The sequence below is a fragment of the Macrosteles quadrilineatus genome, unplaced genomic scaffold (genome assembly GCF_028750875.1).
Source record: "Macrosteles quadrilineatus isolate MER2022 unplaced genomic scaffold, UCM_ALF_1.0 Scaffold_3__2_contigs__length_128488019, whole genome shotgun sequence".
Lineage (NCBI taxonomy): Eukaryota > Metazoa > Arthropoda > Insecta > Hemiptera > Cicadellidae > Macrosteles > Macrosteles quadrilineatus.
In genome coordinates, this window is record NW_026542596.1 from 94177255 (window position 1) to 94447373 (window position 270119).

The window sequence follows — 270119 nt, forward strand, 5'->3', positions numbered from 1 at the left end:
AAAACGAAACTTAAATATGTTGTAACACAGAAATGTTTATATAACAAGAAGAAAAAAACTAAGGTTAAGAAAAGTATTTAAGAAATTAACCACAGCTGATCCACATAGTATGTTACCTATCATCTAAAATTATATGGTTTGATGTAATCGATAGATGATTGTTAGGGGTATTACAGCATTGCTAGTTTCCATTACTATTTAGAATCGTGATTCCACGAAATTTCGATATCTGCTCCTTGATTCCATTTCCATTTTAGGCGCTGGTAACGCCCTACATAACTACACTGTTAAGTAGGTTATGTGTATATTGTTGAAACATGACATGATTTTACACACGATGCTGTGCAGTTTTACTTTGGGGGCTTTCTTTTACTGCTAAAGAAGTAAGGATACAGCAGAGTTTTAGAACAAATGTTATTTTACAGTTTATTAACATTATTTCTTAATAATGCTAATCTTTCTGTGCAAATAAATGAATAACGAAAAATGTGGGAAAAATTAGTGGTTTTAATGTTGTTATGCTTTAGTGTAAACAGGCAAATGAAACAGCTGATCATCCACAAAGCTACACAAATAATCTATCTATCTATATATTAATAGGCAAGCATGTTTCTTTAAAACCTTTTTTCTCAGCTCGTGTGTATCGTAGGGAAAATCTACGCATACCGTTAGAAAGCTATTTTCCTGTAGGTGTGCAGAATCCCTTTATAAATTAAAATAGGCTCAAAAATAAGCACAAAAAATGAATTTTAAATTTTAAAAAATTAACATGGGTCATATGGGTTGCTATGGTGATGACGAAATAACAACAAAATATAAACAGAAAATCAAAACAAATGGAAGACATTCCAATCACATGTTTTATTTACAGTGTGGGGTGAAAATAGAGAAGTTTGCACAAAACATACTTTTGGTCGATTTTTCGACCACGGGGCGTGCTCTCGTACTTATTTAATACGCAAGCATGTTTTTTGTGACAATTACTCCTTCGAAACTACTGAACCGATTGACATGTTTTTGGTGTCATTGGAAAGAGCGTAACGTGAAGTTGTGCAGGAAACTTTCTTTTTATGGAAATAATTTGAGAGTGAGACCCTGTGGCCCTTTAAAGTTTCGTATTTCTCCATAAGATTAACATGGGAATCAAAAATTGTTATGAAACTCCAGCTGTTGACAGAAATTAAAAGTGAGTAGAAGAACATGTGTTAATTGTAAACAGTCAATAAGTTTGCTACAAACATTTACTGACTTGGTTGAAATGAAAAATTTCCTTTTTGAATTTGGGTTGGCGTAAATATTACAATGGAAAAAAGCGAGAGAGCCTAGATAAAATTATATAACCTGTTATGTACATCTTGAGTATTTCAATAATCTTTGAGTCGAATCTTTTTATTTCATCAGAAATGATGACTTTTATTCGTTTTAAAATAACACCTGTAATACTTAGCAATTGCTCGAATTCGAGCAACAGGGACACTAGTGTAATTTCATTCCAATCTAATCTCATAAACAATTTAGTTGCATTTCTATCGTTTGTTAATTTTGGTAATTAATATTATACTCGAAGAATAGATCGGATTGCATATTTCTAACCTCATAAAAATTCAGGTATTACGTTTGTGATGGATGCCGGGACTATGAATACTTTAGAGAAATAGATTTAAGATACAAATCCGCTAAGTTAAATCACAATGAACTTTATTAAAACGTTTTTATTAGGTCACTTTCTTGTCCGCTACAAATTTTGCAACCGATTTTAGACTAACTTCCCGATGAGCTAGGGACTTGAAACTTGAAACATATCTCACAAATGGATGACAATGCAATATTATACAATTTAATTTTCACATTTCCCTTGGGCTACGCCCCATGGGCTTGTTTTTATTAAATCGATTTCTTGCAAATTTTGATACTTCCCGATGAGCTAGAGACTTGAAATTTGAAACATAGCTCACAAATGGATGACATTGCAATATTATATAATTTAATTTTCATATTTCTTTTTGGGCTACGCCCCATGGGCTTGTTTTTATTAGCTCGCTTTCCTACAAATTTTGATATCAATTTTAGACGATGTTCCCGATAACCTAGAGACTTGAAATTTGAAACATAGCTCACAAATGCATGACAATGTAATATTATATCATTTAATTTTCATATTTCCCTTGGGCTACGCTCCATGGGCTTCCAAATTTTTCATGTTTACATTTTGAAAGAATGTAAATAAATATATCAATTAATTTAAGTCAGCTGTAAATACTTAAATTTGACAGTTCAAAGAGCAGAGGTTAAGAGGTACAGGTTATGCTCCCAAGAGATTCTTTATACAAACATTTCAAAATATAGATAAACAATCTGATTGCAGATATAAAGATGTTTGTTAATAATGTAAATTGTTATTTATTTAATGTTCTATAAAGTAAACAATAAATTATCTAGATTGATATATTTATAGTTAGTAGGTAGGCCATACATTCAACCTAATACATAATTATATGAAAAGAAACTCAAATAAACCTTAGATTTCCCACATGCCTTTGTCTTAATCTGATATAGATGCTTGAAATAGATTTAACATCCTCACGCATTAAAAAACTAAAAAATAGAAAATAATTTATAAATAAAAAACTTTTTTAAACAAAACGTTTTTAAACGCCCTAAAAAGTAGAAAATAATTTACAAATAATTTATAAATATGTTGAGAGAGTATAAATACTTGTACGATTTAAAACGAAAAACGTGGGGTGCATGCAATAGATAGTTTACCTTCACCTACTGAACTAATATATTATCAATTAATTGCATGCACCCAACGTTTTTCGTTTTAAATCGTACAAGTATTTATACTCTCTCGACATATTTATAAATTATTTGTAAATTATTTTCTACTTTTTAGGGCGTTTAAAAACGTTTTGTTTAAAAAAGTTTTTTATTTATAAATTATTTTTTATTAACTGATTAGTGTAGGTAACGATTTATGGTGTGTAATATTGCATGTAGTTGTTTGTATAACATATTGTAGTTCTCTTTTAAATGTTAACATGATACATCATGTCCGAGTGCTGCAGACAATGATGTGACTGTATTACCTGCAGTTTCTAGGAATTTACCTATAAATCCTGCTTCGTTTGATTCATAAAAAATAAACTACGTGGTGTAAAGATTCTTGAGTAAAGTTAATTGTGATGAACTCAATTAGTTATAATTTAGTTTGTTAATTAAAACAAGACTATACTCTATTCAAACGAGATTTATTATACAATTTACTTATTACTATCCTACAAATTTAAAGAAGCACAGTTAAGTACACCGAACGCTTTTTAAAACGTAATTTACTCAAGAATTTGACAACAAGATGATGTTTTGTGTGGTACCTGCAGTGGTTAAACTTGAGAATTGGAAAGCATTTTCTAAGAACCTAAAGTCAACATTATTTTCAGAAAGTATTTATCAAGTTCATTTAAACTCAAATTGGATGATTTGGCTGCATAAGTTTTAAAGTACAAGGGATTTCAAACCACTAGGAATTTCAAATCATTATCAAACAACTGTTTCCTTATTTTCTAAATTATTGAGAAAGTGTTTTTATGATGGCAAACAAAAATATGCTTGCAAAGAGAAACATTGTTATGCAATACTGCTCATGCAATGCAAGTGTATGCAACATATACAAGCTTATTGGTATTGAAAATATACAGTAGTGTGTGTGTGTTCAGCATATTTTTTATTGTGTTTTTGCTGATCGTTTAACCTACTAACTCTCTGTGTGTTTACTCGACTGTATACACATTATTGTTAAAGGTAAATACACAGTTGGTCAATGTCTCGTGCGGTATGGATTTTTTATACAGGGTGGCTGAAAAGTACCTTGCACCCCTTAATATTTTTAAGATTCATGAGATATTTTAAATCGGTTTGCAGCAACCTTCTTGAGGGCACACATTAATGATGTTACCCCTGGTTTCACAGCTCAGGGGTAGTTGGTATAGGTAAAAAGTATAGTTCATATAGCAAGTATAGTCAACTTTCATAAAATTTTACAGGTCTAAACAATTGACATAAAGATGGATCATTAGGTGGTAGATCACGCTATTTTAAACAGTTTTCATTGTGTATATTACATTGATCTTCAATATTTCTACTTAACACATCAATTCCTCACATCCACTCCAACGCTACTCCACTAATGGTCTACCAGGAATAATAGTGTAATGCAAATATGCGAGGCAAAAAACATGTTTAGAGGTCAGTTCCTATCAATCGTTTGCCATACTAACTAACACACCATACTAGCAAACATCATTTAATAACTCAATAATCCATTTACTCAACCAAAGTGAGACATATTTACATGCATCGCTTACGTAGACATGTCAATAGGCTTAAAATAATAAAATTAACTCATTTCGTTTCTAGGGACGATTTAAATTATAGCCGTCGGTCAGGAAGCTGCTGATACTGTAATGACATGCATATTGGACTATTGACGAGAATGCAACAATAAGCTAAAACCTTACCTAATAAATAAACCGATGAATAATAATTTCAATCCATGTGATTGCCACAATATAAATTTACAACTGTTTACAACCGCTGATTTTTGCTTCCTAGGAAGTTATGTTATATGTTTTCGTGTTAACCAAACCAAAGCAGATGTACCTTGGACCTTTACAGTAAAGCTATTGCAGCTTCACATAACTTACCCTTCTTCCCTCAACTCCCACACCACATTTCCCTGATGGGTCTCGCTCGACTGGTTCCCAATGATGGACAGAAAGCCTAAAAGCGTGGCTGGCCAGATTAAGATGGCCAGATTGTCGTAATGAAGTGTTTGCCGAGGCAGGGCTCTGCTGCTCCGCACCGTGCCGATTTATAGAGTATTAAGTTTGCGCGATAAGAGATGGGCCCAATTTGTGCCAGCCATCGTCCATCCCTTTATAGCCTATAAACAGGTTCATAATGCGTCCATTTGGCTATAAATCGCCCCGATATTCCTGTATCTTCGCATTACAGCTATGCCTTTTAGGCTGACATTGTGCATGAATAATAATAGCTAATACGGTCGGCTTTATGTGCTACTAAATTTATCTGATGGCCGGACGAACATCGATAAGTTTTAGGATTCCTGCATTCATTTCCAAAAATTAGGCAAAAACTTGTAACCTGGTCGAAGGCGTTGTCTGATTGGTGATTGGAGTTTGGCTAATCAACAATGGGGCGGGATACATGTAAACTGGATTATATATAGGTAATTAATTAATTTGTTGTCGAGTACCGCCATGGTGACACGTTACACCTATCAGCAATTTTAATAATTGATGAATATTACTGTTCAAGTAGACTAAATCGTTTTGTAAAATCTGAACTCATTTTTACGTTTGTTTCCTGTTTGATAACGCTTGAGTGCATTTAATGTAGATTACACTTGTATTAAAAATGTAGGGCATGTCTTATGTTTGGTTATAGTTGTACTGCAGTATGGACAATTTTGTTATTTTAACAAATAGAAGATATCGACGAGTCAAACTTTAACCGGACAACATATATTAAAGATTGTATTCAGAAAGATCTTTAAGAAAGACAAATACAGGTTAAGATGAAATAGGGGATTCTTGTGTTTGAAATATGATGTTATGACACGCTAAAACTATCTCAGAAGTTGAATTCCTATTAGAACTTCTTGTCTACAATCCCGAGACGATGGCAGTGAGATGTGTAGATGTAAACAAGTTAAAATATCTCTCATACATAGATTTTCATAATTTTTGTGTCAGTTGCATAAATTGAATTTAATTTTGAAAGTAAATGCAGCAAAAATATTCATCTAAATAAGTTTGTAAATATTCCAAATTGGCTGGGCTTCTTAAAAAGTTCTATAATTTCATTGACTTAATATAACGGTCAATTAATTAATTTTCTTAATTTTCTAGTTTTGTAAATTAATGTTGGCCCTATCACAAACTTCATTAAACGTTTAATTGTGTTAAAACATTTTCCGATAGCTACTCCTTCTCTACGATAAGTATCTCAGTCCAGACAATACCCTGTTTAAAATTTTATAATAAACTACCTTTTTTCATTTGAGATGTACATGTTCTTTGTCCTAGTAGTCTCTAACCTGGGATTGTCTTTCACATTACTGCAGGCTAGACCTAGGGGTACGGTATTATCACCTAGATAAAAATGATTTGGCGTGATTTAAACCAGGGACTTCAGTGACCGAAGACTTGCGCTATACCATTAGACCAGCTCACTCCTCATCATTTGAGATACTAGGTAACACAAGATTATCACCAATCAAATTTTCTTTCTTAAATAACTCAAAAACCATTGATTTTACAAACATTTTAAATGGCCGCCATTTTGCTTTATGAATTTGAATAATCGTGATAATTTTTTGGTAGCTTTGTCTAGTAGTCATAAATGTTTGTGCAAAGTTTCCATTTCGTATGTTTAACCATTCTTTAGAGAAAAAATTAATAACTGAAAAAAAACAAAATGGTGGCTGCGTGAGTAACTAAGGACTTCCGGACAGTTTAATTTAAATATGGTATTTAGGTACGTTTTTTACCCAAGATCAATGCCCTAAAATATTGGTAGAGAGTTCCGGGACACCCTGTATATGCTTTATAGTAACTGTAGGAAAAATATAATGTGTAACGCGAGCGCAAAGTGCCTTTGCTGCACTCGAGAAACTTTCCACACTCATGAGCAACAAATTGCCACCTCGCACACTAGTTACACAAATAACTATTATACATGACGACATTGTTACTATCTCACATTAAGTTTTACCATGGAACTCTCAACATGGATCCGGGATGAAATAATCAATACCACGGTTAACAGTTTACTTAGCAAATGTAAAAACAGTAAAAGTGGAACAGTTTAGGACCATGGAGCATGACAGAATGAGGAATGTATGAAGTGGGCCAGTGGGGTCTAACGGTCGTGGAGCGAGGCGACAGAATCGATTATCCTCTGGAAGGTGGCGGGGTGTAGACCTAGGAAGGGACGACCACGGAGACTGCGCGAGGACCTGAGGAGGAAGTCGCTCTCGGACACTTCGGAGTTCTCCACCTCCTTGAGGAACGTGTACTTGGCGTAGTAGATGGCGGCGAACGTGGAGTACAGGAGGATGGCGACTGTCACCAGCTGGAAACGTCGGTAAAGTGATTATAATGGAAGTCAGCTGATTTGATTGTTGGGTTGTTAATTGATCCTGATTAAATAAACAGCTGATGTTAGTCTGTTAAAAAGATACACAATGTTTGACTATTCGTAGATGTAGGCATTGCATTCGAATGTTTACAGTGAAGCCAGATTTAGAATCTAATATTGTAGTTGAATTGAGCCTCTAATGTAAATTACTGTTTTCTGTAAATGTATCGACTTTTTAACCAAGCCAAACTGACAAAATACTACAAATCTTTTTATCAAAGGAGATGTAAGAATTGTATAAAATACTTGTTTATATTGTATGTTACACCATATATAAAACACTTGAAGTCGGGGATGTACAGCAACGTTACTGCTGATTTCAAATCTCCCCAAACACTCTCTAAGGGCTACCTTGTTGTAAACCATAGCATCTTTAACCTTTCGTAAACTGGCATAGTACAAAAATTAAGAGTCAAGGGATTTTAGCGAATTTCCCTATAGGAAGTAGCTATTACCGTAGGTCTCATGGTAAGACTTAGGCCCGGGACCGATTTACTTTTTCATTTTGATGTCCCCAGAGGCCAAAAACACCATTCGTTCAAATTTTTATATATGTATATATACATATATGTGTGTGTGTGTCCGTGAACACGATAACTTGAGTAATTTTTATCCGATTTTGATGAAATTTGGTTTGAAGGTGTAAGGCGGGATAAACTTGAATGGGAACAGGGTTTTATGGGGTAAAAATAGGTTTTTCTCACTTTTGACCCTCAAAACACAAAATTTCCCAATTTTTCTCTAAACCTTCTTAAAGAGCTTAAAAAAACAAACAATTCAGTATATCAAAGTGTTTTTGTACGGTTATTGGTTACGGAGAAAACTAAAAAAATTGTAAATTTAAAATTTCCATGTTATTCTTATGGAGAGTATTGTAAAATGTTGTAGTTTGCTTGTTTATGGATATCTTTTGATAAAACTTGGCAAATATATTCATTTTATACTAAGCAATAATTATTTTACTTAAAACACACACTTTATTAGTTTCCTTGTAGCAGCAAACCTAGGTACTCGTTAAACCTATTGTTATTTAAATAGATCGATTGAAAATCAATTCAAACAAATGGAAATTCGCTTAGACAGCAGGTTTGCTGTGGCGGGGGTATTTAACTGTGGCACACTCTGCCGTTGCTTTAAATGTGGCTTATTCAACCACGTTTAAAAAATGGTTAAAGATGGTTCATATAGATGTCGTATTTAGTATTCAAAGTCAGTGATCCTGTTTAGAGAAACAACTAAACTTAGTCAGTAACAAAGCTACACTATTCCCCTCTCTTATTCCAACATCCAACACTCTTCCATTTCGGGTTAAAATGTGACTTTATAGCGTCCTTATAGTGATTAGTTATTTTGGAAGTTTACGTAAACTTCGGATGAATATGTCTATAATGACTTAAAAGTATGGCAGGATATTATAAGCGTAGTCAATAAAACAAAATTATAGTTTTGGTTGATAAATATGAAGATTGAGCGATGTAAAGGTAACACCACAGGCAACAAATCATGATCCCAGTTACGAGTGTGAAAAGTTTAGAGCTGCACAAATTTAACGAGGTGACAAAACTCGAAGCGGTTAAAATCGAATCATTATAGAGCCTGACATGTAAATATCATGCCTTGTTATATACTTATGCTGTAATTAATATAACCGTAAATCAAAATGTCGTGCATTAATTCTTTTCTTGAAAACTATCCTTTTAGAGGCGAGTGTCGGCGTCTGCGAAGCCGCGAACGCAGAAACACCATCACCGTAAATCAAGCTACGTCCGCAGCAGAATGCACTTGTAGCGATGCACTTTGTCTTTTACGACAACTTCAAAGTGTGAATTACAACGCCATAGGATGTCTGAGTCTGAGACGATTGTGAGTCTCATGCGCAAACTGAACAAGAGTGGGAGTTGTGGGAATAATATTAAAATATTTACGATTTCGCATTTTGAGTTTGTAAGCTTAATTAATTTAATCGAATATTTTTCCTCTTCAATATACGTCATTGGGATGATAATAAAGCAATAACAAATAAGTCTAATTGATCTGTAAAGGACGTATCAAAATTACATGAAACTGGCTGGCTTTGCGTGGTATGGTTTGAACTATTATATTTACCAACGCTGTGTCTAGAAATGGTGCAGTACATACTTATAGATACAATAAGTCATAGTCATTTGTGTTACAGTAAGTTTATCTTTAGTTGTGACTCAAATAAAGATGAAGTTCTCCTTGCCATTACTGATAATGTCTTGCTATTGTAATATTTTATTTTAAACGTAGATACCGTACTTAGAATGAGATCCGAGCTATCTTGTCACGACTTGATCCATAAGTGATTAAGTGGATTTGAAAACAGAATTCCCGCTCCAAAGTTTAGGTACCCGCGTACCAGACTGACCAACTTCTACAAGTGAAATGCTATGGTGATATATTTAGAAGTTTTTCAAGACGTATCTTATGGATGGATGTATCTATGGCGCAACATGCTCTATTGCTCTATTCTGCTAGTTTACTGAAACTGGCTGGGTGAGTGGTTATAGCGCTTAATCGATAGGTTGCCGGATCGATCCTGAGTGTGTAGCTTTTTGATGGTGCGAAAATGGACCCAGCTGTTCCTGATCATCGGGCTTTAAATAATGACCCTGGCTAAGCTGATCTTAGTCACAAAGCTTCACAGATATTCTCACTCTATTCTACACTCATTCTTCATTCATATTTCAGGTGGCGTCCCCATCTCAATTGATAATGATAGTTAATAAAGATAGTTACCTGGAACACCGCCCAGAACTTGTAACTGCCCTCATTGATGAGGAAGTCGTAGTATGAGTTGGTGACTACGCCTAGACGAGGCTCCCCCGCACTGCTGCTGTAGACACAAACAGATAAACATACAATCATGCTTTCGTTTTTTGCTCGTGTCTATGCCAGTGGCATTTTCAATTGAGTCATTCAAACATTTTCAAGGGAAACTGGTCCAACCCCATCCAAAGTTTTGTGGATGACCCGGGAATCGAACCCATCACTGCCGCATTGAAGTCCGCGAGACGTTAACTACTAGGCAGCAACACACCCAAAAATAGAAGGGATGATGCCCTTGCTAGGAGTTTGTTTTGATAGGTCTTACTGTTTACTTAATGCGCAGTTTAGTTTTTGTTTTGCCATAAAGAAGAGCTAAAAAAAAACTGGTAGGGTTACAATCGTGCAGAGTAGTTGTACGTGAGTTTGTGGAACTAACTTGAAGCTATCAATATGAATAGAAGTAAACATCCATTTTCGTATGACAGTTGTAGTTTAAGTACTAATGTAGTTGAAATTGAGCTTCTGACACAAATAGCACACAGAGGACTACTGTACTGATTTCTGTCGTATCACAGTGTCTGTGGTCGTATGCAATAGGGGCCTACAAAGTAGGCTTAGGCTATATACAACCACGTCAAACCACAGACTATAGAACCAGTTGTCAGGCTGAAGAGGACGAAGTCCTAAAACAGCCTCAGTCCAGTAGGATTTCAGCTTACTGGATTGAAACGTCACGAAGAAGAAGAAGACCACCTATTTTAGATTATAGCAATTCTAGTTTTCTGGCAGTACGTACAGTGTTTGTGGCATATCAACTGTAAGAGTATCAAATTTTTTTTAAATGATAGGTTTGCCAGTGCACATCTGCCAGAGGGGCATAAAACTGTTTCCTAATTTTAAAATATGACAATAAATGGAATGTCCATACTTATCCATCCAAATGTGCTAGAAGGCAATCTAAAAAATGGCTATTGGACAATGATAGTTACTGGTTGGGGCCATTGACTTTTGGAAACTATGGTAGACATTCCATTGACAAGTCTAGATGTAGCTAACTTTTAAATCAAATAGAACATGAACTTCCTTTCCTGTCTTAGTTTTGTAATTTTATTCATTAAACTGACATAAAAAGATGCTACAACAGTTAACAGGAAGTTCTCCCCTTGGGTTCACACGGCTTTAAAAGCTGTTTTATTTAACTGAAACCAGTTACTTACGTCAGCCAATTCAATTTGTAAATTGCTTGATTCATTTATAATTTTATTGACTTTTAATGAAAACCCGGTTATGATTTTAATATGGAAATGGTACATGAACTACACTTCTTAGCCAAAGATAGTGCGATAGACATTTCATCTGAATCGACCATCCAATTTGGAATCAATCTGTAACATAGATGTGAGCTCTTTACATAGGTTACCTCCCGCTATCTCCGCGTCCCGCCACCTCCGTGTCCCGCCACCTCCGAATTTCAGAGTGACCCCAATAATTCTCGGTTACTACTTGCGTTAAGACTTTCCGTCCTAACCTAACATAATCTAACTTAACCTAACCTAACCTAACCCAACCCGCGGGTTAAATTTTCATTAAATCTTCCATCCACGGGCCGTGGATGCAATTACAGCTACTAACGCAGGCACTGACGGGATTTAGGGTCACTCAAGGATTCGGAGGTGGCGGGACAGATTTGGGTTCGGAGGTGGCGGAACGCGGAGATAGCGGGAGCACACGTTTACATAGTATGCTGATAAAAATCTCTTTTATCTTAACTTTCGATACAATCAATGATAGTTGATGTAACATAAAAAATACTGGGTTTACTTTTACTCCCCCCAAAGATTTAAAGTACTGGGGTTACTTTACTAGATCCAAAGTATAACGCACTACACACTATTCTCAGGTGGGTTGCTTTTTGATGGTCCTAAACTGGACCCAGCTCATTCATTGGGCTTTTAATGGTCCTTACTAATGAAATAGTTGGTCTTAATCAGTAACAAAGCTACAAAATGCATCACACTTCATTGTACACTCATATTCGGGTTAAAATACGCACCTAGCATCCCCATCTGAAATGATAGTGATATTGAAGTTACCTGTTTTGTAGCCTATCCAGTGTGCCGTTATGTGTGGGGTGTAATCTCTGTGAGTGTATTTGGGCCACCACACACCCGCAGAAAACTGTCAACACGACGCCGTACTGCATCTTCGCAACATCAACCTTTGCAACACACTAGATGTCGCACCACGGTGGTAACACAATTAACATCTGGTAAACCAGAGCTACCGCTAACTCCACACTTCCTATGTAGTTCAATACACTCTAAGATGTTTGCTCAATATACAATGTCATATGGTAATGAGGAATGAGGAAAATTGATGCTTAAATTTGGGATGGCAGATTTTGTTTGATTTTCACTCGGATTTGAAAGCAATATTGGAAATTTGTGTAGAACATTAACAAGGGGTGCACTTTCATTATACCGAACAAAAAAGTTTAAAGTACGTTGTCGAGTTAAAGTAGTTCTATTTATCGCTAGCCTGAAAAGAATCAGCTGTAGTTGAGGATATCAGCTGTAGTTGAGGAAATCAGCTGTAGTTGAGGATATCAGCTGTAGTTGAGGAAATCAGCTGTAGTTGAGGATATCAGCTGTAGTTGAGGATATCAACTGTAGTTGAGGATATCAGCTGTAGTTGAGGATATCAACTGTAGTTGAGGATATCAGCTGTAGTTTTTTCTTGTGTAACAAATTTCAACGAAAATGATGTCCTAAGATAGTTTTGACATCTCACCATGCATTTTCATTAACATATTAATCGTAATATGATACACCATATAAATACCCTGTGATCGATTTTAAGACTAAGCGAATGAAACTTATTTTAGATTTTTCAACTTGAATGTCTTATTGCTTTCACGTAGGAATATCTAACTTTCCAAAACGAAATACATTTTGGACTGAATTTGTGCCGGAACGGAGCTATGTTTAAATTCAAACTATCTGACGCAAGTGTATACCAACACTTGGTATAGGATTAGTTCTGTGAACCTATACAGCAACATAAGACAGCTAGGACATTGATGTAAAACTATATTTTACGAATATATTCACATCGCGCTAATATGTAAGAGAACTGTAAGAGTATAGTTTAAAATAATCTTATATGAACACATAGATTATAAACTAATTATTGTTATTAAATTTGGTATAATTGGTATATTGTTTATGCAAAAAAGCAATGTTTGAAAAACTATACAATTACGTGAGAATTCCCCCCTTTATTTTCAGTCACCCTCATCATTGAGTCAGGTGAAATGTATCTTCGTGCATGTCTAATCGTCCGCTCTGTCCAATAATTGCTCATTGTTTCGTCCATCTAGTTTTTGCTGATTATCTTAGCCACCACTCGCAGTACTTCTTTATCTAACAAATTGAAATTGCCTGGTACTTGTCTGAAATGGAAAGTTGAACAATCTTTTGAAATTTATACCATCCTGTATAACCACAACAATAGCCAATCACAATACATGATTGCTCTTGGATACTCATTATCTTTTAAAGTAGAAATAACTAACAATTAATTAAGAGTAATGGCGAATAACATGTTTTAGCAGCCAAACTAAGTACATCTATAGACAAATATTTTTTGTCTGTGGTACATCTGAAATCAAAGTTATATCATAGATAAACTATACTCCCCTAGTAGATTTCTCATCCTTATGGAACAGCTGAAGCCAGTTTTATTGTTTGTTCTGCCTGGTGCAATATAAAGATCGTGTTTTGTTTACAATTTGTTTCTGGTTATTTCAGTATTTAAAACCTCGTTTAACCAAATAAAATGATTAAGGAACGCGGCAGCGTTCCGCCCCGCCAAGTCCCCCAGCGGTACACAGCTGCTGCAGTGTATATATACATGACGTGACAAAGTGGCTTTTTTACTCGTCTATAGCTCTGAAGAAACAAAAGCTATTAAAATAATTGTTCATCCACTGGATAGGGGCAATCATTCTTGGCAAAATAAAAAAAAGAATTTAAAAAAAGGTTGTGTTTGAGCCAAGAAAAACTAGTTTGAAAATTCACAAATTTTCCGTGTTCTCCTTCTTCTCCTTAAATGTTGACGGACCTACAGCCCAAACCACTGGCTCAATTTTAATGTTTTTTATGTTGTTTGAAAGCCCTTAGCGTGTAGATGTGCCTTTTGAGGGTCACAAGTCGGTGCGTTGACCCATAAACCCTTGGCAAGCCCTCAAAGTACGATTTTGGCCCATTTAAATAACATGGGATTAAAATCAAAACAAAAGAAGGATCAGCTGCGATTAAATCTCAATTAATTTAAAATGTTAGAGAAATTCATAGGATCAGCTGAAAAATTATTTTAAAACTTTTATAAAGTATTTTTTTTTTAGGTATACCGAATGATTTGAGCTACTTACTATATAAAATTACTTAGAGCAGTGATATTCCCCGATACTTTCCATTGAAAAATGCAGTGTACCGATGGTACACTGGTACAGCAGCTCGTCATTTTTAACAGTTTAATACTACTTATCAAAACATATGAAACCTAGGAACTTGAAACTTAGTACTAGTACTAAGGTTAGTTTTAACATTGTTTCTTCATAATATTGCCAAAATTTATTTAACTAAATAAGGTTAGTTTTATGTTTTGATACACTAAAACAAATAAAACAATCGGGAAAATTCGTCTACGTATGTTAAACAAGCAAAAAAGTGAATGTAAAAAGTGATATGTAAATTTAGGATAAAAATGAGTTTTTCAATATTTGTTTTGCCTTATGCTATTTCTAACAAACCTAATCTGTTTGATTACATTTTTACTTCTCTAATAAGGGCTCAATTTACACTAGTCTTTAGATATACGGGTTTAATTATCGGAACACTTATGTAACACCAATGCATTTTATGTGTAGTTGTGCCCTGGTCTATATAAGAGAAAAGAGGATTTTTATTTTAACTGTTAATTTTCTACAAAAATAAATACAATCTAACAAAAAACCACTAAGTGGTAACACTTCCCCCGCCAAGTCAGCAACCCAAAAAAGACAATAAATCACCACTTTTCCGCCAAGTAAAACAATGTAATGTATGTAAGTTTGGCCACTTGGCGGCAGACTTTTGCTTGATCACTTTAAAAAATACCATAAAATTAGTTTCATTGAGCAAGTATCTCTCCCAATAGTACATTGCTAGATGAGAGCTTATTTTACAAAATTTGACCTTATTTGTGTCACATTTCATAAAATCATAATAGTGATGGTTTTATATTTACCGATTACCTCGAAATTATTATACTTAGTTGGACTAATTAATTAGAGAAGTTGATTTGTGAAATTATCCACCAACGTAACTTTAATGAAAAAAAAAACAAGCAAAAGTCTGCCGCCAAGTTGCCAAACTTACATACATTACATTGTTTTACTTGGCGTAAAAGTGGTGATTTATTGTCTTTTTTGGGTTGCTGACTTGGCGGGGGAAGTGTTACCACTTAGTGGTTTTTTGTTAGATCTAATCATAAACAATAACTCTTCTCCTATTTCACTAAAGCACAAATCATGAAATTAACCCTAAATTAATAGAAACAAAATTCCGTCGACACTAGTGATTTGTGGCACCGGACATGAACTAGACACGAAAAACGAGCTTCAAAATTTACAATGGGATGGAAAGTCTACTTCTGTTGGTTAGTCTATGGTTATGGTTATATCTATGATCAGTATTACTTCGCTTTAAAGCACACCCCGTTGATCGAGGCGAATCATACATACTCTTTTATTGATACTGTAAAACTGTTTATTGATATTGAACAAAAATACAACAAAAATTACAATCCATAGATAATGTAAATTTTGCCATGGTATGTTTTAATTTGCATAACACAAAATGTTCTACAAAACAACCAATTGATTTAGTGAGTGGTCAAATGCTTTACACGTCCGTAGACAACTCGCAAATGGGTTTTCCTACAATTACCCCAATTACCTGACAAAGTGGGCTTTCTTGCACTGGTTATAGCACGCAAAGTAGTTGGTCCTGCATTTACTTACCTTGTCACACTCATTTTACTTTAAACACCAGTATTTCAACCAAACAGCACAAAAACGTTTAATTGTATTAGACACATAATACGTACGTATGCTTGAAAATAAGTTGGCAACACTTAAAGATACTACGAAAACGATCAGCTGTTTATTCGTCATTCCATTTGACCATCATTGTTACAACGACTTAGCTTAACGTATAAACTTCTTGTTGCATGTTATAGTAGTTTACGCAACGATTGCGTACAGACAGTCATAACGACAACTACAACCTTTTGCCTTTTACCTACGACCGTTTTTTAAAGTAGCCGTTTCAGTACAGTTCTTGAATTGAAAGATTTGAAGATTACAGAATTGAAAGGTATCTCATAACAGCATTGTTTACTTTCATAACAGCATAGTTTTACTCATAACAACACGGGTAACGGACCAATGACCAATGAGGTTCAAGGATTGAGAGAGTAGAAGTAAAACTGTAATGATTCGAAATTCAACTAATCAGCTGTTCGGGCCAATTTAATTGTTGATTGGTGCAATTAGTGTTTGATACAATGTTTTGTTGCATCACTGTCAGTGGCAATGAGAGGTTATAAACGAAAACATAACCTCTTTGAGAAGTTATGAGTAGTGATTTTTAGTAATTAAAACAAGTCGTAGGTAAAGTAGTGTACGCAACTCGCGTGAATAGTGTTAACGACACGAGTAGAAAATTTAAGGTACGAGCCTTACTATTACGTTCAATGCCTGTATTTAACCTAACGTAAAACGTGTTGTTTAGTGTTAGAGGGACTAATTAATTATTTTTAAGAAACATGTTTGTAAATAATGAACACAGTGAAAGTGATTATAAACCAGTTGTTGCGTGTTAACATAAACATTAGTTTGTTAGACAATTTCATTTAGGTTTGAATTTGTACATTAGCTTGTAAAACTGCTTGGTGAAACGTAATCTGCGCGTAACCTGTATAAACATACAATTGCCCATGCCCATTATTTATACGCTTTGAGTAACTGTAGGAAAAAATGTAATGTATAACCCGAGTGCAAAGTCTCTTTGCTCACTAGTTACACTAATAACTATTCTTTATCAACTACTACAGTAAAAATCGAACTCAATATATTTGACGAATCATATCGAATGCTATGATCAGATTAGGAACAAAATCCGTCAATTTAGGTAACTACATAATTAATTATTTACATCTTCCTCATCTGTCCTCTAAATCAAACAGTAACGTATTTTGTGTACGTTTTGCTGAATATAGAGAGAGAGTTAGAATGGAGTGAGAAGACTTAGGTAGTTACTGATCAATAAGGACAGCTACTCACCTGATACCCACAATTTGTGAAGTGTGTATTGGATTTTGACTTTGTGGGCCACAACAGATTTGTACCTAACATTAGGGACAGAAGCGTATTTCGACACCCGAATATACACTTATCGAGACCCACGTGTATGACGTGACCGTGGCCAAATGATGATGACGTACGTGATTCCTACGTAACGAGATCTGGACCCGTCACACTCCACTAGTCCTCCGTCATCCATGATCCGTCCATGTCCTCCATGATCCGCGTCCTCTTCCGAGACATTACACGTCGGAAGTGCTAACAGCTCGGAAATCGTTCAGAGAATTGGGTCGCGGTTCGGTTGTAGCTTCGTTGGGTTATCCGGATAATGGATGATAACTGTTTATGATGGAAAAGGTTGGAATAGTCTTTAAGAAAATGGCGGTCACTTGTTGCGATAAATGTGTAGCCTACTACCTATATCCAAAACACGAGTTAAGCATAAAATCCGTAAAAAATCAATAGGAGCGAAAGTGGCTCATTTTTGTACGCAATTGGATTAACGAAGTGCCAAAAAGACAATTTTGCTCCAGGTGATGACCAATTATATTCATACTGTAACCTTTTAATAGTTACAAAATTAGACCACATAATTTGAAGCTATACAAAGTCGTTGTCAATGTTTATATTTCTGTTGTTTACAAACATAATATATCGTGTACAATATTTACGTTGTATTTAGCAACGTTTTCATAATGCACTACTTTGAGGTTAGCGAACCGAAAAAAAATACCATATGTTTTTTCTGTTCCCTGTTTGAAGTTACCCGAAAACGATGATTTTGTTGACGATTTAAGAGGACTAAAAACGGTTGCTTCTCGGACAGTATGATGAAAATCGACTTACGCTATGTATATTTGCTTACATCGACATTTTCAATTATTTTCCTGAAAACAAGTTCAATCTCCTTATTCCTAAATTTCTGATTTACATTAAAATTAGGTCCTTTTCATTCTAAAACTACTTCCACTAGGCCTACTGTTTTCCAGGTTGCAATGTTATAAGCAACAAATCATGTTTAGCGTATTAAGTTAGGTTTGTTTAGGTTTATGTTCGGATTCGAGACACAACGTATAACTTCAATGGAATTTTTACATTGTACTAGGCACATAGGTTCTTCTAGTAGGTTCTTCTCTTCTTCTTTCTAGGTTCTTCTCAGTAATCATACAACGGCAAAGGTTAAAAAGAGGTTTCTATGGTTAAAGGATGTTTTATACACAACGTTTATATATTGTAAAATATTGGCACTGACAATATTTTTAATGGGTACTTTGGTAGCACAATTAATTTGTTTTTGTTGCATTGAAAAGTATTCACTGCATACAGAATACAACGTACATGAAAACGCTCCTGAATAAATATCTGAAATTGCCGTTAACTTATCATAAGTGCTGGAAACGATTTCTATAACAAACCTTATAAACAAATATGTTTTGGATACGGCAAGGTTTGTACAAACCATCAAAACTAGCCACTTTGTATAAAACAATTCACAAAGTTACTACCGGTCTGGCACAACTTTCCTCAAGCAAAGCTCGGTCCCCGGGTCCCAGCCGAGCACTACCGTCCTTGTCGGGGTCATTACTCCTGAAGTTGATGAACTGACCAAAATTAAGAGGTTCTTGCAGCGAACAATGTTGTAAGACTGGAGCGTGAGCGTGTTTTTGTCGTCTTCGTGATCGCCCGGCCTCCCTTTCCCGGCGTCCTCTGCGGAATCTTCGATTCTTTCACATAACTCTTTCACGATCCCGGTCGCTATTCATCTAATTAGAGCTGTTACAGAGCAATTAACTCTGGCGATCCTCTTTGGTGCAATTAACAGAGTATTTTGTCGTTTTTAGGAGTTTTTACCTCGGATTATGTTTGTCTTGACAGCACCAATGGCACCACTTTCGAAAGTCTTGTTTGGTGAAAAAGTCTGGTAGGAAGATATTTATTTACAGTGGAGCCATAATACTCATTGATGAATTCTTTGTGGGGAAATTAATTTAGATGTTTTGGCATTACGTTGTGAGGCTTAGACTTAGTCCAAGTTTAATTTATGACTTCTAGTTACGCCATCAGGGTTTAATTTTAAATAGATAAATGGGTGTCAGCACATCCTTTATGCATTAGGGATCCGTCATCCAATTGCATTGAGACTTATAGAATGTATCTGCAGTGTACAAAAACAGTCAGTGTCAGTATTATGGAGCTCCACCTCTGGTCTTTCAAAGCTATTACGAGAACAAAATTATTAGTGATTTAAATAAAGACAATAAGTATATTAGGATGTTAAAATTTTCAACTACTTTACCCATTCGCACAAGTGATCAACACCAAAGAGATTTTTAACTTAGAAGTACATATATTTATCTTATGATGTTATTTCTTATAAGAAATATTTATCATTGGTTACTAGTTATGTTGTAGAAGTTTTAAATTATTTACTTTTATAATTTCAAAGTAATACCCCTCGCAAAACACAGTAAAAACACTATCGAGAAATAACAGTAGTTTACACGAATCGCGTACACTACGACAGTTTTTTTTAATTAGGTACTAAATCACTACTCAAACTAAGATAAGTTATGTTTTCGTTTATAACCTCTCATTGCCACTGACATTGATGCAACGAACCATTGTACTTAACACTGATTTCACCACTCATTAACAATAAATTAGTCCAAACAGCTGATGAGTTGACGTTCGAAGCATTACAATTTGACTTGTTCTCTCTCAATCCTAGAAACTTATTGGTCCGTTACTCGTGTTGTAAAACAACAATGCTAAGTAAATAAACAAAGCTGTTAAGTGAATCTTTTCAATTATAATAACTGAACTGAAACAGCTACTTTAAAAAAAACGGTCGTAGGTAAATGTATTTTCACCCCGTGGCTAACTTAATTATAGTGAAAGATGATGGACAAGAAAATACTTTACCGTAGGCCAAGTAACACTATTAGTTAGGGCCCCTCTATTGCATGGCCATGCTTGACTTGAAACTACAAGCATAGATTATGAAAGCAAGAGGAACTATTCGCTAGTCTGTAATTTAACGGTTGTCCAAACATTATTCTAAACAGCTGCATCCATGCAATTCAGGTGCAGGATAGCTTCGAGCTGCATTGCCTATTCATAACAGTGTTTAACATAAATGTCAGCGTAAGTCAGAACAATTTAAACGCTTTATTTTAAAGTACCTACAATATAGAGGGCGACGGCCGGCAAACGACTTGCGTTTAATGTACGATTTATTGTGTTGAAAATGTATTTTTCACTGTGGATATAAATAACAAGACTTTCAAGAGTACGTCTTTGGTTAGAAATGCACTTGTTAGATTTACAGATTGATATTGCTGGTATCAAAACAATGATTATATATTAAACTAAGTAAAATAATTTTATATTGGATGAACTTGAAAGGTAAGCTGATTGAATTTAGTTGCAATTTGCAAAACCTCTATATTCTTGTGAATCTGTTTTAGTTCCTAAACATTGTTTAAGAATTAAGTGTGAAACTGTAGTGGCAGATTTTTATAATTTGTTATGTGGAAGAATAAATAATCTAAATTTCGGTCCCCTCAACAATATTTCAGAACATTAAATTAATTTAATTCACTTCTGGTTAGTGTTGCTTTACTTGCATGTATTTACTCCTTTGATTTATTTATACGATTTTTACATCGGATGGTATTCGCTACTTAAAGAATCACTATAGAATAAGGGTCTAAGTTGTATATAACCATATTTCAGGAAGAAATTCTAAAATCGTAAAAAAAATCGTCAGGTTTTCCTAGATTTTAACAACTTTTTCCACAAAATCACGAAACCTAATCTAATACCGAATTAAAGTGGCTGCACTTTTGCTTGATCATTTCATCGAGAACCAAAAGGTTGTCACTAATATTCCTAAAAGCCACATTGATAATCAACGAATCTGATTTTCTGCTTTTCCTGCACTCAATATCGTTCATAACCATTTCTACCGTGTCAGTTACAATGACTGGTTCCTTTTACACTCTAGGATGTTTTGGTTTCCACCTCATTAAACGCTGTAGAATGATGGTCCCGGGATGAAGACTGTTGGATGTGGAGCGGAACTAACTGTCAGATGATTGCTGAATTAAAGAGCAAATCGTCACAATAACGTAACCAGTGGTGGTTATGATTTTAAAAATATTATCAACAAATGACGACACAATTGCTGATGAGCTCATGTCAGTGACAATATGTGGAAGATTATTCCCAATGGTAACGTTTTATCTATAGGAATAGTGTTCCTTTTTCGACAAAACAATAAATCATTTTTAACAAGAACATCATAAATATCGAAAGTATAGGATGATGTACTGCCACCACCAAGTAATTAAAACTGAAAATGTGAAAAATAACTAGTTTTTTTAGAGCAAGTGTTTGTCAGTTATCTTGAGGAAATTGCACTTATCTAAGCATCGTTAGCAAAAGTGTTCTACCCTTACTATTACCACTAATATATAGTTATAGTTTTACAGGTTGTTATCGTGGAAGTCAAAGGGATACCTCTTCTGGTTAAACAAAACAATGGATTAATAATAATAGCATTATTTAATCACAAAATTCACAAACTATACATTCTTTTTCCGTTTGCTGAGATACCGTAGAGCAGCCTGCGCCAGACCTTTCGTAACTTTTGCAGTGACTTCTTCAAGCTTTCGAGATTGGTATACTGAAGTTGCAGCATTATAGAGTTGTTGAGGAAGCAAAATCTTGTGTTTGGCAACAGCTTTAATGATCAATGCGCCGACATAGATGACGAAGTAGATGCTGAAGAATAAAGGGACGTACCACAACTTGGGACCGAGGTAGTAGTAGGTGTAGTCACTCTGCCGCTCTTCCTGAGGAGCTGGTGGAGGTGGTGGTGGTGGTGGTGGAGGGGGAGTGGGTATAGGGAGGTATTGGTTGGAAGGTGGAGGAGGAGGGTAGTAGTAGTAAGGTGTTGGATTAACCGGAAGTGGTGGTGGAGGTCTTGGTGGTGGTGGTGGAGGTTTGTAGTCATACCCTCCAGGCAGAGGGGGAGAAGTTGGTGCTGAATAATCATAATTATGGTATTGTACAGGAGCAGAATCAGCAACCACCTCAGCAGCACTTCCCTGCGCCGTGGAATCGGGTTCCAGAAACGCTTCATCTTGGGAACTCCCACTAGCCTGCAGATCCGGAGGTGCTGGAGGAAGTACTACTTCTCCGGTGTGCGAATCGTCTGGGCCCTTCACGAAAGGGTCAGGTTTGGATTTGTGAGGATGGAAGCGATCCTGTGCGTAGTTGTTGAATCCGTGGTTGTAGTAATCTTGGTTGTAAGTGCTGGAGGTGTCGGTTGGAGGTACTAAGTAGGTGGCGGTGTCCTGGTATGACACGTAACTTGATGTGTCACTGGAACTGGACCCAACGTTGGAACTGTCTTTGGATGGGGATACATTGTAGTTGGATGTATCCATGGAAGTTCCAACGTAGTTAGAGGTATCTTTAGATTGGGACACACCGTAGTTTGATGTATCCATGGAAGTTCCAATGTAGTTAGAGGTATCTTTGGATTGGGACACACCGTAGTTGGATGTATCCATGGAAGTTCCAACGTAGTTGGCAGTATCTTTGGATTGGGACACACCGTAGTTGGATGTATCCATGGAAGTTCCAACGTAGTTGGCAGTATCTTTGGGTGAGGATCCAACGTAGCTTGAAGTGTCGGAGGCAGGAACTTCGTAGTTGGAAATTTCCACACTCGGAGACACCACATAGCTGCTTCCCACACCGTAGCTGTTTTGGTCCATCTTTTTGTAGCTGCTAGGGTTGTAGATATTTTGGTTGTAACTGTTTCCATAACTTCTTCCGCTGGGTTCTGATTCAGATCTGGAACAAAATGCCCATCTAACTAGTTCACGTGTATGCTTGATTAGATTAATATAAGTGCTTGATTGGTTAGATTAATATAAGTATGAAGCGAAAATAACCATAAACTTCTGGGAATATAAGTCAGTTCTCTAATTTTTATACAAACGGATAGCTAATAGTTACTTATACATCGTTATGTCTATCTAATTACTGTATTTTTATTTTATTACATTTGCTGCACTTAAATTTAAAAAAATGTATCTACTGTAATTACTATCAGTATTATAGAATTTATCCACCTAGTTTTAAACATACCTTCACTGGAGCTTTGACTTAAGAAAATAAATGTTTGCCATTAAATAGTTTTGTTACAAAATACATGGAGCAGAAATCTAACAAAATGTCACTAATTGGAGTACTGATCCAGTGTTAGTTTGAGTTAATGGTTAGAAAACATTCCCTCCAGTAACAATCCAATCAATAAAGCTTAGCATTTCTCTCCCAACAAAAATCCCAAAGCTAAAAGTTAACTAGATACAGTTGACTAGAGATGCCCCAATATTATTCTACACATTGATATTAAGACTATTTGATCGAAAGCAGAGATAGTTGAAAAGTTACCGGTTGACACTGGAAGTCCATGGCAGGGCGAAGACCAGTACCAGAGCAGGGAGAATCGTCGTCATGGCGGGAGGCGACAAAGTTGTAGACAAACTAGACTGGTCCGTCGTCTGGTCCTAGAACTCGCACCTAGGCTCTAACATGGTTCACAAGTACAAAGTCTACCCTTGACCGGCTGGGGAATATTAGAACGTAACTGTAATCATAACTGATCGCGGTGTTAAATGCTGCATAAGAGCGCTACTCAAAAACGCTAACGTACATTTGAATATCTGTATAGATTGTCCCTTCATGTAAAATGATTGATGGCTAATTTGATCATCAACCTCTTAAGTGACACTCCTCATTGATTGTCAGTATAACGGAGGGTAAATGGGGTTGATCTCGTGCAAAACCAACATAGGACATAAGAAGAAGTAGAAGTAAGATAGAATTGGCCAATCCTTGTGTGTCTGCGTAGAGTAAAAAAAAAAAATAATCATTGAAATAACAATAATTGATTCGTTTATGGTTCAGGAAACTTAAAAAACAAATATGTACTTCTGTACTTGAGACCAAGAACTCCTTTTCTTCATACTGCAGCAAAAACATCAGTTTTTATGCATGCAATGCGGGTCTAAAGTAGCGTTTTTACTCTCTAGCACAGAAAACGTACTACTGTCTCTAGGGAGTAAAAATCAGCTGTTGTAAACACTTGGAAATTTTCAATTGTGGCAATCGTATCGATCGATTATTTATCGATTGATTCATTAGGTTAGGTTTTAGCCTAGGCATTGTTGTCAACATATCGATGGTATGTTATAATGTACTGTGGGCCTTGACTGTAACACAATCGTAATGGACGAAATGATTGAATCACTTACTAAACAGCTGTTTAGTTGCATTAGTAGAATTGAAAACAAGAAGTCGTTTACATAACGTAGATAACATAGGTCGTTTTGAGTTGTTATGTAGGCCACATAACAATTATTTCGTTTTCTAGCTTTGTTTGTTAATTAATGATGCAATATGACGAAAAATATAATTCACCTCACGGGCAAAAAGTGACTTTGTAACCCTCACCCATTTTCCGACCTCGACTCCGCCTCGATCGTAAAACTTCACCTCGGGTCAAAGAGCTACTTTAGGAACTAGTAATGAAATATACAATTTTTTAATGATGCGTTACAAGGCTTACAGGGGTTATTTTTATTCGTACGGTAATAGTATTTTACGTTACTAGCCCGGTAAGTGGTGTTTTACCGACGCCTCGCGCGTGTGGAATTTTCATGCTAGTACGTTAAAGCTTACCGGGCTAGTAACGTACGATACTTGACATAATAATACACAGAATAATGACGTTAATTTTCCGGGTTTAGGCACGGTAAAGGGCAACTTTCCAGCCTATCAATACGGATGAAAAGTTACCTATTTCTGTGTAGTATGATGTAAACAATAAAAAGCTAGAGTAAAAAATATAGTTGTATATTTTTTAAATCGCTAACACCTATTTTAATCTATCAAGTCTATTACGAATAATAATGATCGATTGTGATTATTATGTGTTTTTCGTTACTGTATAGTTTTTGGCTCGATTTAATCATATACAAAACGGTACTTTGGTATTATACGGAGGCCACACATTTTACAGCGCGCTGCGGCGGTTATGTTAGATTTTATTATCATAAATATGTTTGTAGGAATTTCCTCAATTCGTTATGATGAGTCATACTTTCGATTTATGATAACCCAACCTAACATAACCGCCGCAGCGCGCTGTATAAGGGTGGCCTCCGTATAATACCGAAGTACCTATAAAACATACTCCATTTAATTTAGCTTACTTTGAAAATAAAAACTATCTTGATTAGTTATATATTTGCGAAATATTTGCGAAGCGGCTTCGGCAAGTTCTACATTATATTATTTATAATATCAAAGTAGAAATGTTCCGACAGTTTACCTCTATTACCACTAAGCTCATGGGAGTTTTTGTCACCTAGACCTACTTCAGATCCGACCCGCCATTGGAAATCCTCTGGTGTGACCACATAATCTGCGGGTCATCCCAATATGTGGAGCAGAACTAAAACTATTTAAGTTCCCTCTCTCCACTTCCTCAAAAAAGTCAACAGACAACAAAATCTGCTGGCCCCTGTGGCTCATAAGTGCACAATCCGTAACTGGGCTATCATAACTGGTGGTGGTACTGACATTTGATTTTTGTGTTCTAGTTGTAGGGTTTAAACATTCCACATTGACTATTGGTCAAAGGTTTAAGTAAATACAACATTGACTTTATCCTCATTTGTGATGCCTCAGCAATCGGCATGGCCAAAATCTCAGCCACTGTAAAATTTAGCAATGACTAATTTAGTTGCTCCTAAGCATGAAAATAAACGATAACGCAGTACTGTTATCTATAGTGCATGAGTGAAATCGACGTTTAAAGACGATGTTGTCCATGTATTATATGATTAAGTTGATGAAACTGTCCCCGTCCCCTGCTCTTTAAAGGTGAACATTTTGTCGTGTGACAGGTTTCCCAAGTGTGCATTAATCGCGCCTGCAGCCGTTGGAAGACAACGTATTTACTCTTTAGCGCTGCGTGTTGTCAGTTGGCGACTAATTTGGCGGTTACTTTGGCTAGCGATTTTCGTCTAAAGCACTTTTTAATCACTATATTGTAAACCAAATCCTTTAGTGAAAAAGTACCAACAAATCTTAACTAAACAATTTCCATCCTTAAGTTGTAATTAAGTTTCCATCCTTGCAACTATATTAATAGGATTTTACGTATAAAATTTGACTGAAAAATGTTATGGTTATGGTTAAAAATGTAGAGTTAAAAGAAGCCAGTTTACGAACGATTTCTTTGAGACAGTTGTATACTATTTCATCACTAGATAGATAACAAATAAAGTAGCTTTCATAATTAAATAGAAACAAAATAAAGTTGGAAAATGAGAGCATAATATAATAAAGTAAGGCATTCTTTCATTTTTACTTGAGACTCGTAAGTTGGATCAAAGTTAGCCAATACTTAATTTTTATTAGGCCGGGGTTTATAACATAAATTTTCTTTTATCTATTCAGGAAAAAGATTGAGATAAATAGACTGTTCTTCACATTTGGTGTTATCAGGTTCTAGAAAAGTAATTGGCCTACTAGCTTCAACTCTCACTCATCTTGCATTCATATCTGGTTTTTATACGCCTTCTCAAAAATTGTAAATCGCCGTATCTCTTTTTATTAGTCGCATGGTGATACAATGAACCATAGATGAAATTAAAAGACAAGCTAATATAATCTATGCATTGGTTTCTTACATACCGGTACTGTACTGTAGTTATAAATTATTACTGACAGACAGATAATCTTTATTAGAAAATCTTATAGAGATTTGAAAGGCGTCAGTATGTACAATATTATACAATGAGGTGAATTGCAGTGCATAAATTATTTTACACTGTACTGCTGTACAGTATAATGGAATTTTGCAGAACCAACGGATGAGGCGAGCTTTCAATTAGGGTAGTCATCTTTCAGCTCTCCTGGCAAAAAAATCCTTACCCGGCATAGGTAGGCTTTACGCTCGAAGAGTCCAAGGCGATGAGCAAGGTAATTTGCAGGTAATTTTATATATTTTTTTAGGAAATTTAATTTCTTGTTGCATAGCTATGTACTTCTTCAAGCCACTTGAGATTCCTAGTTGAGACCAAAACATGGGTTTCTATTATGTAGAGACTGATTATACAGAAAGAAGCTCACATCTTTGAATACGCCTCTAAAGAACTGTTTTCCAGCCAGTCGGCATCATACATGATTTTTAGAGTTTTTTCTTCAGTACCTATCAATACACGTTCCAACGCTCCAAGTGAGTATGACCCCAGGTTTTTCTAGTGGGGCCTTGCGTAGACCCTCAAACTGCTATTCGATATCGTGGATGGCTTTCAAATAGCGCGTGATACGCCAAAAGCACATCATCTTGAGTGCAGTGCAGACACTCCTAATTCTCCTCAGAGCATAGAGCATAGAGCGCTACTAAGCTGTCGACACAGGTAGTCTTGATGGTATTGCCTAGGGGTTAAGTCCCCTCCCCAGTCAGTATAGCAGATACATTTTCTCTTTTGTTTCCAAAGGTTAGTTGAATGGTCTAAGCCTCGTGGAAAACCGAGTCATTGCAACTCGCATACCCAAGATCAACGAAAGTCCTCATTTCCAGATTTTCAGCAGAGTCACAGATGCCAGATGAAAATCTGGAAATGAGGACTTTCGTGGCTCTTGGGTATGTGGAGGACTATCCATCCCATTACCCAATGACTTGATAGCGGGGTAGCAATCGACTAGTTGTGTAGATAAATAAAAAGATAAAATAAATTGAAAGTTCTCTCTGGTAGGATTATTAAAATTATTTTTTCTGAAAAAGGATTGATGAATAAATATATTTTGTGTATTATATATTTATTTATGCATAAACGAAGAACAGAGGTGACAGAGTGCAGTATCGCAAGATCCAAACTTAATAGCTACATGGTTAAAGATAAGTTAGCATAAAGATAGCACGAAAAAGACATCGCATGCAGACGACAAGTCGTAGACAGCTGATTAAAAAAAACTTGAGAGATTAGTGTGTACTGTGTAGTGAGGTTATGTTTAATTAATAATTATTATCATAGTTCAGCCAACAGGGGTCAAACCTAAGTTAGTTTCCCTAGTCTCGAGTTTGCGGATTTTTTTTTAATTTTCTCTTTTTTCATAGGTTAAAGTTTTTATAATTGCATAGCATGTCTCTTCGCCAAGTTTTTCTTATCGCAAGGCGATATGCGGGACACAGTAAATGGGCAAACATTAAGCACACAAAAGCTGAAAAAGACACTCAAAGATCTCTAATGTTCATTAAACTAGCCCATAGAATAAGACTTGCTATTCATGGTAAGTAACTTTGTCCTAGTTCTATTTCCAGAAGCTGTTAATGACCTCTGATATGTTTAGGCCTACCTCACTAAGTTAACTGTTTGTGCCTTCCAAACTTCTAAGGGCTTCTTATCGGGTCATTCGAATAAATGTAGGACTTAAAGTAAAGTGCAACCCTTCTAAGATTGTTTTTTGTTTGCCTAGGCTATGTAACTTATGATGCTAATTTTTGTGCTGTGTGCAGAATGAAGAAATTAAAACCCTTGGCTTTAAAAAAGGTAGAGAGAATGGATCCTCTCTATTTTTTATTCGATAGGCTACAACATTTCATAAAGTGCTAAGGAAAGATAGGTAGTTGATAAGACTGGTTGGCCTATCTAAACTAAAATAGGCCTATATTAAGATACAGGCCTTACTAAACAAAGCGGTACTAAATTATAGGCTACGTAAGCTTAGTGTTTTAATTTTCGACAAAACAAGTGCTCAGCTACCTACATTAATATTAGGGTCGTAACAAGGTAAACTTAAGGCTACACATTTCAAAAGTGTACTGTTACTTCTAACGAAAAACAATGGATAACTGAACAACATATGTACAAAATGTGATCGGCTTTGTTCCTGACCACTGGACCAAAACTCAAGAACCTTAGGACAGGCCGGCTGGTGTGAAAAGAAGGACTGGGAATAGTGTAACAGACAATAAACCCACGACGTTGCTAGCCAAAGTGAAACCAAGGTGAAAAACACTTAAGTATACAGAGTGCAGGAGGAAGGGTTGACGCTTTTAGTCATTTACATTATTTGTGAACACACTTTTCTTTTGGATGCATATTCAAAAAGTGCCTTTATTTGGTAACCTATATTTTAGTGGAAAAGTAAGCAAAGAGGAGATTTTTATTTTTTGCAAAAATCTCGCTGAGCTAAATTTTTTACTTCAAAATCCAGTAATCTCCGGGAAATCTGGTGATATGAATATTTAGCAGTACTTTATTTGCTTTAGTAATCATAAATTTTGTAGGCCTAATGTGTATTAATCACAAGTCTACATGATTTAATATTAGATTGCAGGTGCATTACCCGCCATAAAATCGTGAACATCTACTGGTCATGGAGACATAATTGTTTTTTGGGTTTGCGGTGGTATCCTGAACATCTCTTGGTACTGCGGTGAAATCGTGGACATTTCTTGCGGTCACAGAGTCATCATCATTGTCTCCTGGGCATTGTAAACACCTCACAGAAATCGCAAACCATCATCAACATAATCTGCTATGGTCTACTGAAGAGATCATGAACATATCCCGATCATTGTTTCCCACATAGAGGAAAGATTGTGACTATGTACAACGATCTCGGCGCCATTGTAAACACTCATGCTCCCGGCGCTTTCCTCTTTCCTGAAAATCTTTCATGAATACTGAGACATAATCATCGTCTCCTAGGATTGCGGCACCATCATGGATATACCTCAAGATTTCAACGATTTCGTGCAAATCTCCTGCAGTTGCGGAGACAGTATTGATGTTACTCAAGACTAAGAAAACAAATAATCCCGAATCCCACCCTATATGGGAACATATTTTTCTTGAAAATATCCCAAAAATTCAGGGCACGTCTATGCTTAGTTAAAATCCTTAAAATACTGTGGGATGGTTCATAATCAATTTTGCAAAAAAAAAAAAAACTTATAGCATTGTATCATAGAACGTTTTAGGTTAAAGAATACTTATCAGACTATGGAAACTAATGTATTTTTTAAATACATTTCCAAATGTTCTTGTGTTACAGAGGCTTAAGGTGTTTGAATAACATGACATTTTTAATTTTAAATACATTGTTTGTAGGCCTACTAAGAGATCTACAATCAAGGTAGGCCTAATATCGAGAAACGTTCTACCAAGATATTTCGTTGTCCATTAAAAAAAAAACTACATACTTTTTTTGCGAAACAAAGATGTACTTTTGATACCTTTGTAATTAAAATTTACTTTTTTTAGAAAATGGCAACAATGCCAATCCCACTCTGAACCAGCAATTAGCAAGTGCAATTGATTATGCAAAATCCAAGGACATGCCAGCATCTACCATTCAAAACATTCTTAAAACAGCTGCGGTAAGTAGCCTATTACCATTATATTTTACCATACTCCCTTAGTAGATTTCTTATCCTTATGGATCAGCTAAAGAAAATTAGAGCTTGTGTTCTGTTTACAATTTTTTTCTTGTAATTTCAGTCATTTAAAAACTCATTTAACCAAATAAAACAATATAATCGTAAACAATAACTTGTCCCCCAATAACAGTAGGCCCCTAAAGCACAAATCGTGAAATTAACTCTAAAGGTAAAATAATAGAAACAATTTCGTCGACAATAGGGATCAGTGTCACATGAACTAAACGAAAAACGAGCTTCAAAATTAACAATGGGATAAGAAGTCTACATTTGTTGGTTAGTCTGTGCTGTTGCCTTTGCAATGTTGTGGAGACTCTAGTATAAGAGAGTCTTGTGTAATTTGACATTTCCTGTAATTTGGAATTATTTCAGCTATGTGTACCTATGTGATATTTAATTATACTTGGCTATTTTCAGTCATACAAATAATACACTGTTTTTATTTTTGTATGACATTTTACAACATGTCCGGCTGATCAGGACAATTCGATAATCCGACCAGTGTCTAGTTTCAGTTAGTTTGGATGAAGCCTCTTCCTTTGAAAGCTTCTCTTCTTCCACTTACTGCTGTTGCTTGTATCCCTTTCATCCTGTATAATGTATTTCCATTTCTATGGTGTTTAAGGATAAGGATGCAGTTCAACCATTTAAATACAGTATAAGAGGACCAAGGGGAAGTGTTCTCCTAGTTACAGCTTTGACCAACTCATATGGAAAAACCAAAGGAGATATTCAAATGCAACTAAAAAGAGTGGGGTAAGACAAATGCTGAACATTATACAACTTATAGCTAGGGTATACAAGTTTGGTGTGTTAGTGTCATAAACTAAAGTCTCTTTAGTCTAAGTTAAATTATTGACCTAAAATTAATCTATGAACTATCTGTGTAACCCTCAATTTGTGTCAAGTTAAACAAATGACAAGTGGAAGGATGACAAAAGTTCTAGGGGAATCCAGTTTATCGTATTAGGATGATTTACCAAGGCGCTACCTAGTAAATAACTTTTTTGGGTATTTATTTTTGAAAAGCCAAAACACCTTTATAGTAAGGACAGCGTTATTTTTTACCTGAAATTGGACTCTATTAAAAATTGGGCCTACAGGTAGTTAATTTCCAAGCTCATAGAATTATCTGAGAATAGTAGACCCTAGTCAATACTGTACTATGTAGTCCCAGTCCGCAATCCGCACATTGTTTTACTGATTGAATTTAGAGAAAAATCAAATTCTTTTAATGAAAAATGTGTTTTAGCGAATTTCCCATATAGGGAATATTATTTGCTTACAAAGCTGTTTAAAGAATTGTTTGTTAAATTAAAAAATGTCGTGTTTTGGCCAATTAATGTATAATGTTTTGTGTTTGTGTACATGTTATTTGTGAACTCTTAACCTTATGACGACCATTTCATGGAATAAATCAACATAACTTTTGATCTCGACCTGAAGATGTGTTAATTTTAACACGAAACAGCTGTAGTCAAAAAACTACAATCTAGGATCACTTGACAGATACAGGTAATTTAAATCTTTTGTGTAAGACTAACCTGTTTCAGATTCTATTTACCTAATGATCTTCTAAAGTGTTACCAATCAAAATGTTATTTTTGTTCAGGGGTTTGTTATCAGATCAATCTTTAGAAAGTCAATTTGATAAGAAAGGTATTGTAATTGCAATGCCTCCACCTAAAATGGAGAATATCGAAGAATCGAGTGTAGAACATGCAATTGAAGCTGGTGCTGAAGAAGTCTCGCCTATAGACGAAAACAATAAATTAACTGTGAGTGTTAACATACTTTCAAGTACATTGCTATCTTGTTTAGAAACAGATTTTACAGTTTGGTATTGGTTGCTCGGTCTGTGAGATGGACCCACAGTAGCCACCTTTTTGTTTTAACATCTCTCTGTCTGAGATACTAATTCCTGGCTAAAAATAGTTCAAAACCACTAGAACTTAATAAAAAATTAAAAGATAAGATAAATTAAAAACCATCCAATATATGTTTGAGATACAAAACACAGCAATAACATGTGTGAATACAAAATGAGGCTAGTTGATATTTTGTGACTTTTTTTAGTTGCAATGGAGGATGGTTTGCCATACACAAGTAGCTTTCCAAACTGGTTGACACACACTGGAGTCTTTGGGTGTTGTCAGAATTATAAATTTGTGATGTCATGTGATGGTCCTAACCTAAAAGGGATTGGTACCGTCAACTACATTTTTACAGCAGCACCTCAAAGCCCATTGATTTTGCTTTTTTACTAATAATTATTTAGCTAGCCCTTGAAGTAGTTTTTTTTATAAGTAGGAGGTAAGGTTAGGTTGGGTTATGTTAATTTAGCCCTTGGGGTTTTCAAACAGAATAATAAGACGGCAATGGCATTACTTCCTAGAAAGTAGGCTTACTTCAATGTTTGGGATTTGAATCTTTAAATTTTTATTGCATCTTTAAGCATTTGAGTCCCAAGACTCCTGTTTCTCCCGTCTAAGGCTGCGGCTCCACTTGCCGTAAATTGTCGCGCTGCAAATTGTAGCGCGCTACACGCTACAGTTGGTGGCTCCACTAGCAGCAGAGTACAAACTACAATCTGCAGCGTCCTCAGATGCATCGTGGCTCCACTAGAAGTTAAGTGTAGCGCCACAGAAAACGTACTACTATAACCCAGAATGCCAACCGCATGGTAAATAAACGGTATCAGCATTCTGACACATACTTTCTCCCATAAGTTTGTCAACTACCTTTATCATGTGTAAGCGGTGAGAGTAAATATACGGAAATGGAATTTGTACAATTTTGTTCAGAATTTAAAGGACTATAACATACTAAATTTTTATCAAACTCGTTTAAACTTTTAAATTTTTATCAAAATTGTTCGGGCCATTTTTGGAAAAATCAGATTTTTCCGTTATTTTATGGGGTTTTTATGGGAAAATAACATAATTTAAAATAACTTTTAAACCGTAATTTTTACAGAAATGGGATTTGCACAATTTTTTCAGAATATAAAGGACTATAACATACTAAATGTTTTATCAAAATCGTTCGGGCCGTTTTTGGGAAAATTCTATTTTTCCGTTATTTTATGGGAAAATCCCCATTAAAAATCCAAATTTCTAAAAAATTGAAAAAACTATCAAAATTGTAAGGACCATAACATACTATGTTGAATAAAAACAGGATTTTTTTCTAAAATCCTATTTTTCGTTATTTTATGGGGTTTTTATGGGAAAATAACATAATTTACCATAACTTTTGAACCGTAATTTTTAGAGAAATGGGGTTTTCACCAGTTTGTTCAGAATTTAAAGGGCTACAACATACTAAATTTATATCAAAATCGTTCGGGCCATTTTTGAGAAAATTCGATTTTTCCGGTTTTTTATGGGTTTTTATGGGAAAATCCCCATTAAAAATCAAAATTTCAAAAAAATGAAAAAAACGCCTGGAGATACCATGGATTAGAACCTACATACCAAATTTCATCGAAATCGGACCACAGTTGTAGTCTCTAGGTCTGTACACATCCAGACACACAGACACACACACACACACACACACACACACACACACACACACAGACATCACTTCGAAAACCACTTTTTTGGGTCCAGGGGGACCCAAAACGAATATATCCACTCAAAACTCAAACTCGAAAATTTTGACGAAAACAATACTTTCTCCATATACTATGGTATAGGGGGAGAAAGTAAAAGCATTAAGCGTTTTGAGAGAGCTTTGCTTGTCAAAACGCTTAATGCTTTTTACCATGCGGTTGGCATTCTGGGTTATAGTAGTACGTTTTCTGTGGTAGCGCGGAGGTAAACGTGGCCCTGGATCATGCCTCAAATTAACATTCGTAGTGTTGTTATCAGTGTACTTTATCAAGACGACGCCAATCACAGCAGGAAAATGGTGGATCCATCCAATATTATGCAACGTAAAGTCCGAAGGGATGTTCCACACAGCATACTGAAAGTATTCAGACAAGTTTTTTGAATATTATCGAATGTCCCAAAACTCGTTTGATTACTTAATAGAATCAGTATCAACACGTTTTAAGAAGGATACCAAACTAAGAGAAGCAATTGGAGTATAGGAAAGGTTTTCCCAGTGACATTAAGGTAATTTTAGTGTACTGAATTTTAACTAATTAATTTTATTCAACCTCAGAAGTAATATTTCTAAGTAACCAATGTAAGGTGAATATCAATATGAGTTTCGTGAGTTTTTTTATTATAGGGATAATTATAACAATTGTACGACTGTTGCACTTAAAAACAAATTGAATGTTTTCACGTATTTGTTTCTCCAATCATTCTACTGTTTTACTTTATAATATAAAGTAGGAAACCCCTACACAACCTCTATAAAACAAGATTCCCACACTCCCGATGTAATAATTTAATAATTTCTAATATAAAAACTTCACAGTCCAGTTCAGGCTCCATTGATTACAAATCAATCCACAAAAATAAAAATAAAACTAAAGACACTAAAAAGTGTATTGTCCATGTATGCCTGTCGGCTGTACGTACACTGACTTGGCGCGGCACTACAATCTACAGCTAGTGGAGCCACCTGTTGGCTGCAAAATGTAGCGCGAAAATGGTCCGAGTTCCATTCCCGCGCGACGCTACATTCTACGGCGCGCTGTAAAATGTAGCGCGCTGCAGACTGTCGCTAGTGGAGCCACCTTCGTTTGATCGCTGCATTCCCATTTCCTCAACTGACGAGCTACAATTTGCAGCGCGGCAATCTACGGCAAGTGGAGCCGCGGCCTAAACCATGCAAAGTCTGAACCAAAGGGATCCTTAAGAGAGAAAGTCTAAATTACAATAGTTGTAGTTACTGTTGATAGAACTAGAAGTTTGTCAACCTCAAAACTTTCTAGTGTTACTAAATAACAAACCATAAATAATCAAAAATTCATAAACTTGGCACAGCTAAGAGATGTCTTGTCTTCCATTGAACCAATTTTCTAATAATTTAATTACTGTTTGCACACTTCCTCATCTCCATCAAATTCCTAATTCCTCACGTTTCACAACCTTTGCACTATTTAAGTAAATAATATTGGTTTTGATTACAGTTCACCTGCGAAGCGATAGAACTGCACAGAGTCATGACCAAGCTACAAGAACTCAACTATAACGTAGAAGATTCAAAAATCACCTTTGTGCCCAAAATGAAAGTGAATTTGAACAAAGATGAAATGGAACTGATGAGTAACATTGTAGCGAGACTAGAAAAAATTTCAGAAGTTAATGAAATCCACGATAATATTGAGTGAAAATTGTAACTTGTAGTAATTTTATCAAAGTAATGTACTGTACATCAAGGCAAAGACAGATTAATTGGAATCATACAATGACATTAACCATACAGGACCTTGTCTAACCTATCTAACCTTGTCTAAATCTTTCTGAAATATTTATCATCTATGAATAATTCAGTTGGTAGCCTGCACGGAAATATGTTTCTAAAAGTTCAACTGCCTTCCAAATCCCTTACCATCAGTCTTTCTCTTTTCTCTGCTCATCCATTAACTCAAGTCAATACAGATCAACAATTGAATAATTCATCTATGATGAGTATTTTTTTGAAAAGTAATAGAGTTCAGCTATCTTAGATGAGAAGATGGGAGTCCAGGGGCTTTTTCTCTTCAACCTAACTCTCTGAATAATCCTTTACTAGGGTGAAATCTCAGTGTTTTGTAATCCCTAAATGTGTATAGATTGGTCCCTAAACTCTACCTCTTTCAAATAATCCTAATCTATCTGATTTTTAGTTGTGAACTGTAATACTCGTTAGTGTCAGATTTTGGGAACTTGTGTCCGAGGCCAAATAAGCCCTAGCAGGCCCTGCCTCTTATTTGGAGCTTCCTTTCAACCCTAGTGAAACTGTGAACATCCCTCGCGATCACGGGGACATAATTATCGTCATCAGTCGTGGAAAATTCTTAATTTTAGAATATAACTCTTTTTTTTTCATAAATTTATTCATAAAATAATGATGCCCTCTTTTACTAATGTGGTAAATACGACACTGATACTGGCTGTTATTCCTCAAAAGTGTATGAAGTAAAATAGTTTCATTTCTCAGCTGACAAATAATGAAATTAAATGCAGCTGACCGCAAGCCATATGTTCACCTCTTGATAAAAAATAGTCTGGTCGCCTTGGTTGTATCTTGCTTCTCAAGGGGTAAAAATCAGGACAACATAAAGAAAGCAATCTCTCTCTGCTTTCCAACTTGAAAGCAAATGTTAACTATCAAGAAGTCGTCCATTGACAAGAAGTCGTCCATTGACGTACGTGGAAACTGCAAATAGACTTCCCTTTTTTGTAAAATCTAAAATGTGGTTTATTTGTTTCATCTCCGGTCATATTTTAATGCACTCATGTTGACGAAAGGTTTTTCACTCGTTTTAGGGTAAATACACCAGTGTTTTAGGCCTTCTCTTTGATATAATGAGGACAAGCAATATTTCATAAGTAGAATGTTTTTTTTTTTTTTTTTTTTAAAACCTTGCAGCTATTACATAAGCTACAAGAAATAATAGTAATAAACGTGATAACATTGTATTAAACTGGACAGAAAAATCCTTAAAATTTTCCTGAGCTTACTAAAAAAATATAAATAACTAAAATGGGAATGTTACTTACTGGAGACGGCTTCTATCATACATGTGTCATTCAAATTACTTAACTTAAAATGTCAACTGATGTTTCTTAAATTACTTGCAGGAAATAAACTGATTCCTTCCACCTTGTTTGTTTATATACATTAATGAGTTTTGTCATTATATGCTAGAGATAAAAATTCTCTTTTGGTAATTTGATAATAAAGCTGAAAATGTGCTCTGAAATATTTTTACTCTTTGGTGGCAACTGAGTGTGATTATTAAAATAGTAACTTACATCCTTGTTAAGACCGACTATCTGGAACCAGGGCCGATGTGACTTCATGAAAATCTGTGTCAAATGGAGAAAGAGTAGAAAAAAAATTCAAAATATACTTACAATATTTTTTTTACTACAGAGAAAAACACAAACGAGCATGCAGATAAATGCTTTATTCCTATTTTCTACCAGTAACTTTGCATAGTGAATGACAAACAAAAATTCTCAGCTTTATTATCTTTATAGGATTAGGTACTATGTAGGGTACTTGTGTGTGATAAAAAAAACCTTTGTGTAATAATTACGCACTGGCTAGAAAATTGGAGAACAAAACAGGAAATCATTGTAATATAACTTTTACCATGTAAATTCATTGGCAAAATTAAGTTGTCGTTTCAATTTGTTAATAAACATATTTTGTTATAAACTGATGTTTTTGAATGACCCTTACATTTAATCTAGCTTACTTTAGATTTCCTCAGCAAATGACAGATTTTTTATTATAAAATCTGACATCTATTTGGATGTGATTGAGTCTTGTTAAGCTTGAGTGTACTATTGATAAAAACTTCCTTTATTTGGTGAAACAATTTGATTTTACAGTTAGTTAGTCCAAGTCCAAGTCTATATGACTGTGGCGACTAGCGCCACGTATTCCAAAGCAGATAAAAACCACAAAGGGAAATTATTAAAAGTTTTCTTGCATATTGAATACAACAGGTTAGTTACTTATGTTGACTTAGTCTATACAAAATTTAAAATTAAAACTTGTTCTAGTGATGAATTGAATCAGCACTACTAAAATATGTACACCACCGATCTTTGCCACTCAAAATTCATTTATAAATGCTGGCAATATTGTTTGGCGACTCCAAAATAAAAACTGTAAAAATCCTCAAGTCAGAAAGAAAAGTAATACATCACCACTTAAGCCTTGGCATTGACTATATAACCCTAGTGTTTATATAGTCAATGGCATGGGTATCTTCAATAATGAACACATGAACACACTGATCAGCCTTTCTTAAAGAATTTTTGATTTTAACTTCATGGTTATTTTGAGGAAGAAAAAAATCAAAGACAAGAAAAATGTAAAGTATAATTTATATATATATATATTTTTACAATTGCAATGCCTCATAGAACATCTTCAAATACTCTTTTATCTGAAATTTACATTGATGTATAAACAATAAAAATTGCACACTATTTAACATCGATAACATTGAAATTTCATCACAGATTTATTATTAAAAAAGAAGATAACAAAATTTCCTAACTAAAGTACAATAAACAAATAATTATTTACAAAGGATATAACAAATCGCTATGTAAAATAAAACCAAAAATATAAAAACTACATTTTATAGTATGGAAGAATTTTTTATCCATACAATTAATTGGTATAGGCCTAGTCTTGAATCTGATAATTTTAGAACTCATTGTATAAATATTTGATTCGTAGATGCCAACATTAATTTCACTCTTGCAACCGAAACCCTCATGACACAAAGCAGATACAACATAAAAATACTATGATAAAATAATCTCACTAGGAAACATTTACTTACAAAAGAAATACATAACAACATTTAACAGTTTCTTTCTTAAGTTCAATAATCTCTAGCCCTGAGAGCAACCCTCGCGTCTCCAAACTGTCGTAAGATAAAACATCACAGTACATAAACAATCGTAAATACACATAAACTAGCCGAGCGCAGAATAACATGTCATGACACAAGTTCAAGGAAATCACAACTTTCATTACGTAGAATGGAAAAAGCAGCTACCAAAATAGATTCATATATACATAAATATATACATTTCTGAAAGCAAACTAAAATCATCGCTTATTTACAATACTTTACATATCTACATCCGTTCTATAATTTACAATGAAAAGTTTTTATAAAATGTTAAACACTATTTAAACTATACATTAAAACTAAATAACAACTCGAGTTTGGCTATTAGGACAATTGCACTAACTTCGCACCATTTTATTTAAGGCTATAAAATCAATATTAATAAAAATATTTGTTCCTTATACACTTCCAATGTCTTTAGTAATAGGGAACAATATGCTCACTGAATACATTTTAGTTGATGCAACCTAATCTTATTGTTCTTAGTACAAACCAAGTATGGATTTACAAATTAGCAATTTAAACATTATGTTAAAAAAGTATGTTTGAAATAAGAAACCAATACAAATTGAAATGCAAAGCTTGAATTTTAGTTGCAGCATTTTAAACTGTGATTTTAAAGTAATGATTAAAAATGTTACACTAACTTATAATTCACAATTAAATTCATATTTATGATCCTTAAACAGGAAACTATCAGTCGTAAACGTACAATTACAAGCCACATAACACTAGGGACTATATCACTCAGTATTCACCCGTCATCAGCTTATAGTTAAGGTCACCGCGTTATAATTGTCTTTTCTGAGTTGAGCAGTGCCCGAACTCGTTCCGAGTATTTGACGAGAGTTACTTTGTGCGCTTTTGGGTTGAGGATGAAGTCTCCGACACCGAGAATGCTACAGCAGCGTGCCATGTCGTAGAACTCTGTCATCTTGAGGTCGCGGAAGTCTCCTCGGTGGTTGGGTCCCAGCTGTTTGAGCAATGCCTCGCGTGTCTTGACACGCAGCACGGGACAAAGTTCCTGGAACAGGACCCAGCGGTCGGAGAGCGGCTCCCCCAGCAGCTGGTAGAGATGCGGCAGACCCAGCTCTGCCTCCTCGACCTCCGTCTCCAGCTCTGCGGGCTCAGGCGACGGCGGACCTTCCAGGGGGTTGTTGCCCAGCAATGTAGCATCTGTAATAGAAAAATGTGTTAAAACTCACATCTCATCTGTCTTACACAACTTTCACCAGAATCAACAAAATATAAAACATTTAGCACTAAGGGCTAACAAACCAGAAAGAACACAATATAATGAAAACATAATAATCCTGACAATCACAGACAGTTGTCAAAAGTTACTATTTACAATAGAGAGTATAGTAATTCTGTAACCTAAATGTTTTTGTTTGCCTGTGATGCTATCAAAACTCAAGAAACACGTTGACCTTTAAACAATGGCGTTGGTATTTCATAACAAAAGTAGAAACAGAAAGTAATTTAGAGATTTTTCAAGCACTTTAATATGGTTGAGAATAGGTATAGACCCACTTTCACTTGTGTTTTGAACGTTACTTTTTGCTACACTACAAAGACTAACTACGAGGGTCGTCTCAAAAGTAAGTTACACATTTGTTTTAAATCACAGCATCGAGCGCTAGAAAGCTGGGAGTCGCGGGGAATTTTCGTGTGGATGTAGTGGCAACACTGTAAAAATGGCCGCCTACGGCACTCGCCCCTCCAGTATCGCTCCGGCCATCATGGAGACACCACTTGTTCCCACCGCCGATTGTTAAATCTGTGCAGTAATTAGATTTTTGACTGCAAAGAATAAAAATGCAAGTGAAATTCATTGAGAATTGTGCAGTGTTTATGGTGAAAATGTGATGTCTAGGCCACTGGTTTCCCGCTGACGTCAATCGTTTATTGATGGACGAATATCGTTACACGATGAACAGCGAAGTGGCCGCCCGTCCACTTCCCACGCTTTGACTGTTGTTGAAGATGTCCGCAAGGTCATTGACACCGACCGGCGCTTGACATTGGATGAAATCATTACACAGCTTCCTCCAAATGTTGAAATTAGTTGTGCGTCGCTTCACAGAATCATTTAGGACGATTTCAGTTTGTCAAAAGTCTGTGCAAGATGGGTGCCACGCCTTCTTTCAGAAAGGCATAAGGAGCAGAGGGTTGATGCTGCTCTCCAGTTCCAACAATTTTTTGATGATGAGGGAGATGGCCTATTCAACAGGATAGTAACCGAGGACGAGACTTGGGTGCACATTTGGACGCCCGAAAGCAAGTGGCAGAGCATGGTGTGGAAGGGAAAAGACGAGTCTACTCCAAAACAGGCAAAAGTCGTCTAATCAGCTGGCAAGGTCATGGCAACGATCTTTTGGGACTCTAAGTGAGTATTGTTGATTGATTACCTGCCAAGGGGGGAAACAATTACAGCTGAACGTTATTGTGAAGTGCTACGTAAGCTGAGAAGGGCGATACAGAACAAAAGGAGGGGAAAGTGACCAAAACAGTGTTTTTGTTTCACGACAATGCTCGCCCACACACCGCCAGTCAAACACAAGACCTTCTGGAATCCTTCCGATGGGATGTTTTCGGGCATCCACCTTACTCTCCTGACTTGGCGCCGAGTGATTTTCTTTCATCTCTTCCCGGAGTTGAAGCGGCATTTAGGCGGGAAGCGCTTCGAAAACGAAGACGAACTGAAACGGGAGGTGGAACAATGGCTAACCAAAATGGCGGCAGACTGGCATGATGCTGGACTAAAAAAACTGTTGCCAGGTTATCAAAAATGCCTTGAAAAAGATGGTGACTACATAGAAAAATAGTCTATGTATGTATCTTTTAAAATATACCCTTTTTAAATCAAATTAGGCTTTTTTATTTATTTTGGAAATAGGAGTAACTTGCTTTTGAGATGACCATTGTATTTTCTTGAAAATATTCAAGAGTTTTGTAATAACAAAACTCATACCATTTTTCAGGGTTTAACTTCAATTTTTAAGTAAATATTTACTTTGGTTGTACATTTTTAATTGTTGAAAATTAAAACAATTGACAAAACAATAACAAATCTTTGTTTGTTCAAGTCCGCAAAATCCAAAAAAGATAGTTAACATTACTTTAGCATAGTAACATTTTTTTGCCATAGTAAACAATGTAATGATGAATTTTCACAGGTTATAAACATGTAACGAAAACAGGTCATTTCACAGTAGTGTAGCAGTAATACAGTAGTGTAATAAACATTACACTCCTCTACAAAGAGACACTGCTAAAACCATCACTTATATTAGTAGTTTATTGTGTTTTGTCCAATAATAACAGGCCCTAGCATATATCCAATCATCTGGCACATTCAATGATTCCGCTTAAGCCAAATTTTGGCACTCAATAAGGTGTTTGGCCAAGTTCGACTTCATCAGCACTGGCGTTAAACATGTTTGTGATTGGTTAAACTGCTCTATTTAGGCGGTATTCCCATCTTAAAAACTACAGCAACTTTTACAAAACCCTAAATAATTTTCTATTTTCTTTAACGCGGAATCACCGCAGTCTAAAACTGGCCCAATAAGCGAGTGTCTACAATTCAACTTATATGTAAACTGATTTAAGATGGGTTGTGACAAGTCAACGCTTGCAAGAGGAAGCAACTTAAGAACAAATGATATGCCCCTTTGTCTTGCAAGCGACTCAAGCAAGAAAAGTAGAAGCTGAGTGGTTATGATCGCCTGGTGGTAGTATGAGGGCCGTTAGTTTGATCCTGTAAAAAGTCAGAAGCTCTATGGCCAGCTGATCTTAGTCATCAACACCACCAAGCTTAATTCCATCTCATTCGTTCAACCCTGTCTCACTCATCCTCCCTGGTGTGTTGTGATGTGACTCACCAGTAAGTTGTATCTGCCACGGAGGCGCCACCTGTCCTTGCACATCGGCCAGGTGGTGTTGCAGCAGAAGTCTCGCATCTGGATGATTGTAAGTCAGAGAGATCGGAGTCAGCCCAGAGTATGTGGCCAGTAGAGGGTCTCCTCCGTACGACAACAACAACCGGATCAACTCCAAGTTACCGTTCTCCGCGGCCTCGTGGAGTGGCCTGCAACATAATAATTCAATATGAATTTACATTCCTGGATACAACTTATATTTTAGCATATTTTGTGAGGATAGCAAGCTTACCTGAATGAGAAGAGCCCGATGAAGCCTATTAGAAGAAACACAAAACTTTACATTGTAAAAGAATATTCTACTGTCACAGCATTTTTAACCAAGGAAGGTTGGGGAGAGAGTGCGGCATTTTACAGTTGTCAGCTCTTCCAGTTAATTCTTCAATTCCAAGAAGACAACTTTCTCTCTCTTTCTTTCAAATCAGATCGTTGTAAGGCAACAAAGAGCAGAAAGTATCCACATTTGTTCATCTAAAACTAATGATAAGCTATTGCTAGTACCAGTTGGGCTTAGCATCACAACTGATATCAGTTTTTAATCATCATGACATTTTCTCCTCACCTGATGCCTCCCTGTGCACTGTCGCTGACGTCAGCCCCGTACAGCAGTAGCAGCCTCGCTATGTCTAGCCTACCCTTGGAGCAAGCCTCATGTAGCGGAGTGTACCCTGCGTTGTCCCGAGGTGAGGGGTTGTGATCCATCTTCTCTAGACAGTACGCTGCAATGTCCTGTTACCAACACAACAATCAATCAGTCAAAGAAAACCACCCAAAAATAATAACAATTTAACCTTAATCCAAAAATCCATCAGCACCCAAGGGTGGGTACAAAAATTATTCAGAGAAAAATTAATGAGACTCGCAATATTAAATCTTTGACAGCTGTCCAAAAAGTAATATATGTAAGACATGCTCTTGAGATTTTAATTGCTTGCTCACAGGTCTCATCAATAAGAAAAGTAATTTTTGTTGTCACCAGTATTGAGTTAGATGAAAACTGAAAACTACCATCGTTATCTCAATAGCAGTTCATATCAGGCATATTTCACCCCCTTTATGCTATAGGGACTCTCACAAGGACAATGTAGTTATCGGTTAAAGTATTAGTGTCCCTGAGGGCTACTCTTAGTGTTTAATTTAGTATGCAGAAATGACAGCGGATTAATGCGCCAGTAGAGTTCAAAGGCTTTAAATTATTTATAATCTGGGCCCTCCTACAATCCGGCTAAATACTATTTCTGAGAAAGAAATTGAGGTTTTACTAATACAATATTCCAAGTGACCACTCACCGTATAGCCCAGTCTTGCCGCTCTGTGCAGAATTGTCTCTCCTAATCCTTTGTTGATCACCCATCCTTTTATTTCATTTTGGATGTCTTCTTCAGACTCAAGATTTTGTTTGAGTGCTATAGTCTGTTAACACAAATTTAAAATCACTTAGAAATTGAATTGTAAAATAACTTTAAATGTGTCTTGAGAGTATATTTCTATTTGATAACAATATAATGTTTAAGCTATTCAAATCTCCACGACTTTTGGTTAATACTTAAATCTTTAGATCAATGGCCCACTGAAGCATGGTGGATATTGACATAAACTAATATTTTACACCCAAAAATATTTTTTTGTTGGAAACCACTTTTACTTTTACAGTATAGCCTATTCCCTCTTTTACAGACTAAACCAACATCCCCTAAAATTATATTTTCCCATTTATCTTTTATCCATGCGTTCAAGGGCATTAAGCGTTTGTTCAACCGTCACAACTTTACACCTATATTTGTCAATCATTATCAAACACACTAATAATATATGGGGAATCATGTTAACATCATAAACACTTAAACAGCAGTATTTACTGGACAATATACGGTAATATAATGAGCTTTAACGTTCGGTACAAACGTTCAACAACCACAATTGAAAGTACGTTCTGAATTAACGCGACCAACAACACCGTGCATGACACAGTATCATTCAAAAACTAAAACGAATAAATCCCACAAGAAAAGTCGTTTCAGTACAGCACACTTACTGCCGATTCATTCCGGTTAAATCGATAGGCTGATAAAAGTTGTCCGGTTAAAGAGATGCAACTACTGCAGAGTGTAGTCCGGTTAAAAGGTGTCCGGATAAGAGGCAGTCTACTGTACAACGAGTTCCAGTCAAGGATTTATTCTGGTAGTGTATTTATGGGTTGCAAATATCAAATCAGACCACATTAAGTACTTAGTTTTACAGAATAAGGTCATTTTCTTACCTTTGTCTTCTTTTCCTTCACCGAGTCAGTATCTCCATCTTTCTTTTGCTGTTGCTTCTTCTTTTTCCTAATGTAGTCAAAACCAGATGATTTCAGTTTCCTTCTTACTGTTCGTAATTTTAATCTTTTCTCACTCACAAGAACAGGCACTTCATCTTGAAGAGATATTTCACTAGGCTCACTTTTAATCGTAACCTCGTCCTCAGGTTCCTCCTTGATTTTTGTCTCTTGCCGGGGTTTTTTATTCGTTTTGAAAGCTTTGATTAGATCTTTACTCCTCTTCCTCCTTTCCCCTCCTTGAAGTAGTTGCTGTTTTGACTTCAAGACGGCTTTGTTACTTCTAAGCACTGCAGCACTCCTAAGCCCAGGCCTGGTTCCACTTGTACTGTTTCGTTTATTGAGAAGTGCTTTACACTTCTTCTCAGTCTTTTTAGTCTTCTTCTCCTCCACTGTTTTGTCATTTTCTTCATTGTCTTCTCGACATCCTGCAGGTGGTGCTGAGGCAGGTCTGTCTTCACCGAACACTTCTCTGATTGTCGCTCGCTGTGTTAGAATTCTCGTCTGCGTTCTAGTTCTAGACTTGAGCATTATCGGAGGTAGCTCGTGCTCGGTTGCAAATCCGCCGTTGTGTTTTGCAAAAACGTTGCTGAAATCAGCGACTGTCTTCTTGCGGAAGTATCCCAAAAATATTGACTCCTTGATCTCACTATCAACTGGTTTATCCTCGTCTTTAGACAGTTTTTTACCTTTAGACTGTTTAGATTGTGCTTCTGTCTTTTTCAAAGGTGATGACTTAACGATACAATCCAAACTCGGGGTTGGTAGTAACTGGAGTTCGTTACTTTGAGGAATTATTTTGGGACCTTTCCTTTCCTTGGAGCTGTCTTTCTCCACACCTTTCCTTAATGACTTTTTACCCTTTCCACCATAACGCTGTATTAACCTGTTGAGGAAAGAATCTTCCTCGCCTTCCTTTACTGCTTTTTCTTCTCCTTTCTTTTGGGATTTTGTTTTAATTGAGACGGGAGATTTTGATTTTCTAGGTGTTGATTCACCATCACTTTCCAACTTCTTAGTTTGCATTGATATTTCAGAGTCCAAAGTCATTGGAGAGTCAGGGTCTAGATCTGGCAGAGACACTGACAGCTTGGGACTTGGCCAGCTTTGCGGACCTGCAATATTTATCAGACTTGTAGGCATTCTCAGGGATCTCTTGTAGCGATAAACTTCAGCTTCCCACCCAGGTCTAAATTCTGAACCATCTCCAAAAAATGATTTTTTCTTCTCCTCCTTATCTTTCTTCCTCCTTCCACCTTTCTGCGGAGTAGATCTGTCCAGAGAATTTTCTTTTTCACTGGTTTCCTTTTCTTTGGTGTCTTTTTCTTTCGATCTAGTTTTCCTTTTAGTTCCCTTTACAGATTCTTCTTTGGGTTTTCTCATTCTCAGTCGTTTAGCGACAGATTCACAATTTTCATCGCTACTAGATTCCGCTTCACTATCACTAAGATCTTTTTTGGTAAGTTTCTGTTTTGGACCATCACTTTTTATTTTGTCCGTTTTATCTGTCAATGAAGAAGTTTTGTCATTTTCGGAGTCTTTTGTAACAATGCAGTCATTTTCTGAACTATTTTCTAATTTTACAAAAGATTTTTTCAGTTCAAATTGTCTTAAAGCCAAAGGAGCATCTTCATCTGAAGATTCATCTTCAATTTTAATCTTTTGGACGGGTGGTGGTAAACTTTTTTCTTCGACTGCAGTATTTTCCTCTATTCTTTCTTCCAGCTCTTCGTCTTCTATTATTTCTAATTTTATATTCTTAACTTCCAATTGATCCTGCTTGGTGACAGTACTAGAAGGTTCTTCCGACTTTGGAACAAGGGATGATTCTTCTTCCTTTGTAGTGGCAGCAGGTTCTGGTTTGATACTGACTGAGGAAGGTTCCGGCTTGATGTCATAAAACGCCCTAAGCGCATCCTCTGTTGTTTCAAACATCCCAAATTCTTCAACAGGTTCAGCTTTTTTCTTTCTTCCTCGCTTCCTAACTTTGTTTCCACCTTTTTCTAACTGCGTCACAAACTGATCGCACATTCCACTCCAGAATGTGTCATCGATGGGCTCACTGTCACAGACCTGCAAAACAAATCATCATCATCATTATTATTATCTAAAACCTATCCCCACTTTTCAAAGTATTTAGTTATTGATTTGAATGAAGCTTAGTAAGTTTTTGTTACTCAACGTATTTGTAATTAAACGCCTAAGGTACAGTGAAAATTCATTGCATCTTTTAGTTTCTACATTGTATACAAACATTAAACATTATATCAACTGAGTCACTGGTAAGACTCCCACCAATCACCCACCTTCTGAGATCACAACTTTGAACAATCAACTGTAAGTAACACAAAAACTCCGTTCACACAATTTATGTGGTTTGAGGGGAAGTGATTTCATCCCACATTTCATTCACATTTTTATTGTTATTGTAATTTTCTATATTTGATGTAAAATGTTTTTTTCCATTGTATTTTATTATTAAGATTTATGTAATTGACAAGACACCAGTTACTGCTTTAAGCACCTAATGTAACGTTATTTGTGTCAATAAATTGATTTGATTTGATTCCCCTCCATCTCACCCTAACATTGAAACTACAGCCGACAGCTGATCAGCTGATGTCTACATTTGGGGGAAACCAGGAAACGTTTCCTTTAACAGCCTAAACTTTGTGAACGGACTATAATTGACGTCTTGTGGGTTTGTTTTTGGAGGAGAGAAAAATAAGCAAATTGCTTCTTCTATCACCAAAAGCAAAGGAATGTTCCTGACTAGTATTGCAAAGTAACAATATTTCCCATCTCTAGCAGACAAGTAACATACCTGAGGCACCTCAGGTGAGGTCTGGTGTCTCTCTTGTAGTCTCCTGTCTCTGTCTTTGCGCATGTCCGTCAGACTCTGCCTCTCCGAGCCCAACTCTCCCTCGGAGTCAGACTCTCGGAAGTCAAAAACGGAGGTCTCGGAGGAGCTGCGCAGTCCGGCCTCCCTGGCTGCCATCACACTCTCACTCGGCTCTCCGAACAATCTATGAAAAACAGTCCTATAATGGAGGATGTTTGCTGAGTAGAGAACTAACCATGGATGAACTTTTTTTTGTTAAGCCAAAATTGTATATTGACCTCATGTAAACTCAAATTACATAAAATTAAATCAAATTACATAATTAGAACTTACACCTGCTTTAAATATTGAGCCATACATGTTGATTTCCGTACTAACGTAACAAATCTTTTATACAAAATAAATATAAAACATTTTGGATTTTTATGAATCGGTAAGAATTCATTTATTTCCCAATATTGGCAGTTGTTTAGACTTTAAAATTACTTGAGCATAATAATTTATTCTTTTAAAAGATAGCAATTTAAATTGTTTAATGCATAAACAAACCCATTAAGAGCAGGGGAATTGTACACATGTGTCTATCGCTCTAATGGGACAAAAATAAAGTTCAGTTTTTAAGACAAACCGTGTTCTTAAACTGATGCTTTGTTTAAATTTGGTAATTATGTTGATACCTATGCACATTCAAGATTAATTTATCCATCCTACAGTCAACAAATCTAATAGTTGCAGTGACTACAGGGGTTTTGTACTCAAGAATAAAAAAAAACATGTATAGATGTAGTCACAAGGGATTGGATTAAATAAAATTGGTATCAAAACCATTAGATGATCTCAACCTTGCGGTACTACACAAGTTTTTGTTGTTGTAGTAATGAGCATGAACACCTGAAGTTACAGCAACTACTCAGGCTCTTTTTGCAGTAGCACAGGTTAGATAAAATTATGGATCCGTAGACTTCTGTGCCATGAAATTGACATGCAGAAAACGAATATTTCATGTAAATGAACATATAAACATGTCATGTTTCCACTGACCTTCTCCTAGGAGAGTTGACTCCATACTTGTCTCTCACATGTTTCAACGGACTGCTGCCACTGTGACCACTACTGCTGGCTCCACTTTCGGATGTTGGCGTTCGTTTACCTGTCACACAACACATCAGTCACACAACATAGCATATTATCTTAAAACTTTGCTATCGTACCTTCTTATTTCAATGAAAAGTATAAAAGTAAAAACACAAACTTAACATGGGAGAACCTGTAATTAATTGTAATTAAATTAACACTAGGGTAAGTTCATTTTTCACCTTGTTATATTTCTAAGGTTGTAAGTAATGCCATTGACAAAGAACAAAGAAAATAAAATAATTGTATTTGAAAATAAAATACTAAGAACTATTTACGGTCCCATCAACGAAAATGGTGTGTGGAGAATCAGAAAAAACAAAGAATAAGGGAAATCTATACAGACCCAGACATAATAGCACAAATAAAAAGAAGGAGACTGAGATGGGCTGGTCATGTGAAGAGAAGAGACGAAGGTTCTATGCTAAGAATGGTGTCTGAAAATCTAACTCGAGGAAGATGACCACTAGGACGACCTCGGCTAAGATGGCAGGACCAGGTGCTAAGAAACATAGGAAAGCTGCAGAGACAGAATGGATGGAAGACGGAGAGAGGTGGTGACTTGTTGGTGAGGCCAAAAACCTACTGATGTTTGAGTGGCCACAAAGGTAAGGTAAAGTAAGTAATGTCACGTTACCTAATTCCGCTGCTGTAGGAGGAGGGTAGTGCAGCGGGGGTGAGAACACGGCGGGGGTGCCCCGGGGGGATGTAGAGGCTGGCAGCGGAGTATGTGGTGGATGCTGAGGCTGAGATTCCATTGATGGTCCAACCTGGGACAAAAACATGATTGTATCACAGACAAACTGAGCAGGCAATCACTCAATCACATGCAGGAAAAACTAAATGTGTTTCACCTATTGTTCAAAAAATGTGTTCAAAAAATCAATGACCATGAAAACTGTCAATCCCTAGCAGTTATTTTTAAGTTAAGAGGTTATCATAATGTGTTTTTATCTTTACAAAATGTCCTTTGACAAGAGATAATGAATTATTGAACTATCAGAAAAAAAAAACAGTTTTAGAGATTTTGGAAGCAAAAAATAGTTTTCTGTCTGTTAGAAATGTATAGGGCAAACTTTAAGTAACAATTGGAGTACGATTAGGTAGGAATGAAAAATGTATTAGACCACACTAGCTTCAAAATTTTGTGTTTAATGCATTCCATTTTTTGTTTCTTGATATTAATAACTTAGACAGCTACATTCCCAAGTCAGGCTTCTAAAAACAGTTGTACAATATTTGCTACCTTCAATAACAATTTCATTTATGGGACAAGATCATAATTCTCATTTCTTTGAGTTGTATAGCCAAAAAAGCAAATTGAAAGAATAGAGAATCTGTTTTAAATTATAATTAAAATCGTAACTGTGTAAGAACAATCATTTAATTCTATTTACCTGTTTGAGTTCAGCTTTTGTGCGTATTCTCGCTGCAAGGAATGCAGCAAGGCCGTCAAAGTCAGCAGCATTTTCTGCCACAGGTTTAGCAGACACATCGGCCCTAGGAGCCAATGGTGACCTCGGAACAATATCAGCTCTGGGAGGGTAATGGCTCTGAGAGTGATCAGGAACTACAGAGTCCATCGCCTTGGGTATGTGCAGCTTCTGGCTGGGATATGCGATTGCTGCACTTCGCTCCAAGTTCAAGGCATTAAACGGAGGCAGGTTGTGTCTTCCCTGAGGCGTTGGCACAGGCAAGGATTGAGGGTAACCTCTAGAGGAATACATCTTGTTTCTGTCTTGCTGCATTTGTTGTTGGACAAGTTGGTTTGTCGCCTCTCTTGTGTCGAGGCGTTTCCTCAAGATGCTGAGCACTCTTTTGTCCGCCGCCCCATTACTAGGGAGGGAGGGAACTTTCACTTGCGACAGATTGTTGTAAGTTTCTGACACAGATCTCGGTGGTATGCCCTGGGCCATGTACTGCTGTAGTGAACTGTGCGGGTAGTGTTGAGGTGGAAGGTTAGACTTGGAATTGTTCTGCTGAGGACTGAACATAGCTGAGCTTCTAATCAAGCTGTTGCTGGAAGGAAGGGTTGCGCTGGAGTGTGATGTCTGAACTTTGGACGCAGAAGTATACAAAGATGTCTGTTGATGAATTCCAGAACTGTTCTGCAAACTGCTTTCTTTAGAAACACCGTTGACCATGTGACCTCTGGAAGAAGCGTAAGAATTGAGTCTTTGCTCAATTTGTTGATCTATCGTTTGTCTCCAAGTATCAACAACTTTGGGGATTTTTGGTGGTAGCGGATGTCTCAGGTCTGTAGAAGACTGTCTTTTACCGAGAAGATAGTTAGATTCTAAAGAGGATTGTAATGATGATGAAGATGAGTGTCTTTCTACCATATCGTACCTGGCAGAACTACCTCTCTTTAGAGGATCGTAAGGATAGGGATTGTTGGATGATCCAAACGATGGTTGCATGTTGTGAGATGCGTGGTTGGGTATTGCTGCTGACGATCTGTGCGAAGGAGGCCCAGTGGCCGGATAATACTGAGATTGTTTGTTCGGGTCATCATATGCAGCAGAAGGTAAACTACTCCGCTTGAAACTACCCATGTGGGGCAGACTCCCGACCTGAGGAGGGTACTGAGGACTAGGAACGTGGGAATTTGAGCTTTTTCTAGGTCTTTTACTTGGATCTTGAAAGTTCCTGGAATTTGTTGATGAAGAACTGTGATGAGCATTGAAGTTAGGAAGGAAATCGACTTTTGGTGCACCAGCAGTTGAGGTTTGATTGACAGCGTGGTTGTCAAAGTGAGGATACACAATGGTCGATGGCAACTGCAGAGGTGGGACGGAGTTCCTCGGACTTGCTGTCTTTGGATGAAGTTTTCCCCGAAGGAATGCCTCATGCGACTGGATGCTGGCGTAGTAAGCACTCTCCGCATCGTCCTTGGCTGTGGAGTCGGCCGACTGTCTCACAGTTTTCACAGACAAGTCTAGTGGAGACTCTCTTTTGACTCCTCCCATTAGAGCCTGGGTTGGAGTTGTTCGTTGATGATTGCTCGCTTCAGTTGTTGTTGTGGTTGTTGTTTGGTTCGATGGTCTCGATGAGTTACTCGACACAGCAGCATAATAAGCCTGTAACAAAAATTCCATAACTAACTAGATTAAAATACATTGTTTCTTCATAGTAATACCAAACGGATTTTTCAGTAAAACAAACAAATAAACTATTAACAAACAATCACATAAGACCAATGTGGTCTTATGTGATCGTTGCTATTAACCTTTTTTTTTCTTAAATTATATAAAGACTACATATTTATGAACGCATTATTTTTTGTTTTTGTCATTGTTCCTGAAGAAGGCTTAAGCCAAAATATAGACTTTGTATATTAAAAAGTGTGTTAACAGTTCATTTATTTGTTATACTAGATTAAAATACAAAAATCAACTTTTAAAGCATGAAAACAATAAGCTGCCGTAATTTTTCAGCATGATAATACTTTTGATGAACACAAAATGAAGGAATAAGAAATTTCTCTAGCTTAGAAACATTTTTAGAAAACATAAATTTGTCTACAAAAACACTATAAACTCTCTAAAGAATGCCTATATCGACATCAGTTTTATAGATACCAAAAGAAACATATTCCTTTTAAACAGCTTTGACATGCAATAGTATTTTTATTCTTTACCTTCCCTCACTAACTGTATTGTTAGAGTGGCTTGTTCCATTTTGTTATCATTTTGATAGCCTACAATGTGTTCATTGTGACCTATTTATTCTGCATAATAAATCCAATCTTTTGTTTTAATGATGTTTTATTAAAAGTGTGTGTTTTAATTCAAGTAACTTTTTTTATAAATGTGCTATTTCGGGCTAATAAACCATGTAAACTAGTATGTATACTAGTAGTGTCAAAATTATACAATGTTTTATAAAACTGCATGTCATGTTTTTCAAATGCTTTGCAATACTAGTTTTTTTTTCTTTTCAATAGTGGCTATCAAATTACTGTACCAAGCTTCCTAATTTAGTACTAAGACTAAGAGGTCAAGCCTAAAAATTATAAATACCCAGAAAATTTTCTCCTGTTCTACCTTTATTAATGGCATACTCATAACGGTTAAAGTAACCCTAAATATAAAACAAATAAAGTATTATTAACATAAGGAATTCTGTACTAAAAGAGTCCAAAAGAGTTTTATTAAAACTCAGTTCTGAGAATGGCTTGATTCTATTTGCTCTACTTTTAAAATGTCAAAGTGGGAGTTGAATTCTTATTAGTTCGCCAGAACTCTATTTTTCCAAACTAAAACTGCTTTTCTAGGGTTAATATTACTAGGTAGCCTAGTTTTAGTTAATTTGCCTTGTAAAAGTAAAAATACTATACTACTTCTCATCCAAAAACTGAAAAAAAACCTACCGAAACATTGTTAAACCAGTAATGAGTGTAGAAGGCATTCCAATTGTCATAGTCTATGTACATTTTGAGCAATCACTTTTAACACTGGCACATTCCACAAGAGAGAAACTTTCTACACTGCCCAAGAGGGAAGACGCTGATGACTGAGGTCTGAGACTGGACAATAAAGTATCAAAATTCTTTGGTTTAGGGGAAGGTCCAGGTCCTTCATTGTCTGACTGTCACATTCTCTACCTGCTCCCTGCTCTCCCCTATCCCCAACCCACACCCACACAAACACACTATCACAACCTTTAAACTGGATAGACCCTCTAAACTCTACCCTATAGAACAAGAGTCCCTTGTCCAAGAGGATTTAGTTGAAGCATGATAGGTTTATTTACATCCCAAAACACCCCTTTGTTTGTATTTGTTGATTTTAATGAAATCAGGAATAATAATTCATCACACCATTCCTGAGACCCATAAAAATAATTGTTTGATTATTTGGTTCAAACAACAATAATAAAGGCACTTTTGGTAGGAAAAAAATAATCATAGGACAAAATAATCGGTATTATCAGTGACATGGCTATGTTTCAGATCCTTCTGCCATTGGCTTGTCAAGTCCCTTATATTGGGTAAGCGGTGGGAGTAACTGTGATATTTTATGGGGAAAATCATATAGGTTCCAATAACTTTCGATCAGTAGTTTTTACACCAATGAGGGTAGTGTAACATACCAAACCTTAATCAAAATAGTTCGGGCCGTTTTTTTTTTAAATCAGATTTTCCGAAATTTTATGGGAGATGCTTTTTGTAGCCTTGTCACTGGCTACAGTATAAGGTTAGTTGTTTCTTTAGTCAGGACCATACATAAATAGCTTATTGCATATTTTGGAAATTCGCTAAAAACCGAATGTCCCAGGATTTTGGACGAGGACTCATGACGTTTATCAATTTGATGATATCAAATAATCAACTCACCTGTTGCTGCGCCTGGACCGCCGCCAGCTGACGTTGCTTCAGCCTCAGCATCTGCTCCATCTCGGCCAGCTTCTCCGTGTCTCTCTGGTGCTGTTGTTGTTGCTGCTGTTGTTGTTGCTGTTGTTGTTGTTGTTGTTGTTGTTGATGATGCTGTTGCTGCTGGTGCACCTGTTGATGCTGGGGACGAGACGAGGTCTGTTGCACCGTCTGGTTGTACATCGCCGCTTGCTGCTGCAGCTGCTGGTGATGTTGCTGAGTCATCATTTGTTGCCGCTGATGATGACTCAGACTCGTCTGTTGACTGTGCTGATCATGCCTCGCTTGTTGCTGATGCAACATCTGTTGTGAATGGCTTTGCTGATGTTGGCCCAACGATTTTTGCTGATGGTAGTTGGCTAGACTCTGATGTTGATTGCTGCTTTGTTGCTGCTGGCTGTTCGTGTGCTGAGGCTGCAGTTGATGTTGATTAGAATGACTCGGAGGTCGGGCAGGAAGTGAGTGTGTTTGATAGCTGTTTGATTGATGGTATTGGTGTGAAGGTTTCCCTTGACCACTTGCATGCTGTTGATTAGGGTGTTGTGGATAGCCGCTTGATAATTGGTCCGGAGTACGCTGATTACTGGGCGGATTCTGATGACTTGACTGTTGGTGATTAGAATGTTGTTGAGCAACACTTGAATGTTGTTGAGGAACACTTGAAAGATGTTGATGAATGCTGTTAGAATGGTGTTGTGGGGTATGTGAACGATTCGTATTGCTATTTGGTTGCTGCTGCTGAGAACTAGAGTGCTGTTGAATCGTACTCGGATGTTGCTGATGATTGAGATGTTGTTGATGACTATTAGTATGCTGCTGTTGATGATTACTAGAGCGTTGCTGTTGATTACTGGGATGTTGTTGATTACTAGACTGCTGATGACTACTAGAATGTTGCTGGTGACTTGTAGGATGTTGTTGATGAGTTCCTGAATGCTGATCATCCAACTGTTGTTGAACGCTAAGAGGGGTTTGTTGTGAACTAGAATGCTGTATATGACTGTTGGCGTCTTTTTGGAGAGAACTTGTTTGTTTGTACCCACTGGAATGCAGCTGACCACCAAGAGATTGTAAACTGGTTGATTGCATTTGTTGTTGGGTATGATTATGCTGCGGGTATTGTTGACTAGGCTGCTGGATGACGGGCGACATCGGGTGATGGCTAGGGGAGGGCGATGACAGATACTGCGGCTTGTGGTGAGGTTGAGGCGACGCTGACGTGGTGTGAGGCGAGTAGCTGTAGGCGAGGGGCGAGGGTGACGAGACGACGGGCGACTTGGACGACGAACTACGACTAATGCTTTGGTTGGAGAGAGGTTGGGGACTGTATATACTATGGTGGTTGGACTGCGGATAGTCAGGGGTGCGGAACGGCTGGGAGGGCGGGTGCCGCAGGACCGTTTGCGAGTGGTAGTTGGAGGCTACGGGAGGCAGGTTGTGTTGTGCCGAAGGTTGTTGAGGCTCCGGTAGCTTGGTGCCGTTGTAGACGTGGTGGAGCGGCGACGCGAGCGCGGGCGATTTGTCCTTGGTCCTCTGCGGTTGCGGCCAGTAGGACAGCACGGAGGGCGAGGAGGCCGGCGGTCCGTGGGGCGGAGGTTGCACCGGCGTCGCGGCGGCCGGGTGACTGGGAGGCGCCGCACCGGGGTTGCTGGCCGGCGCCGGCAGTCCTTGGAAGAACGGCCGGACGCTCTCCAGCACTGGGTTGACGGACACGTCCATCTTGTCTGCAACATAAACACATCAACCATCAAAGCCTAATCACATTTCGGTTATACAATAAGAGGAGTGACGTAACAAATCATAGTTCAACACTAACAACGTACACGAAATTGTGCGTGTGATCACTATGTTTATACAGGGTGAGTTTTAATTGTCCCCCCCCCATACTTTTTTCTACATTTTTTCAAATATCAATCCCAGACCACTTCCAAACATTGTTGGGTAGTAAGTACTTCATTTTGACAAGGTGGTCATTTCCGGCCGCCATCTTGGATCCGCCATATTGGATGCAAAATATTTTTTTCAAATGTAAAGGTGGGGTTGTGACCCATTATTCTGAACTACATTTTTACTCTGATTACAATGCCACAAACCGTTTTTAAAAATCTTAATTCATTCCAAAGTTATGAGGGCTTTTTAAAACTTTATTTTTAGCCCATTTTAACATTGTGCATTTACAAACTAAGGCCATAATCTCAAAATAGTGCTAGATAAAGATAAGTATACACTACCAGTCATTGTTGACCTATTTTCACTTGGTTATGGCTGATGTTTTTTTTTTTTCGGCCGCCATCTTGGATCCGCCATTTTGAAATGTGATAAATTATTTTAAATATGAAGGGGGTGTTGTTACCCATCATTTCGAACTACTTTTTTAAGCTAAACTCAATGCCGCAATTCATTTTTGGTTATCAAGCTTTATTTATGAAATATTGCAATTTTTTTGTTAAAAATGTCAATATTTCAAAATCAAAATATGAAAATGAAAAACGGATCATGGAATTGAGTTTAGCTTAAAAAAGTAGTTCGAAATGATGGGTCACAACTCCCCCTTCATATTTAAAATAATTTATCACAATTCAAAATGGCGGATCCAAGATGGCGGCCGAAAAAAATACATCAGCCATAACCAAGTGAAAGTAGGTCAACAATGACTGGTAGTGTATACTTATCTTTATCTAGCATTATTTTGAGATTATGGCCTTAGTTTGTAAATGCACAATGTTAAAATGGGCTAAAAATAAAGTTTTAAAAAGCCCTCATAACTTTGGAATGAATCAAGATTTTTAAAATCAGTTTGTGGCATTGTAATCAGAGTAAAAATCTAGTTCAGAATAATGGGTCACAACCCCACCTTCACATTTGAAAAAAATATTTTGCATCCAATATGGCGGATCCAAGATGGCGGCCGGAAATGACCACCTTGTCAAAATGAAGTACTTACTACCCAACAATGTTTGGAAGTGGTCTGGGATTGATATTTTTAAAAATGTAGAAAAAAGTATGGGGGGGGGGACAATTAAAACTCACCCTGTATAATGCTCAGCACGTTTAATGTGTACAGCCTAGTCTAGTCTGGTAGGCCTACCTGTAGAGATGTGAGGGTGAGGGTCAGCGACGAGGTGAGCAGGTCATGGTGGCGGCCTCAGGCTGAGCGGTCGTCCCCATGGCTCTGCAACACAACAGCAAGGTAACAACATGGCACAGTAGACATATAACACTAAACATTACGTATCATCTAGGACAGTTTATGATGGGGGGAGGCGTAAGTAGTCACTAACTAAATCGATGCACCACAGGTCTATGCTGGAGGCTGGGTAGTTTTACCTTAACCGTCAACCCCTTTAATAGCGTTTAGGATATTAAGTGTGTACTCAGGAAATACCAGTGATAAAACTTCAGGCAAGGAACATACATTTACGATGGTCAATGCATTCGACTCAATAGAGTCATTTCAAAATAGAGCCACTTCGCAGAAAAAGATTAAAAATCATAACTTCGCGACCATCTATACAACCTACGGTGAAATCCATTCCGTTAAACAAATGCATTATCGGTCGGAATGAGAACCCCGTTCGATCAGAACCGCAACATAATACCGAATAAAAGCAAGCAATGCGTAATTGAATACTGGTGTTGAATACGACTGTTAATTTATGTGAAGGGAGGTTTGTGAGGGAGGGAAGGGAAGCCCTTAGGTTGCCATGACGACAGTAGGTCTGCTAGTGCTTAACACTCTATGTGGCTTACATACACGGGGAGGTAACAGGAGTTACAGCAACACTGTTGGCGAGAAGAAAGATGGGAACTCGTATTTTTGTTCGCTATGGATAAAATATATGGGAAAATACGTTTACTAAAACATTTTGACAAAATATATATAGAGAGAAAAGGAGGAAGAGTAAAAATAGAGAGGTATTTTGTGAAAGAAGAGTTAGAAGAGACGACCATACAATTGGACAGTCATGAAAGAAGTGACTAACGATATAATTTATAATTAATTCAGAAAAAATAAAAACATTAGTAGAAGATGGAAATGAAGATATCTCTGAATACCATAATTTGTTATTGCAATATGTTAACATTGTGTATTTTTAAACTGTTGTTGCCAATAATTTAGATACCTGTATTATTTCTACAACAATACAGATTATTCGAGTCGTTTCTGATTGATATCATAACTGTGCATGCTATAAACACAGTACCCAGTGGACTACCCACATCAAACCCACAAACAAGCGCAACCAATTGTGGCTTTTTGAATTGTGTTGAATTCATCATTATGAGGCGAATAGGTCGGTCGCTGGTTTAATCAATTTTGAAACCTTAAATTGTCCAAATTAACTTGCCTACACTTAACTGTTTGTTATAACTATTTTTGGTACTGTACGATAAAACAGTCATTTCATAACTCCAAGATTCTAGAATTTAACTTAGTTTGTAGTTAGCCGGATTCGAACCCAGACCTCAATAATCGCAGTTTTCCCCACCTAGAGTAATACACTAAGTAAAACTAGTAATAATAAATTAGTATGAATAAGATAATTTATATTGGTATAAAAAGAATAAACCAAATTGATTGGTAGTTTTATTTAACAGCTCATCTGTCCTTGGTTAGTCTGATATAAATAAATACCCAAGAAAGAGTTCGTCTTTGACAGTAACAAAGCAGCACAAATTATCTCACTTTATACATTAACTTTTCATTTAAAACCCCTTTAATACACAAAGGAGTGCGGCGCTGATTTAACTGAAATGAATTGAATACTCAGCAATTCTAAATATAAAGTAAAAATGTGAAGGAGCTCAATCGCTTTTGATATAAAATTTCACATCCTTTGTCGCAGATTGTTGGATGAAGCAGACAGAGAAGCGTTTGCTGCATGGCTGCATATTCAAGGTCATATCACTATGCGATGCAACGTCCCCCCCCCCACACACAACGCACTCACATGCTATCGATCAGCTGATCTGTCACTTTGTCGCGGCTATTTCGGTCACCTGCACCCTGCAAACAGGTGTACCAACACTACAGGAAAATTAACTCATCGATGTATATGTAAAAAAAAATGTAGTGAAGGGATATTCCCTTCATTGATTATATTAATCAATGTAAAAACTGATCAAGCCAAACTACACGTTTGGATATGATAACACTGGTACTGAATATTTTTTAAGAAAAAAAAAACTACGCTGTAATACATGCAGCGTAGTGAAAAATTGTTGTCAATTGGTCAAGGTTAATTATTTAAACATTTAATCCCCTTCACGTTGTTCCCACTTGACTGAAGTCCTAAATCAACGTAAACTTAACAGGGGGTGCGAAAATAGAAACCACTGAAATTAATGCCACGGATATTAATGTTAATAATAATGTTACATTTGTATATACGTTTCTCTAACCCCCCACAATGCGTTGTGATCTAAAACGATCTATTTAATACAATAAGGGCTCTGTAACATTCCTTTTTCAGCCGTCCCGTGAACAAATTTTTACGATTGAGGTGTTATCTTAAAGCTTATGACTTATAGGAGGGACAAATATTGTAACTAAAAATGTAATTTTCCTTGGCGTTTCCCCCCTTTGTGTTTGATTTATTTATAGTGTTCACCTTTAAACATCCAGTGATACTGAACAAATTTATTTATACCAGTTTTAAATGTGAATCGTATAATAGCTGTTCCTTCAGTTTAGCAACTTCAGTTAGATCGTAAACAAGTGACAAAAAAGTTTATGAAATTGGATTTTAAATAGCCTATGCTACTTTTAGTGATATTGGAACCTTGTTGAGGTTCTGTAAGTAAATCACTATTTAAGGTATTGATCTACAATTAAAAACATATTGTATATTAGTAGTTTTTTCACATAATACTGCCTTTAAACAAACATACACAATCTAGAGGTAATTAAAATGAATAATTGTGCACGGGTTACTCGTACTAATTAAAGATCAACTGAATTGCAGAAGTGATTGTGATTTCGGAGTGTAACTGATACGCATTAGCCTATTACTAATTTCAACTGTCGATATTCTACCACATACGTAATTGAATATTGGTTAAAATGCGTTTTATAGAATAAATGTACGACTCACATTTAAACGATTTATATACACGAGGTTTCGATTCCATAAAACTACATGTAAAGTAGTGAAAGATATTTAGATAAATTCAACAAAAAACTAAACTTGATTTAAAAGAACAACATTATACGAAGGAAGATTCAATAACAAACTAACCACAAACCAGCTTACAGTAGTGTGTGGCAATAGTCACTATGTCTTAGCAGTGAGTTGGCATCGACTCTCATGAGATTAGTCGTTCAGTAGAAACATTATATTGTGGTGTTTGACTCTTGCGACTAACATTTATTGTAAACAACTTAAATATTAACTTGAACAGTTTCTAGTGTTAACAGTTACAATCGTATGAATTGGTACAACAACTGAATTTGTACCTACATTTTTGTGTTAAATGAAAATTAAATGAATTCATGGAAATTCATCAAGGAACGGGAAGAGATGTATTTTGATTGATTAAATTAGACTTTTATACTATCACCATATGGCATTTGGATATTAAACATCCCATCTATATGGACCAGCTGTGGCAATTTTTTGTGCAATCATAACAATACAATGAGTCACTCACAGTATGGTACAGTCAAAAGTTTTCCCTCCGTTTTTGACACTACGATAGTTGATGGTTTGTACTGTGGTGGTTTGTAGCAAGTTTTACTTTCATTTTGTACTACTCTGTTGCATTCGACAATTGTACAAACCGACAATCTATCTCGCAATTCCACCTTATTGGCGGGCTAAGGTGAGAACTATAATCCTACAATGGCAAACAAAGTTACTGCCGAGAGTTAATAATACATGTACCGTGACCAAGACCCCGGGGTGGGGGGTTGGTTACCATGACAACGGCCTCACAGCTGTTTTGTATTCTGGGCTAATTCCCCAGTTTAACTCAGCCCTCTTCACTCAAACCTTTAATACCCACTATTGCTGTATCATCGTTTTAAACATCTTTAGCCGTGATTTCGGCTTGCATCGTAACCACTAGCTAGGGTTGTTCAGCGAATTTCTTTGTAGGATAGCCGTAGTTTCCGTAAAAGTCAAACGTTCTGAGGATTGCAAATCAAATAATCTTAAAATGGGAAACGAGGTATTAAGTTGTACTTATTATCCGCATATTGGCAACAGAAGTAATTGATTTTCGGTAAATGGTATACCATGTCTGCTGGAGAGTAAATTTGTTGCCGTGAATTGCTTGTTATATATAATAGTAATTCATTTTCATTGCAATCAAAAACAGTTCTCACATTAGCAGCAAACCTACGTACTCATAATTCTTGTATTATTAAGAGTATATGTCTTATCATGATTATTGGTAGATAAAAACTTTAAAGCATCCTTTCCAAGACAAAGTAGGCGACCTCCAAATGAAAAACTTTTTGAATTTAGGAGTTTAAAACTTAAATAATTGAATTTAATGAAACTGTGTGATTGACTCATTAATGCGACCTATCAGTTGCGTTTTGTTAAAATAATCAAACCATAGTGACAAACTGTCTAAAAATATGTAATATACGGTGTCCCACAAGGAGGCTGTTATTTTGAGGTAGTTTATTTTTGTCTGCTATTACCGACGTATCGAATAAGCTACACACTTAATAACATGACATAACAGGAAGTAACAGTTATAATAAATGCACATGTGTAAAAACTACCTTCGAGAATCATTTAAATCAGAATCAACTGGCGGAGCAACAAAATAACAAAATTAGCAAAAGAACAGCTAGCGTGATTTACAAAGCGAGTAACAATTAACGGGAATCAGTTTGAATCGGTTAGGAATTTAAATTATTTCATTAATAATTCACCATCATCCCATCTCTTTAATTCCTTCCATTTTGTTTACTTAGGTAACATTGTCTAAAGATGAAGAAAGAGTTTGAAATTGTTTTGGCAAATAAAACTCATTTACACGTTAAAAGCTTCATTGTTATTTTTATATTTCACCATTTTGTTCTGATTGGTTGAAATTACATGATTTGTAGCGTGTTCGATGCGTTTGGTATATTAATTAAAACATAGCGCGAGTGACCTCTTCGTGGGACACCCTGTATAATTTAATACCGCGTTTGGCACATTCAGTACAGAACACCAAGGTTTAGCTATTGCATATGCAACAGCAGACAGTGTTAAGAGGGTGGGTAAAGGATGCAGGTCTTAGCAACCCTTCGTCGATCATAATATGAGAACGGTGCGGCACAAACAGCTGGTGAGCGCTTTGGGGTAAACAGATTTAGAAAAGGAAATTGCGTGCTAGAAACTCAAAATTATAAACAGACAAAAACAACACTGGCTCAAATTGCTATGTAAACTCAATAAGAATAATACTGTAGTATATTTGTTATAGAGAGTAAGCATTTATTTGGCCATAAATGTTACATAATGCATACCTCGAAATAAGTAATTGAATTTAAAATTGCCATTGGTGTAAACGAGTGAGTGTGTAAATAATCTAATAGGTTTGGAAAGACCATTTACTGTGTATAAGAACAACATACAAAAAACGTTTAATCCAAAAAGGATTTTAATGGATAATGGTCTCAACTTGAACCTGTGATCTTTAAATAATTTTGGATTGTCACAATGTAATTGACTGGATATTCAGATACGAAGATTCCTGGTTGGATTGAGAAGGTATGTTCAAAGCTCAGTTGTCTTTAATCATTATATTTTCTTTATCTTGTAACATAAACTTGTTTAGCACGACACTAGGTATCATGACTAGCATTATCAGCTGTTTCTTTACAGGTCCAGAACAAGAAACCTTGCTCTTGAACGGGTTTAAATAAGTAAACAAATTCACCAATCTCTATCAAAGCGTTGTGTAGCCGGGATTATACAAGCGTTGTCAGCAGCTACAGTTGCCATGGCAACACTTGTTAACCTTGGCTTCGCTGCAAGTCAAGTGTTTATAACGTGCATCCAGTAATTATTTCACTTTAATTTACATCAAATATGAAAGTTCATTCGTCAAAAGTAATCTGCACGAATGAAACGTTGTGACTGCTCTTCTTCGTAACAATTTTAATTATGGAAGTTTGCAAGAGGGTAATGTTAATGTGTTCTTAAAGGGTTCGATTTTTATAATACAAAAGCTGCGTTCATATGATTTTGGTCCTCTATAAGATTGTAATTAGAAGTTCAGTGTTTCAACAATTTTCTTCGTCTCAGGATTTACCTCATAATAATATAAATGCAAGAGCGGATTTGTATTACAGTACTTCTCTGTGAGTTTCTCTGTGAGTGGGCTACACCACGTGACGAAAAACGGGAAATTATAAACATCCTAATGTAATAATTAAAATAGACTGTACTGTACATTGTGAATACTAATACTAAAATTTTCAACCTCAGAGTAAATACCTAAAAGCAAGAAAAAGTATACGTATTTACTCTGGGGTTCAACAAATCAACTTAACTTAAAGATTTCTTTAATAGTTGGATATGAATTATACGAGTTTTTTCAGCAAGAACTGCTTCAAAACGAGTTTTCATAATATTAGAGTAGCCTAATGTAAGTTTGCACAAGTGTGATAAAGCTGTATTCTAAATGTTTAAAATCGTACAACAAGCGGAGTTAGTTAAAATTATCTTTAGTAACCTAATTCCAGGTTTGGAGATCAGCAAAACATTTTCCGTCCCTGAATTGTACCTAGTGACTCTCAAAGCTTGGGACTACATTTAGTCATAATGTTATAAAACATAGCTTCACTATTTAAACCAAATACTGATATTCAACCAAACTCACGTGTATGCACCCCAATTCATGTACATTTTGCACTAAATAATCACCAAGTCTGCACTTTGAAGGCACATCACCGCACTAAACTCACGGATATGACGACCAAGGGGCGCTTGAGACGCACTTTTACGCGCTGTTTTTCTACCCTCCAGCCCAGACCCTTCCTTCGCCCTTCTACTTTCTTTACCCTTTCCTGCCCTCGCCCCCTCGCCACCGTCGTCGTCCTGTACTGGTCAACCGTCCTCTCCTCTGGTAGGGTCGAGGACGAGAACAACTATTTCAAGCCTACAGATCACGTAATTTTTAAAATGATAGTGGTTTCGGATTCGAAATTTTAATGTACTAGGAAAATAGCTACTGATTGCAACCCTCTTTTAGATATGGTAACCAGTGTGTGGATCCAAAACTGTCTAATAAGCTCCAAGTACATTAATATATTGAGCAATATAATGATAATTTTATTATAATGATAATTTTTTATATGAATTTAAGAAGTAAAGCAAATTGATTATAAAAACATTTCATGTGAACCAACAATACGTATTCTTTACACTGCATGGATAATGTTTTGAGCTAAGGCCTCCACTGAAGCAAAAGTAGTTGTTAAAACAAATCCGATAAGTCTTTGGAAATTATTTTACTAGTATTCTTTGATATTTTAAGTGTTGTGATAGTAGACTAAATTAGCTGCACACAATCATTGCACTAATAATAGGTTTTACGTTGGTGCACGCATATTCATTTTTCTGTATAGGGGTTTGCATTGTGTTAAGTTATAACATCATTCTATGGCGTATCTATTAAAAAATGTCATAAAAATTACCTAGACGCAAGATAAGGGCAAAAATAATACAGAATACATTTTTCAAACTGATAAGTCAAAATGCATTGATAAATAAACACCTTAATTGGATTATAGAATTAGATTTTTAAAAAATAAATCAAATTCAATTATCTTTAACAGTTTTAAACTTTTAGCCTACAAAAATTATAGCAGCACTGATATATTAAACAATATTATACAGTACCGTACTTACAATAACCAAACAAAACCAATGCAAAACTTCAAATTATTCACTTTCCGTTTAAAAGTGTTACGATAATTATTTCCAAACAGAAACAAGTGTCGTAAGTGCAAGTTTGACAACAACGAGCCTGCGAGCGGCAAAAAGCAAAAGCGGCCTGAGGTGACAACAAATCGCATTTCGGCGGGAAGCAGAGGGGAGGGGGAGATCAGCTGTTGGGAGTGGGGGTGTAACATCGATTCGTCCCTCTGTAAACAATGCAATGCAACTGGGTAGCTCCATGGCTCCGACCGTCCGACTTGGGCCACGGAGAACTTTTTAGGTTCTCTGCGCTTTAGTTGAGTTACCTGTTCTAATTTTTACTTTCTCCCCCTAGTACAGTATACGGAGAAATATTGTTTTAGTTTCAGATTTGGGAGGATATTTGTTTTAGGTCCCCCTGAACACAAAAAAGTGGTTTTCGAAGTGATGTCTGTGTGATTGTGTGTATAGTCATTTTGATGAAATTTGGTATTGTAGGTACTGATCAATGGTATCTCCAGGTCTATTTTACCTTTTTTATTTGATTTTTAATTATGATTTTCCCCATAAAACTATGGAATAATCTAATTTTCTTAAAAATGGCCCGAACGATTTTGATAAACATTTAAGTACAATGTTATAGTCCTTTAAATTCTGAACATACCATTGCTGTAAATACTACGGTTCAAAAGTTATGGTAAATGTTATTTTCCCACCGTAAAACTCAAAACCCCATAAAATAAAGGAAAATTGTATTTTCGAAAAATTGATTAAAATTAATATCTCAAGGTCCTTATGATTCTAAACAAACTCATTATAACATATGTTATTTTCCCATATAAAACCCAATAAAATAACGAAAAGTCGGATTTAAAAAAAACCTGTTGTTTCGCTTGTTTACATAAATATTAGGCCTGCACTTTGCAAGAGTGAACTCAAGTGAGCCAATGAAAATTGCAGACGATTGGCAAATTGCAAATTGGCATGAACAGCTGATTAGTTGAAGTTTGAAGCATTACAATTTTACTTATTTTCTCTCTATCCATGAACCTCATTGGTACGTTACCCACACGATTACTTTTATTCGTGGTTACCCATGTTGTTAAGTAAAAAATACAATGCTATTAAGTAAGTAAACAATGCTGTCAAGTGAATCTTTTCAATTCTAAGAACTGAACTGAAACGACTGGTTAAAAAATCTGTCGTAGGTAAAATATGTAAAGACACATATAAAGATTTTACTAGTTTTTACTAGTTTGTTTAATGTTGGTTATAGCATAGATTAAAGAGTATACCTTTTAAGTACAATATGCTATTTATTATAAATAGAGTCTAAAGTACATTTTCACATGGAGATCAGAAAATCTTATAACCAGAAAATTAATTACAAACATAATATCAAAATCCCATTACGTTCGACTGCAACAAAATTAGACACGAGTTGAGAAGTGATAACTAAGGGGATGGCGGAGGTTGAATAGAGAATATTATCATCTTATTACACAGTAGAGCTATTAATAGAACAACCTTATGGCTGCAATAATAAACTATCAATTTTCATCTTGATTACCCAGAACTTGTTTAGTTCATTGTTGTCATGCATTGAATATTGAACATTGAATAACTCTAATTCAATCAGTATTTTATTGTACACTATAATTATCTCAAGTAAAGGTTTACACTATATACTGTAGTAGGTTATTGAGCCAACAAATCATGAGTAGACATTGACTTTTGGATACTTAGGTAGAAATCTTATCTAAATGGACCAGTTGTAATCAATTTTGTCTTTAAATACAACATATGCCATTATCGAAATCATATATTCCTCCGTAATCTTTGATATTATGATGGATTTGGACTATGTTACGCAAAATATACTGCAGTTTGCAATATGTTGGATTTTCAGTTTGTCTTGAAGAAAGATTGACGTCGACAGGAATCAGTAATCTACATCAGCGAGTATGTCGTTCAACTGAGTTATGTTTTATGCCTTCAGCATAAGAATAGAATATCTAGTTCTATCTATATCGAAATGAAGTAGCATAGAACAATAATAGTATATCGATTTGGAATTACAGACTATAATTGCATATTGCATTTTTGAATGGACTACAATCATGGACTACAACCAAAGGTCAATTAATAGGATGATTTATCATATAAAACATCATCTGCTAGAAAACAAGTGTCCTCAATTGGGTAGGAAAGTTACCAATGGAGGTCTATTAAAAAGGCAACTCGTATAGAAAACATCTATATATATTCCTCATACAGTCATTGTCAGTATGGGTCATCGTATGGACATAGGAAGTCCCACAACAACGCCGACTAACGGTCCCCTCCCCCACAAATCTCCCTCTCAGGCTGCGTTTACATTGGAGGCACGCTTGGGCAAGTAAAATGGTGGCGCACGCTTGGCCAAGCTTGCCCTTTGAAACAAAATTGTAGCAGATTACTGAAAACCGGTGGTGACTTGACCAGTGGTGGTTACAGTGCTCGCCACTAGCAAGCGCACGCTGGGACAAGCTTGCGCTTCTCAAATCACGAAACAAAAATATTTGTTTCTACAAGCAAGCGTGCCTCAGTTTGTTGTGGTTCACCGACACAGTAGCATCGGCTGTGTCTGTTGGTAAAGTGTTTATAGTTGTTCAGCATGGATACGGAGGTGTTGATTGATGCTGTTCGTGCAAGAAGACCAATTATATAGGATAAATTAGTTTCAGGCTACAACCAGGGGTTCCCATCACCTAATTAATGATTGTAATTCATGTATTTTTCACATAAAGTATGTATTTTTCACATTTTTTAATGATAAAGAAAAATAATTTCAATTACTTTATGACTTGCAATGCAATTATCTGTCAAAATTAAATTCTTTTCTCCTAAACTTAATTGCCTTCATTATGTACTACAATAGACCCTACCGATAAGGTAAATAATTCATTAACAATAATGGTAGCACAAGTGTAAATATATTTGATTAAATTACGCAAGTCGTAGGCTTATTTGAATTGTTAGCAATAACTACTACAATAATACTGTACATATAATGCCCTTTCAATTACCTTAACGTAACCATCAGCTTTTCTTCGGGAGAGATACACTTCCTGAAGTTGGAATGCTTTTCAATATTTGGTGTTATTCTCTCTAAAATGTAGTAAAATGTTTTTGACATCATTCTAAAATATTCATAAAACTTATCTGGCTGTTGCAGAAGATCAGCAAAAACCCGGGCATACTCCCTTCCTTCTTCTCGATCCATAAAAAAATCGTTTACCCATTCCCCCCTTACTCGTTCAGAGTCTAATAATAATAAAAACTTTAAAACTCCATTCTCTAACACAATATCCTCATCGTCTGACATGTCAATTTTGACTGTACTGTCCTGCTGAGACTAGGGGCACTTGCGCTTGGTTGCTCGTAGTATAACCACAACTTCGGGCACGGCACGCTTGCGCAAGCGTGCGCTACCATTTTACTTGCCCAAGCGTGCTTCCAATGTAAACGCAGCCTCACTCACTCACTCTCTCTCTCTCTACCTCCCCCATGTCGTTAAACCAAGATCTCATCTCCAGCTGATTCCAACTTGCTTCCTTGCGTTTCGTGTTATAAGTTTCTCCCAGTTAAATGTGTTCACTAATCATCGCTACAGCTTAACATTATCGTTCATTTACAACTACTAAATTGCATTTAAATACCTTTGACTATGCCTTATACATTCCAATCCAAATTAGTGTAATAGAGCCACAGACAGAGTGTACGGTTTTTAATAACTGATCTATATTGTTTACACCAATGTCATAACCAAGCTAGAATAAAAAGGTATCTAAAACTATAACATATTTTATGTCACATCAACATCATAGTGTCAAAAACTAAAATGGAATACATAACAATTTTGAAAGAAATTGCTACAACTGGCATACAGACAGTATGCCTACCATTGTATCTCAAAGTCATTAAAAATTAACCGTAAAATTTAATCTTAAACTGTAAAAGCTTGGTTTGAATTTTGCTAATGAAATTAGCTGAATCGATCTCATTTGGAAGTATTCATTGTTGCGAACCTTTGTTTATTATGTTGCACCGTACCATGGGTTTATCTTACGTAAATAGGTGTGCCCTGTGTTATTGGTCAATTCGACATGTAACAAACATACTGTCTTTACGTAAAATACACGTGATTTTGTATACCTAGATAATTTTATGGGAATACACTGCTGTGCCATTATCGTTTTGTAAATCAACATTTTTATCCAACTTAATTCCTAACAGAGGTTTAAATCATAAACACTGGGTTGTGTGGAAATTATATCTGGTAAAGAAACTCGACGTCATATAATAATTAGAACAAGCCAGATGTTGTGGGGGGTTGGTGAGGGGTTAGGAGAAATGTAAACGAGGGTGTATAGAGAGAATTGAGGATAATTCACTCTCTGGGATTTAAATGGTGTTACAAACGGAAATATTGTTTACAAGTGAACTAATGTTATAATTTACCTTTACCTCGAAATTAATACAAGCTAAAACCGAATAAGGTTGGTCAGATACATTTTAATTGGACATTGAAATCAAAACTGGCGTAAATCGTTTCTACTAACAGAATTATTTTACAGTAAAATGACCCTATATTAATCAATACAATAATGGAATACCGTACTGCGTTACACAACATAAAAGCCAACTTTTGAGTACAGTATCTATTTTAGTGCTTGAACAAATTAACATCTAACGGGTTTGTCAATTAACAATTTAAAACTTAATGTCTTACAAAGTTGTATGGTTTACAGTACAATGCAAGGCTGTGATAATTAGATCTAATGAGGCAAAGAGACTCAACGTCATATAATAATTAGAACAAGTGCGAAGTTGTGGAAACGAAGAAAAGAGGGGTTGAGAGAAATGTGAAGGGGGAGGGTGTGCAAGTCAGAGAAAATTATACGGGAATATTCACTCTCAGGGACCTAAATTGCGTTGCAACGGAAATATACTGTTTGCAAGTGAGCTATCGCATTTACCGTGTAAATTATTACGAAGCAGTTATAATGCAGAACGATTTTAATTACACTTAAAATGGTAGTTTCCCATGTGTTTTCGAGCGTCAACGTCGGAGTTGCAGCATGGCTGACGTCACTATGTTTAACTTAATACAACATTTATATGAAAATTTTTATTTCACAATCTAAATTTAAAAAAAAATCATGTGAGATGTAGGGGTGAGTCTGGTCACTACATAAGTTTCTCCATTAAAAATTCAATTTAATACACCTGTCATAATCATATATTAGTTTTGCCATATAATAAAGCACAACTTAGTCTTGGCTGACTTGTGAAGTAATTACTTGCTCCTGAGTGGGTTTAGATTAGAGGGTATGATAACAAGAATGAATCCGAGTTTTAAATATGGGTTTATAAATCCAGTCTTCTTATCTTCTAAAACTGTTTTAGAGGATAAGAAAACTCCAAAACAGAATAGTGTCGGAAACTTTTGAATTCTTAGTTATTTAACTTTAAAGTAAGACTTTTTATGAAGGCAAGATTTTACACAATTTAAACCAGGCAAAGTCGAACGAAACTCATTACGAATAGCGCAAAAATTTACAACGTATGTAATTAACAACTTTCTTTACGAAAAAATCACTGTTTTGAAATTATAATTTTAAACATCGAAACATATCGTGTCAAAATAAATACGGATATACCTAATGCTTTAAAATTGGAATAAAATTTTCTTAGGGAATAAGACAAGTCCAAAACAGAATTGTGTCCGAAACGACCAAACAGAGAAACACCCAACAAATAAAGTAATACCAAGTTTTAACGTATGCTTTTAAACAGAAATACACATATTTTATCAAGAGAAATAAAACAACACATGCAATTGATACGGTTTTTTATAATGGTAAAAATCACTGTTTCAGGGTAAAATAATGTCTAACATCGTAATTTAACGTGTCAAACATAAATTTTGTCTGCTAACAAAACTGAAACAGCAGTAAAAGGTGAGTCTATTCACAAGAAGTTTAAAAACATAGTTATGAAGTTAAAGTTTATTAATGCAGCAAGGAGTCGGCAAAAGCTGCATGGTGTAACTAGGTTATAGCCCCCCCCCCCCACCCATCACACCAACCCTTACCCCAGTCGTTCTACTTATAACTCTAACCCTCTAAATTTAACATCTTTAAGTAAATCAATTGCATAGTTAGGTTCACAAGTTTAGAACAAACAATTTTTCAATCTAGTTTTAAATTCGTGCTGTTGTAGTTGCCATTCGTGATACTGTTTCAAAATTTATAGAAAGGCGAACAAAAAACACTATCGACCTTTACACATTTTAGGAACGCTGTTGCTGGAATACCTGGTATGTTGAAGAGGGGAACAATATGTCATGTACAGAACTATTGTTGAATTCGACTTAATTTCAAATAATTTTATCTCCTATAAAGTAGGGATACACGTTCGTCGTGTATACGCATCTGTGAGTAATACAATAGGACAAAAAGCTTAATCTCAAATTAGTTGTATTCACCATTTTTATATACAATACCACCGAAAATATATTGTGATACATTTGAACAGTTGGGATGTGGCCAGAATATTTATCTTATTTCTATGGTTCTTACGATAACAAATCACAACTACTTGATTTTCATCGGTTGTCTATTTTTTAGTCCTATGCTCTGAGGTATATGTTTCGAAACATTGAGTTTATGAAACCACAAATTAGTGTTTGTGAATTTAGTGAATTAATTTAATACAAAGCACCTTTCGTAATTTCAGACTTTCCAGGAAAACTCTTCCTTAATAAAAAAAACTAGTTTAATTTTTTTTTGCTCAAAATTTCATATGTTTTATGTAGATACTGCTATATTTAATACTGCATTTATACTGCTATATACTGCTATAACTGTACTATATTTAATTCGGTGTCTAAATTGTCGTATTAGATACGGTACTGTATTTTGACTGATGTATGTAGAGATTTAGTCCATAGTTATTGGTCTATTAGAATGAATTAAAAATTTAAAACAAATCGTAACAATATTTACTAATACTAAAGTTTTTCAAGTTTTACGTTTTACACTGAAAGTTATTTGCTATCTCTATCACAGAATACTCAAAGGTCACTAAAGTATTTTCTATCCAGATAAATTATAAACACTGCACAACGATTCAGCTGTAAGGGCAAAATGGTGTTAATGGTTCCCAATATTTTACAGCTGTTAGAAATTATATTGCACATTACCCAGAACTATTTCACACCGGAAAATTGGGTCAGAGCAAACAGATGGAAGCAATGACGCTGGCCAATACATTATCCTGCCACAACTACGACTACTGCGATGTGAAATGTGCTCCAAACATCACCTAGAGATTTATATATTTTCCTCTATTACTTTGATACTTCGAAAATTGTTTTTTATGTTTCTAAAATTTTATGAGAAGTGCAGAAATCGTCAAAATAGTTGTAAGATACTGAGTCTTATCAATTTATTGAGACAGCATAGAACTTTTGAACACATATCTAAAGCTAAGATGAATAAAGGCTGAGGACTGAGATGATCCTTGTAGCTTTGTTACTGACTACGATACTTGTTTCTTTAAATTAGACCAATAATTTAAAGAGAATTCACAAGTTGCGAACCAACAAAATGCTTCACACCACAGGATTATTACGAGGGGACGTCCCTCCAATTATAATCTAAAAGTGCAATTATGTGTATGTAAACATTTTTTATATCGGCTATATTAGATTATAGGTAAACAACAAAATAACCGAGTCCAGGATAAAACCATTAATTTCTCACAAACTATCAGATATTTAAAACAAATATTTTAAATTGTTTTAACAAAAAATTGTAAGTCTTGATTTTTTAATAATCTTTTTGGACACTTAGTGCTGAACTCAAACTACTAAATTTTCCGCAACTCGTATTAAACGAGTAAGTAACGCCATATTAATTTTTTAAGTTATAAATCATGTGATTGTAAAAGTATAAAAGTATACGTCACACTTAGCCCAGCTTTCGACATGAAATTATTTACTTAAGAGGGTTCTAAACGGCAAATTCAAGATGGCGGCTAAACATGCTAATGTTCCTGAACATGCCTCTACGGTACAAGCTCTCGACATTCTAAAACTAATTTGTTTCCAATGATTGTGTGCTTGTTGTGCTCACATATCATAGCTTGCAGTGGAAAGCAGCAAAAATAATTTTTAACTATTTTTAGAAGTTAAAATCGCAAGTAAAAAGACTAATTTGCGCAAAATGATTTTATAAATACTTAAAGAAACAATTACGAAGTTTCAGTTCAGCCAGTGCATAGTTTGGATCTTTGTGAATATTAAGTTTATTTCATCTCGATAATCACTTTAATAATACCACGAGGTTCTTTTTTGTAGGACCGTGTTAACGTGGCAAACAGCCGGCGGGCGGAGCCCTATTAACACTAAACCAAAATATAATAATACTTACAAAAACATTAGATGAGCCAATCTGATGACACGAGAAGTTCCTGAAACAAAAAACACTGTGTTAAACTAAACAGTGAAAAATATACCGCTCATTTATATTCAGTAACAAAGAGACTCTGATAAATTGCATAAAAAACATTAGGGACGAGAAAATAGAGCAATTTGGGCTTGATGAATGAATGAGAGGGTTGCGGAAGTTGAAAGGGTGAGGGAGAAATCCAAGGGCGGGAGGGGAGAAAGGGAGAAAAGGGAGGATCCCCCACAGCAGGGGTCGTCAATTAAATTGCCCCTTGGATATTGTTAGGGTTACAGTCCACAGGTGGATGAATTGCTAATCTAGCAATCAAGAATGAGTCTAACTTTGTCAAAAATTGCAATCATAGATGGCTAACTGTTTTGCAAAGTGGCATAGTTGTTGTTGGTTTCGTTTAACATGCACTAGGTTAAGTTTTGATAGTTAAATGAACTATGCTATGTTGAAATACACAATTGATTTCAAATACACCCTTAATTCTGAAGATTTATTTACAATTACTTACTGTTCTTACTGTGACCGTTTTCATTAACTATTGTACAAATAAGGTAAATAATTCCATTCTTAATTACTCTATTTATTTAGGCATCTTATACAATGTTGTCTATTTTTATCTTAAACGAGTGGTAGAGGAGAATGACTTTGATGTTTTGACAAAAAACTATTGATTTAAATACATCTAAATACTGCATTCATTCTAAAGCTTTATTTACACTTACTTAACTGTATACTTTAACTACTGTAAAAGTAAGGAAAATACTTTCATTCTTCAATACACATTTCATTTAGACATTTTATAAAATAACTATTGTAATTTGAAACAAGTAGTTGAAGAGTAAAGAAAGAACGTCTTGTGTACCTTTTGTTTTTGATTAAACAAACGTTTTCTTCAGCCAGACCCATTTAAAGCCTAATGATCAATCTCACCTTGATTCTGAATGCAGCTATAAAACTACTGACTTCTCAGGACCAAACCGGCTACCTTCTATTTAGTAAAAGAAAAATATAACAAAAAAATTATCTAATTTATTGGTTTTCTTAAACGACCACTTTTTGTAAGGGTAAATAAAAATGTGCACTTTGCACATGTATACTTGTACTCTTATTAAACCGGTAAATTAGATCATTAATATTTATTCTACATGAATACATCCCTCCAACATTTAGGAGTCAATGTTTAGCTCTAAAATTGAGAGGCAGACTCGAAATGAAATAAGCGTGGTCGGAGAGCCGACACAATAAACTGCAGCTATTTATAACCAGGGTCAAAATAGAAACCCATGTGTGAGAGCTGCTAAAATGCGAATTCCAGCCTATCTAGGAGGATTACCATCATGTCCCCTCCTAGAAGCCTACTGGCTCTGAGTAGCCTTGTACGACATAGTATTTTAATCAGTTTAAAATAATTAGTATTGATTTATACTCAATACACTGTAGGTTCGGTTGAAAGGCTTTAAACTGATCTAATAAGTACGAGTATAGTGTAGTCGTTCTCGACACATAAAAAAAAACTAAACATGGTAAATAAATGTATTTAGTGAGGCATTTTAATTGCATTACACATGTCACAGCCAATATACTTTGTTTGTCAGCAAGTTAATGTAGCGAGAGCAATGTCTATTGCATAAATAACGAGAGTATAAAATGTACTCACACTAAAGAAACTAAAGTGCTTGGAATTTATTTATGTAAAAACATACTCTATTCAATCTGTTTACACAGTATAACGTTTGCATCATGCGCTGTTTTGATCATTCATTTGTACGATTAGTAATGAACGAGTAGGCTAATTTTAGTTACGGAACAAATAAATTTATAAAGTACATAAAAATTCATCTGTGCAAAGAAAACTTTTAAAAATCGAATATATTTAATTCGAGTCTCAAAACTGACTTAAAACTTTTTTTAAACACATTGATATGTTTTCCAGATTTTAACACATAATCTTTTTTTTTTTCGAAAACAAAAACACAAATAGTGTAGCTAAACTAATTTACAATACAATTAATGTTGGGATATTGGTTGTGATTATCCAAAAGTCAAGCTCAAAAGTAAGGCACAATGTTTATTCATTTTTTTTGTATTTTTTAAATTTTACCAAAACGTTAGATACTGTAAATTTGTTAGAAGTACCAATACATCGGTGTACCAGCCAACTAAATAATAACAAACTACTAAATAAAGTCAATGCTACTACTGTACATAATTGCGGTTTTATACTAAACTAGTGGTCGTCCAGTGGTCAAAAACTCGACCAAAAATATGTAATGTACACACATTGACTATTGGATACTGAAGTAGACATCCCATCTATATGGACCAGCTGTCGTCATTTTTTATTATAAAACATTGTAATTGTGTGAGCTATACAGAATGCGTGTCTAAAATTCTAATTTCTACCTTATTTTAAAATTCTAATTTCTACCTTATTTTTTTGTTGCTGACAAAGTTGATGGGTCATAACAGCTGCTGCTATAGCTCATAATAATCCATTCCAAAAGTTTACTTGGTAAAAGATTAGACAGAAATTAGTCATTTAGATCAGCGCATCTGTTGGTGGCTCACATCAACTACGACAAATTTAATTTAAAAACTGGGGACAACTTTAACATGGGGATGGAATTTCTAGTTGTAAGTCAAAGGTGGAAGCTTCTCTATTTTCACCCCAAGCTGTAAATAAAACATGTGATTGGAATTTCTTACATTGGTTTTGTTTTATGTTTATATTTCGTTGCTATTTCGTCACCAGCATGGCAACCCATAAGACCCATGTTACTCTTTAAAATTTCGAATTCATTTTTGTGCTTATTTTTTAGACTATTTTAACTTATAAAGATATTCTCTACACGTACAGGAAAATATCTTTATAACAGTATGCGTAGATTTTCCCTACGATGCACACGAGCTGAGAGTAAAAGGGTGTAAAGGAACGTGCTTGCCTAATAATATATGTAAGATATTAAACACTGATTACACACACCATTGTAATAACTCAGGGAATCATTGGAACGAAGATACCCTATACAAACTTGGAGACTTTACTAACTTAGTACAATCTGACTATAATAACGTTGAAGAAAAGAAACATTTAAACAGTTGCCACAAGTGCATTTACATAAACCCAGAACAAAGAAAGAAGTTGGATATATCAATGGTAGAGCCAGCACTTGCCTGGAGTTTCGGTTAAATGGTGTTATGAGGAGAATCTTCTCTTTGCCCTCTCCGTACCCCTTCTGACCCCCTAAATACTTTCTAAAGCCTTAAACTAATTTACAGCAATACAATCATTTGTTATTTACCATTTTCATTTCATTACCTTAAGTAAAAATCATATTTTTAATTACCGTCTAACGAATAGTAATAACAGAAACTTTTGTTGAAACTGATCATCTTTGTGGGTTAAAATTAAGTTAGGACTACAGTATACTACAATAAGGTTTCAAACATATTATTAGTCTACTATAATCTAAATGTGAACACGACAAAGATGACCCTAAACCAACGACCTGAATTGTAGCATCATAAAGGACGACAGTTGAATTTAATTAATTTCTTTGGTACTCGCGGTAGGCATATTCTTTACGTTATTGTGCATGCTTATTCAGTATGATCGTCATAGCACAGACATTATATTGTCTGTGGTCATAGGTCCTTCGTCCGAAGATCTTTACCTGCCTTTTTATTCACCGTGTTAGGTTGGGATTATTTCATTACATTTATTTATTACATTGCAATTCTGGGTTTCAACAAAATTACAACTATGTTTGTTAAACCCACTTATCGAGTGTCATTGACTCACTTATCGTATTTTTTCAGATGTATCTAAATAAAACGCTGTATACCTCATAGAATCCGAAACCGACTTCTAGAAATAGAAATCTAAGCCAATCTAACAAGTTTGTACGTCTTGGAAACATGTACGTGAAAACGGCTCTGGCTCTATCGATCCCTACCGGCTTTGGTATCTAGCGGAGTAATATTTTATAAGTTACCATACCACGGGGGTTTTAAGGGGTGTCTTTTTCATCTGTAAGATTTCTTCTTTGGCTCTATTAAAACCTAATGTTGTTATCCATTAATACATTTGTCCCAAAAATAGTCTAGTCACATTGCTTAACATTTTTTATATTATTCGTTCCTCGTACAACACACCAACAAATTAACAACCTGCTCAGTAAATCTTGCTGCGATCACCCGTCGTAGGCCTACATGAGGCAGTAATTTAAAAAGAGGCTACAAATCAATTCCCACACCGTATTGATGAAAGCCACGTCCAACTGCCCGGGTCTAATTTTTGATACATGACAGCTGGGGGGGGAGGGTTGCGTCATGGGGGGGGGGGGCTAATGGAAAGGGTAGAGACTGCCTTTATACTCCCGAGACTCAGTTGACTTTGATCCTCGCCGACAATGAATGGAACGAATAACACTACTTTCTCTTAAGACTTTCTCCGTCACCTTTAAAGATAAAACATTTCCAATCTACAAAGTTTTAGAACTTTTTTTATAAACATAGATTGCGACAACACAAAAACATCATTGTATAGTTTAAGTAGTAAAAACTGCATTGTTGAATTGTATTTATTATATTAAGTATTATAAAAAAATATTTTATTTGCGATGTAGATTAAACTCAATACATGAAACATTAACGTGTAGACACTTTGTGCTACTTCAGAAACATAAATTTTAACATACCTCAGTTCTATTTTAATGATTATTTCCTTGATTTTAGGAATTTATGAAATGTATGATCAATTATTTTTTTTGTACATGGATTTTTTAGTTCGTTGAAATTAACGTTCATTGACAAATAGGCCAACTATTTTTTGGACTTCTTACTACTTCATAATATGAAGTAGGTACTTCAATGAATAAACAAATAATTAGGGGACAATTAGGAAATACGGTTCCAGTTAAACCTAAGATAGTGGCTATAAAAATAAAGAAAATGCTATATTTTCTGGCAATTTTTTTTACAGGAACAAAGTATTAGTAGCTAAAATTGTCTGACAAGAACAACGATTTAGAATTGTAGCGTATTAAAGATATTCTAGGAATACTATAAAATATGAAATAGCATTCCTGAGTGGATTCTCTGAACAGGAAGTAAGCTGGATTAGGGTTATGATGACAAATGATATTCCCTGTTGAAGGATAATACTACAGATTTAAGAAGTTCACGGAATTGGAAAGCTAGTTCCTAGCCAATTCTGTGTTAAAGGATAACTCCTTAGTTCTATTATGTTTCAAATGTGCATTGTCATTTGTTAAGTTCGCTTGCTGATTAATATGTAACCTTATGTGGTGTAAATACCAGTGAAACTGAGTTATACTGCTTGTCTAAATATCAGAGGGTTCCCGGTTCGATCCTGAGAAGAGTCAGTAGCTTATAGATCAAAACTAAACACAGTTATCCTTGACCCAATGATGCCCAACGGCTAAACAATGGTCCTAACTGATGAAACAGCTGATCACAGTTACACCTTCTACACTCGACCTTTCCTCATGCGGTTAAAATACGTTCAATGGCATCCCCATGTAAATCGTTTTCGTAATAAAACATTTTAAAATTGTTTCGTGATTTCGTGAACCAGCATGATTGGTCTATGGCAACGGGGGTTCTATGGGGTTAAAATTGGGTTGTCCCACTTTGACCCGAAAAATATCAAAATTCACAATTTCTTTCTGAAACATCTTGTACTGATGAAATAATAATAATTCAGTATATGGAAGTGTCCTTGTGGTAATGGTTGCGGAGGAATTTCCAAATAGGCCTACAATAAATTTAAAATTCCCATGTTTATCTGATGGAGGGTAAAAAAACGGCTGTGGTTTACTGGTTAGGGTGTGTTTTTATATTAATTGACAAATTTGTTTATAATATACTAAGATACTAATAAACAATCTTTGTTTAACTACTTTGATTACCTTACCTGTAACAGCGACCCTAAGTATTAATCGTAACTAATCAACTAATCATAATTATTTAAATTGGAAAAGAAATCTAACAAAGGGAATATTTTAGTGAAAATCCAACATGGTAAATAGAATTCGCTCTACAGATTTGCTGTTGCGAGAGTATAATGTTACGTTTAAAATTTTTGCAAAACATTACAGTTTAAAAACAATGTTAAAATTTGTGAATAAGTCAGTAAACATGGTTTGAGCTGATACAGGATCAGAGACCGCCATACAATGGCCAAGTCCAAGTCCATTATTGATGCAACGCTACGATTCATCGCTAGTTGTTTGATGTTCACCGTCAATTGATCAATTTCAAACTCTTTTATCGAATGTTTGCTGTTAGTCTACAATCTTTTAAATACCTTAGTCCACGTAAAATGTATAGCCTTAAACAAGGTTTTATTTTTCAATAGACTATGTCTATTTATTTGGCCAAAGTAACATATTTACATGCATTGGTTGAATAATTTAAAGTAACCAATGTCAATAGACTGGTACGGTAGTAAAAAATCAACTAAAATATAACTAATTTGATATTTTAAATTTTATTAAAGCTAATATAAATTTGGTTCAAAATTACGTAGGACTAAGTTATTTTTATAGATTGTTATACAGTACATGAAAAAAAAACATTATATAATAGAACTACTAAAAGGCAATCTCTATCTAGCAAATACATACCGTAACAATCCCCAAATGTCATTACAAAAATTTAATGAATAAAAACTTAACAAAACCAATAAGGCAAACATTATTAGTAATTCATTTAAGTGATGTGCATAATAATGACATAGCTGGCAAAATGTTTACGAAAACAATACTTTCTCCATATACTATGTATAAAAGTAGAAACTAAAAGGCCTCGTGAAAGTAAAAATTAGTATCAAATTGGTATACAGTTTTTATTTTAAAAATTATTGAAACCAAATTTCCAAATCTTCGTGAAGATTTTTAGCCATTGTCAAAGCTAAAATCATTAACAATAATGCATTGTGAAATCATCGTGGATATACTGAAAGATCAACAGCTACAGTATACAGTTATATTATACAAAGCCATAACAGCCGTCTGTAACTAGCGTGTGTTATGTGGTAATCACCGCTTCTGGGAAATATTCTACAATTAACCGCGTTCAACAAATTGTAGCTTTAACTGGGAAAGGAAAACTTATTTGAACTACTGATGGGTATCATGAGTTTCCCGTTGTATTAACAGTTTGTATCTAGGTTATTCCAATATAGATTGTCATTTACAGAACACTGATGGCCTTGGAAACAGTTGTTTCAATTTTAATACTTTTTATTTTTAATTATTTATATAGATATTTAAGCTTGTTGGAAAATGCCATAATTATTAATGTAAGTTTAAGTAACGCTAACAGTGGAACATGTTCGGTATTGTATGAATTAAAGAGTAATAAAAAAATTGCTGCGTGTACATGTGGCACTGCACTGTACACGTTATTAACATTACATATCTTTATTAGTATTATTTATTACAGCAAACAAATCTTGCAATGGATTTCAATTTAATATAATCCAAATAGAATCCATTTACACTGGAAAACTAGGTTTTTTTAGGTCCCACCTTCACATTCTAGGCACTAGTTCTAGCCAAATACTGTTTTAAACATTACTTCATGCTAGTCCTAGAGGGTTACCGGATTATCACAAAGAATATATTGGTGTTTGGCAGAATTTGAACCCGGGAACTCGGGCACCGAAGCCCCGCGCTCTACCGCTATCCCAGCTCGGTCCCGATCAACAACTAACAGAACTTACAATGGATGCATTGCAAAATTTACGAATCAGTTTACAATGGCAATAAACTAGAACTATAGGTTTACCATCGAGTCATTGTTCCTGGTTTTATTAACGTGTGTGGGGTTGGAGATGGTCAACCCACTCCAGACAAATAAAAATAGATCTAGCCATGTTTGAAGTGGAACGAGGTCCTTTCCAATGACGTTTAGCACACATAAACTCGATTGGTTTTATTATACAAGAATTTATCCTTGTTATGTTTAGTAGCACAGGTGGGGTTTGAAATTAAAGCAACATTGTAATATTAACAGTCAATATAAATTGGAACATAGTTTTAGCGGATTTTAAATTAATAAATTTACTACGGTGTTTATTACGGTTAAGGTATACCAAATGTTAAAATAATTATTTATAGTAACTCATCATATTGTATATCCATTGATATTCAATTTGAATACCTTTTTTAAGTGTTCACTCCACAGTAGGCAACAAATTCCAACGATTCTGTAAAGGGACCTCTGTCTACGTGTACAATGTTATACGTTCCCCGAAAGAAAAGGGTTTACAAAGTAATGCCATTGACAATGGTAATACTTAGTACTCTAAAGTCTCTTTAGTAAGTTGTAAAGGGATTTATTCGATACTTCCACAAAATATGCTATCGATGCTACAGAAGTGTTCTAAGCAGAATTACCAAGAAAAAGATTGATTTAATTGTATTTTTGAATTTCCTACAGCGTTTTTGTCCGTTCAATAGCACAATTAATTGTAGCAGTTAAAATTAAAACGTTAACACCTAAAACTTTCCTTTCAAATATAAGCCCTTCTAGAAATTTGTTATACTACTCTTATGTTTACTCACAAACTTCTGTTTCTAGAATTGTATAATGTATACTTCTTTGTATACACATTATACGATAAATACCCCCGCCGCAGCAAACCTGCCGTCTAAGCGAATTTCCATTTGGCTGAATTAATTTTCAATCCATCTATTTAAATAACATTGGGTTAAACGAGTACCTAGGTTTGCTGCTACAAGGAAACTAATAAAGTGTGTGTTTTAAGTAAAATAATTATTGCTTAGTAGAAAATGAATATATTTGCCAAGTTTGATCAAAAGATATCCATAAACAAGCAAACTACAACATTTTACAATATTCTCCTTAAGAATAACATGGGAATTTTAAATTTACAATTTTTTTAGTTTTCTCCGTAACTAATAACTGTACAAAAACACTTTGATATACTGAATTGTTTGTTTTTTTAAGCTCTTTAAGAAGGTTTAGAGAAAAATTGGGAAATTTTGTGTTTTGAGGGTCAAAAGTGAGAAAAACCAATTTTTACCCCATAAAACCCCCCATAAAACCCTGTTCCCATGGTCCGATCATGCTGGATCGCGAACTCATTCAAGTTTATCCCGCCTTACACCTTCAAACCAAATTTCATCAAAATCAGATAAAAATTACTCAAGTTATCGTGTTCACGGACACACACATATATATATATCTATATAAATAAAATTAGAGTTTTGTCTGTACATTGCTTAGAATAATGAACTTTTTGGTTATTTTTACATTTCATAGGTCAGAGAAACCGAATCAAACCTTATCTCAATTTCTGTCTGTCTGTCTGTCTGTCTGTCTGTCTGTCTATCTGTCATTCTCTTGGTAACGCTAAAATACGCACTTTATTACAACTACTCCTCAATAACTATAGCACTGTCCCGCCTGAAACTTATTTTCCAAATACTATACATATATGAGATGGTTTTAGACGTATTTCATCGAATATGAGACAGTTAGATATTTAACAGTAAACCCTTGAAAATCAAGTTTTTGTCGATTTTTGACGTGGAATTTCTGGAAGCCCATGTTAACCTTATGAGAAATGAAATTATTGAATCTTAACAGCTGTTTCAATTAAACAAGTTGGTTCTGTTCTGTGATGTTCAATAGCATTAAAGTTACAAGGATTACCAACAGGGTGCAGCACTAGCACTATTATTTCTTTTACATTTATGACAACAGCTAATTTGCAACCTGGAGGCGAGTGAGCGTAGCGAACGAGCTAACCTGAAGGCAAGTGAGCGTAGCGAACGAGCTAACCTGAAGGAAAGTGAGCGCAGCGAACGAGCTCCAACATACAGGTGAGTGAGCGTAGCGAACGAACTTCAACCAGGACGTGATTGAGCCATGCAAACGAGATCAGATAGTAAAAATAAAAGTAAGCCTACCGTTATAGGATCGACCGGCAGACACAGAGGTAATTTAACCTTTTATTGATTGTCATACCGATCCGGAACAACAAAAAACAACATAAAATGAAGCTATGTATAATAGTTTGGCCAGCATATCTTAAAATATGCAAACCAACTGCTGTTCGTTATATAAGAAGGTTTCAACTGAATATTATAAGATCCCCGTGCGTAGAACGGGTACACAGCTAGTATATATATATATATATATATATATATATATACATATATAAAAATTTGAACGAATGGTGTTTTTGTCCTCTGGGGACATCAAAATGAAAAAGTAAATCGGTCCCGGGCCTAAGTCTTACCATGAGACCTACGGTAATAGCTACTTCCCTATAGGGAAATTCGCTAAAAACTAGATGGATTTTTTAAGCTTGGACGGCAGAGGATCATTTAACAATGATCGAGTTACCTAAAAGACTTTTTGTTTACTTCTGATAATAAAAAAAGCAAAAAAAAAAAATCTTAGTCAGGGGGGAAGACTATCAACTCGTCCATTTAACATCCATCCACGCTCATATTCACCTATATACGTAACATCAGCTTAGGCTTCGTATAAACCTAATCTACAAATCGGTTAAGTATTTTAATACCGTAAAACATTATAAATGTTGTTCCTTTCATTACAAACAAGGTATAGAATTACCGGCAAAGGATACAATAATTGCGGTGCTCTGTGGGCCGCCGAGACCCAGACAGCTTATTGGAGAGGGTTGTTTCTGTGGGGAGGGGGGGGGGGGGTAGTATGGGGGGACGTGGGGGTTTATTGATATATTTTATAAACGATTGCGACGTCGATACCTTCAACTTCACTGACCTAGTTATCAATAAGAGTCTTTTGATTCAATTAATTGCAACTGTAATGCTGTTGATGTATAGTAAGTTATAACATTATACTTGATTAGTTTTATTAATTCCAAAAAGGGAAGGTAGTGTCACATACGGTGCTTTAGTGTTTTTAATATAAAACCCGTAAAAATATCTTTACACAAGAGTAAAGAAAGAATATCATTTACTTTTTTTAATTTGATTTTATATTGTTATTACTAAATTTTGTGTCTTAAGTAATTGCAGCCTGTGACGTTGTTGATAAGTTGTATAGTAGTTTTATATTAAACTGTATATATGTATATATTTGTTATGTATTAAAAAAAAGTAGGGCGGAGTAGTACGGTATCTCAGAAGTTTTCTTAATTTCATATAGCTAACTTTACTTAAACTTAATTAGCAATGATTTTTATTGAATTCTTTCAATTATATAACTTTAAATACTAAGTTTTTAAACAGTTCAAAATGCGTAGCCCAGTTATGATCTGATATAAAATTATTCATAATATTAAGCATTTTAACAAAATATGCTTAGTTAATTAAAATAATTTAATTTTTTAAATATAGTTATTTGTAAAAAAATATCATTTGTAAAACAACTGGAATTTCAAAGTTTCAAAGTAAATGCAATATAAGGTAAAACTGAAATATCAGATAGTCTCTGCAAGTTTTAAATAGCATTCTGAAGATAGAGTCAAGCTTTATCTATGTATTCCCAATTGTTATGAGCTCGCATAGTTTATTTGCACATAATTTAGTTTAGAATCATAGTGTGCGAATTTAATCATAGATAAAACATTCAGTAGTACCAATGAAAGGTTTTGTAATATCCAAGGATACTCAAACTTTTCACACGGCTAAATGCTGTTTCAATGAGATGAAACCCGTTAAACAAGAGATAAATTAATCGCTAAAATGACGAAGGAACAAACTTAAACGTCGCGCCGTTTTATCATCAGTTGATGTTTTCCAGCGATATTGCCGCTGATGTTGCACCATTAAATTATGCTTGTACATGTTTCAACATCCTAGTTTTATAATAGATGTTGGTAAGTTTAATTTTGCTGTAAGATGAAACATAAGATGCTTTAGGGCTCGGATTAAAATCCACAAATTCAAAGCACACTACAACCTGAAGGTAAAATACTGGATTGTAGGAAAGTTACATAAAGTTATGCTACTTAATGTAAATACTCATACGAAAGTGTGTATTTTGCATTTTATTTTTTAATATTGAATTTTAACTGTTTCTATAATAATAAAATATAATAAATTTCTTAATTGTATTTAGTATAATCATAATTTGAGACAACAGTAATTAAGTGACAAATTTAAGGCTAGTGTTAATTATTAATATTTTTATTGATTTATGAAAATTATAATGTTTACAAAACAAACTCTTGATTGCAAGTTTCCTGATTAGATTTTACATTAGATACAATGCTGCAATAAACAAATTATGATTATTAATGTAAATTCATAAGTGTAAAAAGTTTTGGAAATAGTTAAGACTAATTGAAAAACATTTTCATAGTTTAACCTTTTAAAAGTTCTTTATAAAACATTTATAAACTTTATATAAAATATAATATGAAAAAGAGTTTGAATACAGTAAATATTCTTGGTGATGCAGCTTTACAAATTGTAACTAGGTTTGATAATTTTGATAATTTTAGGGCAAGTCTGACAAGTACTGTATCAACATTTCATAATATTAAGCTAATTATATAATGTATATTTTATCTATTAAAAATATATTAAATATTTTTAGTGGTTTGAATTTTTGACAGTTCTTAGTTAAATTCACAAAATTATTATTATATTTCCCGTATTTATATCTTATTATTGTACTAACAGTGGGCAATAAAAACCAAGATTTTCCGGATTGTTTGGAACTACTATCCGAATCAACTTAAGAGAATTTTCTTAAGCAAAACACATTTCTAATTTCGTATACATAATCATACAAAGCGGGAGCAAAAAGAAAAATACTAACAGGCCAATAAAAAGAATGAATAAAGAATACAATTCATCCAGAAACTGTGTCAATAACATGTATAACAAGTTTAGCAACGCGGAAGTAAGACAAAATCGATATCCCTCCCTATCCCTACTTGCAGGGCAATATATCCCTTCCCCAGAATACCAATCTCTATCTTGCAGGGCAATGTTTCCCCGCTTTAAGTTATATCCCATTCAACCAAATTATCCCTTAACAAGCTTTTCAGAAAACTTCACTAGAGTAACAATAAAAAGATTAACTACTTTTTGCAGGGCAAGATATCCATTTTTACTCGTACGTTCATGCAATATCACTGCCATTCTAAATTCTTCTATAAGCAAAACAATCTATGATTGTTCCTCTATAAAATTCGTCTTCCTTGTTTAAAGTTAAAATAATTGGTTGTTAGTTGTTTAAAAAATCCATTTTCCTTATATTCGATTTTACAGAACCATTGCATTTTGGATAACCTCAATTTTTGCAGTTACAATAACTAATTAGTTAGTTATAGTAACTGATTCACTTTGCCATTTGTCAAAAATCTATACTCACTCAAACGTAAATTAAAACAAAGAAAATAATCGTAAATAAAAATTTAAAATAATCCATCAACCGATTATCAACATTCATAATGTCTTTATGTTTTATGATGAATAATTAAATAATTTACACAACCAAGTAAATATTCAAAGAGTAGGCTTACATTGTTGTAGGTCTTACTTTTGTTTGGTAAAGACATGTAAATATTCCATCATAATTCATATTAGAGTAACAACTGTTTTTATTTATACTGTTTAAAATACAATAAAAACTAAAAAAAATGACACTTACATCTTCCTTTGAAGTAACACAATCTGACTAAAAAATATATTTCAAACGATTTTGAAAACTTTGGTCGCAAAAATAGTTTTAACTAAAATAACCACATCAAAGCCCACCATCACATGAACAATCTACAGTAATATTTAGGCCCCCTTCACACTGGGCCACCATGGTGGTGACACCGGTGGCGACACCATGGTGGCTACGTTACATTAGCATTGATTTAAATGGGACATCTTCACACTGAGCTTTGGTGGCGCGTCTGGCCGCGCGACCAGAAATGCGGTGGCTCGGGGTTGCGATTTTGGCGCCACCACGTCGTACCATGGTTTCTTATCGGACTGTTCACATTGGAGCGACTGGCAGCGCCACCAGTCACTACCAGTGGGCATTACTCAGTATACTAGTTTACTAATCTTCTGAAGTTGTTAAGGTAATAAATATGGGGAAACGATTTTATTGATATAACAAAATGTATAGGTACTCTATTTCATTTACATCTTTTCGTCATTGCAATGTGTACATTGAGTCAAGGTATTACAGTGTTATTAATAAATGGTATATTAACTATGTTAATTTTCCACAATGTTAGTAGCAGTTTCTCTTCTGGAGATATTTTATCTTTCAGACGTCCCAGAAGCTCATCTTTAACTTAAAACACTCATTCTTGAGTAAGTAGTAATTGTGAAACGTGTCAGGGTTATTTCTAAGGTCTTAATAGTGAATGAAAAAAGTCTCTCTGGTACTTATATCTCATAAAAACGGATGAACAAAAAATACGTTTTTTTCTTATTTTTTCACAATTTAAAAAAATATATATCCGCTAAGCACCTGCCTCTTCGACGTCCAACTGTGAGCTTTGTGGCTGCAGCTGCACAGGTGGCTGAGCTGGTGGTCAATGCGCATTTTGACCGGCCACCAGTGTCGCCACCGGTGTCGCCACCATGGTGGCCCAGTGTGAAGAGGCCCTTATTAGTCCAGGAGCTGAGGGGGTTTGAGCATGCATGAAAGTAGTACGCAATGTTATTGCTGATTATTGTAATATGGACTGTGGTGATCAAAATTACGTATGTCGCCTATTTCAAAAGTGGTCGATAAGGTGGGGTAGAGGGGCAAACATGGCGGTTTGCGCTATGCGTTAAAACGCTGATAGTTCGAAAACGGTAAAAGATAGAACATCGGTTAAAACGTCGTTGGAATTCTAAAAATGTGGACAACAATAATGGTTATTGGGTCCGAGGTCGTATCTCTATAAATAAACAAGTTATTGTATAAAATATGTAAAAATGGACTTTTCGTGTAGTTTTTTAACCGAAAGTAGAATTAATTTGTGAGTGTCGCAAAGAAGTAATACCAAATATCTTTGCTGATAGTTGTAATATGGACTGTGGTGATAACAAATACGCATTTCGCCTACTTTTCAGGTGGTCGAGAACTTGGGGGGAGGGGGGCAAAGATGGCGGAACGCGCTATGCATCGAAACGACTGTAGCTCGAGAACGGTACGAGATAGGACATCGGTTAGAACGTAGTTTTAATTCAAAAAATTTTACCAATAGAAAAGGTCATTGGGTAAAAAGTTGTATCTTAACTAATAAAAAAGTTATAACAATAATAAGTTTAACAAAATCTACATCGCACAGCTATTTTTTTCGAAAATCTTATGGATTGTTGATAAATAATAGTGCAATTACTTAATTACTCGGTTAAATATTAACTAGATGCATTTTCTTATAAGAAAAAAAAAATATTTTTACGAATACATTTGGTTTAAAATGTAAAACACGGCCTCCAAACTACATATGATACTTGGGGTTTCGCCGCAATCAAATGCATAATACAGACTACCACTACAAATCCAATTTTAATTATTATAAAGTTGTAGGTTATTACAATATGATTATGTAACAGATTCTTATTCAGTTATGCCAGTTATTCAGTTCTTATTAACAGGTGTGCCGATATCAGCAGCACTGCGCAGCAATTATGACGCAACCTATCGGACGAACCCCAAGGCGTTTGGAGGCCGTGTTTTACATTTTAAACCAAATGTATTCGAAATAATATATTTTTTTTCTTATAAGAAAATGCATCTAGTTAATATTTAGCCGAGTAATTAAGTAATTACACTATTATTTATCAATAATCCATAAGATTTTCGAAAAAAATAGCTGTACGATGTAGATTTTGTTACACTTATTATTGTTATAACTTTTTTATTAGTTAAGATACAACTTTTTACCCAATGACCTTTTCTATTGGTAATATTTTTTGAATTAAAACTACGTTTTAACCGATGTCCTATCTCGTACCGTTCTCGAGCTACAGTCGTTTCGATGCATAGCGCGTTCCGCCATCTTTGCCCCCCTCCCCTCAAGTTCTCGACCACCTGAAAAGTAGGCGAAATGCGTATTTGTTATCACCACAGTCCATATTACAACTATCAGCAAAGATATTTGGTATTACTTCTTTGCGACACTCACAAATTAATTCTACTTTCGGTTAAAAAACTACACGAAAAGTCCATTTTTACATATTTTATACAATAACTTGTTTATTTATAGAGATACGACCTCGGACCCAATAACCATTATTGTTGTCCACATTTTAAGAATCCCAACGACGTTTTAACCGATGTTCTATCTTTTACCGTTTTCGAACTATCAGCGTTTTAACGCATAGCGCAAACCGCCATGTTTGCCCCCTCCCTCCCACCTTATCGACCACTTTTGAAATAGGCGACATACGTAATTTTGATCACCACAGTCCATATTACAATAATCAGCAATAACATTGCGTACTACTTTCATGCATGCTCAAACCCCCTCAGCTCCTGGACTATATGCGGCAGGGATCGTGGAAGCTTCCCTATAACTTGGTTTAAGGGTGGGATCGTGGAAACCAACATCGATTCTCGGTCCTTTCACGCGGTTAAACATGTTTTATGTCACTGACACAGTTTCTGAGTAAACTCGCCTTTATTCTTTGTCTTTAGGATTTGTTTTATTTTCGCTGGGCAAATTGAATTCACTAAATTGTGATTCTAATCGTCCACACTTAAATATCTGAATTTGTTTTGATATTCAGTCTTTGTTTTACAGGTTGTTTCTTTATTGACATAATATTTGGTATTTTAATACAACATGTCTTTAACATTTTAACGATTATTTTGAATATTTAAATTGAAAAAATATGCTTTAGTAAAGTAGTTAAATCTGTATGTAAAATTATTCTCGGAGTTATGAAAGTCAATAAATTGCCCGATTAACAAAATTTAAATTGTCAATAACAATCTTAATTTAGTCCTTTAAAGAATTTTTTAAAGAAGTTCCAAAATTAATTTAAACAAGATGCATGTATTGATTATTTCAATTAACTTAATTGTTTGACTTAATTGATTATTATACAATTAAATATTTTGATGGATGACTTTTTAGACTAATAATATTATGTTACAAATGAAAAAGATGTGTTATGAGTGTGGCAAAAGATTTTTGATAAATGTTGTCTTTTCTTCTTTGTGTTCATTGATGTTGACGTTTTCTTTTATGTTAATTGTTTTTTGTAATTGCGGACACGTTTTCATCACAATGTCTTTATTGGGTCTGCAGTGAGTAAGTAAGCTACTGTGAATGTATTTTTCCTGCCACTGCATGGAATTATGATGGAAATGATGGATGAATGATTGTCATACCTGTAAATTGTGCGCAAAATAGATCATTGCCGCTTTGGAGTGGAAATGGATAATTTCCGCTCGCTTAGCTGCATGAAATAGTTGAAAAGTAAACCAATTACATTAGTTCCCATCTTGAACGTTTACAACTCTCCGACTTTACCCAGGACGCTCAGTTTTGTGGCAGATGACACAACATCGATCTCTCCTCGTCCTTCCACGCTGTTAACTTATTATCTCTGAGACACGGAGGAAAAGAATTCTCTTTAAACTCCTTTCTTTGTTCTCAACTAAAACTTAGCGGGTGTATTTCAAAATTTGGAAAAGATTACTTTTCATTCCAATGAATTTCCAAAAAATGTGGTTCCAGATTCTACGTAAGTCATATTGTGTGTGGCACACGAAAAAGAATACTTTTTGCACTCCTTTTTGTTCTGAATTAAAAATAGGTGTACATTTTGAATGTATAACTTTAAATTCATTCCAAGAAATACCCTAAAACTGTAGCTTCGGATTCAACGTCATTATATCTAATTTTGGGGGAGGGAGAAATATAATTATTTTTACAAACCTCTATTTGTTCGTAACATGAAATAACTTTGTAAATTTTAAATGTGGATTTTTAACATGTTTTATGCCAAAGAGTATACTACAACTTCATTTTTCTTGGTAAAGTTGTACTTAGGATAGATTTTAATGCAAACTATGCACTCAATAACTTAAATATTAATCAATTTTACATTTTTGTTTGTTTTTCCAATGAATTCCCCGTTATTGTAGCTCTTGATTCTACTCCATGGAACACGGCGGAAAACATTATTTTTTACGTTTTTTTGTGTGTTTTAGAACGAAACATAACTGTATTCAATTCTATAAAACGATTTTTGTTAATGCCAAGGAATTAACTATAACTGTTGGTACAGATTCCCTATCAATATTATTAACTTTGAAATAAGATAAGGGGAAATTAATTTGTCTACTAAACTATTTAATTTGTGTTCTATACTATAGTAACAATAACTAATCATATCATATTTATAAATTACTTTGTTCAAATAAAGCTATAGATTGCACGTGGCCATGTCGTTTGCACCAACATGTTCGGCCTTTTCTATAAACGAGTCAATGGTCCACCAACTATGATAATGTTCTAAATTACATTTTAAAGAGAATACAACAATTTCTTTAATATTTAGCTTGATTTGCTCAAACACCAATAACTATCACTGCATTGACATATACTTTATATTAATAGACACCATCTACGTAATTACTGCATTGTTTACTAATTGAGATCATTACAAATAGGCGACGATAAAAGCTGTAGTAATTAAAGTAGCACAACTTCTCTAAATCTGTTAATCTTTAGTGTTGAGTCAAGTTGAACCTAGTTAAACTAAGAGTAAGAAAGTTGGAAATGTTTTAGTTTCACGGCGATCAAAGGAAGAAGTAAAAGAAGGAAACAACAGCCAGGATTGAGTTGGGTTGTTACTGCCTGAACTTCGCTGTGTTTCTCAGAACAAGCAAAGTGGAATTTACCTCTTGAAATGTAAAGGTCACAATAATATTTTTATCCTAACATTATTTTAGTTGCACGTTTTTAAGTACAGTATTGTCAATACATATTTTAAAGATAAGTTAAAGTTAACATGTTTTATAAATTTAAACCAAGTACTGTAATAGAATGGCATTTAGAACCAAAATTACAAATTTTTAATTGTTTTCAATATCCTACATGTTTATAATACTGATCAATGTAGCCGTGTCCTTGACATGTTGACTTAAAATGGTTTTGACTATAAACCAGGATGGTCTAGGTTTAGGGTCAAATGGTTTAGACATTTTTAGCCTTTAATTTAGCTTTAAATGGTGTAAATAATTTACACAACTCGTTAAGAAAATACAAGATTATAAGTTGAGTCGGCAAATAACAAAACGATATGACCCAATTGATTATTAAGATAAACAAATTACTTTTTAAGTTAAACAAATAACTTAACGGCAACCATTTAAGACTAATAATACACCCGCCGCAGCAAACCTGACGACTAAGCGAAATAAAATTTGAACGAATGGTGTTTTTGGCCTCTGGGAACATCAAAATGAAAAAGTAAATCGGTCCCGGGTCTAGGTCTTACCATGCCACCTACGGTAATAGCTACTTTCCTATAGGGAAATTCGCTAAAATGATGTAGTGCTGTGCAATAACTCCCTTAAACTAAATGAACACATACAACCATTGCAAAAAATTACAAAAACTCCAACAACCAAACAACTCCAACCAATAGCAGCAGAACAACCATAATAAACATTGAGCCGAACATTCAAACCACCATTATTATTTTATTCATCGACATTACGACAATCATTCCAATTTTTTCCCGTTCAGCAGGTTGGGCTTAATGTAAATTTATTCCATACAAAAGGGAACACGACAGTTCTAATCAGAGTTACTGTAACATCTTTCACCTAGACAAGTTTTAAATAACGCACGGCTGAGCCACAGAAGTGTGGGGAAGCTATAAATAACTTGCCCACACTCGAGTAGAAATAACCTCGGAATTCTCACCGAGTTTCAACGTTTACAGGTATGAATGGTAGTGAGTTGTGAGTGCAAATATGTACTAATGTACGTTACCGTGAGACTTAGAATATAAAACGTGTTGTGACTACTCGCACTACTACCCACACGCTCAAAATTGGCACACAATCCAAATCGTGGGTTGGGACAATGTACTACAATGATTTTACCTGTTTTACAAGCATTTATTTCAGATTATTCTTGGGAATTCCTTTTAGTTATTTCACAAAAATTTAACAACTTTACGAAATTTCAAATGTTCAAACTCTGAAATTGCCAATTAACAACCCAATGTAGAACACGTACATAACATCTCGTTGTACAACTTACATTCATAGTACAAGGAATATAAAAAACTCTAATGCATCTAAAATGTGTAGTTAATTTTGTCTTAAGGTGCAATACCAAATCAAATAACTGTAAAAGCACGCGGAACCATTGGTTTTCCATTTGTGCCTTTTATAAAATCATCAAGCCTCGTATAAATTTGTATTTTATTTTATTCATCTGTGGATAAAACGCTTTTAACATTTTTTGGTTATTTTAAGGTAATTAAACAGACCATCGTATTGTTATTCTCTAAGGTCGACTTTTGATTTGATACCATAATTAATTACAATGATGACGAATGGCACATGTGCCCAAAATCACTTTTGCTCGGAGTAGAACCGGCAACCTTCGGATTTGAAAGTTAGCTGTATAAAGACAAGACATACAAAAAATTATCTCTTAGATTTGCCAAAATATTTAAAAATCCTTCATCCTGTGTTCTTTTTTTCAACCGGTTAAAATTATGTACGAAAATTTAAAAAATCTAACTTATAGCTATCACACAAAAATGAAACCAAATAAAAATACAGAACCTATGATAAATTTCCTACATAAAACATCAATTATTGTGGTTTCATTGGCTTGAAATAGGTCAGGAAGTCCATAATCGACTGAATGCATAATGGCTAAACCGTAGCCATTAATTCTAATGCAACATCTACATACATAACGTGGGGAGAGATTGGCAAACTATCAAGTGGGACATGGTGTAAATAAAGCTAGACAGTCTACATTCGGCTTTGCTGGTTATAGACTTTGTAACGCATAAACGTATTATATGCACTTTGATGTCACCTTGTCTACCACGAATGAAAGTATTTCTAAATTATCAGAAAAGGGCAATTTTACAGTGAAGATCAGAATTGATTGAATAGGTAAATTAAAAGAGTAAATAGGCTTAAATTTTGGAAGTTATTTCAATTAATTATACCATAACGAAGTCCAAAAAAACATGTAGTTACTAATTTGAAAAATTATTTTTCTCAAAATTCTAAAAAAACTTTTAGAGGTGGAAAATCAGGAACAAACATCCCCCTAAAATGTAGTTTAATTGTTCATAAAAAAATCATGTATTTTATCACGCCAAAGTCAAAACTATTATGACCTTTCTAATTTGAAAACTTGCGTTCCAAGTTGAAAAAAAAATAGCCACAGGGGTGAGAAATCAGGAACAAAGATCGCGAAACGAAGAATGATTGTTATTTAGTAGGTTATGGGGGTGTGAGAGGGGGAGGGGGGATGATAAAGAGCAATGGCGGGAGGGGAAGAGTTCATTACCCCTTCTTACCCCTACTGCACAGTACACATGCAGTCCATTCGTTATTTAACTCAAAGAAAGGTTCTTTTAACGCCGATCGTTGGCATTTCAACTACAAACATTCTTAATCAAAACAACTTTTCAAGATTGTAAACATTATTTTTACTGTCTGTGCATATTAATTTACATGACACAATTAATCATCGACGTTAAGTGTAATTTAAATTATCTATCGTAAACTATATTGAAAACTCATATATAGTAAATATAGTCCTAACCTAACCTAATAGGCTATACTAATTAGTTATAGTGACTTCACGGAAGTGGTAGTGAATTCACGGAAAAGGTCCAACACCAGTGCTTCAAAATACTTAAAATAATAAAAAGCCAAGGACAACGAGTGTAAAAAAAACTACCAAAAAAATTAAACATTTGAAGACTTTTTTCAAAATGTTTTTATACCAATTTAATTTTTAAGAGGCAAACTAAACTTACGAAAATCCATCTTCAGGGACTAGGGTTGACCAGTACCTGAAACAAAAAGAGCGAATAAAAAATAAAAATCAAATATCGTACTTTTTTCTTTATTGTAAAGTTAATATTCATATCCAATCATCCATATACACTTTAAAGTAGCTAATTTTAACTATGTGTGGGACATTTTAATACCACTTTATACAACGAAATGAACCATGTAGTTATTTAAATTTGAACACGAAGAGCAAGTGGATTAATTTCATCGGTTAACCGTGACACACTAACCTTTCGTTGATTTATTGGATTTTCTAATAGCCAAAATGTGGTTTGCAGAGAATGTATTTTTGTGGTACAGTATTTTAGTTTATTCGTGGGTCTTTTATAAGTTAAATCATATTACTATAAGATAAAAAAAAATATGTACCTACATTGCTTTATATAGCTATGCCATAGCTTTATTAAAATCGCAATATGTATATAAAATAATAAAAAACTTAAAATATAAAAACTAACGTAATTTCCATGTGTGTTAACGGTATCCACGTAACACATATACTTTCGGATCATGGAAGAATTTAGAAGATAGTTGAAAAGGGAAACATTATATAACTATTGTTTTACGAAAATTCGTGATTGCACAACTTATTCAATATCAGAAGAAATTTTAATAAGCTACAATAAAAATAGCAAGAAGTTTTACTGATTAAAGATATTACAGTTGATGATTTAAAAAAAAAAAAATTCCTAGTAATAATGTTTGGTTAAGAAATCGTAAGTCAGTAAAATTTACAGTTGACAAAGTGTTTAACAGCTATCACCCTGTATAATACTATAACACATCCTGTAAAGTGACTTGACCTCCCGTGGTCACGGTTCTGCATCTCCGTCCTTGATCCTCCTCCTACATCACCTTCCTTCCAGGAACGGCGAATCACTATTTGGCGGCAGGAAACCGGCCGAATTCATAGATTCCATTGTGATAATATCACGTTTGGATTTTACAAAATGCGAACCAAAATTGTTCAAAGATTCGAGGCTCAATAAAATGATCACCAATAATACAACCAACAAAACGCAAAAATGCACCACACTATTCGAGCTGTTTAGGTCGAAAGAGTGACTCGGTTGATTGGCATTCTTTTACAGTCACGGTAACTGCTTTATCAGTCTGCCATCAGCTGCGCCACTGATAAGACACAATATACAACATAGCTCAACTACTTTGTCTAGCTCGTGATTGTGACTCAAGACGACCGTGAGCTATTAAGGTTATTGTCAAGGTCAGTGTTATATCAGTCTGTCATCAGCTGCGCCACTGATAAGACACAATATACAACATACCTCAACTACTTTGTCTAGCTCGTGATTGTGACTCAAGACGACCGTGAGCTACTAAGGTTATTGTCAAGGTCAGTGTTATATCAGTCTGTCATCAGCTGCGCCACTGATAAGACACAATATACAACATAGCTCAACTACTTTGTCTAGCTCGTGATTGTGACTCAAGACGACCGTGAGCTACTAAGGTTATTGTCAAGGTCAGTGTTATATCAGTCTGCCATCAGCTGCGCCACTGATAAGACACAATACAATAGAGTATACAGCATGACTCAACTACTCTGTCTGGCTCGTGATTGTGACTCAAGACTACCGTGAGCTACTAAGGTTATTGTCAAGGTCACTGTTATATCAGTCTGCCATCAGCTGCGCCACTGATAAAGACACAATATACAACAAAACTTAACTACGCTGTCTAGCTCGTGATTGTGACTCAAGACAACCGTGAGCTACTAAGGTCATTGTCAAGGTCAGTGTTATATCAGTCTGCCATCAGCTGCGCCACTGATAAAGACACAATATACAACAAAACTTAACTACGCTGTCTAGCTCGTGATTGTGACTCAAGACAACCGTGAGCTACTAAGGTCATTGTCAAGGTCAGTGTTATATCAGTCTGCCATCAGCTGCGCCACTGATAAAGACACAATATACAACAAAACTTAACTACGCTGTCTAGCTCGTGATTGTGACTCAAGACGACCTTGAGCTACTGAGGTCATTGTCAAGGTCAGTGTTATATCAGTCTGTCATCAGCTGCGCCACTGATAAGACACAATATACAGCATGACTCAACCACACTGTCTGGCTCGTGATTGTGACTCTACGAACATTGGCCACAACAGTCTCGTCAGAAGTTCTTCTTTCTGTTTATTACGGCTTAATATTTCCATATCTAGTTTATGCTCTGCCTGTTTGGGGATATGAAAATAATCATACCTCCTTTCTTTTTAAAATGCAAAAAAAGGCTATTCGTGTTATATTTTCTCTTTTCAGAAGACGATCTTGTAAGGAATCATTCAGGTCAGCTGCAATTTTGACTCTTCCCTCACTATACATCCTTGAAACCCTTTCATTTGTAAAAAAACATCAGTCATTATTTACCACCAACATTAGCTCCAGTACATATAACTTACGCACAACATACAACTTAAACATTCCCGTCCATTCAACTTCATTTTTCAAACATCATCTCCTTTACAATGGAATTAAACTTTTTAACCAACTTCCTCAACATCTAAAGCTGGAGACTGATTTGCTCAGGTTTAGGAGAAAACTTAAACAAATTTTGGTTGAAAATGCTTGCTACAGAGTCCGCGATTTTTCCACTGTCATGTAGTCAGTGATTTCTGTCTTGTTAGATTACTAGAAGGTCACATTGTTTTAGTTAGTAGAGTTTTTTTATATTTTATCTTTTGTACATTTCATTATAAACTTGACTATTCCAATGCAATGTAATTTTGTAATTCTGGAATAAAGAACTTATGACTTATGACTTATGACTTATGACTCAAGACTACCGTGAGCTACTAAGGTTAGCCGACTGCTATATCAGTCCAAGGTCATGGTAATTGCTTATTAGTCATTATCATTAACGTCATCTAAGGCTAGGCGCACACGAGCGATTATTTTGAGGCGACTATTTCATCGGCCGATCTGTGCATCATGTAATTGAATGGAAGCGCGCACACAGGCGATCGAGAATTGCGCCGATTTTAAAATCTGGGTTTTGCCACAGATTCGTAGGCGAGGCGATTGTCGCCCAAAAAATCTGTAACATACAGATTGTTATCAGTCCGCGCACACGGTCGACTAAAAAATCGGCCAGTCGCACAATTGTTCTGCACAGGAGTCAGTGAACTTCAGTGTGAGTTGTGTTGTTTTCTTTGCTAAAAAGTCCACAGTTGTTATAATAAAAACTGAAACTTTCAACAGACATTCTTTAGTAATTAAAGAACTTTTTACTGTTGTTGACAGTTTATAAAACTGTCGATTTAAAAGTATCCGATTTGATATCGGATGAACCCAATATTTAAGTTTTCTTCTTTTTTTCTTTGATCTAATTAGAAGAGCACAAACACAGGTTAATTCAACAAAGTCCATTTTAGGATAGCTGAAACGCACCGAAAAAAATCAATTTCTCGACTAATAAATCGCCACGTGTGCGCCTAGACATAAGTCAAGGGCGATTTATTTTTGGCCGATTTTTTAATCGGCCGATCGAAAAATCGACCGTGTGCGCCAGGCCTAACACACCATATACTAACCGTTGTCGTCGTCACAGTGATATCATTGCTCCACTACAGTGTGCAGCTCGTGAGTGAGAGTCGTGATCAGCTCATCGCCTCTATCCAGCCAAGGTCATCAAGATTATCAAGGCCATTGCTTACCATTTCTGACTTCATAATCTCTAACGCTGGATAACTGACACTTAGTATGTCAAATCGTCAACATTTGAAGTTATTTAAATGGTAGTTTTTACAAACATTAAAATAGGAAAGGTTAAATAATTTTCCAAATTAATATTCTTAGTAATGTTTTATCCTAAAAGTGGAAAGTTTAGGCTCTTTAGGTAATTAGAAAAATTTATAGTTTAAAGTGATTTCAAAAGTAATAATGGTACAAAAACAAGTAGGCCTAATCCATGGGCGTCTCAAACATCAAATCGAAGAGTGGGTCGTGAAAGTGGAATTCAGATTTTAAATAATTATGCTTAACATTTTGACCATAGTATTCACTGACATTAACTAAAAATCACTTAAAATGTTACTGTATCAATAAAAGAATTGCCCATTTTATTATGTAAATTTCCAGAATTCTTAGAAATCGTTTGCACTAGTGAGAAACAAAATACACTCATTCCAGGGACACTACATTTGATAAGGGAAACAGATGGTGTAGGCCTACTTCAACCCGATCGTTGTATCGTTTCGAGTTCATGACAATGTAAACCGTAAATTACAGTATTTGCACAGACGAGAAATGCGATGACTCACGAGCAGACTTGCCCCTGACTCTCAGATCGATAAGATTCTGACGAGTGACGAGTGAGTCATCGGAATTCCAACCTCACGAAGAGTCATAAACCTTTACCATGTACCACGTGAATGATGTTAGCATAACACGCGAATATGTCGAGCATCAGATTGCAGATCCATGCAAGAAACTGTGTGTATTTAACTCGTGCATGATAAACTATACTCCTTTCACAAACTTTTCGCGGTTTTGGGGGAAGAAATCTGTCCCCTCCACGTCTTGATCCTACCATTAAACATAGCTCGAGATTTGTCTCCGCTACAACAGACGAAAAGTGGTGGGGGGACATGCCCTCAAACCGCCTATGTTTTTGAATGGACTAGTTTGTGATGTCACATGTAACTTTGTTACTTTATTATGACAGGTGTTTCTAGCCAGGACCTTTTATTAAAGCCTGTCCAATGACGGCTAAACACGGTTTAGAGCCATGATAATCTACTGGCTTTTATCAGGATTTGTGTCCTACGGATTAATGTGCTACTTTAACCAATCTACTTCATTAATATAGGCTAATGCACAACTGTAAAACACAAAAACATCAATAAAAAAAAAACAAAGAGTCTGTATCACATTTATTATTGCAGATATAAAGGTCTTTAAAATATATATATATATTATGGTTATTGGACTCGTCAGTCCTTGACAGCGAACACAGAATTATGTGTTTGTTGGTCCTGTACAGTTGGAAGTGTAAACAGGTAGGATTTGGACTTAAGAACCAAATGATCTTAGCTTTGACTAATCTTTGTCAGTAACAAATTTGTCACCTCATCCAAGACGCACCATGATGTTTCGGCGTCACAAAAATCTAATTTAACTGATAAAAACATGAATGTAACTGTAAGGGGCGTTTCAATAAAAATTAAAAAACTATAACCATTTAAAATCAGGTTTGGAAAATATTCTACCAGGAAAAGTCTTACTGTACTACGAAAAAAGAAAAATCATAATAGTGAAAATAAAATAAACTGTAATCCATTAAATTAAAATCGTTGGAAGGTATGTACAAACCATAAAAACTGTGTATACATATTAAATATCATTTCTACAAACAGTGAAGGTTAAATACGCCATTATTAATATTTGTAAAAGAGTACCGAGAAATGATTTTTCTAATTGAAAATAATATTTGCCGAGGACAATCGCTTTCAATTACGCAAAAACAATCTTTGTTCTTTTATGAATCGGAACATGCAAACTGTGCTAATAGATGTGCAAACTGAATCAGATATGATTGATCATAAACCTTGTTTGCAATGTACTGAAGTGTAAATACAAAATATTAATATATGATAAATGCACTACTGTATACAGGTAGGTGATTATATTTTTGTTTATTCAATTCTATAATGCTTTGAAATATTCTTGATAAACAACGAATGAAATATATTTCGTTATGCAGTTATAGCTCGGGTAAATAGCCTATTCGTAGTAAAAATAATATTTCTAAATATTGTTAAAGCAGAATTTAATTTTGAATTTAATGTAAACTCTTTAAAACGCTTGACAATAATTAAAATCTGTCTAATGTTCCTTTAAAGTTTATAAAACCTTTCAAAAAAATTCATCGATGATAATATTAATTCAACACTTTTAACAGTTATGAAATCAACAATATTTGGTGCAACCGTAGATCTAAATAAACTATAATGTATTGTAAACATCAATAATCTTAAGTATTACATTACATTGGATTATTTTTGCTAAGTATACAAATTTTGAAACCCATTAAAATGCACCATTCGCACACGGGTCACCTCATATTTTTTTAAATCTATGGATGAATCATGATAACGTTTCTCTGTGGTCAAATACATGTTTGACCCAACGTGATCGTGACATGACTTGGGTCATCTCTGACGACGTGACCTTGTAAAGAGTAGCTTCTGCATAATCTATGTGTTTAACATACTCTGACGACTTTCACAAAACATGCCCGTGCTCGTGACATGACTTGGTCATCTAGTGACGACGTGACTTTGTAAAGAGTAGCTTCTGCTTATGTGTTTAACATCATAACCAGACGACTTTCACAAAACACGCGCGTAACAAATTTATCTGCAGAACTTAATATCACGTCATATAACCGTTATAACCTCATGTTGCTTCTCACAACTTGACAATAGGTTCTGCGTCTACTGGATCTTAATTAGTTTCACCAATAAGACAAAAGTTATCTGTGGCAACAAACTTGTAGTAAATGTTCATCCCTTGATTGAATATTGATTACAATTAAGTTCCACAACTCCGAATATGGTTAATATGGTATTGCGGTTATTGTTTACTTGTGTATAACAGAGAAAAGTATAGGTTTGTTGTTTATGTTCTGGTATAAGGAGAACCAAAACAATAGAAAAATTTTCTCTCTGATAATATCGAAGACATTATCGTTAGCTTACAACATAAAGCAAAGTGATATTTTATGCTATTGTACTTATTGGAATGATGACATAAATTGTAATACAGAAAAATTTCAATGACGGATACAGTTTGCCTAACCAAAGAGCCCCATCATTCTTGTTTACCCTTACTGGACCATTTTAGGTGGGTTCCGAACAACCGGGCTGTGGCATTACCACGATGCTTGAATCGTTAGTGATTGGCGGTATCGAACCCCGAACCTCTAGTAAAGAAGGTGTGAGTTCTAACCAAAAGATGAGTTTTCTGTTTAAAATTAAGGAAAATGTCAAGAATTGTCGATCAAAAATATATTCCCAATGTAAATTACAGTGAGCGAGCTGGTATAGTGATGGAGCACGGGACTTCGTTTCCCGGTGTCGTAGGTTCAAATCCAGCCAATTACCACTGGATTTTAAATATGTGATAATGCCACTACCCACTAGACCTAGCCTGGTATATAGTTTCTTTGTAATCTATTTAGTATTGTGCAAAATGGATTTCTATCTAGAGCAGCGTCTAGGCCGTGAAGGTGAAACATAAAAAAGTAAACTGATAGGAAAGTGTCTTAATACTATGACATTTGAAAGAAAATAAATTAAACATAGGATAATACGTTTCATAACAAAGGTCTGGTGACATCCCCAATGATAATACTTATCATTGGCATTGTTTCTTTACTACACCCAAAAGCGAGAATAACTTAATCCAAAAATATTTCCAGACGATAACGAGGTACCAACTCATTTAAGTAACAACTCAAGGGCCAATCCATTATCGCCCTTCATCCCCCCCTTCAATCCCCCCCCCCCCTACAACCCCCCCACCACGGACTTCATTCATATTTCTCTTAATTGTTAGCTTTAATGAGTAAACACTTGTACACGTTCCCACAAGTCTGTAGAAACTCGCAGAGTCAGTGGTGGGTAATTTTAATGTAGGCTATGTTAGCCGATTAAATTACATTACTAATTACTTTGTACAAGAACTCGTTCTGAGCGATTAAAATTTTATTTAAAGGTCAAGTTGCACTGTATATTTGAAGCTTATCCGGCATTTCAACGCGTAGGACAACTATTCTTATCAAATAATTTTATTTTTTGATTGGTTGGTAATTTTTTAAATAGTATGTGCTCTGGTAATTTTAGGGTAACTTAAATAATATAATGGGATAATGAGTTCAATGTATGGCAATTCACTTACTTTTGTATGCTTATAAAATTGTCAAAAGCGATTCCCTACAACTACTTGTAGGTTATTCCTAAACATTTATAAAATACTGTATATTGATTCAAACGCGTGTTTCATCCAGCTGGTTTCATCTCATAATATCGTGTTTATTCTATGTAAGAGCCGTCAGTTGCAAAAGTTGTTGCATGATTTTATTTTTAAGTAATGTTATTTCTTTACAACTGTTATACTTGTTAATCCAAAGTAAGATTATAAGTAGGACGCACATAACAAAACTATATTGGAATAAAAATTATACAACCAAGTTAAAACGTAGTTTGAACATACTACCTGATACCTTTCTTACACTTACGGATCCGCTTATGAACATTAAGGGTAAAACATTTTGGGTGAGGTTACGTTCGGAACACCCATGTAAAGAACTTAGCGTGTTTGCTTATGGTTAAACTATGAGATTTAAAAATTATCTAAACAACGAAAAGATGTTTATGAAGCTAATGTTCATACTCGTGAGCTGAAAACTCTCGCTAACTACAGATTCGCCCTCGTAAAATCAATTGGAAGACTCCAGTGCCCTCTACGATTACTAAATGAGGGCGATAAGTCTACATGCGATGTATAAACTATACTCTGTCTGAATTTAATGCGCGGTTGAAGGACGAATTCGATTTCCCCTGCTTTTTCCCTGTCCCCCGCCATGCAGGGACAATTGCATTGAAAATTCAAAATCATATGTCGTGCTGTTTTCCGTATTGAGCAGAGAAGCGTCGGCGCGGAGTACACAGGTGACCAGGTGGCTGAGCAGATGTCAATTGGCAATCACTAATCAGCTGATGGCGCACGCACGCGGCGCACCAGCACACGCGCACTTACTGAAGGTCGCGGCGATCCACACAACGATAATCAAACAGGTGTGGTATGAGAAAAGACTATACTTTACGATTTAACGTTTTACCTTTTGACGTTTTAGCGAGTCTTCCATATATAGAGCTAAAGTCAAAGGTTTTACCGTAGGTCTCATGGTATACCTGCTGGACCCGGGACCGATTTACTTAATCGTTTTCATGTCCCCAGAGGGCCAGAGGCCAAAACACCACCCGTTCATTCAAATTCAGTGACTCGATTAGAGATGATCCGATTTTAATGGAATTTGGTACGAATTTGGTCCGAACGTGTAAACCTACATTTATTTGAACTGGTTTGGGAACCAGCGTTATCGGACTTTGGGAACGGGATTTTTTGTGGTAATTGATTTTTCTAATTTTTGAACATGAAAAGATAAAATTTCCCAATTTCTCCCTTGCCCATTTTGAAGACCTTAAAAAATATAATTTAATATATTGACGTGTTTTGTACGGTTATTGGTTACGGAGAAAATTTAAAAAATGTGTAAATTTAAAATTCCCATTTTATTTTAAAATTGAGAATAAGTAAACTGTTGTAGTTTGCTTGTTTATGGATATATTTATTTTACGGAAAGTAAATAAAAGAAACCGTAAATAGAAAGAGTTTCCGTAAATTTAATAACACGTACAATGCTGATCAAGAAGCTATTTATATTTATTTTGATCGAAGTTGGCAAATTGATTTATTTTATGCTAAGCTACAAATATGATGTTATTAAAAAAATAATAAACCCTCCCTATAGCAGCAAACCTAGGTGCTCATTAAACCTAAAGTTATTGAAATGAATTTGATTGAAAATCAAATCAGGCAAATGGAAATTTTCAGTCTGCGAACCCTGGATTATAAGAATGGGTCTTCTCAAGAAAACTACCTGCATTTTTATAGCTTACCCTATGCAAGTTATATTAGGTCAGGTTATTTTAAGTTAGGTATAAATTCTATCCTGACAAACGGCTTTAACCGATGAAAATTAAGCAACGATCATATTGTAATTAATATTGTGTAATATTAAAATGAAATTAATACTATCCAATCAAAGTTGGTAAGTTCTAATATTTGTCTGTGGTAACTTTCAAGTCCCATTTCCCTGTATTTTGCACTCTCGACTCATTGTAAAGCACAGGAAAAGTAACAACGTAAACTTACGTATTTTTTACTTCATACTTCTTTTTATTCTTTCCTGATTTACTTCATGATGACATTTGTAACTATGTGCTTCAAAAACTTGATCAAGTGCGCTTAATTGATCTTAGTAGCAGTTAATGTTCTAGGTCGACACGACAGTTCCGCTCCGTGTCACCAGTTCCTGTGTTGTCACTTGTCTCCTGTCACGGTTCCTGTTTCGTCACGGTTGCAGCCCCTCACTGTCACAGAACGTTATCTAACCGCTTTCATCACCGGGAGCTGTTTACTATTTAGTAAATCGTCCAAGAAAGAATAAGTGAAACGCTGGAGTACTGCGGTTGGTAGAACTGACAAATCACACCAGAATGTTTGCAAACTCGCAGTTGGCGCATCTGGGGGTGATTCATTCATAAAGGGATGGTGTGTAAATTTATTGCAACGTTTTCCCAATTGTTTAACTCTATATGAACGTAATTATGACATTACTGGAAACAGCCGTAAAGTAAGTAAAAGGGGAAGAAAAATTATACTATTCAAATTATTATTAGGTTGACTAGTCAACTTTGAAAAGCCCCTAGGTATACAAACACGCGGATACTTAAAAAAATATAAACCTAAATCTGATACATATAAGCAAGATTATAGCCGAATCTAATAATCACATTGCATAGTCTACTGTAGTAATTCGTAGTTAACTAGGTATACCTTGTGGATAAGCTACTGTACTTCGCCTTTGGGAAACCTAAAATAACATTCTTATTACCAAACCTATCTCACTTAGGTAGAGGTAGATGCCTACTTAAGTAGACGAAGAGTTAACAACGAGTGATGATTAAATGCGATGACAGCTTTTCACTAAGATCAGCTGGTTCATTAGCCTGGATCGTTTTATTAAAAGCCTAATGATCAGGAACAGCTGGGTCCAGTATATTTGGACTTTACTCGGAGTCGAACTGTGAACCTGGATACAACCTGTGTTACCTATTAACAAGCGAAACTGTATCCAATCACCTACTTAGTTATGAGTATGAATTATACGAGTGCAGCACCTTAATCAATTTACTTAGATCCTGATGTGCAAGTTATAATTTTACCTATGACAACCTCTAATTAATGTATGTATTTTTATTTGATTGATTATTAAGAAATAAATACAGTAACCAGACAAAGTGAAAGTAATAACTTCTTATTTACATCGATGAAATTTTGTTATCAAAATTGCTTTTATTTGTATATTACGTTATTATTAAGAAATAATTTGTAACTATAAAAAGAGAAAATAATAATGCCTTATTTAAGTCGATGGAATTTGTATTTTGATTAACAAAAAATACAGGTTTGTTTTATTAAAAAGATGAAATAAAAACTGTCTTGTATTTTATTTTCGCTTACTACGGCATGTATGTACTTTATGTTTCTTCTACTTAACCTAAAACGTTTCCACCACCTACTTAAAAAGACACCAACATTTATCAAAATAATGTGGTACGATGGGACATTGTTTCTAAAACCGTTGGCGGATCGGTGAGCGCGGGTACATCAGCTAGTAACTTTTTAATTGTATGACCATGTCGAAATTTTAGTAACGGATAGTTTATTTCATACCTAATAAACAGGTAACCAAACCTTGCCTAACTTTCTCAACGATTAGTGAGACTACCTTCTTAAACGGTCTTAGCCTGTGGGCTTAAGCCGTCCAGAGTTAAAACTCTCTAACAATAAATATTACCTAATCTATACATAGCCTGCTTCCAACAAATAAGAAACCATCACTAGAAAAGCATTATAATAACAACGAGAATCTAGAGTAAAACACAAACTAATGGATTGTTAACGTTGTCGTGACAAATACAGTGAAAATACTAATCTACCTTTCATCTTCCACGGTAAATAGTACCAACGGACACGTGCAGATTAGATTTACAGAGAAACTTGACTCTGCAGTCTGTCTCTTGATTGTATTTACAGCTGATTACAGATTGGTTTAGCATTGAAAAGACTTGGATTAATGCGTCTCAGCAAATGTTGATGAATAGAAAGAAAATTTTATTTAAATACTAAAATCAAAGGTTTAATACAGTTGTAAAGTAACCATTGTGTGTTTGTATTCATTTTCCTAACAGTTTTTCGCTATTTCATCACGCGCCATGAATAACATTTCCTAACATAAAATGGTTAATTCAAGTTCATTAAATTCAATTATGTATGGAATAAAACATTACATGTTCGGCCTAATATGACGTGATCCCTTTGAGTTTTCACACTTACTTGAGACACAGACAATAGATTTTTTTTAAATAAAGTAAAAAATACTTAAAATATAACTATTTTTAGTGTTGTAAAATGGGGTAGAATAAGGCTTAGGTAGTCTGGTTTGCCTAATTATACTAGTAATAATCATGATATTTAAGGTATTGTTTATTCGATATTTTTAAACTTAGTATCGCAGGGCGTTAAAGTGCTAAAAGAATGTGTCCTCGGGATGTTTTCATAAAATCGGTCATATTTTTTGTAATTTAAGTAAAAAAAAAATTAAAACGGCCGCCCTTTTGAAATTAAGATAACATTTTTCCAACCCAGGTCTCTATACCTTATTTTATTTATTCTACTTATCTATACCTTAACATACATACCAAGCTTCACAAAGATCGGTTGAAAATGTTCAAAGATAAAAATGTTAATGTAAAAAATACAAAATTTTACTCTTGGTTTGCTCTTTATTTTGACCCAAGAAATCACAAAGTAAATTATGTCCCCACCCCATTCAAACACCCTGTATAATGCAATAACATTTAGACTTAGAATCAAATATAACTGAACACATTAATTAACTGACTTGTGATCCAAGTACTTAATACTTTGGAATTTTCACGACCTATTGATCCAAAATTCACCAAATCTGTTCTTGCATTTTAAACATCGATAACTATACCTTTATGATACAAACACAGGAAATTGCACGTCCTGAAAGTAAACCTGCGATTATTTTATACCCTCTAACAAATCGGCGGTAGTCTTCCTTCCGGTACTTTCTAAACGGTTCATTATACAAGTTATGTTCAGTTTGAACAGGTACAAAGGCATCATTAGTATGGAGATGAGGCGGTGAGGACTGAGCTAAGCAGAGGGAAAACTCTTACAATAATGAGGTAAGTCTTTACACCATAGCAATATAGTTACTGTACACCTTGGGAAGTGGGTCTAGTAGTAGAGCGCGGGGCTTCGGTGCCCGAGGTTCCGGGTTCAAATTTGGCCAATCACGAACTGATCCATGTGATAATGCCGCTACCTACTAGTACTAGTCTGAAGTTATGTGTAAAACTATTCTGGGCTCGTGCCTAGCGCATACTAGGACAAAAAAAGAAAAAGAAAACTGAACTTCATAGCTCTTGATGACGTTCTAAAACACCACATCAGCATCGGTAAGCATAGCTACAAGGTAACGGAAGTAAGTAACAAATTTATAGCAAAACCTAGAATTTGTGATCAATAATAGTCGTACCATTTAGTGGTGTAGTAAAACAAACAGCCTCTTTTTCAGCAAATTTCGCTTATTGGGTTGAGTGAATTATTTTACAAAATACATACGCCATCTCCAACTCTAGGATCTGAAAAACTAACGATAATTTTAGCTCAAAGGTTAACTGGGTAGCCTAATGGTTGTAGTGATCACCTTCAAATCTGAAGGTAGCTGGTTCCATTCAAATCGAGATCGTTTCCAGACTCAGATGCATTTTGTTATTGGGTTATGAGTAAATTAATTATGCCATCCAACAAAAAGAAAGACTAAGGTTTGGACCGTTCCCTTTGAATACGTAAAACACACCACTAGCATAGTAAACACATTTACACGGAGAGAAAATCAAGTTTCCAATAAATTATGACGATAGCAATAGTTTATTAGTTTGTAAGCGATTACGAATATAAGACTAGGAATACACTTATATATCGCATATAACCAGCGAACATAGTGCCCGAAACTCCTCATGACAGTTAAGTGCAACTAACAAATTCCCCAGTAAATGAAACGCGTTATCAGTAGGCTGATAAGAAATGTCGCTACTCTTCAGAGCCGGGATGACCTTGCTGATAACTTATCTGCTAGAGGCCGTTGGACTAATAATGCCACCAATTAGCATCTGTCTGGGCGGTATTATAGCATCGACAACAATGAGGCTTTAGGTCAATAATAACAAGGTAAGTAGTAGAAAAGACAGGAGATAAAGGGTACTGGACTCTTTCCCTGGCCTGTGATTAGTTCGATCATAGACAAAAAGAATTTGTCTATGGTTCGATAGACAAGATGCACAACCACAGAGCTCAAACGATGTATAACTTACCTAGTCGACCACTTCCCTTGTCTCGCTAGCAATGACTATAAATCACAAATTCTAGTAAATCATTGTAATGGCCAAAGAAACTCTGGCGAATTCAATTCGTTTAAAACTAGTGCATTTCTATTCCATATTCCTATTTTACTAGTTTTAAAAATATTTTACGTATTAAGATTGATTTCCCATTTGGAAAGTATAATTCGAAAGAGATTAGATTATAAAAAAATATTCGTTATAATAAAACATTGATCATTTTGATGATCAACAACTGCTTGCAGTTAAATCCTCTTAGCATTTGAAAACAAATATAGCATTGGGCAGATCATGCAAGTTAAATTATGTAGAAAAATTTACTTACTTTAAAAATCCATCCAACCTTCTCAAAATCATATACTATATCATATCTCAGGCCTACCAAAACTAAGTGTTCATTTTGTTGTGTATCGCAACCATTTGACTAATAAATTATGAACTTACATTGGACACTTCAGTTGTGACTGTTTTTACCTGTAACAAGCAACATTTTGTTAGAAAAAGACAGCAAAAGTAATGAGCATATGTGAAATTTAGGAATAATAAAAAAAAATATTACTAACTTTTATACCAGTTAAATTTTTTTTTACAAACTAAAGTAACGAAGTAACGACTTGAGATGGAATATCGTGAAACAGCGCATTTAAAGTTACGATCTTCTGAGAGGTAAACATAATTTTGAAAGGATTCGTTTAGAATTTAGTGCAACGAAATGTAATTTACATCTCTCTGTTTACCTAGATGCATCACTGTTGTCTGTCTGGGTAGTTATGCATACGTCACTGCAGCTACTTAGACGCATGCAGTAAACAAACAGAACAGTTTAAAATGAGTTGGCTTCATACATACGTGCTGTAAAGGAGTAGAATTGCCTCTCCAGTCTCATTAAACGTTGCCAAGTAGATGTTCCATACTAATAAAGTAGGTCAAATTAAAAATACAAAGTTAAAATTTTAAAACGCAAAGTTGATAAAAAAACCACGGAAATTAGCATTGGCATAAACGTCTATGAGGTACCATAATGAAATTTTTAAATTTAACAATAAACTGTGGATAACGGAATTATCACATTTGTGTATGATACGTATGCATGATGTATATGATAGTTCTATTATGATAAAACATTTTAATTTAGATTTATTTACATTACATAGGTGCAACGTGTAACAAAAATTTATGACAGTTAAAAACAATTCAAACTAGAACCCCTACATAGCACACGTTATATAAAAATATAAAAATAATACTTAATAAATCATCAACAGTTAAAAAATTAAATTAACTAGCCAAACATAAAATTATATTCGAAATTAAAATTGAAAAATCGAGTAATCTAAAATTTCAGATGTATATAATATACTAAAAACAAAATGTTACAAGAGTTAAAATATTTCAAAAAGTGATAGTTATCAGTTACAAACAGTTGGGGATTGTTGGAAACTTTCCATCTAAATTCGAATAACTTTGAAACAAACAAAGAGTAATTCAACCCTAAAATATTCACCGCTTGCTCATTTTGTCACTATTCTAAACTCAGCGTTTTATTTATAACCAGACATATTTACATTCACATAATCACCAGTATTAAACTCATAGTTTACTGTATAAAATATCATTAATGTTATTAAAAATAGGTTTGTGAAATAAATTATATTAAGATTAAGGTGTGCCAACATCAATTATTGAGTCTGATAAAAAATATGAAAAATATTATAATAATTGTCGCAAGTAAGGGGTGTTCTGTTTATACACTTTTGGGATCTAAAAACCAATAAAACAATGTTAAAAATTACCCTGATATGGGATACTTAATTTTTTGTGTGGAATAAACTTGAATAACGTTAACAACTTTGATTTGATGAATGTTTAGGTTTGTATACCTGAATCGGATTAACTTTTCATCTTTGCTTATGATGTAAAACTCAAACTTGAAAAAAAATAGATAAAACTGTGAACAATATACAGTATTTAGAAGGTTTATTATTCCAAAGGTTATTGTATACAAAAATGTCATTCAGAATAAAATTATTTTATTAACTATGAAGCAAATTAATAATAAACAGAGGGGACAGGAAACACGACGAGAATATAGTATTTAACTAATACAAATGCATATCTACTACAGTATTAACGACTTAAATGAAGTAGGTTCCAAACTTCAAATTCTTATTTGTTTAATGCCTCAGAACAACACAAGCCAATTTAATTTCACCGTTGTATAGGCTACACCAGCATTTTACATATACATAATTGAAATAAATTAGACATCGCGATTAAATAATAAATAAATTTAAGATAATTTTCTGTTACACCGACCATACCAGATTGTATCCCGTCCACCGCAAATATAGGATAAATTAGGTTATTTGTAAATAAAAAATAATAAAAGTAATAATTGAAAATGTTTGGTTACTTAACAGACCTAACTTAACCAACTGGTGTGGTAATCTATGGTATAACAGAAGAGTGCAAAATTGAGTTTTACATTGAACAGATTTTCTAGGTCACGAGCGATTTGGCGCGGCGGCGGGAAATTATCGTAACAGCTGATCGATGACGTCACTGCCGGAAGTGGCAATGTATCATCCTTCTCACTTCCTACTTCGGCAAAACTGATAACATCACTTGGGAGCGGCAATTTTACTAGAATTTGTAGAACTTGCAGTGTTGTCTATTGATAAAGTACGTCAATAATAAATATTTTAAACACTATAAAATCAAATACACCTTTTAGTTGTAAATAAAAGAAAAATTATTGTATATCTAATCCTGATTAACCAGGAATATGTACTTGATTTTAAAACACCGAGCACTATTAACTCGCACTATTTTTCTGAGTTGTACAACTTTTAATGAACCCTTGTCAATTCAACAGCCACATTAAAGTCCAACCGAAGATAGTCTGTTAAAACGATAAGTTATAAGTTGTTTTAACCAGTTGGAGTAACTAAACCACATTCCAACTACGCAATATTGACAACTGAAACTAATCGATGTTACCGATGTGTTAATAGCTTTTCTAGTGTAGTGTAAAAAGTAAATGTACAAATGTGTTTTTTTGCGTTACAGTAAATGTAAAATCAAACATGCAAATGTTGAACTAGACGGTGTCTGCTCTGAAGTTGACGTTTATTGTTCTGTTGACAGTTGGACTAAGCCAGCCAGTGTTGTAACAACGCATTTTAGTTTTTTACCTCTAAACCAGGGAAAATCAACGTCACTTTTTGTGTAAAATTTTCTGTAAATTTTTTAAAAGCCAAATTACAAATATCAATAATTCGGATAGCTAGTGCAGTTATCCAACCAGTCATATGGCAATATGTATAGTGTCTTGTATTTTCAAAATTGACAAAGAAATACTACTACAGTTGATTGTTTTAATAAAATAAATAAATTGATTCAAATTAGTTGTTTTATTACAATATATAATTTTTGTTGTTTAATTACAAACAATTTAGGCATAATAGAATTAAACGTAAGATATTTAGTAAATAAATAATAACTTAAAAATAAAATAACGCAACCAGTTAGTCTAACACAAAATAATGGAAGGGTCATTTCCTGTTTTACTACTACAGTACTATGTTTACATTGTGGGATTGTAAAATTAATCTGCAATTCCATACTTGGGTTGGGTTAGGTTAAAATCCAAGACACTAAAAAAAATAAAAACTTCCAAGTTAAAAGTTTTGTAGATACTGTACATACAAATTATATAGTGAAAAAACACCGCAGCTAAACATAGTATACCGACGCAGCATAAGCAAAACCATTGCTTTTGTAAAAAGCAAATTTAAAAAGCACTAGTTTAAATTAAAATATTTCTTGATTTAAAGTGAGATAAAAACGTGACGTAGCAACGATAAACTTTTATAAATTTCCAGAGATGATGTTGCTGAGCGTGTTGTTGCGGCGGAGTTGGTTTATAAGCGAAGATAAATTGTCACTTCCAGGAATTGACACATCGATCATTTTGACTTTAAACCTTTTAACCAATCACGAAACTATTTTCCACTGATTGTTGACTTGTTTCATAATGTAAAAACAGTTAAAATTAGTTTTATCATAAGACGAGTAAATATTGTACTGTACTTATAGTTACGTAATAACACTATTTGGACTACTAAACTACCTACTGTCAAAATATTTGTTTACAGGCTACATAGCAAAATAAAATTCAAGCTAGTAAAAATGCAAACAATTTCAATCATATACTTACATAACACATGTATTTATGTTTAAACTGGTTTAAAATTAACCATCTTTTTAATAATTATAACCAACTCATAAAATTATTTACGCTTTTCTCACAAATTTACCAAAATTAAGAAACCTTTTAACATAGCTCTCCACAATACCTCTGTACGAGTTACCTCAACACATGAATAAGCTATTCGAACCATACTAGTTGTTTCAAAAATAAAGGTATTCCAGTGGCATATTTTTTTAAATACCCAAAATAGGCTACAATATTCATGACATTTGTGAGAAATGTAATCAACTTATCAAAATGGACAATGCAGTATTTTCCAACAAAATTACAACTAACAGGCTTAAATCCATGTGCACAATGAAAAATAAACAGTCACAGTCATTCGCCAAGTAATTCGTTACAAACCACTAGACCGCTAATACACCATTGTAAATGTAAATTGGGTCAATTATAAAAACGCGTTGAAGATAGTTGTAAGCAAATTAACGCGAAAAGCACCTCGACCTTTGTTAGCAATTGAATGGATTATTTATTGCTGGCAGTAGACGCAGTGACGCTTTTATTTGCCTTCTAAATATGCAAGCTGGTTTGGCCACGTTGTGGGATATTTGTGTTTATTTAGTACAAGGCTAACCAGCACGTAATCTCTTGTTTCGGTTATTGATACGCCGATACTGTACACCATCGAGACATTACTTCTGTAACTGCGACTTTTGTCTACAAAGAAACTGTTTTTAACGATTGTGGGAATTAACTCCTTGCATACAAGGTTGAAAGAATTTAACAAATTAAAAACCAAGTTTAGAACGTGTCTACGCAATTATTGGGCATTTCCACAGTTTTTTTTTTGTAGAGTCAACGGTCCTTACCCTGCTCATTCACTAAAAAATGTCGAACTTTGGTTGGATAGCATTATTAATTTATATCTTAATGACAAATGGAATTTGGGTTCAGAAACAATCTCGCTTGGAATCGAACCAGCGAACTTCAAACATGAAGGCAAGCTCTAACCAACTTATCTACCAAACATTGAACTAACATTTGTTTGTATGATTCTGATATAGTGGTTTTATGTGTTCAGTGGAATTCTTAAAATCAAAACATCTGAGAACTTTTGTTACGCTAATTGTTGTAAAATAATAATGTTTATAGTATAATAATGAAAAAAAAAATTTTTATTAGTTGGCTGACTGTTTGGCAACGACATAAGGCTTAGTAGTGTCCTAAATATTACATTAGTCTTGGATAAATATTAGAATAACACACCAATTAGAAAACACTACTAAGTTTCGCAAAGGCCATCAAGAAAAGCATACTTTTTACCTGTAGAAAAGCTAAAATACACATCGTCGATGAATTGGAGATGGCAAATAAGGTCGGAAGTGGAGCCCTTATAAACAGAGAGCACAGAATAAAGCTATTCAAGTTTAGTTTGACGGTGTTAAAGTTAAAACAAACTTTTCACAAGTTGGCGTTGTGGTTCTATTGTATTGAGACATTGTATTAACACATATTGTATTTCATAACTAACATTTACAGTGACTGTTTCAATTATTACACATCACGTTGGAGTCATGTGTTTATAAACACTACATTAGTTTTGCTAAAACAACATTGTGATAACATATTCAATCAAGTTGTCAAAAGCCCTTAGATTTAGGGACTGAGGGAGTTTTCTACAGTATAATTAAGCTTACTGTCTTAATTTATATAAACAGCACCTTTTTCACTACTAGATTAAGACTATTATAGGTTATTTTCAAAATTAGGTTGTCTTACAATAAAGTTGTTTTTCACACGTCATGTTCCTTGGTCAAACTATAAAACTTAGTTTTAAGTACACAGACCCAAATATTTAGGTAAAAACTATGAAGAAATTTCAATGGTCAGAGTAAAATATCTACAGTATCTTATTTCTGCTTTCAAAAAAATTACAATACCGATATAATACTATAGTTTAATTAATATTAAATTGTGCTGAAACAAGAAAATACTTTATACTTTCTCTTCTCTCGCATTATGTCAAAACCTTCAAGATATCAGAATAACTGACATCCAATACAACCAGCTTAAGCTACAAAACTTTCCAGTTCAAAAGCTGATAACCTTAATCCCCCAATTGTCCACGTGCTGTTGCAATTTCTCGTCTAACTTTGGTCCCCATCTCCATGTCACCCCCCACGCCCCCCCCCCCCTCCATCACCAGGGTGACACATCTTGTGGCCGTGATTTTACTGTGCAACTGCGAAATATCCCCGTTCTACCTTCAAGGGAGCCATCCATAGCACCTTCATTGCTTTATGCTTTGTGCTTTGTCCTAATCTGTTACATTCTTGTAACCTATTATCACCTGACACTATTACTATCCTGTAACCGATTACCACTCATCATGTTATTACATTTGCCTCATTACTACTTGTGAGACCATTACAACTTTTCAATGGGTAGTTTCACAGTAGAAGAAAACAAAAAGTAGGTACCTTATTGTCGCGGAATACAGTTAAAAATAAGCAGTCTAAACGAACGCGTTTACTACTACGCGTTTACTAAAAGTTTAGTAACAACAATTTGTAACAAAGTAGCTCAACAATTTGGTTGACCAGTATCAATATTTGAAATAAAAAAACAATCACCTCCAAAACAAGCTTTTAAATTTTTGTTTGCGCGTTTGCCGTTTTTTAGAAAAAGTTGATTTACAAAAGTTACAACAAAAACTTTTTGGGTAGAGTAAAAATTCTGAAACTACACATATTAATTCATTATGTGTCCATATTGTATTTAAGTTTGATAAAGTTATGCCGTTTAGTTTACATTGTGCGAATTTTCAAAGTCATAAGATGGTTTTTGGTACTCTAAAAACAGGCAGTTTTTACCTTCCGACTGTCATAAAAAATTTCTTAAACGAGCTAAAAAAGTTTAGTTTTCACAGGAATACGTAGAATAAAACAACGAAAATTTATATGTACCACGTGTTTTTCTATGTTAGTTGGTTACTTTTCTGTAGAGCTCCAAACTCGAGTGTCTAAACTTTTTTCCCCGACTAGTAGTCTACTTCTTACCAATAATGCAACCAGAATTGATCAATAAGGGTTGCACTGAAAATGGTACTGTAGTTTTTGACTTGCCAACGTAAGTAAAAGAGAACTGTAAAAACGATTTTATATACCGCATTATAAAAACTTAAAACTTACAAATATGTATCACCATCACATAAATATTAACAAAGTGAAGTACTACTTACTGGGTCCTACAATTTCATACCTTATACTTTTTTTTACTAAATTTTAGAACTTCTGTACTAACCTGGTAACCCTGGAAAAGGCCCCGTTTATTAAGCACGCAGATTTTGGTTCGGTTAATAGCCAGAACTATTACAACATCTAATTATTCTATGAACCCGCAATCGTTAAAAAAGTTGATAAACAAGTGCAGTAAACTGATAACTGATAACGCTATCTTATCACCCCTGGAGCTGATAAGGCGAGTATAAACCATCAATAAAACTGTAGTTGATTAGAATATTAATAACGCTACTTGTACAGGCTTATCTTATGGTTACTTAATTAATCGTAATAACACGATTTTTTGTCATTTAATGAAAACGAAATTTATTCCAAGTGTCAAAAGAAAAATTAAAATGTGATAAATGCACTATGTTTTTGTATAGCTGTCAGAGCATTCTCTTTGTTGGAAGAAGTTTTTAATATCTCACATATAAAATATAAAGATTTATTACCAGCTACAGTACTTCCAAACCAACTCAGTTGAGTTATAGAGGACCAAAGGAAACATTCAACAACTTAAGGAGTGAAGTTTGCGAAAATAACGTTTGATCATGAACCGACACTTATTAATTTATGTATTGTTGAAACAAATGTTTAACGCCATTAAATAAATTTGAACATTTAGTTATTAAATGTACTGTATACGTAGAATATTAAACGTTGAATTTGTCAGTTTTCAATAGTCTACCAACGGTTGATAAACTTGTTTGTAACTTGTAGGTAAGCAAGTGTATATTTTTAAATATAAGGTCAAGGTTGTAATAATTAATTAATAATTAATAATAATTAATACATACTTAAAATGTAAAAAATTGAAAATAAATTTAATCGAAAAACTCAATGAATCTTTGAAATTTAAATTTAAATACTCGTAATCACATTCGTTTCACTTTGCCATAGAGTAATAACTTTAGATTATTTAGAATGCTTAAATATTTGGGGAAATAACAATATTTAATACACATTTATACGGTAAAATTCAAACAGAGATAAATAAATAAGAACCCCATTCATACCACATACATAATGAAAGAAATTAGGCCTACACACGTTTGAAGTTTTCGTAAAATATTATTTTTGGCATCTCATGTACCAAAACTTACTCAACATTTGTTTTCGCTAACTTAAAATAAAATACATTCTCCAAACAGAAAAGACCGCTGGTTAAAGATAACGCAATGCTTTGTGGCTAGAGAAAGACAGTAAGAAGGGGGGGGGGGGTTTGAATGGGGGCGTGAAGAGGACGAAAACAGAGAACAATCGATAGAGCGGCAGTCACAGTCGTACCGGAAACAGCTTCTGATTACGACGCTTCCGGTGGCGAAGAACAGCTGATAACGGTATTCTACGCTCGTCAGCTGACTGAAGGTGACCGAAAATAACCTTGCAATTGGGCAGTGGATGGACCAATCACAATAAATTAATCAACCAATAATCACGTTAAAACTTAGCCAGGAATGTTGAAGTTAAAATGTTCAGCTTAAAAGTAGTTATAGATGAAAAATACAATAAATAATGAATAGTTAAGATTTAAACCTAATCCGTGGTGAAATTTTGTTGTATACAAAACTTTCCTTGATACTACACATCAAAGCAGTTACATTAATTGACTCTTTATGTACTAGTAGGTTGCGATCAATTTGAAATTCTTTTAAGTAAAAAATTGTAATATAATATACTTTCAATAAGTACAAACCATTTTAACTTTTAACACCTAATACCAAATGAAATATAATTACTGTAAATACAAAACTGTTATTAACTAATGCAGTGATTTATGTTTGACATTGTAATAACCTTGTTCTTCTCCAACACAAAAAATAAAGTAACACACACAAAAATTTGAAAACTGAATAAAAATAAAATTAGAGACTTGAGCGAAATTCAACATCAGTTTACAGCGTTGTTTATTTGCACTGCAACGAAATGTGGCAACAATTGTTTATGACAGTATAATCAGCTGCGGCTGTTTCCCGCTTTGCCGAGATGTTTGGGAACTGTTTAATGGCCGTGTTTACTAAACACCAGCGCGGGCGAAAAAAAGAGAATTTTCGCACTGAAATGTCGCAAGGAAATGAATTCATGGAGTAGACCATGCGAAAAAGTTCATAACAATTTTAACATGTACTTTACACTGTTATTGATTACTTGAAATTTGTCCACATTATCTTTCATCGGGCCAATTTCATGTTAACTAAAGTTAGAAAAATATAAATAAGCGTTCCAATAATAAATTATATTGACTATTTTCAATCCTTTCACAATTAGGCCTACAGTACTTCCTATTTAGCTATGAACTTTGCTTTGGAGAACCTTTGGTTCCGTCATTATAAAAATAAAAGTTAACTGTTGGTTAATATTTTAATCCCTGAATGAAAATGATCACATAATGTATCGTTATTAACTGTTGTATCCAATTCGTTTTATTCAAATGAAACTGCATTTAATTGTTAGTGAAAATTTGTTATTTCAGTTGTCTATAACTTAGGCTACTGTGTTTGTAAGTTAATGGTTCACTTCCTAACAGCAATACCATTAATACAATCATTAACTTAAATAAATAGTACATTTTTTAATAAACAGTTGTCCATTCATTTGTTGCTTCTAGAAAGCCGATTATTTACTAAAATCTTATCCAAGTGTAACAGTTATTTCGATTTGGCTTGGCAAAAGATTTTTCAAAATTTAAAATAAAGTCAGCAATATAATTGATACAAAGAGAAACAGAATACACTATTTATATTTTGATAACATCAATTTATTTATAATTTATATTTATCTCTCACCATTGTACGGTGAATCGGAGCGCGAATAGATTTCAAAACAATGAGCTATTGTGCAGACGGTATATTGATATGTTAAACAATGTACAGTGGTCGAAATAACACTAGGATTTAATAATAACCGAAAACAAGGGGCGATTATTTTATACAGCTTTTTCGTTTTCTCAAACAGTGTTAACAATATTTGTGTGCACAAAATAAATTTTAGTGGATGAGAAAACATAAAAAACTATTAAATCAAATAATAAATTAAAATAAATCGTGAGTCTTGATTTTTATTGTTAAACGATTTTATTCCACATAATTCTACAATCGCCTACAGTACATATATTTACCTTACAATTTGAAGGAAAGAGGAAACCATAACATCGAATAAGAAAATTACACAAATCCTGAACATTTTATTTGATCATCGATTATAACCCATAATATTTCAATGTCATACATTTAAAATAATATCTACTTATTCGTAAAAAAATAATCAATTTATTCATTGAAATTTGCACATGAATTTTAAGCAGAATATGAAAGAAAGGTGAATTTTTAATGGAATTAGATGATCTTGTGTAATTTTGTGTATAATGGATGAGAATACAACACATGTTGTCGATGTATATACTAAGGCCGAGTTGAGTTAATATTTGGATTACATTCATTATTAACAATATGGAGTAAATTATGCAGTTTGAACAATGTGTTTGGCCTAACTGAATATTGTTTAAATTCTTGTCTCATACATTCGAGGGGGGGGGTTGTGAAAAGGGGAGTGAAAACAGAGAGGGGAGGGGTTTCTTTGTGTGTGATTACCCTTCATTTTTACACAGGAAACACAATTAACTTACAAACCTGATTTTTGTCTCCAATTTTTATAACTTTTTTAAAGGGAGATATTCGGAGTTGCGTTTAACCAAAGAGCACAGAATAGAAATTTCTATTCTGTGCTCTCTGCGTTGAACAAATAGAAGTTCCAAAAGTTCTGGAAGGGAAATTCACAATGATGTTTAATGAACACATTTTGACGTTTTAAATGTCCTTGAGATGGTAATTGCGTTAAATTGTTTTGCTTATGACGTTCCAAAAGTCCACGTCAAAGAGTGCTTTTGATCCCCCAGAATGGGATTTCCAATTAATTACAACACTTGGTAAATGGAATATGAAGTGTATTTAGATCAATTAGCAAATATACGATTTGATTTTACACAAAGGAAAATGTTTTTTTTAAGTTCCAGAAAAGGATTCCCTCTGTAACACTTGGTAATTGGAATATAAAGTGTATTTAGATCAATGAGCAAATATACAATTGTACACAAAGGAAAATATTTTTTTGAGGTTCGAGAAAAGGATTTCCTCTTGTAACGCTTGCTGATTGGAATCTAAAGTGCATTTAATGTAGGCCTTATCAAAGAGCAAAAATATTTTACACAAAGCAAAACAAAAATAACTAAAGCAATGTGGTTGATAATGTGTTTTTACACAAACGTCTGTAAACAATTTAAATGTATTCATTTAACAAACAATATTTATTATATTGAAGCATGATAATTGATCAAAACAGCTATGACTAAATGAGAAAAATATGCTGTACGAATCAATAGACCGAAAAAAATACATATCAACATTTTGCAAAAAATCTATTAAAATACGAGCACAAACACAGCTGACTTGCATAATCGCCAATCGTGTTATTCTGATGTAACTAGGCCAGAGGTCGACAAACAGCAACAAACAACGACTGTTGTCTGTTGTCTGTTGCTCATCTGACATTCCTATCAGTCAGACACGAGACATGCAGTAGCGAACTGCGCAATTTGTTCTGTGTTCGGTTAACCGACGCCAAACCATCCATAACTTGATGACTTGGCTCTTTGCAATCGAATACAGAGATGATTTTGGACTGTTAAAATTCAAAATATAATGAACATTTATATTTTGGAATTTAAAATTGTTTTAATAATTTTAGTTAGCAGATTATTAAGTACGATGAAACTAGAAGCCGACTGCCTACATTTAGGAACCGAAACCGGTACCGACTACAAAAATCTGTTCAAAAATTCAGACACATTTACATTAGAAACCGAAACCGATACCCACTATAACAAGCCGTCCAAAATCCAGACACATCTACATTAAGGAACCGAAACCGGTACCGACTATAATAATCGGTTCCAAAATCCAGACACATCTAGATTAGAACCGAAACCGATACCCATTATAACAATCTGTCCAAAATCCAAACACATCTACATTAGAAACCGAAACCGATACCCACTATAACAATCTGTCCAAAATCCAGACACATCTACATTAAGGAACCGAAACCGATACCCACTATAACAATCTGTCCAAAATCCAGACACATCTACATTAAGGAACCGAAACCGGTACCCACTATAAAAAACGGTTCCAGAATCCAGACACATCACTAATACTAAAATGTTGACCTTTCCAACTCTAAAATATAGCCTAATGAAATTAATTATATTCTAAATGATTTAAACGTGTTTAAAATGAAAAAGTAGACGAACTTTGCCGAATAATTTAACTTTAGTTAGTCGATTATCAAGTATACAATGTAACTAGAACAGCCAGTCTCGGCGGCGATGTTCACTGTACATAACAGTGCAGCTTACATAGAGGAATGTTTATGTGACAATAAATAACTGTTTAGTCGCTACAGCTACAACTACAGCTGGCCGTGAGGTCGGGCAAAATTCTCCTCATTTAGAATTATCTGACAAACCGATTACATCTTCTACTTATTTATTTAAGTTTACTCCTATACGGTATTTGCAGTAACAAAAATAACACAAAGATTTTGCAGGTGTTTTTGTACATTGCAGGTACAACTTATATAAAACTACGATTTATTACGAATTCTTAGTTCAGCGATAAAATATTTAGAACGACTCCTGTCGTTGCGTCTACGTCACATTAGGGTTGGGGAAATATAACGACGTCCTTCAACATTGAATAGATCAAACTTTGTACAAAAATAAAATTATGATTCCATTTTGAGGAAAATATTTTTTTCACTTTCATAGTTAGTTATCAATGTAACCAGATTTTTGACAAAGTTAATTCTGTAAGGAACGCATTATTTTACAAGAACCATATATATATATTAGCAGACCAGTGCCGGATATTCGTGTCATTCCCCACACATAGCTGTACCTATTGTCTATTCCACTCTCATATGTTATCCACGGCATCACTGGTGGAATGTTAAATGAAATGTTTATCTTGTAGGTCAGGTGCGAATACAGGCGTTTTGCATGTCATTGATTGATGTATTTCAAAATGGCGTCCTTTTACTAAAATAAGTTTGTTCGTTATAACCAATGAGAAATTAAATTCATCGAGTTATATTTACTATTTGCTGTAGCAAAAACAACGTATCATCGTTGTTTTTTTTTATTCAAGTAGTTCAGGAGGTAGGTAAAAAGTTATAATGATCGGTGTTGTACATAGTTATTGCGTCACATACGGTTGTAGTTTTAGTTTATCGGTAAACAGATCCAATAAAACAGAGGATCGAAAAGTTACTTAAGTTACTTTTTGCTGGTTATAATTATGTTAATAATCTAAACAGTCGGAATAGAGTTCGACGAAATACATTGATAACTACAAATAAGGGTAGCAATGAGGAAGCGCTCTGCATAAAATCTTTAAATATACCAACTTAACTTGTTTGTTATTATTAATATAATAAACATGTAATGGCGCAACTGGGCTTATTTTTACTAGATTAGTATAAGGAGTATCGAATGAAGCGAGTGCCCTCTGTACATTTTTATTGACTAAGAATAGCCTTTCTACCAAGAGAATTTAATTAAAAGCCCAATGATCATGATCAAGGACAGCTGGGTTCACTTTCGAACCATTTTTTATGTCAATGTCACACCTTCACATTCTAGGACGATAAGTTAATAAAGCACGGAACCATTTGCACATTACTTGTTTCTAGTCCTAGAGAGTCGGTCGTGGTATTGTATTATACACAAAATCATTGGTGATAAACGGAATTTGAACCCGGGACCTCGTGCTCCGAAGCCCTGAGCTCTACCCCTATACCAGCTCGCTTTTCGAACCATTTAAAAGCTATTGTTATTTCCCATGATAAAACTGACGACCTTCAAACTAATCTAGGAAACTATTATTACAACGCTATTTAATATTATAATCGCACTATGACATAACGACATAAGTCGAGTGTAAAGTGTTCCGAAGCAGACTGCTAGAGAATGGCACGGCCAATGGATCGGCCTTGACTGCAGATTGTGGCCCGGTTGTGAAACTGTATATAAATAGACGACCTCCACATCCACGATCCACGCATCCACACCAACACACCAACATCATACGGCATATTTGGTGTCTACTGGGTAGGGTATGCATAGTGTGTGGAACATCTTATTTTAGCGTGATTTATGGGATTATTTGCAAATCATGTATAAAAGGCTGTATTATAAACTATGTGTGGACAATTTATTAGATAAAACTTGAACGTTGTTTAGGCCTATAGCCTGTAATAGCAAAATAACACGAGTTAGTTTGTTTATAAAGTGTGCAATTCTATACAAACAGCTATGTTACAGAACGAACGGGGAGCGATTTTCTAGAGAATGTAGAACATATGGTCCCGTATACATTCACACTTGCATATCGACATAAACACACACCCTAGGAATGAATTGACTTAGTGTAAATGGGTAGGAATTTTTCACACAATCATGCACTTTGGCTTGTTTGAGGCAATCTAGGAAATCGATTTTCTACAGCACATCACCTTTACATATTTAACAGTAATCACGTGGCAGTTATTGTACACTGTTTTTGTCGCAACGGTTTGAAAATTACGTTTTCAATTAGTGTGAGCAATGGTTGTCACAATGGATATTTAAAGCATTCTTTACTCAATAATAATCTGTATGTGAGAAAAATAAACTTAATTTTTTACCACATTTTGTACACCACACATTGAGCGCAGTTTATGTAATTTTGAGCGTAGTTGATGTACACTACATTCTGAACGTAGTTGATTTATACTACATTTTGAGCGTAGTTGATGTACACTAAATTTTGAGCGCAGTTTATGTACACTTCATTTTGAGCGTAGTAGATGTACACTACATTCGGAGCGTAGTTGATGTACACTACATTTTGAGCGTAGTTGATGTACACTAAATTTTGAGCGTAGTTGATGTACACTAAATTTTGAGCGTAGTTGATGTACACTAAATTTTGAGCGCAGTTTATGTACACTTCATTTTGAGCGTAGTAGATGTACACTACATTCGGAGCGTAGTTGATGTACACTACATTTTGAGCGTAGTTGATGTACACTACATTTTGAGCGTAGTTGATGTACACTAAATTTTGAGCGTAGTTGATGTACACTACATTTTGAGCGTAGTTGATGTACACTACATTTTGAGCGTAGTTGATGTACACTACATTTTGAGCGTAGTTGATGTATACTAAATTTTGAGCGTATTTAATGTACACTACATTTTGAGCGTAGTTGATGTATACTAAATTTTTGAGCGTATTTAATGTACACTACATTTTGAGCGTAGTTGATGTATACTAAATTTTGAGCGTATTTAATGTACACTACATTTTGAGCGTAGTTGATGTACACTACATTTTGAGCGTAGTTGATGTACACTACATTTTGAGCGTAGTTGATGTACACTACATTTTGAGCGTAGTTGATGTACACTACATTTTGAGCGTAGTTGATGTACACTACATTTTGAGCGTAGTTGATGTACACTACATTTTGAGCGTAGTTGATGTACACTACATTTTGAGCGTAGTTGATGTACACTACATTTTGAGCGTAGTTGATGTACACTACATTTTGATCGTAGTTGATGTACACGAGATGGTCGTGTCCTACATTATGCCGGCTTGTAGGTTAATGTCTGGTGTCGGTGCATGTTTTGCATTGTAGACATCGCATCGACCATTAAACACTGTACCAGCTTATCACTATATCAGGTTGTTTCTAATTATGTATTTTATGCTTCAACTCAAGGTGAACTGACATTTCATAGGTGCTAATGATAAATTCACTTGTTAGTCTTCTAATTCTAAACATAAAGTTTTTAGTTAATGGTGAAATTTTTTTTGGCAAGAGTTTTGGTTCGCAATCGTGTTTTACAAGCGAGGCGCAGCCGAATTTGGAAATATTTATATCGTGTTTGTTATGATACCACTTTAAAAGGCGACGTTTGAATTTTCATACTGAAATATAAAATGTGAGGACAACTTTTTAAGATATTTAAAAATACTTATGCTCACAGAAACCGGATTTATTGCATTATTACAATTTTATACGTATATTATATTATGACCGTAGTAAAAATAGCAGTTTGTTGGCAAATTAAATCATTAAATCATAATATAGTTCCCTGTGTGTAAAATTAAACGCCCTGTAGTCAATTATAGTACAGTTTATTAGCGAACTTCCCATATAGGGAATAAGCTATTACCGTAGTACTGATGGTAAGACCTGGACCCGGGACCGATTTACTTTTCATTTTGTGGTCCCTAGACGCCAAAAACACCATCCGTTCAAATTCATATATGTGTTCGTTAGCACGATAACTCGAGCAAAAATGATCCGATTTTGATGAAATTTGATATAAACGTGTAAACCTACATTTATTCGAACGAGTTCGCGAACCAGCATGATCGGACTATGGGAACGGGGGTTTATGGGGGGTTTTATGGGGTAAAAATAGGTTTTTCCCATTTTTGACCCTAAAGTCACAAAATTTCACAATTTCTTTCCAAACCATTTTGTAGAGCTTAAAAAAACAAATAATTTAGTATATTGAAGCGTTATTGTGCGCCTAATGGTTACCTACAGAGAAAATTCCAAAAAATTGTAAATTTAAAATTCCCATGTTATTTTTATGGAGAATAAGTCAACTGTTGTAGTTTGCTTGTTTATGAACATATTTTGATAGAATTTGTAAAATACATTCATTTCTTACTAAACTATTAACATTTTACAACAAAACACCTTTTTACCCTCCCTGTTGCAGCAAACCTAAGTACTCGTTAAACTAATTCTATTTAAATAGGGAACAAATGTGATATTTTTCAGGAGGCATTTTAGTGTAAATCCAATCAGGCAAATGGAAATTCGCTTAGTCTGCAGGTTTGCTGCGGCGGGGGTATTTGTTATCATCAGTAGCATTGACTCACTATCATTAGAGTAATGTATTTTAGCACATTATTATAATTAGGGCGTATAACGTAATATACGTCAATGCATATTTTCAAGTGCACATATTCCGAGCAATCATTAATAACACAATTACCAGGTTTAAGCTGCAAACAATAATCAATCAAAAGGAATACACGTACCTAACATCTTGTTTGATTCAAAACTTTTCATGCTCTAAACAAACATTTTAAATTAGAACAGCTCGGGAACCGGAGGGGTCGGTGAAGCTTGAGAGCAGCAAACAGCGTAGAGAAGGAGGAAGTATGAAGTTCCCGGACTGCAATACATCACCCTCCCCCCCCCCTCACTACCCTAGCAACATGAGGGGGAAGCTGCTTTATACAATTACTTGACGCCCTACATCGTCTGTAAAAGAGAAGTAATTAATTTTACACATAGTGCAAGTAGGAAAAGTGTTTTCGTCGCTCTGCTGTCGAAAATAGCCCATTTCCATACAGCTGAGATCTTCGAAAATCGTCAATTTTCATACACCAAAAACAAATAGTGATCAGCTGACTTTTTGACATAAACATCACTTTCGCTACATAAACATTACCTTCGCTACACAAACAATACTTTGCCTGACATCAACAAAGTTACAACTGAAGTTCCCGGTTAGCTCATCGTGATGAATAAATCATTTATTAAATTCCATTTTGTAGCCCCTGAACTGCGTAGTAAGACTAAACTATTACATACCTCGTCTTGCACTTCAAATATAGTGTTTGAAGTCCACTACATATGTTTCGCCATATATAGCATTCTCAAGTGGTTACAGAATATTTTATCCAAATTGGACTCGTCAACATGTTACTTCAAATACAAAAATAGGTATTTACATTATGACACCAAATTAAATAAACAAATAAAAAACATTTAAACATGTAAGCCTACAACACATAACCCCACCACCGGCACTGACTTAGACATCAAGGATCGTTTTACGCAAAAGGTAACTTAAACCATTTTATAATATATTTTATAAATTGTCAACACACATTTTTATGATTTTATAAGATAAATCCCACACAAGCCAACTAACAGTACCATGTTCAATACTAACATTTCACTAATGGGCGAAAAGTTTATAAACATGTGGGCCCGACCTCACGGCCAGCTGTAGCTGTAGCGAGCGACTAAACAGTTATTTATTGTCACATAAACATGCCTCTATGTAAGCTGCACTGTTCTGTACAGTGTACATCGCCACAGAGACTGGATATGTTCTAGTTACATTGTATACTTGGTAACCTAAAGTTAAATAATTTGGCAAAGTTCACATACTTTACCATTTTAAACACGTTTAAATCATTTAGAATAAAATTAATTTCATTAGGCTATTTTGTAACTTAAAAAATATCAACATGTTAATATTAGTGGTGTGTCTGGATTTTGGACCGATTTTTATAGTCAGTACCGGTTTCGGTTCCTTAATGTATATGTGTCTGGGTTTTGGAACCGATTTTTATAGTCAGTACCGGTTTCGGTCCTTAATGTAGATGAGTATGGATTTTGGAACTGATTTTTATATTCGGTACCGGTTTCGGTTCCTTAATGTAGATGTGTCTGGATTTTGGAACCGATTTTTACAGTCGGTACTGGTTCCTAAACTAAATGTAAACACTCAGCTTTTGGAATCGGTTCCAACAATATCTACCCAGTACCCATCGATATATAGCACAATACTGTTTTTTTTTACATATCAACGTACCTACCTGAATTGTACACATTCTTAAAAACAAATATAAATACAAAGTAATTTCCATGGTTTTCGATCTCTTAGCGGACCATCAGCATTCATTAATCTCAATCATAAACATATGACATCACTGGCCCGAAAGTAAATATTTATTTTTACAGCTAACTTTAAAACAGCTGTTGCGTTTATTAGTATTGTATACTATTCGGGCCAGTGACGTCAATTGCGTTTATAATTCATACAGTTTCTGTTCTAATATTGTTGGATAATCTATACGAACATTATAGCACGATATTTATACCACGTTATCGAGTTGGTACATCATTATAAAAATGAATTGAACATGGTGTACTAACATTCATACAACGATTACATGCTCTACTTTGAGCCTAATTCGACCTATTAAAAATTATAAACATGTTTTTTCTGGTATAAACTCTGTTAACCCAGCGTTTATGAATCATGGATACTGCAATTGTAAATGGAAAAACTAAATATACACACTTCTAGCAGAACAACAATCAGTAAAAACTAAATATAGACCACAATCAATTCATATGTGTAAACAATCATGAGTTTGAATAAAACGAATATTTTCGTCTAAAACATCCTAGTCATCCTTTACAAGCCTAAATAGCAAATACATGTTAGTATAGCCACAATAAAGTTAGCATGCGCCTATTTATCGAAGCTATTCACAGACTTGGCGCTGGACCAGCTTAGTCTCAGTCTGGTTTATGTTTATCTGTTATGACGATAACTATAATTAGCTTTCATTGTTAGGCAAATGTTAACATTCATATTTGTAACAGTAGCAGCAATTCGTCAGCGTTTACGTTTTTAGATGAGTGTGAACGAATTTATGTTCACATAAGAAAGATATCAATCTTTTCTAATCGTAATCGAAACGTTTGTTCCTATTGAAACAGAGATTTATCTTTGGTTACGGTACATTAACTTTAAACCCTTGAATTGAAATTAATTATTTGTGTGTCCATTGTTATAGTGCTTGCCTTCAAATCTGAAGGTCACTTGTTCGATTTCAACCATATAGTTTCTGAACAGAAGTGTTATTTGTTAGTGGTTGTCAGTGAATGATGTTATCAAACAAAAGATCGACGTTTGATGGTAAAAATACCAGGATTCGGACCATTTCCAATAGCTTAGGAAACACACACACAATTTAAATAAATAAACATAGTAAACGATTAACTAATAATATGCTATGAACTTTTAACCGAACTACAGTATTTATTTTGAACGAAGAAATGCCAACAAAACCTACCAGTACATTTAATTTAAATCATTATCACGGTTTAAAAATCGCCCATTTTATAATGCGGAAGATAAAAACTCACTATGAGTGTTAGTATTAAGCTAGCAATTAGAATGTTTTATGAGCAAGAACTGTGTTTTATAAACATTACCCCCTCCCCCCCCCCAACCACCTTAAACATCTCCCCGATGCCTCTCATTTGGAGGGAAAACTGGTCGACCTTGTTTCCAAAGTTATTTTACAGCTTGGCTCCACTTCTTAAAAGGATTTTCTTTGGTGTATAATTTATACTTTGCAACTATGAAGTTCGGTTCGGTCACTGTATTTTTAGTTTCGTGTCTTTCAAAGTTTCAAATATTACTTTTAAAGGAGCAAAAGTGTATTACTTCAATAGTCAAAATATTGGTTTTGTCCAATAATTATTTCTTTTAACTCTTGAAGATTTAGGTACAGAAAAATACGTCTGTTCAAAGACATTTTTCAAATTTTACACAGTGAAACATTTTTATCTGTGAAATTTAACGCGTAGTCTTTACAGTTGTTTCCAACGTTCATCCCGATATTTTGCATGTGCAAATTTTTTTAAGGGCAAGAAGTATCTCAAAATGTCTGCCCTGAGACTATACAAATGTAGGATCGAGGAGGTTAGTTAGTTTAAATGTATCTCGCCTCCAATCTCTAACCATTAGTCTTTGGATTGATTCACAGTCATATTTAGTCAGGGTTGAGATCTTCAAAATATCAAATTGTACAATAGGACCAAGAGTGCGTTTCTATTGTATTTTTTTTTTTAGTTTTTAGCTTAAGTACTTAACACCAAAAATTATTGAATTGCTGTAACAACCATACAGTGTTTACATAGCTTTCTGTGTTTGATAATGTGTAAAGGTAATTTGACTACGAAGGCTACCCATAATCTTTCATAATAAATACAATTAAATAATTGTAGAAGTAATACTAAAAATGTTCTTCATTATTCACTTGCACATTTCATCATAGATAAAAGGAGTATAGACATCTTTTAATCTATGATTTCATGTGAGTTGTTTTATACTGAACTAGAAAATGATACGTCACCTTTGTATGAGCTTTTTTTCACAGGAAAGTGCATACCTGCAATAAAAAGATCAATTAGCATCACGCAATAATACATGTTGAATTTCAATTTTCAATATTCAATAAACGTGCACATTCGACCATTTGTTCGAACTAATAAAACACACACAACTTAAACTCCCCCTTCCCAACTCTATCCAACAAAATATGCATTTAACCCAACTAGTGTCTAATTGAACCGTGCCACCCTTCCATCCACAATGCCACAAATAAAACACTCAAAACACAACCCAAAATAATACGAAACACAATCTAGTAACATTTCTCAAATTGAAAGGTCAAGTAAAATGAAGCACTCGGCATTTTAATTTTGCACAGGCGGTGACATCAAATTATGTAGAGGGAGGCGACAGAATGTGTTTAACGGTGTTGACTAGTGTCATGTGGGGGGGGGGGGAGAAGAGAATGAGGAGGGGAGGCAATAAGATCACAATCGATATGTACGCGTCAGCCCGGAAATGCGTTTTGCGTGTCGACTGCACTTCCTAATCTGTTTCGTTCCTTTCACTTTTTGAAAACTGATGTCACTGAACGATTGAGGCAATTTGTATCTCTTTGTTTCACAAAACATTTCTTGCTAACATTGGTGGATCATAAAGTTACTAACTCATTATAAACTATACACTTTGTACACTAAAGGGGTTTTCGTAATTATTTTCAGAAACGTCTCTACATTGTTGTCAATTATTGCTGGCAGATCGTTAATTACAGCAAACTGGTTTATTTTAATATTTATTAATAAATTAAAATAATAATCATATAACAAAAGGATATTGTTTTAAAAGATGCAATCTACAAAACAGCTAAAGAGAGAAGATCATTTTAAAGTAGTTAAGAAATACATACAATTTTATTAAATCACGAAAGGCACAAATTAGAAACATAAAAAATATTAATAAAAGAGCACAGGTAGAGAAGATTCTAAAATTATATGTCGTTTATTGCTTTAAGACCTATTTGTTTCCTTAATTCATCTTATCCATTTATGTTACTTATGGACAAAATATTAAAGTAAATTCAAGTGTTGTTTTCATACATAGACTATTCGTTACCGAACTTTGCCAACAAATCTGTTAGGAGTAAAGTTTGGATCACTTCGTAACTTTGAACCAAGACTAAACCTGAATCTATTACTGTACTGTTAAAGTAACGGCGATTTGATAAACCACCAAAATTAAATAAATCAGCTATATACCCCTCTTTTGCAGTCCTTATCTTTCTGCATGTATTTTATATAGCCCACTCTCATTTGCATTAAACTACACGCTCTTGCGACAAATTCACATACCATTGATTAAGATGTATGGCGCATAAACTAGTTCTGGTTCTACATTGCTAACAATTACGAACGAATCTGTGATCAAATGGCTTTGTAAAAGGGGGTACTGTACAGTACTGACATTATTGAAAAATATATCACGCCATCTATGGCACTTTCTTCATCATACTTTACTATACTTTTGAAGCAACAAACAATAATTTAACCAATGTTTTAACGATACTTTTTACATATCTTATTCCCACCACAAGGCAGCATACTATCCCATGGCAACCAGCATAATGTTACAGGCGTCTGAGGACATTCACACTTGTTTACGTGTGAAGCCCCCCCTGTTCACTCCCCTCCAACCACAAACACACCCCTCTGAACACACACACAGACACACACACGCACACACGCGAATCGTTATACTATTTCACCCCCACCTGTTTCCAAATACACCTGATAGATGTTTTGAACTAATTAAGAATCTTTATCTTTCAGTAGAATATTGATAGTAATAAATATTTACTGGTTTTCCTCCATGTATTTAGGAGGGAAGATGACAGACTAGAAGTTTGTAGGCAAAACCCAGCAGGAAAATACCCCGAGGAAACCCCAAGTATCGATGGCAGGACCAGCTGGAGAAAGATTTGCGAAAATTGGCCAGGTCCAAATTCACCAACATTTTTGGGGTCGTTTCTAATGTCCAAATTCACCAACTTTCTACCTTTAGCAGGTACGATATTTCTCCCGGCGGGCGGGGAAGGAATTCCCTCCGAATAGTTTGCCATCGCCTGCTCCGTCTCGTCTCGGCGAGAGTGTACTGTAACCTAACCTAACCTAACCTAACTTAACCTAACCTAACCTAACCTAACCAAACCTAACCTAACCAAACCAAACCTAACCTAACCTAATCTAACCTAAAGCTGCCTGAAACAATAACAGCTTAAACAGTACTATTAGGGCTAAGCAGTACACTCTCGCCGAGACGAGACGGAGCAGGCGAGGGCAAACTATTCGGAATTCCTTCCCCGCCCGCCGGGAGAAATATCGTACCTGCTCCGGGTAGAAAGTTGGTGAATTTGGACATTAGAAACGACCCCAAAAATGTTGGTGAATTTGGACGTAGCCGCGAAAAATTGAGAGCAAGGAAAGAAGACTCAGAGAACAGGGAGAGATGGAGATAACTTTTTGGCGAGGCCATATACCACCTAGGGTAGCCATGGCCATGGGAATAAAAGTATGTTTGTCTGGTTAATTTTAACACAACTCTTACTTAATTCCATACTAGGTAGCATCCTCCCCCTCCTCATCCAAACAAAACATTTCTACATTGTGCGAGGTTTATGACTGAGTTTAAAAGTGTATGGTTACCCTCTGTCTAGGGAACCTGGGAACACGATAATCTTGCATAGTACAAGTCAATGTAATGTAATGAATAGGGAAATATCAAAATATGTCAAATGTGGGTAAGATCACGCCACTGAAACGCCGTCAATAGGTTAAAACTGAAAACTGCGAATTGGCAACGCTGGATTCTCCTTGACTACGAGACTGATGGCTGTGTTGCCAAATAGTGCGACTTTCAAGAGCTAAGTCACATTGCGCACACTATAGACAGGAGCTTCTACATGGAGTTGTGTAATACCTGATGACATCGGTCACTTTCACTGCATCCATCACGCCTTTCTCCGGTCCTACTGACAACACGAAACAATATAACAGGAGACTGATAAAAGCTATGACATTTTATGGGATATTTTTTAAGTCACGTGACAATAAATTTATTAAAAAATTAATAATTCAAAACTTTAAAATGTTAAAGGTTTTGTCTGTAGCCACTCACTAAACTAAATTTGAGGACTACACAAAAATGTGCTTTTACGTGATTCGTTAAACGCTTTACAAAACCTGTTGATTAGAAAGGCATTTTTACCAGGAATATTTTTTTATAATTAATTTTTAAACATAATCCAGAGTTTAGAGTAAGGATATCATTGAAAAAAAATGACAGTTAACAAAATTATTATTACACGAAACAAATGCAGTTTTTTTAGATTTAGTTTTAATAAATTTAGTTAGATTACAAAAATTATTTGCCCAGACAGCATTAAATTTACATACACCTACTTTCATAAAGTAATAAATCAAATTAACCCCATCCTGGACAGATAATCAAATTCCATAGTTATTCAAACCACTGAGCTCCACGAGTAATATTTGTTAACAAGCATTGGTACATCAATTAAAGTTTATTTTAGTCTTACAGACAATCTGGTTTGCTCTAAGCACTTGCAATAACAACTCAACAATCCACACTAATAGGATACAGAATTAGTTTCTAGTTCTGACCAAACTGTTGAATGGTTTTGGGCAATTAGTTTCACAAGTAATGAATTATGGGCTAGGAGGAAAAGCTAAGCGGTTGGAACTATATTGGTTGAAAATATAGCTTAATAATAATTACAAGTTTAATATTCCACTTTAATAAAGACGTTTTAATAATTTTAACTCTAATGAAATGTTCTGGAACCGTGCGTTGTCAAGTTGTTGTACTGATAGAATTACAGTTTTCAATGTTAAATTCGTGCCTAAATTGTTTTATTTACAGTTCTTTTAAATACTACACTTGTATCCCCAACGATTATAATAGTTTTTGATGTTGAGACAAAACCAACATTGTATTTATGTATTTAGCCAACAATGTTTTATTACCATTTTGAATACTGTCGAATTAAACAAAAACACGAATATTTATCCGTAAAAATCTATACAAATGTTCATTATCCAACAATGATTACATAGTGCATGGATTTGAAAGAAATTTTAAGACAAAGATTTTATTGCATGTGTAATGCAAGATACACAATATACAACCTTTATTGACGTCTGAGTAACAAAATATAATTTCAATATAAATATCACATTATATTTCTATAATCACTAATACCTACAGACAGTTAAACTATTATCGACACTGAATATAACTCGCCCAAACAGAGAGTTTATAAACTTTCCGTACTTCAACTCAACTCAGTGTAAAGTAAACTTACAAAACTCTCCATGAACATTTACCGAAATCTTGTTGCGCGAGTTTCATAACCAATCAGAAATCAGATTACAGGAAACAGAGTGAACCCGGAAATCAGATAAAGTGAAACGAATCCTGTGACAAGGAAAGGTATTATCGATCTTTCACTATCTCTGTCGCTCTTCCCAAACTGAAGACATCGAGACTTCGAATCTGTATCGCTTACAATTCCTTTCACATTTGACATGTTTTATGCAAAACACACAAGTTAACAATTTTATATTATTTCATGATATTTAGAAAATACTTTAGAAATAACTTAATTGTGAATAAATCGTGTTCGGTCCAAACATGTTATCAAAGACAAGTGAGAACCAACTTAAATAACTTTTTTTACACAAGATCCCATCATATCGTCTCATTTATATACGACATTGGTAAGTTTTTTACTTTATCTCTCTGTCATAGGATACAAATTAAAACTCTAAAAAGTAAATTACAAGAAACTTGAACAATCTTGTTGTCGACATGAGCATATAACGAAGCTAAGTTACGAACAAAACTATCTCCATCCATTTATAATATTTATTTGTAAATTTGAAATATTCTTACATGCAAAGTTCTCAAGCTTGCAATTTCATTTCTTGGTTAACAAGTGATCACTTTAATATTAAGGCAAACAAAAATAAAGATGTATTGTTAAATTAGTCCTACTAAACACTTGACAAATTCTGTCATATGTTGTCCTATATTACAAACGCTTACGACCCGAATTCAATTTAATCCCGTATAATTTCTATTGCAAGGGGTCCAAGAATATCGTTGGTCCAAGTTTTTATGGCTGCCGTTAACAAAGATTGACATCAACAAAAAAAGTACATTGTGAATGTTTGCGCCAAAGGACTGTTAACACTACAACATTGGGGAAAACTACTAGAAATGCTTTGAAACAAAGTTAAGCTCGATTTCGAGCGGCAAACAAGAGTTAACCCACATGAAACACAATCAGGGCGACAACTGCTCCACTGTGAATATAATTAGCCACACAAAGACTTGACAACAATCGAAGCGGCAGAAACAGATTTCGGCGAACAGTTGGCAGCCCTTGGTGTGACGTCATGTGGCTGTTTATAAACGTGACGCGTCGACAAGACATCAAGTATAGATACGTATCTGTCGACTGCACATTCATATTGGGTGACAACATGGTGGAAAGGTTACATACTTTCAGTAGATAACGGAATACGTTAAAAGATCTACAAGTTGCAGTTCAAGTGTTAAATTACGAACAATTAACAATACTGCCATAATTTAACATTACATGACCTTACCTTACTTAAGAAATAACCCTAGATAAAAAAGTCGGATAAAGGTACCCTTGATAGTTGAAGCATTGCGATTGTATCCAACCAAGAAATTGAATACCTTTACAAATTAGATACAAACATTTGGAGAGATGATAAAGTTGTGTGACCTAACCGAAACGCTCAGGTAACGCTTTACATTAAAAAAATGCATAATAATATCAACATCGTTGTACTTTTCTCATCAAACATTCCAATTCAACATTATAATCCATAGTAAAACCACCAATCATAAATACATCTAAAGTAAAAAGTAAGTTCTGTATCATCTAAAGTTCGTTCTGTATTCTCCGCCAGCCTCAATAGGCTAATGATGGTGGTGATAGATGACATAATAATGTGGAAATGGCTAAAGTGATAGTCGTCGAGCCATGAATACCAACACAACACGACTCACTACATTGCGTCATGCCAACCTTGAAGCGCGAAATGACCGCATCGGTCCGCTACGATGTGCAAATGCTGCTCTCCGACAAAAAGAGGCCCCAGTGACTGCTTCGCTTCCTGCTTTGCCAAATGTGTGTGTCCAGATATTTCGGTTTCGTGGGAAAAACTGATGTCACAAGTTGGATAAAAAGGTTTTACGTAAAAATTATAAACAAGGTAGGTTATTGGTGGATTTCTTTAGGCACACTCATTGGCAGGAATTACACGTAAAACATGGCGTCAAGATTAACTTAAGTTTGACTTGTACAAGTTTTAAAGAGAACGCGTGAAGAAATATTCCATTCAACATTATCAACCAAGAGATTCGCTTATTTTACCAAAAAAGTTGTATAAATGTTGAAACTAATAACACAACTCTGACGACAAGTACATACTTTAATGACCCTTTTGATTGGGAGCGAGCTGATGTTGTGGTTAGAATACAGGACTTCGGTCCCTGAGGTACCGGGTTCAAATCCCGCCAAATCACCAATGGTTTTTATCTAAGTGATAATGCCGCAAACCCTAGGTCTAGCCTGAAGTAATGTGAAACACAATCACAGGCTCGTGCCTAGCGTCCTAGGACAAAACAATTACCCTTCTGATAGATCAAAGTATTCCCTACTCATGAGTTAGTAAAATTATCGGCACTATCTTAAATTAATTTAAAAGAGGATTTCTAAAACAAACAAAATGTAATCTTTGGTATGCAACATACCACAATTACATGTGAGGAACATTACTCGGCAGATTACAATTATTTTTTATGAGACTAACATTTCTTGCTAGAGGTAAAATTTAAACCTTGCTCTAATAATTTTAAATATTGCTCTCAACGGTCGACAAAACAACAAAAGATGATACGAAACATTATATATTTTTAGTTTAATTATCTAAACGCTTTTAAATGGGTACACGAGGACGTTTCTTCAAATAATTCTAATTTGCAAAGTCGAGTCAAAATGTACTTTTAACCCAGAACTGAATAAGAACTGAATGTTATACTTTTCGATAACATTTTGTACCACTGGTTAATTAGTAGAGAGAGTCGAACTAGTAATCACTAAACTATGGGAGGATTTAGAAGAGATGGGAAGCGACACTACGAAGACATTACGAGTTCCCGAGGGAGAGCTGTTTGTACAAGGGGAGTCCCGGAGTAGGGTGGGAGAAGTGGAACGGGAATCGTCAAACGTGGCCGACAAGCCGTCTGGAATCAGCATCTCGATCGATTATACCAGCATACATTTTAGAATGAATAATTAATTATTTTCTTTTTCACCCATATAAAATAAAGTATCTGTACGTACTTTTTTAATATCAGTTCAGGCAATACTCCCACTCCCACAATAACCGGGTAAATAAACAAAACAGACATAAAAAAATAATAACAAATCAGGACGTAATAGAAAGAGTGCAAGATTAATGCACTGATAAATGAACCTTACACTATAAAAAGGGTACATTATACAAACTTGAATAAAAGTAAACCCCCCAAAAAATTATGATTTTTCTTTCTGTAGAGTATGTATGATCATTAAATGCATGATATAATTTAAGGTGTGGTTTCGTAAAAACTGTAAACAAATATTATTTTATACCAAATGTAAAGAAATTTTGATTTGATTTGCTTTAATTAGAACTAATAAATGCAAAACTCCACAAAAGCTCATTGTTTATCAAATACTATAAAAACTACCCACCACAACCCAATTTGCAACTTAAAAAAATAAAATTATTAAAATTCGTGTGAGTAGCTGTTGGATATAATACGCAATCCCGTCATAGCTCAACCAATTTTGTTAAATTAGAACATGTTTCGGTGTTAAAACACCATCGCCAGCTTCAGGTACGTGATAGAAAAAGTACAAACAGATACATCGAAAATTAAAAAAAAACTTGCCTGTTCTAACCAATGTGATCGACCGTACAGGTAGCAAGGGACAGACTGGACGATCTTGTCTACCCTAATTGTTTTTAAATGTGTCAATGTCTCTTTTCGTACTTGTGTTTACCATTTGACGATGTCTACATCTGATCAACTACATCTGAAGCTGACGATGGTGTTTTAACACCGACATGTTCTAATTTGACAAAATTTGTTGAGCTGTGACTGGATTACGTAGGCCTAAGTAATTAAAGTCTTACACTAGTATACCTGTTGCTCGAATTCGAGCAATTGCTAAGTATTACAGGTGTTGTTTTAAAACTAATAAGAGTCATAACTTCTGATGACTTAAAAATATTCGACTCAAAGATTATGGAAATACTCAAGATGTACATAATTGATCGATATAATCAACGTTTCTTGTAAATATCTTATCGTTTTTCAAATGCTGATCTTGTTTTTTAGTGTTTTCTACAAATAGCCTTACTCTTAGCCGCATCAGGTTGTCCATAATAACGATTATAAATTCTAAAAAACACATGATTTCTATCTCTTCTATCTGGTGGTGTTATGTGACATTCCTTATACAGGGTGTCTCAGACCACCCGGCCGGCTTGTATAGCTCCAATATGAAAGCAAATGGAAACCTAATTGCAACTGGAACCCCCTATTTTGACCCCAAGGAATTCAGCTAAATGATTTTCAACCCCAAAAAAGCACACCAAAGGGCAGATTTTGGGGGTGGGGGTGGTTTTTGGGAAATTTTCAAATGTAAAGGGGGGTCGTGTTATACCTCTTTTTAAAGGTCCTTTAGTCCTGAGTATTTTAGTGGAAAAAGATTTAAATTATCTTCATCCCTATTTACAGGGTGTTCAAAAACGAAAAAAAAATAGAGCTTTGGACTACTTTTCACTGTAAAGAGGTGGAATTTCGTGGGTGGTTCAAATTTTGACAACACTTTAATTAATAAATGATCTTTCAAAAAACTCTGGTTTTAACCCTTTTGCTATCTTTTTACTTATGTTACGCATTTTCAAACTTTTTGAAGTTTCAAAAGCTGTTATCTCAAAAATTTCAAATGGCAACATTTCATTACAAACCACATTGTAGCCCTTGAAATTTTCTATAATTTTTGTATTTAATGTTTTTTGGTATCTTCATTGGTTAAAGAGATATAGCGAAATTAGTGTATTTTAATGTTTTATTAAATGGTATTCAAAGTATTTGCTGTTGTAAATGTACACGTCTAGGTCTCAATTAAAACAAATCTTGTCTAAAAAAATAAAATAGTACTCAGATTGATGATCTTGGAAGATTGATAAACCAAAAAATCCACCCCCACCCCCCAAAATCTGCCCTTTGGTGTGCTTTTTTGGGGTTGAAAATAATTTAGCTGAATTCCTTGGGGTCAAAATAGGGGGTTCCAGTTGCAATTAGGTTTCCATTTGCTTTCATATTGGAGCTATACCAGCCGGCCGGGTGGTCTGAGACACCCTGTATGTTTCCATAGTTTGCAAATCGGCTCTTTCAATAATTACTAAGAAATGCAGCACAGTGTTGATTCAGTTTTCTTTTTAGTGTATCAAATTATCCAGGCTCTCTTCGCTTTTTTCCATTGAAATATGAAATAAATTTAATTACAACAAAACAAAAAATTACAGTTATTGGGAACGCCAACCCAAATTCAAATAGTAAATATTTCATTTCAACCAAGTCAGTAAATGTTTGTAGCAAACTGTTAAATTAGCAATCTTATTGACCGTTTACAATTAACATGTGTTCTTCTTCTCACTTTTAATTTCTGACAACAGCTCGAGTTTTATTACAATGTTTGTCTCCCATGTTAATCTTATGGAGGGATACGAAACTTTAATGGAGGACACTAGGGCCTCACTCTCTAATTATTTCCCTAAAAAGAAAAAAAACTTCACGTTGCGCTCTTTCCAATGACACCAAAAAACATGTAAATCCGGTTCAATAGTCTCGGAGGAGTAATTGTCACAAAAAATCTGCTTCCGTATTAAATAAGTAATAGATTAAAAAATAAAACTCGCAGTTAACTGTGCACAAATCCATTCCGAGTAACGGCGAAATTAATTGTCATCACGAAGGAAAACCGGTTGATTACCGGGAAAATAATTTAATCTCCGAGAACAGCTGAAAGAAAACGGTTAAAGAACTTATTTCTCCGCTGTAACGACATTAAGCGTGGATGGCAATAAAGCTTTGGTAAATGCATTTCTAAGGAATGGGAAGATGAAAGAGAGAGAAGGCTTTAGGGGAGAGATGAGGGGGAGAGAGTACAGTTATCGAGTAACTCTCTAACTCTTTCTCCCCCCCCCCTTCAACTAGGACCGGAGCAAATGTCATTAAACTCCGTTAACAATCAAACCCCAACGTAACTCTTGAGAGCTTACCCATGTGTGTTTTTGCACTTGGTAAAACAATACTTGTAGTGTATTCATGTGGAATTGTTCATGTTCAAATTGGATACTTCTAGTCATTGAACATGTAACGCCACTTGGGTATATTACTAATGTTTTGCACGCACTGTTAAATCCACGAGTATCACGATTCTCATATATTCTATTAAATCACTATCCCCTAATATATTTAAATTCTGCTCTGTTTTAATGAATGACTACGGATATAGATATTTCAATTATCCGACTAATACAGTACTTCACAACCTAGTTACATAAACATAGAATTTCGTATATTCGTATATAATTAATTATGGCTTATATGGATGTAATAACGATTTTTGAAGTAGGGTATGTGTTTAATTTCAACCCTCAAATTGATAGTTATTAATTACGTGATGACGTATCTTATTTTTTTACGAGAGTTAAATACTTTATAATACAATCTACGAGTATCACAGCAATCTTTTTAAACTATCGAATCGCACCTTTGGTAACAAAATCAAAAAGTGTAATTTTAAACAGTGGTAAAATTTAAAGGGATTTTAAATACATTTCCTAAAAGTAAAGCTTGCTTTACTATTATTCCAATATTCCAATATGAAATAAATCTATCAATCTATTCAGCAAGCTAAAATTAGTTACAAATAATATATCTTTCCACTACATCCACTCTTTAAAAATATTTACAATATACATCTAGGACTAAATGTCATGTTTGATTTACAAAATACTTGGCAAACAGCTAAGTAAACATAGTACGGCATGATACTTAATTTAATTGGTGACCTTGAAATACAGCTTGTACGAGTGAGTGTTCGGCTACATGGCGTGGGAATTGATTAGGGAATGAGGGAACATGGGCCACATGAGTAATGGGGCATTTAGCTTGAGCAACGCGAAATTTGTAGCTTTCGGAATTTGAAACTACAGGTTGAAAAATTATAATTTTCACGTTTCATACAAGAATTTTATTTCGAAATTATTTCTATTTCCATTGGGATACAAACCATGCGATAGTACGGATTAATCTAAACACAATATGTTGGCCTAGTCATCTAGAGGCTAGCTGTAAGACAATTATTAAACAAGTTCTTGATCGGCATTTATAGTAAAATTTTGGGAACAACAAGTAAAAATACTAACGTTTCCCAGTCACTAAATTCCATTTGAATCAGTAAGTTCAGAATTTCTCTCAACCTACCCGATATTAAAACCGTATCCAGCCGCTCTGCCCTATTACCCGCACACCGACAGTCACTACCCCTCACGAATTGCAAATTATTCACCAAACGTCATTAGTGTGGACCATAAATTGAGAGATTAACCTTTAAAAAATTCTGTGTATCTGGCTTGCAAAAATATTTTAGCCCGAAATTTAAGGATAAGCTTAGAACTAATTGGCTTTTGTACAATTTTGTACGTTGTTAACTGACTAAAATCAGCGGTTTCTCTATCAGGACTAATTATTCAAGTACAACTATCAAGGACAACAGGGTCCTGTTTGGCCATTGTTCCCAGGATCGGACCCGCGACCTTTGCCCAATAACCGTTCAACTTCCCAGCTACAGTAAAATATAACGACCTTCACTACCTTCAGCCTTACATAGTATGACGCATGACGGCTTCTGAATACATGTTCCTTTACCTAGCTTATACAGTATTTCCTAAGTGTTTCCATTTTGCGGTCAACTATGGATGGGGTATGGATGGAGGTTATAGGGGTGGGAGGGTTTCCATTTGTGGTCAGGTTTCGATTCCTAGAATGCCTGAATAAACTGAATGAAAATCTACTACACATAGAAGAATTGTTTGGTGATCATAAGTCCAGAACAGCAACAGTTCTTGATTTTCTACAAATTTCTACAAATTTTGGCTTACATTTTCAAGATAAGTTATTGACGAATCCCCTTTTAGAACAGACAGCGTATTCATAACACACGACATGTATTATTCACTTATAATTTGGAACATTCAAATGTTAGCTTGCTTCTTATCCGGGCAAATTGCAAACATTGGTCCCTGATTCGATGCTTCCTAAGTCAACATGGATTGTACAAGTTAGTGTAAATTGGCCGCTACATTTTTTTTTTGAATTTGCAAAATCAGCAGCACTAGTCTGTAATTTCTCAGATCACCCTGTTCTCCTGCAGTACACTATAGTTGAATAGATACAACTTCAGTATCGGCGGGGTGGGGCTATCTGACGTTCAAGTAAGAGGGAGAACTGCCAGGTTGTCTACCAGACCAATAAGAGCGAGGAGAGCCTGACGCGGTTTCCATAGCAACAGGCGCTGTTGCCATATCGCACAGCAACTCCACGCACGCACGCACATGTGCAGTTCCTCCAGTGTTATGATAGATGACAGTGACTACTTCGAGTAAAACATTATACTGTCCGCGAGAGTTCAGTCTCCTAAGCTCCAAAACAAACATTTTGATGTTGGAATAGTATATTCTATCACTAGAGCCTCAAAAGCCATTTTTGCTCGTGTGCTGAACTATATTCTTCATCATGTTGCATCATCAAACCTAGCTAGAAAATAAAATAATGATTATGTAGAGATAACCTATCAAAACTACTCCCAGCTTGTTTTCAATATAGTAATATTGTGATAGTAACATTTATACATGTTTAAAGATTTAAGGCATAGTGATATTACTGCGCAAAAAAGATAAAATTACAAAATTAAGGTTTATGTCTAAAAAACAAAAGCCGTGTGTAATACATTTTAAAGTGAAACCAATTAATCTTTTTTATGATTTTTTTTTAATTATTTCTCAATTACAAATATACTAAGAATTATAGTGCTTTATACATATTATTTCACGAAATTTTGAGTTTATGCGTAACTTTTTCTTTTAAAAAGGGAAATATGTCCTTTGCCTGTTTGCTCAACTCAGCTATAGTTTTTACATAGGCAACACAAATCAAAACAGAACTCTGTAGGCGAAGACACGAGACTGCACCGAATCAAATGACGCGACCACCCACTCATCATAACAAAGATGATATGAGTAATGATGTTTACAACAGATGTTTACAGATATATACAGTATATGCCAGAGGGCCCTCTCAGTAGTGCCGTTGCGTTGTCTGCGTCCAGTGTTGTTGTCGTGAGTGGTTTTGGGAATTACATGGTGTAATATCGTGTTAAATCTGTTGTTTCATATTACGTTGTGTTATCATATTAATTCTGATGGAAAGAAGAGGAGGCGCTAGTGTTAATTAACGAGGGCGTCCTCGCGTTCGGCCAGTGACACCATCACCTTACACCAAAGTTGGCCAGGGATCTGCTTTACGCAGCCAGTCACGGGAACTTGTGGTTAATGTACGGAATTTTTTTCAGCGAGAAAAGGATAACAGGGCTATCTTAATACCATTAGAGAGGGTAGTAGACAGATCCGCAGCAGCGTTAGGTCTAAATAAAAATACAGTCGTTGCAATATGCAAGGAGAAGGAAAAACTTATTAATGAGGTTGGTAATGCCACTACGACCTTACAGACACCTGGAAAAAGGAGAAAGAAACAGAAAACCGTCACTGCCATAGATGGTTTCCAACAGGATGCTATTCGCCGGCATATATATGATTATATTAGGAAAAAAGAGCATCCTACAATTAAAAAACTCTTGATTTCATTAAGGGACGCAAATTTATTTAGAGGCAGCAGTTTTTCTCTCAAGAGTGTTTTAGTTACTTTGGGGTTTGAGTATAAAAAGTTGAATCGGAGGAGAATTTTATTGGAACGAAATGATATTGTTGCTTGGCGTTGCCGGTTTCTGCGGGAGGTGAAAGATTTGAATTTCGATAAGATAGTGTGGTTAGACGAAACATGGGTGAATACCGGCCACACCCTCGCTCGAGGATGGACTGACGAGACAACTGAAGGTACGTTAGCAGCTCCTATTGGTAAAGGTAGTAGGTTGATTTTGCTGCACGCTGGAACATCTGAAGGGTTTGTTCCTAACTGTTGTTTATTGTTTTCTTCAAAGAAAACCACAGACTACCACGAAGAAATGAACCATGATAAATTTTTTAAATGGTTCACAGAATCACTTCTGCCTAACCTTTCAACCCCATCGGTTATTGTTATGGACAATGCCCCATACCATTCCAAGATTTTGGATAAGGCTCCAACACAAGCCAACAAAAAAACAGAAATTCAGGAATGGCTCAGTGAGCACAACATACAGTTTGAGGAACATTTAAGAAAAGCAGAATTATTAGAACTAAGTGACAGGTATAAACCAACGACCCCCAAGTATTTAATAGATGAGATGGCCAAGGCCCAAGGACACAAGATCGTCAGGCTCCCACCTTACCATTGCCATTTCAATGCAATTGAAATGGTTTGGGCGCAAGTCAAGGGACACGTTGCTCGAAACAATAAAGCATTTAACCTAACTGAAATTAAAAGATTAACCGAAGAAGGCATTGGACAAGTGACAAGCGTAGAATGGACGAATATCGTAAGACACACAAAAAAAATAATTTTAGAAGCGTGGGCACAAGAGGGTCTCATTGAAACAGCAGTTGAAGAACTAATAATACACGTGAATGGAGATGACAGTGACAGTGAAAATAGTGACCTTGAGGATTTTTCTGATGAATACAGAGTGCAAACTGACGAAGGGACACAGGAAATATACGTCAACCAAACGTATGCTGATTACGGAGCAGATGATAGCGATGATGACTTCGATGGAATAAATCCACTGCCATCCACATCCACTAACGAAAACGTCCTAGACTTTTCACAATATTAGGTAAGCTTTATTTTGGAGCAATATGTGTGCATTTATTTCAGAAACAATTTTGTATTTAAGATTATTAAAACTTGAGGTATTATTTATTACTATTAGTTTCTTCAGTCGTGGCCAACAAAGACATTTGTCCAGCTTGATCTTATTAGTACTTAACTAAAGGTTTTTAAATCTAACCAGTTTATAAAGATAATTTTTTATACTCATAGGTACTAAATTTTTAACTGAACATAATTTTCATAAATAAATTGACTGAACAAAATAAATAGGTAACCAAAATACGTATAGTATCATAAATTTGAACTAAACGTTTTTTGTTAAATCAGAAAAATTTCCTTCCTGGTTACTATAGACTAGCGGAAACTATCAACAGAGACGAAATAAAAGCACACAGTGAAGGGAGCTTTCACACGGTGCGGCGCGCGCCGCACAGCCCAACCCCTACGCTGTCTCAATAGGCAAACTACCTGACCAAGAGGGTGCATCAGTTATTAAGAAATTATATATCGTTGTATCAGAAAATTATATATTTAAAGTTATCACAAAACATATATTTTATATGTTTTTTAATATGTTAAATATGTTTATTTTTATTTTTTATTTATACGTAATGAAACATTTTTTTACTTCTAGTATACAATATTTTTAAATATGACGAATTAATTATATTTTAAATTAGCCTATTAATTTTATTTGAAATTTTAAGTAGAGTATTCACTGAGGCGTGGTTAATGAGATTTACTCGGGTTGGTAAGTTGGGTTCGTATGTCGTAATAGTAACGTTGCGTGCGTTTGCGTTGTTGACAAGTACGCTGGCGCGCATATTCTGTGTTGAAGTTAGTTGGGCAGTTCCCGCTCACTGCAGTCGTAGGCCGTCCGCGACAACGCGGCAACACCGCAACAGTAGTCTCCCCACTGCTCGCTACCCCTCCACACCAAGCCGATACTGAAGTTGTATCTATTCAAGTATAGACAGTGTTGTGGTTCTGCGCAGTACTGAGACAGTAATTGCTAGCGCCAGTCTCCCGTAGACGTCTCTCTCTTGACTCGTGACTGTGAAAAGTGAGTTTCGGCCGTTGCCCTCGGCGTGGTTAACGGTGCAACCACTCTCTCCGTTACTGCGGTAAAAACGCTCCAGCGACCGCTACAATAGCTACCATAGCTGTCATAGCTACCATAGCTACCATCACTGCATACCGTAGCTGTCATAGCTACCATAGCTACCGTCACTGCATACCGTAGAGAGCGAGGAAGAGATATCCGCCGACTTGGGCCGGGGGAGAGGGCTACTTGGCATTTTGACATTTTGAAAGACAATGGTCCAATACTTGTTAATTTTATTGGTAGGCCTACTTTCTAATGTCATCGTACTACTAGAAACTGCCATTTAAAAATGTTAATCTCAAATAGCAACTATAAATTTGAAATCCCTTAGTTTTTACATTTTCAATGAAATGGACCAATACATTTTTCTTGTAACATTGTCATTGCTGCAGTTGGAAAGTATGATTACTAAAACATAATCAAACATTTCAAATGCAGATCTAGGATCTAGTCCAAAAAAAGCTGTTGGTTAATATGACTACAGTAACGTTTTGACTTTTTGAGAGGGTTAGCTCCAAAACATTGATATTTAATTCATACGTCGGAATGTTGTTAGAAAGAATCATTACTTTACTTTTTAATACTTTTTTAATGAAATGGCGACCATTCAAAGTAAGTATTTTAAGCCAAGTATGAATGGAGATGAGTGTAGGATGAGTGGCACGATCTTGTAGTCTTGTTATTGACTAAGGCCAACTTATTCCTTAGACACAGCTGTTAATTAGATACCCAAACAGCTAGGCAACTAAGGGACCTACAGTTTTTAGTGGAATCCGAACCACATTTTTGCCTTGGTATATACGAATTGGTCTCTATTAATTACTATTAATTATTATTAAATTGCAAAATTCCGATAAACCCTAAAGTTAAATCTCCAAGTCCGATTCCACAGCATGTATGTCCTATTATACAGCGTGCATCTTCGTACAGTATTTAAAATTAACACGGTAGTGACCAATTATTCTGTACCAACCCGATAAACACAACTGTAAATCAGAAATCAAACCACCCATGATTTAACACAAATCGCAAAAAATTATCATGCACGATATTTACATTTGGGCAAGTTTTTGCTGCTATAAAGTAAATAAGGGAGACACAAAGCGCGGGGTCGAAGCAGGTTATAGCGCCAGACACACAGCTGGTAACCCCCCTCAGCCCCTTTCATCCACCCCCCGCCTCAATACACGGCGGTTCACTGTACTGTCAGGACTGTTAACATTATCTTGTGTTCACGGATGTTACCACTGGTTACCACTCACAAAAAATCATCAGTTTTTGGTTTCTGATTTTTTAGGCTTGAGGTATAAATTATACCTATTGATAAAGGGCAGCTGTCATTAAGTAAGTTAATACTTGATTTATTTGTGCATTAATGTTAACATCGCATTTCCAGCAAAGTAAGTAATAAAAAGAAATATAGTAACCTACTACAATCCACGTTAAGAATCGTAACTAATAATACACGTGAGACAACTGACAGGTGAAGATATTTTTCTTATGCGTCAACACGTATCAGCGATGTAAATCTATATATTAATTCGAAACTGTTTTTCTTTGTCATAGCTAAATTGAGAGAACGGCTGGGCGTAGAAACTCGGTAGAGGTGTCTAAAGAAAGGTCTTGGTCTGTAGATGAGCCATCAAAAGAGAAACGTGGTAAATTCCCTTGGGGCTCTGCCCCAGTGGCCTTTGAATTCCCATCCCATGTTATTCTTATGGAGGAAAAACTGGGTTTTTGTCCCAGCTAATTTGAGAGAACGGCTGGGCATAGAAACTTGGTAGGGGTCTCTAAAGAAAGGTCTTGGTCTATAGATGAGCCATCAAAAGAGGAACGAGGTAAATTCCCTTGGGGCTCTGCCCCAGAAGCCTTTAAAGTTGCCTCTTCAAATTTGTTTACCATATGCATAATTCTACACTACTTTTTAATGAAACAGCTGTTAATATTTAAATTGTGATTTATTGAATTTTTCAAAATGAAGAACAGTATTTGCAATGGGGTTTTCTGATTTTAAAATTGATTTTATTCTGCATCATGTCATGTTTTGCAATATAATGTTCTATTACCAAATCAGTGGAAAATTCTAATATCACAGTAACTCTTAAAATTATTTCTTAAGGAGTTAACTTACAAGATCAGCTTTTTGAGAAAAGATAAGATATTTTATATCTAATTGTTGTGTAGATCGTGAGTACTGTATTTCCATAATCTTCGTGAGTTGCCTGTAATGCTTCGCAATTGCTCGAATTCGAGCAACAGGTACACTAGTAAGAATTTATTTGATAACTGTGATGTAGCTCGATTTCTTTTATTGAGTGTTTGTGATTTATTTTGTTGCTTAATGATAATTTTGATTTTTGTTAACGTTTTTCTTTTGCCTTTTTGACAGGTCTGAACGTTTGTTTAAAGTTACCTGTCACCAACCGGTGTTTTAAAGAGCCATTCCACTTGACAAAGGGGTCGGATTGTACTTAAACGTCTGGCGTTTAAGAAGTGATTGACTTAAACTGCAAATGTCCACAACAACCCTCCAGGTCCAACTCACACACACATAAAATCGACCTAAAACAATCAAACTACAATCTCAACTATTATTATTTTGCATTATGACATGAGGACATCAAACAGTACAATCCGTTCAGTTGAGGGTGTTATTCGATATCTGATGCAGGGGGGCTTTGAAAAGAGAGCGATGCAACAAGAGAGGGGGGAGGGGGAATACGCCAGACAAGATTGATGATCTTTATATCTCCCTCTATCTCTGTCACACACTCTCTCGCTGCCCCACACGATCACATACACACAGCAAACCAACAACAACGTGATAACAGACAAGAGGCAAATGCCTGCCAACGTGCTCAATGCCGCAAATGTTGATTGATATCGAGAAAAACTAAAGGCCTGTTCACACCGGCGTAGCTAGACGTCTGCAGACGTATTCGGTGTATTAATACGTCGCCAGTGCACTGTTCACACCGCAGCTACGTCTGACGGCTACGTAGCCGGTGAGCCGGCTGTCGTTTGTTTATATTATTATAATATTTTATATTTCTTTATTTATTGTTTATTTTATTAGTGTTTCATGAATTTCAGTTAAGATTGCCACTGTTTAATTGCAGCTTTTATAATACCCTGAAAAGTCTGTTGATTAATGTGTTAATGTTGACAAAAATATTTCACTCTAATTTTTAGGCCGTATATAGTAGACAAGATTTGCGCTATATTATAATTAAAAAAAAACAATGACCAGAAAACATGCAATAATTTTGCTCATCCATAAGAATTACATAATAAAATAGTCTAAGGTGTAAGTAAAAACACGTAGTAGACCTATGTCTAGAAATAATTCATTAGTGTTTCATAAACGTCAGCCCTATATGAACCACAATAAACCAATAAACCATATTAAGAGAGAGACATTCACTATATGAACCACAATAAACCATATTAAGAGAGAGACATTGTTTTTAATAAGGAGATTTGCAAGCATAAACAAAAAAATTTAGTGGACACTAGGTACTCGTATGATGAAGTATTATTATATTGATCATATAAAGTTGTCTTAAGATTGTTATGTTATAGTCTAATTTGAATGTGATAGATTAACGCGATTTAATGATTTTTTAAATTATAGTGAATTTTTGTGTTATAGTCCAACATTTACCAATTATAAATTAATTATGAGGTGTAGGAGGGTGGCGGTGACAGCCCGGTGTGCTAGTGCGCATGCGCGTATTCGGCGACGCAAGCTACGCGTAGCTAGCCGGCGTAGCGGCAGCGCCGTAGCTTCCGTAGCTCACGTATTAATACGCCGGTGTGAACACTCCCTATGAATTACATTAGGAGCTACGTCAGCTACGTATTTCGAAAAAGTATTAATACGTCTGGCTACGCCGGTGTGAACAGTCCTTACGATTGTAACCAACCAGTTAGCTAAGCGAAATATAAGAAATAATTGCAAGTTTTAATTTTTCTGCTTCAACCCCAACGTTTGTACCAACATTTGAAAATTTGACCAATTTAAAGTCCCCGTAAGTCCCTCGTTGAATCATTTAACAATTACACATTTTAATTTATATAATACCTAATTCGACAAAAGTAAGATTTTGATATTCTTTTTTGAACAATCAACCTTAAGCTGAACCAACTTTTCATTTTGAGATTAAAATGTTCGCACATAAATGTGTGGTATTTCGGCAACTTAAGGACAGGTGTACGATGTAACTAAATGATTTGATCAAATAATAGGCTATATCTTCCACCAATCTGTTATCAAATAAGGCAAGTTATCTCACACTTAATGATGGTCCTTCGGTGTTTGGCAAAATGTGACTTTTCCAAAATACGGGTTTCAGACTATATGATACTGGTTAGTGGTCTTAAGACTTGGATATAATAAAGCACAACAACTTTACACTTAAAGGAAATTATATCTGTCAAACCTAAAAATACTAAAAGATTATTAGTGATGACAATGTCATAATATATAAAAGTTAAAATTTAGTAACAACAACAAAAAATGTGATGTTCATTTGTACGATCCTATGGACCATTTTGCTTCGCTATCACGTTCACAGAGTATAACATGACCTAAATTTAAAACATCTCTGGACCATTTTAAATACACTAGATGACCCGTGCTGCTCCGCAGCATTGAAATTAATAATAAAAAAATAAAATACTAAACTTAATAAGGGCGGTACAACTTTAATTAAACTCTTATAGGGCTGCTGGATTAATTTCGCCTTATGACCAAATTAAAGTATAACACATTCCATATAACACAGAGAAAATCGTCCCGATGTATTTTTTTCCGTTTTGAAAATCAATTAATCCAGAACAATATCCACACACTTCCTAAAAGCACCTACAGAGAAAGCACGTACATTTGTTAACTCATATGTAACACAGCGTGAATGAGGCTTTATTAAGAATGTTTTATTAACAACAATATTTCTTGTAAAATAGACATCTCTGTCGGTAGAATTGCATGTACGCATATTCTCAGGAGTAGTTCCCTCCATCTGGCAATCTTTATTAATATTACGACTTTTATAATACTTCCTTCCAAACAATGTTTGCTGTTCGTCCACCTTTTGATTTAGTTTCTACTTTTACAGTATCGAAAGATTTCCCTCTCGATAAGGCGACGTACAACTGACCGTGACTAAATACTGGTTCAGGCAAGTACACACCAACTCGATCAATCGTTTGGCCCTGCGCCTTGTTGATGGTCATGCAGAACGCAACCTTTATGGGGAATTGTCTTCGTTTGAAAGAAAATGGTACTGTAGAATCTGATGGAGAGAGATCAATGCGGGGTAATAGTGCACGTTGTCCAATATTTGTGCCAGTTATGATTTCTAAGTCTAAACTGTTTTCATACATTTTCTTGACAATAAGTCTTGTTCCGTTTAGAAGACCTGCTGTGTAGTTTAAATTTCTTAATAACATCACAATGGCACCTTCCTTTAAGACTAATTTGTGAGAAGGCAAACCAGTCATCTCAAGGCTGTTGAGGAATTCAATAGGGAATTGCAATAGTTCACTGTCATCATCTGTAATTAGTTTATTCACACTTATATATGTTTTGCTTGAACCTGGGATGAGGTCTAAAACTCTTTTATTGATTTCCTCACAATGCTCATTCTTTGGTGCTAAAATGGCACATTTTGATAAGTACGATGAGTCCATAGGCGTTTGTAGGTTTTTTCCATAAATTTCTGAAACTATGTCTGAATCAGAGATAAGTGGTGGGGGTAAGTCCACAGATTTGTCATCAATTGTTGGGTATTCCCCATTGCCAATTTCGAGCAAAAAGTTAGCAAAATCTAACTCATTAGTTTTAGCCCTCATATTTTTTGTTAATTTAAAAATTTTGAATAGTGGCCATAGAAATGAAAACTTAATTGAATTCTGAACAGTAGAGGCTCTAGATGAATGAGGCACAACCGGCAACACTTGCCGGAAATCTCCACCTAAGATAATAATTTTCCCACCAAATGGCACATCGTTATCCATTATATCTTTCAGTAGCCGGTTGACACACATTAGAGCATATTTGTTGGCCATAGGTGCTTCATCCCAAATTATTAATTTTGCAGAACGAATGATAGAAGCCTCTTTACTGTTGACTTTTAAGCCGGAGACAGAATGTTCATTCAAATTCAGTGGTAATTTAAATCGGCTATGAACTGTGCGGCCAAAGGGAAGTAACATAGCAGCAATCCCAGTCCATGCAACGGATATGATTGGCATTCCAATATTAATGCAGCTCTGGATTAAGTATTTATATACAAATGTTTTCCGGTGACACCAGGTCCATCTATGAAGTATGCCTTAACACTTGCAGACTCATCATTGTTTAGAAGTAAGTTTAGAATTTCATCAATCACAACACGTTGTTCTTCATTTGATGAAGCGATCATTTTCGCTAGTTCATCATGTTGGATTTCATCTATAGTTTCCTCTATACATGTATTTTAAAGCAATTCATCAATAGATGGTAAATCAAATGACTTCAGAGAGAAACCATGTAATTTTAACGTTTCTGAAATATCTTTCAGAGCTAATTGGTAAGCTACTTCGGTCGGGTATGATCTAAGGAAATCTTCAGACATTGAGTCCTTAAAGAGATTCCACAAATTCAGAACATTTTATGGACACTGAAATATACAGATGTAGGCAAACAACTGTCGAAGCTGGTATGGCATTTGAAAAGAAGAGGCCTCTTGTAAGGCTCGCTGCCATTCCATATCATCCAATATTAATCCTCGTGCTGTTGCTGCTGCCTTAAATGTAGGATGTGTGAAATTTTCATACGTTTTCAAATCTTCAAAACTGGTAGCACCAATTACATGTAGTAATAATATACGTAAATGATATCGCTCGGAATCCGCAGGTGAAACATTATACATTCGGCCAATCGTTCTAGAATAGTGTTTACGTTTATGCCATTCATTTTTCTTCCATACATAGTGAACTGGTGTTTCGGGATATACATAAGGACTTCTAGTTGAAGGATTGCTGTTCAACTTGAACCATGCTACTAATTGGGTAGTTTTTAACTGTGCTTGGATTAAATCTTCCTCCGGGGCATCGTTTCTGAAGTAAACATTCTGAGAATCAGGTAAATGGACTGGCAATCTAACCACAGTGTGAGATTGATCGTGCATGCAATATGCAAACATTCACCAAGCAGCTTCACTTGGTCCAACATATCGAGCATTCAGGAATAAATTAATTTCATCGTGATCAAGTACATCGTTTTCCCTTGCTACCTCTATATTGCAACAATCGTGACCTTTATACAGGGTGTTTTTTTAAAAACTTGCATCTTTATTTATGTAAAAACCGCAATAGATAGAAATATGCAGTTTGCGGGAATCATATATTGACGTAGGGGGACCAATTGTTTTGAATTCAACGTTACATTCACATTCCCCCCCTTTCCCCCCCTGCCACCAACTTATTTTTTTTAAATAGCAAGGTACCCCTTGTGACATATCAAATAAAAGAGCATAAAAAAAGAAAATGTTTGATGAAAAAAAATTGAAAATCGGTTCATAAATTTTTGAGATATTCCCCCCCTCACCCCCCGGAACTTAATTTTTTTTAATAGCAAAGTACCCCTTGTGACATATCAAATGAAAGAGCATGAAAAAAGAAAAATTTTGGCGAAATTTATTTTTCATTTGATATGTCACAAGGGCGGGTACCTTGCTATTAAAAAACAAGTTATGGGTAGGGGAAAAGGGGGGTGATTATCTCACAAATTCATGAGCCGATTTTAAATTTTTTTTCACCAAAAATTTTCTTTTTTCATGCTCTTTCATTTGATATGTCACAAGGGGTACTTTGCTATTAAAAAAAATTAAGTTCCGGGGGGTGAGGGGGGGAATATCTCAAAAATTTATGAACCGATTTTCAATTTTTTTTCATCAAACATTTTCTTTTTTTATGCTCTTTTATTTGATATGTCACAAGGGGTACCTTGCTATTTAAAAAAAATAAGTTGGTGGCAGGGGGGGAAAGGGGGGGAATGTGAATGTAACGTTGAATTCAAAACAATTGGTCCCCCTACGTCAATAGATGATTCCCGCAAACTGCATATTTCTATCTATTGCGGTTTTTACATAAATAAAGATGCAAGTTTTTAAAAAAACACCCTGTATACATACTTATGGATGTACTTTATAGATCGTACACTGGAGCAGATCTCTACATTAATATGTGCACGGAAATATAGAAGAAGAAATGGATTGTATGGTACAATGAACTGATTTGTAACATTTACATCGTCTCCAGTTGCACGTTTAGTTATGGTTCTCCCATTATTTCTACGCTTGTAAATCGGATAGCCATTAACATTATCTTGCGTTTCCTCAATAAAGGATTTAGGGAAATCTTTTTTGCATTTTCCATCCTTCATACATACACAGGAAGGATTTAATATACCACACGGCCCATGCACCATGTGCTTACTAACTAAGTCATACAAATCTTGGTTTATGGGATCGGGAATTTCGGCCGAAACAACTTTGTCAATGTCCTCTGGACCCCTAAACTTACAATCATCATCTAACGTTAGAAGCAAATGAACATGGGGCAATCCACGCTTTTGGAACTCCACTGTATACAAAAATGCTTTTATTGCTCCAAATATCCCAACTGTACACAGTAGACGTATTAGTTCCTGAACCTTAGTATGAAATACCCTTACAACAATGTCTGGTCTGTTATTTGGCGTCTCCCAAGTATGAATACTCCCTGTTATTTCAGGCCATGCCGGATTGCAGGTAAATGTTATGAATAGGTCAGGTTTCCCAAACTTCCTGACTAATGCCATAGCGTCTTGATAATTCTGCATCATATTCCTGGGGCTACCAATAAAGGACGATGGCAAAACTACGATCCGACCTACTCTTAACTTATCCTGTTCAGCCCTTATACGTAAAGCATCGGACAAACCAACATAAGTGTCTACACGTAATTTTGTTTGTTCTCTTCGAATGTATTTTAGTCTATCTCCTTCAATACGACAATAATAGTCTACAAAAAGCTGTTGAGTAAGTTTTCCAGCGCTTACTATAGGATTAAAGTTTCCAGCACAACCATTTCCCCTAACTGAAATTCTGTATAGAATATACTCTCGCATGGTAACAGTTTTCCGTATTTTTGTTTTACGCGTTCCTTCAATAGGCAAATTTATATGCCAACCAGTTTCACCGCAGGGCCAAATTAAAGTATAACACATGGGGTCACAGTGCATACTATCATAATCGATTTTCTTTTAACCTCCTTCCTTTTCATACACTGTAATATGTCTATGTGAAGGTGGCGCACCATCCTCCGTCTTGAAAACAGCCGCAATTTCAGAGGCAGCTGGGTCATTGTAACGACGCTGATCTGCAAATGGCTCATGATAGAACCTCATAACAAAATTAAGAGGAACACGGTTCTCATTCTGTGCATGAAGTTTTTCCTCTTCTACTTTCTGGTGCATGGTTTTGTAAGATCGAACATAGGGGTTACATTTGTCTAACAAATTACTTAAATCATTTAGTGTATTTTTGTCTAAATTTAGGTTAGCATTGTGAGAAATCCTAATTTCATTAGATTTGGCGAAGTCAAGAATATATAACTGGCCATAAGAAGCACTTTGTGAATCCTTGGGATATAAAGGCGAAATTAAGTGGTGAACCATGCCATGGATTCTGAAGGTATAAGGACCATAACTCGGAGGTAGGTCTACATTAGCACCAAAAGAAACAAACGATATTGCATTATTGTACTGCCTTAAATTTTTTCGGAAGTTTTTGGATTTTTCATCATTTCCAGTATATAGTTTTTTTATCTCCTCAGGAATTTTATTGGGTGGTAACTTAATTTTCCCATCATAGCAACACAAGGAAAAGATCCCCGATGTATTTTTTTCCGCTTTAAAATACAATGCAGAGCAATGTCTACACACTTCCTGAAGGCTCCCTACAGAGAAAGCACGTACATTTGGGATCTCTTCAGAAACGGCACATCGTGAAGACGGCTTTAAGAATGGTTTTTCAACGACAGTCTTTCTAGTAACATCGTCATCCCTCTCACGCCTCCCCGTTTAAGTTGAATTGCTCGTAGGCCTACGCTTCTTTGTAGAAACTGTGACCTCAATCTGATCCCCTTTATAATGGGATTGGGAAGGTATAACATTTTTGTCAGTACACCCAAGACTGTGCATTGGTGTTATGCATTAAGAACTGTCACTTTTATGTTTAAGGACGCTATAGTGTCCATCATCTAAATTACCTGTGAAGAGTAGGTTGTCAATTATACTACCAGAACCAAATTCAATTATTGTATGTTCAATGTGCACCTTAAATTTACACTCGTGAAATAATTCACCAGCACTGTTAAGTTCAACATGCCCTGCTTTTTGTCCATTGGCGGACATCACAGTTTCGTAATCACTAACGTTCTTAATATAATGTCCATAAGAAGTGTCCCCAACTATGAAATATCTATATAAATTCCAGTTTCTTATTACATCATCAACAATAACTGATCTTATTTCAGAGTGTCTATTTTCACTACCATGCAAACAGTAAGATATAGCACGAAATAAACAGTTTCCGTCACCAACAATAGGAATCATATCAAAAGTAGGAAAATTAGTCTTCAAAGAATTATTACTCACGGTAATTTGCCCTATCTTTGATGAAGTAGCGTTGTGTGACATCAGTACTACATTAGACTCATTTGGAATCTTGTCTAAAAAGGCACAGCTTGAAGACGGCTTTAAGAATGGTTTTTCAACTAAAGTCTTTCTTGTAAAATTTACACCTCTCTCACACCTTCCTGTTAAAGTCGAATTGCGTCTTCGCTTCTTTGCATGAACTGTGACCTCAATCTGATCAGCTTTACTATGGGATTGGAAAGGTACATTAGACTCATTTGGAATCTTGTCTGAAAAGGTACAGCTTGAAGACATCTTTAAGAATGGTTTTTCAACTAAAGTCTTTCTTGTAAAATTGACACCTCTCTCACGCCTTCCTGTTAAAGTCGAATTGCGCCTACGCTTCTTTGCATGAACTGTGACCTCAATCTGATCAGCTTTACTATGGGATTGGGAAGGTACATTAGACTCATTTGTAATTTTGTCTGAAAAGGCACTGCTTGAAGACGTCTTCAAGAATGGTTTTTCAAGAATGGTTTTTCAACTAAAGTCTTTCTTGTGAAATTGACACCTCTCTCACGCCTCCCCGTTAAAGTCGAATTGCGCCTACGCTTCTTTGCAGGAACTGTGACCTCAATCTGATCCCCTTTATTATGGTATTGGGAAGGTATAACATTTTTATCAGTACACCCAAGACTGTGCATTGGTGTTACGCAAGAAGAACTGTCACTTTTATGTTCAAGGACGCTGTAGTGCCCATCATCTAAATTACTCATCGTAGATACAAATAAATTTGAGTAAACACACAAAAAGCAATAACTGGAAAAAAATAATAAAACGAACAATAATAATCGACTCATTTACGTAATTCGCAGTTTCATCATAAATGCCACAGATAAAATCGTAAACGTGTTAGTAAACAAAACGAAAATGCATTTGAAATGTAAACACCTTATCGGAATTAAATAAATATTCAATCATATGTTCGAAAGACAGATGTAAATATTTTTTGAAGGAATCACAAATTTTGTCTAAGATAAGATATTGGAAAATGTTTTGAAACTAAAGTTCAGAGTCAGCTCAACTCAACATACCCTCCGCCCGAATAAAAGTATAGCCCGATATTATACCGATAGCCCAAATAAAAGTAGATTATTTAGACAAAAACAAAACAAAAAACTAAACGAAACGAAAAAACTAAAGTTGATATCTATACTCAATTCTAATTACGTTATCCTATTAATTTTCATATAAGAACCTTCGGTAAAATTCCGGCATCATTTGTGTAATTAATTATGATTATTAAGATTGGCATAGTGCTGAATCACAAACAAACCAAATGGTTCCAAAATAGAATTACCTCAACAGTACCTGTTGATTTCGACGGGTTTAACTTTGTATTTTTTTTTTTTTTTTGTATTTTGTATATTGTATCTTAAACCGATGCTTGTTGTGAAATCTGGACATGCATAACTTCAATTTGAAAATTCAACCATGAAAATTGGTCGAGTAGAAGAGCCAAACGAACTAACTGGGAAATGAAAAACTAGATTTAACTACCAATAGAGCAAATTTATTTTACGTATAATCCGGGTTTGGACTGTAGCTACATATATTCCAATGCTTGATGGGACATCTGTGCGTACATACCCCCAATTTGAGACCTCAATCTTGAAAATCGGTCGGTTAGAAGAGCCAAACGAACTCGGAAAAGAGAAACAAAATTTAACTTCTATAAGAAATACATGGAGAGGAAATTTTTTTTACGTATAAACCAAGTGGGGTTATAGATAAATATTTGCCGATGCTTGATGGAAAATCTGTGCGTGCATACCTTCAATTCGAGATCTCAATCATGAAAATCGGTCGGGTAGATGAGCCAAACGAACTCGGCAAAGAGAAACAAAATTTAACTCCCATAAGAAATACACGGGGAGCAAATTTCGTTTACGTAGAAATCGCGTGGAATTATAGATACATTGATGCCGATGCTTGATGGCAAATCTGTACGTGCATACCTTCAATTCGAGACCTCAATCATGAAAATCGGTCGGGTAGAAGAGCCAAACGAACTCGGCAAAGAAACCCCAAATTTAACTCCCATAAGAAATACATGGGGAACAAATTTCGTTTACGTATAATCCGCGTGGGATTATAGATACATTTATGCCGATGCTTGATGGCAAATCTGTGCGTGCATAACTTCAATTTGAGACCTCAATCATGAAAATCGGTCGGGTAGAAGAGCCAAACGAACTCGGAAAAGAAAAACCAATTTTTTTTAATATATAAGATTATTATGATACCACAGTTAACTGTAAAAATGCATAAGCGACGGAAAATAAAATGTAAACACGACTGATGGGTTAAGCGACTCAACTATCGTTGGATGAAACATGTAAATCACCGTTGAATTGATGAATATTTGAATGGATTCGTGCCACAACATGTTTTAAGTTTCACTAGATAGTCCAGTCAATGAATGCTCAAAAGGGGGGTGTAGAGGACATGGAGAGGGGGAAATTTTTTTTCTGCGGGAATGTGTTCGGGGTAGTTAGAAGATAAAAATACCAAAAGTCCCCGCCCCTGGCCCTGCTGCTTCAGCGGGGGGAGGGGGGGAAAGACCCCATTTTTTAGTTTTTTACTTCTACACTGAAAACCGTGCATCGTACGGAAAAAATGTAAAATATAAAAAGAAAGATGATAAAATTCTCTACAAGAATGGTAATATTCATTTCTTACGTATATGCATTAGTTTAGAAGATATTCTCAAAATAATATAAAAATTCTTAAATAAATTGATTTTTCACGCGTTTTTTGTCAAATAAGTTTATATAATCCATTAGCCTGTTGTTGTTTCACATCAATCAGAATAGAAAACAGGTTTTTGAACAATAACCTAAATAATATAATATATCAATCGTATATATTGTCTTAAAAATAGTTTATATAAATTTAAATAATTTATATATATTTGTCATTAAAACAAGTATTTTTGGCATAATTATTACATTAAAAATGAAAAAAGATTGTGTTTGTAGCTATTTTTGTCCAGGTCTATTTATAACAATTACCGAAACCAAGACTTAATATTATTGTTCATGGTCTGGCTCACTTGGGATGAGAGGGTCCGACTTCTGTCCCAAAAACTGGTGCCATCTGGAACTGAGAACCACCATCTAGGACATCTCCATCATTCAATTCTTGTTGATTAGACTCAATATTGGCTATCAAAGTGAGAATTCGGTGTAGGCCTGTATATTCTTCATCTTCCTCATTCATCAGAATGGGCATTTCATGTAAAAAGATCCATTAGCAGTTCTGGCATAACGGAGAACACTTATTGGACATTTTCTTGCATGCACAAATTGCACATCTGGTACTGTTATAATCTTGAGTACATTTGCAAAAAACTTGGTTAAGGGATTAACTGTTCCTGGTTACTATAATTTTGGTGTCTCTGTTCAAATGAATATCTTACTGACTAGTGGCGGTCCCTTGGGGGGGGAGTTCTGATTAGAAACTATCTTTGTAAATTATATTGTATAGTTGAAACTTATTATTCCAGTGCAATTAGGTTATGACCCGGACAAAATTGATAACAGGCTGAAAATTGGTGGAAATGTTCAAAACAATGTCCTGAGTGGCCCACACAAAGTCCCAAGAAATCCCAGTTGGGGAACGGCCGCCATCTTGGAATTTAGATTTAAGGCTGTATCTTTTGAAGTAATTGTCCGAAAGACCTTATTTATGTCTCAAATTAAACGTTTTGGGCTCATGTATGAGGGTAATATATAATTAAAGAGATGATTATGTTCTAAGCATAAATATTATTTATATTAACCTCAAAAATATCTATAATAATGATATAGACACGGTTATGCCCCCCCTTTTATACGAATTGTGGATATTTATAGGCATGCAAGGTGGATGCGATATTCCCTGGTGTGGATTAACGTCCGCACGGGTGAGTACTACGACTATCCGGAGTACCATACTTTCCTGATAATTAGACCAATTCGTAATTACCAAGGCAAAAATGTGGTTCGGATTCCACTATAAACTGTAGGTCCCTTAGTTGCTATTAGCTGTATGGGCTATTAATTAACAGCTGTGTCTAAGGAATAAGTCGGTCTTAGTCACTAACAAGACTACAAGATCGCGCCACTCATCCTACACTCATCTCCATTCACACTTGGCTTAAAATACCTACTTTGTATGGTTGCCATTTCATAGAACAGTATTAACAGTATAGATATTGAGTCTATGAACAAAATTGGATTAGGGAGAGACCATGAACAATAGTATTAAGTCTTGGTTTCGGTAGTTCATATAAATAAACCTGGACAAATATAGCTACAAACACAATCTTTTTAATTTTTAATGTATGCCAAAATTACTTGTTTCCATGACAAATATACATAATTTATTTAAATTTATATAAACTATTTTTAACACAATATATACGATTGATATATTATATTATATAGGTTAGTGTTCAAAAACCTGTTTTCTATTCTGATTGATGTGAAACAACAACAGGCTAATGGATTATATAAACTTATTTGACAAAAACGCGTGAAAAATCAATTTATTTAAGAATTTTTATATTATTTTGAGAATATCTTCTAAACTAATGCCATTACGTAAGAAATGGATATTACCATTCTTGTAGAGAATTTCATCATCTTTCTTTTTATAATTTAAATTTTTTCCGTACGATGCACGGTTTTCAGCGTAGAAGTAAAAAACTAAAAAATGGGGTCTTTCCCCCCCTCCCCCCGCTGAAGCAGCAGGGCCAGGGGCGGGGACTTTTGGTATTTTTATCTTCTAACTACCCCGAACACATTCCCGCAGAAAAAAAATTTCCCCCCCTCCATGTCCTCTACAATCTCTTTATTGACTGGACTAAGACTGCTGACGCTTAACATTGTTTAGCTTTGTTCTATCGAGGCGTGCAAAATCGAGAATATACATTACATGAATGCCCGCAACAACCGCTCCAAAAATATATCTCTTTTGGCACTTCATTACACGTTCTGAGTTCAACTTTTAATATTTATTTTTCCAAATGTATTAAGTACTCTTGAATCTTAAAAATCTTTATTCCGTGATCTTACTAAAACAAGATAAATGGTTCTTTGGCCCCGATAAAAATGTCAACGATTTAAGGACAGCTGGATCAGGTATTGAATCATCAAAAAGCTACTCACCTTTCTTAGGATCAAACTGGCGATCTTATGATTGTAAGGTGAGCACTAAAATGCCCTACATCCCAAATACACTACTATTCATTAGCTAGTTTGTACTGTATTTTACAACCAACCCACACAATAAATTGCACGCCACAATTCTTAAACACAATACACAATCCTGTGTTAAATATTGTACTTTCTAAATTACGAAAACCAACCTCTGACAAATCCATCACAACTTTTCACAACCCAAAACTCCAAACAGCACCACAAACCTATATACCTCACAGGAAATACCCATTACATTACTATGTATGAGGCCCAAGGCCATACTGCGGCTGAAGTAGTGAAAGTTTCCAGAAGACCGCGTGTGTTTCTGTGAGAGTGTATGTTACGTAAATGTGTGATTGTGTGTGTCGCAAGCTGCCCAGGTCGCCTTGAACTTGTCCCCGCCTCGCATCACACAGCATGCGTAACTACTGTATCACGTGGCAAGTACACGCCCTACCACGGCCACTATAGAGATTTTGTCAAAATGTGATTAATTGCGAAATCGACTTCATATCAAGTTGACTTTGACAATCGCGGATAAATGTATTTACAAGCTCAAGGTTGAGAGATCTTGTTGTTCAGAACTCAATTTTGATATGTGCAAATGCCTCTGGCGGAAAAACACATCGAAGTAAAAGTATAGTGTTTGAAGTTATGTTAAAAGTAATGTGTAAACGTGTTAAAGTATGAAGTTTGATGCTATCCATCGATGTATATAACCAAACTACATCGATGGTGTTATCTTCGGGAGATGAACATTTTGTCGAAATGGCAAACTACTGTGCGACGTTTCGGACGCGTTGTAGCGATCCATCTCGGGGACACGCTACAATCTACTGCGCTGATGACAACTTGATTATTAGCCCCGAAGAAGTATTGTTTTACCCATCCGACTGAGTTAATCTACACAGTACTCCAAGACTAAGATTCGACACAATATTCCAACTAGGCCTAAAATGAACAATGGATAAATGGGACCGGCTGATTCATTGTTCAGAACCATTCATAGAAAGTCGAATGAAAGGACAGCTGGGTCGGATTCGAACCTTGAAACCCTACAGGTTTTTCGGGCTCAAACCGATTCTTCAAATTTAAATTACAATAAAGTGTGCATTCTTATAAATCGACAATAAGGGACATTTTTTGTTAAATGACCTATGAGCGTCTTTAAAAATGTACAGGATGGAATGGGATTTTAAATAACAAACTGTGGGGTAAAAGATGGACTTGTGAAATATTATCCTTGACTGGAAAGATTCACTGCGTTATGGTGATCAACAACTCCTGCTACATATTAATGTTGAGTTTCTCAATTTGACTGTATAAACGGTGCATGAGGAAAGTACGCAAAGACTATTCCTTTACATGCTGCAGTGTCTTCAACAAATCACAAAATAGCTATTTACATTACAAGTGTAGTAAGAGCGTTTTTACTTCACGCAGGTGAATGTTGTGCAACGAGCGGAAGCGAGTTGCATAATTCACCTAAGTGATGTAAACACGCTCTTGCGTAACGTGTAACGTACAAGATTTTACCTGACCCGACAATATACATGGGTTTACGTACAATATTTTTCATTATCCATTTAACTCATCTTCTATCAGTAACGTTCTTTTACTAACAAAAGCTAGGTTAGGAAAATACTATAAAGCATAACAATAACATTCAAGCGCACAGCTGATTTCTAGCGTTGAACGTCGTTGGCTCCATAGAGTTATATTTTTTAAGTTAAGCACTCAATGTTATTTAAATGGGTTTCTTTACATCTCCGAGTGAGTTTTTGATACTTTACATCACTCGAGAAGTAAGGAAGTTGTATACATCACGCTTGGGATAGGGAAGTTTAACATGGCGGGTTAGGTAAATGGAATTTTAAGTAGGATTCTCAATAGTTAGAACGTTAATGTAAATGGAAGCAAGTTCATCATTTGACATCTCAAGTTAGGTGCAACCGACAAAATTCATGAGTTAGTCAAGTTGAACAATATTAAGCTGATTTCCCCTTCCATGTTCCATTATCAACTCTTTATCAGCCCACAGAAATAAAATAGGTACACATCTGAGTACGAAAAAGAATTAATGAACTCAATCAAAATAATTTCACTTTGAATTCCTTCATCTTTGCTTTACACGCAAAATGTAGATTTTTAAGTTTTATGAATGGTAAAGCTTACATACAGAATGTTTAATTGTTTAAAAAACAATCAGATAATTAGTTTTTTTTGCTGTCGATGTATTGGCGGTGTAATTTAAAGGAAATAACAAGAACGTAAACAGCTTTAAAAAGATACACAAAGTGTTTAAAGTATTTTAAACGTGATTTTGTAAATAAAATACCACTGCTTAGTTTCTATAAATACCCTAAGCTTGTCCACCTGTCAAAATGCCCAGCTCAATTAGAGCCAAACAACATGTCCTTCTGAGGGACTTAAGAGTTAAAAACAGCCTAATTACTATACATTCACCTGACAAACAGCTCAAGATGAACATCGTTTAAGTGAAGAGCATGACTGTCATTACTGTTCACTGTTGTCGTTGGTTCCGTTACTGGTTTTGCCCCTTGATTGTGTTTTGATGACTCTCCCACTTTTGATTTGAGGCGCACCGTTAACTCGCTCACCATATGATGGGTTTTGAAGGGTAATTTTTCAAATCGTTTAATATGGTTTGTTAGCCTTTAGGATTAACCGCATCGGCATGGAGGAAAAATCTTGTAGGGGGCAATTTATATGAATATATTTGTCCTACAGTTACCTGACAAAGTGGTCTTCCTCACACTAATTAAGGGTGCGTTCTCCTAGGGCACCAAAATCTCAGAACGATGTCAACGGTACGCCATTTACTCGTTTTACTTTGCCGCGTTCATTTTTTGCCGCACTCCAGTATTCAAACCAAACAACACAAAACAGCGTAATTTTATTAGCCACGTAATATGTGTACGCTTTAAGTTGGCAACAATTGATACTACGACTTGACTACGATCATGGTCGTGCAACGTTTCCCCATTTCGTTCAACGCTTGTATTTAATCTAATCTAAAAACGTGTTGTATAGTGTTTGAAATAATAATTATTTATATGCTTTATAGTAACTCCAGGAAAAATATAATGTGTAACGCGAGTGCAAAGTGCCACTTCGCACACTAGTTACACAAATAACTAGTACTTGGGCTTCGATAAATAATGTTGATGGTAAAATACTAGCGAGGTTTAATACCATGAACCATAGGCTAATCCCCTTTCGTTATTATGTCGACATAATTTAGTTAGCTATATGTCACAATATTTATTTAGTTAAACGTCACCATAGTTTACTTATCACAAACCCTATCATCTTGAGTAAACTAGACTTTGAATAAACTTCTCTAATAGACTGAAAGATCAATGAAACTTTTACCATCTTCATTTTCTGTTGAATGGGAACAATCGGAAAATAATATGTTTTCAATAACTGTTTTGTGTTGTGAACAAACCGATTCATAAATTCAGAAAACTATTTTCCCTTTTTACTTGCCAAACCTACGTACTAAGGAATGTGACTGCTACACGCATGTATTTTATCAGTGGACTCGCTCTCTTGTTTTTGCCGAAACTGACAAATCGATTAAGTGGTTTTTCTTAACACTATTTCATGTCAGGAGACTACATCAATTTAATTCGTTTGAATATTGATTAAGACTATATTGAAAATTAGCATAAGTTCTACTAAGGTATATTTAAAAAATATTGGGGATATTTTATAATAGAACTCGTCTTTGGCTTGATGGGGGCTCCGCCCCCAGGCCCCCTAGCTGTTAGTCGTCATTTAGAAATTTAGGAAGGAGTGAGAGGCAATCACCAAAGAGGCCGAGTAAATTTCAAGACCGACTGTAGCACACCTAGAAGTGGTCTAGATAGCACTCTCAGCATTTCTCAAGTCTCTGTCAAATTTGAATGATGGTGGATTTCTATATATGTGAGGGGGAGTTAACATTTAAGGATAATGTTAATTAATATTTAAAGATTGTAGAGGTTTGAAACTTAGGGGCGACAATCCTGCTACATTATGCCTGTCTATAATTATTTAGTCCAATGCACCAGAAGTGTTTTATGAAGAAATATTGGGGGTTAGAGTAAGAAGTTTAAGAACTGTTTGGGGAGGGCGGTTGAATTATTTGTTAAGGGGGGGTGTAACACTATTTCATGTCAAGAGACTACATCAATTTAATTAGTTTGAATATTAATTAAGACTAATGAAAATTAGCTTAAGTTATACTAAGGTATATTTAAAAAATATTGGGGGATATATTAAGTAATAGAATTCCATCGATAAATATTTTGGAAAACTTACCTTGATCATAGTTTGTTATATGTCATCAGCATCGCCTGAAAAACAAAGTTCCAAGTTAGAGATAAAATTTTACGATTATAGACAGAGAGCTTTGAAAACCACCAGAAAACACTTAAATTCTTCGACTTAACATAGGCCAAGCTAACACAAAAAAGTTGAAAATCAGTGCTAATTGAAACTGGCGATTTACGAGCAAAACGGATGCAACTGAAAACCAGTATGCTGGGGCAGGAGAATGGGATCAAAAGTTGATGATTAACTTGACACAAGTTGCCATGGCGATGTACTAGCCTCCCCTGGCCGGGTGCTGAGTATTTAACTTTGAAGGCAAACATTAACATTTAACGTAAAATATGTTACGTAAACGTTAACATTATTGGTTCAAAGCTGAATCCTTATTAACAGTTAAATAGTTTATGAGCTCCATTTTTAAATACAACTATAACAAGAACAGTCAAAAATTACTATTACTTTCGTAGTTAACATTGTAAATTTAATTTATTCGTTTGCCTCGAGCTGTTTGGTTTTCGATTGATTAGTTTATTGGTTTTAGTTTATAAATATTACTCGCTGTATGGTTAATAATATTTATAAAATTAAATACCCGATTATTTACAGCACTATTCTTAAAATGATGTAAAGATGCTTTTACCATTCAAAACACATCAACACTACTGCCGTTACGTAAATAGCTGCACATAGAAGGGTGATACTTTGAAGCATCAATACCAAATCACGATTCACGGGGAGCAAATAGTCATACAGCACGTTACAGTTTTATCTTATGTGATACTGTTATGTTCAAATTCACCTATATTGATTATTTTACTATGTAATTCCTTCCTACATGTCGAGAGACATACTGGTAAAATAGCTTCGAAATAAATACATACTGTAGCTATGAAATACATGTTTAAAACATTCTAAGCTAGGCCTACAACTTTATATATCTCAGTGGTTTTAGTGCTCGCCTGAAAATCAAAAGGTCACCGCTTCCAGAGGAGTTTGAAACCTTTTGTGTTCGAAACTGGACCAGCTGTCCTTGATCGGCATGGACAGTCTGTGTCAAGGTTATTAATAAATTGACCTGCCTAATGAAACAGCTGATCAAAGTTACAAAAGCCACACTCCATTGTACACCTCCCCAAGGGTTTAAATACATCCACTTGCGAACATACTATGAAATACTGTAATAAGTACCAAATATAACGAATTCGATCTGTGTCACAATGTTTACACAAGATTAGTTTAAACTTATAAATATATAAGATTTTTCTCGGAAAACTAAAACTATTAAAAACGTAGATGTGGTAAATTGTGAGACGAAGTAAATGAAAAAAATTAAAACAATATTTAGAACTACATTATCACTTATTGTAACCGAACCAAATTCGTTCACAGATTTTTTATGGTTGTGGACTTCTAAAAATGGAAATTTGTGCTGAAAACTAGGACAACAACGTAGGCGTGGTTGAGAAGTAAAATAACTTCCTCCATCGTCTAGGCCCGGTAGAGCGCTCCGCTGACAAGATGCGCTCCTTGACCTAGAAGGTAAATCGATTAATTAAATATTCCGCTGCGATAAACGCGGGAATGTATAATGAATGCGCGGGAAGCCGAGGGCCGCATATAGTCATAGCGAAACGCAGTGGGCGAAGGTGGTTTTAGTGGCGATTTGAAGTAAATTGCACAAGTTTTTCAGCTATTTCGTGTTAAAGCACTTGTTCGAAAAGTATTTTTTTACGAATAATAAAAAGGTTAAATACCTGTTTTAATGTCGGCGATTCGTATTTAGTCTGCCACCAAAGTTTCGAACCTTAAAGGTTCATTTTCAAGCTTACAACCAAGTCAAAAATCCTATTCATCTCTGTGGGTTGTGAAGCCACAATTGAGTTCTCAAATAGTCAAATAGCCGTTTTTAGTTCTCTAAATCATCGTTTTCGTGTAACTACAAATAGGGAACAGAAAAAAAACATTGTGATCATTTTTTCGTTTCGTTAACCTTAAGATTTGTTAATGGCACATTGGTTTACGATACCATCACACGATTAAGCTATGTTTTTAAGCAACATAAATGTAAACATTGATGACGACTTGTAACCTCAAATTATGTGGTCTAATTTTGTAACGATTAGAAGGTTATTTCTACAGTATGATGAATATAGTTGTTTATCACACGGAGCGAAAAAGACGTTTTGGTCAATCGTATTTCCAAGAGAGGCGCGATTGTGTACCAAAAAGAGCCACTTTTGCTCATAGCGATGGAATGCTCTATAGGTTCTTTAACACAGTAAGAACCCTAATTAAATATTACACACCTTGCCAGTAACCGCACAGCTTTGTTAACAAACATCGGTCGAACTAAAAATAAAAACACTTAAGAGCGAATAATGTTTGCTAACAAATTCGGTTTTCGAATCAATATGAACTTTCTAAACTGGAGCACTTATTAATTCATACCATTAGGGATCATAAGAAAATTTCGAGGTATGTTTTTGTCCAGGTTGTAGAGCAGTTATTGATTTTCGTTATTTTCCCGGCTTTTATACTGTTTTAACTAAATATTACTATCTGTTTGGAAACTACTCGCCCTTTGGTGACCAAAACCACCAAAGAAACTATTTAGAATCTACCCTAAAAAACATCATGAATCAAACCTGTAAAAGGTTTCATAGAATAAAAAAGTCTACTAGTACTACTCAAAATCCATCCTGGATCCTTTTGCACGAACCTTATTTATAAAATCACCTTATTGACAAGTTTCAAGACTCCAGCCAACGAGGCTGTACTATATATTATCGTAGATTAAATAAATAGTCTATAGGTTAATGCGATTTATATAGATTAATAACTGTTTTACGTCACGTATTTAATAAGGTAGCGTAGTAACTAACTTTTAAAACTGATGACGAGTTAAAGCAACGATTAAAACTACGACTGTATGCAAAAATTACTAAATCGTACGACTTTGATAGGCGCAATTTAAACATCTTTTAACCAAACAACTGAGCAAATTTTTTAAAAAAGCAAAAAATTAGCACTAACAACGTAGTTTATTTTATAGCTCAGTGAGCATTTAACCAGAAGAATTATCAAAACATTTCATTTGCTCAGTGGTTATAGCAAACAAACTAATTTTAAATACATCTATCAACGTCATGCAAAACGCCTGTATTCGTACCTGACCTACAAGATAAACATTTCATTTAACATTCCACTAGTGATGTCGTGGATGAATAACATAAGACAGTGGAATAGACAATACAATAGGTACAGCACGACGACTATTCATGGGGAATAATTTAGTTCTAATTAAAACTGCGTTTTAGAATTACTATAGTTAACCCACAATATATAAAAACGACCAAATCCTTATTCTGTTTATACAAGATTTAATTTGCGAATCCGATAACATTACGGCGTAGCTCTAATTTGCAAAAATCACTAATTTCATAAAACACAATAAGTATAACGTTAATTATACAAGTATGTTTATAATTACATAACAAAAACAAAGATACAACGTTTTGTTCTAGGTCAAACTGTATTCCAATTACCTAAAGTTAAATTAATACTGTGTAACACATTACTTTAGCACATCATAATATGATTTGCTCAAACCGGTCATATTATGACCCGATTTAACGTTACACCATTATCTATACGATTTAACACAAAGGTTGTATTACATAATGACCTAGTTTCGTTTTACATACTGCTTACATATAAAAATGACTAATGAAAAAAAATATCAGGTGATAATTATTGTATGAGATTGTAGGCCATGATTTTCTAACTTAACGTATAAAACTTACTGTAGGACGATATGAACTAGGATTATCAAAGGTTATTACAATCTAAGTATCATATCAAAATTTCATGAAATTAGATACCTCCTACAATCCTATTGTCAAGATGGCATGCTGGACGCTCTAAATGCTGTAGCAACATCAATTAAAATTCAATATAGGATACTTGTTTGAAGGCTAATTTGCGTTTAGGGAAAATATAAATAAGGATTTAAATAAAAAAGTTCTACTATAATTTTTTTTAAACGTGGGTTTACCCAGTTGTGTCTGATATCCTTGTGTTAATTCACTACTGGTTGTAAACTAAACATTATTGACGCGTAAGTAAAGGAGATAGCAGGACATGATGATAACTGAAATAATAACAGTGATTGTAATACTACCGGTACATATGGATACGTTTTAGGTAGTATATATTACTTACGGTATGTCTACGACATGTAAGCCAATGTACATAAGCAACTACATAAGCATTACATAAGCAATGTAGTGAAGAACATATCGTCGATGTGATAAATAAATAACTTAGATAGTAACAAAATACAAAACGCCTAAATAATCTTTCGGTGACTGAGAGCCGCTAGCTCCTTTCACACTATACGTTTTCGCTCGTACGAGTGTTAATCGTGCGGGCAGACGGTCGTGGGTCTGTTGCTTTCACACTATACGATTTGTAATCGTACGCGTATCAAAACCCCCCACTCCACCAGTACAGAGTTCATTGATACTTCAGTTGAAAGTTTTGTGGAGTATGAATCGGGAGCAAATTATTGCTGCGCTAATTATTTACAGACACAGGAAAAGAAATAAACGCAGCCGCCTGCACTGGGTACATCCCATAAATGTAAGTCGAGAGGAAGTGGGTGGGTTTAATACATTATTCGAAGATTTGAGGAACGATGAAGCCAAGTTTTTTTAACTATTTTCGTATGTCGAAAGAATCGTTCGACGAATTGCACAATAAGTTGAAAAGTGATCTTCAAAGAAATAATATGACGTTCAGGAACTACGTTCAACCAGTTGAAATGCTGGCTGTGACTTTAAGACAACTGAAACTAATTACAACAACTGAATAATACTATAAAGTGCGCACAGATAATTAAACTCAATAACCAAACAATTAAACTGAAAAACTAAATAAAAACTATATAGCAAAAACGCTGCGAACTGCACTCGGGGAGGGCTCCCGCACGACTAACAACCGTGTAGTGTGAAAAGGGCCATATGGTCACATGGTCCACTAGCAGTAGACACGACTATTACTCGTGCGGGAGTCGGATACCAACCGTTTGCACCTACGGTCGCTACGCGGGTCAAAATCGTACACGGTTGGTAATCGTATAATGTGAAAGGGGCCATAAGCTCCAATGCGATACAACAAATACGACTAATAACCGCACGAGCGAAAACGTATAGTGTGAAAGGAGCGTTAAGCACAATCACACGATATACAGTATTTACGGTATGTCTGCGAGCAATGTTAGGTGATAAGCAACACAGATAGTAGGACACGAGGAAGTGTGTTATCAGAGGCTGTGACCCCGCCCAAGGTCGTTGAACCGCTGATAACAGCTGATAACGCTTATCATTGTTGCACAACTTCACTTGCTATATTCATCCGTGGCCAACTTTCATTGCAGAACTTCATTTGGGTAATTTCACATACGTATATATGTATATTTTTGGTACAAATTAATGTAAATTCTTAAAATCTGTATGATGACGAATGTATTTCCATTGCTGCGTAGATGAGGGCTTGTCTGATTCAGAAGGTCGCGGGTTCGATCCTGACAAGAGTCAATAGCTTTTGGTTCGTACCTGGGACCAGCTGTCCTTGATCATCTTGATCATTGCGATTATAATAAATGGTCCTGATTAATAAACAAAGCTTTAAGCATCTCACTTCAGTGCAAACTCATCCTAAATGCATAAATCGGGGTTTTCAAGCTATTTTTTTAAGTGCGCGGTGGCGTTTAAGAGAGATTAGTTTAGTTATTGATAAATATAAAGAATGAAACATTTTAATGTTCAACACTATTTGGTAAAGAGACAAATTTACAAATACGTCCGTTGAGGGTTGTAGCCTCTTATTCAAGATCACTCCTTTTCTGTACAAAAAAATTTTAAGTTTTACCTTGCTCATCATAATGATACTAAAACCAAACAATTCTAACCTAAAATCACGTCATTGTCGTATAACATCGTATAAAAGTTACTGCCCTGTTTATAAGACCTTATATTTGGGTTAAAATCCTTAGCGTTTCCGTATTAATTTGTGATAACAATAATTGATAACCACTAAAATACTACATAATTAGGGTTGATAAAAATGATTAATAATCGTAAATTATGTTTTTTTTTTTATTTATTCAACCGAAAATATGTTTCAAATGCCCTATGATGAAGGGCACAGTACAACATTATGGTTAGTTTTAAAATTTATAAAACAATATTACTTTTTAACACCGAAAAGCAGTTCACAATTAAAGTTCTCGTTACCAGAAATCCCAATTAAACTGATACCTCCTAATGAATCTGTTATTGGAAGTAAACATAAAGTATCATAAATACCAGGTTTCAGATGAAATCAACACACGCTCCCACGAAATAGCTGCGGTTCTAATTAATTTATTCCAGACCATTAACTACTCAAATTACAACTGTTGTGATGGTACAGTTAATGCGTACTGTATTTGAAGCTGTTTGCTGCAGATATTGATCAGGCCATTCCAACAGCATGTATTATTTTAACTTCTCAACGCCCTAAACGTAAAATAATATTTTTTTTTAACTAATTTTGCGAGGAAGGATGTTAAACGTAACTAGTGTTATAACATCTAGTCAGTACAGTAGTCAATTATTTTTAATCTCAACCATAAATCACACTTTTTGTATAGCATGACCAATTATTGACCGTAAAATCAACTGAGTACAGGTTTTAAAAAAAAATTATTGCGGAAATTACCCATCACAATTAGCAAAAAGCAAGTTTCACTTAGTTTCTAATCGTTTACATTTAGTGTGAAATGTAAATGCGTGCAAAGAATAAGGTAAGTTCTGCGCTAAAGGGGATGCTTACAACAATTGGTACCTAGGAAATGAAATCTTGGGCAAAAGAGAACGAAGAATAAACAAAGGAATTTTGCACTGTAATTTAGGTGTTGATTTTCTGATTGATACGTATTTGGCAAAACATATCGAGTAACATTCATAATTCATTATTCAGAGCTTGTTCCAATGAGATCTCGGGCAAAAGGTAGGAATATACAAGGCTAAATAAAGACACAGTATTGAAAACACGATATTAAATCTTGAACAATATATTAGATATTGGCCAAAAGATAGCAAGGAACGTACAAAACTGTACAGTATTCAGGACTTGTTCCTTGATATTAGATCTTGGTCAAAAGATAGCAAAGAACGTACTAATCTGTACAGTAGGCCTATTCAGGACTTGTTCCTCGATGTTAGATCTTGGTCAAAAGATAACAAGGCCTGTACAAAAAGTAATTATTCAGGAATATTTCCTCTATATGAGATTTGGCAGATAACGAAGAATGTACAAAAGTAATTATTCCGGATCGCATTACGCGCAGCTGACAGGTGCCCCCCGGGTTCATAGGTCAGGGGCACCTGTGTTGGCCCGCGGCCCCTCCCCCAGACGGTTTTTTGCCCCTGCCACGACCCCGACCCCGCCATGGACGATAACACTGTCTGGATTCCTCCAAGGGACACAAGGTCTCAAACCCTGGTCTAAAACATCTTGAAAATTGAAAACCTCAAAGTTTTTCTTACTGCCCTGAAAACTAGGACGTACGCGTATTGCACAGTTTTCACTAAAAATATTCAGTAAATTTGAGGAATATGGGAGTGCACTTGAACATAAGTATTTTAAATGGATTTCTGGGGCACTGCCATCCTAAAACTCAGTTGTAGGGCCTATTCTGCGGATTACTAAATAGCTCATCACCCTATTAAAGTTTAAACCCTCCAAAACTGTCTGGATTGACCTAATTCCTACTAGTTCGATTATAAAATTGGGTATTTTCAGGCCTCATTCTTAGCAGTAACGTTACTGGCGACAAATACAATGTCACTATCCAACAATAAAAATATAAGTATAAAATAATAAATGAAAAAAATCTACAAGGCAATTTACACATAGGTCTAAAGCCCATTGACCTGCAAATTGATATTTTCAGCTCGACACAGAATTTAACGGTTCATTGTTTTTAATATACAACATTTTACCACAACTAGTGGCTTGTAGGGACATAAGTCCCTAAAAAGCTCAAATGTAAAACAACTTTTTGCAATACCGGTATTTAAACAAACTCAGAATAACATTATCTATGTGTCAGAATAGGCATCCCTACACCATATCTTTTGTGTAAAAACCAGTTTGTTGTTCTTCTTTGTTTGCTTTTGTTGATGTCATTTTCAATAAATAATTTGAATCACTCCAGTGGTTTAACATGAAAAGGCAGCAAACATATCATTGTTTGTGAATAAATACTGGTTTACTAAGGTAGCTTTGGTCTTGTGGTTAATGAGGATAAATAAAAGCTTCCCTGTTTGGAATTTTAACAATTCATTGGAGGTTCGCCTTCAGATGAATTGAAGACGCCTGCAATTTCATCTGCAGTAGGCTTATTATACCTACGACGATCCATATTTATCCTGTCTACAAACCTAAGTTCTAATTCACTGTCACCTTGTACAACCATTTCTTCCGAAGCTCTTTTGTAAATTTGTGCAAATGGATTTTCTAATAGAATTTCAGCTAGTTTTGACCATATTTCAGGTTTTAAGTCACTATTTTCTCGACGCCTTTGACGAATTTCTGTTGCTGTTGATGTGTCAATAATGTACAATTGGCCATACACGGGGTCTTCATCATGTTGAGGCAGCAAATCTGAGATTGAACGATAAATCTGTCCTTGAATTTTAAAACAGTATGGTCCTTTTCCTGGAATATCTTTCTTACTGGCTGAAAAATAAGCAAAAGCCATCGCACTGTTGCATTGTCGAATGAATTTATACAGTTGTTGGCTCTCTTCAAACAAACTTTTAAGTTCTACATTAGTTTTTGACTGAGGAAGGTTAATAAGTCCGTTATGGCAACATGTCATAAAATGATTATTCGTTAGTTCTTCTCTAAAATGAAGAGCACTACATTGAATGCACTCTTAATCCAGTAATCCCGCATCATGGATCTTTACATTTCTCTCGTCTACCATGGGTCTCCTAAAAAGGGGTTGTAACATATCTTGATTAAGTTCGTCATTATCTACTCTTGCTCTCCTACGCGCACTGTCATTCCTATGAACAGTTCCCCGCCTTTGTGGTATTCCCCTGGCGTTCATATTAATTACAGTACTTATAATGAAAAGAATATATATCCAGCAGCCTACATACCAAAACATCTTGAATCCCTGGTGATTTTATAAAAGTATGATCGAATATGATTACTCTACGTTGTATATTCACTGCACTAAAAAAATTTACTTACGAAGGAATGCAAATACACCATTTTAGAACCAATAACATTTATAGGTTATTTTAGTTGTATATATTTACATAACCTTAACCTGTTGCTCGAATTCGAGCAATTATAAAGAAGTACAGGAGTTATTTATAAACAAATAACTTGTTTAAAAACTAATAACAGTCATAATTTCTGTTGAATTTAAAAGAGTCAACTAAAAGATTATTAACTAAAGGAAATATTCACAATTTACATGACAGTCCTATTCCAGTTTAAAGGGTTAATTTTTAACAATCAATCTGCCCACATACGGGAAAAGGTAAGCTTACAATTTAAGTCAACGTAAAAAGGCTGTCAGCTTTTATAAAGTACCGTACCTAAGTTGTTTAGCCAATATGTAGACAATAAGGTGTAGGCTACTTTAAACTCTACATGATAGAGTTAGGCAAAAACTGGCAGAACTCTGAAATGGTGTTATTTATCATAGGCTTACTCATATGCCAAATCCTTAGAATAAAAATGCAATAACTAATAACCGATATCATTTAACACAAACCAACATCCAAAACTAAACACATTTTTAATACAACATAGATAATTTACACATTGACTTTTTTACATATGTTCTTCCTCTCATTATTAATTTTTGCTTCGCAACGGGAAAAATCTGTTTCATAATCATTGAAATAGATTTATAATAAATAATCTATCATAAAGTTTAAGATTAAATAAACCTACTACATAGTTGTTTTACACGGTGGAAGGAAAATACATTTTTTTGGATCAGCTGTCGGAATTTGTGAAATAGACTTTTGACAGTTCTGGTTGTTTACAATAAAATGTCAAAGCAAATGTAAACATTTTGAATTTTCTCATGCTTCCATGGAGACCAATTATTTAATATTTAATTTCTGACAACAGCTGGAGTTTCAAAACAATGTTTGTTTCCCATGTTAATCTTATGGAGAAATACGAAACTTTAAAGGGCCCCAGGGCCTCATTCTCTAATTATTTACCTAAAAAGAAAGTTTCCTGCACAACTTCACGTTACGCTCTTTCCAATGACACCAAAAACATGTCAATCGGTCCAGTTAAGTAGTTTCGGAGGAGTAATTGTCACAAAAATCGTGCTTGCGTATTAAATAAGTATAATTTTAGCTCAGTGGTAGAAATATAAAGAAAACAACATCATTTAAAATAAACTTGAACATATGATTTAAAAATAAAAACAAAACAGAAGTTAGATTTAACTTAGACTCTTTGATTATTTATACAGAATATTTATTCTATGTCGTTTATTCCTTTAACACGACAATAACGTAAAAGCATGAAAAAATGAAACTTGAGTATATGATTTAAATATAAACAAAGAATGCAGACGTTTTTCCGACTAATCTTCAATATTTCAGTTTTATTATAGTATACATTTCATAGTTGACTGGCTAAAAGTAAACCAAATGCGTGTATTGATCACTGTTTTCAAATCTGTGGCACAGCTGTTTTAATTTCAAAAGATGTAAACAAATTAAACCCCATGTTGTTTTAATGGGAAAAGTTTTAGTCTGTTGCGAATTTATGGTAAAAAAATAAGAAAAATGAATAGTTTTCCCTCAAAATTCACGTCAAGACCTTTAAAATAAGACCCGTCCCATCCTTCTACGGCCATCCAGTCACTCACAATTTCTTTACAAAAATTTGACTGGAATTATATATATAGATGATTTAAAAAAATCTTCGTTCATCTTGAAATTGTGTTCCAATTTTCTATAAATGTATAAAATACCCACACTAGTACTTAAATGAACAATCATGTCAACAACAGCATTATAGCAACGTAGATTTTTGGTGTGCCAATCTGCATCATTGGCATTTCTACGTTTTGAAAAGGAAAGTTCCGAACCTTGGTTTTGTTACTATCTAAAGACGACCTTTTGTTATATAGCATCAATAATGGATGGCCCAATGGCAAATGACATTAGTCCAGAAACGAACCCGTTTGGAATCGATCCAGCTACCTCTCGATCAGTATTAACCACTCGGCTACTCAGACAATCAAAAATAAATTCTACATCACAACGTCTACTCGGCATGAAACGTTGAGTTGTAAAACATATCACAACTTTACAACAAGAAATATGTCCACTTCCAACAACCCAGTATTACTTCAACAAAGCGAACAGAGCCGGGAGTATGTCAAGGCCATGTGACTATCAGCTGATCTACATTGTTATCAGTTGATTGTAAATAAACAGCTGTGCGCGACTGCTGCAACTTTCTTTCTCTTGTTCGTATTTCAACTAATTTAATACAACGAGATTCATGTCTGCGACATTGTCGATGAAGTGAGATCATTCTGTTTGTAATCTATTCAAATATGTATGAAGTCAAATTCCGTTTTCTGACCATCCGTTATAAACTTTTTACCATGAATTAATTCTTTTGTAAGGTTTTATAATATTTTGATCGTTTTGAAAGATGAATTGATGACTTGTAGTCCGTTTAATCGTATCCAACGATCTGTTTTGATTCGGAAGGCTTATTAACGCTTATAAGACTACTCTTCTTCAAAACAAGTTTTAATAATTTTAGAGTAAATGGAAGTTTGTTTACAAGAGTGTGATGTGTTCAAGCCTGCTGTTCTTCGGGTCCATAAAAAATCGTTTTCATTGTTGATTCACCCGTAAATCGTTTAGATTGCTGCCACTTTAGTACCAAGTTTTGCATTGGTAACAAACAGTAGCAGTAAATCAAGAAATGTATTGTGTATTCTACGTGAAACAACCTTGAAATTGCAAGATCATTATTATTTAAGCCGCCATAAATTTTATGGTGTATTTATATATTAATAGGCAAGCATGATTCTTTAAAATCTTTTTCCTCAACTCGTGTGCATCGCACGGGAAATCTATGCATACTGTTAGAAAGAAATTTTCCTGTAGATGCGCTAGAAGAAATTCCAATCACATGTTCTATTTACTGCATCGGGGTGAAAATAGAGAAATCTGTACATTACATATTTTTGGTCGAGTTTTCAACCACTAGACGAACTCTAGTTATGATTGCATTGTAATGTTCGTTTTTATTTGTCAATGGTTTTTACACAAGGTGTTGCTAACATAAGTTACGTAACACAGGAAATTATTGTCGATTTTGAGCCCCAACCAATAAAAAACAATAAATTGTTATTGAAATAAAGAGTGTAATTTATTCTGTCTCTTAATTGCAATATTATTTAAACCGGCATAACATTGTGGTGACATGGTATTGTGATTAAGTTCCGTTAAGGCACGAAATATTAAAACGTAAAGTGTTTTTTTAGTGTCTTTTTTTACATGCAAGTTTCGCTAAAAATTAGATTTTAACCAAATCCGCACTGAATAAGTCGACACAATAAATTAAACTCGTTATCGACCAACCCCCAGATATTACGAAGTGCGAATTTTTCACACAATGGCTTTGATGGTGAAAACGACCACGGCACAAACAAATAAATTGCGCGTATCAGTCACAATGGCGGTGGAAGAGAAACCTGTAAAAGAATGGGAATGACATTTGCCGATGGACAGGCGAGGGGAGGTGTGGGGGGTGAGGAAGAGAAAGCGAGAGATAAATGTAGCCGCGGAGGTATTGTTAAATCAGCCATGTCAACAATGAAACAGCTGATCTATGAGTTATTGCATGTGACAAGTGATAAGTGCGGCGGTGAATAAGAATAATTTAGGGAAATCAAAATAAATATTGTATGTGTGGTAATCAAAATCAAAGGCGCGTATGATCAGCTGGATGATTATAAACTACAGTTGGTTGATGGTTGGATTCTAGAGGGAAACTTTTACAATCTATTTTTGGCCTCAAAAGCGTCACTGGCTCGATGATGTGTGTTAATTAACTTTCACTGTAATATAAATCCTTAAATTAATATTCGTTACATTACACGAAATTTTGCTTTGGAGAATTAGTTATTTTCTCTCATAAGAATTATTAAACAAGGGGATTTACCAGCGTGAAAACAATACAATTACTCCCCAAAAGGGCAAGCAACATGGTGAACAACACCAGGGTTTGGACCGTTCCCGGACAACAAACATAAAAATTCCACTTGGCATCGTAACACACAACAAAATTTAAACACATTTCAAGAAGACTATGTTCCCCAGGTATGACCCCCCCCCCCCCCCATTTACCAGTTATACCGGAAGGGGGCGAGAAGGTAGGGGGGGGGGGGGTTGTGGCCTCGGTGAGTAATGGTTAATGGCTGTCATACATAACTATGATGAATGATATTGCTGGGCATAACGATCACGGCGAAGTGTACAGAGCATAGAGTACAGAGTGTAACCTGTACATAGAGTAATGAATACCTTGACTGTAGCGCAAACAATAGAATAGACTGTGGGAGGGCATCAGCGATGTAAATATCACTCAGAGCTCAGACGGTAGAGAATAAACGTCGATATTCCAAATATGACTCAGTGTCCGTGCATGTTTGAGCAGAATGCAATGATAATGTAGTTACTAAAATTACTGTTACTTTAGCTCAGATTTACATAACCAATTTTCAAAAACAAATTATACGTCTACAATACTCACAAAGGTTGAGACATGGTCATTCACTTGTACCTGAAACCAAATTACACCATTACAATATGATAAAAGACTAAAAAATACCGAAGTAGTTGCTTTACAAACTTAGGAGTATACAAAATAATAATGCAGATATTCAAGTATTGTAAAAAAAAAACAGTTATGTTCACATGCTATAGTGACTATAGTGACTAGGGACATAAACAGACCTCAAATGTACCATTTAGATTTAATAAAGTTTCATCAGTAATTTTATCGTCTACCACGGAGTTTATCAAGTTTGGTCAAACTGTAAAAGAAATGTAAACAAATTAAACGTAAACATCGCGTTGTTATGGAGACCAATAAATATTGTACATCAACAACCGACGGTGGGGCACACGGGAGGGACTAAGGCTAACATATCTTGTAGCATATATTACTTCATCTATGCTTGTAGTGTCAGCGTTCGCCGCTAGGACTGCTAAGTTGAAAAAATTTAAATTAATTTTTTATTTTTTATTTTTTGTTATAAAATTAACTTTTTAATTATAAAATATTGTTTTAAAGTTATAAAATAAATTTTTAATTTTTAAAATTAAACTGTCATAACATAACCTAACCAACCAGACTTGCTGATAATATAAAAACTATATAAGATAAAAATCTAATTAATGATTACTTATAATTTTTAATGAATTATAAAATTAATTTTAAAATTTAGTATTATAAAATTAAACTGTCATAACCTAACCTAACCAACCAAACTTGCTGATATGAAAAATTTGTTGACAAAAAGTTAATGCTGCCAGCGGGTTTCGAACCCCGGACCTCCTGAACAGCAATCCGAAACGCTACCAACTATGCCACGAACGCCGCTGAAAACACATCGTTTCGTTACGGTAATCGTGTCGCCTCAAGAGAAGGCAATAACCACTAGAGATATGACGTCATTACACATTTAGCCTTAGTCCCTTCCGTGTGCCCATTCCCAACACCCGACATCTTGAGAAACTTCGGGGTCAACGGGGCGTAGCCTGAGGTTATTTTAGGAGCATTGGGAATTTATGCCCAAATGATAGGGGTGATTATGATCTACATTTTAGTAAAATTTCAACTCTGTTTAGGAGCTTCAGGAGTATTCCCTTGGAAATAGCCAGGTACACATAGATGAAAAGAATATACTTCCTTTCTCTGACAGACGATTTCTACAATCATTCATCAAAAGAGCGAACTCATTACAAGACGTGATACTCGGTGATAGTAGTACAAAGGCAAAAGGTCGGACAAGACACGCACAACACACCTATTCATGGTGGTAAACGTATTGTTGATACGAGTAGTCAAAACAAGGGTTCAGTGTTGTACCGCGCCCGTGCGCGAGTGTGTGCGTACGACCACTTGAGGTTTACTGTCAGGCCCCTCGCCCACTATACGATTTCGGTCGTACGACACTGTGTCGGAACGACAACGTTTCCACAGTGAACCATTGGATCTTATGAGAGCTCGCCCACTGTACGATAATCTCACGACTACGACAAACTGTCGTGAAGCAGTCGTCCACTGCCACTGTGATACACGACTGTCGTACGACTGTTTTACTCGCAGTGGCGTACACAATCAAATGGGCGCTCGCCCACTATACGATTTTTATCGTATGTCGTGCGTTCTCCCCAGTAGTCTTATATATACTTTTTGCAATTAACTCATACTTAGACATTATTATAGTTGTTATATCACTTTGCGTATTTCTTATCGTGAATAAATATTTTTTACTATTCATTCATACTTTTTTTATTATAATGTTTGATATATCACTTGGTTTTATTTTTCAACCACTATTTCGCGTAATTTTGATCTTCCTATTTATTTTTTACAGTTTGTTTATATTTTTCCTTATACAATGTTTAAATACTGCATCACTTATGAGTAAATATACCAAAATAATTACTGTATTGAAAAATGCGAGTTTGGCTATTATTTATTATTGTATAGTCTTAATTATTAATTATATTGTGTAAAAGAGTTCCACTAAACCTTATAAATATCATTTTTTTGTAGATTATATTGATTAAATTAAATCTATTTAAAAACTAATCCAAAAAAATTAACATACATACTTTTTACCATACTATCCCAAAACCCTATGATAGTTATGGTAAATTTAAAAACTTGTAAAATGCATGGACTAATATAATTTGAAAATTTCTTTCAATACATTAACTTAAAATAATTTACACATAAAAATAAATGTTTCTTTAATGCTGTAGGCCTACATTAGCCACTATCGCTTAATCTACGCCACAGCAGTCACATTGCAACAACACGTAACGGAATCATTGTTTTACTATTTGCTACAGAACCACTGTTTTAATATAGCGCAACACACCTACACCTCACTCTTCCAGGGCTACCGAGTAACTGGCCATTTATCCGACAAAGTGTCGTATAGTGGGCGAGGACCACACATATGATAAGAATATCGTACGACACAGTGTCGTACGACCGAAATCGTATAGTGGGCGAGAGGCCTCACGCGACCAAAATATCGACTGTGATGAGTATATGTAGTTGTTACCATGTTGTTACTTCCTACATTTATGTGACGAGTGTACTGTAGTTATTACTTCCCAAATTTTGTAGACAACTAAGTGAAACTTGTGCAAAACTTTTGTTTAGTACGGTACTTATTCCATAACGGTTTATAAAATAAAGTAATCAATTATATTTAATTGCAAACTAAAAAGCTTTGTTATGGAAAAATATTATTAAACGCCCAATACACAATTATTTTTACAAATTTAACAACTTTATCTGTCAAAGTTTAACTCAATTTCAATAACCAGGTTAAAATGCCTTAGTCAGCGATGCTTTCACTAAATTACAAGAAAACAATTTTTTAAATATATGAAGACACAAAAGTAAGCATTAATTTTTAAATACATGGGTTAGTCACGCAAAATTTTTATAAGATATTCTTGATGAATTTAGTTTGTTAATTAATTCATTATTATTTTTAATATATGTTGTCAATTAATATTAGGCCAACGTAAATTTAACAATACAAACAACATAAATATCGTAGTTCAAATTTAATTGATGGTGTAGTAAACTTCGACCCCTAACAAAAATCCACTTTTACCGACACATTCATTTAAAACAATTGCGTTAACTCACCACTTCTAAAGAATGAATTGCTTGACTGGAGGGGTCGTTGGAATGAGAGCGAAGGAAGCAGATAAGAACGACTCCTGCAATAAACCCCTTGCTAACAATAAAAACAATACCTGGTCGTGCTCAACAATTGTTTTAAAACTTTGGACATTTACGACAAGTTCCACAGGTAGTCAAGTCTTGGTTGTTTTGAGTTTTGAGACATCGCCCACTGATATTCGTATAACAGTTTTGTGCTTTGTTTCAATGGTTTGAGGAAATCCAAATCAAGGGACAAAATACGATAACAGGCGTCTAAACTACTAACATAAACAATACAGAATAAATAATACTTTACAATTACAAATTTATATAAAAATGTATAAGTATTTGCTTTGTTTAAAATATATCAAAATTACGTTCAATTGCAATAAAAATTTGTGAAGATGTGTATAAAGTAAATTAAATTCCCAACCCACACTTATTCAACCCTTAAAGCTTAAAACAAAACCAATATTCGATTTGTGAAGTCGAAAAAGTCTTAAATTGGTGTTTTTATAACAACACATCAACATTGGTGTTGTTGGCAATACACTGTATAGCAAACAAAACATATCATTATTCCAAAATTCGTAAAACAACTCTTTAACATATTTCTTTTTGGTTGAATCGGTACAATAAAATGGCTTTGTATGATTCCCTGATACACTGGAAGTAAAATCTGATCAAGGTTTCTTTCAAACTTACTTTGCTAATTATTTTTCTTTCTAACTTTTTTACAAAAAAAGTCGAAACAGATTAACGACACGTTAAACTTTATCTCAAAATTGTCGAAAATTATAAAATCAATGCGATAGTCGAAATGTTGTGATGAATTTTGTTGTATTTATATGTTGAATAAAATAAATACAGTAATGTTAAATTTTGTTCTAATAAAAAAAAAAAGTACAACACTATTGTATCATACCAAGCACCAGATATAATTTCCATACTGCTGATCATCGATACACGTACAGTACTTGGTTTAAACTGTAATTATTGTGTTAACATTTTCCAAGGTAATCCAGTGAGATGAAGAAACTGTTACCCGGAACAGGAAATGACTGGGATTAATAATAGAACCGGGATGAACGAACTGGACGACTCTCCGCTCTCTACTGGCGTACTTCACTCTTAACTTTACAACAAACTTTGATGTACACAGGAAAACATCGTGGTTGGTTTTGTATTGTTAGAATACAGAACTTGTATTTTCATTTCCCCAAACAATAAAAATATGTACTGAAATTTGAAACTGCTACTTTAAATAATAAAAAAATAAAATTTTCTATCTAAAATAAACAGTTTGGATATAAATGTACTATCATTAAACGTTTTGGGGGTTTAAAGTCGAATTGTGATGTAGGTTACATAAGAAAAATATTGTGGTTGAATTTTCATTTGTTATATCCAGGGTTTTTATTTTGACTTCTCCAAACAAACAAAAAAAAAACAAGCATTACGAAGCCTGAAAGATTATAAAAAAGTAGACCTATTTATCTAAGAAAAAACATTGTTTACATTCATCATCTTTTAAATCCAATAAACGCAAATAGACTCCTCATTACGTTTTGGGAATTTCAAGCCAAAGGGAAAAATGATTGTAAGACAAAAACTTGTAATATATTTAAAAGCGTTATACATTTAAATTCTGGTTCTAGTTCAATAGTGTAAACAAGAATATTTTTGTAGACACAGTTTATTGTTAAAATATTATACCTCTGGATCCGTGACGGTAAAGTTAATTTGGGCTACATAATCATACTATTTACACCTAGACCTAATTGTAAAACATATTGTTTGACCACACTCTGTATTAAATTACGGTACTATTTCCAACATCAATACAATAGCCTCGTAATTTGGTACGAACTACTTTTCTCCTTTATACAATGGTTCTTTTTAACATGGGTGATAAAGGCTCTATTCTGAAATTGCGATTTTCACACATAATTGATCCAGTTTTTAAATCAATTCTCATTTTCATGTTTCAACATCATTCTTAAAACACAACATAACATCATAGCACTAAATATCCACATATTATTAGAACCAGTTTTACATAACCTACAACTTTTTTAACAAAATCATTATCACTTACGTGGGTGGGTGATCAATTGTGGACAAAGAAATGTGCAAATTACGTAGTGAACGGGTTAGGTTATGGCGAGGGGACATAATTGGACGAGGGTGAAAGAGGGGGAGAGAAAGAGAGAAAAAGGGGGGTTGAACAAGGGTGTATCGTTTGTGCCATGCAAATGCAATCCTTCCCTAACATTTTTCCTCGAGTAATACAAACACGCAAACAATGCTGTCGATTTCGTTTTGTTAGTTGAACATAATTAAATTAATATATTATTTATTTGCATCGAATATCAAGCTGTTCTAATTAGTGATTGGTTTCTAATCTGAATAATGCAGGTTCAATTCCAAACGTTGACCATTCTGGATAAGATGCAATCATTTGTCTTTGGGCTATTAAATAATGTTTTCTAACATGAGGTCGCAATTAAGTAGTTACTGGAACAGGTGTAGACCATTTCTTACAAAAAAAAAAACAATTATCAATCACAATTAATTTCAAAGTAATAGATTATGATACAGTGGATCCTCGATACCTAGTGTTATTTTTAAATACCTTTGAGCTAACAATACCCTTAATTATTACACACTATTATTACACTTAGTTATTGCACACCAGTATCTATCTATATATTAATAGGCAAGCATGTTTCTTTAAAACCTTTTTTCTCAGCTTGTGTGCATCGTGGGGTAAATCTGCGCATACCGTTAGAAAGCTATTTTCCTGTAGGTGTGCAGAATCCCTTTATAAATTTAAATAGGCTCAAAGATAAGCACAAAAAATGAGTTTAAAAATTTGAAAAAATTAACATGGATCTTATGCGTTGCCATGCTGGTGACGAAATAACAACGAAATATAAACAGAAAATCAAAACAAATGGAAGAAACTCCAATCACATGTTTTATTTACAGTGTGGGATGAAAATAGAGAAGTGAGTAAGTTTACATTACATATTTTTGGTCGAGTTTCGACCACTGGACGACCTCTCGTATAAAGTAAACCTTGATAACAAGTCATATTTGATCATTCCCATGGCCTGTTATCAAGGTCCTATTGTACATTTGATTTTTACGACACTAAGAATTAATTGTATTTTATGGCTAAGTTGAGTCAAGGATAAGTGTTGTTCAATTAACGGGAAAACAGCTTTATTGCTAATAAATACTAAGAACAGTCGGTTCTTTAGTGAAAGACGGCTGGGAACTCAGTTATAAAAATAGATGCTGTTTCGAACCATACAAACATTATTACGAGTTTTCTCAAGAAAACACAAAAGAAATGTAGTACAATACGTAAATATTAAATATTTTATTATTCAATACCTATTAATATTGTTTATCAAGTTATATTTGTAAGGGAAATCAAAGAGCGACCTGCTGTGTTAGTGATTCTGGGACATCAACAGAGTTTCAAAGGTGCGACCCATGTCATTTCTGTATCATTTAACAAACCTACCATGATTTACGGCTGAATCAGTTCCAGATTTTAGTCTTTTCGCACATTTCGGGGTTTGGAATTCACTAGAGAGTGAAGAATATACTTCAAACCGAGACCACCTATATAGCAACGGAACACTTTTTCTCGTCGATCCACCCACCTACGTAGCTTTCACTCATTGTAATAATGGACGAGCATGGCGCACGAGAAATTATGGCACGTAAAAACATTTCTTAGTAATAACGTTACCTGAAGGAGAAAGTGCACTAACACTAGGGGTGAACGACTTTTAACAACGAAACCCTGTAATAAGACACATTTGAAAACAACAATGCTGTCAGTGATGTGCAACAATCTTCACTAAAACTCTGATTATTTTCCCAACTTTTTTTTAAATGTGACGATCGCAAGGTGGCCAATCCAACAGTCAAAATCCCCTGATTTCAGTTCAAAGCTCCCAAGACGTCAGCACAAAATTTGCAAGTCACTTATCACAAACACTTAGCCAATCTAAACGCTGGATATTTGCAGACGTCAAAGACACGTTGCTACACATATAAATAACAAATGAATAAATCGATTAATTACGTACCTCGAGCGAATTTGGTATTCATCGCCAACTGTTTCAACACACATAGCGTTGGCACGTGTGACCAACATTGATTATCGAAACATGTGCTGAAAAGTATATCAGAGATTTTACTTAATATATTCAAGGTAGTCTTTAGCTAGGTGTTATATATAGCATTGATTTATACAGTAGTGTTAAATAGTCAATGATAGTAGGTATATTATAGTAGAGTGGTTTTATCGATCGCCAGACTTTTTGACTTTTTGAATGTTGTAATATAACAAATGAATAAATCGATTAATTACGTACCTCGAGCGAATTTGGTATTCGTCGCCAACTGTTTCAACACACAACGTTGGCACGTGTGACCAACATTATTATTATTGAAACATGTGCTGCAAATTATACCAGAGATTTTACAGAATATATTCTTGGTAATCTTTAGCTAGGTTTTATTTAGTATGTATATTATAGTAGAGTGGATTTATCGATCGTCAGCTATCTTCAACCCTCAAAAATGTCTAAGACTTTTTGAATGTTGGAAACTGGACCAAGCTGTCCTTGATCATTATATACTCATCATTACATAATAACATGGTCCTGACAATCAACAACAGGCCAGTATAAAGCTACAATCACCACCCCATTAGCATTTGACATTTATATTCAGCAAATACAATAACGATAGTTTTATCCCAAGTTTTTATCATGACTTTACCCTGTATAATATTGACATCACCTGCAATGCTAGATTTAGAGCGACATTGCTATTCTGAGCGACGAGGGCTGCATGTTAGTGGAAATGCACGATTCGTGACAAGGTGTACAATATACACCCCCCCCTCCACCCACACCAGAGGCTCAATAACACAGAGATGCTCGGCTCTGATAACATAAGAGTTATCGCGGCTGACCACACACCACGTGTAAACATACGTAACTTAACAGTCCGGCCTACTTACAATACAACGGTACACAGTGTATGTCTATGTGGGGTTTATATGTTATGAGCGAACTACCAAACAAATAAAGCACGCGCAGAACAATCTTATTATACAGTACATCAAAACCTTTTGCAAAACTTATGACAGCTAGCCTGAACATACTACTGGACCGAATTACACGCGGGTTGTACCAAAAGAAAAGTTATTAGTCCTATTTGTGCAAGGTTCTATTTGAATTTTGAGAATATTTATGTTAATTGGACAAGAAATGGAAATTCAACTTTTCTTATCAAGATTTAACATGGGGCTAATTCTATATATTAATAGAGAAGCATGTTTATTGAAAACCTTTTTTCTCAGCTCCTGTGCATTGCAGGGAAAATCTACGCATGTTAGAAATAAATTTGCCTGTAGATGTGAAGAATGCCTTCATACTGTATATTAAAATGAGATAAAAAATGAGCACAAAATGAATTTAAAATCACACGATATATACGTTGACGCATAACGTACAAAAGCTTGTGGATGAAATGAAAATTATTCATTAACACAGCACATACGTTAAAAAATTAAACAACGATATTAATCATATTAAAATGTGTTTGCACAAGTTAACGTAACCACTTATATACCCCCGCCGCAGCAAACCTGCAGACTAAGCGAATTTCCATTTGACTGATTGGATTTACACTGAAATGTCTACTTAAAAATATAACATTTATTCCCAATTTAAATAGAATTAGTTTAACAAGTACTTAGGTTTGCTGTATCAGGGAGGGTAAAATTGTGTTTTTTTTTTGTAAAATGTTAATAGTTAGTAAGAAATTAAATAATTTTCCAAATTTGATCAAAATACGTTCATAAACAAGTAAACTACAACAGTTTACTTATTCTCCATAAGAATAACATGGGAATTTTAAATTTACAATTTTTTGGAATTTTCTCCGTAACCGTTAAGCGCATAATAACGCTTCAATATACTAAATTATTTGTTTTTTTAAGCTCTACAAAATGGTTTGGAAATAAATTGCAAAATTTCAAGTTTTTTGGGTCAAAAATGGGAAAAACCTATTTTTACCCCATAAAACCCCCCGTAAACACCCGTTCCCATGGTCCGATCATGCTGGATCGCGAACTCGTTCAAATAAACGTAGGTTTACACGTTTGTACCAAATTTCATCAAAATCGGATCATTTTTGCTTGAGTTATCATGCTGACGGATACATATATATATAAATATATAAATATATATATATACTAGCTGACCCGGCGAACTTCGTATCGCCTAAGTTATAGGTTTCCCCTAAGACAGACCGATGGAAAGAAAGTACCGTTACGTTTAATTTTCAAGATGATCTCGCTCGCATCGCTCAATCACGTCCTGGTTGAAGTTCGTTCGCTACGCTCACTCACCTTTGGGTTGGAGCTCGTTCGCTACGCTCACTCACCTTTAGGTTGGAGCTCGTTCGCTGCGCTCACTTGCCTTCAGGTTAGCTCGTTTGCTACGCTAACTCGCCTCCAGGTTGAAGTTCGTTCGCTACGCTCACTCACCTTTGGGTTGGAGCTCGTTCGCTACGCTCACTCACCTTTAGGTTGGAGCTCGTTCGCTGCGCTCACTTGCCTTCAGGTTAGCTCGTTCGCTACGCTAACTCGCCTCCAGGTTGAAGTTCGTTCGCTACGCTCACTCACCTTTTGGTTGCAAATTAGCTGTTGTCATAAATGTAAAAGAAATAATAGTGCTGCACCCTGTTGGTAATCCTTGTAACTTTAATGCTATTGAACATCATAGAACAGAACCAACTTGTTTAATTGAAACAGCTGTTAAGATTCATTAATTCCATTTCTCATAAGGTTAACATGGGAAACTCCAGAGCCACTGGGGCGGAGCCCTTTTAAGAATTTCGAAACGGGAAATAGTTTACGTCCGATTCGCATACCTACAGAATTTACACACCAAATTTCATAACGATCGGTGAAGTCGTTCCGGAGGAGTTTGCAGACAAACACTGTGACACGAGAATTTTATATATTAGAAGATAGATATATATATATATAATATATATATATGTGAATTTGAACGGATGCTGTTTTTGGCCTCTAGGGACCTCAAAACGAAAAAAAAAATCGGTCCCGCGTCCAGGTCTTACCATGAGTACTACGGTAATAGCTTATTCCCTATATGGGAAATTCGCTAATACACACAACTTGCTACAATCCGGTAAAATATAACGAATACATTTGTTACATCACGTGTAGTAACAAACATACGAAGAAACCAAAATAAAAAATGACATCACAACACAATTTTGTATTAAATCTATAACAGAATTGATTTACAAATATGGAAAATCAATTGTTTTCTTAAAATGTGCGTAAGCAATGATAAATCTTGGTCAAAGTCCATTGTGTCATTGTGTAGTGAGATTGTTTTAGAAACACTAGTAGACTGAATGATAAACGGAATGTTATCAGCGAGTGGTTCTGATAAGAGGAAAACATTCCACAGTCATAAGAGCTGTCATACAAACGAGAAAGTCATCTGTGATGCAACATTTTGTAGGTCTGAGCCCAGAATAAGAAGGGAATATGAATAGACGGAAAATAGTGAATGTTTCTATTCTATTGTCAGATGTATAAAGTCCGAAATTTTCTATGGATAAGTAGGCTTTCACAATTACTGTTTATAGCGATGCTTTCACCAATTATGTCACTGCAGTGATATAACGTGCTACAACTAATCTATTTATAATGGTTTCTGGCGAGTGGGATTTCCCGCTTGTCTATTGGTGCTTCCTTCAGTTAAAAACCCACGTTTACCAACTACAAAACACAAATACTCCAGCCGGAGCAACGCTGCAGGCTAAGCGAATTTCCATTTGCACGGTTGGGTTTTCACTAAAATATTTCCGTATAATAGTCGGATATATTTCTTCAAAATATAAGATTAAGTTTGATGAGTATTGTAAGGTTTGCTCAGGTTTGCTGCCACAGACAAAAAAATAAAGAGCGCTTTTACATTGAAATGTTAATGTTAAATGAATACATTTTATAAAAAGTTTCTTTATTAGTCTATCCATACAATATGGTAAATTAAAAGTTATGGTTTTTGGAATTTCCTCCGTAGCCATTGGGCGTACACCAACGCTTCCATAAACTTCTAAATTATAGTTTTTTATTATAAGCTCTACAAGATGGTTAAGAGAGAATGTTTTGGAACCAAAATGTTATTATAAGGCAAGATAAGATCGAAAAATAAATTATACATGACACAAGTACGTTTAAGGTGTAGTTCATATTCATAAACAAATATTATTTGAAATTTTCTTGTGTTCTGATAACCTCTGACTAAACCATTAAATAAACATTTAAATATAGAGCCTATATGCCTATAGATCATGTACGCATTGACAATGTTATCTATTGGAATTTGATAAGACAAAATTGTAAACAGATGTCAACAAGGAGTTGGTCTCATTTCTAAGTACTCCTTATCGTAAAAATGTCGCATTGGACACTCGTTTGAATATCTTACAAAACGCATGCTGCGTATTTTGAGTCTTATTTGTATCATTGATAACGCTTCTCTTATTTAATAGTCGACAGATCTTTGCCAAGTTTACAATAATTTTAGTTTCGTTTGTTTTTATGAAGAAAAAAACAAAGAACGGATTGTGTTTGCTCATTGAAAAAACGCATGCATTACAAAATATAAAATTATTAGGAAACGCAAAGAAAAATGTCATTTTTATATCAGTAATAGGGTTTTTATTACCTACTAAATAGATTTATTATTCCAATCAAAATTTATCGCTTAATACAGCAAAAATTTATCTACCTACTTGAATAATACTACACAGCTAAATTATACACTAAATAACCATTAACACAAAAACGTTATAACCATTAAAACACAAATATAATATTACAGTCATTCAAAGCAAATCGTAAACACAATTTCTAGGTACTTAGAGGTTAGTGAACTGTTAGATAAAGGCAGTAACATGTAGGCCTACCTAGTGATGGATCGATGACGAACTGGTCACATGACACGCGACTGTGAACCTTGTAGGCTGGTCGTTTGAGTGCACTGAAAGTCGAAAGTCGTATACCATAATTTAACTATGAAAGTCTTTAGTTCCTAAAGCATTGAAACGATGGTTGAATATTATCTATAATTTAAAGTTTGATTGTTACCATAAGAAAAATACCATTTGAGAAATATTCAAAAAGAATCACCGAAAGCGCTTCGTCAATATACTTGAAACCCATGAGGTATTTTGTTCCGAAAATTGTTCATCATCATGATTGTGTTACACAAAGTGTAGTTAAACATTTTCCATTTTCTTAATGGCTTATTTTATTTTTATACATTTTCTTAAGGAAATAAATCACCAAGGTTCGATAAAAAATTTATAATCCAATAAAAACTGTGTAAAACATGCTATGCGTAAACGAACCTTATCCACCTCGACTATAGAAAGATCAAGAAAAGAAAAACAAATTCACATAATGTACTTCCACTGAAAGTGTTGGAATTTACGAAATAATGACTAACACTAATGACGACTGTGTCCGTGATAAGATTAAATAAGTTCTCAGAAATGCTAGTAGTGAGTAAAAAACGGAATCTGAAATGCCTTGGCAGAGTCATATTTTCCAACAATAAGTAAGTTGAGTACTGTATTTCGAAAACGTCGTCGATAATCGCGTCTTTATAAAGTACTTTAACCAGAGAACATATCCTATGCTTCTGTACTTTACCATGGTGATGCGCTCTCTGCAGTCAGTTGACCCTCAATTTCAGTAGATTACGACGTGCTTTAGTGGGCAATAAAGTGTCTCTACCACCTTTTTTTTTAAACAAATTAACTTCATTGTTAGGAAATAAAGATTGCATCATTAAATCATAAAACTTGATATTGTTACACTTGTAATTCTACAAATGTAGTTTGAAAAAAATAAAAATATCTCAGACGTTTTCGTTTTCAATGATGTATCTTATAGACTCGAAACTGGAAATGTTTCAAAAACTCAAATACTGTGACTAAAACTTTCAAGACTTGTTTTTCCTGGCGACGAAAGTTTGAAGCAAGCAGAACCAGCCTAGCTTATTGGGGCAGCAAGGTGATTACAGTATACAAATGGGATTACGTAAGACAATCGAGAAACACTGTCACAGTCAGGCGGCGCTTGACGCTGTACACGGCATGACACTTTGACGACGAAACTTTACAGCGTGAAAACCCATACACACGACATACAATTTTGACGAGAACCCATAACGTCACTAAACTATTTAGCACCTAGACATCTCAAGAACAAAACAACCTGCGCTGAAACAAAAATATTACGAGGTTCGCGCCGGTAAGTGTGGCGTATCCTTCAAACCTGCGCGGCTCGAAAAGGCCCAGAGTTCTTTTGTTTCTGGTATGTCTATAGCATAAAACTTCGTATACAATGCATGACTACGCAGTGTACATTAAATGGCGAGGAGGAATATACGCGGTGAAAACAAATTGCAAACCAACAGCAAACCATGGCGATTAGGTTGCCCTTCACAGCATGGTGATAGCTGACGACCCAACGACGTTAACCTAAATAGTAGGCCTACAAGGCAAAGATCTACGAAAAACTACATGGGATAGAGATAAGGAAATAGAGGTGATTTAGATATTTTCTGTTTGACAGAAAATCCCGATTTATCATGCAAAATGAAATTGATCAAACCAACAAATATATATGCTGAGGTACGTTGAGAGAGTCATAGGACTAGAAATTTATTATATCTATGAAAACATGTAAAATCTACATTTTATAGAACTTAAACTACAATTTATTATTTCATCCATTACTCTAAGGCATTACAGTAAGATATAATATCAGCATAAACCAAAATGTTAATACAGTAACATCAATCTCTTACACGTTGGAATTGTCTACAAAAAACCACAATAAGAAAATAACAATTCTACACCGTTACCACAAAATAGGACTTCGAAAGCTATTAATTTAGTCAATTGCAAGTTAAAAAACTACAATAACGTATATTATTCACGTTATTATTAATTATGAATATTACAAACCAATATGGTAATGCAGCTGCAAATCCTATTTGCTCATTTAAATAACCGAGGGTCTGCGGAGGGTTGTCTGTCTGTAGCATGTAAATATAAATCATCGACCCGACTGCTCTCATTCTTGTTGTAGAATCCACCCTGCACTTTATACAATTGACATTTCTGTAGATTATAGTAGTATCTATTATCAAGAAATAGATAAGCAGATCTCTTCAGATATTAATATAGAGGTCGTCTTTGGTCGAAAACTCGACCAAAAAAATATGCCATTTCACCCCACGCTGTAAATAAAACATGTGATTGGAATTTCTTCTATTTGTTTTAATTTTCTGTTTATAATTCGTTATTATGTCGTCACTAGCATGGCAACCCATAAGTTCCATGATGATAAAAACAATTAAATTCATTTTTTGTGCTTATTTTTAGGCAATTTAATTTATAAAGGGATTCTGCACATCTACAGGAAAATATCTTTCTTACAGTATACGTAGATTTTCCCTGCAATGCACACGAGGTGAGGAAACAGGTTTTCAAGAAATATGCTTCTATAGATTACCAGTCAAAAGATGAGCCGATTGTATTTAATAGATTAGAATAAAACTGAAGTTACAGTATGAAGAAAGAATATATATTCATGTAAGGATTGAATGGTGTGTTTCAAAAGTGATTCCAGAGTAATTTCAGTTTGATGAATTACCTCATATAATTTAATTCAACCAATTTATATTATGCATACTAATTATACTTCAAACTACAATACTGTACGAAAATAAAACAAATCTAATTTCCTTCGGTAAAGTATCTGATTCTTCAAAAGTGGTTATAAAAATAACATTTACTGTTCAATTTATCAGCATGTAGATACGCGTAAGTGAAGCACAAATATCAATGTTAAGTATGTTACAGGTATAAATAAAAACGGTATCTTACACATTAAAATAACTGTTATGATTTTAATCACCAACGAAAGTTTGTACACAGTGTACGTAGTTTGCTTTGGCGAGGTTGAGGTATCGCGCATCCAATTAGCACCAGAAGTGACACAAAACACAAAACGATAACGGCAAAAGTCGATTTCCCCGACGCAACTGCACTATTGAAGGCCACATCGGCAGCCTAGTTTAGTGTCCTGTGTGAAAAGACGCTTATGGGTTTTTTTAACTATATTAATAATTTAGTCAAAGTTGATTGTAGAGAATAGTATATTGTGTATATGATTCGAGAAATTTTTACTATAAAACGCCAAATAAGACGTTTCGTGATTTGGAAATATGGACCAGTCTTCAGAGACAAAATCAATACGCAAACAGCGTAACGCCACAAAACACGTAGGCGAAACCCACAAGAGTAGAACAAATACTGTAATAAAAATAATTCAAAGTACTTAACAATTAAAAAATATAAATATGTTAACAAAGTCTATTTACCCATACGGTCTGTTTTAGGACGTTGAAATGCATGTAACATTCTTGGATTGAACCATAAATAGTAAAACTAAATGTCATACACTTTACATCGAATGCATCATCGAATGGTGATTCACCCCGTACGTAGAACACACACAGCTAGTAAACTCTAACGTAATTGCTGTGACAAAAATTGTCAAGGTCTGAATGCGATTTCTTTGGATGTACAGTAGTTTTCGTGATACGGGAAAGGAAGAAAGTAGGTCCATGTCGTAAATTTACGACAGCTTGAAAAATAGGATAGAAATTCGGAGAAGGTTTAAAATCGTAAATTAGTCATGCACGGATACCACGTACAAAATACCTTCTTCCCTATGGGGAAAATTTACTACTAGACTTTCAATCTTCTTACATACTGTTAACACCTAATGTGTTTTAGTGGTTTTTAAACACAAGAAACGTTAGAAAAGTCCAAAAATAATAGTAACAACACTTAAATTCGAAAAAAATATCACAAGTTAAAAAAGCTCAAATATATTACAACCGTCCGACATTCAACCAAGAGCACTCATCCGAACCGGATGTAGACCGTAGACGAAGACCAACAAAGCAAGACAATAGGAGGCGATGATAGTCGTGGTCAAGGTCATTCGATAATGGCGCTGGGCTTGAGGCTGAGCGTGGAGAGTGGAGCTGGAGTAAAATTACCCGCCAGATGTGATGCCAAACGCGGGAAAAGTGTCACTTTACATGGAGTAGCAACGGTCTTGTAATTTGACTGCGGGATCTCTCAAAGTTTGAATATCACTTTGAGTCTGTGGATACCAAAAACAGGTTCACCATTGATATTAATGATGTGGACTATCGTTATGGCACTGTTTGTCGCGGAGAATCCGACGTTAATAACTAAACAGAACAGTTATTCAAGTATGAATCAAATAAGCAAATAGCGTTGGGACGTTTAACTGGAGCAAATAGAATGTGTTCAAGGATTCAAGGATAAACTAGGTTACATGGCATTGTTTAATTGGTGTTATGAAGTAAAACAATAAGAGCTCGCGCCTTCCTTCGTCATGTTGTAAGACGAATATAATTCTAGAATCTCTTCTATATGTTGTTTAAACTGATTAATCATTTGACAACTGTATGCTACTGATGGCGGTATGAACCCAAACAATAGAAGTGATACGCTTATCGTCGAGTAAATACTTTGAATTATTTTACGATAACAATTGTCAATCTCAACTTTAAGTTCTTTTATCTCAGTATGTGACCATCCTTGTTTATAAATGGTATATAATCCGCAGTCGAGTCTCCACTTGAACCCTGTTTCTTCTGTACTTCCAAAGTGGTATTAAAGTATTCTTTGAAAAGAATTACGACAAGTTTTGTAAACAAATTAGCAAATTTTAACAGAAATGTATATTATTATTTAAAAAATGACTACCACACTTCAAGAAGTTATTATCAGGTACATACTATTTAACAAGCTGTTGTCAAAACTTGATTATCTAAAGTCGCGTTTACACCGGAGCTAGGGACACGTGTTAACCAATGTATCTAAAAACTAAGAAACACAACTTTTGGAACAGAAACATTTTGATGTTGGAACAGTTTTTTAGTGCTTACGACAGAAAAATTGTTTTCTACCAGGGTCGCTAAAGATAAAAGAGTGTTGCAAATATAGGAAAACATTTGTTTTGGAACAAATGTTTCTGTACTTCTGTTATGTTTACATCACCTCCCCGCTAAGCCCATTCCCATAACAAGTGTCTAAATTATATTATTAGTTGTTAATAGTCAATCAATATATTTTTTCGTCTTAGTATTTGTAAAATAAAATCCCTTTATATTTGAGCTATTTTAGGTTACTTAGGCTATAGGTGTATTCAAAATATATTCAAACTGAGCCAGTCGAGGGAAAGGATTACCGTATCGCGTGCGCTTTTTTGCGTCGGGATGTGACGTGACTGTTATGTATATCTGAACCTTAAATGTTTCCAACAAATCAAATCATATAGCACTATCTGCTGTAAACTTTTGTTTTAGAAACAATTGTTACCAACAAAAAGTTCCCAACTCCGTTGTAAACGAGCCTAAACGAGTTGTAAACAGTATCGCAAAATTATAACAGACGCCATCCAAAGCAAGTACCGCACACAGCAATAAAGACAATACAGAGACATAGTAGATAACCTGCAAAGTACCAGAACGAGGTCAACAGCACAATAAAGAAATGGCGGCTGGGCGCGCGGCGTGGCGGGAGATGTCAGCTGATTGGCGGCAGTCCAACAGCTGTTTGTATCTGTTGGATCATAATTACACCCGTATATAATAACATCACTTCAAAAGACTGCTGTTTCATTTTATTAGTTGTTGAACGCAATTAACAGATCCAAATTGTTTGTTTTCCAGCGATGATTTTCAGACGCTTATTGTTTTGTCTTTGCGAGTAGACTTGTATTTAGTCGAAACTTGCTGTTGGCTGCTTTAACATTTTATTTAGGAGCTAAACACACGTTTTATAAAACATAATAATGTTTTAGTAATTAAATTGGCATTTAAAACACGATATAAATAACATTATATTAAGAACATTACAACTACCTATTTTCGTTGGTAAATTAAAATCTTTACCAAAACTGACCATAGAGTACTCTCACAGGATTTATGAGAAATTAACATAGTCCATTTTTTTGTTGCAATCATTCAATAGATGGATTATGATCGTGTACTCATTTCAATTTACGATCAATTTAACGATTCGTAATTTTAAAAATCTGTCTAGAAATGATTTTTAAGCGAACCCTATATTGAGCTGACATTTCTAACGAGGAAAGTCGTATTGTCTCAGTTTTAATTTCTAGCATGTAAAAAACACAACAGTTAACTAATTTTGTCGTAAAAAATAGTTAAATAGTTAAATAGACTTCATAATCGACAATTGTAAAAGTAACATAAGTCCATTTTCTTTTCTAAATTAAGAGGGAAAGCTTTTAACACATTTTCCTATACGTCCTTCGAGCTCGCTACGCTCACAGATGACGTCATCCAAGATGGCGGTCATACTACCCCATACTACGACCCCTGAGACCTCGAAATCGATAAGGGGAGAATGTCCACTAATGTTTTAAATCGCTCCCCAACCTCGATTTTCCGCTGTAACAGCACCGATGGCAATTTTCACGTTTTAATTCTATTGTCTTTTCGACACATCCTACGAGCCCGCGATGGCTATTAAAAAGCTTAGAGGTATATTTCAATATAGAATCCATTTTTTATGTTACATTATAATTGGGGAGTGATATTTATAAATACCCAATCAGAATATAAATATATTGAAAACAAGTACTATTGGTGATTGAGGATGACGTCACGTAAAAGGTGCAATGTAACAATAAAAGATTTCATGGAGTTTACTCGACAAAATTTTCAATTGACAATTTCATTGAAAACATTTATGATCCGGTATGGGTTTTAACACATTTTTTAAAATTTAAATTGTGATTTGATTAGTCGAAATATTCTTACATTTAGCCTAATACACGTGCTAAGTTTCTTCAAATGAAACTAAAAGTTCTTTATCAAAATAGAAGTATCGAGTGAAAATAGAGATACTGGTTGAAGAGGCGGCACAAACATTATAGTGGCTTAGCTAAAAACACACGATAATTTTACACTCCCACTTCAACTTTCCAGTAAAAAACGAGCCAGCTAATCGAAGCATCGATTTGGGAATGTTTTTAGCAAGTATTGGTTTATTGGTACATGGATAAATTTATTAGTTCACAGTTAAATTTTCTACAACTGTGGTTGATAGCGATATAACAATCAACAAACCTAAAGGTAGTATAAGCCTGTAAACGGTGGCAAAATGTTATAAAATTTTTTCGTGTTAATTAAATTTATCCAGCTTATGTTACAAAATCTATCTCGTGTTGTGATTAATTTAAGTTGTAAACGGCACAAACGTTAGTCACTGAATAAAAGCTTAAAACCACGCACATTTTACACTCCAATTTTAAATCGAACATTCAATTAAAATGTCAGTTATGTGTGTGTTAATTGGGGCAACGATTAGAGGATGTTTATACAAAAAACATACGTTAATTAATTTTCAACTCAATTTTCTTAACTGCCTAATAGCGAGTTAGTATATAATTGACCTATAGGAGGCATTTAAAAATGTGAAGGATAAAAAAAGTGTCTCCACTTTTTTGTGGATGAAATATTCTTTCAGCCAATGTTCAATCCCCAGTGGTTTTCAATTGTCTATTCTCGATCGCTAAATGTTGTATACGCAACACAAAATTATGTTACACTCCTACATTCCCATTCCATTTAACTGGCATCCACGTGTGAGCCAGCTAATTGGTGCAACGATTACAGAAGGTTTTTACAAAAACATCGGTTTGATAACGATTAAATTTCTCCAAACTGTGCTTGTTAGCGCATAAAGATGCTGTAGACCAGAAGGCGATGATAGTTTTTTTTAATAAACAAAAATGTAATTATTATTTATTTAGGTAGATAAAAACTTTTTCGCCACAATATACATCATTTACTGCGGAAAGAGAATTTTTACTATGCAAAAGTAGTGTTAACTATCTTTTTTTTTTGCCTACCTAAACATAGATGTGTTATTGTTTTGTTAACTGTTACAAATTTCAACAACCAATGTAAAAATTAACTTTACATTGAAAGCATAACCTAAAAAGTTATATGACTTTTGTAATGTTCCTAACTGTAATAGAAAAATATCTTATGTCTGTTTTAATTAAGAAAATAATTGAGCGAAGCTCTTATACGTCGACTTTTATGCATTTCGTAATACGCAAACTCCTCCTAGACGGCTGAATCAATCGTTTTCAAATTTTGGATGGTGATAAAGACCATATCGGTGAGTGCCAACATCTATATGGCGTTAAAAATAACTCTCAGGAATCCGCCCCACTGGGTCTCAAAGTTTCAATGTAATCCTTATGAAGCAGTATTTGACATATAAACAAAGACATATGATCAGCTGTTGACTTTTGAATGCAGTAGATAAATAAATAGCTGATAGCATTATTCCACAGATATTAGAACATAAACGGTGGTATGGATCATAAAATAATCAAATGACGACACTAGCTTGAGGTCCGCGCCGTAGGAAGTGTTAAAGGAAGTACTAAAGGTGAACAGTCTGGAGTGTGGAAACTGTTTATGACGATTAGATTTAGGTATCTGCATATCAAAAATTATAAGGGGAGGGAGGAAAACGGGTACGCGACGTAGGAAGTGATGAAGGAAGAAGTCAAGGCAAGCTGTCCGGAGTGTGGGAACTGTTTATGACAATTAGATTAAGGTATCTGCAATCATAAAATGCTATGGGAAGGGAGGGAAACAGTTCCGTAGCGTAAGAAGTGGCGAAGGAAGTAGTAAAGGCGAGCAGTCCGGAGTGTTGGAACTGTTTATGAAGATTAGATTGAGGTATCTGCAAACATAAAATGCTATGGGAAGGGAGGAAAACGGGTCCGCGACGTAGGACGTGATGAAGGAAGTAGTCAAGGAAAGCTGTTTGGAGTGTGGGAACTGCTTATGACCATTATATTAAGGTATCTGCAATCATAAAATGCTATGGAAAGGGAGAGAAACAGGTCCGTGGCGTAGGAAGTGATGAAGGAAGTAGTCAAGGCAAGCTGCCCGGAGTGTGGGAACTGCTTATGACCATTATATTAAGGTATTTGCATTATATATGTATTTGCTATGATGCTATGGGAAGGGAGGGAAACATGTCCGTCACGTAGGAAGTGGTGAAGACAGGCCCGTTTTTGAACCTGTCAGCGCCCTAGGCATATCTAATAGTAGCGCCCCTTTGCAATATATTTTTTATTTATAGATATAGATTTTTGAACCGTGAATTTTGTATTTCAACCTGGAGTTTTCAATTTTCCGTGATCGCGCATGAAAACAGTGACTTTCCGTGACCGCGGGAGACGATAATATGTCTACACACGGCCGCGAGGGATGATCAGAATTTCCGCAATCGCAGAAGACGATAATGGTATCTACAGAGCCGCAACGGATGATCAGAATATTGCCACAATCACGGAAGATGATGATAATGTCCACACGACCGCGGGAAACCGCAAGAACTTTGCCGCGATCGCGGAAGACGATGATGATCTCCACAAAACTGCAGGACATGATTAAAATTTTGCCGCAATCGCGGGAGACGATTGCCATGGATTCATGACTGCGGGATACGTACGACATCTACAGGACCGCGGGTGATACAATAACTATTTCTACACGGCCACGAGGGATGATCAGAATATTGCCGCGATCACGGAAGACGATGATAATGTCCACACGACCACGGGAAACAGCAAGAATTTTGCCACGATCGTAGAAGACGATGATGATCTCCACACGACTGGAAGATATTATTAACATTTTACCGCAATCGCGGGAGACGATAACGATGTCTTCACAACTGCGGGAAACGATTACGATGTCTACAGAACCGCAGAATACAATAATGCCGCGATCGCTCAAGACGATAATAATGTCCAAATGACCGCAGGAAAAGATAAGAATTTTGCCTCATTCGCCGAAGACGATTATCTCCATATGTCCGCGGGAGATGATTACCATTTTGCCACAATTGCGGGAGGCCATTACTATGTCCACACCACTGCGGGGGACGATAAGATGTTTCCACGGCCGCGAGGGGTGGTCAGAATTTGACCGGGATCGCGCAAGACGAGGATAATGTCCTCACGACCGCGGGAAAATATCAGAATTTTGCCTCATTTGCGGTAGACGATGATAATCTCCTCACGATCGTGGGATATGTTCATATATTGCCTCGATCATGGAAGACAATTTTATGTCCAAACGACCTGACTGCAGAAAAAAGTAAGAATATTGCCGCAAACGCGGGAGACGATTACGATGCCTACACGGCCGCGAGGGGTTATCAGAAGTTTACCGCGATAGCATGCAAATACTACCACAATTTTTTTTTTTAATTTCCAAATTTTTGGCGCCCCCAAAAAAAGCCAATTGCCTCGCGCCCTAGGCACGTAGGCACGTGCCTACTATTCGGTAAATCGGCCCTGGGTGAAGAAAGTAGTAAAGGCGAGGAGTCCGGAGTATGGGAACTGTTTATGACGATTAGATGAATATATCTGCAATCATAAAATGCTATGGAAAGGGAGAGAAACAGGTCCGTGGCGTAGGAAGTGATGAAGGGAGTAGTCAAGGCAAGCTGCCCGGAGTGTGGGAACTGCTTATGACCATTATATTAAGGTATTTGCATTATATAGGTAATTGCTATTATGCTACGGGAAGGGAGGGAAACATGTCCGTCACGTAGGAAGTGGTGAAGGAAGTAGTAAAGACGAGGAGTCCGGAGTATGGGAACTGTTTATGACGATTAGATGAATATATCTGCAATCATAAAATGCTATGGAAAGGGAGAGAAACAGGTCCGCGACGTAGGAAGTAATGAAGGAAGTAGTCAAGGCAAGCTGTCCGGAGTGTGGGAACTGCTTTTCATTATATTAAGGTATTTGCAATCCTATGATGCTATGGGAAGGGAGGGAAACATGTCCGTCACGTAGGAAGTAATGAAGGAAGTAGTCAAGGTGAGCTGTCCGGAGTGTTGGAACTGTTTATGACGATTAGATAAAGGTATCTGCAATCATAAAATGTTATGGGAAGGGAGGAAAACGGGTCCGCGACGTAGAAAGTGATGAAGGAAGTAGTCAAGGCAAGCTGTCCGGAGTGTTGGAACTGCTTTTCATTATATTAAGGTATTTGCAATCCTATGATGCTATGGGAAGGGAGGGAAACATGTCCGTCACGTAGGAAGTAATGAAGGAAGTAGTCAAGGTGAGCTGTCCGGAGTGTGTGAACTGTTTATGACGATTAGATTAAGGTATCTGCAATCATAGAATGCTATGGAAAGGGTGGGAAAAAGGTCCGTGGCGTAGGAAGTGGCGAAGGAAGTAGTAAAGGCGAGCAGTTCGGAGTGTGGGAACTGTTTATGACGATTAGATTAAGGTATCTGCAATCATAAAATGCTATGGGAAGGGAGGAAAACAGGTCCACGATGTAGGAAGTGGTGAAGGAGGTAGTCAAGGCAAGCTGTCCGGAGTGTGGGAACTGTTTATGACGATTAGATTAAGGTATCTGCAATCCTATGATGCTATGGGAAGGGAGGGAAACAGGTCCGTCACGTAGGAAGTGGTGAAGGAAGTAGTAAAGGCGAGCAGTCCGGAGTGTGGGAACTGTTTATGACGATTAGATGAAGATATCTGCAATCATAAAATGCTATGGGAAGGGGGGATAACGGTTCCGCGACGTAGGAAGTGATGAAGGAAGTAGTCAAGGCTAGCTGTCTGGAGTATAGGAACTGTTTATGATAATTAGATTAAGTTATCTGCAATCATAAAATGCTATGGGAAGGGAGAGAAAAGTTCGGAGACGTATGAATTGGTGAAGGAATTAGTAAGGTGAGCAGTGTGGAGTGTGGAGTGGGGGAACTGGAAACCGTTTGTAGCAGTTAAATTAATGTATCTGGAATGATGAAATGCTATGAGAAGGGATGGAAGCATCCCCACGACATAGAAAATGGTGGAAGAAGTAGTAAAGGCTAGCATTGCGGAATGTTTGTGGCAATTAGATTAACGTATCTAAAATACTAAATTGCTATGGAAAGTGATGAAAACAGGTCCACGATGTAAAAAAAGGCTTAGAAAGTAGTAAAGTATGAGCATAGTGTGAAAACCGTCTGTGGCAGTTAGATTGATGTATCTTTATTTCGAAAATGCTATGAGAAGGGAAGGAAATAAGTCTATGACGTAGGAAATGGTGAAGGAAGTGGTAAGGCTTGCAGTGCAGAGTGTGGGAACTGTCTTTGGCAATTACATTAATATATCTGCAATCCTAAAATGTTATGGGAAGAGAGGTAAATAGGTCCACGACGTTGGGGGAGGTGAGGAAGTAGTAAAGGTGAGCAGTGTTGAGTGTGCAATGCTAAAACGCTTTGGGAAGAGACTGTAGACTGTAGGTTAAAATAATTTCGAAGCACGAATCGATACATATTTCGATACATTCAATCGTTTATAATAGAAATTTACAACTGAGTTGACAACAGCTGATTTTTACTCCATAGAGGATAAAAACTATTTTTACTCCATAGAGGATAAAAACTTTTTTACTTCCTAAAGAGTAAAATTGCTACTTTAGACCCGCAACGCATGCATTAAAAACGACTGGTATTACTGCAGTATGACCAAAACAATATAATATAAACCCTTGATGACTCCGCTCAATTTTGTGGATGCCTCTGCGAACGCCACCTAGTTAGTCTTTGCAGCGTAGTGAGTGAAAGTGGGTCTATACATAAAAGTGTTCGATAAATTTCACAATTTAAACATGGTCTTAAATAATTATGCAATTACTCACTTTCCACTCTTGTAATGATTATATACTATTCTATCTAATCACATAATACTCTCCCCTGTTGTAAGTCACTCCATTGTAATTGTTAGTTGTATCTCTTGACATGTAACAACTTTGACCTTGCCACGGATGATAACAAGGCTTGTAATCAACAACAATAGCTGACCTTGGAGCTGCGATCGGCTACGTCAACCGTACATCTTGCGATTTACGAAGTTACGTTCCACATCAAAATCGTGTTATTCTTAGGTTGTCGGTTACTCATCACTAAAATAAATTAATGATGAGTAACCGACAACCTAAGAATAACATTAATAATGCCATCACGAAGGGAAAAACATACCGGAATGAATTAAAATCGTGCTTGTATAGGCCTACTGCAAGGCTAATGTAATTGCGATTAGATTAGCTGTTTTCTTACCTTTAATCCAAAAATATCTGCGTGATATCCAACACGAATAACTGCAACAAAAGAAAATAAATTAGACATGCTTAGTACTATAGCACTTGATTACTTCATGGCACGACAAAAATGTTTTTGTGAATAAAATTCTTATGTAAACGCGAAATTTATCCCTTCACGATGATTCCTCAAAGGTTGAGTACAAAGTATTTTGGGAGCTAATGCACACAACGAATCAATTTAAGGTTAATAATAACAACATTAATTATGATCACAGATAAACGCTGTACTGTATTTAAGTTTCAAAGAAAGAAGTGCAAGAAAAGGTTGTGGGATTGTAGAGACTTTCACTCGTGTTTTGAACGCTAACTTTCGTTACACTACACTACAGTACAAATAATTATTTTAAAATCAATTAGACATATAACGAAAACAGATAATTTCACAGTAGTGTAGCGAAAAATACTTATTCCCTTGTCTGAAAGTATGCGAACACTCTTTTGATACAGTAATCGAAAATTGGTCATTCGAACTCAACTGTCGAATGTTTAACTTCGATATGAACTTGGATACCTCCAATTATGAAGTAACGTGTGATTACCACAAAGGTCGGTGGGTTGGTAGAACTGTACCAAGCAGTAGGATGTTAGCGCTGGTGTGTTGTGTTGGCGACACTGAATCTGTTTAATCTGGCTCCACGCCAGAGCTCAACCAGCTTTGTTTATCATCTCTCGCCATCTCTGTCCAACTTACATCACAGTATGCACAATAAGATTCTCAAGTTGTTATTTTGACCGAGCAGGCATGCCTTGAATTTAAAAAAATCCAAAATTGACAGAACCTTTAACTTTATTTTATTTTAAAATAAAGTTAAAACGGTTAATGATAAACCGCATGTTTATCATTAAAATTTCTTTGTGAGGAAACAATAACTAACGTTATTAAAGTTATTTACAACACAAAATGGCAATTGGTCGTGTAACTTCGAGATTGAACGTGCGATCTTCAGATTTGAAGACAACCGCACCTTTACAAAAGTATGAGATATCACTTTGGTTAGTGCTTCTGTCATCTACAAACTCGTTGATATGATAGACTACAGTTCGAAAGGGCATCAACGAAATAAACAAGTCAAACCAGTTCCAATGGTTGTGTTTGAAATCAGATGTTCATGTAGTTTTGTTCTTGCAGAAGTTTTACGGGAAAGATCAACCAAGTCTGTCAAGTTTTGGGTCTACAACGTATTTCATACAAAGATGTAAACTCTGAACTAAAAATAAACCTAATCACGTCAAAAATGTACAAACAGCCATACGACAAACATCTGCGCTACATTACATAAAATTATTGTTTTTTTTTCAACCAGTTAAAATCTTCCAAGTACAAAAACATAGAAAGTGGTCCAGCTGTAGGTGTCGGGTTCAGTCTCGGCTTTCTATCAGTGTTGAACACGTAATCGAGGAGATGGAATAAAATGTCGCCTGTGGACAGTTGTAGAATGTCGTCGACCAGCATTCCTACCAGACCAGCGTTACAGCAAAGTTACAACGGGTCATGACATCCTTTTACACTCGCCGCGCCGTCATCGACCTAGGCCATATTGTACATTGAACAATGTAAATCATATGTTCAATCAGACTGAGGAGTGTGTTTAATCTATGGTCAAACTTTCATTCTTTTTTATTTTGACCGATAATTACTGGAGCCAAAAACTAAATGTCGAATTTGAATTAAAAATGGCTACAGCTAAACTTTATCGAGGCTGTTCTTCATGGATTTTTAACAAATTTTAAAGGATCAAAACCAAAACTGTAGAACTGTTTCATCTAAAAAATTAAACTTTTGGAACAAACACAGCAATGAGTTGCACAATGAAAATTTAAACTAAATCCAACATAATAATTTGATCGAGTATCAAACAAATTTCAAACTGAGCATACGACACCTGCTATTGTATACATATTGAAGCTGTAGCCTTGCCACCATGCAGACCTCCAGGATAGCCGAGAGGTTTTAATGCTTTCCTTCAAATCTGAAGGTCGTTGGTTCGATTCCAAGAGTGATTTTTACCAGACCCAGATGCCATTTGTCATTCGGCGATTGATTAATAATGTTTTCTACGAACAGGTCCACGTTAGATAGTAACAAGACCAGGTTATGGGCCTTAGTAAATGGAAGCGGAAAATATTTGACATGATCTTTCCTTTCTAAATCTACTGTTTCAACTATGCGATCGTATGTTACGTCACTTTTCAACTATACGATCGTTTGTTACGTCACTATACACGCACAAAGTGATGCATCTCTCAAGGTGAATGTTACCACCAAGGATTTATATAATGGGGATAAATCTGTTATCTAAATGGGAGCCAAAGACCTAATATGTTTAGCAAAACAAGGAAATCAGTGTCTGAATCTACAGTTCAATTATGTAATCGCCTCGCCAAAACACTAACGCACCAAAGCATCTTTGTGACTTAAGGCGAATATAATTTGTTGACCAAGCAGATAGTTTTTCAAAATTTGTAGCAAAAGCTTAATTATTATTCCAAAACACTCAGTTAACTATAATTCAATATTGATATACTATGTACCAATAGAACAATCAATATTTTTCTTCTATTCTGTTATCTTTTAAATCTATTCTGTTTAATTTCATACTACTGTAGTTTCCGAAGATACTGAGCACACAATACAGTAGACTGACCATCTCTTATCCGGACACCTAACCGGACTAAACTTGTCAGATGTGACATCTCGGGGCAAATTTTATCGGCACATCGGTTCAACTGAACTAGATCGGCAGGAAGTGGACGTTACTCAAACGACTTTTCTAGGAATTATTTGATACCATTGATCACGTACACTATTGGCTTATAGAGTGCAGACGTCCCTAATTTAACGAGTTTTAGGGGACGTCGGTTTATCCGGAAAACCCAATGTCCAGATTGGCTTCGGTCCCGATGAGTACGGATAAGTGGGAGTCTGTGATGGAGGTGCAGAATATATGGTAACTCACTATCTAACCCAGTGTTTCCCAACCAGTGTGCCGCGGCACACTGGTGTGCCAGTAGGCCTCTGTAGGTGTGCCGCGAAATTTTAAGTAGTTAAGACAATTTTTGATCAAGAAAGAAACTTTTCATAAACAAACTGGTACAGTTTCTTAACTGGGCTATGCTAATATCGATTGAAACTATCAAATTGAAAATATTGATTAATAATCGATATTTTTAAATATATCTATTATTAAATTAAACTATCATAACCTAACCTAACCAACCAAACTTGCTGATAGTGAAAAAATCGCATGAAGGTTTACTTATCGAATCAATAGTTTCAATCAATATTAGCATAGCCCAGTTAAGAAACTGTACCCAAACAAACGTCAAGCACAAGTTTCCCACTAGAACTGAAACCAGGGTTTATTTAATATTTCTCACTCATTATTGGTAAATTCATACAACATTTTAATCAAGCTCAACGTTTTATTATTATTTAAAGATTTTCACTTAATAAACACTAAATAATGCACATATGTTGGATAACAAAAATGTGAGTTTTATATTTTTTACCTTTGTAAACCCACCTTTATATTATATACATACATATATTTACTAGTAAAAAATAGGTTATACAGAATAAGATGTAATTGGAAAAAACTATTTTTTATGCGCACTAACTAAATGTAATTTTAACCAACGATATTTTGTAGACGAGTGTGCCGTGACTCCAAACTTGTTCTAGTTAATGTGCCCTGAACGGAAAAAGGTTGGGAAACACTGACTAACCCTAAAACCAAGTCAAAATCATGTTGAGCAACTTAGAAGATGCTGTGACCCAAAAGCCAATGATAGCAGGGTGCATTGTACTTTGCAATGTAAAATATGTGTTAGTAAAATGCAACAATCGCAACAAGGCACCTGGATAGTAACGAATCAATAGAAACTGGCTTTGAACTAAGGTAAATAATAGGCCTACCTACATTATTTGGTAAAAACAATAAATCAATTGTTGCGCTTGTACAATCTAAATAGCAGGGTGGGCTACCCTTCACTCTTCACTCGCCATTTCAACAGGTCAAAACACCCGCTGTGAGCTGTGAGATCACGTGAGACGAACACACACACACGCACACGCACGCGCCGCGACGGAAGGCACGTATTGTTTTATGTCGGTCAACAGTTTTACACAACACTGATCCCACCTTATTTGGGACGTGTAAAACAGAGCTGCGTGATTACTGACAACAATCCAATTAAAATTAATTTTATATTCAATTTGATAAACTATCGTTTAGTAATTGGCTATTGGGTGGGGGATGTGATCGTTGCAACTGGCGTACATGATTTAGCTAACGATAAAGAGATATATTAAAATGTGCAATGTGGCCGGTGCTACGTTTATGGTTGGTGGGTTAGTAGGTGTTTCGTAAACGGGGGGATGTTTTACGATGTATTGTAGCTATACAGTGTTGTATAGCGATGTAGGGATGTAGTAATGTAGCGATGTGGCCAGTGCTGTACCTCGTTGGCGGTTGGTGTGTCTGGCGATGTATTGTAGCTATGCAGTGTTATAGCGATGTAGGGATGTAGTAATGTAGCGATGTGGCCAGTGCTGTATTAAGGTCAATGCTACAACGGCATCGCGACCTCGTTGGCGGTTGGTGTGTCTGGCGATGTATTGTAGCTATGCAGTGTTGTATAGCGATGTAGAGATGTAGTAATGTAGCGATGTGGCCAGTGCTGTATTAAGGTCAATGCTACAACGGCATCGCGACCTCGTTGGTGGTTGGTGTGTCTGGCGATGTATTGTAGCTATACAGTGTTGTATAGCGATGTAGAGATGTAGTAATGTAGCGATGTGGCCAGTGCTGTATTAAGGTCAATGCTACAACGGCATCGCGACCTCGTTGGTGGTTGGTGTGTCTGGCGATGTATTGTAGCTATGCAGTGTTGTATAGCGATGTAGAGATGTAGTAATGTAGCGATGTGGCCAGTGCTGTATTAAGGACAATGCTACAACGGCATCGCGACCTCGTTGGCGGTTGGTGTGTCTGGCGATGTATTGTAGCTATGCAGTGTTGTATAGCGATGTAGAGATGTAGTAATGTAGCGATGTGGCCAGTGCTCTATTAAGGTCAATGCTACAACGGCATCGCGACCTCGTTGGTGGTTGGTGTGTCTGGCGATGTATTGTAGCTATGCAGTGTTGTATAGCGATGTAGAGATGTAGTAATGTAGCGATGTGGCCAGTGCTGTATTAAGGACAATGCTACAACGGCATCGCGACCTCGTTGGTGGTTGGTGTGTCTGGCGATGTATTGTAGCTATGCAGTGTTGTATAGCGATGTAGAGATGTAGTAATGTAGCGATGTGGCCAGTGCTGTATTAAGGACAATGCTACAACGGCATCGCGACCTCGTTGGCGGTTGGTGTGTCTGGCGATGTATTGTAGCCATACAGTGTTGTATAGCGATGTAGAGATGCAGTAATGTAGCGATGTGGCCAGTGCTGTATTAAGGTCAATGCTACAACGGCATCGCGACCTCGTTGGCGGTTGGTGTGTCTGGCGATGTATTGTAGCCATACAGTGTTGTATAGCGATGTAGAGATGCAGTAATGTAGCGATGTGGCCAGTGCTGTATTAAGGACAATGCTACAACGGCATCGCGACCTCGTTGGTGGTTGGTGTGTCTGGCGATGTATTGTAGCTATGCAGTGTTGTATAGCGATGTAGGGATGTAGTAATGTAGCGATGTGGCCAGTGCTGTATTAAGGTCAATGCTACAACGGCATCGCGACCTCGTTGGCGGTTGGTGTGTCTGGCGATGTATTGTAGCCATACAGTGTTGTATAGCGATGTAGAGATGCAGTAATGTAGCGATGTGGCCAGTGCTGTATTAAGGTCAATGCTACAACGGCATCGCGACCTCGTTGGCGGTTGGTGTGTCTGGCGATGTATTGTAGCCATACAGTGTTGTATAGCGATGTAGAGATGCAGTAATGTAGCGATGTGGCCAGTGCTGTATTAAGGTCAATGCTACAACGGCATCGCGACCTCGTTGGTGGTTGGTGTGTCTGGCGATGTATTGTAGCCATACAGTGTTGTATAGCGATGTAGAGATGTAGTAATGTAGCGATGTGGCCAGTGCTGTATTAAGGTCAATGCTACAACGGCATCGCGACCTCGTTGGCGGTTGGTGTGTCTGGCGATGTATTGTAGCCATACAGTGTTGTATAGCGATGTAGAGATGCAGTAATGTAGCGATGTGGCCAGTGCTGTATTAAGGTCAATGCTACAACGGCATCGCGACCTCGTTGGCGGTTGGTGTGTCTGGCGATGTATTGTAGCCATACAGTGTTGTATAGCGATGTAGAGATGCAGTAATGTAGCGATGTGGCCAGTGCTGTATTAAGGTCAATGCTACAACGGCATCGCGACCTCGTTGGCGGTTGGTGTGTCTGGCGATGTATTGTAGCCATACAGTGTTGTATAGCGATGTAGAGATGCAGTAATGTAGCGATGTGGCCAGTGCTGTATTAAGGTCAATGCTACAACGGCATCGCGACCTCGTTGGCGGTTGGTAGGTTTCGCAACACATCTTTAGAGTCACTCTAGTCCAGTCCAATCCAACATCGCGAGAGATACTCTTTGAAGACAAATTTGATGAATTCGCAACAAATATTGGTTTGGTTTACTGCACCTTAAAAACTAATTGAAGTGGAATAAGTCGAATGTTGGTAAAGTAAGATTTGTCTCTGTTTAATTTTAACAGATAGTTTACGCATGTACTGCATATACCTGGTACTAAAAAGTACTCAAGATTGGCTGGGTAGCTGAGTGGTTATAGTGCTCGCCTAACAATCCAAAGGTCACCGGTTCAACCCTGAGAAAAATCAAGTTTTTGGTGGTTCGAAACTGGACCCAGCTGTTCCTGAGTATTGTGCTTTAAATGGATGTTCCAGGTTAATAAAACAGCTGATCTTGGTCAGTAACAAAGCTGCACAGATTTTCTCACACCATTCCACACTCATCCCTCACTCATATTATTAGGGTTAAAATACGCACCTAGTGTAGTAATGTAAACACACGTCCTCATCTCAATTACTGATTTTTAAATACTATATAAAAATGTAGTCTACATAGTCATTCCTCATTCCAATGGCATAGCTTATTTAAAAATAGGCAATAATTAAAAAAAGTTATAATATATATTGTATATTTCGCGTTATCTGTACACGATTATTATAATCCACATAAAAATAACTTAAAGATGCAAAGACATGATACCTTGGAGAAAAATATGTTAAGTCGAATTCCCTCTCGTAAAAGATTATAAAACAAAAAAATATTTAAGAAGTTTTTGCAAACTCTTTTCGAAAAATAATTTATAAATAAAAAACTTTTTTAAAACAAAACGTTTTTAAATGCACTAAAAAGTAGAAAATAATTTATAAATATGTGGAGAGTATAAATACTTGTAAGATTTAAAACGAAAAACGTGGGGTGCATGCAATAGATGATTTACAATTACCTTCACCTATTGAACTAATGCATTATTATCAATTGCATGCATCCCACGTTTTTCGTTTTAAATCTTACAAGTATTTATACTCTCCACATATTTATAAATTATTTTCTACTTTTTAGTGCATTTAAAAACGTTTTGTTTTAAAACAGTTTTTTATTTATAAATTATTTTTTACTTTTTAGTATTTAACGTGTGTGGATGTTAAATCTATGACATTATTAACAAACACCTTTATATTTGCAATCAGATTGTTTATCTTTATTTTGAAATGTTTGTTTGTATAAAGAATTTCTTGGGAGCAGAACCTGTACCTCTTAACCTCTGATTTTTGAACTGTCAAATTTAAGTATTTACAGCTGACTTTAATTAATTGATATATTTACAATCCTGCAAAATGTAAACATGAAAAATTTGGAAGCCAGTGGGGCGTAGCCTAAGGGAAATATGAAAATTAAATGCTATAATATTGCATTGTCATCCACTTGTGAGCTATGTTTCAAATTTCAAGTCTCTAGCTCATCGGGAACTTCGTTTAAAATTGATATCAAAATTTGTAGGAAAGTGAGCTAATAAAAAAACAAGCTCATGGGGCGTAGCCCAAGGGAAATATGAAAATTAAATGATATAATTTTACATTGTTATCCATTTGTAAGCTATGTTTCAAGTTTCAAGTCTCTAGCTCATCGGGAAGTATCACAATTTTCAAGAAAGCGAGTTAATAAAAACAAGCCCGTGGGGCGTAGCCCAAGGAAAATATGAAAATTAAATGATATAATATTGCATTGTCTTCCATTTGTGAGCTATGTTTCAAGTTTCAAGTCTCTAGCTCATCGGGAAGTTAGTATAAGATTGATTGCAAAATTTGTACCGGACAAGAAAGCGAGCTAATAAAAACGTTTAAAAAAAGTTAAATTTCAAATCCCGATTCTATAAGGTACAAAAACTTAACTACTTAACTTAACTTAGGTATTCTTAACTTTACAATACTTAAAACAAATCAACAGTAGAGTGTTGAGTGGAGACGAGTGTGATTATTTTAGTTCCGCGATGAATGTAGTGCAAGGGTCAATGTTCTTGCAAGTGACGCTGATGACGGCGGACAGACAGACAGACATGCTGTGTGCTGGTATACACGCCAACATAGCTACAAGGTACTGCAACAGCTTGGCTGGTACTATTTACTATGCTACAACATAAGTTTATTACTAGGCATATTAATTTACTTTTTGTACTTGTAATCCACGAATGTTGTTCATAACCGTATACTGAATCACTAACAAATCATGTTTCACAATGAATTTAAGACATAAAATGGGATTCTCTGATTTTAAAATAGAGCTGGAAAAAATTTCAAACATACATTTTGGGGGAAACATTCTCCACCAAACCCTGATAATCGTTGAGGTTATCTTATCAAACCGTCTTGTCAAAATACGGTGCATCAACTCGACAAAACACAGAAAGTATACATAAAAAAATATTAATGAAATAACACCTATATACTTTATACTGTAGCGTGGATACATGAGGTTTTTCAATAACGTACCAACGATCACAAAACATGATGCGATCGTTGCAGTGTGGTGACTCGATTTACTGGATTTTCATTATTCCACAACCTAAACTCTCTTTTACTTAAAATCACTCTGTACAGTATTCGAAAATAGCCCATTTCCATACAGCTAAGATCTTCTAAAATCGTCTATTTCCATATACCAAAAACAAAGAGTGGTCAGCGCATTTTCCTGACATAAAGATTACTTTCGCTACATAAACATTACTTTCGCTACACAAACAATACTTTGCCTGACATTAACAAAGTTGCAACGTTACACTTACTTACTTACTTGATACTGCGTCGTTGACCGACAATGTCGGATAGTTATATACATTTAAGAATAAACACTACTATTTACATACATATAAACAATAAAACTTAAACAGGCTGTGGCGGTAAATAAACGTGTTCCCCATTTTTAAGGAAGGGCTTTTATGTAACTTTTACAACAAGTACATAACAATAAATTTCCGTGTTAAGGCACGTTAAAGGGCAATTTTCCAGCATATCAATACTGATGGAAAAGTACCCGTTTCTGTGTAGTATGATATAAAGCAGTCCACATTATGAGAAACACTGCTAATCACGCGATGTTTTAAGTTCTGTTTGTAAACATTGTCGAGGACTTTGTATAACATGTGATCTAATTTTGTAAATATTATAAGGCTATTTCTACAGTGTGATGAAAATAGTTGATCATCACACGGAGCGAAAGTGTCTTTTTAGTAAGCGTACCAAATAGAACTTTTTTTCGCTCTTAGTGTTGAAAACTACTATTTCAACTAATAACCTTTTAGAACTCATATGACACGCATCATTTATTTAAAACCCATGAAAATGTAGAGAAGCAAGTTCAAGCTCACGGGAGAACACTGTTCTCAACTGCTTAGTATTATAACGGACTATTTAACGAAGAACCAAATACAATACCATAAGTAGTTTCTCGTTTCGTAATTTAATTTTACGCCTACCGTTACGCGGTAACAGTCGTTGACGGCGGAGCGAATCCGCTTGACGATCGACGAGCGGCGAGCGGTGTTGGGGGCGAGAGAAACGTGCGGAAGACGAGGAGAAAGTAGAGAAAGTGAAAGTGGCGTCATAGACTGACGGTAAAACAGAGGTGATTAGACACAACCATCACCGGTGATTGTGATGGGGGAATTATCTCTTAATTTGAATTATCTTAAATTAAAAGTGCATAAACCCAAAAGTGTAGAAAGTACAAAACACGGTAGTCTTTAAAATTTCCCCAATTTAAAATACAGTAGGAGAGTGTAGCTAATCGTAATGGTTGAAATTGGTGTATTTTCATTTTGGGACATAGATATGTTTACGGCTCTCGTATGGGGTTGGTCCAAACTCTGGACTTGCAACAACGTCGTTTTGTAAAACAGCATAAATTATTTGATAGCCTAAAGAAAATTACACCTGGAATCAGTATAAAATCAGATTGGAATTAACCAACATTCAGATTTGAAGGCGAGCACGACAGTCATATTGCTAACCAAAACACTATATCCCAACGGACGATGAAAGCCTTAAAATTTTGAAAACATAGGACCGGTAAATCTGATCGGTAAATTTTTAGAAAAACTTTTCAGAAAAAAAAGTTGTCACACAATGTCAAATGAATCTAAATGCAAACCTGCGTCCTAACTGCATTTAAAAGCGAGATATTTTACAAAAAATCAAACTCAATATCAAACTAGTAGTGACATAAACAGTGCCAAATCAGTATGGTTATAACCCCAACCAAATCATAATTTGCCACTTTTGGCACAAACACCACAATCCAAAACCCCTCTCACAAAACCAACTCCAAAGTAACAAATGGCTTTTATCCGTACTGCGAATCCCAATACGAGGATGAACTGGACGTTATATGGGATAGGCGAACGTGCGAAGTAATCAAGGAGGCCGGGAATAGATTTGGGGGGAGGGTGAAGGGGAAAGAGGGAGGGAGAAGGTAGAAGAGCGTGACACACTTCCGGATGGGAATGCCAACGCAAGAATCCAGACTCCTACGAACTTGGAGGTTCAGCAGGCGCGGTGGTGGTCGCTGGCGCGCCATTCATTTCATACGCACAGGTGTTTGTTGTATTGGGCCTACTGTGGCTTACAATACCCACATATTGTAAACAAAGAAGAAGTTTATTTTATTATTTGAAGACCACACGGCTAGTTGATCTGTTCACCGATTTTCCAATAAAACCAAATTGAGAGTCCTTGGAGGCGATAGCGACCATCTTGGATAATTTCAAACAGCTGCTCAAGATTTAATTATCATCCAAAACTTTTTTTTTCAATCGCCAAAAAGTTTTAATTCAAATATCTAGGACACTGGGGGATTATAAATGTTCTTTATAGTTTTGAATTGTTTTCCAAGGGAGTCCATGGAAGCCAACGCCCATCTTGAATTTTCCCGTCTTTATATAAAGGGCTTTTAAAGATCCGGAATTGCTAATAACGCCTACCCTCTTCGGAAATATGGGGAAAATATGAGACTATCACCGTCCAAGAGTATGCTCCGGGGTCTATAGGCGTGGTCACTGATTATACATCTAACTATAATACATTGGCTAATGAAGATGTATAACCAATAATCGGTATTCGACTGCTGGACCTTTCACGTTTTGTCACGAAAATCACGTATAAATGTGCATACCTAACAACCACGTATGAGAATGTCTTCAAAGGACCTTCTACTGTTGCAGGAAAAACTACATGTTAAGGATACTACCTATAATATACTACGAATACTGTAAATCATAAAACGTTGCAAGCGGAATTCAAACCACTTTTCAACACAGGTTCATTACATTGACTGAAACACTTTGCAGTTAAAGCGGATAATAGCCGTGCATGAATGAAACATGGAAGAGATGGATTGTGCAGCTCAGACGAAGGTTAATTATGTTTCACGCAGTTTACAATCCCAGTTATCAAGGTCAACTGGATCCAGATTCTAACCTTAAAAAAGTGTTTCAGACTTCTCTCATTCCTGTCTACCTTACAATTATGTAATCTTGGGGAGTTTAAACTTTACCGTCAGTACCTTAAGTACAACGTGCATATATCCTTTACAATTCAACTCACCGATCCAACATCACAAAAGAAAAAAGAAAAAAAACTATAGTAACACTACATACTATCGTTTCAAACTGTTACTAGAGTCCATCTTAAGTGCGACAAAAACTCAAGTCATCTACCCAAGTGTTTATTTTCATTTCTCATTTGTAGATGGACTCTAGTTCCGTAACTATGCTATACTAATTATCTAGGGTCACTGACAAAGCAAGATAAGAAACTTTTTAGCTTAAATTGGGTCATTCAGAGTCTTGAAGTAGTTACGAAGTTCGCTGGCAACGTGCAATAACGGCGAAGTTCAGTGGCAACGTGCAATAATGACGAAGTTCAGTGGCAACTTGCAATAATGACAAAGTTCAGTGGCAACGTGCAATAATGACGAAGTTCAGTATGGTAACGAAGTAGTTCAGTATAGAAACTCAAAGTAATTACAAAGGTTCAGTGGCAACGCATAGATATGACAAAGTTCAGTGGCAACTTGCAATAATGACAAAGTTCAGTGGCAACGTGCAATAATGACAAAGTTCAGTGGCAACGTGCAATAATGACGAAGTTCAGTAACAAAGTAGTTCAGTATCGAAACTCAAAGTAATTACAAAGGTTCAGTGGCATCACATAGATATGACAAAGTTCAGTTGCAACTTGCAATAATGACAAAGTTCAGTGGCAACTTGCAATAATGACAAAGTTCAGTGGCAACGTGCAATAATGGCGAAGTTCAGTGGCAACGTGCAATACAGTAATTATGAAGTTGAGTATGGTAACGAAGTAGACCAGTATCCAAACTCTAAAGTAATTGCGAGGTTCAGTCTCAGTGGCAACGCAAAGATATGACGAAATTCAGTATGTCACGCAGGATTACAGTCAACGTATAGTAGTTTATGGCCAGCGACCACAGAATTAAATGTTAATTCTAGAATTAAATGTTAATTCTGTGGTCGCTGTTTACGGCAGGTAGACACTAGAAAAAAAATTAAGGTGCGAGCCTTGGCGAGAGTCTTTAAAACTACGAGTGTCTTTTACTTCTTTTCTCTCTATCTTTGATCCTCATTGGTCAAAATTTGTACTGAAATAACAAAACAATTATGTAAGAAAACAATACTAGGCCTAAGTGAATCTTTTAAACTCTAAGAACTAAATTGAAACGGCTTCTTTAAAAAACGGTCGTAGGTTAAAGTAATTGCACAGTTCAGTATGGTTACGCTTAGCAATGACGTATTCAGTATGGTAAAGTAATGAGTCACGAGGACTTAAAAGCGATGTGCTAACGTTGTGTAATCAACGCTTCTCGCTCTGTGACATTGATACCAACGCAACACACCAACATAGCGACGCCGACAGGTGACTAAGAGGTGGTAACACTGCATATTAAAACCTCTCTCAACAATATTGTATGTTTATCGTAAACCGTAGGCAAAAGCATATTAATTATCACTCTGACTACACGCTGAACCATATGAGAGTGGACCACGTGATACAATCAGGAAGATTAAACCATTGTAATAAATTTAAAGTAATAAATTAATTCTATGCCTTTGTCTATGTGAACTGTGAAATGCAGTCTTGATTAAGTATGCAGATTTCACTTTGTTCGTTTTATTACTCAGCAAACAATGTTGAGTTACGACACAGATTGAGTGTCACTTTTGATAGATAAATTTGAAATTTCAAATTAGCGTAATGACAATAATTTTCCAACTTTTAAAATCGGGAATCATAAATAATGTTCGTAGATCAATCAAGCCTCTAATGAGTCTAATAACTAAAAATATAACACATTTTTGAAGTTGACATAGGCAGGCTCCTCTGAGGTAACTAAAAAAAATATTTCTTATGCTATTAAACCTAGTCGAGTAAATAAAGTTTAAACTCGACAACGATAACGATGACCTTTGAACACAAATAACGACCTCGCCTTATCAGTGGCGTAATGTAGGTCTGGCACACAACGTCCAAGTTATTGCTCCATCTAATGCTGTGCGTGGGTCACACATGATAGCTAACACAGTAAAAAGCACAATAATAATATGTAATAAATTAATAATTGGTTAACAAACAAATTATTTAGGCCTAAAACCAATCAAAAATATTTAAAGTCTTCAATTCTAATTGCGAAGTGGATTGGCATACTGGAAAATGCGGTTTAAACCTTACAATACACATTTTTTAATTGATTAGTCAAACGATTTTACTTCAATCATCGATGACTTCAACAAGAGGATCGATCAAAGAGTCGCCAACCCTCCATAGGTCTGACTTGGTAAATAAACATGGGAACCGGAGTTTTGCCAACGGGTGTCAGGTAGATGGGGGGGATGCCTTCGGCCACAGATTTGCCAACGGTGGTGGTGGGAGAAAGAGTGTGACGGAGGAAGGGAGAGCGATTGTCAGGGTTGTCTACGCTTGGCAGTTATGCGCTTGTCGCAGTGGGTTAGGTTAGGTTAGGTTAGGTTAGGTTAGGTTAGGTTAGGTTAGGTTAGGTTAGGTTAGGTTAGGTTAGGTTAGGTTAGGTTAGGTTAAAAATGCAATACATTTCCTTTCACAGTCAGAGGTTCATAACTCCATTACTTTGAACCAGCGAGCACAGAATATCTTTGAACACAGTCAGCATCCTGCCTGGTTTGTCCACCCCTAGCGGAAGCCACCCTCACGGTCAGGTGTAATCTCTCTCTCTCCCCCTCCCCCTCTCCCGCAACCCACAACCGTTGGCAAAACTCCGCAGTATGTGTAATTCATGGATGGGGACTCTTTCTACCTGATACCCGTTGCCCATCACAAACATTTATATACGTTTAGTACAAATATTGAAGAGCACTAAACAACTCACTTCTCATACGATCATAAATACAGCATTCCTACGTTTGCATTGCACTGCAGTTACATAGCCAAAGTTTATTTGGAACCAATGAAAGAGGAATACACAAACTTGTAAAACAATTACTTGCAATCTACAAGTAAATAGTAGACAACTGTACATTGCTAACACACCAAATTCAGGATATAAAACATAATGAATCAAGATATCTGACACGTTTCGAAAATAGATCTCTTTTTGTGAAAACGTAGTTGGATTGAAGTTGTTAAGATAAGACAAAGGTCTGGATCAGCGAAAGGTCAAATGATAATGATAACCTAATTGTTCATCATTATCACCATTCTTCAGATAGCACCATGTGGGGTCGGCATTTTCTTCCGAGAACCGCCTTTGGTGAAAATTGTACGCGAAATTGTAACAAACTGGTACAAGTTAAATAAGCAAGACAAGTAAATAAGTACGAAATGTTGCTTTTCGTAGTATAATCCTGTGTGTACCCCACCCAACTACTATTAAATGAGTACAGTTAAATAGCACTGCGGTTGGTATATCTAAGAAACTATTAACATTTCTCTAAGCCAACCATATGAGTGCAGTAATTATATGGTTGGAATGTATATTGCGACGAGGAAGCTCAAAACTGAGCATCCACAGCGTACAATCTAGGATTTCCCAGAATGCTGCAAACAAGCCTAACTAGAAGCACAAAGTTAATTGCACTCTACAACGCTTCAAAACAGGCTACAACCTGTGACACAGCTGATTTTGTTTCAAGCAATTGTAACATAGTGCACAGGACAGGCTTGTAAAAATCAGAAAAGAATACGCATTATTTCTGTGCTCCTCGACGCCACAGAATTTGGTTTTGTTTCATGAAAATAAAGTGTCTAACGCCTAGTAGTTTGGACATTTGTTGTAAATTAGCAATCTTAACTTTTAGTGCAATGGTCAATGGCAACCAGGTTCAGAAAAAAATCTCAAAGGTCGATTAAGATTCTTTGCCACATTTTCAATCAGCTGATTCCCTAAATTTGTCCATCAGCTGATTTTCTATCAACTCTCGCAGAGTAGACGTGGTCTAGGCTTAGCGAAATTACAATGACACGCTAAATGCAAGTCGAAGGCCAAGCCTAGGACGGCGACAAGGTCGTAAGACTACAGTGGACTACTGCCAGCTCCCGGACTGGTTGGCGGCTGCATCTTCACAACGTAACGTACAGTAGTAACGAGGTGCCAAACACCTGGACTACTTTCGTGACCACGATAAGTAGGCACTGCATTTACTGTTTGCAAATAGATTTTGTGTCCAGTGGACGGTATGAATTAATTACCTCTTTAATAAAGATATTCTACAATTTCATCGACTATTATTGTAATCTCTATATTTTTGCAAACATCAAGTCACAGCACCACAAACATGCTGATTGTTGGATATCGTATATCAAGCTGTAACTTATCGCTTCGTCATCCAGACATCACGTATTGTATTCGAAAAGTATTGATATTGATCAATGGGCGAAGGATCATTGGCGTTTTAGAAACCAACTTTGAGCATTGATTTGTATGTAAATTCAAAATACGCTGAAAACAGATGTATACATTTTAGGATTTAGCTGGTAACTCACAAAAACATACTTTATTCGTGCGGTAATAGTAGTTTACGCAACGACCGTTTAAGGATAGTCTAACGACAAGAGAAGAAAATTTAAGGTACGAGCCTTGGCGAGTGTTGAGGCTAATTTACACGAGTAGCGTACACAGCTTTACATACGACAGTTTTCAATTAAAATAAGCACTATACTACTCGTAACTACCAAGGGAGGTTATGTTTTTGGTCCTTTCATAGCCACTGATTGTGATGCAACAACTCATTGTCACAACCACTCACTCATTGTTTAATCAATTAAATTGGTCTTAACAGCTGATAAGTAGACGTTCAAAGTATTACAATTTAACTTATTTTCTCTCAATCCTTGAACGTAATTGGTCCGTTACTCATGTTGTAAAACAACAATTCTGTTTTTATGTGAATATTTTCAATTCTTCAACTTGAAACGGCTAGTTTAAAGAACTGTCGTCTGTAAACACACTTTATATATAAATTAAACCTTTGACATGCTACATTACAGTTGTGAAAATACGACGATAAATGCTAAACTATTATCATAAGTGGAGAAATGACCAACATTGTTCTTCCTTGCGTGGCAATGAAGCTGAAATGCTGAATTTTGACAATAGACGAGGAAAAGAAAGAAAGAAGGAGGAAGAAGTTCGTTTAAAACTAAGAAATACAATCTCACAGTAAAAATGGAAAATAAAATAGGTGGGAGATTACGAAAAGAATGACAGCAACGACGCCGATACATAAATCGTTTAAGTGAATGACGTACAAATGTGTGACTAAATAACTACACAAACCTCTCGGTTACAAAAATAATCGATGGGAGAAACGTCATAGAAATAACCCGACCCCTATGTGGTAAACTCCAATTGAATTGCGAAGAATTGATTCAATCGACGAGTGACAATTTGTACAAAACACATCCCCGCATGGGACATGAGGCGTGGTGCGTGCACAAAGAAAGATCGTGGTTCTCTCCCCCCCCCCCCCCCCCAGTAGAGCGGTTCTCCTTGCCTCGGCTCGTGGTAGGTCAACAACCGAGGGTGTGATATGCCGTGGTGGCCTTGTGCGTGTTCAACACAGCACACGCACTACAAGCCTACAAGATACAACAGCAACAGCGTACAGCGAGTAACTAGAGTTGATCATCAGTGTTGGACGTATTACACATATTGAGAAAAACAATACACCGCACCTTACCACAGGGAGATTTGAAGAACAAGAGTGTTTGAAGATTCCATCGATACAGGGAAATTAGACTGACGCATACTTGAATGAAACGACTTGATGTCATGAACTTTCCCGGAAAATATCTTCGATGGACCCTCTCCTTAATGGCACGAACAATTTAAAGTCCTGTATTTAATCACATCAAATTACTGAAGGTGCATATGTTAGATTTGATTTAGTTAGTCTGTTTGTTTACTTTTTTCCTGAGTTCATCCCTTGACTATACCCAAAACCTCATTTATTTTTATTTATCTTTAAATAACTACGATGTGTAACTCACTCACTCAATCAATGATCAGTTATACTAATGTTTACCCACTTCTAGAATAGCTAGAGATCTGAAATTTCGTACACTTATAGGTATCGGTCCCAAACCATCCCGAAAATTGCCAAAAGTGACATTTTCAAATTTTAACCCCCCCCCCCCCCAAAAAAAAAAAAATATGCAAAATGGTGGATTTTAAAAAATCCCGAAAAAGGGGTTTTTTTAAACATCTATAACTCGAAAACGGTTTAAGAGCTAGAATTGATTTGACGAAAAAACAAACGTAGGTTCCGGATAGCAAAACTATTGTTGCATTAACTTACAGTTAATAACCATGACCAAATATGTAACCCAATTAAAAATCAACATTAAATAAAACCAACACAAAAAGCTATGCACAATAATTTTTACTTGGCCAGTCACAAGATATAGCCAATCTGTCAGCTGAGGGATAGGTCTTTGACACTGCCATAGGTTAGCCATTGACTAATCAAAGGTATGGCACTGTCAAGTTTCGTCGTCCCATTCAAGTATAGACAGACGGCTTCACAGTGTAACCTATATAGAAATGCCAATCAATCAGTAAAGCAACACTGTGTCTGACACGTGTAATAAACGGGTCGCCGGAATTTTATCCCCCTGGAATTTTACCCCTTGGGCAAAGCTGACGTCACTATGACGTAGTAACCTGAGTGGCGAAAAATGTTCGCGGCCGGAATTTTACCCCCGCGGATTTAGAAGTTTAATGAAAGTAGTCAGAGCGTGATTAATTAGATTAGAGATATAAACCGGAATTTTACCCCCCAGAATTTTACCCCCGGATTTTTACCCCCCGGAATTTTACCCCCTGGCCGATTTTAGAAATGGAATGATTGATTTCCTTATTTCTGTTTTGAATTAATTGTAAACAGTTCATTATTTAGTAGCCTATCTTTATTTATTTATTTTGTAATCTTAACTAAGTAAACAGAATTCGCTGTTTTATTTCGATCGTATTAACCAACAGTCCAGCAAGATCGAATCCTGATACTCGAATCTCAAAATTAAAATTATTAACATGTTCGATTTGTTAATGTTACAAATAAATTAAGAGGCTACTTAATAATAAAATGTTTACTATTAAATTAAAACTGAATGAAGATAATTAATCATTCTCACTAATTTATACATCTGACTAGGAGGTAAAATTCCGGGGGTTAAATTCCGGGGGGTAAAATTCCGGGGGGTAAAAATCCGGGGGTAAAATTCCGGGGGGTAAAAATCCGGGCAGTACATTTTAGGTTTTGATAATTTGATGTGTTCTGATTAAATTCACAACCGTGAAAATATATGTTTAATTCCGCGTTTAATCCATCGAGCTGATGTCGCGAAACTCAAAAGTTCGCGGCCGGAATTTTACCCCCTGGTTTGTGACGTCACGTTTGCCCAGGGGGTAAAATTCCAGGGGGATAAAAATCCGCTACCCCTAATAAACACGTGTGATTGCCCAGGTTTGTCACTAGCGTCTCGGGGTCCTGGTCACAAACCGATGAGAACCTCTTTGGAGTGGGGGGCGTGACGTCACTCTCTTCTCTTGAGGGAACACCATTAGAAGTGCAGCCATCGGTGTTCGTGGTGTAGTGGAAAGTATACTCGGCTGTTGTCCATGAGGTAACCAGATCGAATCTCACCGGCCCACTAACCTTTTGCCAAATATTTTGCTTAGAGTGCGATTACTTCTAAACTGCACATCTTTTGTTAGAGTTTGATACTTTTATAATTTTATTTTATGAACAGAACATTTTTTCGATTAGTAAACCTTCATTCGATTTTTATCTTATATATGTTTTTATATTACAGCAAGTTTGGTTGGTTAGGAGGATAATTATAAAATTAATTTTATATTTTTTTTTTATAAATTGACTTGAGGGACACTCCCACAATCCCCCACTCCTTCGCAGAAGAGGTTCTCATCGGCTCTTGACCAGGACCCTGAGACACTACTATTGTCTCAACACATTCAGCTATGCCACCAGTTGTGTGTGGCTCAGCTCAGCTGTTTATATTGGTGGACTATGTGTGGGTTATGCAATATCCACACATTTAGTCACTCTGGTGATACATCGGTTGATATTCACGCACGAGACGCCCCCACAGCTAGAGCCGTTATTCTGGTCGAGGTCATTCACCCTTCACGGTTTGAATAGCTCCCGACCCAGTCGTCTAATGTAACTGCAGTGTGTGTTCCATTCAAGATACTCCAACCCAGTGGGATAATTTGCTACCGGGTAGTATATGTGGAATCCACACAATTTAAATCAAAACTTTTCCTGTTCATCAATTTGGTAAACTTGTAGGCCCTAAGAAAAATACAAAGTTTCAACTTGATATGTCAACTGGTTTCAAAATTACGCCTCGTTAGTTATAGAACCCCCGTTCCAAAACAACCTGCTTATGAAACTTCAAATTACTCTAGCACCTCTCAAAATCAAGCTAGGAAAATGAAGAGAGGTGTCATTTTGCAGCATTTTACAAGCTCATTCTAAAAACATACAATAGTGATTCCAGATATTCTAACCCAATGGGATTTTTTGCTAGACCACGTGAGACAAAATGTATTGCATATTGGCCAGAAATGTCAGAAAATCACAACACTAAACACAGTTTTTAAGCAGCGCCAAAAAAAAATTGCAGCAGTTTAAATTTTGCGATAAACTTATAGCTATTAAGTTTTTTTGTGTAACCACTGTTGGGTTATGAAAGTTGAATATATATTTTGGATTTAAAAGTTGGTTACAGTATATTTACTAGTTTCCACGAATATAATTGTGTGAAGATATTCGTGCTGGTTTCAAATACTATAAGTTTTCATGATAAGGAAGGAACACAATTAGGAACACCCTCAGTAAGTAAACACGAAAAGTAAAATATACGTCGAGTAACACTTGGAACACATATTTACACTTGTAATGCAACATTGGATCTGATGATGGTTGGAGTGTCCAAAAGAAATCGACCACCACTTGACATCTTTTATATATTCACTGTCTTGTTAAAATCAGTAGGAGTGTACATATCAGTTTCACGAGATAAACAGTCAACGTATATTTACTTTCTGTTAAATTAATAAAAATTAGGCCTACCATGGCGATTAAGAAGTAATTTAGTAAATTGAAAATATCCCATTAGAAAAGTCACGGACGTAAAACTGGTTTAATGGAACCGTCGCGATCATATCTCAACAATACATTGTTTGGCGATAGCACACAAAGAGATGTTGGGGGGGTGGGGGTTACCTTCCACCATTTAACTTACGTCCTTCTAGCGAGGGCCACGCGGGGAAACCTTGAATTGCACTTCAGACGGCCACATTGCATTTTGCCTCGCAATATGGAGATGCACTAGGAAAACGATAACTTCAATAAATAAACATTTACAAAGTCCTTCAAATGTCTGCAAAACATGCTCGTAATTTAGAACAGAAGGTCTTTTGCCGTGGGCGATTGTTATCAGCTGTAATCGCCGAAGATCTAACACAAAAACATGAAAACATCCGTTAATTAAGTTGTGTCTGTTTTCTACCCCTCCGATTTGACAACAATTCCTATTTCATAAAGTATTCTACGTCTCGATGCTACAGAAATATTAAAGTAGAATATCTTTTAGGCTGCGTTATCAGCAATCTGTCACATACTTTCTCCCATAAGCTTGTCAACAACACTTATCATAGGTAAGCGGTAGGGCGTTTGGAACAATCACAAAATTTGCAATTAACCTTTTGTAATTTAAACCGTAATTATTACAGCAATCGGTTAAGCCTAACCATTTTGTTAAGAATTAAAAATACTATTACGTAGGTACAAAATTTTAATCAAAACCGGTTTAGTCGTATTAAAAAAAATCCATTTCCATTATTACTTCTATTGTTGAAAGTATTGGCATTTGATAGGAAAATCACAAAATTCGCAATAACTTTTGAACCCTAATTTTTACAACAGCGTTGTATCATTTTGATTATAGCAAAAATGACTACCTATAACATACATTTTAAACCGTTCGGGCTTTTTCTAGAAAACACGATTTCTTCATTATTTAATGGGACACGCTAAATTAAAAATCAACAGGTACTATTTCAACGAAATCAAAAATATCAGAAAATAGGGGCTAAGTCACCAAATTTCATAAAAATCCCAACCACAGGTGTGGTCTGTCTTTTTGCGGTCCCGTAAAAAAAATTAGCTTAATAGGCTACCATTAACTACTTTAGGTCTGTCATTCATTTGCAGTGGGTCTGAGTAAATCCTTTGTCTTGGCGACCAAAAACAAGTTGCACCATCGGTACAGATGTTCAATACAGTAGGTAGTGTTTAAAGCAAGAAATTTTCATTCAACCACCGAATAAAGGAGTAGACACTCCTCCTTTAACTCATGGTATACCGTAACCATTTTACCAAATGATTTTTTACCATGTTCGAAGTGTAGGCTAAAATCACGACACAACTAATTCAGGCAACATGGGACATTTTCACTATCCAAAGTGACCTTTTTCAACTTCTTCATGAAATCCAAACATTCTACCTCTTCTAGCGACAGTTTCAGTCTACAGTCATTCACGCCTGTCCCGCCATGTTGCAACATAGCAACAGCACAGCCTAGTTGCTGCGTCGCACAGCGGACGTGGCAGTGGCCTGCTTTCACGCGCTTGGGAAAAGAAAGTCGCTGTCCACGGTTGCAACACCGCGCTTTCATGGAACACCTACAGTGTTTACAACAAAGTTGACAACTATAAATGTTGCTTACTTGAGAAACTAGTGGAAGACTCTAATTTAGAGCAAAACTAGGCATATCCCTAGTTTTTTTTTTTTTTTTTTTTTTTTTGTCCTAGGACGCTAGGCACTAGCCTGGGATTACAGTAGGTAGTGGAAAACTTGTTGCCAAAGAATTAGCGCGAAAAAGTCAGCAGTCAGTAGTGTCAAGGATGTAGGAACCCTTTCTGAAAATGACCAGTAGTGATTTTAAGACTTAGATTTAATGATCGGACACAAACCACAAACACAAACTACAGGAAAGCAATACCTACATATTCAAGAAAAGTTAGCAGTTACACTTTTTTATTATTTATTGCTACTGATAAATCGGTAAGCCCGGTTGGGGGTAGTTCTCCACTAGTTTTCTACATGTTGCTAGTACAATGAACGTAGCAACTAGTCTTCCACTTTTTGTAGTCAACTTTCTTTGGTCTTTACCGACACTCCACGGGAAACCAAAATTTAGTGGAAAACTTGTCTCTACTAGTAGACGACAGAAAAAGTCGCTGTATTTTGTAGAAAAAGCAACCAATTGCCGCAACTATTGAGATTGCATCCCAAAGTCAGGTGACAAACATAAGCAAGAACTGATATTGTGATACAGCATGGCACGTATGACTCTTCCTTCCACCATGGTATGACTCGTGGTTGTCACGTCATACAATCAACTTCTGGTATGCCTACCAACTATAGATGGTACAGGAAAAGTGTAAAAATGTCAAAAACTGAACCCCGGTAATGGTTAAAAAGTTTAACTGAATGTAACTTAATACATCCGAGTTAATTGCACGTAGGGGAAAATGATTTTGATATACAATACCAATCTTCAAGACAATGCAACTTTTTGTCCCCAATACAATTGCTTAGGATTGATAATTGATACTATCTAGCCTACTTTTATTAGGCATAATTATTACAGGTTAAACTGATAAATAAGATCCTTATTATAATAAAACAATTAGGTAGAAGAGACAATCCATACCTCTACTGGGTACTTTCCTGGTGTGGGTAGTCAATATCAAACGGAATTTTGTATTGTACATCAAGTTTGGTTGGTTTTAGAACAGTTTGATTTCAATATAATTGTTTTTATGTTTTTGTTGATACTGAACAATATTTATTCATCGTAGGTCAGCTGATATGTTTCAATTCGTCAATATCGATACATCGGATCAAAAAATAAAATATAAATATATCGAAAAAAATCATCGACAATGATGAGTTATAAGGATCGTCTCTTCTACCTAATTATTTCTATGTTATCAAACGTAATTTTGAATCCATAGGAAGTTCTCAATTCGTAATTTAAACGCATTTGAATACATTGAAACAGAAGGAATATAGAATGCAAAGGAAAACAAAACTATCGATATATCGAAAAGAAATCATCGATAGTAATGAATGTTACCTTTAACAGGAAAGTACCCTTTACCTTTTTGTCTATGCCTTTACTGTGTTGTTGCAGGACCAAATCATCACTGTTTTTGCACCCAAATCCATTAAATACCGGTATTCGTAATTGTTAATCTGTTAGCATTGTCAAATATTTTTTTTTTTATTGGCGGAGAACTCAGTTTTACATATGCACCGGTACACTCACAAATATTGAAAAAGAGCGAATGGAAAGTGAACATACTGCAGTTATAATTTTCACACTTGACACACAAGTTATTTCGTATAAAGATTACTACCGAGAGTAAACAACTTAACGGATGCCTACCAATCTACCTAGGCCTATATCGTACAAAAAAATCAACAACCTAAAATTAACACAATTTGTTGTCAATTAGGTAAGGTAACCTGAACTGGAACCAGGTTTTAGCATAGTTCAACTTTGACCTTACATTGATCATGCTATAGGTACTATTTATTGTGAAATTTTTGTACCATACACTACAACTAACTAGGCCTAATTAGATCTTAAAAGACAATAACTTTAAACAAATCTAAGAAATGTAATAAATTTGAAGTGATATTCTGAATCTACGTGCAAACAATACTGCCTGATTGTGGCTTTGAAACAAAGTTAATTACAGTATGGAATCAATGATCAAATATTGCCTTCAACTTGACAAAAAATATATTAGAGTCACATACCCCAAACTCGGCATTCCTGATATATAGGTAACTGAGGGTAACAAACTGTTCACATAGCCTATATCTTTTGTAAAGCCAAAGAATAATTAGAATCCGTTAAGCTATGGTTCCACAGGATGCGGAATCTCCGCCATGCGGTGCGTAATTTTTCGCAGCGGAAAATTACGCAGCGAAAAATCAGAAGGGTGGTTCTACAGACTGCGAAAATAACGTTGCGGAGATTCAGTTCTGTCCAAACTAGCGACGAGTATGGATAGAAAGAGGAAAGCCCTTTTGGCTTTGATGCTATATGATGACATTAATGATGATGTTGTCGATCTTTTATCTTTGTTAGTGTCTAGTCGCAGTGACCGAAGTGACATATTTAAGAATCGGGACAGTGAAGGGGCGTATAACATTCTGGTTCGTAATAATTTAGTTGACAACGAAACTAAGTTTAAGCGGTACTTCCGTGTGTCAAAAGACCAATTTTTCTTTATGGTTGATCTCATCAAAGATTACTTAAGTTACCCACCAACACTACTAATCGAGACAAACAACCATTGATTGCCGAGATGAAACTAGCGGTAACACTAAGGTATGTACCAATATTTAGTATTTTTGCTATTTATTTAACGAAACTTAAGGGGTTTCAACCACGATCAGATCCCGTTCAACACTTGATACCCAAACATCTGCACGATCACAATATTTGATGGCTCTTCTCCGCTGGCGGAATCCGCACTGCTACTGCTCTCAGACCAGTATGATTTCTCCGCCATGCGGAACGGAAATTTCGGGATGCGGAATCGCAAGTCAGTGGAACCGCACACATGGGAACTCCATTAAACCAGTGTCGTTTTAATTCCGCAGCGGAAAAAATCGCACCGCACGGCGGAGATTCCGCATCCTGTGGAACCAGGCCTTTACACATTGCAGATACATTTCAGTGCATCAAAACCCCCCACATTAGGGAGGTTAAAATGGGCTAGGACTACTATCGTTAGGCTACGTGTTAAGATGTCTAAACAGTAGCCTATGTTATTATGGAGTATTAGTGCCTCAAATGGATTGAAGTATAATTGGCATTTAGTAGGCTAACTTATAGCCTACCCTTTTAAAAGTTACCTTCAACTTAAAAGAATCTAACGGTATTTGAGTCACGACTTTCATGTCATTCTCAATACTTCACTGCAGTACCTAACATATCCCCTAGGCATATATTAACTTAGTGACGGATTAATGAGATTTCTTATGAACTTTTACAAAAAACTTACAAGACCCAATTCCTCAACAAGGATTGATGCATCTGTCGTAGTTTAGGTAACTAGGCTATAGTAGAAAATAGAAAGAGCCTAGAATACATTTTATGAATAATGGGGTTGAAGTTTCCAGTTGGAAAATATGGTAAAATAAATTAGTTACCGTAAGCAGCAGTGGAAGGTTAAGCAAATGATAATGTCATACAATGCAGTTACGATTAAAAATGGAGCTGGAAATCCGATCTCTTGATAAGTTAATAACTTATTAAGTAATAAGGACATCGGAAAAAGCAAAAGTTCATCTAAAATTGGTACAGTTACAAAATACTAGGCAAGTTAGCTCTTGTTTAAGATGATTTACGTCCCAGAAAATGGATTTAACTAAAAAGTTACCTAATAAATTTAAGCTACCGGTACCCAAAGCATTTCTATTTAAAAATAAAAGGTTAAGTTAAACTTATGGTAGCCTACGTTATTAGTAAATTATACAGTAATCTTACCTTTTAAATGTTATCCAGGAACAATAGGTATCCAATAAGGTAAAAATATCTTACACAATACAAACTAGCACCACTTAGTACACACAGAAAGCCCGAACTAACACTTAAAGCTTGACAAAAACACTGATAGTCACTTACAAAGTTCGCTGTTAGAAAGCAACAGCGAAGTAAATTTACTTCTCGTTACGCTCAATCGCTTGTTGTTCACACTCACGACATCCGGATCGCAGAGCAAACCACAAAGGAAATCATACACCCAATCGTTTTTCCTAATTCGAGCACAAACCACGTAAAACTAGACGATTCACCAACTTTCCTAGTGAACGGGGTTTCCACTGACCACTACCGAAATCACAGCCGTGACCTAAAACGTAGGACGGTGTTCCACTTACAAAACTTCTGCACTGGGCGAAAGCACGTGAAAACTTCACGAAACTACAACACTCGAACGCGCTTTTCCGAGGAAAACAAGTTAACTGTGGAATATAAAAAAGAGTCGTCGAAAACCGAGCAAATGTCCGCAGAGATTTAGTTTGCAACTCACAAAGGAACGGACACACAATCTGGAAGGCTGCCACACTCGGAATGGAATGAAATTGAAGAGGCAGGGAGGGGGGAGGACCCGAAGACGACACGGACCCGCCCGAACGTGCCCGAGAGCTAATGACAGCTTTTAACATTTCTATACTCTTTGGTTTGGCTTTAAACATGATTCATGACACCGTCCATGTAGTTAGAGTTGTTTTGTTTGGTAAACTATAGTTTAGCCTGGCTGCATTCGTTTCCCGATTTTGAATTATTAGTAAATGGCATTCTTGTGTTCTATAATAGAACAAAAGAATGCAAATTAATTAATGTGTTATGAAAATGTTAAAAATGTATCATACATGAGCCCAAGTGACTTCGTAATTTAAGTTGTTTAATAACTTATCTGTAACATATAAGTATGTAAACAAACAAACTATAAATAAAACATATGCGACAGCACGTGCATCTTCAATATATGCAGCACTTATATTATTCAGGTTCCTGTCCTTGGGAGAGGTATCTTCTATATATTAATAGGCAAGCATGTTTCTTTAAAACCTTTTTTCTCAGCTCGTGTGCATCGCAGGGAACATCTACGCATACTGTTGGAAAGATATTTTACTGTAGATGTGCAGAATGCCTTTAAAAATTAAAATAGGCTAACAAATAAGCACAAAAAATGAATTTGAAAACTTCAAAAATTTAACATGGACCATATGGGTTGCCATGATGGTGACGAAATAACAACAAAATGTAAACAGAAAATCAAAACAAAGGGAAGAAATTCCAATCACATGTTTTATTTACAGTGTGGGGAGAAAATAGAGAAGTCTGTACATAATATTTTTTGGTCGAGTTTCGACCACAGGACGACCACTAGTTATCATAAAACTGATATTTTACAGGGAATTTTCACATCAAGACCTTTCATTCAAGTACAGTGTGCGGCTCGTCGTTAGATAGAGAAGATAATGATGCCAGGGCGAAATACAGTACGTTTTTCCAATGGTATGTTTGGGAATAATGTAGTGAAAAAGTATATCGTTATAATGTGTATATTATTGTTGTGTATAATGTATGTTATAATATGCAACTATACCAAATGAATCTATCATTTCTTCAGTGATTTCAGTGAACTTTCATTGTTTCACAGCCACTGACGTAGACTAGAGGGGATTCGTTCCATCTCAACTCTACTTTCACCATTCTGTGGGATGGAGTGATTTTCCTCATTTCGTCCGACCAGCTGAACAGTTTGAGACAGCTTTGAATTTGAAACAGCTGTATACAGTTTGAGTATTAAGGGGTGAGGGTACTTTTCAAAGGATGAGTGCACCAGTGAATGACCACCCCTAATGAATGGTCGTTTCGTATAAAAAAAACCAACACATTAAGCTTTTTGTTTTCCTAGTCTTACCACTAACGGTCTTATAAGTGAATTTGTAGCCTAATTTGAATATACCTTACCCACTGGTTCAAAAAGAAAGTGTCAACCACCCTTTGGTAACACAAACAAAATTATTCCAACCTTTTCATGTACAAGCTTCCTACAAGAGTCTCGTACAAACAAGGTTGGTTGTGTTTGTCATGGTTCTTTGATTATTGATGGGGAATCTTATAAATTATGTGAAATTCTCAGTAAACAAGTTTATTAAGCACATTATTATTAGGACACCGGTAATTCACTGGTGCACTCATCCTTTAGAAGATTACTAGAAGTACCAAAGTTGATTAAATCTCCTACTCAACTGAGCTTGCTCTACGAATTATACAGCAATAGGTTAAAATCGTATAACTGTGCTGATCTGTCTCTACCAATGAATTAGTTACTATTTTAAAATATAAATTTAAATGCTGATTTGGACATTAAAGATATAGTAGAGATAATTTTACTGGTAAAACACGACAATGACTCAAATTATTTTGCAAATAAACAACATTTAAAAACCCCCAAAAAATACCGTGAAAATTTAATAGAATAATTTTTAATGTGTTTTCCCGGTCCTTTTATAAAAAAGTTGATAATTGAATGCTCATGAAAATTACAACAGCTTTCCAAATTTACAGTAATCGTTACGTTAGCGTTGCAAATGAATCGTGAAACAATAAATAGTTACCCAATTGTTTAAATCTCACACACGAATAAGATAATGGACAAAACTGGTAAACACGTGATAGATTATTTACCTAGTTCATTCGTAACTTAGTTCACTTTGCATACTTGACTTGAAGTCAATATGCGGACAACTTCAACAGAGAATATTCTCCGATCCATTTAATAAAAGATATTTACAAAGTTTTTCTCATATGAATTCACTTTTTCATTAAAAAAAATGTTTTAAAGTTGCAGCATAGATTGTTGTCAATTTTGGAGTAAAATGAAAAAGTTAAATTAAACGAACATCAGAGTGAGCTGGCGTGAATTACTGAAGTATGTAGAATGCTGCAATGCTGAATTGAAAATACAATATAATGTTAGTTACCCTTGTTTTATTAATCGTGAACCTTATTTTTGAGTTATGTTTATTTTTAGCGAATTACCCATATAGGGAATAAGCTACAGCATTACCGTAGATCTTAGGGTAAGACCTGGGCCCGGGACCGATTTAATTTTTTGTTTTGAGATCCCCAGATAGGTTAACACGATAACCAGAGCAAAAATTATCATATTTTGATTAAATCTCTATACCACTGACTGACAGATATAACAAAAAATAGGTACGACGTATATTTATCAAATTTGGCATATGGGGTCCCTGTATGGTGTAAGGTGTGGATGTGCAATAAGACGGCATTTTACAAAATCCGAAAGGGGGGTATAGGGGAGAAAAGCTATTTTCGGTTGAATTTGACTGTATAAACCTTTATATTTTGGACTGTATAAGCTGAAAAAATGCTTGGATCTTAAAATTTTGATGGAAATTATTTGGTGTGAAATAAAATGACCTACGATTTTTGTATTTAAAGTTATTTTCTTTTCAAACGGTTTTTGAGTAAAAAAGTAAAAACTTTGAAAATGGACAATTTCCTAATGTTTGCGCCCCAAAACAAGGCATTTCCCACTTAACCACAATTACAACACTTTCTGTTTGCTGTTTGCACGCCCCCTAGTCTGTCTCAAAATCAGTATTTATTTTCAAAAATGTTATAAACATTCCGTACAAGTGCACGCACTTGATTACGTTTTACAGTTATTGCCAATGCTATCAGGCCCCTACTTCCGAAATAAGTACAAAATAAACCTTTTCTAAACAAAAATTAGGGATCAGATGGAGTAGCCCCCGTTTTGTTCCATTGTCATTACTTTGCTATGACCAATGCACTGTGTCCACGCCACGGTCCTATCGTCCCACCATGTAGGCGTGACGACACAGACTACAGCGCTACACTGCGACACTCTCTGTCGGAGGTCCGGGGAACTTCCTCGGAGTGTCGAGTGACGAGCACTCTGTCGGCAACTCCGTCAGACAATCTCATCTGATCCCTTCCAACAGCTGAAGGGCCACGCGGTGTATATATGCTGAGCGCAGTCGCAAACTTTCCTGCGAGAACCAAATGTTTGGGATGTTGTTGAAGGAAATGTTTGAATACTTTTGGGGGTTCTGTTTTTAAGGATTAATTAAGGGGGATGTTAAGTTTATTATTTTGTTGGATTTACGTTTTATAAGTATTTATAAGGAATATATTTATAGTTGCAATAACATGGGTTTGTTAACTTAAAACGCAACGCGGTAGCGTAATTAAAGTTATTTTATGGAAATCAAAGATTGCTAATTGAAAAAAAGGTTTAAAATAAAGCCGTCTTGAAACATATCAAAATCTATACTTTGAACAAATTAGCTTTTAATTCAGCTGTTTGAAAAATAACTATACTTTAGAGCCTATTTACTATAAAAAATATTAATCAAAATCAATTACAGTAATATAAAAACATATTCTTACCTAAACTTTCGCAGTAGAGGTTACCTAAAGTTAACACAGTCGTCGTAATTAACACACCAAGTACGATTTTCGAGGCAGTCTGTATAAAAAAAACGTTGTTGCAAAATAATGAAAAAACATGTGACATGAAGATATATCCAGTTTCAAGGTTTCAATCAAGACAACAATAGACTTCTGGCATTAAATTAATCGTACAGGTATAAATCAGCTGTGTGATGAGTAGTAGAATAATATGTTTATGTCAACCCAACAATGCATCAGTGCATATCTGGCAATAAAATAATCGTTTAGTGTTAATTCACTACATTGAACAATAAATTATCAATTATCAATTAACTTAATTAAGATGAGTACGCCACCTAGGTGTGTATTTTAACCCAAATATGAGTGAAGGAGTGTAGAATGGTGTAAGGTCTATTGTGCTTTGTTACTGATCCTATACTCAAATACGAGCAATGTATGTTTGTTTGACTACCTGTCTGTCTGTCATTTAAATCTCTAAATCCAGCTGAAGAAATTTGACTAAATTTTGGAATTGGGGACTTATAGCCATAAAAATATGATTGGTAACTACCTCAGGAAAATTCTATTTCGCTAGACAACATGTACACAACCCGTTTGAAAATAATAAAAAGTTAGCGTCGGCCTTATGGGTTGCCAAGTAGGCTAAGTACCTATGTTGGTTGAACAAAATAAAAGAGAAAATTAAACAAACTACTTGTAACATGTTTTTATAACAAGCATCCACAGTTGTACTAACAAACTACAATACACAGCACATATAAAATAACCAACATATATGCTATTATAAAATAAATAAATTTGCCACGAGTTTAATTTGGAGTGAATAATTCCAACGAGTTCGCAAACGAGCATGATCGGACTATGGGAACAGGGGTTTATGGGGGTTTTATGGGGCAAAAATTGGTTTTTCCCATTTTTGACCCTAAAAACTTAAAATTTAGCATTTACTTTCCAAACCATTTTGTAGAGCTTAAAAAACAAATAATTTAGTATATTGAAGCGTTATTATGCGCCTAATGGTTACGGAGAAAATTCCAAAAAACTGTAAATTTAAAATGCCCCTGTTATTCTTATGGAGAATAAGTAAGCTGTTGTAGTTTGCTTGTTTATGATTATATTTTGATTAAATTTGGAAAATGCATTAATTTCATACTAAACTACTAACATTTTACAAAAAACACCTTTTTACCCTCCCTGTTGTAGCAAACCTAAGTACTCGTTAAACTAATGGTATTTAAATAGGGAATAAATGTGATATTTTTAAGGAGAAATTTTAGTGTAAATCCAATCAGGCAAATGGAAATTCGCTTAGTCTGCAGGTTTGCTGCGGCGGGGTTATTTATATGTTTATTTAACTTCCAAAATAGTAATTTAATGAGGAGATGACAGGGGCGAGCTGTACTCGTAAATAACACGAGTTGGTCTAGAAAGTTACCAGACACCCGATCTCTACTAGAAATTCTGGTTGGGTGACTAGTCAAATTTAGGACTTTGTTCGTATTTGATAATCGTGATGTCTCCTGCCACGTGGCTCACTCTATTATTTTATCGGAGTTCACAAAGAGCAGTGGTCAGAACCTGGCCGTATTCTATCCTACCTTGGTACGTATAATAAAAGCGCAAGTTATTGGGTTCCTAATAGCATGAATCTCAAGGATGATGAAAATACACTTATTATCAATGCGCACTTTCAAGATATTATTATTACCAAAACTAAGATGGCGACATGTATTAACTATGCGTGTTTTAAAATTCCACTAATAAATATGATTGAAGGATGAATGTGGAATGGAGTGAGATGATCTGCGAAGCTTGTTACTGACTGAGATCAGCTGTTTTAGCAAGAGCCAGGACCATTTATGTAGTAAAAGACTGATGATCAAGGAGAGCTGGGTCCAGTTTCGAACAACGATGTAAATAACTACGTTTTTAACCACCAAAACACTATAATAGTCATTTTTCTCAAAATCGAACCGGCGACCTTTTGTTTACTGCGAGTACCAAGTTCACCACTAGGTCTGTGCTGTGAAGGAAAACAAATCGAAAGCAATTCCAAGTCAAGAAAACGGTCTTGCAAATTGCAATCAATGTTATTACTTTGACGTGCATTTTATCTTTCATAGACCGGGACACAATGCTGCATATGAGACTGGGTGAGTGTAGAATGGAGATTCCTAGAAAGTTTGTTCCTGACTACGAACAGGTGATTCTCTAGTCAATATCATTACTAACCCTACCTAAGTTTGAACCGGTGACCAACTAATTACCAAGAAAAACACTAACTTTTACCTCAGCTACCGACCGATCTTTGTTGAATTAGGTACGTTAATACATAGATTATATTTTCACGTCAACACATAGGAATCTCACTTTTTGGATTATATTATATGGATAGTTGTAGCTGTTTACCACACCAAATAAGAGGTATATTTTTAGCAAAATAATAAAATACAAGAGGATCTATTCGCGAATCCACGGGTGTACTATTCAGAAGCCACAATTAAATTAATTTAATTAATGTTGTCTTTATTTTTTATTTAAAGGGCCCAAGTTCAAGAAATTCTCATCAGAAGGAATGTTAAAAGCAGTGGGACCTTCATACCTTACGTCCTGAGGTGGCCGACGTGGTTGTACCTGAACTCGCCACGTCCTGTAAAGGTCGGTGACAACCTCTTGGACGACCAACAGACATGTTTTTTAATCTCATATCGTCTTTCAAACAGTTTCAAACATCTTAGAGCACTCACTTGTATGAAAAATCTAGAAATAGCATCAGTGTTCAATTACCGCACCTCTGTGTAAATAAACAAACTATTGTAAATTTTATTGAACAGCTGTTTTCGACAAATTAGTCGAATAACGTAGCTTAAGGCATACCCATTTGCAAATCGGCCTGTGGGGCAGAGCCCTAAGGGAATTCGTTCATGCCAATACTTTTTGGGCAAATCTACACACTCTGAGCTTCATTTTGATGTGCCATATGCCTATAATTTTATTTTCCTACAGTCACCTGACAAAGTTGGCTTCCTTGTACTGTTTATAGTACAGAAAGCTGCTAATTGCTGCATATTTATACTTTGCCGTACAGTTTATACTTTGCCGTACGGTTTATACTTTGCCGCACATCAGGATTCCAACGAAACAACACAAAACAGCGTGGTTCTATTATGCACGTAATCCGTGTACGCTTGGAAATAGGTTGGCAACACTTTAAAAATAATAACACTATGAGCAGCTGATTGCCTATTATAACTACGATTTAACCTGTCATTTCGTGTTTATAGTTTCGGTATTTCTGAACTTTCTGGACTTTTCTTTTAAACGTTTTTAAAATAATCCTACGATCTTAACAAACAAGAAAATACCTTTAAAGCATTTTTTTAAGGCGCGGAAACCACTTCAAATTAAAAAAAACATACGGAACTATATTCTCAAAACGCGGAGCATATTTCTTGCCGAGGTAAAATAGCGGAGTGATACGGACCGCGGGTACTACTTTCCCTGGGGCACCATTTGTGTTGCCAAATGAACCTAAAAACGTGTTGTATAGTGTTTGAAAGACTAATTATTTATATGCTTTATAATGACTGTAGGAAAAATATAATGTGTAACACGAGTGAAAAAGGCCTTTGCTGCACTCGAGATCATTCCGCACTCGCTGCGGCTCGTGCGTAAACATTGCTCTCGTGTGCAGCAAAGTGCCACTTTCACCACTAGTTACACAATAGTTATTTGTGTAACTAGTGGTGAAAGTGGCACTTTGCTGCACACGAGAGCAATGTTTACGCACGAGCCGCAGGCGAGTGCGGAATGATCTCGAGTGCAGCAAAGGCCTTTTTCACTCGTGTTACACATTATATTTTTCCTACAGTCACTATAAAGTATATAAATAATTAGTCTTTCAAACACTATACAACACGTTTTTAGGTTAGCTGGCAACACAAATAGGTGCCCTAGAGAAAGTAGTACGCGCGGTCCGTATCACTCCGCTATTTTTCCTCGGCAAGAAATGTGCTCCGCGTTTTAAGAATATAATATAGTTCCGTATGTTTTTGTAATTTGAAGTGGTTTCCGCGCCTAAAAAACCGCTTTAAATGTATTTTCTTGTTTATTAAGATCGTAGGAATGTTTTAAAAACGTTTAAAAGAAAAGTTCAGAAAGTTCAGAAATACCGAAACTATAAACACGAAATGACAGGTTAAATCGTAGTTATAATAGTCAATCAGCTGCTCATAGTATTATTATCTTTAAGTGTTGCCAACCTATTTCCAAGCGTACACGGATTACGTGCATAATAGAACCACGCTGTTTTGTGTTGTTTCGTTGGAATCCTGATGTGCGGCAAAGTATAAACCGTACGGCAAAGTATAAACCGTACGGCAAAGTATAAACCGTACGGCAAAGTATAAATATGCAGCAATTAGCAGCTTTCTGTACTATAAACAGTACAAGGAAGCCAACTTTGTCGGGTGACTGTAGGAAAATAACTATTGGTTAATGGCCTCAATCATTTACATAAAAGTTTATTGTACCACTTTAATAATATAATAATAAGCTGCTATACCCGTGCTTTGTAACGGGAAGAAAATGTGACCTAGAGAGCTATTAAAGTGATGCTGATGTGTTTTTTAAAATACAGACTCTATGATTTAGTTTGAAAATATAAACTGATTTAAAAGCGTAAACCTACTTACTTTCAAACCCCTACTTTTGATGTTATTAGAACCATAAGAATATGACAACAAATCTTGGCTGACAACGAACTGCACTCACGGTCAAAGGAATTTACAAGGGTTGGAAGGGTCGCCCGCCTAAGCCATATGGAACTGCACTCACGGTCAAAAATCGGTCTTTCACGGCTGAACGCTTCGCTAGCCCCTTCTTAGTTATCTGTTTATTCCGTCCTCTGTCTTACTTTATCCAATACTTTATTTAATACACGTTTTAACCTAACCTAACCTAACCTAACAAGAAACCTTTACAAAACAAGCTTCGTTATAATAAGAATATAGCCTATCATGTTATCGTAAATACTATGCTAGAATTTTCTGTGCACATATATTTGTTTATTTTTTACAATGTCAGTAGTAAGTTTATTTTTTGACATTTAGATTAATTTAATCAAAACTTTTCAATATATTTCAACTAATTTAATAAGTTTTAATCAATTCAATCATGGTGTTGCACAATGTGATATAGGCTAATTAAAAACTAACCGTGAGTGCAGTTCCGGTACCCCCAGAAAGGCTCAAAGTGACCGTGAGTGCAGTTCCGTAGTTGGATTAGGACCAGGTACTGACCGTGAGTGCAGTTCCAGCCCTCCCCAAATCTTAGTGTAGCAATAGCATCAATTGCTTCATATATTGATGCTTCATGAGTGACATGTTTTATCACAATTCTTCAATTTTAGTCAAGCCTCTCACATGAAGCTTACTATATATAAATTAAAAAATGAAACTTTGAGCAATAAGCCTAACTTCACAAAACGTATACAACCTCACGTAAAAACCAGCCCTTAGGAAATTCGTCCATATCAATACTTTTCGGCAAATCTACACTCTCTAAGCTTTATTTTGATGTGCCATATGGCTATATTTTTGTTTGGTAAATGACCTTAACCGTTTACATAAAATTTGATTGTATCACTTTAATAATTCGTCCAAGTCAATACTTTTCGGCAAATCTATACTCTGTATACACTAACTTGGCGTCTGGACCCTTGACTACCTGCGACCGGGCCGGGACCGTCCCTTGCTCGCTCACTTCTTGAGCAGCTGTTTCCATAAATAGTCACCTAGTCGCACCCCCAATGCACTTATTTAACTTTTTTGTGCGTCGCGGAGTTTTACATTTTTATCTGTGCGAGCAAAAAGTCCATGAATAAATAAGTAAAATGATACCAAACTTGACCATATTCTTATTATGTTTGTAGAACCTACAGGCATCTATATGCACATTAGCTACTGAGGAATAGAAACTTTATACTATATTAAAGGAAATATTTTCTTGTATTTTATGTTTACTTCAGAATAAATGCATTATGAAAATAACACACACAAATGTTCTATATGAATAGGAAAATAATTTAGTTTGATATTATGATAGGGAAAAGAAGCTGGTTTAGTATTAAAACGTTACTTTTCCAAGTTAGATACATTTAAATGCATTATAATCTTTTTAAAGATACTCGTTAATACCACTATAATGCCGATCTCTGATTACGGTAATAAAGTAACACTTAACGCATAACTATGAAAAAGACATGCAGATTAACACCTTTAGTTGTAGATAGTCACCTGCGCAATATGGACACCCTCTTTCAATTTTGAATCAAAAATCATCATAGGGCCGCGCCGACTTAAAATACGTGAGCTTGCCTAATAAAAAAGTTTACTTTATTGAAATTATTTCATTCTTTTTAGAGCGTTTGAAGTCGGTTGTATTTTTTTACAAAAATAAATTATCTACGGGTCAAATTAAACTTAAAATTAATCATACAATCATTATGTTTCTAAGGATATGTCAATTGTCGATAAAAAATTACAGAATCATGTGCATGTGTTGAGTAAATGTTTTTAAGCTTATTAAATGTCTGTATAAAGTGTAGGCCTACGACGGGCCTACCGTAGTTTTTCGGCAGATTATACATATTTCATCATTAGCATTTCAATACGCGATTAATCTAATGGTGATACCCCACGTCAGAATCGTCGTCGCTCGTCAGAGGTCTTAGGACGTGAATCACTCATTTCCCGGAAGACATGGGGGTTGGTTTAAAGATATAACAATATCAACTGTATTCATAATATGAATAATTAAAAATAATTTAAACTTGAGGTTAACTTATCGGAATATGGTCAAGTTTAGTATCATTTTTCTTAAAATTTCATGAACTTTTTGATTGTGCAGGAAAAAAATTAAAATTCCGTCCCGCACAAAAAAGTTCATAATTGCAGTGGAGGTGCTACTAGGTGAATAATTATCGAAACAGCCGCCCAAGGAAGTGGGCGAGCAAGGGACGGCCCCGGCCCCTCAGCAGGTAGTCAAGGGTTCAGACGCCAAGTTAGTGTATACAGACAGTGTACACACTCTAAGCTTCATTTTGATGTGCCATATGCCTATATTTTTGTTTGGTAAATGACCTTATAACCGTTTACATAAAATTTGATTGTATCACTTTAATAATATAATAGATATATGTAAACTAGGTAAATATAGAAATCAAAAATGCATGTTTAGTTTATAAACCAACAGTCTAACCAAACACCCGTATGTGTTGTCTCCTGAGAGTGTTGCATGAATTACAGTAAATGATAGATTTGTTACTGACCAAGTACAGCTGATCATTTAGCCAACAATCAACAATGATCTCAGCTGGGTCCACTTCCAAACCAACATTGTTACAATTGTAATTACAAGTCACATCTTCCAATGGTCCGGAACACAACTTTCTACTAAAGTTTGTAGATTGTGAGAACTCTCCTGGAGGAAATGTCAGTGTTGGGGACCAAGGAAACGCCAACACAGCCGGTAGAAGTAGACACTTGTCTGTCTGTGACCTTGCCAGACTCGCCTTGGCCCACTTTCTCTCTGACTCCGACTCCGACTACAACAACATGACCTGTCAAACCCGTCCATGATACCTACACCCTACTGCCATCGCACCGTCTTGGCTCGGAAATATGTTTTTCGATGTTCTTGGCCTGTAGTGATGCTACTAAAATGTTCATAATTGAGATTAAATATGCACAATAATACATATAAATATTAATTGGTCAGATTATTTTAAGGTTCCTCATCATGTATGGTTTATTTTTATAGTATGTTTTTGTAAGCTGCATACAAATTTAGTATGCATAGAACAATGATTTATTCAGTCTACTTTTAATATAAATTTTGATCAGCTATTTGGGCGGTAAAAAATGCATTAAAACCAGTGAATATTTATTTATTCAACTAATTTTATTGAAATTAACTAAGTTCAAAACTGGTCCCGTCTGTCTTTGATCATTGGGCTTTTGATAAATGGTCAACTATCCCTAAGTTGCCATTAGCTGAATGAGCTATTAGTTAACACCTGTGTCTAAGGAATATGTCGACCTTAGTCACTAACAAGACTACAAGATCGCGCCACTCATCCTACACTCATATTTGGGTTAAAATACGTTTATAGTGGCGGCCCCATCTGAAATAATTTATTAAATTATTGTCCTGACTGAAGAAACCGGGGATCTTGGCAGCAAAGCTTCACTATATAACCACAATTAATGCATCTAAATCTGTTGTATGATTAACTTTTGGATATTAAGTAGCCAAATGTAGCCAATTTTTTCCAAATATAAATAGAGCTTAATTAATTGATTGAGTTTGCTACTTCCAAAGATTATTTATCTCCTCCCATTTGGTACTTTGTAAGTTGATCTTTCCTTTTGGTTTTTGGTTGGTCTACTTGACAAAATTCAGTGATTAAATCAAGAGAGCACATGCTGTCGTTGGTTCATAGTTCAATTCAACTAAGTCCATTTTTTTAACTTCATACTCTTTATGGAAATAGGATGTCTTGGCCCTACTCTACTTCTATAAAGAGTTCAAGATTCTACACTCCTCCTCCACTCATAATTGGGTTAAGATACTAACAATTATGCTGCAAACCCATAAATTCCAAATCAATAAACGGTATCAGCAAACTGACACTTACTTTCTCCCATTAGCTTGTGAACTACACCTATACCATATACCTTTATCATGGGTAAGCAGTGGGAGTAAACTATAATAATTTTGTAGGGAAAAATCACAAAAGTTGCAATAACTTTTGAACCATAATTGTTACAGCAATGGGGGTTGCACTATTTTGTTTAGAATTATAAGGACCTTAACACGTTAATTTTAATCAAAACCAGATTGTTTTCCAAAATACAGTTTTTTGTTATGGGATTTGTTCAAAATTAAAATGACTATAATATACTAAATTTCTATCAAAATCGTTCCGGCTATTTTTGAGAAAATCAAATGTTTCCTTTATTTAATAGGTTTATATGGGAAAAACAACATCAGAATTTCAAAATTGAAAAATACGCCTGGAGATACCATGGATTAGTACCTAGATACCTAATTTCATCAACATCTGACTACAGGCGGTCTGTAGCTCTGTACACATCCACACACACACAGACATCACTTCGAAAACCACTTTTTTGGGTTAAGAAGGGGGACTCAAAACGGATATGTCCACTCAAAATTCAAACTAGAAAATTTTGACGAAAACAATACTTTCTCCATAGGGGGAGAAAGTAAAAATGTAATTATGGATAAATTAGTCGTCTCATTAAAGGTAAGGGTGCGCTCTACCTCAGCTAGTATCGCCGATGTTCTTATAACATTGCGCTAAACAGCGCCATGTTGAGAACTTTCAAGCCTTTTGAGTCTGGGTGATTACATCGTTATCCCCAAACATTTTAGTAAACTACCGGTAACTGCGGATTCTTGTTTTTAGGAATCTATTGCACTTACCCCCGTTTGTTATTTTTTCTCTAAAAATTATTTGTGTGCATTAATTTAATGATAAAAACGCATATTTTAAAATTTTTACCAACCTTTTGACCCAACATAAAAAAATAAAATTTTTAAAAGCGCAGGACCTACAATAATATTTAACGAAAAATATGACACCAAGATAATCTTTTGAATCGGTGAACAATTGGGGCTACAAACTACAAACAGTAAAAACCAAAACCGTTGCATTTGAGCTATCCATACGGGTAGAACGCAACCTTCGTTTCTGTTGCAGTACATAACTGTTATGAAATGATATATTGAATCAAAACTTCTAAATACTCTTCTAAAGGGGTGGTGTTGGATTATTGTTGTTAAACTAGTAAAATACACTTAAGTTACGTTAAGGCAAACATAAGAAATTGTGACATACCATGAATCAATATAAACTATACTTTGTACATTCGTCCATCTCTTAAAAACTCACAATCAAATAGCTTTCTGTGTATCATCCAGCTAAAAAGAATTTTAAATGAGCCTTCGAAAATCAGCTGCAACTCAGCTTACTCTACTGTGCTGGAATGGCGGTAATTTTCTAGCAGGCAATCGCTACGCTTCACTGCGTTAGGTAAAGTTCTAACACAGGATGAAATTTTGTTTTAATAGTTGTGATACGTTAAAAATCCATAACGAACATGACAGAGACTTTAATTCTTGACTTTGAAATGGTGACCATACTATTTTCTAATTTAAGTTCAATAATCAACTTTAAATCAATTGTCAAACATTTCTTTATATTAATTTTAAATTTAGTGTTCTAAGTTATCCTGCTACGATGGACAAAATTAAATTAAAATCCTGGAGCTTGTTAAAATTAGGTTTAATTGTACATAAAATGTTCAAAAATGGTTGGGCTCAATGCGGGGTGCCGTCTTCAATGCAACATGACTTCTGCACATCAGTTAACAAGCAAGTCGTATAATTTTTGCTGAACAAAACTTGTATGAAAATAGATTCATAAAATGTTTGTTCATTTTGATAACTCCTTTACAGAACACCTCTGAGTCCATTTACAGACTTGTAGGATATTTAGGTAGTCCATAATGCCAGGTAATCTCAAGCGAGAGTGAAAAATTGTATATCTGTTGTGGTAAGTTATTTCACAGTATTTATTTGTGTAGAATCAACAAAAAAAATCACAAATCTACCTCATACAATTCTAGATTACCGCTAATCTGGCGTCAACCTAAGTGGTTCTCTCAAATTGAATAATCCTTCTACAGGCACTCTTGGCACTTGGAGAAAAGGTGATAGGCCTAGCTATTATTTTTTCACTTCTCCAAATGTTATAGAAATGGACAACAGTTTGTAATTTTAACCATCAACTTATTAACATTGTACAGTAAAACCCTGCTAGTCTGGTGCCAATCTGAGTTTTTTCTTGATTAAATATTTAGACATACGTTCAGCGACGATGAAGTTTAGAAGTTAGAGAAGAAAGGTAGAGAGGAAACTTTAAATGGGACAGTTAAGTGGTGTCTAGGGCACAGTCCCTCGCCCTCATGAACTGCAACCCACAACCTTGGTGGAGCAAGACCCTGTAGAGTGTGCGATAGGAATTTACTAGAGCTGAAAGCACTTGTTTGTCCCATAAGCAAGTTTCCTCGGTACCTTACTTCACTGTAGTTCAGCAGAGTTCTTTTGGTATGGTCTATGAACAATGGGCAGAGATCGTGCATTCTCGGAAAAATGGTGTTACCTAATCTTAACCTTTTTTTCACTCTACTTTATCGTTACTAAAATACCCTCATGGCAAAACAATAGCCTAACAATTTGAAGACAGCTCTCAATAATCTGTTATTCTCAACAATGCGGAAGTATTGAACGTGTTAGCGAGTGTCTACTGTATACCCATAACATAGAAGAAATGAAATCATTGAACACAACGTAAAAATATATATATATATTTGCTATAGAATCTGTAGAGTAGGTATGTCGAGGTGGTTGTGAGGTGGGAGCATGTACAGGGACGGAGCCAGAGGTAATGGAGGGGGCGGCAGGAGGGGGGAGGTGTGCTGCCGTAGGTGACGAGTCAGGTGATACTTGTGTAGGAACGTCTTGCAGCAGATATCACAGGCGTGCGTCGTCTCACCAGCGTGACTCCGCAAGTGTGCAACCAGAGAGTGCTTGTGAGCGAATGCTTTAGAACACTGTGTACACTGGAACGTCTTCACGTTCTCGTGTGAACGTCTGTGCACCTTCATGGCGTCCTTGGTCCAAAACGCCTTGCTGCACAGGTCACAGGAGAACCGTCTATCACTTGTGTGCTTCATGTAGTGTCTTTTGAGAGACTCGTAGCTGTAGTACGACTGAGAGCACTGGTCACACATGTACTGCGGTTTCTCGCCTGTGTGTGTCTTCAGATGGCACTCGTATGTTTTTCTCTTCATGAAATACTTCCCACACTCGTCACATCTAGAAGTGGATATAAAAACAATATAAATATTTTAATTGAGTTGCCAGACAAAATAATAATATTTACCTGCAACTGAATCTGTGTTTTTAACACACACAGCCAATAGATTTATTTTTATTTTAGCTACACAGTCAATAGATTTATTTTCATTGTTGATGTTAGCCTCCGGATTACGTTGAATATAAAAATTGGTGTAAATACCTGCTTCTTGTAATCCAAAAGAGAGTCGGGGATGAATGGGGTCAGCTGACTGATAACAAGAACAAAGGAATGACGTCACAGCGCCGACCGACCACGTTGACCGGCAGTCTAGACGCTACATCATCCTCACCGGTGTTACCATTTTTAGCTTTTACTCGTTAAATTGTACTTTTTTCGTTTCAATGTTTGTGTCTGAGTTCGTGTTCGTAACCGTGACCATGTTTGTGTATGAACGTATGTGTGTATTGACGTCCTTCTGATGAAGTGATTTGACATCCCCTGGACGCCCGAAGATGACTTCGTGAGAAGTTGAAACTAGTTGCGTCATAGCAGCAACATTTTGGATTACAAGAAGCAGGTATTTACACCAATTTTTAATAGATTTATGTAAAAGATGAAATCAAGAATCATGTCATATTTGTTGAGGAAAGTTTAAAAAGAAGAATAGAAAAAATATATTAATTGGTTTGAACAATAAACATGTGATAATAAGGAATTACATGGGCAATGTACCAAACACAAGAATACTGTAAGAAGAATGTGGGTATATGAGATGAAGCGATATATGGATATATGGAGAAAAGGTGAGTGAAATGGCAGATGGTGAAGAAGAAGATCTGTGAAGAGATAGAAGGTTGATAAGCCTTGTCAACAAACGGACCAGGAATGTTTGTATAACTATGTACATTGTGAGTGACTCACTTGAACGGTTTCTCCGCCTCGTGAGATTTCATGTGATTCTTGAGTGTAGACTTGAGTGGGTAGGCCTTGCCACACACCGTACACAGCCAGGGGCGAGCTTGTGAGTAGTGGCCGCATCTCCTCCTCAGCTCACTCTTGTCTACTGGCCCAGCGGCTAGACACAGCTCACAGGCAAACTGTTCATCTGCTTCATGTGCCTTCAAATAACAGAATCATTATTTGATTGGGTAGGCCTTGCCACACACCGTACACAGCCAGGGGCGAGCTTGTGAGTAGTGGCCGCATCTCCTCCTCAGCTCACTCTTGTCTACTGGCCCAGCGGCTAGACACAGCTCACAGGCAAACTGTTCATCTGCTTCATGTGCCTTCAAATAACAGAATCATTATTTGATTGGGTAGGCCTTGCCACACACCGTACACAGCCAGGGGCGAGCTTGTGAGTAGTGGCTGCATCTCCTCCTCAGCTCACTCTTGTCTACTGGCCCAGCGGCTAGACACAGCTCACAGGCAAACTGTTCATCTGCTTCATGTGCCTTCAAATAACAGAATCATTATTTGATTGGGTAGGCCTTGCCACACACCGTACACAGCCAGGGGCGAGCTTGTGAGTAGTGGCTGCATCTCCTCCTCAGCTCACTCTTGTCTACTGGCCCAGCGGCTAGACACAGCTCACAGGCAAACTGTTCATCTGCTTCATGTGCCTTCAAATAACAGAATCATTATTTGATTGGGTAGGCCTTGCCACACACCGTACACAGCCAGGGGCGAGCTTGTGAGTAGTGGCTGCATCTCCTCCTCAGCTCACTCTTGTCTACTGGCCCAGCGGCTAGACACAGCTCACAGGCAAACTGTTCATCTGCTTCATGTGCCTTCAAATAACAGAATCATTATTTGATTGGGTAGGCCTTGCCACACACCGTACACAGCCAGGGGCGAGCTTGTGAGTAGTGGCTGCATCTCCTCCTCAGCTCACTCTTGTCTACTGGCCCAGCGGCTAGACACAGCTCACAGGCAAACTGTTCATCTGCTTCATGTGCCTTCAAATAACAGAATCATTATTTGATTGGGTAGGCCTTGCCACACACCGTACACAGCCAGGGGCGAGCTTGTGAGTAGTGGCTGCATCTCCTCCTCAGCTCACTCTTGTCTACTGGCCCAGCGGCTAGACACACCTCACAGGCAAAGTCAAAGTCAAAGTCAAAGTCTTTATTGCCATTAAATACAACAGGTACAATAGGCTCGTCATTTAAATAAACAAAACATGCAAAATCAAATTCATCAACAAACAATTCAAATAAATAAGCTCTAGTCAAAAAAACAAAACAAGAAAACATGCACAAACCATGCAGGTGTACCTGAAAATGACTCAAATGGTTACCACCAGATTGCTTTTGTCACAGTTGAAAAATTCGGATATGTGGTAAAAAGGATTTAGAGTGAGCCAATTTTTTACAAAAGTGGAGAATTTTTTTGTGTGTAAATTTCTTGTACTTTGGGGCAATTTGTTGAAAAGTTTAATGCCTGAAACAGGAAAAGAACACAATGATTTTTGAAGCCTATTTCTAGGTACAAAGATATCAAACTTATTTCTAGTATCATAACTATGTACATCGCTATTTACATGAAGAGAGTCCTGTCTGGCTTTTATTGCCACCAGACACTGAAAAATGTACTCATTCACAATGGTCAAAATTTCATTTTCAACAAACAAAGGTCTGCAATGGTCAAGGTACCCAGCATTTGAAATTACTCTAACAGCTCTCTTTTGAATTAAAAGAATTCTCTGAGTACCAGTGGCATGGCCCCACAGCCTGGTTCCATAGGCCAAAATAGACTGAAAGAAAGCATGGTAGGCCTGCCTAACTGTTGGCCTTGGAAGCTCAGACATTAGCTTTCTAAGCAGGAACAACACTCTGCTAAGTCTCTTACACAGGACATCTATGTGACCTTCCCAAGACAGCTTGGGATCCAGTACAAAACCTAACAGTTTTACAGACAAACTTTCAGGTACATTAGGCAAAAGGCTGAAAGTTATTTCCTGGGTTTTCAAATCATTAAGAGCTAATTTGTTTAAAATGAACCATTGCTGAGCCAAGGCCAAAGAGTCATGCACTGCTGACTGAGCCAGGAACCAGTTTTTATCAGACGAAAATAAAGTTGTGTCGTCTGCAAATAGAATAATGTGACTATTAACATGGTAATGCAAATCATTAATGGCAATCAAAAATAAGAGGGGTCCCAAGATAGAGCCTTGGGGAACTCCATGGAGCACATCACCTTTCTCTGAAAAAGTCCCATTCCAACTAACAACTTGTTTCCTATTTGACAGGTAAGAGGAAACCACTTTGAGGGCAACATCTCCTAGACCATAGAATTTAAGTTTTACCAGAAGGGCATTGTGAGGAATGCAGTCAAAAGCACGTGACAAGTCGCAAAGAATTGCGTGTGTTGACTTTTTGGACTCAAAAGACTTGATAATTTCACACACCAAGGACTCTACAGCTAATATTGTCGATTTGGCTTTCCTAAAGCCAAACTGTGAGGGAACTAGGAGATTGTTCTCCTCAAAGTAGGAATACATTTGAGAGAACATTACAGATTCCATAACTTTGGCAAAAACAGGTATGATAGACACAGGTCTGTAACTAGACAAACTTTCACGGGGACCTTTTTTATAAATTGGGACTGTTTTAGCTACTTTTAGGGCATCTGGGAAACAACCAGTTGCAAGACAGTTGTTTATCAGAATTGTGAGCTCAGGTGCAACTGTGTGTATAACTTGCTTAACAATATCTGTTGACAAATCATAAACATCCCTACTTTTAGAGGCTTTGAAGTTGTGAACAATCTTTACAATATCATTTGGTTTTGTGGGAGTGAAAGAGAAACTTGTGTTTACCCTGGGAATATTAACAGTAAAATTGGCATCTACAAAAGGTATATCAGGTATTTTCCCAACAATATCGTTGACACTTTGGATAAAAAATACATTAAAATCAGTTGCTGAGAACTTCGACTCCAAGTTCACTGTTGGTCGAGGTCTGCTGTGATTAATCAAACTCCAAGCTGCCTTACATGGGTTGGATGAGCCTGTGATGAAAGCAGCGTTTGCAGAAATTTTTGCGCTTTTAATACCGTGGCGATACTCCCTGCGCAGACTTCTTACCAAGGGCAGTAACTCAGGCTGACTCGTGGACTGCTCATGGACCAGCATGATCCAGTTCTTCAGATGAGCTAAATCCTCATTATACCAATCAATCTTGCTAGGTGTAGCGTGCAATTTAGTTTTAGGCTGTGAGATTCTTTTTTTCTTTAGAGGAAAACAGAAATCAAAAATACATTTAAAACTATTTAGGAAAAACTCAAAACAGTCTTCGGGAGAAGAAAACATAGTGTGGGCCAAGTGTAAGCCACTAACAGCCCTTGACTGCAACGATTCAGTAAAATTTAGTACTGCATCGTCATTAAAAGACCTGAAATCAACAAACTTGTCTACAGAACAAAGACTATTTATATGTACACGGTGAAGGTTTATGTACATAAATACATGTTTGTGATCAGCCACCTGATCTCTGCTTACACCTGCTTTAAAATCAGTCTTACACATGTTAGTAAATATATTGTCTAGAGGAGCAACACCACGAGTGGCCTCGGATATCACACCGTACAAATCAAAGCTTCGCAATAGGTTCTCAAAGTCCTTGGCATCACTGGGGAAATAGACAGGGTTCACATTATGATCGGTACCTATTATCACATACCTCCCTAGTGTCAACAAAAATACTAAACATTTTTCCAGTATATCAAAGAAATTACCCATTTTACCGCTCGGTGATCGGTACATAGTTACAACCACCAATGACAAGTCTGTAATAATTGAAGCAGAAAATTCAACCTCTTTTTCTACACTGTACATTGAGAGGTCCAGAGGCTTGACAGAGTAATTAAGTCTATTATTGAAGTACAGAGCCACGCCTCCAGTTGCAGACGTACGACAAAAACTATTAATTAGTTCCAAGTTACCAATACTTTTATAGTATTCAATTTCATCTTCAAGCAACTGATGTTCACAGACCATAAGGAAATCTACTTGATTGTCAGAGCATAATAATTCAAGTTCGATTGTCTTATTCCGCAAACACTGAACATTAATCAAACATAGGTTAAGCCTGACACAGTCTATTTCAGAATCAGTAGACTCAACACGATCTTTGCAAACTATTGACCTAAAAAAGGCTTCACATGTGTAGGACCAGGTTTTCTAGGAGTGAATTCCCTAATTAGAGTCCCTACAGGCCAAAAATCAGCATTCAAGATACCGTCAAAGTCATTAACTGGCACACCTACCTTGAAAGATGCATACGTCGGATACTTAGAGGTTAGTTTGACACAGTCAACACTTTTAATACCACCTCGTGTCACATAGTCCACTATAACTTTTTCAGTTACCTCTGGTTGACATCGAGAGATAAACAACCACGATTTCTTCTCCACAATTTTAAGGCTAGAACTGCCTTCATTAGACCCAAAATCAGTTTTTGTGCCAATGATAGGTTTCTTATTAGCTACCTTTTTGACAACAGGCGGATTTTTCACTATTCCGGCAAAACTAGTATTCAGAGGTCTAGGTCTAGGTTGACCAAGTTTAGGCTTAGTAGGCCTACCACCGGGGATGGTTTCAGTTATCAAGCTACGGTTTGAGTCAGATAATGTCTGATTATTTACACAAATATTGTCCTGATCTACTATGGGAAATTGCTGACAAGACTTAATCCCACCTACATTATTCACATCTAGGCCTACACCTGGTTGACCTTGGTCAAGGTCATGCATAGAATTTGGCTTTCCAGTCTTAATAAACTCGTCAAATCTTTTGTTTAGTTTGATATTGTCATCTACGACACCCTTTACCATAGATATCAAACTCACAACAGAAGAATTCAAAGTAATGAAGTCGTCAACATTGCCAATACAAGAACGTAATCTCTTGAGGTTAGAACTACACGACTCACAGAACCACGTACATTTGTCATTCAATTTTGCTATTTGCTCATATTCATTCTTAGATATATTTACGCATGAGATGTGATACCACCTCGAACAAAAACCTTCACAAGCTAGTGCATTATTATTACTTTTCACTAATTTGAAACAACTACCACAATTCGGGTCAAGTATACTATCCGCCATGACAGTCCAATATATCACAGGCAAACTGTTCATCTGCTTCATGTGCCTTCACATAACAAAATCATCACTTGAGTGTCATTATGATCATTTAAATGATAAATAGGATGGAGTTTCAATCATCCAATCTCCTGACTTTTTTCTGTTGGGTCAATGATGGCAAGACTGAAAATGTTAGTGGGTCTGTTGAGACAACCCTTAAAGCTATTCCCGACATAACTTCCCTTTGTTTCCGTATGCTGCATACCATGGAATTTAAAAACACAGTACATCAACTTTTCATACCTGCAAACCTCTCTGTTACCATTAAAAGTATTATGCAAACGGAATAATTGTGGCTGTAAGTATAAACTAACTAGCCTACCTTCATATGAGCCCGATAAGTGCTTTTGTAGACAAATGTTTTGCAGCACTTGTCACAAGAGAATGGTTTGTTCCCTGTGTGCAGGGTGTAATGCAACTCCAGGTTCTGGGCAGACTTGAACGGCCTTCCACAGATGTCACAGTTGAACAGGCCTTCTCCGCTGTTGAAAATAGTCAGTGATAAAGCCTTGATATTCATAGGTAGGTTTAAAACCTGGTTATATCAAAACCAGCATATAACCATTGCTAAACATAAGACATCTAGAAGTGTTAAAGATGCAATAGTTACAGCAATAGTTATAACTCTGACCACAGTTAGTTCTTATCCTTAGTGTAGAATTAAGGACTATTATCCTTATCTTGAATATTTATGGTACAGTGTAGAAAATATTTGTTTGGAGGCAAACATATGGCTTCTTCAGCCAGCTGCCAGAAAAAAGATGTAAACAAATTTTCTGTGCTATGTTATAAAATTGATGAGCCTAAAAACAAAAAAAATATTCCACCTTCAAATAGCTAAATCCACGTTATTTAACCATTGAAGTCCCTCTTTCAAGGCTTTATTTGGATGTACGAGGGTTGTCCGTAAATTAAGGTCTCCATTATACTCCGGTCGCAGCCGAGCATGCAAGTTCAAACCTCAGACCAACATCGTTTTACTTACTTCATCCCCTAATATGCAGGCCGTTTCCTAACCCTAAGTGACGATTAGTCTTAGTAGTAGTATATGTAATAGTATTACGAAGGTTGTAAAAGAAAATTCATGTACCCGCCAAGTATAAATTGCAATTTGTGATAGGTATCTGTAGGAAGTTGATCAATCCCTGTTGATTATTGTTTAAAGGGGACAAATGTGATGGCAGAAAAGTTTCTTTACATAGAAAATGTGAGTAAGTGGTTTAAGGCGTAAGCAGAAACATTACACATTTGCTCTACAGGGCCGTCATCCTAAAGTCATCAATTTCTATCGATGCAGCTATTGAGTTTAAGGTAGCTTTGCTTGCTAGTCATCAAATTTCAGACTTCCAAGCCAAGGAGTCATAGACCGTAAATATTCTTAAAGATTAGTCTATTTTTAGCTCTCTCTTTCAGTCCCAACGTGATCCTGCAACAAGCTATTTTGCTAGTGGGGGTCAGGTATTGTTTTATAACCGGGTACCTATTGTTGACATCAACAAGTGGCAGCAGCGAAGCGAGGTAGCGCTCTTTGACCCGTCTTTTCAGTTATGATAAGTCTAGGGTATCTTGGAACTTCAGGACAGTTTCGGTTGGAGATTTGGAGATTATTGCATGATTGTTTGGTGACTTAATTCAACTTGTTTACAGTGCCCGTGTAAGAGCCAGCCCTATACCGGTTAGACCTGGCTTTCGGCCTAGTGGTTTACTTATCACAGACCCTAGAATTTTACCCAGCCATTGTAGGCTGAGGCTATCCTGGGCAAACGGGTGCGACCGCAGAATAGATATATGGCCTATATATATTTTTTCAGTGCAGGAAAAGTGCGTCGCAATCCAACTTTGTTCATACTTGGTGGAAGCAATAATTTTATTTTACAATGTATTTGATTACTATGACGATACTATAGCTATTATAGGAGTGAGGACAAGCTAGTATAGTCAATGGAGTAAGGAAAAGGATGCTGGTCTTACTCTCAGATTTGAACTACAGTCGAACCTCGTTGGTACGAACCTCGGTAAAACAAATTCCGCAATAGGACAAATTTTTGTAAATCCCCTTGAAACTTTCATAAAGGTTAAAGCTAAAAACACCGCTATACAACATAATAATTAGTTTGGTATTTAACTATATTACTAGTAGCCCTAAAGAGTGAATATATATATATATATATATACCGGTATATAAGTCATTATTTAGCTTTTTAGTTTTAGCGCTTGCGGACACATTTTGAGGTTTTCGCAGGCCGTTGCAGACACGTAGGAACCATTCTGCTTTGGGGGTTTAAACACCTCCATAAGACGAATTTATATGTGACATGGGCTCAGACTGATTAACTTCTATACAACCAATATTCTTAGCACAACACCTCTACAAGACAAATGCTTTATCCATAACATGACTTTCTCATGATCTTAACCTCCATAGTACGTAGTTTTCAAAACAAACAGAAGCTTGTCTCAACATGAAACCCCCACCCATCCCTCTTCCGTCCTCTCCTTCCTTCTCAGAGCGCGGAGAAACTTCTATAAGACAAATAACGGCAGTATTAAACGAAATAAAGCGAACCCTTTTTGTAGAGTGTCCCATTAATACAAATTTTTCCCCTATCCCTTGAAATTTGTCTTATAGAGGTTCGAATGTTGTTTAACTAGGCTGCGACTTGAGCGTGATGGAGGCCCTAAGTTACAGGCAACCCTTGTATTTTATGTACAGATTAAAAAAGTCTTGTACATGAGAACCTTATTCATTGCTTGTAAAAAAGATTAACATAGCCTTTAAAATCAACCTGTGTTGTATAAATATAATCTTAACTTTACGAAATTTCACCTGTGTACAACTCTCATGTGACGAGTAAACATCTTCTTCAGTCCGAAAGTTTTATCGCACTTTGTGCAGGTAAATGGGGCTTCGTGAGTTTTCATGTGAAAGAACAAGTTTGTCTTTGTTTTGAACATCACACCGCATTGGTTACACCTGAAGTTCCTCACTTCATTGTGAGCTCTTGCATGAGTCGCAAGGTGACTTTTCTCTCGGAAACGTTTACCACAGACTGTACAGTCGTATGAGCTCGGTTTCAAGGGTTTTATCTTTTTCTTACTTCTACCATCTTTCCTGACATTCGGCTCACACTGATCACTACTCAACACAGTATCCGCTGTGTCGTCATCTTCAATGTTGCAACGGGTGTTTTCTTTACCTTTTGACTTAACAAAATTTGTTCCTTTTTCAGTCTTATCTTTTAATTCAGAATCATTGAGGTTTTGTTCGTTAGGTAGAGACTCTGATAAAACTTCCTCAGGTAAAACGTGCGTTTGTTTAATTTCTTGAGAGGAATTGTGATGTTTTGGCTTGCTTCCCTTGCATTTATCATTTTCTTCTTTTTCAAGCAGTACTTCTTTAGTCTTAAGTGATCTATTAGTCAATGTAGGTCCAGCATCTGAACTGTAAAAAAAAAAATAAAATTCAAATAACTTATTCACTTGATTTACTTTTTTGGTGAATTTATATTTAAACAAATTTTTTAGTTATAGTAAGATACTTTTAAAGTTTTTACCATTTAGGTCCTAAAAATGGACAATCATGTGTAGTTAAAAAAAATCACTAACAACTATCTATTCCAGCGACAAATATGACTGAAAGGCGAAAGCTTGCCTGGCATGTTCTGCAATCTGGGATTGCAAAACAATCCTCGTCTCTGTGAGTTCTGGTGAACAACTCATACAGAGTTCACTAGTCTGTGGGAGAGGTAACCAAAAATGGAGGACTAATTGGACATAAGTTGACGGATTGCCCCAATCTCATTACCAAGATGAATTTCTGATGAGGGATTCTGCTCATTTTTGTTTTATAATTTTTATTTTTTTTAATAAGATTATGAGTAAACACAATACATGGGCATAATTTAATAAAATTGCAGGGTGGAGGTAAGAATTGCACATCCCAAACTTCATTATGATAAAATGGATACATTACCTACTGCTACTAGAAGAAAATCCAGCGGCATTAATTTTTGGAAACTTCTTTTTTATAGGTCTCTTTGTAGCAATTTTCATTTGTTTTTTTATATTATCAGCCTTTTCCTTAGAAACATTATTAAGCTGGATTTTGTTATTTTGTTTTCTCTTCACACTTCTAAGAGCTTTTGTTATTGAAGCATCAGTAACTGAATGTATTCGAGAAAGCTTGTAATTTTTTGAAAACAGGGACTTTTCGAAGCTTTCAGACGAACAGATGGTGTTCATTACTTCATCCGCTTCTTCAGGATTATTTTTTACAAAAAGTAATAAATTTGGTTCCAAATCGTCTTTGACCAGTTGTTGAGAAACCATCATTGATTCAATTTCAATCTGAAACATAGCCGAAATGTATGAGTACTAAAGACAATGCACTTGAAAGTCATAATAACACAACTAATTGTAGAAAAGTAAAACACAAAGTCCAGCTGAAATAAGATCCAAACAAAGTTAAAAGTCAAAATGTTTAAAATAAGTTTTATCAGTTTCATAAATTTGGGGCCGATTGTGGTAAGCCTCTAATGTGATCCCTTGCGGCCGTGTAGATATAATTATTGTCTCCCTTCGCCGTATAGACATCTTAATCGTCTCCCGCGATTGGAGCAAAATGTATTTCCGGCGGTTGTGTACACATCATCATCGTCTTCTATGATCGCGGAAATATATAACATATCCCGCGGTTGTGAGGAGATTATCGTCGACTACTGCTAATGAGGCAAAATTCTGATCTTTTCCCTCGGTCATGTATGTACATTATCATTGTCTTGCGCGATCGCAGTAAAATTCTGATAATCCCTCGTGGCAGTGAAGATATCATTATTGTATCTTCCTCGGTCCTGTAGGGATCACAATCGTCTCCCGCGGTCCTGAAAACATTGTAATCGCAACCTGCAATTGCGGCAAAATGTTAATCATATCACGCAGATGTGTGAAGATCATCATCGTCTTCCGCAGTCATGGCAAAACTCTGACTTTTTCGCGCGGTATTGTGGACATTATCATCATCTTCCGTGATCGCGGCAATATTCTGATCATCGCTTGCAAGCTCTGTATCATCATCGTCTTAGGCCATTGCGGCAAAATCATAATCATCCCGTGGTCGTATAGACATTATCATTGTCTTCTGCGATCGCAGCAAAATTCTGATCATCCCTCCCAGCTGTGTGTAAACATATTATCGTCTCCCACAGTTACAGAAACATCACTGTTGTCATGCGCGATCGTGGTAAATTAAAAATTACAGGTAGAAATACAAAATTCACTCATAATTACCAATTCAAAAAAACTCACGCATAATTCCTGGATTTCATGGACGGTGGACACCCTGTATATATATTTCAAAGGGGCGCTACTATTGTCAAAAACGGGCCTACATAAATCTCCTATAAGAAAAATTTTATTGTTCCAGATTATAAATAAAGCTCAAAACAGTCAGGGCAAGAAACATATTCTTTCTAGTACCAAAAAAACATATTTGTAGTGAAACTAAAACCCAACGTAAAGGAAGAGGTGTCCATGTCGCGTATTGAAGTCAAGTATTACCTACAATACCTTGCAACTCATTATTTTGATCATTGTTTGTTAATACAGTAAAGTTAAGCAACGGTAGGCCTACTAAAGTCAACATGACTATCAGAGGAAACATCAACATACATTTTAATTATTTACAGTTATAGTACAATAGTTATTATAATTATGATAAGTAATAAAAGAGGGTCGTCTCAGAGCCAAGAATGTCAACTGTGAAAGTTGGAGTGTGGTCATAGAACAGTTTAAAAGTGTTTTTAGACCGTTTTAGGTGAGTTGGGGGTTAGAACAATTACCAAAAATTGAAAAAGGTTTTGTTTAGTAGTAGTTGAATGATGCATATCCAAATTCCTACCAAAAGTCACACAACACAATAAATAAAATAACATTCAACCAAAGATGCCTTTTAACTTACCAGTGGCTCCTCTTCCAGTCCCTCTTCATCACTTTGTGAGTAATCAGGCTGACAGAGTTCAACAGACGAAGTTACGCTGATGCTGCAATCTATCATATTATCTTCAGACTCTGGCTCAGATTTGACTTCCATGTCCATCTCTACCTCAACCATCTGCCGAGACAACTCTACTGCATGTGAGCTAGTTGGTATGGAGGTTTGCGTCATTCTGACCTCACTGAATAAAAATATACAAAATTAAAAGATATTATAAAATAGAGAGGCCTACACAATAGGATTGCTAGGCATATTTGCGTATAATTAGACTTCATGCATTATTGGATTTTTTTGTAAAAGCAATGGTTCAAACCTTGTTTAGATAAAAATAAAAGTCGGAGATACTAGGAAGTACCTTTAGTACCGGTAGCCTACCTATTTTTACTATTCATCACCATGAACCTACAGAAGGTTCTCTGTGTGAGAACACCAAGATTTTGTAATTAAAAATATTTTTTTTTAAGTGTACACACAGTTCTGCAGAGAACCTGTGATATAGCCTGTTATAGGATGTATTCGGCCTATTTTATCCGTATAACTTACAAAAAAAACTTAACTTATTTTGGATTAAGTACTAACATAGGTAGTTTAATATCAAACAACTACACAGGTAGATAATTTATAAGTAAGTTAGGGCCTACCGCCTACGTTTATATTTGACATGATACCTATGAAACTAACTTGACCTTTCCTAAAATGTGACCAAACATATAAAGTTAATTACTAAGTTATGGTCATGATAAGAGCAAAGTACAGTACCAGGTTTTGTAATCCTGTTAGTCCTGGGATTAAAAGCCACTAATCTCAGTATTTCAAGGAATTACAAACCGTCTGGGATTCCGGGATTGAGACCCCTACTTGTATCGGATTTTTTAACTTATTGACTAAGATCAGCTGTTTATTTAGCCACATTAAAAGCCCAGAGATCAAGGACAGCTGGGCCAAGTTTCAAAATTCTATCAATCAAAAAGCTACCGGTAAGTTACTGAAATTTCTTAGGAGCGAACGGGTGATCTTCTGATTGTTATGCAAACATTATAACCACTTAGATACCTATCTAAATATGCGAGAGACCTCATTAAGTTCCAATGTTAACAAAGATAAATTAATCGTAGAACTGAAATCTAAATTGTGCCATCAATTTTACCAAGTTATGTATCAATAAGTTACAGTAGAATAAGTTAATGAGAAGACAAGACAATCTACCGACTTATCAAACCCATAATCAAATACCCCGCTACAGCAAACCTGCAGACTAAGCGAATTTCCAATTGCCTGATTGGATTTAGGCCTATACTAAAATGTCTTCTTAAAAATATCACATGTATACCCTATTTAAATAGAATTAGTTTAACGAGTACTTAGATTTTCTACAACAGGGAGGGTAAAAGTAATTTTTTGTCAAATTACTCGTTTGAATTAGTAGGTATGGGAAATTCGCTAAAAGGCTTGTTTTTTGGCTGCATGGGTATGGTATTGCTTGGTAAGTTATTTAATATACCTACCAATTAATTTAACTCAAACTTGAGTTATAGCCCATAATCTCTCTTGAGAGGTCAGTAGTCTTGAGTAGTGGTGGGAATCACCGAATTAAAATACTGTACTTAAAAGAATCAATCGGTTATTGATGTTAAACAGACTAATTCGGCTATTTTATCCTGATTCGGTTGAATTAAGTTAGTCTTACCGAGCGATTTGGTGATTTAACAAAAAGTTTGTTAGTTAAATTTATTTTACAATTTTTAATTTTTACCTTTTTGGTGTTATATCTCCTAACTTATAAATTATTACAATCTGATATTTTTAACCCTAAAATCGTTAGCCTACACTAAAATATTACTTTTATAAATAAAGCAGACAAGTCGAAAACAGTTATCATAAGGACGTAAGTAGGTACAGTAGAACCTCGATAGTTCGACACTATGTAGACTTAAGTTAAGGGGTGTCACTATCGAAATGTCGAACTATAGTAAATGGAGTTTAATATACAGAAGGGACAGTGAATAGGTAGGCCTAATGACTAAAATTGATTCAGTGATTCATTCAACTAAAAATAACGGATTGACGCTAAAAATAACTGATTGATATTCGTCATGGAAACCATTCATTATCCCATCTTGAGGAATCATAACTGAAATAAGTTATGTAGGCCTAGGCCTAAGTTTAATCGCCAAATTAATAATCGAATCACTGTGACGATAACTTATGTTTAACTAGAATGAATAAAGAGATAAAAAATCCATTGACCAGAATAGCCCTAACTTAGGAAAAAAATGTACTTTTATAATTGTGTAAACTTACATTGATTTTGAAACTCATCATAGTATCATAACAAGTACCGTACATAATAATCACTAACCTCCATCCATTTTTTCCCAAACTTTCATAAAAAAACAAAATTAAAACGCCTATTTTACCCCTACATCCTGCTATTTCAATAGGCTACATTACAAATACTGTACAAAAAATACAAAATACAAAACAAAACAATGAAATGAAAGCCACTTAACCCAACATAACAAAACAAATCAAACACAGCAACAGCAACCCAACATTCCAATCCAAATCCTGTTTGTTGTTTACAGTGATGTCAAATAAGTGGTTTAAAAGTAAGATTTCCCTTGCCTATATACTCATTGATTAGATACAGATTAGTATGTATACTATGTACTATGTGTGTCGCACATGTCCATAACATCTTTATCTAGGGTTAAACCACATTTTTATCTATGGTTTAACTGGTGGACATGACTATTTAGTTAGCTTAATAATAATGGTTTTTTGTGTTATGTTAGTTTATGATAATGGTTGACTATAAATACCCCCACCACAGCAAACCTGCAGACTAAGTGAATTTCCTTTTGCCTAATTGGATTTACATTAAAATGTCTCATATCATATATATCATAAATATCATAACGGTCATGACAGACTTAAATTCTTGACTTTAAACTGGCGACCATACTATTTTCTAATCAAAGTTCAAAATAATCAACTTTAATCAATTGTCAAACATTTCATTACATTAATTTTAAATTTAGTGTTCTAAGTTATCCTGCTACGATGGGTAAAATTAAATTAAAATCCTGGAGCTCGTTAAAATTAAATTTAATATTGTACATAAAACTTTCAAAAATGTTCGGGCTCAATGCGGGGTGCCGTCTTCAATGCAACATGACTGCACATCAGTTAACCCATATGCATAGTCTTATTTATTTACCAAAAAAACCAGTTACACTGAAACGTTAAAATGAAAAAAAAATACCCCCGCCACAGCAAACCTGTAGACTAAGCGAATTTCAACTTAATTGTCATGATTACATTTTTACTAAAACTCTCGATCCATAAATAAGACATATTTATTCCCAATTTAAATAACATTTAACAAGTGCTTAAGTTTGCTGCTACGGGGAAGGTAAAAAGTGTTTTTTGACCATACGTCAATAGAATAGGATGAAATAAATAAATTTGCCAAATTTTATCAATATATATCCATAAACAAGTAAACTACAACAGTTTTCATTTTCTCCATAAGAATAACATAGGAATTTTAAATTACACTATTTTTTTAATTTTATCTGTGACAATTAGGCATACAACAGTGCTTAAATATACTAAATTATTTCTTTTTTTAAGCTCTACAAGTACAAAATGGTTTAAAAAGAAATTGCAATTTATTTTTGTTTTTAGAGGGTCAAAAATGGGAAAACCCCATTTTTACCCCATAAGACCCCCCATAAAACCCCGTTCCCATGATCCGATTATGCTAGTTCGCGAACTCGTTCGAATAAATGTAGGTTTACACGTTTGTACCAAATTTAATCAAAATCGGATCATTTTTGCTCGAGTTATCGCGCTAACGGACACACACACACACACACATATATATATATATATACACATATGTATTTAAATTCTAACTTATTTGAGAAAATTTACTGGTTGAAAATTTAAGGGGAAATATTAATCAATCATATAACAATTATAATCTATGTTCTTATTACAGTATCCTCTACAAATCCCAGAAAAACAATTTAACAACTTGATGCTTAAACAGAATCATAGCATCAAAAATATTTAAGTATTGCGACCATTTCAGCTGTCGGCTCCTCTTTAACCGCTTGAAAACTAGTAATATCAACAATTACAAATAGCTCAGGAGGTAAGGTAAGGGTGTCATAAGTCAAAGGTACCCGGTTCAAAACTCGTCTGGGCAAAAATATTGTTGTTTCTATTTTTTCCCAAAACTTGTTCTTATGAGCTATTTAATTAAAATACTTTACTGGTAAAAATGTTTTTCAGACTAAATATTTATTATTTTGTGTTTTTGTGTATAAAATCCTGGTGGGATATCCCAGAAATATCCTGGTGGGATATCCCAGAAATATCCTGGTGGGATATCCCAGGGATCAGGATTTGGGCGGACATAGGGGGATATCCCAGGCGGAGTTCCCCAGGATACAGAGGATATCCCCCATATCCCACTGGAATACTCCGTTTGATAACAGAATTCTGAAATGAAACTGTTCATCCTAACCAAACTTTCTGTATCATTTCAAAAATTCCTTCTGATAGCATAAATGGCTTTCGCCATAGCCACCTCTCTTTCGCTCCATCAACTGTTATAAAACGTTCAATTCTTAACTGAATATGCTCGTCTTTTTCTTTTTTGAAATTCTTTTAACGCTTCAAAATAGCAAAATTTTAAATTAAACTCCATCTTTACCGAAATTTAGGAGAGTAAGTATTAAGTAATTCAAAATGGCTTCTTTCTAGAAAAATGTTATGTAACTGTTCCCTTGTCATTATTTTGTAATACAGGAACTGCAACGGGAATGGGTTGTGACGTCATCTTGACGTGCGAATAGTCACTTCGTATTTTTCTTCTGCCTTGATTTTACAATCGTCGTGACAACTCAAGACGTATGGAGTAAAAGTACTTTTCCTACAGTTACCTAACAATGTACATGTTCTCTCACTGATTTGGGAAAGCAAAGTGGCCAATTCGCTCACCAGTGAGACAATGTTGACATTGTCTCACTCTAATTACTTTGTCTCACTCCAGATTTGCAACGTGAAGGCACGAAATAGTGAGCGCGTAACATGCAGGCAACGTCGTATGCGCGCGAAATACGTTGGCAGCACTGGCTGTAAATCAGCTGGTCAGCTGTTGTACTGTTGTATTTGTCACTTCATTAAATGTTATATTAAAAGTTCACTTCTGTGTAAAAATAGGTTATGTTTCTTCATGTTTCTTCACAAATGTTTTTGTTTTATGGTAACTGTAGGAAAAGTATAATGTGCAACTCGAGTTCAAAGTACAATTGCCTCACTCAAGAAACCATTCCTCACTCGCCTACGGCTCGTGAGTAAGGATTTCTCTCGAGTAAGTCAATTGCTCACTTTTCTCACTAGTTACACAAATAACTATTTACTCCATACATTTTGGCGGCCGGGACTTCAGTGACGTCATCACGTGCAGTCCGCTCTGTCTGGCCCACCTCTTTTTCTTTTACTCCATACATCTTGACCGCTGTCCGCTACCCGCTATTCGCTCTCGTCGCTCGCTGTTTGCTGTTTGCTGTTTGCTGTTATAGCAGTAAGCCAGTGTTTCCATTTGAGGGATAAAAATCCCTTTCTAGGGATATTTAGGGCCTTCGAGGGATTGAAAAGGGATTGAGGGATAACTAGGGATAATCAGCGAAATTGAAGGATTTTTTAGATTTTCTAGGGATTTCAGGCCTTTGACAATATAAAATTGAAATATTGATAAAATAATACATTATGGCTATATTTCAACAACGTTAAGGACCTATTTTGGCTAATTTTGCAAGGTATTGATAACACATTGATTATACTACTTTTCCCTAGGTTTTGGTTTTGGTAACAAACAAATCGATTGTAGCATAGATAAAAGATACTCCTCAGTCCTCAAAGAGTATGTTTTATCTATGGTTGTAGGTAGTGGTAGTGACGTAGTGTTTCAAAGTCGGAACACACAAGGGGAAGAGTAACAGCTGGGAACAGCCAACACTGCACGAAACAAGCAAAGGGCTGGAGTCACTGAGCTAAAATTATAACTGGAGGTAGCACTGCCATGGCAGAAGTCTGTCAAAAGCGTGTCGCTGATTTTGTTAGGTTGGTATAGCAGCGAGTTTTCTTATCATAGCAATAACATGGCTTCTATAACTAGATTACATAGCAGTGAGTTTTTTTATCCAATAACATGGCTCCTTATAAACTCACACCTCACGCAAACATGGCGGCTGGCGACACGCATCTTTGACATTCAGTGCTACCTCCAGTTAGAATTATAGCTCAGTGGCTGGAGTCGGTCGGTGGAATGGAATTCGGTGGATCTAGATTACTGTGATTTGTTTCTTTTAGTACTCTAAAGCCCTGTGCCCTGTGTCTATGTCGAATGTTTGTTTTCGTT

At 35.5% G+C, this 270119-nt stretch overlaps 5 protein-coding genes across 6 annotated transcripts; 2 read left to right on the forward strand and 3 right to left on the reverse strand.

Moving 5' to 3' along the window:
- Positions 1 to 6926: 6926 nt before the first annotated feature.
- Positions 6927 to 12214, reverse strand: LOC128989380 (uncharacterized). The gene is made up of 3 exons (XM_054411268.1): positions 12105 to 12214; positions 9982 to 10078; positions 6927 to 7155 (listed from the first exon to the last, which is right to left on the reverse strand). Exons 1-3 carry the CDS (start codon positions 12212 to 12214, stop codon positions 6943 to 6945), a joined length of 420 nt encoding a protein of 139 aa, XP_054267243.1. The 3' UTR covers positions 6927 to 6942.
- A 16290-nt stretch (positions 12215 to 28504) lies between these two features.
- On the forward strand, positions 28505 to 38288 carry LOC128990638 (translational activator of cytochrome c oxidase 1-like). The gene is made up of 5 exons (XM_054413119.1): positions 28505 to 28801; positions 30781 to 30896; positions 31582 to 31712; positions 32569 to 32734; positions 36049 to 38288. Exons 1-5 carry the CDS (start codon positions 28654 to 28656, stop codon positions 36247 to 36249), a joined length of 762 nt encoding a protein of 253 aa, XP_054269094.1. The 5' UTR covers positions 28505 to 28653; the 3' UTR covers positions 36250 to 38288.
- A 714-nt stretch (positions 38289 to 39002) lies between these two features.
- Positions 39003 to 235666, reverse strand: LOC128988569 (uncharacterized). 2 transcript variants are annotated; one of them, XM_054409962.1, is made up of 15 exons: positions 235098 to 235666; positions 208384 to 208424; positions 168937 to 168971; positions 74467 to 74506; positions 58207 to 58290; positions 55083 to 56842; positions 51142 to 52824; positions 50382 to 50514; positions 49652 to 49760; positions 48593 to 48794; positions 45712 to 47841; positions 44742 to 44864; positions 44014 to 44180; positions 43395 to 43600; positions 39003 to 40683 (listed from the first exon to the last, which is right to left on the reverse strand). In XM_054409962.1, the coding sequence occupies exons 6-15, from the start codon at positions 56835 to 56837 to the stop codon at positions 40289 to 40291; spliced, it is 6903 nt and encodes a 2300-aa protein (XP_054265937.1). In that variant the 5' UTR covers positions 56838 to 56842; positions 58207 to 58290; positions 74467 to 74506; positions 168937 to 168971; positions 208384 to 208424; positions 235098 to 235666; the 3' UTR covers positions 39003 to 40288. The 2 variants fall into 2 exon arrangements, with proteins under 2 accessions (XP_054265937.1, XP_054265938.1); XM_054409963.1 differs by lacking the exons at positions 208384 to 208424; positions 235098 to 235666 and adding an exon at positions 182824 to 182838.
- Positions 145886 to 147594, forward strand: LOC128989381 (uncharacterized). Its single transcript, XM_054411270.1, has 2 exons — positions 145886 to 145942; positions 146176 to 147594. The coding sequence occupies exons 1-2, from the start codon at positions 145886 to 145888 to the stop codon at positions 147592 to 147594; spliced, it is 1476 nt and encodes a 491-aa protein (XP_054267245.1).
- A 15366-nt stretch (positions 235667 to 251032) lies between the features above and the next one.
- LOC128990585 (oocyte zinc finger protein XlCOF6-like) lies at positions 251033 to 266215 on the reverse strand. Its single transcript, XM_054413026.1, has 7 exons — positions 265985 to 266215; positions 263648 to 263864; positions 261665 to 262038; positions 260519 to 261133; positions 258014 to 258173; positions 252463 to 252659; positions 251033 to 251558 (listed from the first exon to the last, which is right to left on the reverse strand). The coding sequence occupies exons 2-7, from the start codon at positions 263852 to 263854 to the stop codon at positions 251054 to 251056; spliced, it is 2058 nt and encodes a 685-aa protein (XP_054269001.1). The 5' UTR covers positions 263855 to 263864; positions 265985 to 266215; the 3' UTR covers positions 251033 to 251053.
- Between the last annotated feature and the right edge of the window lie 3904 nt (positions 266216 to 270119).

Coding starts and splice junctions, on each gene's coding strand:
- LOC128989380 (XM_054411268.1), bottom strand. CDS start 12,214: ATGCAGTACGGCGTCGTGTTGACAGTTTTCTGCGGGTGTGTGGTGGCC. Junction 10,079..12,104: donor CTGGATAGGCTACAAAACAG/GTAACTTCAATA, acceptor TTGTGTCTACAG/CAGCAGTGCGGGGGAGCCTC. Junction 7,156..9,981: donor AGTTCTGGGCGGTGTTCCAG/GTAACTATCTTT, acceptor CGACGTTTCCAG/CTGGTGACAGTCGCCATCCT.
- LOC128990638 (XM_054413119.1), top strand. CDS start 28,654: ATGTCTCTTCGCCAAGTTTTTCTTATCGCAAGGCGATATGCGGGACAC. Junction 30,897..31,581: donor ACATTCTTAAAACAGCTGCG/GTAAGTAGCCTA, acceptor ATGGTGTTTAAG/GATAAGGATGCAGTTCAACC. Junction 31,713..32,568: donor ATGCAACTAAAAAGAGTGGG/GTAAGACAAATG, acceptor ATTTTTGTTCAG/GGGTTTGTTATCAGATCAAT.
- LOC128988569 (XM_054409962.1), bottom strand. CDS start 56,837: ATGGACGTGTCCGTCAACCCAGTGCTGGAGAGCGTCCGGCCGTTCTTC. Junction 52,825..55,082: donor CGGTCCAGGCGCAGCAACAG/GTGAGTTGATTA, acceptor TTTTTGTTACAG/GCTTATTATGCTGCTGTGTC. Junction 44,865..45,711: donor TGAAGGAAAAGAAGACAAAG/GTAAGAAAATGA, acceptor TTGTGTTAACAG/ACTATAGCACTCAAACAAAA.
- LOC128989381 (XM_054411270.1), top strand. CDS start 145,886: ATGCCAGAGGGCCCTCTCAGTAGTGCCGTTGCGTTGTCTGCGTCCAGT. Junction 145,943..146,175: donor CTGCGTCCAGTGTTGTTGTC/GTGAGTGGTTTT, acceptor AATTTTTTTCAG/CGAGAAAAGGATAACAGGGC.
- LOC128990585 (XM_054413026.1), bottom strand. CDS start 263,854: ATGACGCAAACCTCCATACCAACTAGCTCACATGCAGTAGAGTTGTCT. Junction 258,174..260,518: donor CACATGAGAGTTGTACACAG/GTGAAATTTCGT, acceptor TATTTTCAACAG/CGGAGAAGGCCTGTTCAACT. Junction 252,660..258,013: donor CTTATCGGGCTCATATGAAG/GTAGGCTAGTTA, acceptor TGTTATTTGAAG/GCACATGAAGCAGATGAACA.